At 41.8% G+C, this 288,358-nt stretch overlaps 2 protein-coding genes and 2 pseudogenes across 7 annotated transcripts; 1 reads left to right on the top strand and 3 right to left on the bottom strand.

The window, feature by feature from the left end:
- Positions 1-3,100, bottom strand: part of LOC123816417 — a 4,195-nt pseudogene extending 1,095 nt beyond the window's left edge.
- A 28,816-nt stretch (positions 3,101-31,916) lies between these two features.
- GADD45A (growth arrest and DNA damage inducible alpha) lies at positions 31,917-35,013 on the top strand. Its single transcript, XM_045835442.1, has 4 exons — positions 31,917-32,198; positions 32,716-32,820; positions 33,034-33,271; positions 34,347-35,013. The coding sequence occupies exons 1-4, from the start codon at positions 32,155-32,157 to the stop codon at positions 34,458-34,460; spliced, it is 501 nt and encodes a 166-aa protein (XP_045691398.1). The 5' UTR covers positions 31,917-32,154; the 3' UTR covers positions 34,461-35,013.
- Positions 35,014-42,769: 7,756 nt separating this feature from the next.
- Positions 42,770-47,531, bottom strand: LOC123816416 (annotated as a pseudogene).
- Positions 47,532-55,417: 7,886 nt separating this feature from the next.
- GNG12 (G protein subunit gamma 12) lies at positions 55,418-178,986 on the bottom strand. Of its 6 annotated transcripts, none has more exons than XM_045835359.1 (5): positions 178,820-178,986; positions 131,349-131,407; positions 127,122-127,182; positions 61,187-61,305; positions 55,418-59,413 (listed from the first exon to the last, which is right to left on the bottom strand). In XM_045835359.1, the coding sequence occupies exons 4-5, from the start codon at positions 61,277-61,279 to the stop codon at positions 59,288-59,290; spliced, it is 219 nt and encodes a 72-aa protein (XP_045691315.1). In that variant the 5' UTR covers positions 61,280-61,305; positions 127,122-127,182; positions 131,349-131,407; positions 178,820-178,986; the 3' UTR covers positions 55,418-59,287. The 6 variants fall into 6 exon arrangements, with proteins under 6 accessions (XP_045691315.1, XP_045691314.1, XP_045691317.1 ...); XM_045835358.1 differs by lacking the exon at positions 127,122-127,182 and adding an exon at positions 99,586-99,726; XM_045835361.1 differs by lacking the exon at positions 127,122-127,182 and adding an exon at positions 99,586-99,726 and having other exon boundaries at positions 178,823-178,986.
- Positions 178,987-288,358: the final 109,372 nt, after the last annotated feature.

Genomic DNA, 288,358 nt, shown 5'->3' with positions numbered 1-288,358 from the left:
AAGTTTCTTTTACTTTTTCAAAATTATTTCACTATTTTAGGTCCTTTGTATGCCCATATGAATCTTAGAATCAATTTGTAAATTTCTACAAAAAAAGCCTGTTTGGCCCTGGCCAATGTGGCTCTCATTTTGTTAGAGTGTTCTCCCATAGGCTAAAAGGTCATGGGTTCGATTCCTGGTCAGGGCAAATACCCAGGTTGCAAGTGCAATCCCCAGATGGGGCACGAAGGAGAAGTCAACTAAACAATGTTTCTCTCTCACATCAGTCTCTCTCTCTCTGTCTCTGTCTCTCTCTCTCTTTCCCCCCCACCTTCCCTCTTCTTAAAAAAAAAATATCTGTTTGGAGACTCTACTTTCTATAATGGTGGCATGAAGGAGAGGTAGAGAAATTCCCCTCCACAGCAAACTACTACAGAACTGGACAAAATTATTAACAACTACCATTTCATAGAACTGGAAAGTTACCAAAGTGAGGAGGCAACAATGTAAGAAGTCTTACTCATGAAAACTACCATACCTGAGAGAAGAATAAATTTGTGGCCTTCATGCTGGGCAGGGGGCAGGAGGCATTCCCATGCACCTACACCCATGTAGAGTAGCAAAAATCTACAGCTTTATCGGCTAAATAAAATGGTTGTCTTGGTTTGGGGAGGATGGCAGAACAGCTAGTATGGGGAAATTTGAGAACTGAGAGCCAGAGAGGGGCTGTTGTAACAGACTCTCTGCATAGCTCTAATTAAGTGCTAAATTACCCTGGTGGGTGTAGCTCAGTGGATTGAGTGCCAGCCTGTGAATCAAAAGGTTGCCAGTTTGATTCCCAATCAGGACGCATGCCTGGGCTGTGGGGCAGGCTGGACCCCAGTTGAGGGCGTGGGAGAGACAACTAATTGATGTTTCTCCTCTTTCTCCTTCCCTTCTTCTCTCTCTAAAAATAAATAAATATAATCTTTAAAAATATAAATAAATAAATAAATACTAAAGTCTGTGTATAACCCAAAGAAATGGACAGTCTGGGGAGACTTGTAAAATCGTTGTACTTTTGAATGCCCTCCTCAGCCTACACACAGCTCAGGCAGCAATGGATAAAGAGCTCACAGACTTGCGATGTCTGAGCATGACCTCTGCCCAAACCACTGACTGACCGATAAACCATGTAGGTGTAGGGAAGACCATAGGGAGCCAAGCACTCCTCGTCCAGGAACAAACAAAACAAAACTGAGCAGAGACGTCAATGGCTGCACACTCTGAGACAGATAGATTTTGCAGTTTTGAGTGCAGACAAGGTAGTTACCCGCTGAAACAAAAAACATCATAAGAAGAATAAAAAGAATAAATCACTGAAGAGATTATTTACAACCTTTGCTTTTCAACAAAAAAAATTAGATAAACAAACAGAAAAGTATGATCTGTACCCAAGAAATAATACCAGTCAAAAAACATTGATTTCTAATGGCCCCAGGTGTTGGCTTTAGGAAAAAAAATTCTCAAAGCAGCTTTATAAATATGTCTGAAGAATAAAAAATATATATTCAAATAATTAAGGGAAAATATGCTAATATTGACAGATAGATAAGGAACCTCACCAGAAAACAGTCCCTATAAAAAAATCCAGATGAAAATTCTAGTGCTGAGAAGTACCATGCTGAAATGAAAAGTTTATTAGATAAGCTCAACAGAAGATTTGATGTGAGAAAAAGTAGTCGGAGAACTTAAAGTTAGGTCAATAGAAGTGATAAATCTGCAGAGCTGGGAGGAAAAAAGATTAAAGAAAAATGAACAGAATCTTAGAGACCTGCGTGGGATCACAGGAAACAGTATGTTCCACACACAGTTGAAACCCTAAGAGGGGAGGCAAGAGAAAGGGGCAGAAAATATACTTAAATGAGTAAACAGTGAAAACAGTACAAATAATGGTTGACTTCTTGTAAGAAACAATAGAAGCCAGAAAACATTGCAATGACAATTCAGACGTTAAAAGAAACACTTGTCAGCCAAGGATTATATATATCTAAACTATTCTTTAGAAATGAAGACAAAATAGAGACAATTCTAAATAAACAAACCGAGGGAAGTTGTCATCAGTATATCTGCACTCTAAGAAATGCTAAAGGAAGTCCATCAGGCTAAAGGAAAATGATAAACCAGATGGAAACTCGGAAGCAGAAGAAGGAAGGAAAACACTGGAGCTGGTAAATACGTGCATAAATATGAAAGATTATGCTTATGTACTTTCTCTTTTATTCTCTTAATTTCTTTAAAAGGCACAAGAGTCTTTAAAGCAAATATACACTTTATTGTGGGGTTTACAATATGCGTATGTGGCAACAGTGTCACAACATAGGGGAAAATGCTAGTAGACTGGTGATGAGTTCCTGCACTTTGTCAGAAGTACATTAGCATTTACCTGAGATAGACTGGGATGAGTTAAAGATGCTTACTACATCTTTGGAGGAACTACTAAAAAAATAAGGCAAAGAAATAGAGCTATCAAATTAACAGAGGAATTAAGATGAGATTAAAAATAAAATTTTCTAAGCACAAAAAGTAGTAAAGAAGGAATAGAGAAGAAACAACAGCAAAAAAAGATAAGTTAAAAATATGGCTAAAGAGTCTGCCTCAACCAATTACATTAATAATTATATTTAATGAATGAGCTAAACACTCTAATCAAAAGTCAGAGATTGTTAGACTCGATTTTAAGAAGCAAAACTCAACATGTGGCCCTGGCTGGTGCAGCTCAGTTAGTTGGGTGTCGTCCTGCAGAGTGTCCCGCAGAGCAAAAGTTCACTGGTTTGATTCCCAGTCAGGGCACAAGCCTGGGTTATGGGTCTGGTTCCCAGTCAAGAGCATGTGTGAGAGGCAACCAGTTGATGTTCTCTCTCACATGGATGATTCTCTTCCTCTCTTTTTCCCTCCCTTCCCCTCTCTCTAAAACTAAATAAATAAAATTTTAAAAAGATTTAATATATATTTTCTTTACTTTAGTATATTTTATTGATTATGCTATAAGAGTTGTCCCAATTTTTTCCCCTTTGCCCCCTCTTCCTGGTACCCACCTTCTGTCCAGCAATCTCCCACTTAGTTCATGTCCATGAGTCATGGGTATACGTTCTTCAGCTTCTCCATTTCCTATACTATTCTTGACCTCCCACTGTCTATTTTGTACCTACCATTCGTGCTTCTTAATCCATGTACCTTTTCCCTTATTCTCCCCTTGCCCTGTCCTGCTAACTCTCCATGTGATCTCCATTTCTATGACTCTGTTCCAGTTCTAATTGTTTGCTTAGTTTGTTTTTGTTTTCTAAATTCAGTCATTGATAATGTGAGTTTGTTGTCATTTTACTATTCATAGTTTTGACCTTCATTTTCTTAAGTCCCTTTAACATTTCATATAATAAAGGCTTGGTGATGATGAACTTCAACTTGACCTTGCCTGATAAGCTCTTTATCTGCCCTTCCATTCTAAATGATAGCTTTGCTGGGTAATCTTTGGCTGTAGGGCCTTGCTTTTCATGACTTTGAATACCTCTTGCCAATCCCTTTTGCCTGCAAAGTTTCTTTTGAGAAATCAGCTGACAACCTTATGTGGACTCCTTTGTGGGTAATTCTTTTTTCTCTTGCTACTTTGATTTTGTTTATTTTTTATCTTCATTATATATTTTTTCATTACATTTATTCCCCTTATACCCTCCTCTCCCCAGCAATCACTACCCTGTTGTCCATGAGTTCTTTTCCTTTTTTGCTCAATCCCTTTGCTCCCTAACCTCTCCCTGCCCCACTAGCTGTCATCTGCTCTCCATCTAAGAGTCTGTCTCTGTTTTGTGTGTTAGTCCAGTTTGTTCATTAGATTCCACACATGAGTGAAATCATATGGGATTTGTCTTTCTCTGACAGACTTATTTCAGATAGCATAATGTTCTCCAGGTCCATCCATACTATTGAAAAGGGTAAATCTTCTTTTACAGCTGAGTGGAATTCCATTGTGTAAATGTCCCATAGTTGTTTTATCTACTCATCTACTGATGGACACCTGGCCTGCTTCCATATCACAGTGATTGTAAATAATGCTGCAATGAACACAGGGGTGCTTAATGTTCTTTCAAATCAGTGTTCTGGGTTCCTTCAGATATATTCCCAGAAGTGGGATCTTTGGGTCAAAAGGCAGATCCATTTTTAATTTCTTCAGGTATCTCCATACTGCTTTCCACAGTGGCTGTACCAGTCTGCATTCCCACCAACAGTGCAAAAGTACCGGTATCCCCTTTCTCCACACCCTTGCCAGAACTTGTTGTTTTTTGAGTTATTGATGATAGCCATTCTGACAGATGTGAGATGGTATCTCATTGTGTTTTTTATTTACATTTGTCTGATAACTAGTGACATTGAGCATCATTTCATATATCTATTGGCCAGCTGTATGTCCTTTTTGGAGAACTGTCTATTTGGGTCCTTTGCCCAGTTTTTAACTGTTTTTTTTATTTTGTTTTAGTGTTGAGTTTTGGAAGTACTTTATAAATGGTGGATATTAATCCCTTATCAGATATATTGGCAAATATGTTCTCCCATTCTGTGGATTGTATTTTTACTTTGTTGACGATTTCCTTTGCTGTGCAAAAAGTTTTTAGTTTGATAAACAAATCCCACTTGTTTATTTTTTCTTTTGTTTCCCTTGCCTGCAGAGATATATACAATAAATAATTTCTATGAGCAATGTCCGAGATTTTACTGTCTATGTATTCTTCTAGGATTTTTATGGTTTCAGGGATAACATTAAGTTTTTGATCCATTTTGAATTTATTCTTGTGTGTGCATAAGAAGGTGGTCTACTTCCATTTTTCTGCACCTATCTGTCTAATTTTCCCAACCATTTATTGAATAAACTATCTTTAGCCTATTGCATATGCTTGCTGCCTCTGTCAAATATTAATTGATTATAAAGTTGTGGGTTTATTTCTGGGATTTCTACTCTATTGCATTGACTTATGTGTCTATTTTTATGCCAGTACCAGGCTGTTTTGATTACTATGGCTTTATAGTATAGTTTGATATTAGGTAGCATGATTCCTCAGACTTTGTTCTTCTTTGTCAGAGTCACTGTTGCTATTCAGGGCCTTTTGTTGTTCCATATAGATTTTTGAAATATTTTTGAAATATATGTGAAGTATGTCAGTGGAATCTTGATAGGAATTGCATTGAATCTATAGATTGCTTTGGGTAGTATGGACATTTTACTGATGTTAATTCTTCCTATCCATGAACATGGTATATGCTTCTACTTATTTGTATCTTCTTCAGTTTCTTTCTTCAGTGTCTTATAATTCTCCAAATACAGGTATTTTACATCCTTGGTTAGGTTTATTCCTATGTATTTTATTTATTATTTTTGAAGCAATTGTGAATGGGATTGTTTTCTTAATTTCCTTGTTAGTTCATTACTGGCATATAAAAATGCAACTGATTTCTGAATATTAATTTTTCTCCTGCTACTTTGCTGAATTCATTTATCAGTCCTAGTAGTTTCTTGGTGGAATCTTTGGGGTTCTCTATGTACAGTATCATGTTATCTGCAAATAAAGACAGTTTTACCTCTTCCTTTCCAATTTGGATGCCTTTTATTTCTTCTTCTTATCTGATTGCTATTATAGCTAGGCCTTCCAGTACTAAATTGAATATGAGAGATGAAAGCAGACATTCCTGTTTTGCTTCCAATCTTAAGGGGAATGCTTGTATGATGAGTAGGATGTTGGCAGTGGGTTTGTCATGAATGGCCTTTATTATGTTTAGGTATGTTTCTTCTCCACTTTGCTGAGAGTTTTTATCATAAATCAGTGCTGGATTTTATCAAAAGCTTTTTGTGCATCTATTGATGTAATCACATGGTTTTTATCCTTTATTTTCTTTATGTGGTGAATCACATTTATTGGTTTGCAAATATTGTACCAACCTTGCATTCCTGGAATAAATCCCACTTGATCATGGTGTATGATATTTCTGATGCATTGCTGCATTTGGTTTGCTAATATTTTTTGAGGGTTTTAGCATCTACGTTCATCAGGGATATAACATATATTTTCTATCAGAGATGTACTTTAAATTCAGTGGCACAAATGCTATCCAGTGTATTTTTTACTTTGGATATCATATATTTTTCATCTCTGGAAGTTACACTTGGATATTCTCCACATCTTTAAATTCTCTCTTCATTCTGGTTATATTTTATTCTACTTTTTAAACATATTTGTAATAGCTGTTTTAATGTCCTTTATTATTTCAATCATGAATATTATTTGTGCACCTTTTTCTATTGATTCATTTTTTTTCTAGATTCTGTGTCATTATTTTCCTACTTCTTTGCATGTCTCATAATTACTTCTTTTCACCCAACACCACCAAATAATTTATTTGAAATCAGAATTAAAATAACAACTGACAATTGTGAAATGTATGTTTAGTCTAATACTTCTGATCAGTTGTACCACTTATCTAGGACAAATTACCAGTTAAACTTTACATTACTCCTTCAGAACTGAGGTTTTTCAGTGACTCCAAATTTGGTGTCAGAGAATGCATTCATGTCTGCTTTACCAAATATTTACTCAAGGTTAAAAAGCTCCCTCTCCAACTTTGCTGGTACTCTGGGCCAGTATCAATAGGTCTTCCAGATGACTCTTGCTCAGTCAGCTACACATTCTCCAATCTTGTCCATGAAAAGCTGCTGTACAGGATCAAATTCCTTATTGAGTGCCACTATTGTTTAACACCAGTGTTCGTCCCAGTGTTTTGTGAAGTCCAGGAGTTGCTCTGTATTCCTTTCTTATACGTCTTTCGCTGACTTCAGGTAAACTGGTCTCGTCAAACACAGGTAAGTACTCAGCCAACAACGTTAAGGTGGTCCCTCTGCAGATCTCTGGAGTTCTCATTCTCTACAGCTCCCTCCTCTGTGGTACACTGCCCAGCAACTTGTGGCTGCCTGGCTCTCTCCTAATTCCAATCTCTTTCCTCCACTCAGCAAGACCATTGGACTCTGGGTTTCACCTTTCTGCTCTACCACCTGGAAATTCCTACCAGCAAGGCAAGATGGTGCAATCACAGCTCATCTTGTTTGCTTTTGCTTGTTTCCCTTCATTCAGGCATTACAGTCCTGCTTTCCTGCCATCCAATTCTGAAAGCCATTGTTTCATATAATTTCCTAGTTTCCTCACTGTTAAGGCAGAAGGGTAAATTGATTTGTCAGTTTAACATATTGGCCAGAAACAGAAGTTTAAATTCCCTTGCTTTTAAAAAATGTTTTTACCAAAAATACAAAAAAAAACCCAACCTTTTACTATATTATGTATTCACAAAAATAAAATATTTAAAATTTGGGGGTAGTCTAAGATAATTTTAAATACATAGTAAATATACTGTTAAGTTGTTCATTAATGATTTGTTTTCTCCACCCAAAATAATGTTTATAAGATTCATCTTGCCTTGGCTGGTGTGGCTCAGTGGATTGAGTGTCGACCTGCAAACCGAAAGGTTGCCAGCTCAATTCCTGGTCAGGCCACAGGCCTGGTTGCAGGTTGGATACTGGATGGGGTGCATATGAGAGGCAACGAAATATATACAAGAGGCAACCAAACAATGTTTCTCTCTTATATTCAAGTTTCTTTCCCTCTTTTCCTCTCACCCTTCGCCTCTCTCTAAAAAGTAAGTAAATGAAATCTTTGTAGAAATGTAAACCATATCAATGCCCATTCAAGGGGACAATTATGTGCCTCATGACTGTGGAGTGTAGAGGATCTTGATCAACAATTAAAACAAGAAAGACTCTGAGAAAGTTTTGAGTGGAAGGACCTATCTTGGACACTAAAGTGGAAAGAAGTTGAGTAGACATGTGGTTGAATCCTAGCTCCATCCCATTATTTGTGATTCTTGAAGCTAGATATTTTTTGTGAGTTCTTTCTTCATTTATATAGTGAGAATGTACCTGCCTATCAAAATTTCTATGAAATTTAAATAATATAATATTTGCTAAATTGCCTAGCAAAGCACTTGGCACAAAGTAGATATAATAATAATAATAATAATAATAATAATAATAATAATAATAATAATAAGCAATCTCCTCTTTACTTCCCAAAGCTCTTAATGTTCTAGTCTTGATGGAAGGAAGCTTTACAAAGACAAAAAACAAAAAACCTTTCTGAGAATAAAGGGCAGCTGGGTAGGAGTGTCTTTTCTGAGGCCCTGGAGGTCTTCCTGTTTTCACAAAAGCATGAATTAAGGAAACAGCAAGTAATTGAGCAGCAAAGGAGGAAGAGTCTCTGTGTGCCCTCTCTTTGATTTTTCTTTGGCTTCCTTGCCTTGTCTGTCTAGCATGCCTTCTTTTCTAGAGCTGCATCATAGCCTAGATACTTTTAAAACTCAATGTCCATGTAAGGTGACCATATAACTTAAGAATTAAGTTACAGAAGCTATGACAAAGGTCCAGCAGAAGCATAAATCTCTAGTGGCTACACGTTTTTATAAGGATTAGTAAATTCTGTGAAGCTTTATTTTTTCTTTCAACTCACAATTATCGAGTATCAGTTGTATATTAGGAACTGTGCTGGAAACTAGTTAATACAGACATAACACTCTGTTCAAGTTATTTGCCGTCCAGATCCTTTCCTTGTACTCTCAACCTCGGAAATCTCTGCAAACAAGAATATTTTTACAAAGACAAAACCCTTCCATCCTAATCTGTGACCATTGTCAGCCTCTCTAACTGTAGAAAGTCCAGGGGAGGAAATGCCAGAAAGCAGTGAAGACAAAACAGACATCAGAAAGAGGGAAAAGGCTGGTCAGCATGGTACACATTTTAATTCATCTCAGTATCTTCATTGATTCTTTTAATCCTTTCTAGGCAGCATCTGAAAAATCTGCTTTTAGTCTTTTCACTTATAATAATTAAATCAGAAATGTCATTCACTTCAGTTTTCTTCTTGGCACATGATAAGAACTCCAGTGTTGTTTGGCTGGAGTGTCTTGAGATACATATGCTTTCTCATGTGTTGTGCACGAATCCCACATGTGAACTCCACTGGGTTTCCTTACATTCAACTTCCTTCTGCCACAACGTTTGTAGTTATTTTAAATTAATTTTCCTTGTTATATTGCTTGCATTGTTTTATGCTTTCTCAAATCCCTTTGTAATCAAGGAAAAATCAATAGAAATGTATGCCTCTGGCTATTATACTGAATCTGTAGAAGACAACCTTCCTTTGTGTATTCTTTCAGAAGCATAGCTTCTCACAAGGTTTTTTTAAACCAGTCACAGTTAAAACATGATAACTGCAATAACAAATAACAATTTTACAGGATTTTAATTTATTTTCTTAATAAGAATAGTAAGTCTGGGTATTTTTTTAAAATAACCCAAATCTCAGAGTTGTCTGTACCTAGTTGCAAATGAAATACCTATTAGAAATATTTATAAAAACATATTGATATATTTATATTTTAAAACATTACAATCTATTTTTTTCCAATCAATTTCTTACTGCTTGATTTGTAATCAGCAGGATGGTGAAAGATGCAACAAGCCTCCTGGAAGTCTTTCTTTTGAGATATGTCCAGCTCATAGCATGAAATATTATAGCTGCATAAATTATTAATACCACTTTAATCTTCGGTTTGAAACTGCGGTGCCAATCACACTATTTTACTGTGTAAATGACACCATGGGAGCATGTTAAGCGCCTTTAGATGCTGCTCTAATGCTTTCAGCACTTAGCACAGTGCTCTGAGCATGGTAGGCTCAGCTATGCATGTTTTATTTGCTGGGTACAGATCATTGGGGTCCATTTGACACACTAAATCATTAATAGGTGAAGTGGGGCTCATAGTTAGTTCAATCTAACAAGCATTTATGGGATACCTATTATGTAATCTGATCATGTCACTCCTATACTTAAAAATGTTCAATTATACCCCATGGTTTTCAGGATAAAACCCAACCTCCCAATATAGCATATGAGACCCTACATAATCTATCAATAATGGCAGACACGTGATGTGCAGGCTCCCACTCCCCTCTTTTCATCCCATGATAAATGCAACTAATGTATCCCATCCCTCTTTCCCACTGAGACTGGTCATGGCTGCAGAAACCCTTTCAACACAACTTTCAGGCAGCCACCACCCATAGACCAGAGTTAAAATCTATTTGCTAGTCCTACCAATCTATTTCTCCAAATATCATCAAATACCATCTGCTTTAGTCACATGAAATGTCATACATTTTCACACCTATGTGCTTTTTCCTATGCTGTTCCTTCTCTGTAGAATAACCTTCCTCCTTTTCCATGTGTAGCTAACTCCTGTTAATTCTGCACAATTCAAATTGGGTTTCACCTCCTCAGTCTGTTCCAGACGCCTTTATTCTATGTTCTCAAAATAACTTGCACTTAGTGTTTTATCAACTGTACCATGATTGTTAATTGCTTACCTCTCTTGCTGACTGAAGTTAATCCTTTGAGAGCAGAGGCTGTGTTTTATTTCACTTTGTATCTCAGGCAGCCAGCACAAAGCCTGGTGTGCAGTTGGTATTCAATAAATGTTCAAAAACAAATGTTCTAGCCACTGTATTAGGTTTCAGGAACACAAAAGAGAATAATGTATGAGGACGAGAAATATTTATTGAGCACTTACTGTGTGCTCAATAAATATTGAGACCCTGTTCCAAGCACTTGAAAACAGATTATGTTATTCAGATTCTCACAACAACATTTCAAGGTCAACTCTGTGATTATCTTCCTTTTAATAATGAGGAAACTAAGACACAAAGAAGCCAGGTGACTTCTCTAGGATCACACCCAGCCAGATAGTCCGGTTCCAGAGTTCCTAACCATTATGCTCTACTGCCTGGGCCCTGCATGGACCCTGTCCTCAAGGAGATCAAAGGTTATTAGAGGGAGACAGGCAGGTGAGTAACTAATTAGTATGTATCATGGAAGGACTATAATATACATTTGAGCAATATAAAGGGGTAGCACAGGAGAGGCATGATTAACATAGTTGGGGGTAGATGACAAATGTTCAGGGAAGGTTTCACTAAAGAAATAGTATTCAAATTAGGCTTGAAAGACTAAGAGCACATGAGATAGAGCTGAAGGGAAAAATATGCTAGGCAGAGAGAGAGTACATGCAAGACACAGAGGAAGGAAGCAACATGATGTTTGGGCACCAGGACCAGCTACATAATGTGCAGAGCCCAGAGTAAAATGGAAACACAGGGCCTCTTGTTGATAACTTATTAAGAATCTCAACACAGTTACAGCAGAGCATTAAATCAAATGGCCCTTTTAGGTGCCAAGCCCCGTGCAAAAACACAAGCTGCATGCCCGTAAAGCCAGACCTATTGGGCACCACACATGCTTCATCACTGGTGGAACAAGAAGTACTTGGGGCAAAAGTACTTTATGAGGCAGAAAATGACACTAGTGAGGGCAGCAGAGGTCAGATTATATGCCACGCTCAATAGCCTGGACTTTGCAACCTGGTTGGATCGTTTGCAAAAATATACTTCCGGGACGCCAGGAGCCGATGGAGGTCACAAGAAGAAAGCGCAGCAGCAGTAGCAATTACACTGGCCAGAAAGGCTCAGATCTTGAATCCAGCCTTTGCAGTGGGGATGTCTGAAATGGGTAGATCTGAGAAATGAGCAGGAGGCACAGCTTGCAAGAGTTTACACTCAATGTGCATAAGGAGCCTGTGAGGAAAGAGGAAGGACCAAAATCTCAAACCAGGGGCTGGGGTTCAGGAGAACACATCACCATTTTGTTTAGGCCTGCAGACCAATTTGAAGCAGTGGTATAAAATTAATGTATATAATTATTTAGCATCATTTATGTCAGGGACACCTGCAGTCCTGGAGAAGGTCAATGCATGAGATTGCAAGAAATAAAGTCCTGGTGTAGTTTCCCCTTCTGCAACACCCACAAGCAAAGTGGCACAAGAAGAGTCTATTTTTTCTTGACTTCCTTCCAAACAACCATGGCTTTTTGAGTCACTTGAATTTTCCCATGAAACAGAAAAAAAACCCACTTAAACCCTTCTGATGTGATTTCTCAATGCCAAACTGTTCTTGAGAAGCTTCCTGAGTTGTCTGGTTTTCTGGCACTATTTGAATGTGATCTCCAATATAATAATAATAATAAAATTAAATTAAACATTGTGCCATTGGTGCTTTGGAAGTGGAAGTTCAATGTAAATACAGCATTATCAGTTTCATCCTGGGATTCTGGGAGGCTGACAATGGTTCACACAACTAAATTATTTCTCCTTATCACTCTGATGGTGGATTCTTCCATTCAGTTTTTCAAGGTTCAGCTCATTTGTAGAAATTTTCTTAACCATAATGATTTTCCTTTCACCCCTTTGCCAATAAAGCTTAGGGAACTAGAATATCAAAATACACAAATTTAAATAGTCAAAGCATGAACCCACTCACTAGTCATAGTTATCTTTGTTAAGTAACAATATTTTTATTTTTTATTGACTTTAGGGAGAGAGGAACATTGATTTGTTGTTCCATTTATTTATGCACTCATTGGCTGACTCCTCTATGTGCCCTGACTGGGAATCAAACCCACAACTTTGGCATATCAGGACGTCACTGTAATCAACTGAGCAACCTGGCCAGGGCTTAAATAACAATTTTTTAAAAATAGAAAAATTGCAGATTGTACTTGGATTTACTCTCTGGTTCTGGGGTTCCCTGTCACTTTAGAAAAAGTTGTTTGTTTTTTTTAATTTTCTAAGTGCTCCTAAGGAGGACAGCAATCTTCAAACCATTCACTAACAACTGGGCAGCATGGTGTGGCTGAAAACTCATGGGCTTTCATGGGACAAAGGTTGGTACAGGGCTGATCTTGGGCTATTTATTTAATCTCTCTCACCCTTAGCTACCCAGGGTGTGAGGGTTTATATCTGCCTTGCAAGATTTGTGGAAGATTGAGTGAGTTCACAGATATGTAAAACAGTTGTCCCCAAGCAGACCTTCCATAAAGTGAGTTTCCTGAGTCACCTGTGTATGTCTTTGGTGAGGAAAGTTAAGTGGTATTTCATACCTTTATACTCTCTTCCAACTTTAGTTCGTTGGTTCTGAAGATGCCTAGTGGGTTTCTTCCATTTGGGTGTAACCAGGTGGGAAGATCCTTACAGATTCCAGCTTCAGACCAACAGGTCACCAAAGGTCATGTTCTGAGACAGCGCTGCCAGCACTGGGAAACTCAGAACCTTTCTCTCCCAGCAGCTGGGGAGCTCTTCTCTTTCCTTCCCAGAAACTGTTTTTGCCTCCATATTCAGTGTGTCCTAGTAGTTTCCTCAGAAGTCTCCTCCAACTCCCTGACCTCCCCATTTGATCAGTTCTCCCTCCTATAAATCTTCCTAGTAAACTTGTAGTTGATTCTTTGTAGAACTTACCACAATTATAATTGAGAAATTAATTATGTAATTAGTTGTTTTAGGTGTATTTTCTTCAATAGAATGTGAACTCCACTGAAACTCTGTCATGTCCATCACTGTGGACTGAGTTCCTGGCGCATGCTCTTGCACATAGTAGGTGCCTAACCATGCATGACTAAATAAATGAGCGAGTGCTGGGCCATTATTAACTAATTTGGATAAACACATATATTGTTTTCTTTAATTAAAGTATAGTTGACATAAAGTATTGTATTAGTTTTAGGTGTACAACATAGTGATTTGACATTTATATACCTCACAATGTAATCACCATGATAAATCTAGTAACCATCTGTCACCATGCAAAGTTATTACAATATTATTGAATTCATTCCCTATGGTGTATATTATATTCCCATGACTTACTTATTTTATAACTGAAGTTTGTATCTCTTATTCCCCTTTACAATTTTACCACTTCTCAACCTCCTCCCCTCTGGCAATCATCAGTTTGTTCTCTCTCACCCTAGGAGTCTGTTTCTGTTTTGTTTGCTAGCTTGTTTAGTTTTTTTAGGTTCCACATAAAAGTGAAATCATATGATACTTGTCTTTGTCTGACTTACTTCATTTAACATAATACACTCTAGTTGGATCCATGTTATCACAAATGGCAAGATTTCATTTTCTTATATTGCTGGGTAATATTCAATTGTCTGTGTGTATATGTATACCACATCTTCTTTATCCATTCATCTATTGATGGACACCTAGGGTGTTTCCATATCTTGGCTTTTGTAAATAATGCTGCAATGAACATGAAGGTGCATAAATCTTTTCAAATTAGTGGTTTTGTTTTCCTCGGATAAATACTCAGAAGTGCATTTGCTATGTTGTATGGTTTAATTTTAGAAGAAACTCTATACTAAATTCCATAGTTGCTGTATCAATTTACATTCCCACCAGCAGTGCACAAGGGTTCCCTTTTCTCCACATTCTTGATAACACTTATTTTTTGATGACTTGTTTATAAAGCAATTTTGACAGGCATGAGGTGATATATCAGTGTGGTTTTAATTTGCATAGCCCTGGTAATTAGTGTTGAGCATCTTTTCATATGTCTGTTGGCCATCTGTATGTCTTCTTTAGAGAAGTGTCTATTCAGGTATTCTGCCCATTTTTAATCATTTTTTTTGTTTTTTGATATTGACTTTATGATTTCTTTATATATTTTGGATATTAAACCCTTATAGGATATATGTTTTTATTTTGTTGATGGTTTCCTTTGCTGTGTAAAAGCCTTTTATTTTGATGTAGTCTCATTTATCTATTTTTGCTTTTGTTGCCACTGCCCAGGGAAACATACCCAAAAGAATAACCCTGAGACTGATGTCAAAGATCTTACTGCCTATGTTTTCTTCTGGGAGTTTTATGATTTCAGGTCTTATATTTTAGTCTTTAATTTATTTTGAGTTTATTTTTGTATATAGTGTTAGAGGATGGTCTTCTTTCTTTCTCTTTCTTTCTTTCTTTCTTTCTTCTTTCTTTCTGCATGTATTGTAAAACAAAGAAAGGGAGGAGCATGGGCATCAGCAAGAAAAGGTACCTAACAGAACAGCTTGTAGGCATAAAGAGCCTTCCACCATCACTGTTTTGCCCTATACCAGTCATTCCAAATCACCACCTTTGCACCTTAGGTATGCAATGGACACATTATAGGTCCATGGTTTAAACTCAACCCAACAGTGGTATGACCCTCAAGAGGGTCAATCTATGAGCTTAGCTTCTTTTGCATAATAACATGAGAAAAAAATGAAGTGGTCCCACTCTCATGCCAGGACCTGGAGTCACTCTTGATACCTCTACTCATGTGTTCATCACAGCCAATCATTTGTCAAGGCTCACTTCTACTTCTCAATTTGAATTTTCCTTCTGTGATCCTCTCCAAGGTCCTCAACTCCCCCTTACCATATCAGTCTCTTGACTAGTTTCCTCTGTCTACATTGCCTTTGTCCAAAACCATTTTCTCTCTGTCCATAAGCCAAAAAGTTATTTTAAAAACACAAAATTGATTGTATCCTCTCTCTCTGCTGAACATCCTTCAATGGCTTCTTGTTCTTGGGATAAAGTCCCAAATTCATCTGACAACCAGTAAGGTCTCATCTGCATCATCCGGTCCTTGATTGACTCAGCAGCCCCTTCTCCTGCTTCTGCACCCCGCTCATTGCACTGGCCTTCTCTCCCTTCCTCAGCCTCACTAAGCTCCTTCCTCTTTCATCCCTCACTAATGCCATTCTGCCTGCTACTAAAACACTGAATATCAGTCTTCCTGACAAGACATATTGTAAATTCCATGAGGTTAGGGACTACGTCTACCATTTTTAGAGACCATTGCCTACCATTCTATCTCTAGGATTTAGCATAATCTGAGTCACACAGCAACAGGACAATAAATATTTGTTGAAAGAGTGGATAAATCTTTGTTGACTGAGTAACTGAATAATAGTACCTACTTATTCAGTCCATAAGTATTTCTTGAGTCAGTACTTCTGCCAGGTAATGGGTAAAGCACTGAGATACAGTGAACAAAATAAACACAGTCCCTGACCTCTTAGAACTTATATTCTAGTAGCCTTTCCCCCTTTTTCTTTTGTTTTTTTCCTATTTTCCCCCTTTTTCGTACTTCTCCCCTTTTTCTACTCAAATGAAATAATGGATCTGAGATCTTATAAAACCTATGTGATTATCTTGCTCTTCTCTGAGTTTTCTTGAGCTACATGATTTAGCTCTTAAATACTCTCTCCTAAGCACTATTATTTTTCTCATCTTCTCACTGAGAAGGTAAAATACTTGAATGCAGGGAACTACTTCAACTTGTGTTTTTTTTTTTTCTTTTTTGGTTCCTAGCCCAGTCTACACAGAAATTTCTTAAAAAAACAACAACAAACAGTGCTGTGTGTTTTAGTTAAAAAGTGACTTACTCATTTTTGACGATAGAAATCAGAACAATGGTTGCATATGGGATGGGAGGATTGACTGGAAAGGTGTAAGGGAGCTTCCTAACTGTTACATATCTTGACTGAGATTAGATCATTATTCAGGTTACATCCTTTTCTTTACTTCATAATTTAATTTATTTGTATCTTCTAGAGGCAAGAAAATATCAAACACACTTTGAGAGGTCAAGTTTTTTTTTTAGTTATAGATACACACACTTGCTGAGATCTTGTAGCTTTAGTTCATAACATTTTTTGTATCGTTGTTCAATTACAGTTGTCCCCATTTCCCCCCATTACTCTTCCCTGTCCTACCCCCCCCCACTTTCAATCCTCCCCCCCATTGTCTTTGTCCATGGGTCCTTTACATATGTTCCTTAACTTGACCCTTCCCCTTCTTTCCCTCATTATCCCCCTCCCCCCTCCCCTCTGGTCACTGTCAGCTTGTTCTTTATTTCCATTTCTCTGGTTCTATTTTGCTCACTTGTTTGTTTTGTTGGTTAAGTTCCCTTATAGATGAGATCATATTGAGGTTACATATTGATTGAACTTTATATATTGTTTGGGTTGCCTGAGTGTATACATTTGTCAAAACTGATCACATTGTTCCGTGGCTGGTATGGGTATGGCTCAGTGGATTGAGCACTGGCCTGAGAACTAAAGGGTCACTGATTCAATTCCCAGTCAGTGCACATGCCTGGGTTTCAGGCCAGGTCCCCAGTAGGGGGCACACGAGAGGCAAACACACATTGACGTTTCTCTCCCGCTCTTCCTCGCACCCTTCCCCTCTTTCTAAAAATAAATAAATAAAATCTTTAAAAAGACTCATCAGACTGTACACTTATAATCTGTGTCTCTCACTGAAGGTATATTTTACCTATTAACAATACTACATTAAAAAAAGAATATACACATATTATATGAAAATTTATCAAATAAAAGTAAGCAAAAATAAGAAACCCCAAATGACATGCAATGTCATCACTCAAAGAGAAACATAGTTTACATTGTGAAGTACATTCTTCTAAATTACTTCACTTTTTATACACAAATACACAATATGGATTCATACAGAATGTAGTCCCTCCTAAGTTGCTTTTTTTGATAACCAGTATACTAAGAGAATACATAAAAGGTTCTTTATAATTACTACTTAGATTAATTTACTAAACTAAGTAAAAATCAGGATTCTAAATTTGTTTCAAAATTTTTATAGCCTATGATATTTCATCATCATCAGTATCAACAACACTTATTAAATGTGAAATGCCATCTCTAAAGAGGTTTCTGGACTGAGAATAATCTCTAGGCTGTGGTGCTATGATTGCTAAACTGAATAATCATTAATAGTAAATCTTTAAGCTGACACCAGGTTTATAATCAGCTTTAAAAATATTCTAGTGACTAAGTACATTCAACATTATCTCAGAATTCATTCTTCTGTCCTCCTCAGGTTATTAAGGTGTTATAAAATCCAATTTATGGCATGATACCCTTATATTTATTGTTTAATTTGTATAGAATCTAATTCACACAGGGACTCATATAATTGTATGGCTAGACTCTTGTGATCAATAGCTCCATAAAATTTACCACAGCATGAAATAAGACACTCAAATCTCACATTTTTATCAGAAATTTAAACCACATTAAACTGAAGACATAATACTTGAAGTCAACAAAACCACAGTCCACCTCTAACACTTCCTAAAAATCTATTGCTAAATCTAGTTCACCAAGAAGACATGTGGGTAAATATTCCAGTGGGTCCTTTGTTAACTTTCCCGATGGTAGTACATAGACTCAGACGGAAGGAAAATTATTTGAAACTACCCAGAAAATTAGAAGAGTAAGGACCAGAAGCAAAGATCTGTGAGAAAGAGGAGTGTCTTCAGCTTTACACTTTTGGCAAGTGATAAAAGGCAGCTTTAGTGACAGCAGCCAGACGGAGATCAAATGACAACTGTGAGTTCATAATGGTCTCCAGCATTCTGGCAAGCACAAGGGGCAGTAGGGGAAGTGGGAGGGATCGGCTTTACTGGTACTACAAGCCAATCTGGTGCACATCAGCGTTATCTGACGTCAGCTAAAACCAATTCTGAGGCACTACATCGGGACCAGCTGCTAGATACTGAAAGCACCCTGGCCCGCCTCTGTGTACTCCCAGAGGGCCTGCCCATAACATTTACAGGACGCTACCAGTTAATTTATGTCCCCTACATAGGGAGGTCCAGATGTTGAGGCTGCAGTTGCTGATTTGAAAGGACTTCACAAATACAGGAAGCTCTCAGAGGATAAAAGAAATGTAAGGGCATTCTACAGTTTGAGAAACTCATTGTTTGTATTAAACACACACACACAAGAAGGGTCTGAATAACATCAAGCCCTTCCTTTGCACGCAGGCTATCAAAACAACATAAAGATCTAAAGTGCACAAACAGGGAAGCTTGGTAGTTAGAGAGGAAACACGTAAATTGGCTTCTTCTGTGGCTCTATTAAAGTTCAGTGGAATCTTTTTTTTTACAGCATTGGGTAGGAATAGGGAAGTCTAGTACTTTACCATCAGCAGTGATACCCCAAATTTAGAGACAATGGAAAAACAATATTTGACTTGATGAAGGATTTAAGAACAAAGAAAATTAGAGTGAGAGTTGGAAAGCAGTTGTTATATAATTGACATTTATGATGCTCTATGCACCATGCACTGTAAGTGCTGTATATATATTATCTCATCTAATTGTCATAATAAACTTATGAGATAGGTACTATTACTTCTCAAGAAAGAGACAAAAGAGGTTAGGTGACTTGCCAAGCCTGACTGCAGAGTCTGCCTTCTCAGTACTCTTCTCTGATGCTGGGTGAACGACAGCTGTTCCAGAGGCAACTAAGCCCTGGCTGAGACAATGAGGTCTGGAGTCTCACAGATGTGTGTTTTCACCCTGGCTCTGCCACTGAAATGTGGGTCCTTGGAGCTAGTAACAGCTTAACCTTTCCAGTCGTCACAGCTTCTTCAACAAGAAAATGAAGATAAGAGCATCAACTTCAAAGATGGCTGTGAGTCAAGTGATGTCTTATAAATAAGAATTTATTATAGTGCCAAGTATATGATAAGCATTTAACAAATTAGCTGTTTTCATGAATAAATCACACGTCTAGTTTAAATTTTCCTGAAATGTCCTAAGAAGCCAACTCGCTGTTGTAGAGATTTAAGAAGAAATTCTTCTAAAGGGGTGCACATAGGTGGAAATTTTGGTATCTCAGATCCTGGGAAACCATGCTAATAAGTGTTTTAGATGAAAAGAAAGCTAATTTTATTAATAAAACTAAAAAAAGGGTGAGGGGAATATTCATGTCATGGTTAATAAGAAGTAACCTGAGAAAAAGCAAATTGCAGAGTTCTGCCAAAGCCCCGCATTTAAGGACTTCTCGCAGCTACAACCAAAGCAACTAGGATTTACATTGTGGTTCAGCTGAAGGCGAGAATAGCTTCAGGATCACAGATGGACCTGTTTTGATAGTTCATGTAAAAGACATAAACTCAAACTTTTGAAATAGGATAGAAGGTCCAGTTGCCGGGGATAATGAGAGACACGCCAAATTAACCAAACTTAAGTCAGATGGTCATTAAGCAAAGACTCCACCTGGTTTTCAGTCGTTTTACCATCTGTTGTAGCTGTTTCTTTTCAGAGGGGAGAGTTCCCACTAGCTCCCAGGTGCGACCTGTTTATTAAGACAGTGTCATATCATACTCCGTGGAATTTGGTAGCCAGACAATATATTAAGGTTAATAAGGCAAGCTGTAACATGATCTCGACTAACCTATAAAATGAATTGAAATTTTTGGAAATTGGTGTCATAGCAGGGGAATATAAATGTGCTTTTAATGCTGTAGGCAGATTATCTGGTGAATAAATTGTAAGGCCCAGAAAAATAACTCTTTTGTGATAAAGTAAGATATTAGGAGTGTTTCAGTGGCTGCTGAAAATGATGAAATAATTGGAATAGAATTATTAAGTAAAAAAAATGCTAGAGCTACAAGGGTTTTCAAGAACAAACTCTTCAGTTTCCAGCTGTGATCACTGTATGTCTCAAAGACCAGGGGTTGAGCTGGGAGAGGGGCTGAGAAGAGACCTAACTCTACGGACCTCTGTCCTTCAGCCCCACTCCCATTTGGCTGCTTCAGCCAGAACACTTTTGCTTTTATCTATCTGTATGTGGGGATTGTACCTACTATTTCTTTTGAGGAAATGGAGTGCTTTTCAAAAAAATTCCAAAATATTTGATAAGTGGGGAAACTGAGGTAAGAGGGTATTACTGCCTCAGATTATGCATCAGTCAAGTCGCATTCTTGGAAAGACATCAAATTAGATTTATCATGTTAGCTGTGCATGCAAAGTAGCCACATAGATTTTTATCTTACATCATCATTTCAAAACTTCTTTAAAAGAGAGACATAAAATATAAGCAATCAAATGAATGTATAAACAGGCTTTCTTGTACTTGATGTGATGGTTTCCTAAAATAAGGATGGATGACTTAACAAGAGTGATATTCCAGCTGAAAAAGCAAAATCCCTGACACGTTTCTGCTCAGTAGCCAGTGATGCTAGTGTGCTCTCCCCCTCCTATATCTTAAGAGGATGAGCTAGAACATATGGCAAAAATCCTTATAGGTCAACAACAAAATGTTAAACACAATCCATCACTTTGCCACGTACTGATATGGTCCATGAAGCACAGGAGTAAAGTGTTCATAATGGATAGCCAGATAACAGTCTGCTTGCTGCATTCTTTGGTCACCAAAGATGAGGCTACTTTGGACCTTTCCAACATAAAGTCAAACAGTAGCCAGAGTAGTCAGAAGACCTCCAAGACAAGCCATCCAGAAACGGGGCTTCAAAAGACTATGTCCTAGACCCTCTTCAAAAGATCACAGTCTTATAGGAATTAATCGTAAATTCTTTTGTTTTAATAATTATCTTGCAGACCTTGAGATTGAAATCTCCTGGCCAAAATAAAGGAGGACCAATGAAAAATATAAAACTAAATGCTATTCACAGACAGACCCTATGTGCGATTTCAGAGTATGAGCTCTACTGACAGAAAGTTCCAGTGAATAGAAATTAAATGCTTACAAGCACTAAAGCCAGAGAAAGGTAAAAGTTTAAATATTAGTAAAGAATGCTCTTATTTTCCTTTACCCCTTATTTCTTTTGTTTGCAGTCTTCTAGGTAGTTCTCAATTTCTTTAATTTCATCTCCATTTGTGTTTTGTTGTAATTTTTTTTATAACAAAACACCCCATGTTTGCTGTTTTAAATATCCCACTTCAAAACTCACCTTCATAAAACCTTTCAAGGTTGTTTTCCTCATCGTTATAATCTGTTGTGCTACATTGGAAGAACAAGCCTTGAAGTTTGGCATTAAGTACCTTTTAATCTATTGGCTTTTATATGTGTATACAATACAAACTGGTTGAGATCACAAATCCTTAGTTTTTAAAATGGGCTGCTTTACAGCTCCTGAAAAAAAATTTTTTAAATCGTTGGGAGTAGGGGTAGAAGGAATATGAAGCAGAATTTAAAATGCAGATAAGGGTGCACAAACCTCTGTGATTAAAAAAATACAACCAACAAAAGTAGGATTCATCTTGACTAGTGTGGCTCAGTTGTTTGGGTGCTGTACTGCAAAGCTCGATTCCCAGTCAGGGAACATGCCTGGGTTGTGGGCAGGTTCCCCGGTTGGAGGAGTGCGAAAGGCAAGAGGCTGATGTTTCTCTCCCACACTGATGTTTCTCTCCCTCTCTTTCTCCCTCCCTTTACCTCTCTCTAGAAATAAATAAATAAATAATAAAATAAAATAAAATATAAAATGTAGGATTCAATTAGAACATCTTCCTTTCTAATATGTACAAGACCAGAGATTTATAGCCTTATATTTTAGTTGATTAATTATATCTTGAAATCTATATTATTTATTTTTTCAACAATACCTAGTTTAATAAGTATTCACTGAGGGTCCACTCTGTGCAAGCCACTATTCTAACCATTTGAGGTCAACCAGGGAACAAAACAAATATTATTCCATGAAACTTATACTTGGGGAATAGAATGGGTAGGAGAGGGGAGCCAGGTAATAGATAATATCTAAGTAAGTTATGTTAGAAAGTGATCAGTGATATAATTTTCTTAGAGAGGGAGAACAAGGTTCAGAGGATCTGTAATGCCAGGAGGAGGGCTTATGCAGAGTGTGCAGGGTAGGCCTCACTGAGGAGGAAACTTGAAGGGAGTGAACAATGTGGTTATCAAGAGAAAGAATATTCTGGGCAAACAGTCAGTACAAAGGCCCTGAGATAAAATGAAAGCCAATGTGGCTATCGAGGAATAAGCATGGGCCACAGTAGTAAAAGATGAAATTGCAGTAGGATCCAATATTTTTAAATAACATCTTTATTGAGATATAATTCACATTCCATACAATTCACCCTGCATGTGATGTTCAATAGTTCTTTTTTTTTTTAATTATCACCTGAGGATATGTTTATTGATTTTAGAAAGGGGGGGAAAAGAGGGAGAGAGATATCAACATAAGAGGAAAATCGACTGGTTGCCTCCCATATGTGTCCCTACTGGGGGAATCAAACCCACAACCTAGAGATGTGCCCTGACTGGGAATCAAACCTGCAACCTTTTGGTATAGGACAATGGTCCAACCAGCTGAGCCTCCTGGCCAGGGCTTGTTCAATAGCTCTTAATTTATTAATAGAGTTGTGCAGTTATCACCATCATGAATATTTTCATTGTAGGGAACAGATTTTTGTGGGGGCTTTGAAGCCATAGTAAGGACTTTGGCTTTGCTCTAAGCAAAAAAGATGATCTCTTCTTATATATTAGAAAGGAAAGATAATTTGGTTGAATCCTACTTTTGTTGGTTATATTTGTTGGTAAGTTTGGTAAGTTTGGATCAGAGATTGACTGTAATTTGATTTGCTATTTATAGACTTATTTTGGCTGCTGGAGGTGAGTAGAGGAAGGACAAAAGCAAACAGAGAAAAGCCAGTTGTTGCAGTTATCCATGTGGGAGATGGTGGTGGTGGTGGTGGCAGCCCTGAGAAATGGTTGGATTATTTTACATTTTAAAGTAAACTGATAGGGTGTGCTGATTGACTGGATGTGGGTTGTGAAGGAAAGAAGTCAAGGACGACACCATGGTTTGGGGACTGAGCCATGGGAAGAGTGGAGTTGCCATTGACCTACAGGAGGACAGTAAGGAGGTCAACTTTTGTCATTTTAAGTTTGAGATGTTAATTGTATATTGAGACAGAGATAATGAGTAAGCCTGAGCTTCAGAAGGGATGACTGACCAGATTAGAAATATATTTAGGAGTCATCAGCATGTAAATACTTAACACCATGAGACTGGATGAGGTCACCTAGAGAGTGGGTGCAAATAGAGAAGAAGTCTAAGGACTGAGCTGTTAAAAGTTAGGAAAAAGAAAACTTTATAATACATGGGTAGAAAGAATCATCACTTTTGAAAACTCTATTCAAGGTAGCAAAACAATCCACCAATGACCAATTACCAATCCAGACTACCTACCTCCCTCACCATGATTAGCTCACCAAGTAGAGACATTCACAGAGAGAACATTCCTACTATGAAGAAGTCTTCTGACACACACTTAACTCAAGGGAGAGGAGGAAATGGGATGAGGGGATCCTTGAAAAATGTCCTAGGAAGTCTTTTCATTTGACACCTCCACTGGCAGGCCCCTGCGTGACTGGTGAAATGTGAACAGCTGATGGAAACACAGGTGGTTAGCATAAAGCTCAAAGGAACACCATGATTCCACTGTCATAAATATTAATAACTGAAGAAAAAAAATTTTAAAGATTTTAATTTAATTTTAGAGAGACAGAGAGACAGAAAGGGAGGGAGAGAAACATTGATGTGTGAGAGACACATCCATCTGTTGCTTCACACACGCCCCCAACTGGGGACCTGACCTGCAACCCAGGCATGTGCCCTGACCAGGAACTGAACCGGTGACCTCTTTGGTTGTCAGGCCAGTGCTCAGTCCACTGAGCCACATCAGCCAGGGCAATAGCTGGAGAAAATTTTCATAGAGTAAGGATTTACTAAACATACAACGAAATAACATTAAGGGGACTATATTAGGTGTTTAATGTGCCAAAAAAGTTACCACAAACTTAGTGGTTTAAAACAGTGATAACTTATTGTCCCACAAATTTTTGCAGGGCAGAAGCCCAGGTATGGCTTAGCTGGGTTCTCTTCCCTGGGTTTCACAAGGCTGAAATCAGTGTTGCCCACACTCATCTGAAGGCTTGGTTCAGGAAAGGCCTATTTCTAAGCTCCCTTGTGTTGTTGGCAAAATTCATTTTTTTTGCAGCTGTAGAATTATTAGGACTTTGCTTTTTGAAAGACAGCAATGGAGAAAAAGAGTCTCTGATGCTTCCAGTCTCTCTTCAGAGACCTAGGCTTTTTTTCTGAAGTGCTCAACTGATTAGGTCAGGCCCACCTAGCATAATCTCCTTTTGATTAACTCAACGTCAACTAATTAGGGACCTTACTTACATCTGCATAATACTTTCACTTTTGCTATAGAATGTAATATAACTGTGGGTGTGATAACCCAACATCATTTCATCATTTCTAACTCTTGGTTAGAAGTAGACATGAAGTAAATAAAATCTTTTTTAAAAATGTCAGGGTAATCTTTCCTGGCTGGAGTGCCACAGGGGATTGAGCACTGGCCTACAAACCAAAGGGTCACTGGTTCGATTCACAGTCAGGGCATGTGCCTGGGTTTCAAGCCAGGTCTCCAGTAGGGAGTGCTCAAGAGGCAACCACACATTGATGTTTCTCTCACTCTTTCTTTCTCCCTATCCCTCTCTAAAAATAAATACATAAAATCTTTAAAAAGAAATGTCAGAGAAGTAGGCATGGGTTCTGCCCACACTCAAGCAAAAAGTATTAGAAAGAACTTAATAATAGATGTTACAGATCATTGAGAACATCTTAGAATTTGCCTACCCCACTCATGGTCTAAGAAACTAAACACTTATGTTAAATTCAAATAGAGTATTGATCCCAATAAATTTTTAGGTGACAGTAATCTTGTCTGAATAATATTCTCTGGGGGGAAAAATGAGGAAAATTCAGAACTGCCTTTAGAAACTAACTTCACCAGACTTACACACAAAAAATATATCAGGAACCTTATGATTTGTTTCAATAAAATACAATATAATACAGTTTTAGGTAGGTAATAGATGAATCTGTCATAGCCTAATCTTTAATGTGAACACTTATCCAATACATAATAAGCATCAAATTTCTTTCAGATGTTAAAGGATTGACTAATTTTTGAAAGAGAGAAAAGCTACCATTCAATGCTATAGAGCCAGTAGTATGGGGATATATATATATATATATATATATATATATATTAAAAATGAAGAAAATATACAAAGTAGTTAGTGGTGCTAAAATAATTTAATAAGTTTGAGTAAATATTTCCATTTGATTTTCAAATATAACCATTTGGTATCCTTTGAGTACAAATATCATTACAAGGTCATTTCAGTCCTATGCAGTTGAAGTACTAGGAGCTACCTGAAGTGGTTTTTAAAATGATGTCACATACTGGAGTTATTTTAAATATATGTATATAAATATATATATAAACAATACTGATCTAGGGAAGTTCCTCTGGTTTATCATTGGATACCAACTTCCCCCAGGACTCATAAGCATTTATAAAATATGTCATCTCTGATCATCCTAATGTACAACTACAGTATAACTATAGCAAAAGGAAGTTTCTACTTCTAGCCATGAGGACCAACTTTTCAGATGATCACTGATGAAACATTCTAGGTAGACTCAGCAATGTGACCAAATGATGTAATCTATCTGAGTCAGAAAGTATGACATAAATATTTTTGAACACTGGAAGACTGGCCTTATCTCACAGAAAACAACCCACAACACTTGAACAAATCATTTTCACATGAGACCAAATAGAGCATGCCATATAGTTTCTGAGTGAGGGACTAGATCTATATTAGAAACAACCATTTTTATGTCACATTTTTATAGCAGATTAGTTGGATGAGGCATTTTTAAAACTGTGGTTCATTTGAATTGTCATAAACAATACATGGGGTTCTACTCTCCTCAAGTTCCGGTCAGGTGACTAAAGTCATGGGGCATTCAGCATAGCTAGCTGATGACAGTGCACATTATTTTGTTCCAAAATCCAGTTCAAGCATGGACATATCATTTAGATGGTAAGCTCTTTAAAGGCAAAGGACCCAGAATTCCACAGTTCTTGGTATATAGGAGGACATCAAGTGTTTTTTTGAACTAAAGTTAAATGTGGAATGTATTAGAATTCATGCAATGCATGGGAAGTCAGAATTCTGGGATCTTCTTTAACTCCCAGATTCTGTTCAACTCAATAAATATTGACTGCACTTCTACTAAATGCAAAATTGTGCTAGGTGCTGAGAACACCCAGTTGGTGAAGTCACATCCTTGCGGTCAAGAAACTCACAATTCCCTCACTCTGTCAGCTTGCTGTAATCACACTTTCTCCCAAAGAACCTCTAAGAAATGCTTCATGGATAGTACCTTGGAGTTCCACAGAACACAATTCAACAATCTCCAAATGATGACTCAGGCCAGACTGTGCAATTCAGGTTTTGTTTGCAAAACTAAAAGTGCTTCAACACCTACCTAAATTTCAAGTTTAAGGAATGTTTAAAATAAAGACATTACACGTTAGGACTTAAAGTGTAGGAATAAGATACACAACCACCCTTGGGTAAAATTATGCATTAGCCACCACCATTCCTTTACTCAAACATTGTCTCTTGCTGACAATGCAGTTAGTGGTTAAGTGAAAAATAACAGCTCAAATAAATGAGCTAGAAAAGCAACCTATAGCTTTTCTTTTCCACTAAGTTAAGACAAGAGAGTTGGAGAATATTTTGTCCAGAATGATACAAATATGCGTGCAAAAACTCCCATGTAGCTTTGAAACAAATTACTTCTGTGACCTTTGACTGTACAGTAACCTTAATGCAAGCACTGTTTTGAATGCAAGCACTGTTTTGAATGCAAGCAAAGGAGGGCATTTTTACCACTTCTGTTGTCCTCAGTAGATTTAAGACAAGTTTTTGCCTTCAACACACAAACTTGTAAAACAAAGAACTTATCTAAGAAAAAGAAGATAAAAAACATGTATAGTAAAATGACAGCAAACTCACAATTATTAACAACTGCACCTAAAGCAAAAACAAAAAGAAACTTAACAAACACCTAGAACAGGAACAGAACCACAGAAATGGAGATCACATGGAGGGTTAGCAACAGGGGAGTGGGAGGAGGAGAGAGGGGAAAAAGGTACTGAGAATAAGTAGCATAGATAGTAAGTAGAAAATAAACGGGGGAGGGCAAGAATAGCATGGGAAATGTAGAAGCTAAAGAACTTATGACACATGAACATGAACTAAAGGGGGGGAATGTGGGTGGGAGGGGGTGTGCAAGGTGGAGGGGAATGAAGGAGGGAAATGGTACAACTGTAATAGCATAATCAATAAAATATATATTTTTTCATTTTCTTTTTTTAATTTTATTTTAATCATTGTTCAAGTACAGTTTTCTCCCATTTACTCCCTTTCCAGCCCACCCACCCAGCCCTCCCTACTTCCCTCCCATTCCCCCCCACCCCTAGTTTTTGTCCATGTGTCCTTTAAATTTGCTGCTGTAAACCCTACCCATTCCCTCCTGAAATTCCCTCTTCTCTCCCCTCTGGTCACTGTCAGTCAGTCTGTCCCCTATTTCAGTGTCTTTGGTTATATTTTCTTTGTTTCTTTGTTTTGTTGTTTAGGTTCCTGTTAAAGGTGATCTCATTTGGTATTTGGTGTTCTCAGGTGGTATTTGTCTTTCACTGCCTGGCTTGTTTCGCTTAGCATAATGCTTTCCAGCTCCATCCATGCTGTTGCAAAGGGTAGGAGTTCCTTCTTTCTTTCTGCTGCATAGAATTCCATTGTGTAAATGTACCATAGTTTTTTGATTCATTTATTTACTGATGGGCATCTAGGTTGCTTCCAGCACCTAGCTATTGTAAATTGTGCTGCTATGAACATCGGGGTGCAAAGGTTCTTTTGGATTGGTGTTTCAGTGTTCTTAGGATATAGTCCCAGCAGTGGAATTGCAGGGTCAAAAGGCAGATCCATTTTTAGTTTTCTGAGGAAGTTCCATACTGCTTTCCATAGTGGTTGTACCAGTCTGCAGTCCCACCAGCAGTGCACTAGGGTCCCCTTTTCTCCACAACCTCTCCAACACTTGTTGTTTGTTGCTTTGTTTATGATGGCCATTCTGACTGGTGTGAAGTGGTATCTCATTGTGGTTTTAATCTGCATCTCTCTGATAGCTAGCAATATTGAACATCGTTTCATGTGTCTTTGGATTTTCTGTATGTCCTCCTTGGAGAAGTGTCCGTTCAAGTCCTTTGCTCATTTTTTAATTGGGTTACTTGTCTTCTTAGAGTGGAGTCGTGTAAGTTCTTTATATATTTTGGAGATTAAACCCTTGTCTGAGGTATCATTGGCAAATATGTTTTCCCATACAATTGGTTCTCTTTTTATTTTGATACTGTTTTCTTTAGCTGTGCAAAAGCTTTTTATTTTGATGAGGTCCCATTTGTTTATTCTTTCCTTTATGTCCCTTGCTCTAGGAGACATGTCAGTAAAAAAGTTTCTGCGTGAAATATCTGAGATTTTCCTGCCTACGTTCTCTTCTAGGACTTCAATGGTGTCACAGTTTATAGTTAAGTCTTTTATCCACCTTGAATTTATTTTTGTATAATGTGTAAGTTGGTGCTCGAGTTTCATTTTTTTGCACGTAGCTGACCAGTTCTCCCAACACCATTTGTTGAAGAGGCTATTTTTATTCCATTTTATGTTGCTGCTTCCTTTGTCAAATATTAATTGACCGTAGAGACTTGGGTTTATTTCTGGGCTCTCTGTTCTGTTCCATTGGTCCATGTGCCTGTTTTTTATGCCAGTACCAGGCTGTTTTGATTACAGTGGCCTTGTAGTATAGTTTAGTGTCAGGTATTGTGATCTCTCCTACTTTACTCTTCTTTCTCAAAATTGCAGCAGCTATTCGGGGTCATCTATGGCTCCATATAAAGTTTTGAAGTGTTTGTTCTATGTCTGTGAAATAAGCCACTGGTACTTTAATAGGTATTGCATTGAATGTGTAAATTGCTTTGGGTATTATGGACATTTTGATGATGTTAATTCTTCCAATCCATGAACACGGTATATGTTTCCATTTGTCTTCCTTGATTTCTTTCCTCAGTGTTATGTAGTTTTCTGAATACAGGTCTTTTACCTCTTTGGTTAGGTTTATTCCTAGGTATTTTATTTTTCTTTTTGCTATTTCAAATGGAATTTTTTTCTTGATTTCTGCTTCTGCTGTTTCATTGTTGGTGTACAGAAATGCCTTTGATTTCTGGTTATTGACTTTGTATCCCGCTGTTTTGCCAAATTCATTTATTAGGTCAAGCAGTTTTTTGGTGGAGTCTATAGGATTTTCTATGTACACTATCATGTCATCTGCAAACAGTGACAGTTTTGTTTCCTCCTTTCCAATTTGGATTCCTTTTATTTCTTTTTCTTGTCTGATCACTATGACTAAAACTTCCAGTACTATATTGAATAGAAGTGGTGAAAGTGGACAGCCTTGTCTTGTTCCTGATCTTAGTGGAAAAGATTTTAATTTTTGCCCATTGAGAATGATGTTGGCTGAAGGTCTCTCATATATGGCCTTTATTATGTTGAGGAATGCTCCTTCTATTCCCACTTTGCTGAGTGTTTTTATCATAAATGGGTGCTGTACCTTATCAAATGCTTTTTCTGCATCTATTGATATGATCACGTGGTTTTTGTCTTTGCTTTTGTTTATGTGATGTATTACATTTACTGATTTGCGAACATTGTACCATCCTTGCATCCCTGGAATGAATCCCACTTGGTCATGGTGTATGATCTTCTTAATGTACTGTTGGATGCAGTTTGCCAGTATCTTGTTGAGGATTTTAGTGTCAATGTTCATCAGCGATATTGGCCTGAAGTTTTCTTTCTTTGTTGTGTCTTTATCTGGTTTTGGAATTAGGATGATGTTGGCCTCATAAAAAGAGTTTGGGAGTCTTCCATCTTTTTGGATTTTTTGAAATAGTCTGTGAAGGATAGGGGTTAGCTCTTCCTTAAATGCTTTGTAGAATTCTCCTGTGAAACCATCTAGTCAATAAAATATATTTTAAAAAAATAAAGAACTTTCAACCTATTCAGTGAAAGTCTATACATTAAAGTCGGCTTTTCAAAAGTATGTCACTACTGCTCACTTTCCACCCACAAGTTGCCATTATCTCAAGGGTGAAATTTTAGCATATGACTACAAGGTCTTATAGCAGCAGCTTCATGATTCAGCATCTAACATCAATAATTCATAGTGAGATCATGGGCTTTCTGTGGAAGGTAGTGAGTGACACACTTGTTTTATGAAAGGAAGCTTAGGGCATATTGAAAGCACTTTGAATCTAGACTTGTGGCTTGTGTGGGTGTCAGACATTTGCCTCTTAGCTAGTGGAGGGTGCAGGAGGATCCTACTTTGGGAAAGGCTCTCTGAGAAAGGCAAACTTGGGTTGTAAGGCTAGGATACACACATGTGGTAACCAGCTCCTCCTGAACATAATTTTCCCCAGTTACCCTGGGCAGGTGGGAAGCCTTTCTGCTTTCTGTGGAAAATATTCCAGTTTGGTTCCCTGCCACCACCAAACACAAATCTGTTGATTTTTCTTTTTTGAGCTTCCAACCCTTTCAACTTTCCAAAAATAAATCAAACCAGCCATCAGGGCACCGAAATAATACTACTACCAGTAAGCAGCTTTGCTTAGACTTTCACAAACAACAGTTCTAAGGTAAACTTTGCCCCTGAGGTTTGGACACATTCTTTTTATGTAACCTGCTTACTAATAATTACTAGACTTGGGTGCTTTAACCCTGAAAATAGATTTCTAACAGCAACCCCTAAAAACAAAGGCACTAAGCAATGATCAGAAATTGTGCACTAACTGCGAAAAACACTTGGCAGCCTGCTCCAGCCCAAGATAGGGACAACCCCCGCTTCCCACTCTTCACTGCAAACACCTTCTGCCCAGAGGGCCCAGCCCGCAGGAATAATCAGCGAGCTCCCGCCCCGCCCTCCCCAATCCCGGCCCCGCCCCCGCACCGTAGGCTAGCTTCCGCTCAGCTCCGCCCCCTTCCGCTCCTCAGCCTTGTTCCAGGAGCTGGGGTCAAATTGTCTCCAATGCTGATTTGCATAACCCAATGGCAGCACATATGTAAATTAGGCAGGAGGTGGTTGGCTGGGGTTTGGCAGGATAACTCTAGTAAGCGGGGCCTTTGTCCTTCAGTGGCTATGAGGCAGCCGCGGGTTGGTGACGCGCCTATTGGTCGGGCTAGGCGAAGGGCCTGAGAGGTGACCGGCAAAGGATCTGAGAGGGAGGGGAGGACCGCAGTGGCGGCAGGAACAGCAGGAGCCTGTGAGGGAGTGCAGAGAAGGCGCCCCGGCACCCTCGGGGGCAGGAGCAGCCCCCACGCCGCTCTCTCTCTGTGGGGGACCTGCTGTTGCAATATGACTTTGGAGGAATTCTCGGCTGGCGAGCAAAAGACCGAAAGGTAAGTCAGCTGGAGCCTGTCCCTGAACTCTCGCCTGCTGCGCGCACCCCAGTGCAGCCAGGCAGTGGGGGGTTTGCGGGGGAGTGAACCGGTAAAAGTTTGCAGAGAGCACGTCCCACCTTTCTTCCTCGCGGACCCTCCCAGGCATGACCACTGACCAAAGAGCGTGCCCCCAAACCCTGCCGAGCCCCTCCAAGCCCTTGCTAAGGGTAGAAGTGACCCTCCTCGCCCGTGCGGCTCCGGCAGCTGGCAGCCTGTGGCAGCGCCCAACTCCTGACTTCGGGAGAGGGTGGCGATGGCACTCTCAGGGCTTCTCCCTGGACGCACGGCTTCTGGGCATACAAGGGGTTATGGAGGATGAGGGGATGGGGGTTTGCAGAAAGCTGAGGTGAACGGTGATTCCTGCACTTGGGAGGGAGCGTCAGCGTCGCGGTGAAGCCGGGAGCAGGGGGGGGGCGGGGCGATGGCCCCAAGGGGACTGGGGCTTACTGGACCCCTTGCTCTGGCCCACGTGTAGGATGGATAAGGAGGTGGGGGATGCCCTCGAGGAAGTGCTGAGCAAAGCCCTGAGTCAGCGCACCATCACGGTTGGGGTGTACGAGGCCGCCAAGCTTCTCAACGTGTAAGTGGGGCCCTCATGTGTACCTCGTGGCACCCCCTCCCACTCCAACCCAGGAGGTCGCCCATGTGGGGCGCCCCTCACCCTGCAGCGCCTCTTTCTGCAGCTTTCGGTCTGCCCCAGGGGGAGCGATCCCTGGGACCCGGGAGGGTATTGCGGGTGCCCACGAAGGCTGTTGGTAACTCTGTGCTCACCCACCTCACACACTGCCCACAGTGACCCGGATAATGTGGTGCTGTGCCTGCTGGCCGCGGACGAGGACGACGACAGGGATGTGGCTCTGCAGATCCACTTCACCCTGATCCAGGCATTCTGCTGTGAGAACGACATCAACATCCTGCGTGTCAGCAACCCGGGCCGCTTGGCCAAACTCCTGCTCCTGGAGACGGACACGAGCCCCGGGGCGAGTGAGGGCGCAGAGCAGCCCCCAGACTTGCACTGCGTGCTAGTGACGGTGAGGGAGAAGGAAACTTCGCGAGTGTCGCGGTTAGAGTCCTGGAACGTAGTGAGCGAGGGCTGAGAATCGCCTGATTGCACAGTGGAATGGGTAGGAGTAGAGCGTGGCTGCCTTTGCCCCATTAGAGTGTGGCTGGACTTTCAGCCGAGATGTGCCAGTTTCATCATCAGGATTTTCTCTGGTACAGAACATGTCTAAGCACGTTGAAAGCTGCCAGCAGCGGAAGAGATCCTTGTGAGTCAGCACTGTCAGCCCAGCTACTCCCTACCTACATCTGCACTACCTCCCGTGACTAATTCCTTTAGCAGGGCAGATTAGATAAAGCCAAATAAATTCCTGGCTCACCCTCATTAAGGAGTCAGCTTCATTCTCTGCCAGTCAAAGCTAAAAATAGAAATGGTGTAGGAGACAGACCTCATTAATTCCCTAGAAATACATTAAAAGGATAGAGTGGAAATTTTTTCTTTGCAATCTTGCATTTTTCTTATAAATAGAGATTTTTCCCCCTGATAAAAATCTTTGGTAGCTAGGTAATGTGCAGAGTACATGTGATAGCTTTTTGTCCTTTACACTGTACAACTTTTTGGCTTGTCTAGTTAACTGGCAGCCTAATTTTTCTGCTTTGAAAAATATTATTCTTGTTTTTTGGGAGAATAACAGGTGGCAATTCTAGTGAACTGCTAAGCAGTTCTCATTGCATTGTGAGCACAGCATGGAACTGTTTCTCAGTTGTTCGATTCAGGTCTCTGCCACAGTACAAGTTTGGTAGGACAGCCCTGTGAATATGATCATGCAAAACTGAATAAATATTGTCATGTAGACATGTGTATATGACTCAGTGGGTTGCAATTAGTTCAGACTTTGCAGAGTATAGTTTAGCACAGAATTACCCTTAATGATTTTGTAGGAAACCCAACTACCTGGAAGAAATTTTATTTTTTATGGCTATGACTGGACTCCATGGCATACAGCCAAAGTATAGAATGTTCAAGTGTCTTCTTCTCAGTAGTAATGTAATTAGCAAATACTGATTTTTTAAATACTAAATTTATTTTTCTAAATTTGTTCCTAGAATCCACATTCATCGCAATGGAAGGATCCTGCCTTAAGTCAACTTATTTGTTTTTGCCGGGAAAGTCGCTACATGGATCAGTGGGTTCCAGTGATTAATCTCCCTGAACGGTGATGGCATCTGAATGAAAATAACTGAACCAAATTGCACTGAAGTTTTGAAATACCTTTGTAGTTACTCAAGCAGTTACTCCCTACACTGAGGCAAGGATTACAGAAACTGATGTCAAGGGGCTGAGTTCAACTACATGCTCTGGGAGCCCGGAGTTAGATGACTTTGCAGGTGGAAAGAGGTGAAAATGAAGAAGGAAACTGTGTTGAAACAGAAATACAGTCAAAAGGAACAAAAATTACAAAGAACCACGCAGGAAGGAAAACAAACTATGTATTAATTTAGGATGGCTGAGTTACATTTAATTAAACCAAATACGCTTTGTTAAAGTTTAAATGTACGGCAGTAGCTTTGTTATTTTTGATTTATATGCCCTCAAGTAAAAAAAAAGCAGAAAGGGTTAATCATTTTAAAACCATATTTTATTGTATTTTGATGAGATGTTAAATTCTCAAAGTTTTATTATAAATTGTACTAAGTTATTTTACAACATGAAAGGTTATTTATGCTATAAAATCTTTGAAACAATACAATAAACTCATATGGAATCATTGCATTATTTATGTGTTTTTATTTTTTTAACTTGGACTTTATTTTTTTTAAGTTTTTTTAATAAAAAAGTAAAATTTCTGAAATTGCATATAGTATATATATGTATCTATATATAGATATGTATCTGAGTATATGTATGCATGTATATATTTTTCTACTTTTAAACATTTGGGCTGGACATGGCATAATTTCATTTTTTATTTGTTCTTTTATTTAACACATATTACTGATGCCCTACTCTATACTATGTGCAAAGTTGGAAAACAAAGGTGATTTAAGAGGACCTGGGGTTAAAGTTAGGGAAAAGAAGTATTAGAAAGATTATTTTATATGGGTCTTAAAACAGGAGTTTTATTCCGCCAGCTAGAGAGAGTAAAAGGATATAGCTGGCAATGGCACTAGTTTGTGCAAATGGGTGCAGACCTGAAAGACCAAAACCTGTTCAGGGAACAAAGGGTGATTCTGTGTGTGCCTCTGGTGTAAAAAGATAGGGAGCGATAAGGCTGAAAATGTAGGTGGGGATTAGGCTCAGACTGAAGGGCATTCTGTGTCACTCTTAGGCTTTTGGGCTTCCTTCTACAAACTTCAGGCAGCCAGCAGAGGCCTTCACATAGGGAATGACGCGATCAGTGTTCTAGGAAGATAATACTGGGTATTGGGATCAGAGGCTGTAGGTGAGAAGATGGATCAGGAAGTGACTAACAGTCCACAGCTGTGCATTTTGCAGAACCATACTTAGGGAGCAAACAGGGAAGTGGCCTGGTAAAGAGTTCTGTTGCCCTTATTCTCTCTAAAGAGCTATGTGCCTTCCAGCTGGACATTTCTGCAATGGTTCTGAGGGGTCTGGCTAAATTATGTCAGATGGGAGAGATGGAAGAAAAGAGCAAAAGAAAGAAAAGGCATCAGCAGAACAATCATCTTTTAATTGGAACAATTCCTTGATAATTAACTGCAACAATCTTATATAGATATAGCCAACGAAAGCAAAAATGCTTACTGAGGCAAAACCTAACATACTTTAGTCCACAGGATTTTTGCATACTTCTCAAACCATAACCTCTATGGCTCCCCTGCCATCTGTCTCCCATCCTTGTCATGACTACATGCAATCAGGGAAAATTTGGAAATTGGAGAGAAATAATCCAGCTAGTAATGAAAAGCTACAAGTTTCTGCGTATCTTGTGAGTAACAAGCCCATGAGCCCTTCACCTTGCAATTACGTTTGTTTTTTCACATCTGTGAGAAATGTGGTTTTTTAGGCTTTGTTTAGGCATGTATTTCTTGTAAGCCAGTCCCCAATCCAAAACAACTTGTACATAATATTTGTTTCTTATATTACCAAATGATTGAGGGCAGTTAGTGTTAAACAGTAATTTTTTTTTTACCTTCCCACCAAAGTGAGGATTTTCAATTTTTTACCACAGTTACTGGATTAAAAACCCTCCTGCAAAGGTGAGTGTGTTAAACTACAAAATAAGAGAAAAGCAGAGTGGCTCAGAGGAAAGAGCATGGGGATTAGCCAGTAGTAGTCCCTCCCCATCCCATTTTCCTCATCTGTAAAACTGAGATAAAATTACCCAGCTTGCAGAGTTGTTGCCTCTCCTACAAGATTGCAATGTCCTCAAGGTAAGAACTAATATCTCCTTCATAATTATAGCCCAGTACTTAGCACACTTCTCAGCAAGCAGTATGTGTTGAATTAATATTTGTTGACTAAATGAACAATTTAGCAATGTATATCAATGTAAACTACCTGGTGTACAATAGGTGCTGAGGATAGTGTCTATTACTAAAACCCAGGTGATGGCAACAGGGAAATTTTAGGGCATCAGAGAAACACCTGTTGCTTATACCATGTATTTTAAGAAAGAAGTTTATAATCTCTATTCTGAATCATAGTGCTTAAAGATATGAAGTGATAGCATACTTTCTTTGGGTTATTTTGTTTCAGTAAAATCTCAGCAATTAATGCAAAGCTATTGTTATGTTTTTTTTCAAGTTTTAATTGTTGTTACTCTTTCCTGATTGAACGTGATATAAAATTAACATGGCATTGAAAAATCCAATCATAAAACATGAGCTAATTGCAAACGTGTGCAATTAATTACTTGGACAGCTTCTACTTCAAATTGGTGCTAATGTTCTTCAGTTGTCACTTTAAATGCCATTAAACCTGCTATTGGAAGTTGGTAGAAATGGTACAATGGGAACAAAAGTCCCCTCATCGGTTTTAGGTGTGTTATATGTGGAAAATACCGTTTTTTTTCCCCACCTTACCTCAGTATCATAAACAGCATTGCCTCCTCCTTTTTACAATTAACCAAAGCCCTCAGCAAATTAAACTTCTATAATGAAATTAGCTAATCTATATTACACACATTATTTCCCAACTAAAGAAAGAAACGGTCATTTCTAGGAAAGAGCTGTTTTTTTTATTGTCAATTGGAAGCATTTCTAAATCATGTTTTAAGATACCTTACTGTAAACTTTGTGAAGCCATTGTTTCCTCACTTTTCAACTATCTGGGTTAAATTTTATTTTTTGATACGTGGTAATAAAAGTCTTCAAGCAGTGATGAGTGTTTCCTTCAAATGAACAAACCTCTCAATGATTTAACACCATGCAGTGTCCCTCAGATTGAGTTGAATCTTCTTTTCTTTCAATGGTCCTTAGATAAATATATGAAACTGTGAAAATGTGTATTCATGAAGACCACCAAGAAATACTTAATGAATGCTTACTATGAGCAAGCGACTATGCTGGTGATTTTGCGGTCTACAAAAAGACACATACTCTGGCCTCAAAGAGTTCATAGTCTAGTAAAGCAATGAGACATGCACATCGATATAATCTGAAGCAAAAAAAAGTGCTTAGTAACATAAGAGAGGCCCAGAGAATTGCTATGGGAGTTCAAAGGGTAGAGATCTCTGGATGGCATAAGGGGATGGAATGGAGTAAATGCTGTAAACACTTTGATCAGAAGCTAGCACTATCCTTTGCAAACAGCACAAATTACAAATGCTCCTCAAGTTAGATGGCTTACCCCAGAATAAATCCACAAGGTCAAAAAGGCATACTTAATAGTACAGCGTGGAGTTTCCATTGTTTCCCCTCACAATCCTGCAGCTGATGGGAGCTGCACTGGCCATCACTGCCCAGCATCACAAGAGAGTATTGCACATCGCTAGTGCAGGAAAAGATCAAAATTCAAAATTCAAAGCAAAGTTTGTACTGAATGAGTATTGCTTTCTCATTATCAAGAAGTTGAAAAATTGTAAGTAGCATCATGGTAAGTGGGGGACTATCTGTACCTAATTGATAATTCTGCTAGGTCCTACAGAGTAGACACTGGTGTAGCCTATTGGAGTGCTTATCCTCAAGAAGTTTATAATCAGATAAGAAAATCAAAGTTAGCACATTCATTCCTTTAACACTACTTATTGAAAGCCCATCGTGTACCTGGAACTATGTTAGGTCCCAAGACTACAGAAGTGAAATAGGCCCTGGTTGGTGCAGTTCAATGGATTAAGTGCAGGCCTGCAAACCAAAGGGTAGTCAGTTCGATTCCCTGTGAGGGCACATGGGCACATGCCTGGGTTGCAGGCCAGGTTCCCAGTAGGGGGTGCAGGAAAGGCAACCACACATTGATGTTTCTCTCCCTCTCTCTCTTCTCCCTTTCTCCCCTCTCTAAAATCAAATCGATAAGATATTAAAAAGTGAAATAGCAAGTTCTCTGCCTTCAAGGATGTACACAATGTAGTAGAGATCCCTGATACCTGCAATACTGGGTGGGAAGTGGTGATGGGGTAGATTGAATGCCCAAGTGTTCTAGGGGATAGGGGAACTGTCCAGGTCAGCAAGACCTGAGGGATGAAGACACCTGCCAGGCGACTATGAACAGCTGGTGTTCCAGGAAGGGGAACTGTAGCTCTGGGGGGTATGAATTAGACATGTTTGGGACTAGCTTCTGGGGGCAACCACAACACTTACATAGCGCTACATGCCGAGCACTATTCTAAGCACTTTACTAATAGTAACTTAGCACTCACAACAACCCTATAGAAGTAGGTACTGTTATTATCACCATTTAGAAAGTGAAGAAATTGATATGCGGATGCTAATTTGCCCAGAATCATATTATTAGTAAGTGGCAAATTCATTCAGGATGCAAACCGAGGCAATCTGGCTCTAGAATCCATGTTCTTTAAAGACAGGTGGTGTGGGAAAGGTGGTATGAACCAGACCACCAAGGGCCCTACGAGCCAGACTTTTCTCATTAGGCAATAAAAAAAACATTAAAAAAAAATCTTAAAGCATGAGCGAGGCAAGGAAAAGGTGAAAACATGGTTTACAAAGTCTTAATGAAAGGTTGGACACTGGGAGACGAGAAATTTGGCTTATACAATGTTCAAAAAAACAAACCACTTTTTCTCTGGAATCAGTTGTCAACATTTAAACATGGAGAAATTTCTTAGAACAATCCTGACATTTATTGTCTCTTAAAAATTTGCTAATGTGCAAAAATGGGTCCACATTCTGCTTGGCAGCAATTGGCTAGAGCTGAGAGGAGGTGCCTGCCTTTTTAATAAAAGTCTTTCTAGCTGGCCACAGACCTCACCCCTCCCTATTGTAAATTCAGTCCTATTGGACTGACTCAGGCTTCTCTTGCTAATTCTCGTAAGAATGTGAGGTCCACCCTTCATCCCCAACAACCACTATCTCTCAGTCTGGGGTTCAGAATCTTCCTGTGTAAAATGAAGAGGTGTTTGCACTATCAGAATCTAAAATACTGCTTCAAGACCTCTTCTGAGGAGCTTCAGATTAAGTGGGGGTGGGATAGGCTGGGAATTTGGGTATATGTGGGGTTTTTTTACAAGTACTTCAGGTAATTCTTATTATCAGGGAACTTTGAGGAATGTTACATGCTCTCTTGGAGTTTTCCCAGCTGAAATTCAGTAGCACCACTCTTTACAAATCTCAGGGAAGTAGAATGAGAGGAAGAAGCTTCACTTGGTTAGTTTCCAGTCTCTTTGTTTTCAGTCCACTAGGAGCTAAAGAACACACATTTCTCTGAAGAGATTTCCAGGGAGTTTTAACGAGAACAATTTGCTACCTGGGACAGAGAATTCACTAGTTTGCTAAGGTGATCACTACACAAGAACCACAAAATGTGGGACAGGCCACAAACAGAACAGCTCTCAGCACTGCCTTGAACTGGCTGATAAGCTGAACTGTTCTGTTGTCAGACACAGCGCTGGTACTTGGGACCAGACAAGGAAGAGGCTGATCAGCATGATAAAAACCTGTTTTTGTACAGTTTGCTGCTCAATGTCAGGCACAAGGTAGGAGCTTGGGAAGTGAGAGGCTTTTCCATTTTTCTTATAACCATTAATACTTTCTGGCTGATAACATGTTGTCGCACTGATTAATTCAATTCCTTGCTAAAGCAACTGAGAGGCTCAGCGAGGTCAAGAGATACCTCCAAAGTCACCTGGCAAGGATGGGGGAAAATCAGAATTGTCCTGTGAGCTTAGTCCTCTGTAAACCTAGCTGTCTCTCAAAGAGGCCAACCAGACAGCAGAGGTTAGCCTGGGGGAGGATGAAACTAATTGGATCTAATCTTTTACTTATCCAGTAAGTGGGACACAGCCTCAGGAAAACTAAAGGAGACAAAAAGCAGGAAAAGAGAATTCTAAGAAGTGTTCTCTTTTATCTCAGACACTTCAAGGCAGAAGTGCTCTTTGTGTTTCTGGGTGCTCTAACACAGACATATTTTCTGCAATTAAGTGTGTGAGAAAGAATTTATGCAGCCAAACTTTTGTAATATCCTTACTTAACACCTGATTATATCCCCATATTGTGATCATATTACCATCATAAGAAAAAAAAATGACTTGACAAGAAATGGCTCCCCTGGAGAAGAGCCTTCTGATTTCATTTTGCTTCTTTGTGTAACTATTAAGGAAGAGCTGGCAAAAGAGAGGGTATAGGGGTTATGACAATGGGCTTCTGGAGCTAGAAAAACCCTGGGCTTGGATCTTGGATTCTAGCTACAGCTTGGGAAAGTTAGTGTAACTTCTCTAAGCCTCAGTGATCTCCCCTATAACATGGGACAATAAAGCAGGCTTATATCATAGATATGTTGTGAGAATTAAAGGAAACAATGCATAGAAAGCACTTAGCTCAGTTCCTGGAAGCACTAAATGTATGTAAGCCAATAATAATTACATCTCCCATGAGTGGATAGTTTTCTATGTATGTATATTATGTATTTATTCTACATAATTATACTATGTTATAAATTAGAGGGTGATTTTAGTATAAAAAAGGAAACCCCCAGTAAACTATTCAATACATAGCTCAACAGAACTGAATATGGGAAGATACCATCCAATTAAGTTTTGTTAATTTCAACTAATCTAGTTTCTCCTCTCAGTGTCTATTAACTTAATTTGGTTCTTTATCACTTATTTGGATTATCAGAACAGTTTCTGTTCAAGGCTGAGCATGCACTGTGTGCCAAGGATTGTGCTAGAACTTGCTACATAAAGATGATTATGGTACAGTTCCTACCTGCAGTCTAGAATAGGAAGCTCACAGACATAATATTCAAGTTGGTGTGGTGTCACGGCAGGTTTGGGCAATACTGTTTGTGTATGCATGTGAGGTGGTGGTAGTGAGGAAGCTTTCCAGGAAAGGGAGATGCTTGACATGGGTCTTGAAGCATGGTTAGGAGCTGGTCAGGAGAAAACGGTGAGATAAATGAGGGACTTTTTTAGCCTGTGGTGTTTGCTAGATTAAGTGTTAAGAAAGGAAGTAGAGAGAGGTGGGCTGAAAGGTAGACAGAGAGCAGATAGTAGAGAACCTTATTTGCCCTTCTAAGGAGCATGGGCTTGGTCTGCAAGCAATGTGAGTGCTCTGAGGATTTTATGTAGAAAACTAAAATGGTCAAATTGGAGTGTTCTATGGCTCACTCTTTGCAGATGGATCCAGGTGTCCAGTCGGTGTACTAAATGGGGTTTCAGGGGAGTGTAATTTGTGAAGGGACAGCTGTTCACTGTTCTTGTCTTTCCTGTCCACCTCCTTCCTTCTGCAAACTTTCTTGTTAGCACCCCTCACCCCGCCTCAAGGGTGAAGTTGTAATATAGGTCTGGCCAATCCTACTAGCCATGATGATTTGTTGGGGATCAATCTGTGACTTCAGCTGGGCCAGTCAGATCTTCCTGAGACTCTTCTGCCAGAGTAGAGAATCTCTTTGTGGTGTTGCCAAGCTCATGGATGTCTGTGATTGCTAGCAGCCATCTTACCTGCCATAGAAAATAAGCCTATTCCAGAACAAAGGGCAGAGCTGAAACCTGAAAGTAGAGCTCCTGCATCTAGCTGTACCCGAAGCAAGGCCCATGGATTTTTAGTAATGTACTTAAGCTATGTTTTTTGTTTGTTTCTAGAGCAATTTATTCATTAAAACCTATTCAGTATGCCATCAGCAGTTCTCCAGTGTGTATTGTAGTGCTAAATAGACACTGAGAAGATTAAACAGGTTTATCATTTAATAAGCCTGAATTCACTTTTATTACATGGTATTGTACATGGTCATCTGTTAGAACAGATTTGTTTTTAACATGTTTTAGTTTTAGAAAGTCATAGATAATGTAAGTTTTGTATAAACTGGTGGATAGTAAGTTAGTTCCTTTGTTTTGACTTATAAACCTCAACTTCACCACAGAATAAAGAATGTAGGCCAGAGAAAGCATAATCATTCACTTGTATAGAACAGTGTTGTTTCTATAATTTGGAGCTTTCTGAATAGACGGGTTCAGGCCTGATGCAACTGTAAAAAGATTACTTAATGAATAGACTATATGGAAACTGTACAAAATGTTATTAACTTTAATCATTAATAGCTTAAACTTCACTGTAACTAATTGCTATTCAAACTAAAATACTTGGTTTTGAATTCTCAAGAAGGCAGCATGGGTATACAACCATACAACCTTGTACTTGGGGATGTGTCAATATATATTTCAACAGAAACTTTGGCTTAAGAAGAGAGACAAACATTTAAAATAATGGCTTTAATCATCATTTTAAGTATACAGTAGAGTAAAGTGTGCTTTAATTAAATATACATTATACCAGTGATGCTGGTGAAGTTGGAAGTTACTCCTAATGTTGATAGCTATAAAAATCTGCTTGTACATGACAAGACAATGAGAGAAATAAGCAATCCCTTTGAAACAAATTTTTAAAATAAAAAAATGTTCACAGTGGTCTGTGTCAACACTGCATTTAATGACAATAATACGTACAGATTGTGCACCTTAGGGCTCTCTTTATATCCTAAAGGAAATAAGCATGTGCATTATTCATGGATTGTGATGAGTTTTGTTTTTCTTTTTAAGGTCAATTGTACACTTACCCCTTTGACAGGATAAACTGTCCTGGAGTGTACAGCTTAACACCACCATTAAAGTTGTTTGCAAAAGGAAGAGAGAATTAAAAAACAAAACATTTTTTTCTTGGGAGTGAAGCCTTTCATTTGCTGTTATAACCAGCAAATGCTACTTATTAACTCATAAAATAGAAGGGAGCACCCCACAAACACACTAGTTGAGCAAGCTGACCAATATACATTAGAATTTTAAAACTGAAGGTTATATACTGTATGTTACCAGTCCCAACTAGGCAACGTCAAAATGGTATCCATTTCTTTGCTTGCTTTGTGATCATACCCCTTGGAGGTGTTATGGGTCCTGTGGCATTTGGCTTCTTTTCCTCTGCAAGCTTTAAAATCTAAAAAGGGCACGTTAGTGTTTCATCTGCACTTATTATGGCAGCTGCATTGTGCAATTCTTCACAATAATTGGGTGCAGAAAACAGATTGACCAATGGCCTCTTTGCAAAAAAATCATACCCATCTTTGACCACCTGGTGGGCTTTACATATACCATCTAAATCATGCCTGTGGGGAAACTGTGCCACCACATCTGCACCAAATGTGAAGGACATTCTGTGTCATTTTCACCCCACCCTAAGACATCATTATTGAGGTCAGGCCACAAAAGGTCAAAAGGAAACTTTGATCTGATGTATCATTTGGTCACATAATTCTCTGAATCTGCTCCATAGATCCAAGCCTTCATGAGAGCAAAATATTTTTCTCAGCAACCATGATGGCTGCTATCAGTAAACAGTTAAAGCAGTCTGTTAAAGTTTTCCATGGTTTATAATGAATGTAAAAGAAGATATAACATTACAGTCTGTAAATTCTGTTGATGCTGGTGCATTCATGGTTTTGAGATATTCGATATTATAAGACAGGAAGAGGCAGATAGTCTCCAGTGATTATTTCCCTCATTCATATAGTTCCCAAGAAATAGGTAGCTGCTTTCTGGAGGGAAACCACTCACTGTACCACAAAAGTTGAACCAAATCATAATATTAGCCACACCAATATCAATATCACCACATTATTTTGAGTGGTGCTCCAAGTTGTAGTATGATAGGCTAACTGAGATCTCTCGGGATTTTAAGCACAGTCCTTTGATTTCATTTTCCTGTAGCTGGACATTCTTACCAGGTTTGGACACTTTCACTTCCAGCAGCCATTGGGTGATGCTGTGGATGTTGAGGTTTTCTTATTTTTTCTTTTTTAAATCATATTTTTATTGACTATGCTATTACAGTTGTCCTGATTTTTGCCCCTATGCCCCCCTCCACTCAGACCCCGCCCCTCAGGCAATCCCCACACCGTTGTTCACATCTATGGGTCATGCTTACATGTTTTTTGGCTACTCCATTTCCTATGTGGTAGTTCACATCCCCATGACTATTCTGCAACTACCTAGTTGTATGCTTTAATCCCTTCACCTTTTTTGCCCATTCCCCTGAGCCCCCTTCCATCTGGCAACCATCAAAACATTCTTTGTGTCTATGATTTTGTTTCTGTTATGCTTGTTTACTTATTTTGTATTGTAGATTTCATTGTTAATAGATATATATTCATTGTCATTTTATTGTTCATATTTTTTACCTTCTTTTTCTTAAATAAGTTCCTTTAACCTTTCATATATTAATGGTTTGGTGATGAACTCCTGTAGCTTTTTATTTATTGGGAATCTCTATTTGCCCTTTGATTCTAAGTGATAGTTTTTCTGGGTACAGTAATTTGGTTGTAGATCATTGCTTTTCATTACTTTGAATATTTCTTGCAAATCCCTTCTAGCCTGCAAAGTTCCTTTTGAGAAGTCAGCTGACAGCTTTATGGAAACTTCCTTATACTTAACTGACTTCTTTTCTCTTGCTGCTTTTAAGATTTTCTCTTTGTTTTTAACCTTTGGTAATTTTAATTATGATGTGTCTTGAAGTGGGCTCTTTGCATCCATCTTATTTGGGACTCCTTGTGCTACCTGGACTTGTATGTCTATTTTCTTCACCAAGTTAAGGAAGTTTTCTGTCATTATTTTTTCAAGTAAGTTTTCGATTTCTTTTTCTGTCTCTTCTCCTTGAGCACCCCCATGATGTGAAGGTTGGTACATTCGAAGTTGTCCCAGAGGCTTCTTACGCTATCCTCATTTTTTTGGATTATTTTTTCTTCTTGCTGTTCCGATTGGGTGTTTTTGCTTTCTTATATTCCAAATCACTGACTCGATTCTTGGCTTCATCCCCTCTATTGCTGATTCCCTGTAAATTTTCTTCATTTCAGTTAATGTATCCTTGGTTTCCTGGTTCCTTTTTATGGTTTCATTGTCCTTTTTTGTGCTGTTGAAATTCTGTCTGATTGCATCAGCTGTTCCCCTAAGTTCTTGGAGTATCCTCATAACCAGTGTTTTGAACTCTACATCTAGTAGCTTGCTTTTCTCCATTTTGTTTAGTTCTTTTTCTGGAGTTTTGTTCTGTTATTTCCATTTGGGCCATGTGTCTCTGTCTCCTCATTTTGGCAGCCTCCCTGTGTTTGTTTCTATGTATTAGGAGCTGCTACATATCCCAGGCTTGAGAGAGTGGCCTAATATAGTAGGTGTACTATAGGTTCCAGTGGCACAGCCTCCCCTATCATCCAAACTGAGTACCTCAGGTGCACCCACTGTGTGGTCTATGTACACCTTCATCTTGTAGTTGAGACTTGATTGTTGTTGGCCAATCAATGGGAGGGATATACCCAGGACGATCAATTTCAAGGACTGGCTGTGACCACTACCACCAACCTCCAACCACTGTGGAGGATCAGCTGTGCATGTACCTACTCCACAGAGCAGAACTTACTTCAGCAGGGCTCTGGTGCCCACTGTTTGTCCCTTGAGTGTATTGCCTGTGGAGGTGGTTGAGTGGTGGTGCTCCAACATGGTCTGCAGCTGTCCACTGGGTGCACAGGATCTGGGGCTTCCTGGGAGGTGCAGGCCAAGGCCAGCCATCAACTGTGTTCTGTCCAGGGCCATCTGGCATAAGCTACAAAACTATCTACAGATGGCAGCTACTGGTGCTAGGCTTAGAGGTGCCCAGGCAAGGCCAAGCTGTGATCCAAAGCTGGCTGCTGGTAGCGGCAGGCCTGGGGCTACTTAGCAAGAGGTACAGGGCTTGCTGATGGCAGATGCTACTTGTTTGAGAAGATTTAGGAAAATCTGAAGCAGAAGATAAGACAAGCCATTAGTATGGAGCAACCATTGGAAAGAGCTTGGGTGAGCTTGATAGCTGGGTGGGGAGGGGCCTCAGGGAATCACCAGGGTGGGGCAAACAGTGTGAACCAGATTGATGGAGTCTCAGATATGGTCCCTGCCAGCTCTGTGGGGGGAGGTCTCAGAAAAGGAATAATGGCTTCTGCCAGCAGTCCTATCTAAGAGAAAGCTGCCCCTCCAGATCTCACCCTGATGCTGGACATTTCAGTTCCTCTCCATTTGCCTCTGGTGCCTTTAAATCTGCTACCCCAGTGCTGGAGCTCAGAGGGAGTGAGTCTGAGTAAGTCAATGTGCAGGCTCTTTAAGAGGAATAACCTGGGAATCTAGCAGCTTCTGTCTTCCACAGCCTCAATAGCCATGGGTTTTTACCACTAGAGGTTATGGGGACTTATCTTCCTGGTACTGGAACCCTGGGCTGGGGATCTAGAAGGGCTAGGACTGCTTGCTCCTGAGATATCCCTCCTAATTTTTATCCACTACATGTGGGTGTGGGACCAGCCCATTCTGTGTTTCCACCCTTCCTACCATTCTCAATATTGTTTCTTCTTTAATTCCATAGTTATAGGACTTTCATTCAGCTTGATTTCTGGTGTTTCTGGGTATGGTTGTTCTGTAGTTCAGTTGTAATTTTGACGTGGCTGTGCAAAGAAGCAAGCCGTGTTTACCTAGGCTGCCATCTTAGCTTTCTTCCTGGATGTTGAGTTTTTCTACATCCATAATCACCCTCCCATCACTAACCCTCCTGCAGAGGTGGCAGCACTGGCTTATGCCTCCTTTCCCACACCAGGAGCACAGAAATGGTAGTGGCAGTGGTGGTGGCAGCAGCTGTGGTTGGTCCCCCCACCGTCATCTACCCCAACAGCCCCAGCTCCCTGCTTCCTCCTTCTTCACTGGAACCATGAGAAGAACAAAATGGCCTTAAGCTAGTTTCATTTGCAACTAAAGTAGGGTGAGCAATGGAGTCTGAAGTATTTCTGGGATGCAAGATTATCAGGGCTAAAACCTGGCCAGTCTCAAGAGTCCCAAGTAAACCAAGACTGTTGATCACCCTAATACCAGGGTCAACCACAGAGGCTGGGGTCTAGACAGGAGGCTTTTGCAGCAGTTCAGGCAAGAGATGATAAGGGCCTGAATTTGTAGTTGAGGAAAATCAGGGATGGATTTGAGAAGTATTTGGGGAATAGAATAGGCAAGACTGGGTGATCAGATGTAAGGATTGAGGGAGAATTCCTAAATGCCTCCCAGGTTTCCAGCTAAGGCAATTTAGTGATGATAGTGCTACCAATGAAATTTTAGGGAGAGGAGATGGCTTTAATATTGGACACATTATTTTTCAGGTCCTCAGGCTACCATCTTGTTAAAATGTTCAGTAGGTTATGTAGGTATGATGTTTGTACAAATATAGGCTAGATGTTTCAATTTGATTTTGTTTTGTTCTGAGCATATAACAACTATGGGTGAGATATATAAGAATGGACAAAGTGAAAAGCGCAGCAGTGGTCCAAGGACAGAAACTGGAGATTGAAGGTGGGATTTTTAGGAGGTAGGCATAGGAAGAAGAGACAAAGGAGAAGAAAAATGAGACTGATGCCACAAAAGACAACAGTACAGAATGGTGAGCTTACAGAAGAGAATGATTCACATGTTAGAGGGGACCTGGAAGCAGAGATGGAAAGGTTTCATTAAATTTGGAAATTAGGTGTTCACTGGTCATTTTATTGGGAAAAATCATCTTCAAAATACGGGTGGGAGGAAAAGCAGCCAACTGAGAAGATGGGAGGTGGGGAAGAGGACAGAAAAGGCGGACCACTCTTTGGATGTTTTGATAAAGAAGGTGAGAAGAGGATTAGGGACTTAGGGAATAGCTGGAAGACTTGGCCTTGAACATTAGGTTGCTTCTCAACCTGTGCATCTGATGGAAGATATTTAGAGGAGTATGATAGAGATATTGGGATATGGAAAGGTAGGAAGTTTTAAGAATTCAGGCCAAATGGTCCCAATATTGTTTTGATGGAGAAGGAAGGATTTTTTTCCATGGTGGGAAGGAAATAAATAGTGGTGGTTGAGGAAGGTGATAAAGGTTTGGAATAGAAGAGTTGTACAAGGAGTAATAAAAGAATTGTGAAATACAATTGGGGCTCAACAAAGATTAGAAATATAGCCAGTTTGTCTCCACTAATTTATTCTCCTTGATCAGTGTAATTATTTTTAGGAAAACAAAGGTTACCATGTTTAAAGATTCACTTCCTGATACTTCAGCTACTGACTCATCAGCAGGACTGGAAAGAATTTTTTAGGAAAAGTGAAATGTAGAAAGGTATTTTGTATATAGGCAATTAACAGAATTAAATGAGCAAAGTTCTTCAGCAGAGTATTAACAGTGTCTTATAAGAAGATCTCATAAGACATAACTACCAAAAATAAAAACAGTTCACTCAAACATTAAGTTTGAATAATAGAGCATTTGCTTTTTAGAAGCAGAACAAAGGAATATATTCATTTGTTGAGCTTCTACTAGGAGAGTAGTAGCTCTTGCTAGCACTATGGTAAGTATGACCTAGGATTGTCATGTCAAGACCTTGCTTTAAAATTTCTACCAACTTCCTCCCTTTTTTTTATATAATCAATACAAACTGTTACACTTTGACTGGGCCCAAACTTCCTTTCTAGCCTCATCAGCATTCTCCTTCACATACACCTGCCACAAAGATCTATGATACAGCAGAAATCTTTAAAATTTAGCATTTGGATCCACTATTTTTGCTTCTGAGAATATCCTTTCTCTATTCTCACTAACAAACTCCTACTCACCTTTCAAGACCCAACTGATTTATTACCTCCTCTGTGAAATCTTTTCTGACTCATTAAGGCAGAGCAGCTTCTTGTAATAGCATTTACCACATTGTAAAGTGATTTATCTGTTTACCTCTTACTGCCCATTCCCCCTCCACCCACTCCAACCCCCAATTCTGGGAGATTCTTGTCTTTTCTGGGATTATCCTAGGTCATACTTACCATAGTGCTAGCAAGAGCTACTACTCTCCTAGTAGAAGCTCAACAAATGAATATATTCCTTTGTTCTGCTTCTAAAAAGCAAATGCTCTGTTATTCAAACTTAATGTTTGAGTGAACTGTTTTTATTTTTGGTAGTTATGTCTTATGAGATCTTCTTATAAGACACTGTTAATACTCTGCTGAAGAACTTTGCTCATTTAATTCTGTTAATTGCCTATATACAAAATACCTTTCTACATTTCACTTTTCCTAAAAAATTCTTTCCAGTCCTGCTGATGAGTCAGTAGCTGAAGTATCAGGAAGTGAATCTTTAAATATCTTTTAAATACCTATAATTATACAGAGCAAACCCACATACCCTTCTTTGACCCCATACTCTAGACTTTGGTTCTCCTCCTGATTTTCAATTCAAAAAGGAAAATGTAGAATGACTTTGGGTAGAGATGACAAAAAGCAACTAAAAGTAAATTGCCCTCCTTTCTCAAATTTGTATAAAATTTAAAGTTAGAAGAAATGTTAACAATTACTGTCTAAATCCTTCTTTTAAAAAGTAGATTCTTTTTTTTTCTGGAAACAGGACCAGAAGTCATAGAGGTCCTAAGGCTGCACAGCAAATTAATGGCACTTGGGCCGGGACACACATTTCCTGAGTTCAAGACGTGTGTTCTTTCTCTTACTTCAACTGACAACTCATGAAAATGCAGGGTTTTTTTTTTTTTTGGAAAAGTGTATTAAACACACTTCAGGATCTCTCCAAGCTTCCATTTGCTTATGTGAAAGTAAGGATAATAATGGTATAGCATCCTCATGGATTTGTTGTGAGAATTAAATGAATTAGTAGACACAAAATGCTGAACAACAATACCTGGCCATAGTAAGTGACTGGAATTTATTTATTCTTAGTCAAGATCTAGGTCAGTATACTTTTTTTAAAATCCTTACCCAAGGACAATTTTTCATTGCTTGGGGTCGGGGGGAAGGGAATAGAGAGAGACAGAAACGTTGATGTGAGAGAGAAACATTGATTGGTTGCCTCCTGTATGGACCCTAACTGGGAATCAAACCTATAACCTAGGGATGTGCCCTGACTGGGAAATGAACCCACAACCTCTTGGTGTATAGGATAATACTCTAAACAATTGAGCCACACCAGCCAGGGCTAGGCCATCACACCCTTGATTACTGAAGAACTTATTTGCTCACCTTACTTTGATTAATTTTAAATTTCAAAGTTTTTTTATCCTATTCAAACCATGCTACAAATATGAAGACAGTCCATTTGCTGAAGAGTCCGAGTGACGTAGGTATATGAAATTAGCATCTGTACCTTTTAATTGTAGGATCCTGCATAAACATTCTTAGCTTCTCTGAGCCTTAGTTCCTTATCTGGAAGAGAGAGTAAAATAATACCTACTTGTTGGGAGGTTACAAGTGGGACAACAGATGCAAAGTGCTGGTGTAGTGTACATGTGGGGTCCTTCCGTTCCCCAGTGCCTCACACAAATGCCTGTCATTATCAATAGATGTTACATAGCCCATATGGAAAGTGCCTCACTGCGGTCAGATCTAAAAGGGTCTATTTAGAACCAACCCATCTAATGCTTTGGCCAATGAAAAAACACACTGGCCATTTGAAAGTTAGAAGTAGCAATGACCTGTTGCACGTGGAAGGTGCTTGGAGTGCAGTTCTCCAAAGAGATGTTTGTTTTCTGACACACTCTGAGGTTCCTTTATGATTTTTAATATATCCAAGTACAAGCTGTACTATTATATGTTTATATTTTTGAAAATATAAATTGGCATACTTTTTATTTACATCTATTTTAGATGGAAACTTATATCACAAGTTGGGCTAGTTCTAGTTTTCCTAATACAGTTGACCTTGGACCAACATGGGGACAAGGGGCACTGACACCCCAGCAGTCAAAAATCTGTGTGTAACTTTGGACTCCTCAAACACTTAGTTGTACCTTGGTATATATGTGGGATTAGTTCCAGGACCTCCTGTGGATACCAAAATCTGTGGATGCTCAAGTTCTCTATGTAAAATGGAGGAGATCAGCACGTAAAGTCGGCTCTCTGCATCTGTGAACTCCCACCCACAGAAAAAAGTACAGGTATCAAAAAAAACTCTGTATGTAAGTGGAGCCATGCAGTTCAAACCCATGTTGTTCAGAATCAATGGTACATACAAACATATAAAGTAATAAATTAAAAAATTTGTATACCAACTATAGGGTTGGCCAAAAAGTTTGGTTAGTTTTTTCCATATGATGGCTCTAGCAGAGTTGTCTAGCTGAGTTGTCTTTAACTTCATTTGAAACAGTTTTGTTAGATTGAATTGTGACAGCTGTCATATCAGTGTGTATTTTTTAAAAAAACTTATGCAATATTTTCAGTGTAGTTTACTTTATTATTTCAACAAAGGTAAAAACACAACTGAAATTCAAAAAAAAATTTGTGCAGTGTATGGAGAAGGTGATATGGCTGATTGAATGTGTCAAAAGTGGTTTGTGGTTTCTTGGTGCTACTGACATTTTGGCCAAGTAATTTTTGCAGTGAGACTGCCTTATGCATTGGAAGATGTTTAGCAGCACCCCTGGCCTCTACCCACTAGAAGCCAATAGTGGGAAGTAGCCAACATACTCAAAATATTAAAATCAATAGTTATTGGTGGCAATAAAAACTCTTTTATTTTACAGAAAAGACTAAATGAAACTTTTGGCCAACCCAATACATCCCACATACCAGCTTTTAAGGTTATCTTTACCCTAATCTCAGGTGACATTAATGACCAGGTCTCTCAGTGCCTGTCACAGAGCAGGGACTACTGGGCACATCTATTCAGTGAGTGATTGCCTTAGACTTGTGCTAGCATACAAATTTGTGGAAACAGCATCCTTATGACATCACATGATTAATGTCATATGTCAGGACAGATTTAAGGTCCTTTAGGGAGTTCTCACTTCTGTCGCTAAGCAGTGTGTGTACGTGTGTGTAGGGATGGGGGTGGGGGTTGGATCTAGCAGCCAGAGGTAGCAACTTGCACATATATGTCTCAGCTGAAAATTTCTTAAGACTCCCAAACTCAAGATCTTACCATTATGTAACTCAACCATTTAAGTTACTTGCTTTTGTAATTGAATAGATTATCTAGGACACAGGTGGCAAACATAAGGCCCATGGACAAAATCCAGCCCAGCACCTTGTTTCTACCTGGCAGCAGCGCCGAGATCCTTGTCCCTACTTAAGGAGTAGTTACATTTATAGCCCTAAAATGACATTTGGCCCTTGAAGCCAACCACAAGGCTGATGTGACCCCCAGTGAAAATGAATCTGACACCCCTGATCTAGGAGTATAGCAATGTCCCATATGTAAAATTCTCAGTGATACCTAAAAGTTTAACTTCTACTTCTCTGTGCAAAGCATTGCTCTCTCCATAGTTTTATTTTGTACGACCATGGTTTTCTACAAACTTATGAGGTCTGTCTGGAAAAAGTCCAGCCATTGTTAATATAATGAGAATGGTTTACATGACATTGATTTAACCTGACAGCCAAGGAGACTGGAATGCTCATGCCTGAAAAATGATGACTTCACTGTACTAGTCAGTGGGGGTGGTGGACACTACTGTGTGAGCAAATGTACTGTGTGGCCATTCCATTCAAAATGAGCAAGTAGAGCAAAGAATCTGCATCAAATTTTGCATTAAGCTTGAACATTCCTCTGCAGAAACTATTTGGATGATTCAGAAGCCACAGCTATGGGCAACTGGTGATTGGCAGCTTCATCACAATGCACCCACTCATGTATCATGTCTTGTGCAGAGTTTTTTGGAGAAACGTCAAATCACCCAGTTGACTCAGCCCCCCTACAACCCAGACTTGGCACCCTGTGATTTTTGGCTTTTCCCAGAACTAAAATCACCTTTGAAAGGGAAGAGATTTCACTCAATGAGAGTCAGAAAAATACGATGGGGCAGCTGATGATGCTTGGGAGAACTGTGTGCGATCCCAAGATGTCTACTTTAAAGGGGACTGCAATGTCATTGTCCTATTACAATGTTTCTTGTACCTTCTTCAATAAATGTCTCTGTTTTTCATTGTACATGGCTGGATACCTTCTGGACAGACCTGTATATATTCAGCTATTAGCATTTTAAGATAAACTTATTTGGACTGCATTTTCCTCCAGGGCAGACAAAATGCTGGTTTTTTAAAAAAATTGATAGTTGGAGTGAGGATTCCTGAGACCAGGTATACAGTTAAACAACCTTTAATGAACATGAATGACTCAGGTAAGGAGATAGTAATTGGAGTCACAAAAGGGCTCATCTGAAGACAAAAGTTATTTGCTGCTGACAGTGGTAAAAAGGGTAGAGGAGCCAATAGAACTAAAGGCAATAGTCACACCACGTGTGCAAAGGTAGCTAGAGCTGACAGTGGGACTGGGTTGTGTAGTCAGAGCTGTAAGCCAAAAGTTTGTAAACCTGGGCACAGGAGTAAAAGGTGGGAGAAATGCTCAGGATTATCTGTCTAGCCCCAAATAAGACAGCTTATAATGAGTATCCATATGTATACGTGTAGTTGACCCTCTTGCCAATGAGAAGCTGATCGCTGCTCATTCTCCCACCATAACCTTCAGATTTGAGTTCCACGTTCATAACATTAAGGAAGTGTAACATTTCATTTGCCAGGATTACTTAGTCTACCCTTTTCAGCCTCATCAACCTCCTCCCCTCACTTTGTTTTAAACTCGCTACTACCCAATTCCTCTACCATCTTCAATACAACTGTCTGTCATTGAAAGTCACAAGAACTTCTGGTAGTTTTGTCTGTACCAGAGAAAGTGCTTGCTAGTTGTTGCCTATTTTTCATGACAAAAGTATTGAACTCTTCAGTCCTTTCCTAGAAAGGATCAAGTGCCTATCATTTGTTCCTGCCCTTTGCAGTGTGTGTTACTGGTGATCAGAAGCAGAGGCCACCTCTGTAGTGGACCAGTCTATAACCAGGTGCTCAATGGCTGTTTTTCCATTTTTGAGTGTTGCCTTTCCTTCATCCCCGTGGGAATTGCAGCCCTGGGAAGGGTCCAGGGAGGTGGCAGGTACCTTTGGCAAACACTTGGTGAATATGAGTCACTGCAAGTGTATTTGTTATCAGTTTCCATGGTCACTGCTGAGTCTCAGGACGGGGAAAAAGCCCTTCACAGAGGGAATCCTTATATCACTCCTTAACAACCTCCACTGACTTCCTGTTTCTTATGGGATAAATGTAGTAGTACGGGAGGCACTCTGCACACTAACTTGAGCTCCCTCTTCTCCTCTTCCTGCCATTTCCTCCTGACTTCATTCCAATGCTTAAAGGGTTTCTTCTCTGAAGACCCAGTTCAAACATCACATCACCTCTCTGGGAAGCCTTCTCAGACTTGGCGGAGAAAAAGGGCTCTTTCACCTGGGTTCTCACAGCACTGTGTTTTATGGCAACATAATTATCAGTTTATATATGTTATCTCTACCCTCCTCACTCTAGACTGTAAGCCTCTCATGGGCTGGTGTGTCTTATTCATTTGAGTGTCATCAGAGCCCGAGTTCATAACCGGCTCTCAGCAGGGGCTCAGAAAATGTTGACTGAATGAATGAAGGAAAAGGGGAAGAGAACTGGTCTTCCTTTAATCTGTGGAGCCAAGCATGGGCAGGATGGCACAAGGAGGCACTGACCCAGTAAAGAGAGCAATGGTGCTTTAATGAAACTTCTTCCAAATCTGTGAACATGTTAGCTGTGAAATAAATGCTTTTATTCTTTTCATAGGACAGATTTCCAAACAATGATCACAGTTTTTAGGTTAATAAGAGGCTGGACAGATGAGTAGCCAAAGAGTGTTTTAAAATAACAAAATTACATCAACTATATATCAAATTTACTGAGACATCAAGAAGATATATGTTTTTAGTTACATGGCTAAAAACAAGACATTATTACAATAATCAAGTCCATAAAACTAGAAAAAAAGCTGCATGACAAAAAGGCCTTTCAGAAGCTATTCAACGAGCATACATGATAGACGAACTAATTTGATATCTGAAGCAGCGTATAGCACCAACAGGTTGGCAGATGAGTAGAGGGGTAGCCACTGGACGGACAACTACAAGGGCAGGAGGGGATTGCAGCCACCACCTACTTCGAGCCCCTTGTTTTACAGACGGCAAAATGGAGCCCCAGAGAGAGGAAGTGCCTTGTCCAAAGTTACACGACACAGGGACACAGGGATGCAGGATTGGCTAGAAAACAATCTAGGCCACCCACTTTAGGTAAGCACTCGATTTTAATATACATGTAATTCTATTTGATTCAATGTACTTTTTCCTAGTAACAGATATATCATAAAAGAAATCAATACAATTCATAACATACTCTATTATATTTATGTTATTGAGAAAGAACTGACAATGTGGTATAATTCACTTCTTGGCACTAATTAGATCTTAAATCAAAATTTGTGTAATCATTCAGGTGACACTACTGCATTAGTACCTCAGCTGGGAACAAGACATCTGAAGAGAAAGTTGGACACATCCTCCATTACCTAAACTAAACTATGCCTCAAAATTACTAAATCATTGGTATGATTTTTTTCTGGTGGTTTAAAATGAGTAAAGTACAAAAATACTCCAAACAAAGAGAAAGCAAAGCAGGTCTTTCCTTTAAAAGATGAGTATGGCACTTTTTATTTTAATAAGGTAAGGAAATATAGAAAGATGATTCTTTTTAGAAAAAATGTAGTTACAACCTATAACTTGGGAATCACTTGGTATATAAAGTGTTTTCTCTCTAGGAAAAATAATGTGTTTCTGTGAAATTCTTTGGAGTCATGAAATTTTGTCTAGCATACCTTGCCATGATCCTGAGGGCTCAATGGGACAGATTTATGATGAACTAACAATATAAGAGTAACAATGTAAGAATGAAAAAAATATTGCTGTTAGGAGAAGCAGCATCGAAGACAAGGTATAGTGAATGTATTTAAATGGCTTCATAGACATGAAGACAAGAAGGTACATGTGTAGGTGTGACTAAGTGTGTCACTATCGTGGCAGTCGGGAAAAAATAACACACTCTGGGCATCTGTTCATCATTACCACAAACCAGCTACTGCAGAACAGTTAAACTGTGGCTTCATAAGTAGCAAAAAGCCTGATAAATAAAAGTGACTTCTGCATATTATATGTATACATATATTATATTTTCTCACATAGATGTCTAAGTTATAAGTAAACCAACATTTAGCTACAATTCATCCCTTCCCCATCCCTCCCTGGGGCCAGGATCAAAAGATTTGATTTCACTTTGTCTCAAACAGGCCTTAAACCTGTTCAGGAAGTTACGTGAGTTATCCTCACGGCCTTTGCTCTCTGGCCGGCAAAAATAAAATGAAATCTCTTGGGACCTCAAGTCCATTCCTTATCTCTACAACCATCTTAACAAATTATATAACAAAACAAATTTGTTTTCTATTAGGTAAAAGAACATGTTTTAGTACTGAATAATCTATGCCTGCTACTGAAAATGTGCATGTAACTGTATAATAAACATAATTTCATGAAAATATTTTAATAAGATGTATTATAAATATTTAAGAAACATTAAAAATCAGAGTAAAAGTAAGATTAGTGTTTTGTAACTACCAGAAAAACATACTTATTAAAAACATGAATGTCTCCTTAAGTGAAGCATTAAATGTAAAGTTGTCTTTTTAGTGTACATTTCAAATTTCACCTTTTGAAAGGTAAAACCCTTCTCTCTCCTAAACAGGTGCCTATAATTTGCTTGGGAATCGGGCTTGTTGCAGAACCAAGCACCAGAGGACAAGAGTTTCAGGGCAGTGGCGTGACTCACATGGTCTTGGAAAAGTGAGGGCAGTGCACAATGCTGAACAGATAGGCATCATGGAGAAATGATGACTACATTTGAACAGTTTAAAACAGTCCTAGAGCTGTTCATCCACAACTAATATACTACTCAAAACCCTGACATTGGATTTTAAAAGGGGCTTGCACTGTAGGGCGAGATTGTACAAAACTAGGGAAAAACCCATTGTAAATAATATGTTTTATCCTTCATTTGTAGTTATTTTTAAGGAACTGAAAATGAATGAAAATATCAAAGACTAAGCGTATGATTTGGCCCTCAGTGAGCATTTAAAAAAAAGAGACTCTCTTCTCTTCTGATAAAGCTAACACACTTTCTGGTCATAGGAAGGTCCTCCTCTGGGGTTTCCCCACCAGAAATTCTGAGCATGTGAGGGCTACCCTCGTGCCAAGAGGAAAATCAAGGAACGCAATGCCCGAATGCTGGAACCCTTGGGCTTAAGTCGTGTGCCACTGAGTCCATGCCTCTCTTGGATGGTTCTCGGACAAGGTAGGGATGACACTGCAGATGTTTGAAAAGAACTTGTGTCTTGACACCTTCATGTTTTTTGTGTGTTTCGTTCCCACTATGTTCTACCCACTTGGGTTGGGCAGGTGAACATGATCTCTGCAAATAGATGTTCTAGCAGGTGAGGAAAGGTGAGGAAGGCAGAGAGAAAAGGAGAAGCTAAATCACAAAGTTTGGTCCGGAACAGCAGGTGGTTTTCACACCATCCCGCTCCTCCCTCTGCCAGGCTCCTGTGCACTTGGTTTCATTCCCATCATTACAGTGGAAACTTCAGAAGCATACACCCCTAATCCAGAGAACGTGAGCGCTGGGGGCATGGCGGCCTGGTATTCTCCCCAGGAGCACCTTCCCCTTTTTCTAGACCCATGATTGCTGAAGCCTGAAAGGCCTCTTGTGAATGAATACCTCACATTATAAAAGGACTTTTAGTTCAATTTTAAAATTTTAACTGGTAGTTTATTGTAGCCTAAAAGGGTCAGCAAGAGATGACTTCATTTCTTGATTACAATGAATACAACCTTTAGGATGCTCTTTATTTTCTGTACTATAACTATATGAAAAGAAGTTCTTATTCCATCTATACATAGCTTAAGATAACTCCTGAAGCTGAGGAACTGATGGTATGAAGACAGAGAATTATAATAAGCAAATAAGCTTTGATATGTGTATATACAAAGATATGTATATATATATACACACACGCACAAACACTCCTCACCCGTGTACACTGTACAAGTTGGCACAACCCTATTAAGAACAATTATGACATAAAGGTTTAAAGACTTAAGTTATTCTTGGCATTTTATTCTAAACAGGGGCTCAGGCAATTTAGGCCTTGACATAACTGGATCGTTCATATACCTGAAAGTATGTAATTGTGTTTTATAAAAGGCCCGATGGACTTTCATTAAGCAGTAACCCAACAGTACACCATAGTTACTAAATGGAAAACAAGATTGTTATTTTATGTTAGATCAGTAAAGCATATTTCAGAGAAAGGACAACTTGGAAAATAAAGACTTCAGAGTCTATTATTCCACATTAAGAGCATTTTAGTTATTAGCAGTGGTTACCAAATAAGCTGAAGGTAATTTTCTTCAAGGAGCTGCTCATCATTTGATTTTTTGAGAAGAGGTGTGGGACCGTTTCGCTTTTCTTCTATAAGATGATGCAAGTTTTCTTATCCTTAAAAGGGTTTTCTGAGGTTGGTATCCCTACCAACAAAGGGTCATTCCTGGCGTGCTCCTCACAGTAGGACATGAGGTCTGCAGAGGCCTTTGAAACCTGAAATGTAGACAAACCAAAGCAAACAAATAAGAAAGAAAAATACTTTACTTACAAACTTTATAAAAGTCTGTTTGAATGCTCACCCATTGGATACAAAACTGTCAGAAAACAGAATAACCAGGGTCTCAGGGTACCAGTCCCAGATAACTTGTTAAAAAGGGAAAAGGTACTTTGTATATGGTGAAATCTGGCACATAAAAGCCTTCCTAATAATCACGGGATTAAACTGACATCACACATCTCCTAGTGTGAGCACTGAGGACACACCATGAGCTAACTAGTGTTCTGGCCAAAGCATTTAACTGGAATCTAATCGTCAGCATACGATTTTATCTCAAGTGATGGCCGCTCTGCAAAGAGAGTGGCCTGGATTCCTCATGAATGAACTGTGTGTTAGAGAGTATTCTTAATTGATTCTGAATATTTCGCTTATACTCTGGTTATGCAGGAGGATGTTCTTGTACTTTGGATAGATGGTGAAGTATTTAGGGGTGAAGTCACAATGCTTGCCAATAACTTTTAAGTGGTAAAAGGAAAAAAAATATATGTTTTTGTGAGTATGTGTGTGCAGAGAGAGAGAGCACAAATGTGGCAAAATGCTAATAATTGATGAATCTTGGTAAAGCTTCATATGGGTGAAGCTCTTGCAACTCTTCCATAGGGTGGAAGCTCTTGCAACTCTTATATGGGTGTTTGCTCTTGCAACTCTTCCATAGATTTGAAATTTCTCAAAATAAAAAGTTGGAAGAGGGTAAGGAAAAGTATATGTGAATCAAGGGAAGGTTATACCTTAGTTTCTATTTAAAATATCGACAAGGATGCAGAGCAGAGTTAACAGAATTATGGATGTGGAGCCAAAATTCTGAAGCAACAGTGTTAAATTCTACTCGAGTTTCAAGATTAACTGATTGGGCTTAGGGAAATAAAAAGAGAGACAAAACTGGCTTGCGAAGATGCAGTGCCTTCCTCTGGCATGAGTTAAAAATGGAAAATGCTGTGCCCTGTTCAGAAGGCTGGGTGGGAGACCCCTTGGAATGCTTGGATCGGTGTCCTCAGCCGAACCCTGTCAAGTACAGCAGAGCCTGCCTCCTGTTTGGGAGACAGGTGGCTATCTCCAGGCCGAGGGAAATTTATCAGGTGATTGCTTCAGTTTCTAGGAAACAGCATTACTCACAACATTCCAGGACATTCACTGCCTTGTCCTTTCTCGGGACTTTGAAGGAGAAGGACTCCCAAGTCAGGTGACCTAACAAATACTCTCCAGTTTCTTCCAGATCTTAACTAAGGCTGGCATTACTCACCCTGAGTGCAGAATGTGGTCCCTAAAGTCGACACACAATTAAAAAGCTGTATTCTCCTAAAAAGGAGACCTCAATTGTTGACTTGTTATGCTCTCTGATAAATCCAGAACACTTAATACATTCCAGAGGGGTGATGAAGAATCCCTGTCCCAATGTAAGACACAGCTATTACAGGCCTTGACCGTGTTTGTTCAGGGAAGGCAGGTCCTTAGGAAATCCTGTCACGGGTTTTAGGTTTTCTGTCCAAATAGAGAGGCTACCTTAGACACTTTGGCTCCCCAGTGCTTTTGAAATGAGGCCTGTGCTAGGTAGAAATGAAAGATAAGATTCTAAAACTCTCAGCTTGCTCTATGAAAATCTTGGCAGCAAGCTGCACTAAATAGCACTACCTTCTCTAAAATGTGGCCTAGCCTTCAGAAAGTGAGGGAACTGATCAGAAAACATGCACAGGCCAATCAAACCATCTTACCTTTATTCTTTCAATGGAGGCTTCTAGTCTTAATTGCTGAACAGTCCTCCTCGCCTGGGTGATGTTGTTGGTGCTGGCTGTTTTGCTTGACATCTTCAGTTACTGTTTTTACCTGAAATCTGAAAAGAATTTTTAAAAAGGTGAGTAACAGTCATCTTTAAGTTGTTTAGACATTTATAATGCTTTGCATTGCCTTAGGGGGGAAATGATGCATTTTCCCAGTCAACAACTTCTATGAGGTAGGTAGTTATTAAAATAACCCTCGGCAGTGAGTGCTGGTCTTGGTGTCTACGCCTGTTACCCATTCAAGCACCTTCACACATCTTTGGTCAGCAAAAAGCCGGTACTAGTTAATAGTTTAATCCATGTACCTCACATACAGACAGCACAGAGTAGGCTTTGGGAGGGTTTCCTAAAAAGAAACAAATATACATAAACATTTGCAGTAGTTGGGGGGCCTCCAGCAAACGTGAGCATGTGCAACCAGAGACCATGTTCCACACGCAGTTAACACTACTGCTGTGTATTTAATGGAAAGTTTGGTTTTATTTCCTTTTGGCTCCCTCACCCAACTATTACAAGGATGCAAGTTCTGGCAACAGAAAATGGCAAAAGACGGTGCCTCTGGGGAACTCGGCACAAAGGGTGCATTTTTAGGTCCTATCATGAAAAGTGGGAACTTCTTAGCTGGGAGATTCTCGATGACAGACAGATCTATGAATGTCAAAATCGGATAGCCTCAAAGCCTGACATATGTAATGAAATTTAACCATTTCCTCCTTTGACCTCTCCAGCCTCATCTTGGCAGTCAGGGCACTTGCTAGTCCTGTACCCATCACATGTTCATGGGTTGACCCTCCTCTCGGGCCCGAGAGCCCTTGCATTCTAGGCTCCCCTCTTTCTCTTTTCCCCCCAGCCACCTAGTGAAAATCAAAGGAAACCTCCTGGACCTTGAGCTTCAACCCATCTGGTGGTCCAGTGGCAATGTCTAAGAGGAAGGTAGACTGTGGAAGAGTGCTGTCTGGAGCCCCGGACATACACGACTAAGTTCTCTCTTGGCTTAGTAGCAATTGGAGGAAAATGCAAAGCTGGCAGGCCTAGTAGCATTCTGGCAGTTCTATGACTCATAGGAGCAGGTGGATGGTAGGTGTGCTTTCTTGGCGCGGTGCAATGGCTCAGCAAAGTCTTAGGACACCGTGGCGCCGGTAGCAAACCCAGACTATCTCAACTTTGCGGAGGGGATGAGGCTGCACAAAAGCATATCTGCCATAAAGGCTTACAGCAGACAAGGCTGCACAAATATAGGCAACTCACAGGCTCCACAGTGTCCACCCGAGTTCCATACTTAGAATGCTCCCAGTGACTGAGTTCAAGGACTTGGGCAGAGCTTGTGCCCTCTGAGGTCAGAGGCAGCTTTCGCTCAAATGCATAAATAAAACTATGTGCAGAACTTGGAAAATCCAGCCTAATCAGCAAGCTTCACATTCCTGAGTTTGGACCCTGCCTCTGCCACATACTAGCTGGATGAAACTGGTCACTGAAACAGGTGACTTAACCTCCATGAGCCCAGAGTTTTCTCATTTGTAATATAAGAATACTATTGTGTTTGAGGATTTAATTTGCTGATGCACATGTAGTGTTTAGCGTAGGACCAAGGCACTCACTCAATGAGCAGCAGCTGCTACTATATTTATCCTCACGAGTCTCCCCTCACACAGTAAATTGAAATTCCCCATGTATCAGTCTGCCTCCGCTGGTCAATGAGCCTCAAGGGTTTTGACTAGCTGACTGGCTGGGTCTGGTAGGCTATGGGCAACAGCGCTTTTTTTTTTTTAAAGCAACTCTAGCCATTCTGCCACACTCTAGTGTCAGGACAGAATGAAATGACTCATGACATCTAACAGAAAATTCCCCTAAAATAAAGAAGCTCTAGCAGAGCAGGAAACTGGGAGGAGGAATGCTGGGGCAGGGCAGGGTGGCCTGGGCCTAGGGTGACCTCGTTGCAATACATTCTCTGACCAGCTGCCTCTTCCTCAGATTCTTCAGTCATCCTGCTCCACCCAAAGCAGAGGCCTAGGACCTCCTCCCAGTGATTTTGCTCATACCCAGTGGCTGGGCTTAGCCTGTTTCAGTGCTCCGGGGCCAAGGTTATTAACAGAGCCTTTGAAAGAGAACCCAAGCAGCAGGCAACCTCACTGTGAAAAGTATGAAGTGCCCTGATTCACGTGTGATGGTTCCATATTTTGTTCTCTGTAGCACGTTAAACTGGCCCTGCCAGCTGGCCCCAGTTCTGAGGACTGGCCCCCCCCCCCCCTCCAGCCTCTAGAAGGTGAACATGATACCCTTTCTGAGCAGCCTGTGGTCTCCAGGCTGCACCCTAAGGACTTTCAAAATGTTCTCTTTGCATGAGAATAACGCCAAGCATTCTCCTCTTCTTCTCAACCTCCAGGGCATTAAGTTTCCAAGGCCTGGGCAAGTCTTCCTGTAACTGCAGAACGGTCCACACAGATCTGGACGGGCTCAGTCATTGCTCCCACCCACAGGCCTTAAGCAAATAGTCCACAGTCAGACTCTATTTATACAATGTTCGAGCAGGCCCCTCTAAAATTGGTGAGAAACTTTGCATCTAGGACATGGAGGCCTGTCTTACTTCCTGACTGTATTATAGTCATGCTTAAAAGCAGCTTGCAATTCCCAATGCACAGTCGCCAGTATGGCTCCTTGCAGTTTCCCCCCATTCCCACATCTGTGTTCTGACCGGCCCCTCACAGCCAGCCTGCCTGGTCACTCAGGCAGCTTCTCCTTTGCTTCAGGTAGAGTGCCATCCCCTTCTGGCCTGCCAGCTGCTCTCAGACTCCCAGCTCAAATACAATGCCTCTTTTCAAATAATGTAATCTTATTATAACATTCTTCCTGAGGAGAATCAGATCAAAATTACATTGTTTCAACTTAAGAAGCTGAGTTGCCTCATGTCCATGCAAGGAGGGCCACTGCTGTTTGATTCTTGAGTGGGAGGTGTGTAGAGGGGCTAAAGGTCTAGATGAAGATTTACCTCCGACTTACAGCTGCTGCTTAGCATCTCAACAGCTGGGCTGAGGCAGAATCACAGGGAGAGCTAGGGAAACAAGTATCTTTGAGTATCTGCACCTTCGGAGGGTTTTCTTTGGTCTTCCCTTAATGGCAAGGATGTCTGGCTGTTTGAGCTACTAGCATGCTTTATTCTTACTCCAAAAATAGCTTCCAAGGCAAACAGCAGCTGCTATTTGTATGGATCTTAGACTGCACATGGTCCGTTCTCATGCATTTGTCTCTGAAGCCTTGCTATAATTCCAAAAGGTATATTACTATATCACTCTTGTTTTACGGATGGGGTAACTGAGGTTAGAAAAACTTGCTCCAAGTTAACCTAGCTTGTAAGCTTTTTGATCCCAGAAGCCACACTTCCCACTGTACCAAGGAAAGGATGCAATTCTGAATGATTTGATTCACACACACTCAGATCATCACTGAATAGTCCATGATATGTTCTTAATCTGGGTGACCTTGATGCTCCATGACCTGGAGTTGCAAGCTTGCTGATTGCCTCATGTTGGTGCAATACCTCTTCTGGTGCAAAAGGTATCACCTGTGTGTCTGTCTCATGCCCTGGAGGACAGGCCTCCCCTCTCCTATCCGCAAGCCAAGCAAGAATGTTCTTGCTGCTGTGACTGAGGTCAGCATCTGGAGATCTTGAGCCACCAGAGCTCTGTCCCACCCAGAAGGCCTGTGCATACCTGTGCAGACCCCCAGTTTGATAAAGCTTTGGCTATCACTTCTGTAGCCTTGTTTTCCTTTTTACATGTGGCTGGCTTGAATAAATATACGTAGAATTTAGTTAATGAAATAATTTGCATTGGTTTTAATGCTGTTGTTCATCTGAATTCTCAGGGTCCTAGATATTCCTAGAAACAAGAGTTCTGTTAGGGAAATATGAGCATTGTAGTCCTTGTCTAGAGAGACCTGAAGCAGGGCGAGAAGGGTGGAGGTGGAAAGAGTGGTGCGGAGCACGCTGCTCTGGGAGGCGGGCACGAGGAGCGCCAGGTTCTGCAGCACAAGTCATCATGGCCTGGCCAGTAATTGAACCACTGGAGTGAAGCCAACGTCCATGAGCAAACACACCCCTTGTGGCTGTAATAAAAGGGCAGGACAAAAAAAAAAAAAAAGACAACAGGCTTCCACTTCCTCTCTGATCTTTTTTCAACTATCAGGATATTACTCCAGCTCCTTGTCCGTCCCCTCATTTGTTAAAGGGGAGACAATACCTATCTCAGAGGGTTGTTGGGAGGGCAGACAGGAGTGCCTATCAGTAATGCACCCTGTACATACAAATGCTTAAAATGCTGGGCTTCTAGGTTTGTTAATAAGACAAAAACCACGTTGTTTGGTGAGACACAAGAGAAAAATTCAGGAAGCAAAAGAAGACTGTCAAAGTCATATGACCAGGTGGCAACACCTTTCTAATACGGCAGGACGTGTGGGGAGTGCAGAGTCAAGACCTTTAGAACATTTTTTCATGTTTTCATGAACACTTAGTTTCTGTCACAGCCTGGGGCTCCATGCATCCAGAAGATGTGTTTGGTTGGGCCCCACAAAGGGTTAACTCAATAGTATCTGTGTGTTTTAACTTTAAAGTGGTTGTCAACATTTGAAAAATGGAGCCATTTCACTTTAAAGGGATGAAAGATTTCTGGAAAAATCAGAGAAATCTTATAAACTGGGCAGGATCTGAGCAGTGGCCATCTCTTTAATGTGTGCAGGCACATGTGCTGGCTTTCTATCTGCCCTTGTGACATGGCCTTCCTTTATACTATGCCTTGGATATTTAGTTTCAGACAAACTTCAGGATTAGGCCAGGGGACTTGAGCTCACTCCTGCCCCTGCCACTACCTATCTTTGGGGACCTAGGTAGGAATTGTCACTTCTCTAAGCCTCAATTTTCCCACGGGAAAAATAGGGGATAATAATACTTTTGTATCTCAAAGGACTGTTAAGAACATCAGATAAAATAAGCATGTGAGTGTAATAAATATAAAGAGTACTTGGCTGAGCATTAAGTATGTGCACCCGCTGATCACACTCCAAGAGAAATGCTCCAGCACTCTGCGGTCCCCTAGCACTCTGCAGTTCCTGGTGGTCGGGGCTGGGCAGCTGCCCTACCCCTCCTCCGGGCTGCCTTGCTGACTGCAGGGGTGGAAAGTAACCCACTGTATCTCCTGGTGGTAATGGGACTTGTGCCCTGCCTGACTCCTATAGTGAAGTCCTAACCCCCGGTAACTCAGAATGGACTGTGTCTGGAAAGTTAGAATGAGATCATCAGAGTGGGCCCTAATCTAATAGGACTGGTGCTTCGTAAAAAGAGGGAATGTAGACACAGATAGGCATGGGGGGATGAGCATGTGAAGACACAGGGAGAAGAAAGCCATCTACGAGCCAGAGAGGCCTCAGAAGAAACCAACCCTGCCCTTGTGCATAGGCTTCTACCCTCCAAAACACTGAGAAAATGTTTCTGCTGTTTAAGCCACCCAGTCTAGAGTACGTTGTTATGGCAGCCAGAGCCAACTATGACATCCAGGTTCTCAAGCAGCTGGGGATCTGGATGATGGAAGGGAGAAGGCCAACTTCTTGCTGTTGGCTCATTTTTGCTGGCAAGCAGGGTGGTGGGCAAGTCGCTCTTTGTGGAGGTGGTGGCGTCCAGTGTTCAGTCACTGGAATATGGTGCTAAGAAGCTGTGCGGCTGCTGCTGCCTCCCAACCTTTCCCTTCCTGCCTGGCCCTGGGGCCAGTTCTGCAGTGAAGACTGGAAGTTGGTCCTGAGGGCTCCATCCAGAGCCTGCTCCTCCGGGCCTTCCACTGATTGTGCAAGCACCCATCCCCTGTGTTAAAGCCCATTCTGCTAACGTTGCCAAGAGTGCTTTCTGTTTGCTGTAGCTGAGTCCTGACTGATACACGATTGTTAATGTGCCATTTTGTGATCTGTAAATAACTTACAAAGATCAGCTATGATTTCTATTAATATCATGCCATTATTGCTGAACACACTAAACTCTAAGACTTGCAAAGAGGGAGAGGTAAAACAAAATTGTTTTTCTCCTTCTCCCCAACCAAAGCCATGAGGCCAAGGGTAGCTGAATCTGTGACCAGCTGCCTATCCTACCGCGCCCCCGTCCAGTTCTGACAGCATAGAGCAAAAAGAGCAGAATGCCTGTGGGGGAGGAAAATGAGAGAGAGATGAGGAAAGACTGCATGGAGGGGTGGAAAACGTGGTTAGGGGTGGGAAGGAGAGAGTGCCCAGAGCTCTTCTAAGAGAAGTTAACAGAGGCTCAGAACCAGCAGAATGAAAAAGAACAGAGAACAGCTTTCTCTCTCTGTACCTCAACAGAGCTCACCCTCTGAAAGGAAGGAGTGTTCTTTTATATCTGCAAACCCTTCTGAGGTCCTTATCTGGTATCCTTGATGAGCTGATTTGTCCTGCTATCCAGGGCACATTAATAATGATGATGATAATGATAATGATGATGATGATGATGATAATGTTGCTGTTGTAATGATAAAAGAGGGTAACTACCACCATTTATTGAGTACTTAGTATGTGCCAGGTAAGTAAATTCCATGAATCGCTGCATTTAATACTCTTAGTGATGGGTGCTTTTATCATTTCTATTTTACAGATGAAGCACAGAGTGGTCAAAAAGGTTGCTGAGGATTATACTGATTTAAGTGGCAGAGCTGGGACTCTGTGCCACCAGACTCTCAAGGTCATCCTCTTAATCACCCCTGTGTACTGCTTGCCTCTGAACATCAAGAGTACAAGAAAGAAATTGGGAGGAAGCAGAGGCAAGTGTGAGCCAGGATCCCTGGACAAGAGAAGACCTGGGCTCCTTTAGGGCCCGTTGCTCGTCCCCATACGTGGTCTCCACAGCAATGACAGCACAAAGTGTGCAGTTCAGTGGCCTTGGGAGAAGACCTGAGTGAGAAGAACTGGTTGCTCTCATTTGAAAGGAAAACTGCCCCAGATTCCAGGTAAGACTATTGCTAAAGAACAGGATGATTCCATCCTCCTCCCATGCCTTAGCAAAGCTGGCAGGGGACCACGAGGATGGGCCAATCCCGGGCAATAAATTTGGAGGAGAGAACTGCAGAGCCTGCGCAGCAGGTTCCTGACTTTGCTCTGGTATCTAGAACCCGGGGGCGGGGGGCGGGGGGGGGGGCCTCAGCAGGCCCAGGACTCTGTATTTAAAAGCTTCCTCGGTGATTCTGATATAATAGTGATTTCTCTGCCTTTTAGTTTTCCCCATGTTTATTTCTCCCTGGGTATTAGAACTTATCCATTTAAAAGAACGTCCCTTCCTATCTAAGCTTACTTTTGCAAAGCTCGGAACAAGCGCTCAAAAATTCTAATTTTTTACATAATGACCTTAACCTACAGGATTAAGAACCCTTCAGTTTGAAATGGCTCTTATCATTTAACGTAATTCTTTGCTACAATCGTCTAACTTTGTTTTCCTAACAGCTTCATTTTTCTGGACATTGTCTGCTCCCTGGCTTCAGGGATGCTAGCCTCCCCTTCCCTGCCTGTGCAACGGCACTCCTTACCACAGCTCTTGTTGCTTCTTCGGACTTGGTTTTCTTAGGGGCTCAGTCATTGGGACCTGGTGAGGCCACGTGAATGAGGGCTTTTACAGTCAGACTGTGTTCAAGTCCTGGCTCATCGCTTACTACAATTTGCTTTCATTCTGATTTTCAGTTCCCTCATCTATGAAATAGGAAGGGATAAGAATAGTGCCTACCTCACAGGGTTACTACCAGGAGGAAATGAGAGAACATACGCAAATTACCCAGCACCTGCCTGACCCGCACTGGCCCTCAGTTACGGTAGATGAATTTCTACCCTTATGACTTTAGCTACAACCTACGCATTCTGCATAAAGCACTGGTCCTTTACCTTACTCCAATGTCTACATGAGAGCCTATTTAAATTCACACTCAAGTGGTGCACAGCTGCCTCAACCACAACATGCCTAAACCCCGTGCAACATCGCTGCCTGCCCCAACTTTTCTGATGTCCTTTTCTCAGTCAATGACACCAGCACTGTCCTGATCACTGAGGCAATTTTTTGCCTCAGCCCTCCTTCTAATTCTTAGACCGAGTAAGTGCTGTCCAACGGAAGTGTGGGATTTTAAATTTTGTAGCGGCCACATCAAAAAAGAAAAAAAAAGGAAAATTGACTTGGATTTGGACTAGCCATGCTTCAAGTGCTCTGCAGTCATTTCTAGTGACTCCCTAATTAGACGGGGCAACCTAAGACCCGGGCACTTTGCAAATTCTCTTGGTTCTTGCTTTGACATCCCCCTGTTTCTATTTTCCCCATTCTCCTGGCTGGTATTTTACCTCAGTGTTGGTTCCCAGCACCTCAAGTTACAGCCACTATGTCAGCCTCAGAACAGAACTCACGCCCCTTACTTTCTTCAATCCAGTCTCTCCCGACCACTCTGTTTAGATACAGCACCACTTTCAGCTTACTTTCCTGTCTCAAAAAAAATGGATTCCCAGGACCCCCACAGAAAGTCCAAAGGACTCAGCTTTGCAGTCAAAACCCTCCCCAATATTTCTGCCACCATAATTAAAATCCTACTCTTAAAGATGGCGTGTCACACTACATGGCGTGCACTACATGCTGGCCACCAGACTACGTGCCAATCGCTGTCCAGACGGTATCCTGCTGAACCCTCACACCTCCTCTGTGAGGGAGGTTCTCACCCCCATCACAAATGAACACACTGGGGCACAGAGAAGTTAAGTATGTGCCTAGCGTCAGACAGCAAGCTGCTTGGCTAAGGCGTGAGCTGAGGTGGTTCTGATTCCAGACGCCTGGTCCCAAACCTCTATGCTCTATCTACTGCTGTAGTGTCAGGGGGCTGTCGCCCCATTCCCTGGCTTTGTGGGCTGTGTTTACAAGTCCCACCTACAAGTGTCTGCCCTAGTTCTCTATCTGCTTCTTCTGGCCATTTAAATTCTCTCTTTTAGGCTTTTGTTTACATTTTAACCTCTTCTAGGAAGGTCTCCCCGACTACTTTTGCTTATAGTCATTATTCCCTTTTGAATTCCTGCTGTAGGCTTAACGCTCAGGGTTGAGGACCTCTAAAGGGCTGACCCATGCATGAAAGAAGCAGGGGGATGGTTTGTGCACAAATTCCCTAAAATTGTATACAAAATTTAGTGCGGGTGCCTATTTTTTCTCTCCAAAGTGATGATGATCAAGCTCTCAGGAGGATCCAAAACACCATTTATTTTGGTGCTTAATTGTATGTTATTTAATGCTTATTGTTACATAACTTAATGTGTATGAATACTGTCTTCCCACTAACCTGTGGGAAGTTTAGCTCAATAATAGTGGTATAACAATTGCATTTACTATTACTTGATTGTGTGCCAGCTGCTATGTCAAGTACTCTCTACAGATATTACTTCCTTTAACAGAATCTGCAACCATGGAGGTTGAATTGATCATATCCATTGAAGCTCAGGAAGATTAAATAATTGGCACAAGACAAGACAGCTAGTAAGAGGTAGAAACAGGATTTAAATCCAGATCTTTCCTACTTCAAAGCCATGCCCTTAACCATGCCATCTTCTCTCTCACTTGGACTAATGCAGAGAATGGGGCCTCCATAAATACTTGGGTTAGATTAGGACATGAGATGTGGCAACCAACACATCAGCCAGCCCGAACCTCTCACCCTGGGGTGTTCATGTACACAGTGTTTGTTTTCTTGGAAACAGAAACACCCTGCTCACCTTCCCACAAATACCCTGCAAATGCTGAGTGTTCCAAGCCAAAGGTTACCCACCTGCTTGGTTCCTTACATAGCTCCGGGAAGCCAGGGTGGAGTCCCGTGCACTTGATGAAAGCCAGTTGCTAATGCTGTGAACTTTCACCTCCAGCATAGGCTGGCCACACGTGTGGCACCCAGATTCCAAGGGCAGTGCTGCTTTGCCATACCATTCCCCAAACAGGTTCTCCTCCAGGTGAAGGGGGGTATGGGGCTCTCTGATGGTGACCCGCAGAGGTGCAGGAGCCAGCCCTTTCTATGGTGTGCAGGCCCAGGATCCAGATATGCAGAGAGGCAGGTGTTCACAGTCAGCCCTGAGGCTGACCTTTACAGACGAGCTGGCCTCTCTACTACAGCGGCAAGAGTGACCGAGACGTGATTTGCTTGTCTCTGCGTGGCTGACTTAAGATGAATGGATGTCTGATTTGCTCATTGAAGAATGCATGAATAAATAAGTGAATTGATGTATGCAACAACTGTTTGAAATACTGAAAACAAAAGCTAACATATCCAGGGTGCTTTTTCTGTGTCAGGCAGTATGTTAATAGTTTATATAAAGTTATTTTATTTACTCTTCCTAACACCTCTGAAAAAAACTTATCATTTCATTAACTAGTTTTGAAATTTTAAAAGAATGTATGCATAAGGTAAAAACTATAAACAATCCTAGAGGGTAGAAACAAAAACTAATTGTTCTATTCCAGACTTCCTGACAGGCATCGCTGTTACTGGTTTCTCTCTTTCTGAAGATGTCCCGTGCATATACAAACAAGATTATTCATATATCTGTCCTTAAAAATATAAACAAGAGCATGTTATATGCATTGCTCTGTACTCTGTCTTTTATTTTAATTTACATTACATTCTGGAGATCATAGCGAAGGTATCATTAACCCACTTTCCAAATAAGGAAGCTGAAGCTCTCAGGGATCCCTGGTGAGTCACGCGTCAGTGCTGGGGCTGAAGCCAGCCCGGGTGTGAGGAGAGGAAGTGGGGCTGATCAGAGAAGTGGAAGACTGAAGTCCTGCCCTCAAAGGGCTCATTGTTTTTGGGGGGAAACGATGCTATACAAAGTGAGAGAATGATTTCAGAAGAAGGTAGGAACAAATCCAAGGCAGAGTTCCACGGCACCCCGAGTTTCTAAGCATTTGGGAAGGGACAAAGCGACTGTGTCACAGGAGCTAGGGAAAGACAGGGAGTTTGGGAAGGCAGGGCAAAAGTCAATGCTACATAGATTATGTTCAGTTAAAAATATATTTTACCCCCATAACATACTGGAAGAATGTACTCCAAAATGTAACTATTGCTAGGTGGTAAGAATTCTGGGAGATTTAAAGAGTTTTCATGCATTCCAACAGTTTTTAAATTTTAATTTTTTTTCAGTCTTAAAGCTAATATTTAATAGTACTTATAACTGCTGTGCATTATTCTGAGAGTTTAGAGATATTAAGTTATTTGATCCTCAAAATGACGCTATGAGGTTGTTACTACTGTTTTTCCCAGTTTAGGGCTAAAGGAAAGGAGGGTGGCAGAAGCTTAGAACACAGCAAGGTCAGAGTGAAGGTAAGTGGAGGGGCCAGCACTCTGATCCCTGCAGCTGGGCTCCAGAGCCTGTGTTCTTAACCACGTGATACTTTTATGATTAAAAAGAAAAACCCCGGTGATTGTTATCCACAAGACCAGGAGGAAGAGCAAGTTACTAGTCACTTTATAGGGGGAAAGGAAGCTGAGAGAACAAGCACAGCTCATGGAACTTGCTAATGAGGGCTTCTCAGGGAGTCTGTGCTAGGGGTGAACACAGGATGAAGGACATGGAGGTCAGATGATAAGGGGCTGAGGAGAAGAGAACCATGACGTAAGGAAATTGGGTGGTGAGTGTAGGGGAGTATTAAGAGAAGTGTGGCAGTGTGGTTAAGAAGAGGAGTTGAATGGAAAGTTTTAAGAGGCGGGTTGTTTTAAGAGATAGTTGTCATCTGAGCATTTTCAAAAGCAGAGGAGGAGTTCTGGTGAACGATGGAGAGTGCAGGTGCTAGAGAGGTTCGCTGACAGCCAGGCAGCAGGGCTAGGAACTGAGAGTGGCAATGAGGACAAGCAGGGGCTGAGAAAAGGAGACCCCACAGACATACAGGTGGAAAGGCAGGGGACCAGGGCACCAAGAAGCTCTCCCTGAAAGTCTAAAATGTGCAGAGAAAAGGGAAACCAACTCTCAATGCCTGCAACAGCACTGTGAATCTCTCAGACATCCATCCCACTGAGCAAAGGAAGCATGTCCCCAAAGAGCATATACTGTCTAATCTCATTTACATAAAGTTCAAGACAAAACTAATCTGGGGTGATTGAAACTAGAAGAGTGGAGTGAATGTGTAGGGAGACAGATGAAGCAAGAATGGTCACGAGTTAGTTTTGCTGATTGTTGAAACTGGGTGACAGGTACATGGGATGACTTCTACTTTTGTACGTTTGAAAATTTCAAGAATACAAAGTTAAAAGTAAAATTCTATGTTCCTAAACCCTTCAGTGCCTATAACACAATAATTATTAACACTATAAGATGAACTCTGTCATTAAAGAATGTAAGGTACGTTAATTATTATCTACCATTTCCTCCTCTGGATCTGGCAAGGATGGCCAATGTCCACAGTGCAGAGGAAGTAATTGCCTTTTGAGGAGGCACAGATGGGACTAAAACAGCCAGGACTTGGCGCTTTCCGTACTTTACACAGCGCTCAGGCCCTGGGTTGCTGACGGCAACGTCTCGGGGGCCAGGAAGCATCTCTTCTTGCTCTTGCCCTGAAAAACGGAAGGCCTGATGCTGGCCAGACACCCGTACCTTGGACACGCCTAAGGATTACAAAATTACAAAAGATACTTAATTTTTCTCACCTTCTCCCAAGAAACATGCCCTTACTGCTTTGAAACATGTCTGGACTTGGTAGCTACTTTGAGGAAAAGCAAAGTCTAATGAATTCCTGGGGTGACCAGCAAAAGGAACATAATACGCGGGACCTCATGGTTAAAGTGCTTGTTCTAAGCCTTATAACACCTAAAAATTTATATATTTTCAAAGGAAAAGTACTGAAGATATACAAGGAATCCCCAAGTTAGCTTCTTGTAGTTCTAACTCATTCTCTTTGTAAATTGGTTGGAATTTGCCCTCTAAAAGCAAGCTTGTTGACAGACTCCTCTTTAAAGGAAAAGTAACTTGGGGGAAAAGGAACAGGAAGCCAAGTCATTGCAGGCCCAAACCGCATCAGCAACATCGATGCAGCTTAAGCAGTCTGCATCCAAAAGGCACACTTCCACTTCACGTCCCCTCACTGAGTTCTCTACAATTTCAGAATGTCTCCAGTTCATCTTAAAGAGTAATATAAAATTCCCCAGAAAGATGAATTAATTCAGATTCATTAATAGTTTTCTTTAAATGAGATAGAGAACTTTTGCGAAAGAGGGTTGAGTCAAACACCACAAATTGTAACAGGCATCGTTTAAAATGATGAGAAAGATGACACCAGTTTAAATATACAGCATGTTACAGACTACCAACAGTTTGCTTATTACGCTTTGTTCTCTGAAGCTCATGAGTTTCACTTAACATGATCTTCAGCCAAAATGCAGATGGCTGCCTGTAAGCACTGATAAAGAATTTCTATGGCCACTCTCAGCCCCAGATTTTTTGGGCTAAAACAACCTCAAATATTCTGCTTCTTTTGGTGTACTAGTCACTTACCAGACCAGGAGTTGCAGAAACTGGCTTTAAACTACGGTCATCATACTTCTCTCACAAATGCTGACATCTCCTTTAAATCCACCACAGCCCTTCTCTAAGTCTAATCCTCTACCTGAGGGTGGGTCCCTGGAGGCCAAGCACCCCGTACTACACAGTTCTCTACCTCTTCCATATACATGACACAGAGAACAAAAATATGCTGACTTCATTTGTTATGAGTCACACGAATGACCTTAGCAGGAAGCAACAGCTTTGCAAGTTTTCCTCTTCACACTTCAGGAAAGAGAAGGTGCGATATATTCCTTGTGCTGGACACAGAGCAGGAACTCAATTAACATCCAATGAAATGATGGCACAAGGATCCGAAGTATTTTAGGTGAGTGATAAGGGCCTGAACCAATGTATGAAAATCACAATCTATGACACAAATGGGGGTCAGTCATGTTACATTACAAAAAAATTCCTTCAGATAATACTTTCCTAATGCATTGTTGATTGAGCAAAGAGGTTAAATCAGAGAAACTCACTGTTTAGCTTTGATTCTGATTAAATATCAATTAGGGACCATAATAAAAATCCCTAAATTATAACATACCATTGTGCACAACTCTTTCTTGTGTCTTCAGCATAGCTCTATCGGCATTTCCAAAGTGCAATACTAGTGTGTGTATTCTCCTCACTCCTGTGCTTATGTGGGGGAGGGAAACATAGACTGTGGTTTTAGGCTACCTTCTTCCCTCAGTGTCAAAAGCAGCCTCTTATCTGGCCTCTATCTTTGCTGGCACTTTCCCCCTTGAATTAAGGACGAAGATAGGAAAGTCCAATTCTGACCCTGCAAGCTCTGGAAGGGAAGAAGTACCCCCAGATGTCTTCACTGCTTAAATCTGCCTGGGCAGGCCAGGTACTCAAAACGGCTGCTTCCCAAGGAGAATCATCAAAGGGAAACTTCCCGAGCATAATCACTTTAGGCATGGCACAGGGCACAACATATACTTTCAAGCAAATCCTAATAGCTCACACAATGATATTAGTTACTTTTATTTATTCATATATTTAACTGTAAAGATAATTTATACTTTCTAACACTTAATGAGCCCAGGGATTAAACTCCTGGGAGAGATCACAAGAGATCAGCATTTACTTGTCTGTGACCAGATGTGAGTTTCAGAAGGTTGGAGTCAATCCTACCGAAAGTTTATCCTTGGGATAGTTTCAGAAGTACATGAGATTCTTTGGAACACTTGTATGTACAATATAAGTAAAAATAAATGACACTTGCTTATATTACATGTCAAAGTTACGAGATTGACTTTAGTAGACTGAGTAAATAAATGCATCCAAGTCTTATAAACAGCCAGTATCTGTCAGGTCAACATGTAGAAACAAATAGTCCTGGTGACCATACAGTGTGGGATGCTTGTTCCTTCATTTAGAAATAGAAACAACCCCCAGCTAAATTCTGGGGAAACATACCTCAGTGTCACATGTGGATGCTGCCATATATTTGTGTGTCACTTCTGCCTTTGCCCAATGTAAAAATCTGGCATTCTATATCTCATGTGCTAAGTCTGATATGATAATGCCATCAAAACACTCATTTATAAAGTGTTTTCTCATATACCACCTATATTTGACAGGGTCAACTAATTAATTGCATTTTAATTTCTACTTATGTGTGAACATCTTAAATTTAGCATGCAAATTTATAAAATCAATACATAAGATATTTTTGCAGAGAACTGGAAAAGTATCAGAATCCTCTTATCTCATGAGACTTCTATTTCTCACTAGCCTATGGTGCTTCTCTTCTTAATATTTAGTGTGTTTTTATTTTTAATATTTAGAGTAATTACGCATGCTTCTTAAATGGAGGAAAGTATTGGTTTTCCTCTCTTAAATACAACCCCCCTTAATGACATTTTCTTAGTAAATTATCCCTGTACTTAAGAGGTATATGAAGTGACTAGAAGTTGAATTCTAACAGGGTTGCCTTTCAGAATCCCCTGGGAAGCTCTTGTGATGCATGCAGGTCCAGACCTCACTCCCAGACTTCCAGAATCAGAATACCAGGGGTCTGTCCTGGGAAAAGTACATTCTGGAAAAGCTCCAGATGATATGAACATACACTCTGGGGGAAGAGCCACAGTCTTGAAGACATCAGGACTGTGCAGGCACACTGCCCATGTCTCCCTGATGGCTCTGCCTGCAGTAAGCTGGGGGTCCTAGTCAAGTCACTACTCCCCCTTTTTGAACTCCTCCTTACTCATCCTTAACAAAGGAGAACAATACAGGTGTTCTGTCCCTCTTCTTTGCTTCTTCCTCAGTATGGTCCTCTGTCTCCTGCTCTTCAAAACAATTCAGACCCTTGGTTTAAGCTCTTAATATTTGCATATTGTCATAATGATCAAGGCAGGAATTGTGTCATTAAAGTAAACTTGTAGGTGACACAAACATCTAGTAACCTGAAAGAATTATGAGCTACTTCTGAAGCCCCGGAAGACTTTACAGCCCAAACAGGGGCAGGACAGGGCAGCTCTCCTCACCGAGTGGGTCCTAAAGCAGTCAAGTACACAGGACAGAAAAGAGTGTTCATGGTTGTTAAAAATAAAGCTGGGCCCATAAACACAGTAAGCTCTCTTTCAGCCAGAATGTTCTGGAAAAAGATATCAGAACAAACTGAAATGCCTGGCTGAGCTACCATGTGCAAAGGTGCTTTGCTGCCAGTCTTCAAAGACAACAGCACAATATGCACAGCAACCTGAGCGTAACTGATGGCTGAGAAGGACTTCCGGAAATTTCATAATTCCAGGTGCAGGTGCATTGTTGTCGGGCACAGATACCATTGGGCGGTCCCGTCCTCCTGACTCTGGGCCTGGTCTCTGGGCCCTGCCCTCCCCTGGGCCCGTCCTCCTGTTTCTAACCATCCCACTCCGGCTCCTGGGCTGACATCTGTCTCTCTCCATGCCCTCTGAGCTCAGCTGTCCTTGAAGGTTTTGCCCAAGCACCGGTTTTTCCTCTGTCCCCCCTTTCATGCACCCTCAAGGGCTTGCAGAGGACTCTGACATTTGTATCTGGCCCTGGACCTGTCCGTGGGACCCTCATCCAGAGAGTTTGCCTGCCCCTCCAACCCGGCGACAGTCGGGACCATCTTCCTTGACATGGGAGGCCTTCTCTGGGCTGGCTTCTCAAACTCTGTAGTAGTAAAACAACTTTTATTATAGTTATTGATACTTAAAACTTCTATTTCCAAGACTACCCCCTTCCTTGTTCCCTGACATCCAGAGAGGTCGCGACCCGTCCTACAGGTACTACTGTCCTATCCAAAGCTTTCTCTTTGGTACCTTTGCCATCCACCTGTTGGTCAGGCCCTCCCCTTGATACGTGCTGGGAGATGACAGCAACAGCTTTCATTTTTCTGGTATCCTCATGCTCTTCCCCAATGGCTGTCAACCTGTCACATTGCTGGCTACAGACCAGTAGTCCTAGATAATGACAAAAGCTCATTAAATAGACAGGAACAAGCCTGCTATGTCAGAGGGTGGCTGGGAATGAGGAACCTGGGGCAACTCACCTACACAGCTTTCCCTTCTCTCCCTGGCGGCAGCCCCTAAGAGGATGCTGCAGAGTCCCAGGGCTCCTGGAAACAACCTGAAACCACTGCTCTGAGCCATCACAGAAGCCCCAGCCAGATGCAGCTTCCTAAAATTACTCTCTAATCAAATGCTACTCCTTAAAAATCAACTGGCTGGTGGGAATGTAAATGGTGGTATTCGCTTAGGCCGAACATACTGCTATTCTAGCCCTAGGTGTGTACCTGACAGAAATGTGTGCACGTGTTCACGAAAAGACGTGCATTAGCATGTTCAGAGCAGCCCTGTTCATACCAGCCCCAAACAGAAACTGCCCACATGACCCACACAGGAGAACAACAACTCACTCAATGAAATACTCTACAGCAACGACAATGAATGAGCCTCAAATTCATGCAACAATGTGGATGAATCTCACAAACATAACGTGAGTGAAAGGATGCAGAAAAAAGCTAGAAGAGGAGTAGGTACCATAGGAATCCATTAAGTACAAAAACGGGGGAAACTGATCTGGGCTGTCAGACACCAGGCGAGGGTTACTTTTGAAGGGGAAGGTGCCAGGGGGTACAGGGGGGCTTTTCCTAGTGCTGGCTGCATATGTGCATGTGGGCTTAGCTTGTGAAAAAAAATCATTACACTTCTGATTTGGGTAAGGTGCTACATGATATTATACTTCCAAAAAAAAAAAAGGTACAAAAAGAAAACAAAACCATCAACTGCTCCCAATTAAATCAACTTACTCTGTGGCCCAGAAGCCCTTTGCAATGTGGCTATAACACAGCCTTTCAGCCTTCTCTCAACTGGTTTTTGTTTTGGGGGATTCGTTATTCCTAAAGGATCCAGGCACCCTCTGTGGGATGCAGTGAGATGCTGTGGGTATGCACATTTTCTGGGGAGAGGGTCCACAGCATTAATCTTAGAGACCGCACAACCCAAAAGGAGACAAGAAAAACTGTTCAACTTGTAGTGGCTCACCTGACTGCTGGAACTGAACTCCTGACTTGCTCTATTATTTTCCTTCAGAAAGCCCTGGCCCCGCCCAACTCCCCCAGGTGATATTCTGACCTTGTTTCCAGGTCAAGTCAGATTACCTGTTCCACCAAGTCCCTGCTGATCCTCCAACCAGAAACTAGTCCCTGCCTTCCTACCATAACTCCCAGGGGTTGGCTCTGATCCTCTGGTAGGCACTGAGCATGTACAAATAAACAAATCTTCAAGGGGCTTTAGATACAGTAGAGGGAAAATGGATGCATCCACAAATAACTTTAAGCAAAAAAGAAGCATCAGAAGAGAGAGAGGTCAGTCCAAGTGGAGTTTAGAGAAGAGAGTGATTCTTTCCAGCTTGGGGAGATCTGAGAAAGCTTCATGGAAGAGGTGGCACTGCACCACAGGATTTGTAGCTGGGAGGGTTAGGCATTCTAAGTGGAAGTACAAAGGCTAGTGCTGTGAAAGCCCTGCATAGAACAGCAGGTAGTAAGGTTCACCCAGAGCAGAGACCATGAAGAAGAGCTAGGAGGGGTGGGGTGTGAATTGGCATCACAGTGTTGGCTGGCGGCCTTAGAAGTTTGAATTTTTAGGCTGCAGACAACTAAGGGTCACTGAAAAATTTTAAGCAAGGAATGATATGATCAGAAATGGGCCTTCCTGGAATATCAGATGGATACAGATAACCTGGTTCCTCCTTTACAGGTCTAAAACACACTGTTCTGTCTCTGTGGCACATAACTGCCTCTTGCTTTGTACTGTGGTTATCTGTGTGGTTATCTTTCCACACTCCCCACCGCCACTGGACTGAAGCTGACGAAAGACAAAAACAGCTTTAGTGCTAGCACACTGTCTTACGCATGGTGGGACTCAATAAATATTTACCTCACTGAAGGTGCAATGTCCCCTTAAAATGGGTCCTGAGTAATTAAAGGGGGGAGAGAGTGGGGAGGTAAGAAAGGAAAAACACGGGGCGTAACATAAATGAGCTGGACCAGTTCAGGGGCTCCGCTCAACCTTAAAACTCAGTGTCTCTGCCTAAATGTCCCCTATGCCGAATGACGTCCAGCGGAAAAACTACTCACAAAGGAGAACTGTGTTTAAAGTTACTTAAGGCCCTGTTACAGGAAGCATATGTAAGGAGTGGTGTCCTAGCCTCTGTTCTCGGTGAACCTCTCAGTTCCAGGGATGCTCTCAGGATAATGGGTCTGCTTATCAGAAAAGTCCAGTTAAATGCTTATTAGCACTCAGAACACGAGACCTGGGAGTGCAGCCTCACGTGGGGCTCTGTTCCCTGGCTTCTGGTGGGACCTGGGAAGGTGGAGAAAAGAGACAGATTGTTAACTTCTCAGGCCCTGGGGTTTCTTATCTACAAAAAGGGGATTTCTAGGACAGCAAGTACTTTGCTGCAAAGGAAGGGGCTCTGCCTCCATTTGAAACCGAAAGAGGAAAACACCGCACCTGGAGAGAAATCAGCCCAGGCAATGAGCGGCGGCCCCCCAGCTCAGTACCGCTGATAACAACGTCTACGGGGCTGGTTTTTCTTTGTACATCACCACCTTTTACCTTTTGAAACTCTTCCACTTCTGTTATCACCCCTCAGAATCACCCTGTAATTAAATTACTTTGCATATCTAAGTATGAGAAAACAGAGGCAAACGGAAATTTGGCGACATGTCCCAGGCCCCTCAGCTCTGGGAAAGAACCCCAGTTCCTGATTCAGACAAGCTTTTCCCACTCTGCTGTGCACTCTCTGATCTTGTCCACCCTGGCGGGGCTCCAGGGCTGGGGTGGGGGTAGCTTTCACGGGAGCCAGGACTCCGCAGGGGTGACCCAGTGATAACAATCGTCTTCCCAACAGTTGTTCCCACTTGTATTTGAGCTTAGGGTGGGCCCCTCCACTTGGTCAGAGCCTGGGTGATTAATGTGCTGTATCATGGCCAAGGGCAACACAGGCACAGCTGAACCCCCGAGGATCTGAGCAGCTTGGGTGGCTTCCCTGAGGAAAGTCCTGGGAAAGCAAAAGCAAAACTGCACCATTTGCAGTGAATGGCACAGGCTCCGAAGCCACACACTGCTCGGTGGAGCTGAGCGTGCACTGTGCTGACGGTGACGAGAATTGGCCCATTTTCTGGTCTGAGTTTCCTTCCTTCTCTCTGCAAAGCCTCCAGACCAGTCAGGCAACTTCCAGTACTGGCCACTACTATTTAATTTAGCCCTATTTTTGGAGCTAGTTCAGGGTTGTTGGCCTTTTACTATTTTCTTCTTTTTAAAAATAACAGTAGGAATATGTTGAAAAATTCAAACTATATGCATGTAAATAGAATAAAAACTCTTTCCTTCTGATTTCACTCCAAAGGGATAACTACTGTCCATACTCTTTTTCCTTCCTTCCACACCCTCTTCTGGCCTTCACACATGCACACATCATACATGTATATGTGGCTTTTTAAATAAACAGTATTGTATTTACATACAGTTCTGCAAATTTCATTTTTCACCCAACAATAAACATATCACGAGCAATCAACCTTGCTCATCATAGAGGATGCTGGTGCATTTTTCTAATTTTAATTTTTCATCTTGAGGAATTTCAAATTTATAGAAAAAGCACAAAGGACAATATAAATGTACAGGATTCATGTTAAAAATTAGTAAATTCCCACAACTGCTCTCTTTCCCCCCATCATCCTGGGAGTCATGGCCTGACCAACCTCAGACCATTCGGGGAGGGGAGAAGCAAGACCACACAAGTGCTATCTGCCTGTTGCAGGACTTTCCAAGTGGTGGCTGAGGCTGGCTGGGTGCTGAGACACTAGTAACTAGAAGCTGAGCCTGCAGAATTGCATGGCTCCTCACAGAGGGCCCACTCCGTTTGGGGAGCTGTTCTGGTTATTGGCAGGTGACAAGGTGGAGTGGCAAGTTCGGTGAAAGTGCAATGCTTTGCAATTGTTTCCCCTTCTGGAAATTCAGGGGCCCACGGTTTGCAAGGGCAGTTGCTTTTTTAAACATAGGGAACTTGAGTTCCTTTCTCACCAGCACATTCTCTCTGCAGATTCTGCCTGGGCCACCCACAAGCAATGTGGCTAACCCTGATAGCTATCCTCTGTCCCAAGAGGAGTGCATGCTAATCCTGACTCAAGGGCAGAGACCGGAGCCCAGGTCTGAGCTGCTATCTGGACTAACCAGATGGTGAGAGGCAGAGAGAAACCAGAGTAGCTACAGAGAGCAGCAAGGGCAAGAGCAGGTCTCTGCCCTTGAGTCAGAGGGAAGGCAAGCTTCCTCTGCAATGTTTTCTGAACACCATGAAACAGCATTTTGGTTGCAGTCAGAGCCAAGAGGTAGCCAATGTTTTGATTCTGAGTACTTCTTTATGTGCACAACACTCTTCTACGTCCTTTATATGCACTGACCAATTCAGCCTTCACAATCATCCTCTGAGAAAATGCTAGTATATTTCCCCATTGTACAGATGGGGAAAGTGAAGCAGAGAGAGGATTTAAATCCAGGCACTTTGGCTCCAAAGTGCACACACTGAACCTCCAGGTTACAAGCCTTCATATGCTAGTGTGGTGCTTCTCAAAATGCATTACAACTGAATAGGTACACATGGAAAAAAGTTTCCATGCACATGTGAGTACATTTTGGAAAGCCCTAGTTCAAACAAAGATAAGCAGGCTTCTTTCATGCATGACTTTTCAAGGTCTTTCTACAATAAAATGCATTTATGGTCTGCAAGAAGCATATGGCTTGTAGCATTTCCCCCTATTGTTTGAACACAGATATGTTTTCCCAGGAACAGTTTGTGAGAACAATGTTCTGCTGGCCACATTTTGAGTAAATGTGGGCAAAGGGGAGCTGTTAGGAACAGACCTTTAGCTTTGGCTCTAGTTATTTAACTCACTTTGTGACTTTGGAAATTGCTTAAGTTGAGCCTCAGTCTCCTCATCTGCACAATGGGAATAACAATAGTCCCTACACCTTGTGGAGCTGTAGTGAGGATTAAATGCACATGTACAATTCTTAAAATGGTGCCTGGCTCTAAGCATTCAAGAAATGGGAGATAATATAATGATTATCAAGAATATGGAATAATCTAAGAACAAAGGAATCATGAGAACTCCTTAAAAAAAAGCAGAGAATCCCTGCAAATATTAACACTCTGGTATGATCTTTGCTAATGACAGTTCCTGTCAGAGTAACATGAAAATTGTTTGCAAACAGAAAATTCTAAAACACCACAGAGTACATTATCATTCCAAGGGATGGAGAAACAGGGGGAAACATTTAAAAAAAAATAGCTCAGACAGAAAGTCTCTTTGACAAAGAGGGTTTTCTGATGCCATAATAGAAGCGGACCAAGGCCACCAGAGCCGATTTCCTGAGCACTCAACCAAGCTTAGACTTCCTTCCCAAGGGATGGATGCATGTGCCGGACCCACTGGGCTCAGGGACAGGAGGGAGCTGCAGGCTGACTGTTTCTGGGGATAAATTCTCATAATTGGACTGCAAATGGTTTGGCATTTAACAAGACATCTTCCTGTTCCGATCTAGGGAGTGACTCACGCATCTGCTGCCTCACTTGCAGCCTCTGTGGGAGAACAGTGCAGGAGCTCTGACTCCACGGAAGGCACCCCCCTTCTTGCCAGACATGGCAACCCCCCTCTTCCGGTCATGCAGGCCTAACATGTGACAGTTGACAAAAAAACAACACCCCACCCTCCAAAACCAAACCAAAACATAATATCAAACCCTCCTCCCTGCCCACCCCCCCAAACTGCTGGAGAAGGCGGTTCTCCCTGATGCAAAAGTGGAACAAGGGCACAGCCCAGGGTTCAGGCACCCAGGGCGCCTGAAGCAATCTGCTCTCAGTGGGCCAGAGTGGCTCTTAACACTGGACCAGCTTGCTGTTGCGCAACTATGTAAATAACTTGTGCTGGGCCAGGGCCAGCTGCACTGTGGCAGGGATGTGTGAGTAGTGGAGCCACCGGGGCAGCCTCTCTCTGAAATTTCCTCAAGCAGCCCACAGGCTCAGACTCCTGAGATGCTTGCCCCAGGGACAGGGGTCCCCCTCTCTGCCAGGGAATTAGTCCCTCCATGTGGTAACGGACCACCAAGTTCCTGGCAAGCACAGCCTGGGGAAGACAGCAGCCAGCAACATCAGGAGATGAACAATGAATTCATGGGTAATTAAAACCTAGGGGATTGGACTCCAGGCTAAACTCAGAAAGGTTTCTTTGGGTCATTTTTAATCAGCCTCAGGTTCCTTGTATGTAAAATGACAGGGTCTTATTTCTTTCTCCAAGGCCTTGCCTGTGCAGGCATCAAATGTGTGTGCGCTTCCTAATGTCCACGATAATGCTGGAAAGTAAGCGTCTCCCTCCCCTTTTTGCAGATGCAGAAACTGAGGCCCGGAAGAGTGAGTTTGAATGGCCAAGATCTGTACAGGTACCGGAGTTGTGGAGCCAGGGTTTGAACTGAGAACTGTAGATATTCAAATACATCCACTCTTGATGTTCTACATGGGCTTCTAAGCTTCTTTAGGATGACCTTTGCAACTGAAGTCAAGTCTTAATTTCTGACATGAAAATTACTTGGTAAATTACCAATTGAAAATTAAAAATCTTACTTTCACAGGTCCTTCTTGGACTACTTATTCTTTCATATTGCCAAATGAAATGTGCTTAGGGAATTGTACATGGATTTTGAAATTAGCCAAAGCAAAATCTAATTATAATTCTTATATTAAATCATTAGCAAAATAAATCACTAAAATAATTCCACAGACAAGTATGAATGATTTCTGTTCTAAGGCAATACCTCGTTAATTAGTCTGAGGAAAGTTGGTGCTGAAATACACAACAGGCAGATGGGTGGTAGAAAGAGCTTTGGGCTCAGGTTAAGGAGGCCTAGGGTGTGTCTGGGCCCCGTCATTAATTAGGGACATAATGATGCAGGCCACTTAATCCCACTCCCCTTCTCCTTCTGCATCAGTAAAACAAAGGGCTTGGATTGGATCTATGTTCTCACCCATTTCCTTGAAGACTCCTTCGTACACTCACTAAACTCTTTCCCCTCCAGAGACAGCTGTTCCTTCGGAGCCTATTGTTGCAAGAATGCATCATGACAAAATATTAACAGAAATGTTGTTTTCTTTTATTAATTGCAACATCTTCATATACTTGAACAACAGCATTGATGCTCAAGACTTTATTCAGGTCGCTGTCAACACGTGGCCCCTGTGAACACTTTCTTACCCTTGGCAATAAACTGTCTACTCCCCTTACCATCCTCTGTCCACAAATTTTGAACTTTTGCATTAAATGGCCTCAAGGCTTCCTTCCAGTATCAAGCTCGATTTTATTGTATGCCAATTATTTCTTAAGAAACAACACACCAGGGTTTGTTTTTTTTTTTGGTTTGATATAAAAAGCGTCTTTTCAGTTAGTGAGTTTTGTTTTGCACTTACCCACATTCATCATGCCGCAGGTGAATGGCCGCAGAATAATTAACTCATCAGACAGAGACTGAGCAGCTGTGCTGGGCGCACAGAGGTAAGACAGACGTGGTCCCTGTCCTCACAGAGCTTTGGTCTACGCCAAGTCTTTCCCATGACTCTGAGCCCTCCTTCTGCTTATCTCCAGCTCCAACCTCGCCCTGGAGTTCTGGCTTCTCATACCCACCTGTCTGCTTAACATCTCCACTTGGCTATATCTAAAACACACCTCAAACTTAACATGTGTAAACAATCTCAGAGTCCTTCCCCCCATGCTGGCCCTTGTCATTCCATGTCTCTGAAATGGCAACATCACTCACCAAAATACTCAGGCCCAAAATACTTGGAGTTATTTACCCCTTTCTTCTTCTCACATCTAGCAGTTAATCCCAGAGATAGCTCTGCTGGCATCACCTATAAAAACACACCCTGAACTGAGGCTTCTAGCAACTCCATGCTCCCAGCACGATCCATCCCATCCCCATCTCCTGGACTCCCAAGATGGCCTTTCCCATTTTAGTTGGGTCTTTTCCCATTTCTGTCTTGCTGCCCTATAGTTTATTTCACAATCAGCAGCTGGAAGGAAGCTTTCTAAATTCAATCTGATCACATTGTTCTTTTCTCAGACCCTTCAGTGGCTTCCCATCATTCCCAGAATAATTCCAAGTTCTCTGCATGGTTTACGAGACCCTGGGTCTGGGCCCTGACCATGGCTGCAATCTTGTCTACCACTCTCCTAATTCTTGTGGTCTACTTGCTTTTCCATAAATGAGCAAGGCCTGCTCCCACCACAAGGCCTTAGCATATGTTGTTCCCCTTGCCTGGAATGCTCTTCTGTTAGATATGTGCATGGGTTATACTGTTTGTTTTCTTCAGATTTCTGCTCACATCACCTTCTCCAGAAGGCATTCCTTAATCGCCCTGCCTGAAATAGCCATTAATCTACCTTACCTGTCACTTCCTTTCCTCTTACTTTGCTTCATTTTCTTCTGAACATGGATCACTCCCTGACATATTCTATGCGTTTTTTGTCTGCCTCTGCCCCTTGAATCTGAACTCCACAAGGGCAAGGTCTGGCTTTTTCAGTGCTCTCTGCCCAGCTCCCATACAGGGCCTGGTATATACGTGTTGAATAAATGAGTGATGTATTACCACAAGTACCACTTACTGAATGTGTCTTATGTGCCAGGTTCTATTTTCATATTATCTCTAATCCTTACACCAACCTACAGAGTGAATAATGTTATAACTATTTCACAAATGAGGAAACACAGTGAGACTGCCATCTCACAGCCTGGAAGAAGCAGCGCTGACGCAGGGTTTAAGTTTCATATGTGACCTGGGAAAGCTGAGGACATGGCAGAGTGTCTGTGTAGCTCAGTGACTGCTGGGCGGGTCTTTGGCTAGTGGGATTCCCAACACTTCTGTGAGAATGAGCTCACCGAGAAATTACTCTTATCAGCCACTGAAGATGTAGTAAAAACTGAAAGGGACTTGGTGGTGAGGATGGAGCTGGGAAACTCTGAACCACTCACTGGCTGCTTTGCCTGCCCCATGGGGCAACCAGTCCTAATCATCCTCAGGCTCTCACTCAAGGTCTGTTTTCCCACAAGGTCTTGCTCACACTGGCCTCTTTCCCACCTAGTAAACATAAGAGGCTCTGAGTTTGCTTCACTCCAAAGCCCACACTCTGACCACATGGTCAGCTCTCTTTAGGGCTGACAGATAGTTCTGAGGCAGCTAGAAGGGATTATAAGAAGATGCCCCAAAGGAAGGTGACTCAGCTACGACCTGCTTGGGCCAGGCAGCACCACAGTGAGGACACTACAGTCAGGTCTAGGTCTCAGCTTAGTAGCTTCTGAAACTCCATCAGTTCCCCCAGAGGGGATCCTCTCAGGGAAGGATCCGCGCTAGTCAAGGTCAAAGAGAGAGAAACCAGGCTTACTCCCACTGCACAAGGCAGCACTCCCTAGGATCAGGTGCCCCAGGGAACAAGCCGAATAAGACACCAGGGAGCCGTGACACACAGTATGAGCAGAGGGAAGCAAATAGTGCTGGGAGCCGGCTCAGCTGGGCTGTGGTGAGGCTCTTACTGTCCCTCAAGCAGGCCACCTCTCTGGTAGCCTCAGAACCAGCCAGTCTCTGGACAACGCTCAGTAAATGTCAACCGATTAGTCCATCTTCCAGACTCCAAGCTGACCTGTCTTCTGTTAATACATTCTGTCTTCAGACATGGTAACCCCAAGGACCACAAGGACCACGCTTTCTGTAGCTCCCAGTCAGGGCATGAATAGCTCTTCCTGCTCTGTGCTCTGTCCTCAAGGAGACTTCTACAGATAGTCCACCTCCTCCACTGTGTTCACATTTTTACCAGCTCAAGTGTCAGAAGAACACCTTAATCCCAGGCTCTGCTGGAGAACAGTGAGTTCTTCCAACCTTTCTGTCCACTGACCACCAACTTGCTTGGCAGCTTTTCCAAGGAGGGACCAGTGTGATCTTACTTAATACAACCTAAGTTTGCTGGACACCTACTGTGTGCCAGGCCCCAGGTGAGGCTCTAGGGATGAATTTGTGAGGGAAGGGCGACTTTATACAGGTGAGAAAAAGGGTTATGGGTGTTGCATGGGGACATGTGCCCTATGCTGGGAAATCTCAGAGCAAAGAGGGCTCTAACTGGCCCAGGATATCAGTGCTGGCCTTTTGGAAGTGGTGTTCAAGGCCTAGGACTTCAAAGGAAGAGCCTGCTTCAGAGTGGTCTACTTGGAAGGTTCGAGATTTTATCCTAACGGTCCTCCCATTACTGAGGATGTCTGGTAGATGAGCACCAGTGGTGAGGGAGGCAGTGTGTTTCCACCCCTGTGGGCTACAGCTGACCAGAGCTAGGTATGAAGCAGACATAGGGCGCTCAGATATGCAGGGACCAAGTGACATGTTTCATCTAATGTGGCCGTGCAGACCCCTGTGAAACTGGAACTGCTGTGGGCTATTAAGTAGTTATAATTCTCTTAAAGCTACTTTCAGTCCTTTACAAAAAGCATAAAAATGTTCATATCCTTTGAACCAATAATCCTAACCCAGGTATTTATCCTTAGGAAATAATCCAAAGTAAAAGGCAGGTGCATACAGATATTCACTGTGGTGTTACTGATTAAAATATTAAAAATGAAGGAAATAAAAATTCACAAAATATAGAAATGGATAAACTGTCATGTCAGCTAGATGGAGAATTCTATATGCCATTAAATATTTTTTTAATTTTTAAATTCTTTTAAAATCCTTACCCGAGGATATCTTTATTGATTTTAGAGAGAGGAAAAGGGGGAGAGAAGGAGAGGGAGAGGGAAGGAGAAGAGAAGAGAGAGAGAGAGAGAGAGAGAGAGAGGGAGAGAGTGAGAGTGAGAGAGAGAAAGAAACATCGATTTGCTGCCTCTTATATGTACCCTGACCAGGACTGAACCTGTAACCTAGGTATGTGCCCTGACTGGGGATCAAACCTGCAACCTTTTGGTACACAGGACGATGCTGCAACCAACTGAGTGGCCTGGCCAGAGCAAAATTCCTATACTGTCGAAGGTATACTTCTGGAGATTGTATTGCTATATAAAAAAATTTAAGACATTATATTAAGTAAAAACAGTTTTATGCACACTACTCTAAGCTGTATGAAAATTATGCATGCAAATGGACAGAGTGGTCAGAACACAGAAAGATGAAGTTAATTTGCTAAATAGGACTATAAATCTTTTTTTTTACTATTGTTTGAGTGATAAAAACAAGACCATAACATAAAACAAATACAATGAAGTCTCCCATATTTCTTTCTCACTTACCTAGAATAGGGATGTGCAAATTAGAGCCTATGGGCCAAATCTAATCTAGAACCAGTTTTTGCAAATAAAGTTTAATTGGAACGCAGGAGTGTCTACTTGCTTATGTATTATCCACAGCTGCTTTGGCCCTGTGCTGGCGGAATTGAGTAGCTGTGACTGAGTGTGTATGGTCCAACAAGCCTATAATAGTTACCATCTGACCTGCTATAAAGAGAGTGTGCCAACGTCTGATCTAGAGTAAGAGAGTTCATGGCTTGACACGTCCACCACACATATAACCCACCAGTACTCCATGAATATGGATGGGTAAACAGGACATCACCTGTTTTATGCTTTCATCCACTAGCTCTTAAAAAAAGGAATTAAAACAAACTATTCCCACCAATGCATCTCCACACTGCCTGTTTCCACTTCAACTTGGGTTGTGAAAGTCATGCATTAATCACATAGTTTATCTACTCTGAACCTCAGTTCATTTTTATAAAACACATACTGGAGAAGAGACAAAGAAATGCTTCTGAGTTTAAAGATTAGTTCTCAGAACTAAAAAGTATTTCTTACAATTTATACTTTTTGTCTGCTTCTTAAAGCTTCTCTGGCATTTGGGAAGAGTAAACAAACGAGAGGTCCTGGCTACTCCGACTGACCGCACACCTGGACCTCAAGGTCACCACTTCCTTGTGCAAGGTCACTGACGCTTGCAGCCGACATGGACTTTCTTCCAAGCTGTTCCTTATCGCATACAAAAACACGCTCACCCCGGAAGAACGTTCGCCATATTCTAACCCAAGTCCCTACCGAGTTACCTGTACAGTTAACTGTCTGGAATCTCTTTCCTGTGTTTGCAAAGAGGAGAAAGCCTGGAGTCTGTGCTTCAGGGCCAACAGCTCATTCTCAGATTTTGGAGGAGCTGGCATTGCCCCCAACAGAGAAACTGACCACCCAAGTTACAAATTGCTCTTTGATTCAAGCATTCTTAGAGTTTATAACAATTAGACTAGCTGTTTGACATTAAACTGAATTACTGAAAAAATATATTGTATGTCTAAGGACAAACTCTAAAAACCAATCGAGGAAGCAAAATTTAAGTCAAAAGTTACAACCTGGCAGCTGGGGGGCTGGAGTTGGCCTTGGCCTACAGACCTGTTTTATTTTGCCCACAGAGAATTATTTAAACAACAACAACAACTGCAAAAAATGAAGCCACCATTTAGAAATAGGGAGTTTTCACATAAAAACCCAGATTCCGGGCTTTTTTACAGAGAGCACATTCCCATGGGCTGCAGACCCCAGGTGGGGGCACAGCCCCACTCACTGCTCGGTCGTCCTGGCCTGGGTCCTTCAGCGTCTCAGTCTGTGATCATGGGGTAAATGATCTTTTGGAAAGTTGTTCCAATGTTTCAAGCAGGTGATGGGGCCAACAACAAGTTTAGGAATCAAAAACCTCCAAGTCCCAAGACTGAATTCCAGTTCTTTCTCCTTCTCCACTCAGAGGCAGCATGAATGAAGGGAACCGAGACACAGAAAGGGTCTCCAACAGCCTTTTGGGAACAACCTGAAAAAGGGTCTTCGCTAAAAGGCCTCTCTCAGGAAAGTGGCCTCTCTCAGGAAAGTGGGCGTTAATGCGCTACTCCCAAGAAATGTTTTATCCTCATGACCCCAGCCTCTGTTTATTTTCCCTGCCTTCTACAGCCACCTAATTTTTAATCATTTAAGAGGTATGTGTGGGGCATCTTCTGAAGACAAGCCACTATACTATATATTCACAAAAGACCTCAGGAATTCTCTGATCCCGAGGATTTGACAAGTTCGGCTGCGGAGGAAACGCCCACACAGGTGAAAGAGGAACCGATAGCCCTAACTCTGTGCCAGGCACTGTGCTCAGAGCTTTCATCCTTGTAATTACGAAATAGTATGATTATTATCTCAAAAGAGGAATACATTTTAGAGCCTTAAATGATCAGTAGAGTTCAGGGAAGTTGAAGAAAAATAGTGCAGAACAGTGTGTACAGAGTGACACACATCACATAAAGAAAGAAATGGAGTCGCTGCTCTCTCTCAGTGGAAGACTGCTAGCATGTTACACTGCCTGGTCTGTCCGTCCTTACAGCAGAGTGCCATCTCCCACTCCTGGGAACATGCAGTAATTTTGGGTGGCACCCAGTCCACACAGTCTTTATTTTAACAATAATAGCAAAGATTTATTTTAATGCTTCTTAGAAAAAGATAGATGCATACACACTAGACCAATGGTTTTAAGTATGACATTGTCTGAGAAAGGGTTAAATTAACAAATGAGTTAATTTAAAATACATTTAAAGAAAAACAATAAATATGTAAAAGATGGTATTTTGGAGTAATAAATATTCAGATGGTGGTACACAAAATATTGGTGTTTTACTCATTAGAAGATTAAAGATGCAAGCTGCCTATTAATTAATCAAGGAGAACAAAGGTCTCTGATTGTTCAGTGCAAAATTCTCAGTAACACTGGACTCACTAACAATAATAGCATGTCTGGGTGAAGTATTATTTACCAAGTCACCTTCCCGGAAACTGAAGTAAGGAAGAGTGGGAAGCAGGGTGAAAACAAAATGCTGTGTAGTATTTTCAGAATTTGAATCTTGGATTCTCGGCATCGAGATTTAGTATGTACTGTACCTAGTACCTGAAGCAGAAGCAAGGTTCTTCCTGCCATTGTCAGCCCAGAGTAGGCAAAACAACATGAAAATGCAGTTAAATAAAATAAAATGCAACACATTTTTATTAATAAGTAATAAAGACTTCACCTAAACCCATGGCACAAATGTTTCTTGTATTTGCTGCAGACACAACCTAAAGCAACAGTAAAAGAGTGAAACCTAGCCCCGGCTGGTGTGGCTCAGTGCCAGCCTGTGACCCAAAGGGTCACCAGTTCGATTCCTAGTCAGGGCACAAGCCTGGGTTACAGGCTAGATCCTCAGTAGGGGGTGTGTGAGAGGCAACCATACATTGATGTTTCTTTCCCTCTCTTCATATCTTCCCTCCCCTCTGCCTAAAAATAAATAAAATCTTTAAAAAAGAGAGAGAGAATAGTGTTATTAAAAAAAAGAATGAAAAAGAATGAAATCTAGATACAGATGAATTAGATAAGCAGTGGGGCAGGCCAGGATGCCTTCGGAGATGAGGACCCTTTGCAAGGTGAGGCCCCAGAGAAAGAAGGCAGTTTAGGTTTACTCACCTCGACCTTTGTTTCCAGTTGTGTCTTTATCACACACACATACCCCCCACATACACACCCTATTTAAATTTGACATATATTTTTAAAACTTCAGAAAACTCAAAGAGCAATTAATAAAGGCTGCTGTAATGCTTAGCATATTTCTATATTTTTATTCATCAGCAAATTGAATTCTTTTGTCTTTGGAAACAGGAGCTAAGTTATTAGGTAGGGCACATCTATATAAGAAATGTCCAAACCTGTAAAGATTTTCTATACAAATTTGTTTAAGTCAAACAGAGGAAACACCTGGCCCAGGCCTCAACAGATTGAGGTAAATGTTTCGGGGAATGATAGTTTGCAGTTTCTTTAATGCATTTGAGGTTAAGGAGGGAACTGTCAGTCAGGTTACATGAAGGTGGGCGGAATCAGCTTGCAGGTAGCACTGCAGGTTGTGACGATAATATGTTCTCCCGGGGATGGTGAGGGTTTATTTCAAAGGTGCGTTAACCTAGAGGCACAGGGCCAATGGACAGGGCTTGTTTAAGGCAGAGATACACTTTTTACTAAGAAAGTTACAGGCTGGAGTGTGACTGCCCACCATGACCTGCCCAGTTAGGAATTGATAATCAGATCACCCTGTGAAGTTACTTTCCACAGAACCCTTTTCTTTCCCATTCCATTCAGTGTTTTTCAAAGGGATTGGCCCCTAAGAGACTTGGGAACATTAGTTGATGCTAAATAACTTTCTGGAAATATATCAAGATGCAGAAAATGGTATTTATCTGTAGAGTACTGAAAATGGTCAGTACTATAATGAAAACAATATAAACCAAATAATAATAATAATAATAATAATAATAATAATAAGCCACTTTGGGTATGTGAGAGAGGGAGGGAGAGACAGACAGAGGGAGGAAGGAAGGGAAAGAGGAGGGGAGAGGGAAGGAGAATGAGGGAAGGAGAAAGAATTCTCAAAGGGCATTGCTTGAATGATGTAACATGGATAATAATCTTAACAGAGTTTACTAACTGGGTTCTTACTACATACCAGGCACTGTGCTAAGTGCTGTGCAAGGACCGCCTCATTTAAAAATCCTTATACTAATCCTATCACCCCACTTCAAACTAAGGCATGGAGAAATAAAGTAAACTGGAGCTAGCAAATCAGTGCTGGGATTGGAAGACTGACTCCAAACCTTTGCTTTCAAACGCCAGTCTCTCAGCTGCCTTCTAAGCAAGCCATTTCCAAGCTAAGCAGCTGGGTTTTGGAACTCCCAACTACTTGCTGCAAGTGGGCCCAGAGCCCAAACTGCAATTCTCAGGGTGTCTGAGGAAAGGCAGAGGCTAAAGGTGGTACTTCTTCTTCACTGTGTCCACACCACAGGTACCTCTAAACCACTGATTTTCAGACACATAAAGAATGTTCAGGCCCTGGCTGGCATAGCTCAGTGGATTGAGCATGGGCTGCGAACCAAAGTGTCGCAGGTTCGATTCCCAGTCAGGGTACATGCCTGGGTTGCAGGCCATGGCCTCCAGCAACCGCACATTGATGTTTCTCTCCCTCTCCCTCTCCCTCTCTCTCTCTCTCTCTCTCTCTCCCTCTCTCTCTCTCTCTCTCTCCCCCTTCCCTCTCTAAAAATAAAATCTTTTTTTTTAAAAAAAAAAAAAAAGAATGTTCATGAGAAGAGGTGGCAATGCTCAGTCTCCGGAGGGAGCCATGTATCTTTATGAAAAGAGAAAGAGACAGGAATGGGTGAGGAATCAAGAATGTGTAACCGGGACACATCGCATTGCTGGGGGGACTCAGGTGTTTTGGTGAAGGGCTGTGTAAATGCTATCCATTTCATCCTTACTACAATCCCACAAAGTATGCTGTAGCCTGATGTTACAGAGATGAAGAGTGAGGCCCAGAGAGGTTCACTCGCAACCTAGTAAGGGATAGGCCCAGGATTTGAACCTATGTCTCTCTAGCTTCACACCCTCTCTCCTAGCACATCGCCTAAGGGAGTGTGTCATCCCATTTAAAAGAGCCAGGAGTGGAGCCTAAGCTCAGGGTCCAGCCAGGCTGTCTGGGCTTGACCAGCTCAGCCCCTGACTAGCTGTAGGACTCAGGACAAATTGCTCATTTTCCCTGTGCTGCTTCCCTCATCTGTAAGATGGGAATAACATTGTACCTGTCCTCTCAGGTGGTACTGAGGAATGAATGAGTTAATATTTGCAAAGTGTTTACTTATACAAGTGTTTGTGACAAATGAAAACAGACAAATCTCTGTCTTACACAGGCACCTACACGCAGCTCACAAACTGAGCACTAATGGGTGTGTTATCAATGGAATGTGTATCTAATCAGCTCTCGCAGTGGCCGGCATAGCAAGCCCACCACAAACACTGGCCCTGGGACTCAGTAGGCTTTGATCGGAATTGCTGAACTAAAGAATACATTGGGAAGAGTCCTAGGCTTTTGTCCCAGACCAAATGAATTAGCTGTGTGACTTGGAGAAGGTGTTCCCTTCTTCTGGGCCTTGGCTCCTGCTGCGTTAAAAGCTGCTGGGCCCCAGTGTGAACAGGTGGCATGGCCTGGGGAAGTAAAGAGGACACAGACAGACATGGGGTCCAGTGCCCCGGGCTCCGGTTCCACCCAGAATTTTATAACCTTTGACAAATGGTTTAATTCCTTCGAATTTCAACTTCCTCTCCTCTAAGCTAAAGAAAACGGTACCTGTCCCCCTTAACTCACAGGGTTACGGGCAAATGAGAAAGCAACTTTGAGAGCCCCTCAGCAAAGATGGTTCTATAGCAGCATCTCCTGTTTCTGGGTAGCAGGTGTGCACTTAATAGATATTTGCAGAAATGATTCTACCATTTAGCACAGTCTGGAATAACCCACCTTATTTACTTGTCTCTCTGTCCCCCTAGAATCTAAGTTCTCCAAAAGCAGGACATCTCTGTCTACATCCCTGTACTTGATAAAAATAAGAACTTAAGAAATGTTTACTGATTGAATTTGTGGGAAATCGGAATGAGCGAATCAATGAATAAAGTTGCTTGAGGAGCACACGCACACACAAACTGACCTAAAGATTTTAATGCTGAGAAACAGAAGGGAAGACACCCAGGTATAAAGTTGTTCTGTGCCACCGGACTCCTCTGAATTCTTTTCTCTGGGGAGGTGGTTTGGGTGAGGAATGGCAGAGGGAAGACACTCTAAAGTGGTTAAATTAACATACTCAGCAGGTACACACACTTTCTAGAGCTGAATACCAACCGAGATAATTAAAGGCCAGAGCCTTCTCCTTTTTTAAAATTGACTCCCCTATAAACTACCTGCTGACAAAGGCATAATTAAGTTGACTCCTGTAAGAAACAGAAGGAAACTTTTCTCCTCCATTCTTAATTAAAAATAAGTCTCTAGTTTGGCCCCAAGCTCATGGAGCACTCAAATTCACTAGAACTAAAAGGAACTACACTATATTTTGTTTGTTTTTCTTTCCTTTACTTTAAAAAATTAAGGCCGCAACATCCTTTCTTCCCAATAACCAATTCGTCAGAGGGTGGAAGTGGCCGTGCTGGGCGAAGCATCCGGAGGGAGGCAGCTCCCCAGGCCAGGGGCTGTCCCCCAGCCCTTTGCTGGGGGGTGGAGAGATGCCCAGGAACCTCCCCCATTACTGTCTGTCTGTGGGGCCTAAAAAAAAAATCTGCAATTTTTTATACTGTTCTAAAAATAGAGAGCTTGGCTTACATCCACCCGTTGGCATTTTGATTTTTAAATTATGTAGTGGTAAGTCATTTAGGGAGGCTGCGATTTTATTTTGATTTCAAGGTTCTAAAGCATTTGTTCTCTTAGAATATGGGGGGCAGTGAAGATAAAAGGGAAGGAGACAAAAGGAAGGTGGGTGCTGCAGAGGTGAACTTCCAGTCTGAAAGCAAAAGGCAGCTTAGACTTCACTAAAACGAACAAAGTTTTAAAAGTTTTTTTGGCGGGGGGGCACTTCATTCACTCAAAATGGAAGAAAAACTAGTAAGTTTCAACTTATATCTTTCCCAATGTCATTTCAGGAACCAACCTTCAAGCACACAGAACTGCAAATAATTCCTAAAGGCAGCTTTGAAAGCATAAGGCATCCCCTGAGTGGGTAGTGCAGATTTGATCTCTGGGATAAGAATTTTAAGGTTTCCATTAGGCACCAATCATAATCAGAATGTATTTCAAGAAAGATGTGTTACAATGGCATCTTAATGAATGAAGATTAATTTCACATGAAATGGGGCTATTTTTTTTTAAGTTTTCATATAATGGGAGTGGGGTGAGTGACATGTGTTAGAAGAAGCCATATGCTTCTGGACAAAAATTCACTTTGAACTTTAGCAGCGCAATTGTCAGTTAATCTGTAGAGTATGAAGATTTGGAATTGTGTGTGTGTGTGGGCAGCATCATGTGTGAACCATGAGAGCCACCACCTCTCCCCCTCTCCCCGGAACAGACACCCACAAACCAATTGGGATGCCCTGAAGGTTAAATTGGATGGTTTCGTTGTCCAGGAATGTACGCTATGCAAACAATGTTGGCTCCCAGTGCCAAGGGAGACTGTGGGACTTGAGGCTGCTGGCCAGGAGGAGAATGGTGGAGCATACAGTCCTACACACGGGGACAAAGGGGGAACTCTCAGACAGTGGCTGCAATGTGTCAGTACCCTAATTGCAAAGGACAAATAATCACAGAACTTGCTATATTAAAACCGGAGCTTGTTAGTCTGCAAGGCGGTGGGGAGGTGGTGTGGAGAGAGGGAGAGCAGGAATAAAGAGCCCTCCTTTTACAGAGTAAAAAAAGGAAGAGGACCTGCAAAGTGGACTACAATCCACATTTTAAAGGATTCTTCTGTTTGCAAAATAATTCTTTTGAAGAGGGGAAGCCCTGGGTTTATTTAAGACTTTGGTTAAAGATCAATAAAGAAATCCTGACTTTTCAGATGAGAAACTGAAGTGTTTAGGAGGCAGACTGCCTGCCAATCAAAGATCAATCCCTTAGGAAGGTCAGAGCAGCCCAGGAAGGATACCGTAGGCTCCTAAGAAGATGTAATTTGTTTTACAAAAATCTCCTTTATGCATTTTTTTTCTTCAGGGATTCCACTGGAGATGTGGACTATTCAATCAAGGCAGCAAAAGCGGGCGGGAAACAGAACAGGGGCCGGGGCAGCAAGAAGAGAAAGACTGCAGCATCTCTCCTTGGGAGGGCAGGCCATTTACTCGCATCCTCTACGAGTTCCTGAAATAATTAACATGCACTGCCATTCTTGTTTTTCCGGTTGTGATTTCATCCAGTCCTTGCAGAAACTCAGAATTAAATGTCACGGTTTTGTTTTTTTGGAAAGCAAAACTCCCCCCAAACAAGGGAGCTCTGCATACCCCCGAGAGCTTGTGAGAGCTGAACTGCTTGCAGGGCGCTAATCATTAACACGCCGCTTTTGAAGGTAAGACTGCCCCTTCTCTGCTGGCGATCACATTTCCTGCCACTGGATCCTGCCCTGCCCTGGTTTACTTTCTGTTTCTCCCACTCATTTCCACGCATTCTTCTGAAACACATGCAAGTCCAGAACAGCCTCTCCCTTGCTGCCGACCAACTCAACACTTCCTTCACAAACCCCCGTTTTCCAAAATAAATGGATCTCTGACTTGTTTTTCCAAGACTTCTCCCTCTTACTCTCTGGGGGAAAAAAACAAAGCCCCACAGGAGAACAGAGATGAGATCTGTAAGAAACTGTAAATTAAAAAATAATGTGTCTGAGAGGAAGACTTGTCCTGTAATTAAATGTGGAGGCAGACAGCCCTGGGTTTGCACCCTGGCTTTGCCATTTACTAGCAGTGAGGCTTTTATTGGTTACTTACTCTCTGTAAGCCTCAGTTTTCTAATCTGTAAAATGGAGATAATATTGTAAAAACCCTTCCAGGGCTATAAGGAGAATTAAAAATGACAAAGAATATGAAGTGCTTCTAGTTCCCAAGACACAGTAAACACTAGGCAAATGTTTGCTTTATTATGATTATTACTTTAATGTAAACCTTTTGGACAGGAATGTCACCTTACCTCCCCCAGAGCATAAAGAGTAACAAGAACTGAGTACTTTTAGAAGCTAAAGAACAGCACCATAAGGAATGCTCTGGTGCAGTCAGGGACAGTTAGGTGCAGTTATTTGCTGACTGCAGCCCCTGGGAAGCACTTCTCAGAAGCAATATGCAGAACAGAGAACAGGGGCTAATTTCAGGCATTTCCAATGAGGACAGTGGTTGATCTAGATGCTTCACCTGGCAGTCCAGCCTCAGCCCTGTTCCCCTTTGCACAGGCTGTCGCCTGGCCAGGGAGATGCAACCCAACCCATGACTCCGGAATTTACAGCCAACTTGCCCCCTTCACATCATCCCTTCTCCATTTCAGTGACCCCAAGGCTTGAGAGGAATGAAAAACAACAGCTCCTCCTCCCAGTTAAAGCAAGGACCCTGCCCGCTGGTACCAAGTCACCGGTTAAGGCCTGTCCCGTTTGTAGACAAAACACATAAAGGCAGCCTCCAAATCTCAGAGAGGCTCTGATTCACCAGGGCGTTCTTCAGAGCTGGGACTTTGGGGATGGGAGGTGCACCACTGCCAGCTTGCTGAGAACCAATCTTCCTTTAAAAAAAAAAAAAAGAAAGAAAGAAAAAAGGCGAACCTTTCCTAATAAGGTAATGCCACATGCCATTTGTGGTTTCGAATTGCTCAGCACAGTAGGATCATATGACATTCGCGGCAGCCATCCCTTCACGCTTGTGCAAGGCTCTCCAGGAAGAATGGGAGTGAGTCTTTGGTGTGCCTGTGGAGATTACAAATGCATTTGGAACATGCTTTGCCGGTGGAAACCCACATTTTCCTGATTAACCACACTGGCCTCACATCCCTCCTTCACTCTGCTGTCTGCAGGGTGCCTGCTTTGTAGGCCAGGGTTGCTTTGCATGCCCACTTAGTCTCCAGTCTCTCTCCCACTCAGGACAAGCTTCTTGAGGACAGAAACCTCCTTTATTTCTTCTGTTTCACCCTGCTATGCTTATCACAGCGTAATCTGCCCAGCAGTTAATAAATGCTGGATGACGGTCTAGTGCTGAGAATTTTACAGATCAGTAGGTGATCACTTTATACCACTAACCCCCAACTTATAAATAGGCAGGGTTTCAAAAGTTCGTTTCAAAGAAGGTACTTACAAAGCATATTTTCCCATAGAAACAGTGCTATAACTGCGGGTTAGGTTTCCACGCCTGCTTGTTTCTCAGAATATCCTATTCGCATTTATGTGCCCTCTCTCTGGGCCACACCATTTGTCTGAGCCTCACAATCGCCCTGGCAGCATGTCTGTGGGGTCTGTTCTTCCCGCCCAGTGACTCCGTTCCGTCACCACGCCAGCAGCCTGCACAGGTTCCTCACCCCCTCACTGGGGGTATTTTCGTGTTATCTGATGCTTTACGTAGGTAATGATCAGATACTTCAGAAATAACATTAAGAGAAAATTATTTTTGTTCATTATTAAAAAAGATGCATGTGCTTTTGTTTTCCTTTTGTATTAAAATACAAGAATGGGCAAAAGGAGGTTGACAGTTGTAATGCAAATAAATAATACAACGATTAACAAATAATAATATGATAATAAACACTGTTTGGTGTACTCATAGCTGTAAACCCACTTTTGCCCTCCCCGCCTTTTTTCAACAGTTTACACCTACAATTATTATTTGGGTGACCCTGGACTTTCCCAACCATTCACATACACACATTCTTCAATATACACATATATGATCTACCTATTTCCAAAAAAGAGATGTAGAAAAAATCATGACTGGCCATTTGTATTTTTGTTGAAATATATCATATGTAATAAATATATATTAATAAATTATATGTATTTACTTATTTGGGCCATTAAAATATTTTTTAGGCACTAAATAAGTGAACGACATTAGCTTTTAAAGTAAAAGCTATAGTTCAGACAGACGGAAGAGTCCGTCAGACATGTTTTTGCCGGGGTGCAGAACATTCGACGGCGTGCCTCTGGGAGCAGACCGGTGGTGCAGGGGAAGGTGTCCATGGCTCAGAGAGGACAAACGCATCAGCACCCGGCCCACAGCGAGGAAGGTCTGGGCCTCAGTGCCCAGTTTCCTTTAGGGCCTGCGGGGTGGTGGCTCCATGAGAACACTGTCTGCTGTCCAGGACGGGCCTTCCAGAAGGTCAGGGTTACTGTGTTCGGCACCAGTAGTAGGAAGTACTTGCACCCAAATGTCTGTCTTTGTATGGGTCCCTGCAATTGCTCCCTGAACACTTAGGAAACCCCAAAAGCCATACCTTAGCCCTTGTTCCCATGCAGTAGTATCCTGAAAAGATTACTCTAAATGACCTGGATTCCAACGGGCACCTTTGAAAGTACAACTGCTTACTTTAAAAAATTTTGCACATGAACAGAGCATTGCTATTTGTCTCTGAAATATGCCAAATGTGCAGGGTGGGGACAGCAGGTTTTATGTGGTCGGATCCCAGTTATTTGAACTACTCTAAGGTCAGGATGGCAGATGAGCAGCACGTGTGCTGCCTCTTCCCCCTCCACACCCAAGGCAGACATCACTAATGGATCACAGTGCTCTTTCTTATTGAACCCAGACATGAGTTATTAATACCTCTTTTCAACACCTGGCTGGAGTCCACTGTAGGTGGCTCAAATGTTGAAAACAATGAGCCATATCTGTTCTAATTGACTTTGCACTTTACATTCTTACCTTTATGTAACTGACAGTTGGCTAAGGTATCATTACTTTATTTTAGCAACATTCTGTCTATTCCCAGCTAATCCCCGTTAGTCTGAGCTACAAACAACTTGAGCTAACATTCACTACATGTGCCAGCCACTGCTAGACATTAAATGTCTCTACAACAATCCCAAACAAGGGAAGGGTAGCTCAAGCCTGATCTGCACCACAGCTTCGTCCTTTCCCTGCTGACTCCAGGCTGCATGAGTGGCCTCCCTTTGACCTCCCACAGTGCCACCACTGCACTGACCTCACTGCACCACAATGGTGGGTCCATGCAACGGTCCTCTCTACTCAGCTGCAGTCAGGCAAGACCCATGTCTCACTCCCAGTACCCAGAATGCTGCTGGGTATACAGTGGGTGTTCAGTAAATACACGAAATGCATTTTTTAAAAACTCCTGTTTTTAAATACTCTCAGGGCTTCCACTCATGCTCTATAATGAACAGATGATCCAGAACAACCGCTCCTAAGTGGGGAGGACAGTTGCAGCGTAAAGCACGGTGTGCTGGCTCCACAACTGACGAGTGGAACTGAGGCCTGCAGCCCCGGCAGCCCCAAGGGCTTGCTCTTGGCCCCCACCTTGGCCTCTGAGCCCTGAAAGCACCATGGTCACTCCTGCTCTGTTTCTGCCTTCACATCGCACTGCTATTTTCCTTCCTTTTCTTCTTCTTCGTCTTTTTAGCCCTTCCCTGCCTCCCACACTGCACTGTGGTCAACTTAGTCCCAAATCCTAGCACTTAGTAAAGTGCTTGGGCAGTGGTGAATAAAGATTCTTGGAAAGGCTCGGTAGTGAAAGGAGCACTGGCCTGAGTTGGGAGGGCAGGAACCTGCTTCCAAACTTGTCCCGTACCCCGTGGGTAGTTTCACTCTGGGCGTGTTAGCGGGAGACAGCCCGCCCCGGCGGGCAGGCAGTGCGCACCAAGCGTGACAGTGTGTTGAAGTACTCTGCCAAGTTGAAAGCAGGTTGTCACTTCTCTGTTTTGTGATGCTGCTGTGCAAAGGGGTAGCACTGTCACTCTAGCACATCCCCATCCCTTATGGCCACCTCACACTCTCCTCTATTCCACTTCGTGCAGCCCAGCTGAACGTCACATATGAGGATCCCGCTGTCCCCTGCCTGTGCCCAGGCCTGCAGAGTTGTGACCTTTCTAACATTGCTCGTGGCATTTTCTGCCTGCATTTCTCCTCACCATTGTCTGTGCACAAATTCGTAGGAGGGTCAAGTGTAACTTAACTGCCAGCATGGCCCACAGGGCCCTGCGTGTTCTGGCTCCTGATTACCTCCTCCAGCTAGTTTCTGACCCCACCCGCCTCCTACACACTAAGCTCCAATCATACCTGAACTCATCATTCCCGTCCCCACCGCAAACCTCCGCCCACTGCTTCGGTCTCCGGCTCAGGGAGTGGCACCACCATCTGGGCAGCTGCCCAAGCCAGACACTCTGGAGTCATCCTGGCTCCCCCTCTCCCTCCTTCTACACCTCCTTTTCTAGCTCCTGGTCCTGCTCACTCGACCTCCTCAACGCTTCTCAAAATAGTGTAAATGCTTATCCCTGCAGTACTTACCACCACCCTAGCTGGGACTATGAGTGGCTCCCCAGTGTATTATTACATTAAAACAGCCTTCTGGCTGGTCCACCCTCTGTCAGAATCCCTACTGATCCCTTCTTTGCAGCCAGGGATCTTTCTGAAAGAACAATCTGATTGTGTCCCTTTACGACTTCTACAATTTAGATGTCACTTCCTCCAGGAAGCTGTCGTGATGTGCTCCTGCAGCACCTGTACTTCTTCCATTAGGATAATGAGCATGCATGTGGGTCTTCTCCATTAGAAGGAAACTCTGTGAGGGCGTACCTTGTTGTCTGAACAATGTGAGGTTTTTTTATGATTCCCTCTGTAGCAGGCACTCAGCAGTCACCTCCCCCTTCCCCTCTGCTGGCAGAACAAGTGCACCCATTCCTCACGTGACTGGGTTAAATCCAGACTGATCTGGGCCACATAAGTGACCCTTGTACGTTCCAAAGGCTGAGGAGTTTATCCCACTCCTGTGCTCAAATGAAAAACCCCGTGTCTTCTAGGCCCATATTGTGAGGTCCACTACCCTTAAAAAAGTCTCACCTTCTTTAGGGGCTTTCTGGTTTGTTTGTTCTTGATTTGTGCCTTTTGAATGTTAAACGGGGAGAAACGTCAACAAAACTTTTGCCTGTATGGTCAACTCTGAGAGGCAAAACCTGTCTTATCCATCCTTACATACCTTATAGGACTGACCCCATGCTTTGTGCAAAGTGAATACTCAAAGTGTTTGCTAAGTGAATAATTTAATTTGCTTCTGATGAGTCAAGGGCACTTAAGACTTTTACAGTGTCCTAGGGTCATAACGATGAACATTAATTATCAACAAATTGTGCTAAATATATCCTGGTCCCAGGACCTCACTAGTGGTTAAGTCTTCTTTGTTTACACCAGAGCCGTGATACCGCTGCGACATGAAGGCTTTGAAACAGAACAACAAGCAGAGCCAGGCCTTGTGGGAAGAGGCGAAACCCCAAGTCTGTGCAGCACAGATGCCCGGTGAATACGCACTGAGTGTCCATCGAGTCTGTGTGGGGTCCTGGGCTACTCCCAGGTGAGACAGACCCATTGTCCTCAAGGCGCTTAGCACCCGGGGAGCAGGGGAAGAAGAACAGACAGCTCCTGAACAGTGCGGTCAGTGTTACAAGAGGCGAGGCAGAGAGGGTGACGGGGGTGCCCACACTGCTCCTGGTAAGGTGGGAAGACCTCCCAGAGGAACCTCGACGCTATACCTGAATGAAGTCAGTTAATCGGAGGGGGCAAAGAAAGAAGAGAAAGGAGTGGCGTGATCAAGCTTGTCGTTTATAACAGGCCCATTCTGGCTGCAGTCTGGGTGGCAGAGACCAGGGTGGCGTCAGGGAGACCACTGGGGAGGCGGCTGCAGTCATACTCTACGGAGTTACAGAGACTTCTCAGGACAGAAGCTGGCTGCTGACAAGTGACGTCGAGCTCGGGTCCCGAGAGTTTATAGTGCTGTGGCCGCTGCTCAAAGGATGACAGCTCTGGGCATCAGCCTCCGAGTTTTTCAGTTTCGGACGGGGAGCTGGAGGCAATATGGTACAGTGTAGTGGTTTAAAATTTCTATTTGGTTGCAAAAAACTTTGCTGGGATGAAATATGAATACCTGATATTTTAAAAGAAGTGGAGTAGCTCTGTTCAACCTGGGGGTGTGTTTGCACGAGTGTGTGCCAGTGCACACGTGTTTGTGCAGGACCGGAGTCCGGCCTCCTCACTCACCCCTGCCCCAGAGCGATGTGAGCACAGGGGCGGTGCTGGTCCCGACACTGCCGCTGATTCCCTCGAGACCCAGCGCAAGCCCCTGTGACATCAGTTTTTCACAAGTCTCACGAACAGTCTGTATCTGGAAATCTTTCAAATCAACACCCACTTTCAATTTCCAACTTTGGGCAACTGCAGGGTTTGGTGAAGCAAGGGTCCTTAATCACCGACTGCAGGGGTAACCTGCTCTTTGAGTTTCAAGATTCTTTGAGGTGCAGAGCTTCCCAACCAGCTCTGCTGGCTGAGGTGTAGGCAAGCCTTAGCCCCAGGTGGCCGGGCAGGAACCGGCTGTCTGCAGCCCCGGGGCCACAGGCTCTGCCCCCAACACTGTGGTATGAGTGCTCAAAGTGAGCTGCTGGGAGAAAACAAGCGGGAAGCACTGTTCCCAATGGGAGGAAGACAAGCATGAGCCCAGAATCTCCTCTGGCCCGTCATGTATGCCTCGCCTATGTCTCTCGAGGGTCCACCAGCTGTCTTAATGACAAAGCAAACACCAACCCATTTTCACCTGCATCTGGGAAGGTGAGCACAGGACCGACACGGCCAGAAGGTGATGAGTAGTGGGACTAAAGGCACAATGACAAGTGGGGGACCTTCCCACCTGTGCTGTTAACCTCATGCCTTTATGCCTGCTTGGAGACCTTGTCTTATTGATGATCACCTCCCTTCATCCCCCCCACTCCCCAATAGCTCCAAACTCTCCTGCTATCTGCTTTTCATGAGAAAGCTGAACCCTGGGCCTCCAGTTCACACAGGCCCCCAGAGATGCTGAGAAGTCTGAGGAAGGTCAAGATGGCTCAGTCTACTTGAAGAGAAAAAGCAGCAATGGGCAGAGGGTTACAAAATCAAGTCTCAGTGCTCTGAGTCACAGGGCTGAGGAAAACGTTTTGTCGAATTTTGTTTGGGTTTCCTACTGCAGTGACACATGAAAACACAAGCAACCAAACCTTGGAACTGAATTATTATACCTGAAGAGTGGTTAGCGTGGCCCAGGCCCTTCTTCCCTCCCTTGGACCTCGTCCGCACCATGACAACCAAAAATCATCGTCTGGTAGCAACAGCCAGCTTGCTCACGGGGCGGCAGATGCCCTCCACTCCCCATGTCCCCCGACTCTGGCCTGGTGTCAGGACTGGGGGGCGCACCCACCTGAGGCTCGGTGGGGGCCCTGTGTGTGTCGGAGCGCACACTGATGGTGCGACACAGAGGGCTGGCTCGACACCCTGGCAGTCCTCCAGCCCTGGCTTTTAGAGGCTATGAGACGGGGCCGGACACCACTGTCCCAGAACAATCAAACCCGAGACATGTCTGCCAGAAAAATGTGAAACGAAATTAGCTGAGATGCTCCCCGTGGAAGTGTTTCTGGAAAATATCTGCCACAATGACAGCATTTTTCTGACTGTTCCAATGGAAGAATATGTCATTGCCAACTGAAAGCATGTGGAGCAGCATATATCCCATAATATTAATGAAGGCCAGGGAAAGTGTGGCTTGAGGTAGGAGTTTGAAGGCCTATTTTGTTCTTTCCTAGAGAGTCTTCTCCGTGTTGGCTAACGATAGCCATCTGAGAACTACTCAACTCCATGAACTCTCATCAGGTGCATACCACACACACACAGCATTGTAGGAGGCGGCCCAGTACAGTGGTTAAAGAAGAGCTTTGGAATCAGGTGGGCGAGGGTGTGTGTTCTATTCCACTTACTCCTGTGTGACCTTGACAAAGCTACTGAACCTCTCTGTGCCTCAGTTCCCTCATCTGTAAAAGGTAATACTAGTGTCTGCCTAATAGGGTTATTGTGAGAATAATATTTAAACATCTTAGAATAAATAATGCCTGACTTTTAGTAAGCGTGCTGTACTTGTTGGCTATTATTATTGTAATCTTTCTGCACCTCAATTTCCTCATCTATAAAATGGGCACAATAACCAAACATACCTCATAGGGTTGTTGTGAGGATTAAATAGAATAATGCATCCATGGTGCTTAGTGTAATAAGTCATACATAGTAAGCGTGCAATAAATGTTAATTATTGTTATTCTAGAGTCTCCCCAAATTACTTTAAAAATAAGACTCTCAGATCTGAATGATGGCCCATGCAACAAAGAAATTCTTTCTTGGAACAACTTCAGCAAAGGGCATGTTGTGAGTGTGCCCTCATCACCCCTGCCACCCTGAGTCTCAGTTACGCACAGACACTCTGCTGTGGGCTCGTTCAACTCCACAGTGACTTCCCCAAGAGTCCAATGACCCCCCCCCCACCCAAATAGTCTAGGCTTCCATCTAACCTGATTCTGATATGCCACCCACTCTGCCATGTAAAGGGTTATTTAAAAATTTGGCTTCGCAATGCCCGCTTCAGCCATACTAAAATTCTGGCCTTGTAAACCAGGGAGCCAGGCACAAAGGCTTTTCCTGCAAAGGCTTCTGCAGCAGCCAGTCCACTCAGCTTGGCAGGGAACAAAAACGTGACATTTTATGATATCAAATGCCAGAAGTAGCTCTCATAGCCGTTAACCTGATAGAGCTCTTCTTCCGTGCTGGCCAAGGGCTGGCCAGCACTAAGGCTGACCAGCCTTATGGCTGGCATCACTAAAACAAGGCCCCTGGGAAGTCCTAGTTTTACGTGAGCAGAGCTATGGGCTCTAACCTACACTTCTCTGTGACCAGAGAACGTGCACACAAATCCCGGGACAACTGCCTTCTCCCAAGGGAGCCCCCAGACTCACCGAAGTGCAACTAGTTTCCATTTTTAAGACCACTCTCACTATGTTTCTGTTAGGCGAACAGTTCAATGCTATCCCCACACTCTCTGCCTTTTTTTTTTCTTTTTTGCTTTCTCTCATATTTGGTCAACCATGCCACCTAGTGGCCAAACACACACAAACACACACACACACACACACACACACACACACACACGTGTCTTTTCAAAAGGCTGGTGGGCCTGTGGAACACAGGGAGCTCAGGACAGGACGGCACCTGACTGGCCACCCCAAAGTAAGGAAAGTGCTAAAGCACGTTGTTGCCTGAAGTCAAAGAGAGAAGGCAGCTAATGTGGCGCCGTGTGGAAAACATGGACCTGAGAGTTAGGACGTGGGTTTCAGATTCTGGGTAAATGCTGCTATCTTCAGCAAGATACTTCCTTCAACCACTTAACAAACATTGACTGAGTGCCTACTGTGTGCCACTCACTGTGCCAGGGGGTGGGGACAGAATGACAAGCAAAGAGGGCAGGTCCCTACCTGCACAGTCAAACGGAGACTGGGGTAATGACAGGGAACCGACAGTAACAACACTAGTTCTGCGCTGCGCCAAGAGCCTCCGTGACACTGACCTGTCATCCCTGAAACAATCGTACGATGAGGGTTATGTTATCCTATTATTGCAGTCAGTAAGTATGCATGGAAATAATTTTGGCAAGAACAGAAGATGCACCAAGATGATTATTCCAGCTTGAAAATGTGGGAAAACATTTAAGGTGTAAGTCATAAACATAGGACTCTTCTACCTTTCTAAATTCCTGAAAATGGGGTTGCTGGACTAGATACTAGGAGATTTCTGAGGCCTCTTTCCAGCTCAGGTTCTCTCCGCTCCAAGGACTTTGGAGATACAACTGGAACTAGAAACCAGGTGTCCTGACCCAGAACCTAGTGCTCTCCCCTCACACACGGTGCTAGCCTCCAGTGATATAACTGGGAGTTAGCCAACGCCCGCTGTGTGCTGTGCCCTGCATTTGTATCAGCTCATGCAATCCCCCTAATGCCCTATGACATGTCTTCAAAATGGAAATAATACCCAAGTAAAATGTTATGCTCTAAAATGGTTAAAAAAACAAAAGGTCCCAAGGTAAATGAAGAAGCTTTCAACTCTAACCCAGTTGTAGCATTCTTAATCACCGTTTCAGGTCTGCTTGATTTATGTAGTTATGTGGTGGGTTAAAAACAGTTATATATGCCCTGGCTGGTGTGGCTCAGTGGTTGAGTGCCGGCCTGTGAATCAAAGGGTCACTGGTTTGATTCCCAGTCAGGGCACATGCCTGGGTTGTGGGCCAGGTCCCCGCTGTGCAAGAGGTAATCACACATTGATGTTTCTCTCCCTCTCTTTCTCTCTCCCGTCTGCTCTTTAAAAAATAAAATAAAATCTTTAAAAAAAGTACTTACATACCGGTGTCCTCAGACTCTCCTAACTGGAATGGATAATGGGCCTGGTTCAAAGACAAGTTACTATCCGGGGAAACAGGGACAGAAACCTTCGCACATTTCTCAACAACAACACTGCTTTGGGGTAACTTTGGGACTCCAGACTCAGCTACAGAGCCTGCAAGGTCAAGTGCCAGACCCAACCCCTGGGTTTTGTTTATGATTCCAGCAGTTCCACTGAGCACATCGGAGATCAGCAGTCTTGAACACAGCATTGCATCCCTGGGGATATCCATGCAGCACCCCCTTTCTATGGAGGGAGCCATCAGCCAAACTCCCAAAGTGATTTTGCAAACATAGGCAGTGAGTTTGGGAGGAGGCCTTGCTGAAGAGGCACAGGAAGCACCTCCTGCTGCTTGCTTGCAGCAGCTTCACTTCCTCTTACACCAGCAAAAGCAGACCCTGAAGGACTCATAGCTCCCCAGGTATTGTAAAAACTTTGGCCTCCCAGCCAGGTCTCGAGAATGATACTGCAGTGGGCCATGGTGAGAACACCTGCTGGGTACTTGGACCGTGCAGCCTAGAAGGCTTTGCTATCCTTCTCTCAATGGCAAGACCGCACTTGACTTTCTGGGTCTAGAGATCAGTGCGCACTGGGTCTGACCACTACCCTGGCCGCCAAGCCAAGTCTGTCTCTCATAGCGACGTCTACACTCCCCTAGCACCTAGCACAGGATGGTAATTACGGATTTGTTTGTCTGTGGACAAGGAACATAATTAGAAAATGGAGCAGGTGGCTCATCCATCCTTATGTATTCAGTACCTAGCACCACCACTGCTGGATCGCAAAGGCGGTGACATCCAAAGAGCTGGGAAGAAAAACAAGGAATTTCAAGGTTTTCTCAATTAAACTCCTGCCCAATACAGGATTTCCCTCAAAATATCATTAAAGAAAACAAATGTTTAAAAAAGTGTGTGTATGCACATATATCCTTCTACTAGAATGGGGGACATGGTGGTAAAAACACAAAGAGGAAGATTCATTCTGATCTTCTTTCTTTGACAGAAAGCCGTATCTTCATTTGGATTTTTCCTTCTGATTTTTCAAGAAACACATACTATTTAGAGAAAAATACATTAAATGTATTAACTCAGATAAGAGATAGAAGTTAACATGTTGCTATATTTCCGTCTAATGTTTTCTCCATGAGTTTTTTAAAGTGGCTGAAATCACACTCTACTATACAATTTCATATTCTGCTCCTTTTCAGCAAAGGCATTTCCCTGTGTGATTACAAACTCGTCCTAAGCATCATGCTTTAAAACTCTTATTTTGACATGATTCCAGACTTATATAAAGTTACAGGAATAATACAAAGAATTCTCTGACACCCTTCCCCCAGATTTGGATTCCTCAAGTGGCAACATTTTACATCCCTGTGCCCCTCCCCTGCAGCAGAGAGGGAGGGAGATGGACAGACAGACAGAAAACATGATGTTGCTTTACCCCTAAGTACTTCAGTGCATTTTCTATGAATAATATACTACTACTATTAACTTACTACTATTATCTAATCTACAGCCTTATTCGAATTTCAGCCACTGTCCCAATAACAACTTCTACAGCAAAAGATAACCCAAAATTCTACACTGCATTCAATTAGTATATCTCTTTAGTCCCCTTTAACTGGGGCGGGCACCTGAGTCGGTATTTGTATTTCATTACATTGACTGTTTTAAGAGTAAAGGTGAATTATCTTGTGGACTGCCCTTCAGTTTGGGTTGTCAGCTATTTCTTCCCGATCAGACTAAGGGTATTCATTTTGGGCTCACAGAAGTACACACACATGATTTTAAACAACTGTAGTAATAAAATATTTTACATAAACATTCCCTTAATGTAAAATCTTGGGTTGTCTTATCACTTTGCTATAATTCCAAAATGAAGCTCTTTCTTTCTCTTTCTACCAACTATCTATTGGCTTGTCTTCTTTCATTTCTATATTAATGATTTATTTTGGCATTAAAAGAGCAAATATTTTAAGGCCACTGACAGATTAATGAATTTTTAATTTTTTTACTTATTTTTTAATTGAATTTTTTGGGTGACACTGTTTAACAAAATTACAATACTAAGTTTTTTAACGAGCTCCTGCCCATGGGCACCCCCACGCTGGCTTGTCGGGAGGTGTGTTCTGACCCAGGAAGACAACAAACAACGCTGCATTGCTGTGCGGGTCGACTCCGGGTTAGCGCGTGGTTATGGACCGCACTGCTCCTCTCATGACACGGAACGCATTTGCTCCTTTGCTCGCACCTTCATTCTTTCAGCAAATATTCATGGAGTATCTCCTCTGTGCCAGTATTTTTCTGAGTGCTGACATCAAGCTGTCATGTAAACACAGAATCAGGCTAACAAATAAACAGATGGTCCTAAAGACTATGAAGTACTCCAGTAACAAGTCACTGGCGGGGGTGTTCCCAGTGGGGACACACAAGAACCGGTGTGGCTTCAGTTGGGGAGCGTGGGAGAGAGGAGGTGGCCTCTGGAACCTCTCCAGTTTCAGGTCATAGTGCTTACCACAGAATTCCACCAAAATGTCTATAAAATGTTGCCCTTTCCTGAAAACACATACCCCTGTTCTGCCCTACCTCAAATACCCACTTCTAAAGCCCCGCCCTCCTCCTTCCGCTCCATCCAGTAAGCAGAGTCCGAACTTCAGTGCACTGCAATTTGTGAGTAACAAAGAAAGCTTGAAAATGTCCTGAAATGAGAGGGAACTCACAAACCATTCTCATGTCTCTCAGCCCTGCAATTACCTGAACACCAAGGAATCATTAATGAATCAGGCTGTCTCACATTAGATTAATGGCCACTTTCAACAGGAAAGGGGACAGACACCCAAGAAAAAAAGGTAAGCGTGCGTATTCTCCTCCAAATAACAGAGGCGGCGTCTGCAGCCAGACAGGGAGGGTGGATGTTCCTGCCCTGCAGGCTGAGGCTGGACCCACAGGAGCCCCAGCTCCCCGGCCCATTCCCTCCTCTAGGCTTTGTCGGCCAAGTGGAGTCACGAAACAGGAGGACTCTCCCAGAAACTGATTCTGGGGGAAACATATGCCCCTCCGTCCACGGGAAACAGACAGTCCTGTCAAAAAAAATTTTCTTACCTAAAAATTACATTAAATGAAAAATCAAAGTAGACAAAATACATAAAAATATGACCAATAATTATTAGGAATCTCTGTCAAATACTTTTAAAAATCAGCATAAGTCACATGGTATGTGTACACGCTTTTGTACATCCTTCTTTTGAGGAAAAACAGCTCCAAATAGGCAATTAATCTGATGTATGAGTAATGACCCCTTAACAATGCCATGCCCTCAGTGCAGCTCAGGGTTTCTGAGAATGGAGAAAGAGGGGAAAAAAGCCCAACTATTCTAAGTGTTCTCACAGAAACACAGAAACGCTATGACTGCACCCTCCTCAGGGACTGAGATATGGAACAATGGAGACACAAACACTCATCCAGGGACAGGAGCGATCACTTAGTGAACAAAAGATAGATGAGGTTTTAAATAGGAAAGCTCCTATCATAGAAAACACAATGGGAGCTAAATAATCGGGTCAGATCTGGTAATTAAAAGCAGTTGAGTAATTAACAGAGGATTAACCAAGGTGTCAGGATAGAATCGTATTTTAACAAAAGAGGAAATAAATGGGAAGGTGTTTACACTTCAACCATTATCCTTCTAAGTCTGCTTTGCATTTTGTTTTTGAAAATTTACAAAAAGTGTAAGAAGTAGTCCTAAAACAATTCTACCTTGCTAACCTAACTGTGACTGAAAGCTACTTCTAGCGATTGTTAACAGCAAGTGTGAACAAACTGAGCAAGTAATTTAAATTAGCAGGACTAAATCAGAAGATTTCAATGCAGGCAAGAACTGAGCTTGAGTGTGTAAATTAAGGTCACTAACAGATTATCTGGTGGGCAGTTGAGAATTCCTGCTTTCCGGTTGTTTTTCTGTCTCTGCCACAACCTCAAGGAGTAAAAGGAGCCTCGAGACTGGGAGCATCAGCCACACTAGCCCTGGGGGTAGAGGCTTTGCAAAAAGTCTCCTGCAGCTTAATGGGTGTGAGCTTTAAACCTGGTAGCATTTTAACCATTTTATTGTTTATAGACATTTAAAAAATTAACCCTGAGTTTAGAATAATTGTTTTAAGGCAAAAAAAAATCCGCACCAAAACAAAAACCTTATAAACTGCGCCCCTTTCACTGTCATGACTCATCTCAGGCTGACAATCTCTTTCCAGATATCAGTCAGAGCAGTGAGGATGCCTAAATGGCTCATTTCAAACAATTCCCCATTTTTCCACCAGGGGGCGAAGTTGGCCAGCATTTTGCTGAAAAGAAAAATTTTCAAACCTGGATTTTCACAGTGCTCGAAAGACTTTCACATATAAAAAGTCCTTTCCCTCCTCCAGCTCCTTCTCAATGCATTTAATTCTGGCTGATTAGAAAAGCACTCCAGCCCCATTGTGGAACAAGAGGGAACAGCCATGATTAAGGGCCGAGAGTGAGCTGGACACTTTACCAGCACAGCACTATGGAATGGCTGGCCCATTCTCCTAAAACTTGAGATCAGGGGTATGGTTTTGCCAAATCTGGTATTGTTTCAAGGATATTTCTTTTTTCTTTTCTTTCTATCTTTTTTTTTTTAGGAGAGTTTTCCACCGGGCCTATTGGTCAGCTGACACAACCCTCGCATGGGCACGCTGGCTCCCTCCTAACTGAGCCCTTGCCCCCTCTGTGCAGCCACAAAGCTGAGAGCACCGACCCTGCCCTCCACAGGAGTAGTGAGAACTTTCCACTCTGTGGAGGGTGTCTGGTGTCCAGGAAGGACCTGAGGCAGCAATTCCTCGCTGGGCCTCCCTCCCCCTTCACCTGAAGCTCCCAGCAGGAACTCAGGTTCAGACGCACAAGACGGCCACACAGCCTGCTCCTGAGGGAGAAGCAAACCGGAGTTTCTAGTGTCTTGGTGACAGAAAAACAGGGCAGAGGGGAAGACGCAGAGCTGAGTGACCATTCTCCCTGGCCCAAAGACAGGTTAGTTTTTATGGATTCTGAGCCTTATGCCATTATGTATGGGTGTGGGGGGACTCTTTAGAAAAAGAACACTATACTGGGACTATCACATTAGCTGCAGGCACTGGAAGGGGTCCTGGGTGGTGAAAGACTCTAAAGCTTAAGCGGCATAACCAGCATCATCAGCTCTGCAGTTGGCCCAGCCAGTTGAGGAGCATGTTGGCAAAGGATTCCCATAGCCTTGTCCACATAATGCTGACAGATGGTTTCCCCGAGGTCCTGAGGCTCAGCTTCTGCTTCAGGAAATGGACTAAGGAGCTGAGAAAGAATGCAAGGTGGCCGGTGGCGGAGTCTCCCTTTGGTTCTGCCCGTTCTCATCCTGCCCTGAGCACATAGCAGATGTTCGATAAACAGTTGCTGATCAATCAATAGAAGTTACTGCTTTGCCACTTCCCCATCTTTCCTCTGAAGGCTGCACTGCTGCCCTTTTCGCCGATATACCAGCAACCCTTCAAGCCTCCATGTAAAACACAGATAACGAGGCGAGCAAATCATACCCAGTGTAAGGCCAGTTCCCACGCCCCTGGATAATTCAGTCACCAAAGATGTCCAGGCATGAGTTACATGTACTTCAAAATCAATTCAACAAATAGCGATGTTTTCATCTGTGCAAACCCTGTATTTGGCACAGCAGGGACACCTGGTCCCTGAGACACAAGGGACCAGTGAGCTCTATGGACTCAGGACTGCCCATTGCCCCAGGGTATTCCTAGGACAGAACAGCTCACGGGAATGTGTCTGGTTAAGGGAACAAACGTCCTCAGTCAGGTATTCCAGCTCTGCCCCGGCCAGCTCTCCGCACCTGCCTGGCCAGGCCTTGTCACCATTTTGTGTCACTCGCTTGGTTCAGGCCTTGCCTCCTCCTTCCAAGACTACCCTTGAGCTCCACAAAGTTGCCAACTGTGCCAATCTAATTAAAAAAAGAAAACTAAACTGGTCTGAAGTTTAAGCACCTTCCTAAATACAACTATGTTTGCATATTTTCAGTTCTCGTAAAAATAATGTATACATTTCTCCTCCTAATCTAGTGGAGAAATCACTTAACCAAATCTTAACAATGAGATGAACTGAGGCCTAAAACATGGAGAGTTTTCAGTTCCATTAATGCAGCTTGCGTTTGTAAATGCTGCAGCTGAGTATTTATAAACAAACCAGCTACTAAACATTCCTGTTCTTTCTTGAACAAAACAGCCAGAACTTCTTACATATAAAAGTGTCTTCATGAAGCCATTTATCACAAGAGGGGGAAAGCGTTCTGCAGATTCTCATCTGTCAAGTGGAGATAATACTGGGCAAGTAATGAAGTGAGCAAATAATGGCCACCATTATTTGGGTGCTGTGTGCCAGGCCTATGCTAGCATTGCACATGGATTGTTTTACTTCTCTCAAAAACACTGTGCAGTATTATCCTCATTTTATTGATGCAGAAATGGAGGCCTTAAGAGTAAGTGACTAGCTCAAGGTCGTATAGGTGTTTAGTAATGGAGTTGAAGCTGGGAAGGTTGAGCTTTATTCCTAGCCTCTGGGCCACACTATGCCCGCAACCAAAACCACTTTGCACACTATAAAGAACTAATGAGTTTTGTAAGATAATGATTTTTTTAAAGCAGGTATTTGTACATATTTTGATATTTTCTCAAATTCCTATTTTATTTTAAAACACTTACTGGAGAGTTGTGCTACTGTTTTCAGTTTTTTAAGTTTTTTTTTAAAATTAGAAATCATAAAAATAGTCAAATGCAAATAATGATAATAGCAACCATTTACTGAAAATAAACTGTATGACAGGCCACTGTGATGAACTCATTATATGCAGCTATCTTGTGAGGCAATGGCACTATCCCTGTTTGGCAGACAAGGAAACTGAGGCTTGGAGAAGTTAAACTAATCTACTCAAAGTGTCTCAGGCAAGGAGAGGTCTGAACTCTTACTCTTATCTATGTACAATGCCACCTCCCTACTGCAAGGTGTATACAAATAGAAAGTGTGTTTTGGTTAACCAGCTGTTATCTATTTCACGTATCTAGATCTCCGCTGGCCAAATGGAAACCACTCTGTTCTTTCAGGCCCAGAGAAGAGAGGCGAGCAGGGCCAGGGGAGTTCAGTTCTGCCCTCTCAGCCTTAGTCTCCAACATCATCTGGGGCATGAGGTTCATGCAATGGGTCTGGGGAGGGGAAGGCGGGAGATGTGAGTATATCCTACCGTCTTTGTAGACAACCGGTGAAAATAACACAAGGAAATAAATCGGGTTCACATCTGGATGCATAATGTAGAGTCTTGCTGGGCAAACCTGGATTTGTCTGAAGTGCACTTAATACATCCTTAGGCCGTTGTCCCCAAACCGACTCCAACTTTAGCTGAGATGAGCATCTTGCTAACATGTGTCAGAGCTCATCTGAGAGCCTGCCTCTCGGGGGATGGGGAACCTAAACAGGGTGGCCTGCTTGTTATGGGGTCTTCCATTGCAGGGGCCCAACTCGCATGTGATGAAGGAAGACTCCTTGGCAGAGAGGCCAGGTTCACAACGCTGGGTCTAGAAAGGCAGAAGATCTGCTGACTCCAAATGATGCCTAAGCATAAAAAAAAGACTGCCAAAAAGGTTAGGGAGGTGTGTCTTTGGAGGTCAGCAGGGCACATTCTGCAAGGCTTGATTCTGCAGAGTTCACAAATTCTGGTTGGAGCCCTGATCAAAATGCCCCCATGAGGCAGAGCAAATCAGCTCTCAGAGCAAGAGAAACTATGTCAGGGTCATGGGCATGCAAAATGGTGACTGAGCACAGTGTTCCCAAATACTAGCTTCCTCTCGGGCTTATGTCAAGTACGCTTTGGTGAGACAGAAGAGGAAGCCTACCCAGAGACAAGGTCAAAGGCTTCCCTGTGCTCTTAGAGAGCAGGGTGTCAGTGAGTAGTGCCTGGTCATCCGAGGTTCACCTACACACTCTGACCCCACTGACGGGAACCTTCCCAGGGGCCAGGCCTGGCTCCACAGCGACACTCTTCCAAAAATTCCAAGTCATCTGGGGTGCTTGGAAGGCAGCCCCCTGCACGCCCCTGCCTTGACGGGTTGCGAGTGCAGGATGAAAGACAGCTTTCAAGGGTGCTGATGAGAAGCTGCTTGTACTGGGCTGGGGATGAACAGTTGATAAAGCAAGATCCTCAAGTGGAAGTTTCCACGGTGGCGTCAAGATTCAACAGAAGGGAAATTCCAAAGCAAGGGGCCAGACCATCATGTGTAAATGTCTAAGAAATTGGCCTAGTTGTCTCAAAGATCCATAGGCAGGGTAAAAACAGGTTCAGGGTGGTGGGAAGTGACGGAGGACTTTGTGAGGCAGATTCCTCAGAAATGCTTGATTCCCACCTCCCTATCATGGGTGTGGCGGGGGGGGGGGCGGTGTCAGACTTTCATCTCAAGTCTAGAGAAAGGGTTTCAAAGGTAACACCTAGAGTTTGGGGACTGGTATGTGACACCTGCCTGGGAAAACCAAATGTGACGGGGGGGCCAAAGTGGCCCGAGGTGGCAGAGTAGGCCACACAGGGCAAAGTGACTGCTTGTTCCCCCAACCCCATGGGGATGGTTTGAAGGAATGTGAACTCTGGGCACCAGGAATGCCGGCCTGGGTCTCTTTAAAAAGGTTCAGCCGAAGAGGGCTTCAGCCTGAGGGTGAGAAGACCCCAAAGAGAAAATCTGAACGGGAGCCAGAAGCTGCTGGCAGACGGAAGCAGACAGCAGGAGAGGCACTGCCCAAGTCCTGGGAGATCCCAGATGGAAAGTTCCAGTGGGAGTCCTCGGGAAAAACACAGAAGCAGCCCAAGAGAGGAGAGAGTTCCTTATGTATCAGCCAGGCAAGAACTTCCCTCTCTGGGCCTCACTTGGGGACACCTTAAGCAGTGGGCGGCTCCAGGAGGGGGTGGTCCTCACCAGCCAAGACACAGGAGAATCTTCTTTCGGAAAAAATGCTGACTGCTGTTCATAGACTAGAGCGAGGATTTCCAATTGCCAAAGTGAGTGTGTGTGTGTGTGTGTGTGTGTGAGAGAGAGAGAGAGAGAGAGAGACTTAAAGAGGCCTTAGGACCTTTTATTACCTAGGAGTAACCAGAAAGTCAGAGTGCACCCACCAAACAAATCACTGTTAGTCAACTAAGCAATCACTGAAGCTCCCTCCCCCAGCTTCTCCTTCTTACTGATTAAAACAGCTTGGCCAAGCAAATGGTTAATCCAGGGTGGAGAGGTACTGGGACCCTACCTCTCCCAGTCTGGCCAGACTTTTCTCCCACTACCTGTTGACTACTCCCAGATTTGATGCTATACCATCAATGTCTTTTCACAGCCAGAGAACTGAAGGTGTATGAGGTGTGAGAGAAAGAGACTTGCATTCAGAACACCAACGCTCAAGGCCAGGCTCTGCAACCTTGAGCGTTCTCTGTGGCTTTGAACCTCAGGCCCCTCATCTGTCAAATGGAAATTCAGCATCAGCACACCTAAGCAGCAAAAGGCATCCTATTATTATTTTAGATTATTCTTCACCTACTTTGCCATATTTTATAGGAAGAAAATGAGATAATTTGAAAATACTTTATATATCCCCTATGAAGTAGTATTTTTACAACTTTCAAGTAGTTATTTTTCTGGTGGCATTTAGCTCTATTACTTAAATCAAGGCATTTTCAAGGACAGGGCTCAAACACGAACACGGCAGGGGTTTCTTTAGCACCAAGGAACTTGAGCCGACAAGGCCCACACAGGCTGGATGGGCTGGGACGAACTAGTGCTATGCTTCTTCCTTCTGTTTTCCTCTCACCAAAACAGGAGTGCCCACCTGCAAAAAGGACCCTGGCCCGCAGTCAGTAACTGAAGAACAAAGAGTACAGACCCTTTTCTCTTTACAGATGCTAGAGTCCATAGATTCGCAGAATGCTGTGCCCAGAAGAGACCCTGAAGACCACTGAAGCCTGCACGCACCCGTGCAGCAAGGAACCAGGCCCGGTGGGACACCCCGGGAGGAGCTTGTGCAGGACTGATTGGAAACATGCACCGACTGTTTTTCAGAGAACTACACATTCTATTTCGCAACAGTAAGAGATAATTTGAATAAAAAGTTTTTATCAGGAAATGAGGGAAACATACCCAGTTGCATAAACTTTAAAGGAACAGTGGGAGACAACAATGAAGCTGTGTCTTAGATATGCCCCACTAGTTACGTTGTACAGTGTACTAGTGACAGCTAACCTTTGTGAAGCGTTGACTATGTGCCAGGAGCAAGGCCAAGGGCTTTACAGACATTACCTCATTCAGTCCCCCTAACAACCATGACCAGGTATTACTATCCACTTGGCAAAGAAGGTAACTGTGGCTCAGAGAGGTTAGGCAACTTCCCCAGAGCCACACAGGTAGAAGGTAAAGTAGGAGCCTGGACTCAATCTCATGTCTGACATCTAACCCTGAACTCTGTTATTTTCCCACATGAGTGAATTTCAGCAGACAGTTGTGACTGAAGCAGGACAGGGACTTGGCTCCTGCTCATTCTTTCCTCTCAGGAGTCCTTGAGCTAGAAAACCAAATATCAGAGTTTAAAAATCACTGCGCTGCATGATCTTAGCGGTCATGCCCAACTCTGGGATTCTATGGCTCTAGCATCTGGCGGTGGAAGGGTGAAGAGAGGTGGATCCACAATAACTGACATAAAGAAGAGAAACTTAGAGTTTGTATCCCATGTTTCCAGAGAGATGGCTGGAAGGAGTGGGTTCCAGCAGGTGAAACTATAACAGACCCAAGGTTCACAGAATTATAGTTATGTGTGTAAGTATATAGTTCAAGCATGCACACAGAGCACTTAGCACCAAGTAAGCATTAGGTAAATGGCAACTACAACTGTGAAAAGTTGACACATATGCCTAAAATCCTCAACATGTAATTTAATGCAACATACTCAGCCACTGACATCACTGTCTCTGCTCCATAAGGAGCTAATGTTTATCATGGATGCTAGACTTTAGCGTTGAGCCAAGACAAGAAATGAACACATAAGATTAACCTAGCCAAATCTAAAACAATTCAAGTCTGAAGCAATGGCTCTTAAGCAGTAGGGGACCATGGAATCCTATGAGAAAATGATAGAAACATGAATCCCAGTTAAAAAAAAAGAAGGAAAAAAGAAGAAGGAGAAAGCACACACACAATTTTGGAAATAACTGTAGAGGCCCGTCCTGATAGCTACAGATCCACGGAAGACCATTCGTTGTCTCCAGGTGAATAACCACTCCTGTGGATCCTAAGGATGTCACATGACATCCCCAGGTCAGAAGCTACCTACCCACAGGAGAGTCACCTTTCCTCCTCCTCTCCAAAGGCTCACTGTTGCTAGTCTCAATCAGAATACCAAACCTGGGGTGGATAGTCAGTGTAATTTGATGCTAAATCTAATTTTAAACCTTTCAAGATTAGTGGACCCCAAATTAAGAATTTCTAAGTCAGTGGACTGTGGTACCCAGAAATTTTATCCTTCCTTCTTTCCTTCCTTCTTCTGGTAACAAACTCCTTCTTTTTAAATAGGGGACCGCATCCCACGTGACCTTTGTGGTATTCACCTTCTCTGAGTGGACACACGAACAAGGCACGGCCAAGCAGGTGCTGCTTTCTGTCTCCTACTTACTTCTGCTAGGTTGATTCAGGCAAGAACATCTTCACAGAGCCAATTAAGAATCCTCCTTGGTATTACTGTTAGAAGAAGAGCAGAACAGGCACGCTCTTCTCATTAAGATCCATAGATGTGAGGATGGCAGAAATGCAACGCTGGTGGCTACCTCTGGCACTGTGCTGAGGGAGAATTTGTCCATGAATGAAGCTGACAGGTAGGCAGAGCCGAAAGATGAAATGAGTGGAACATAATGGCCTGACGATATCTTTTGAACCCCTGGACACAGCTATCCCTGCAGGTCGTGCTAGCATGGACACAGTCATGTAAGTCAAGGAAATAGTTTAAGCAGGTTTCTGTGACTTGCAAACAAAACAATTCTAATAAGCTTGATCTAAACAAGAATACAGCTCAAAAGGAAATTTCCATTCATGGATAGTCCTTGGGGAATTCTAGGCTCCTGCCTGACAATGATCTTTACTGAATTAAATTTTTTTCATCCTATGATGTTTTCGTAAAAACTCTAGGCTGAGCATACCACCCTCAGCCCCTGACAGTTCACCATACCAATGCTGCCACCAACCAGGCATGACCTGTTACAACAAACATTAAAGTTACCGACCAGAAGGAGTGTCTCAGATGTGGGCAACAGTAGTCCCGGGTACAGTGTGCTGCCAACAAACAGACACTTGGAGTCCACTACAGTGCCTCGTCCCACAAGCTTCTCATACTGCCTTGGTTCTCCCGAAAGGTACTGAACCCTCTTAGTGTCATCAGTGTCCTAGACCCCTGGGGCTCAGAATGGAAGGAGAGAGACATCTGGAACAAGGAAAAGGGCCTCACAGGTCACAGGGGACAGGGTCAGTGTAAATTCTGTGCCTAAAAAAGCCACACCACAGGCTGAGTCAGGGCATGGAATGATTTGGGAGTGGGGAGAAATAATAGTCACAGAATACTTTCAGGAAGTTGTTTGTTATTCTTTTAGAACAGGGACGGTTAGCAGATTTCAACTCATGTGCCAAACCAAATACCTAGGCTCAGCATCCAGAGCCAGGACGATCTGGGAAGTCCCTTATGGGAGGGGGTGGGGATGAATGTATGTATGTGTTGTCCAGCCGAACCATTGCACTTTATCCTTGGGTTACACGAGGCAGCAGAAAAATGCAAAGCTGGACTAAGGGCTTTTCCAGGACTGCAACTCAGTGTCACATCATTCGCTGAGGGCAGTCCTTGAAAGGATAAAGTCAGCGCCTTTGGCTATCACAGCACCGTTTCCCCAGCAGGCCTGTGACCTTGTTAAACACGACTGTCATTCTACTCTTCTGAGCTTCTGTCCCCAGGACTGGAAATTACTGGAAGCAAGAACAGAACTAACACTCCCTACAGCCACAAGCAGAAGATAACATTGGAACAAACTGCAGCCTCAGGTTAAAACACCCAGGGGCCACACAAGAGCAACCCTCCTCCCCTTTTTAATCCAATTATAACCCAATAAAAGCTCAAAGCCACCATCCCTCAGTGCTAGTATATCTCTCCACACCATGCCCCTCTTTTTTCTTGGAGAGTGGATAAAAACTTTATTCTCTACACTTTCTTCTTTTTGTGAATTCTTTCACAGCTGCATCACCAACCACCCTAACATTACGGTGGCCCGTATGGGGACATTCTTATTTCTCCTCCAGCCTCCTGAGACTTGGAATTAGGGGAGCAGTGGGCAGCAGAGGTTCAGCCTTGGTTAACCCCCGAACCTGTCTCTGTGAGGCTTGGAGGGGCTCTGCAGAAAGCCTCCTCCTCACCCACCTTCATGGCCAGCGATTGTTAACCCCCTGAATCTAGGATGAAAACATCCTATGGAAAGTGATAGCTTATCCCCTTATCTCGTTGTTGTTTTTCTTGTTGATATTTTAAACCCCAAACCATCTCTCTGCTGGTTTGGTGTGCTCTCGGGTCGCCTGGCTCAAGAGAGACCTTTGTGGTTCAGTCTGCTCTTGGGACCCAGGGACACCTGACTGAGGCAGGTCCTCTGTGTTCAGTCTGCGCTCAGGCTCAAGGACACTCAGCTCTGGCCACAAACCTCTAGGTCATTTGAGTTGGGAACACCCTTCTCAAACACTGCCCCCCACCCCCACCCCACCCCCATTTGTTCTCATCCCTGAGATATATCCTTCCCTTTCAAAATGGGCAACAATCAACCCTGCCCAAGGACTCCCCATTGGGATGCACTGGAAGGCTCTGCGACTTAACCAACCTCAAGCCCAAGCCCGTGATTCTCTATTGCAACACGGCCTGGCCCCAACACAAACTGGGTGGCCAGAAGTCTGGCCCATGACAGGCTCTCTTACCTATAACGCTATCCTCCAACTCGACCTTTATTGTGGCCACCTCAGTCCCCTCCTTAGGTTTGGTTCTCAAGAGGAGATGAGATTTTGATCTTCAGTGGGGGATTCGGGCATCTTTCTCCTAACTGTGTCTCTTTGTTCACATTTAACCTCATCATAACATCCCTCCGCTCCTGTACTCGTATCTATATTGCTGCAGAGTAACTGTTTTCCAGCTGAGCAGCACCCTAATCCCTTAAGACCAGGATCTTTTAATCAATATTACCCAGCAGGGGTGACTCCCTTCCTTACCTGCCTAACCCAAGTCCTGCATTCAACTCCCATCTGGAGGTAGGTGTGGCTCCACTGTGCCCACCTTAAGTAAAAACAAGGGTACAAGAGGGAGAAAATCTCACCCCTGCACGCCCCCCCTCCAGACTGTAAAACACTCTATATTCTCCTCCTGGAGACCTGGGGGCTGCTAACATCTGGAAAAATTGGGCCTGGCCGTCAACGCAGAGAAAAAAGTAGCATTTTAAACTCAAGCTGATTTTCTGCCCCTTCACCTGATGAAACCAAAGTCCTTCTAAGAGAAGCTTGCTTTTCTTTCCCTACCTTTTTAAAATGCAAACACCTGGTCTTCTTCAAGAACTCTTGTCTAAGCCATCTTTTAAAATACAAATTTTGGGATAATTCTTATCAAAAGGGGAAAACCTTAACTATATCTCAGCAGCTATTCCTTTCTAAATTAGTAAATTCTGATAAAAGTTATTGACTGTCTAGGTATTCTGAAATAACATGCAATACCTAAACAGACTGCTAGATCTGCTTTCGGCTTTCTATCCCAGAGGGGCTGTGGAGTGGATCTGGAGCCGTGGATGAATGTCTTGTGCTTTACTGGAGGTGTGTTTCTTGGAAATGAGAGCGTGTTTGCCAGTGGAGGAACCTATGCTTCTAACGGCCACCAGATACGTTCCTAAGTCAGTCTAGAGATTGCCGATTATTGCTTACTTTTTGGTCATTATGGGAAATTAAGGTTTCTAAAAGTTAAGTTCAAATTAAGTTGGAAAGAAATTGTTTAGTTTTAATAATAGAAGGCATAGGGCATGGAGATGCAATTTTGAAGGACAGGGATTGAAAATGAGTTATTCTAAAAATGGTTATTTCAAAGGGATAAATAAGAAAGTTTGTGAAAGTTGCAGAAAGGTTTGTGAAGGTTGTGAAAGTTTTAAATTTGTGAAGAAAGAAACCTCAGGCTCCAGAACCGCTGTACCTCCACCTAGTTTCTCCCTGGTGACACTGATGACTCTGGGGGCACTTGGAGTCATTTGCATTACACTTTCTCTTGCCCACGCTGGCATGGGGAAACCCACCTGTCAGCTGCAGAATAAATCCTTCATCCAGATGCATTTTGTCAATGCTGAGATAGAAGGTAAGGCTGCCCTCTGGACATGGAGTCAGCTGGGACATAGGGCCCAGTAAGTCAGGAACTGATCACTCCCTGACGTCTGAAGGGAACCATTCCTTCTCCTTTGTGTGGTGCTCTGGTCATTGGTGAGTTCACCCTCAGGGCATGGGGTAAACACATCCATGGGCAGCCGTGGATTTGAGTCCCCTGTCTGAGTGGGGTAAATCCATTCCCAGGGAATCTGGCTGATACCCTGGTCTTTGGTAAGGCCGCCCTCAGGATACGGGGTAAACACATCCATGGGTTAAACAGGCTTTCTCTCTCAAACATGCTTTCTCTCCCACTGCCCGTATGGCTCTTTCAAATGTGCTTTCTAATGAGTCCCCTGTCTGAGTAGGTTAAGTCCATTCCCAAAGCACCTGGCTGATGCTCCTCTCATTGGTAATGTCACCCTCAGGCACAAGGTAAACATATCTATCTCTTTCTGTTTCTCTACTTGTGTGGAACTCCCAGTCCTCCATCTGGAGCATTTGTCTTCTGCCACCAGGCTTCTGCCCTTTCAGGGGACAAAGCAGTCCCACCCAGGCTCTTCCCTGCTGCTACACACCTTGAAGCCCAGACTATTTCCACCACTCATGGACAGTCTTTAAAGCTTTTACTGAGAGCTTTTACTCTCCACGGGTCTTCTTGCTTGGTATTTAGGACCTTCCATCCCTTTTCCAGTCTTCTTAAAAGTTTTCAAAAGCAAGTAAGAGAAATCTTATACTTCACAAAACTTAGTAATTCAGATTATGTGTATGGTCTTTATGTGGTCAGTCTTCACGTGTATGGCCTTTTACGTGATAAGCGTTTGTCTGTGTGTTACATGTGGTGCATTTTCTGCCTCCAGGTGGTAAAACTAGGGCGCAATATTTTGTTGGCCTACAAATACTAAGTACTTACATAAATTAAGCAGGATCCTATGAACTGGACAAGATATTTGATATTAAAACTGGCTTAAGTTTGATTAATGTCCTTTAGGGTTATTACCAAAAGAAAAGTTTTTTACAAAAAAATTTATGCTATAATCTTTTGGTTAAGAATATTTGACAACTTTTCCAAAGTTTAAATTTTAAAAAGTGAGAAATGACTTTGAGTTATTCCAATGGGCCCCTGGAATACCTCAAGAATGTATTCTCTCTCCTTATAAAAGTTTTTTAATTAGTTAGACCTAATAATATGCTCAAAATCACATGGGAAGCTTTGTCAAACAGAATAATAATAACTATTTTATTTGTATACATATATTTTTATCAAAATAGATTTTCTAGAAATTTCAACCTGCCTCAGGGAGGAACTTGCAAAAATTCAAAACTCAAGTTCAAACAGAAAATTCTCAGGGGTAACTGGTGTCCTGTCAATAACATTGGACAAGTCAAGAGTGATGTTCCCTGTGGGGACATCACGCAGTGGTGCTCTGGGTGTCTGCACCCCACACGCTGGGAATGCATGAATTGTTTCCAAGGCTCAGGGCACACTTCCAGTGAGTCCTGAACAGCATTTTCAAATCTTACATACTGTGAAGTCTTTATATATATATATATATATATATATATATATATATATATATATATATATATGTTAAAATTGTGTGTTAAATCTAAAAATATGGGCTTTATATTGTTCTTTTATGTTACTTCATGGTAATTACTACTTATCAAGAAATTGTTGTCTTGAAATATTATATTTTACAAAGAAGCAAAGTTCTTTATCAGTTGCGTTTTAATAGAATCTACAACCATGTCATTTTAAATTTGGTCATTTATAAACAGTCTACTGTTTTACTCTAATGCATTTGCAAGTGTATCTTAGGATAGGTCCATGAAAAGGACTCTGACTTACTCTAAATTACAGGTCTCTAAGTAGGTCATATCTCTGAAGTAAATAAAGATTTACAGAACCCTCAGAACAACTGAATTCATGGAAATACTGGCAAATAATCAAGACAAACAAATTGGTTACATGGGACTACATGAACTAAAGATTATTGTTCTCCTTATGACTTTGTTCAAAATATTGCTAACTTTAAATCTTTTTGTTTTCTAGATATAAGGAAACTTCTCCCTCCAGAACAATGTGTAAATTATACCCTCATAAGCAATATGGAAACATTTACATTTTCCACCCTACCTGATCCCTCCAGAATTCGGCCACTCTTAACAAGTATTATTTTCATGGCAATATGCTTGTTTGCATAAACCCAATAAGAGCCTGTTCTCTTTAAACAGCACCAGTTTCCAAAAGTGGCTTTATTAACCGAGGCTTTGTCTGGAATGTTGTGATCGAAAGAGCCATGCCTGGACTCTGGATGTCACAAGAAAGCTTTAAGGAATCAAGATGGACTTTCGAAGCCAATAAGAGCCCCTGGGAGAAAGGCCTGGTACCTTGCTTGGTCACGTGCTTCCAGGCAGTCTTCTTTCCAGGTCAGGAACAAAGGTTGCTTTCCTGGAAGATGGCAAGGAAGGAACCTCAAGACATTTTGGGGACCTCAAAAACTTGATGAATCCACTCAAACTAACAGGTATTTTGGGCAAAGCCAAGTAGCAACTGTGTGGCTGGCTTCTTTACCTTGAGAGGCTGACTAAAGCTCAAGCTGAAGGTTCCTTGTAAAATTCCAGCAAAGCACATTTGAAGGAACCTATATGATCAATTACTATTCTTGTTGTCTTCATGCAAATAATCAAGCCAAATCAAAACCGGACTTAATGCAGTCTGTGATAAAATGAGGGTGATTTTAGGGAGAGAAACTGCGTGTCAACGGAAATCACAATGTCCAACTGTAACCCACAAACTGATTGAATCCTAGTTTTTCTAGTTTCCTTCTAAGCTAATGTTTCATTTTTTTCCCCCTTTCATCCCTTACTGGGAATGATTGAAACACACTAATGCAGTGTCACCCACATGGAATTTACCTACTACTTGGCCTTTCCCTTTTTAGGACTTAAAGGCCATATCTGGTCCTGGTTTTCCTGGCTAATTGCCTTCCTAAACCCATAGCAGTTTGTTTTTTTTTTTAATTCTTCTTTTTAGGCCATGTCTCCTCAAATGTCTCATATCCTTCATTCAACAGAGTTTTGAGGCTCTGAAGAGTCCCTCCACAAATGGCTGTCTCACTTTTTGGGCTGTCCAATCCCACCCTCTTCCCCTTGACGACCCACACCTGGACCCACAGGCATGGACTGCTCTACAGCCCCAGCACGAGTGAAGTAGCTACAGAAGAAGAAACCTTCGTCCCTACTCCCCCAAACCAGAAGTGAGTCAGGTCACTAAGGATAAATCCATTGTAAAACCCAAGGGGGAATGAAAGGACCAAGTCCTAGCCATTTGCTATCGTGGCACCATTTGCAGAGCAGGCCGATGACCTTGTTAAATATGACCGCCATTTCACTCTTTTAGGCTTATCCCCAGGACTGGAAATTACTGAAAAACAAGAACAGAACTAACCGAAGCACAATGAACTTTGCTTCTTCTGAGTAACGAGCATGCCTTTGTGTCCTGTCCACTGTGACACTCCCTGCTCAGAAGCTCAGAGACAAGAATGTGGGACCTGCTAGCAAATTTCTCCAGAAATTTCTTTCCTTCCTTACATGTCTGAATCTCTTTATATTATGTGTATTTAAAAGCCACCTCAAAAATCTTTGAAAGGTAGATCAATAGCAATCAAAAAAGTGTAAAAAAACTGGGTGGTGACTGGAGAGAGCTCTCACAAACACTGCGTGCTGTTGTGGGGAAGCTCCAGGCGAGCAGATTAAGGCAGTGGCCTTGGGTGGGAAACGCCCTGGGCCCAACTGGTCAGTCAGCAAGGTCTCAGTCCTCCCCCAAACTCTCCTGCCCTCCTCTAGAGCATCTTCCCCCACTCCACCCTTCCTTGGGCCACTGGGTGTCCTCTGGTCTATTCCTGCGTAGCCGGCTCCTGTTCTCTTTTCAGTACTGTTGATTGCTCTTCTGCCCGCAACTCCTCCCACCAAATCAAAGCAGCTCCCACTTCTATAAGACCTTGTACTTAATATCGATAAGCTGTCAATGGTTCACAGAAGCTTAACCAAGTATTTCCTCTCTCAGGTGTGAGTATATTTTAACCAGGTAATTATCATACAGATGCAACGGAACAGGGGGATCTTCTTGTAATCTCAAATAATTCTATGTAAAGCAGCTAGCACACAGTCAGCAGTCAATAAGACATAAAAACTCTGTATGACTATTGTTGCTGTTATTTATCCTCCATCCCCCATTGTCTATTCCTCTATCGTTACCATGACCACCATTATGGATGTAAATGCTCCTTTCTTAACACTGGTTAGCTGCAGATCTACAATGAATGCATTTTAATTATAGTTTATGGTTTATACGCACTTGCACATCCTTTTTGATCTTCCTGGCAACCCTCAGGTTAAATATTATTGCCATTTCACAGATGAGGAAACTGAAACTCAGGAAGGTTGACTTTATAAGGTTCTAGAGCCAGGAAGTAGCAAAGCCAGGGCTCAAATCCAGGTCTCATATAAATTTCTTGTTCTTGCACCCTGACAAGTGGTTGCTAACTGAACAGCAGTCATATCACAATCATCTGAATGCTCTGAGATTCCTAGGGTCCACCCCAGATCTTATTGAATGTGGATGGCCCAGTGGAAGGGAGTAGGAGCTTATATTTCAATGAGTGCCTCATGTGATCCTGATGAGCTGCCAGTAGGGGACCCAGTGCAGTGTCCTTGCTACTCTCTGGTTGGCTAAGTACTTGCTGTACTCTCAGCCCTATGCTGACTACTGCAAGGAAGGCACTGGTAGCTTTTAGCTCTCAAAGCACCAACAAAGCAACAGAGGAAGTAAGACTAGCCATGGTGAAGAAGCATATACCACCAAAGATAGTGTTTGGCTTTAAAACAGTTTTGAGCAGGGGTGATCATACATGGCAGGAATGGATAGGCAAGGCCACATTATGGGGAAGGGAAGATTCTACTGAGACCTGCACAATGGGAAGGATTTCCAAGTAGAGAAAGGGTGAGTAGCATGAGGTGTCCTCAACAGAAACAGCAAACAGCCTAGTCTTGCTAGAATAAAAGGAATAGTGGGAGGTAAGCAAGAGAGAATGGGGCCAGATGATTAAAATAGAGAAGGTGGAGAGGAGTCTGGGTTGGCATTCTGGGTGACATGGAAGTACTAACAGTTTTTGAGCAAATAAGTAACATCATGAGAGATAATTTTAAGGATACCTAGTGTGGCTATGTTGTGTAGAACAAAGGGAGGGTTGGAGAGTGGTATTGGAAGGACTACTTAGGAACCTACTGAACTGATCTGGATGGTAGAGGTGAAGAGTAAGACCAGGATTCTGGGGCCTGTAAATCAAAATGGGATAAAAGGATGTGCTATGAGACGGGAGCATGATCTGAGTCCTCTCACTCTCCATGCGTTTTCATTCGATCACAGCTGTTTCCATATGTCTCTTAAACAATGCCTGGTAGACTGTAAAAATGGCCACAGCTCTTTCCCTCTCTGTCTCCATGCTCCTTGTAATGTAAATCTGTAGCCCCTCTCACCAAGAGGTGGAATCTGTATCTGTAACCTCTTGAATCTAGGCTAGTCATTATAGCTTGCTTTAGCCAAGAGAATATGATGGAAGCAATGTTGTGACGTGACAGTCCTGAGAATCGACCTCATGACACTTCTGTTCTCTCTCAGTACCCTGCCCAGCCCCCATGTGAATAAGCTCAGAGCAGCCGGCAGGAAGGTGAGACACACGTCTTAGTCATTGTCATCCCTCTGGCCAAGAAGCAGGTGACTTCCCGAAACAAAGCTGACCTGGCCCTGAAGCTGACTGCAGACATGGAAATGGTCCCACCTGATTTAGAATCACAGGGCTGAGCCCAGCCCAAATCAGCAAGCCACAGAATGTGGGATGAAGAAACGACTATTTCTTCTGAGTCAGCAAATTTTAGCTCAAATTTCTGGCTGTAAATTTGGGAATGGTTTGTTATGCAGCAATAGCTATCTGCTACACACTGCAAATACAGTATTACCAGGGTATCAGGGAGTGATGTCACACAAATGCCTCAGAAGCTTTTTCAGTTAAAAAGTATATTACTTTCCTAGCTCTAAAAGCAGTTTTCTACCCCTGCAGAACTATCATTTACAACAATCACATTCAGGTTCAAGGAGGGAAGGAAAAATAGAGCAATAAGAAAGCTAGTATGTCATAGCTGTGAGCCAACTTTCATTACAACACACTGCAGTCTACACACTTGGACAGTCTACACACTGTGGCTGAAGCGGCCCTGCATTGTGGACAGCGCTTGAGACAAGCAGACCATCGACAGGGGCTTGAAAATAGTTTCAGTACAAAAAAAATTCCACTAAACCTTTTTATTTTAATAGTATTTGGCATATGATTATAGATCTGTTTCCTGACCATGTTCTTAGCAAAAGAACATGGATTGATCTTTTATTTTTTATTAAGGCATGGAAACATTTTAAATCATTTCAGAGACGAAAAAAGTGTGAATAAATAGACATCTAATCATAGTACTGGCAGAGATGCATCTAACTTAGAAGTATGAATATCATTTCAAAAATAATGTCAAAGAGTCACTTTGTTTTAAAAATGAAAGAGAACTTACCAGTAAGACTTTTTTTGTGTGGCCGACTGTTTTCAGGTTTCCAGGGGAGGGGAATGAATCTGAAATAGAATTGAACAAAACATTTCATAAGTAAATCACATTTGGAAAGGGTGTGCTTTTGAACCCAAATGACTGACATAATGTTAAGTGTTATTCTTTTAGTTAAAGATTAGCAAAGCTTTTTCTGGCTCCTGATGGAATAGGGAGAGTTTTTCGCCTACATATTTCAACTTCCTGAATAGAGAGCATTCGCTCATCTACTTCAGGGAGTGCTGAAAGGCTGAGCCCAGTATAACTATAAATGGTAGTGTTTTCATCCAAACCCCTCCAAGTCAGCGGAAGCGTCCAGATTCGTTGTTCTGGCCTTGGCCCCTCAACCCCCTTCTGCTAGGACTGTGGCATGGCTCCCTTTGTGGAACCAATGAAAAAATAGCTGGTCCAGGGCCCAGTATAACCTGAATGGCAATCAGAGGTGTGTACAAGCCTCTCCTATAGTGGCCACCTACCACAACCACAAGTTTTTGTTTTATTGATAACGGTGAGCCCAAGGCAGTGCTGTTCAACAGAAATATAACACAAGCCACATATATACCTTTCTGTTTTCTAGTAGCCACATTAACCAAGCAAAAGAAACAGACAAAATTAATTTTAATAATATGTTTAATTTAACCTAATTTATTCTAAATATTACTTCCTCATAACCAATATAAAAATTATTTACGAGATAGTTCGCTTTTTTTTCCATGCTAAATCTTTAAGACCCAGTACATCTCAACTCAGGTTCGTCACATGTCGAACCGTCAGTGGTCTCAGGGGCCAGTGACTACGAGCCACACTGGACTGCACAGGCCCAGAGGATCTATTCTGGGCCTTCACTTTGGCAAGGTTCCAAAGTGAGTCAATTGCATATGGACATTTTATTCACCTACTTTCCTGCTCCTAGTAATCATTACTTCGTTCATGATATCATTTTAGTATAAATAACAATGAAATAACAGCAAATACTTATATAGCACTCAACTGCCTGCCAGGAACTATTCTTGGCATGTTCCTATGTTACCTCAATTAATCCTCACAATAACTTCATGAGGTAAGCATATGATATCATTCCCATTTTGTAATGAGGAAATCGAGGCATAGAGAGGTTAAGTAACTTACTATATATGTCAGACAGTGACAGAGCTGGGATTCTAATCCACATAGTCTGCCCCCCGCCCCAGCCCAAGTCCTTAGCCACTATACTCTCAATTAAATTTGAATGGTGCAAGATAAGATAATTGCTTTCAGTTTTAATTATAACCTCCAAGTGATCCAGGGTTGCTCCTATGCAGATGGAAGAGTGGATGTGCTAGCAAGTTAACTTAAAAAAAATTGGGGGTAAGAACACAAAAACCACAAGCAGGCCTGGGGTCAAAAGATGGCACTGGGTGCCTCTTTGGATGACCAAGTTGGGGGACAGCGGGAGGTAAATGTAGGGTCTCTGGAAAATCTTGAATTCAAGATTTTTCTGAGAGAAGGATTAGTTACTTTCATCTGATTCTCCAAGGGGTCTGCGAGATAGCCACCTCTCTATCTCTCTTAGTGGGGTAAGGAGTAGTAGTACAAGGAAGAACTGGGTGGAGAGGAATCAAGAAAACACACCCTTTCTGCTTTATTAATCTGTGCTCCACAAAGAAATCACATCTAGGGAAAAAAATCAGACCCACACTTGCAAATCCCCCATTCAAATCCCAGGGAAGGAAGCAGGTCAGTGACACTTACAATCCATAGGTCCCAGGCTGAGGCCAGTGAGGGACGCTGCTGCCCAGTCTTGCATGCTGAGCCCTCGAATTTACTGAAGTTCTTCAGTGCTTCCTCTCGGTTTTAGGACCAAGTCCAAGTTCCTTAACCCAGTCCCCAAAGCTCCAGTGATCTCATGCCCGCCTCCCTCCCTGGGCGCGCTCTCCTAGGCATCTCGTGCTCTACCCCCACAGACCTGTTTACAGGCCCTAGCACCCCACGCTGTCTCACTCCACTCCGCCTTTGCAGATTCTGTTCTTTCTATCAAACATGTCCTTCCCTACAATATCAGCCTATCTTCAAATCCCAGGGCAAAAGTCACCTCCTCTGGGAAGCTTTTGTGAACTTCCGTGGCTGGCTTGGGGACAATTTCTCTGCAGTAATAGTAGTATTCATTCAATTCAACCAATAATTATGTACTACAACTACTGGTAATAACAAAGGCTGGTTTTTATGGAGCTATGTGCCAGGCACTGTTCCCAGTGCTTTGTGTTCTCTTTAAATCCTCTCGGTAACCATATGGGGGAGGTTCTTTAATTACCCCACTTAACAGGTGAGCAAACTGAGGCACAGATGTTGTTAGCAGCCTAAGGTCACACAACTTCTAAGTTGCAGAGCCAGACTGTGAGCCCAGACCATCTGGTTCCAGAGCCTGCACTCGTAATGGCCACAGCACACTTGCCTCCCATTGCCTTCTACCCTCACATTCACTGCACTGCCCTGTTACTGCAACTGGCTTCTGCATTTCGGTTTTTTGTTTACTAGTCTTTCTGCCCACTTTTTTGCAGAATCTCTGCAAGTTGAGACTATGTCTAACTCATCTTTGTCTTTCCAGGACCTAGCAAGGTGTTCAGTACAGGCACACACAGGAAAATGCAGGGACGGCACTAGAAGGATGGGGACAGGGCTATAAACTTGTGCCGGGTGAAAACCCACTGGGATAGAGAGTCTCTGAATATGTACTTTAATAAAGCAAGCTTTAACGTCATCTTCTGAACCCAGCCAGTGCCTGTTCGGTACTAGAGGAAGCAAACAGAGCTCAGAGCTTGGCCAACTTGATCGTATCTCTAGCTACTACATCAGCTTCATTTAACTTTGTACATGGACCAATGGATCTAAGTAATAACAGGCCTTCTGAAAGCTTTGTTGGCTATTTCAAAGGAATGCTAGAAAGATACATTCCTTTAAAAAAATGCAAAAGTCAAAAAAAGGACACAAAATCCTGTTCCCTAAAGTTGTCTTGGTTTCAAATAACTCAATATGCGCATATTTCAAATACTTTTTTTTAAACAACAGTCTCATATTGAAAATCTTTTGCTGTCCAGTCATGCCTTTGCCATTCACTCCAATGGAGTTCCACAGTATGTTTCTTTCCATTACTATCAGAACTCCCCTCGGACGAATAGCGAGTAACCTTGTAGGAGGACACACTTTTCTTTCTCTAATAGTGGGAAAGACACACATTTCAAGATCTGGGACAAACACAGAACTCTAGGGAGAAAAAGAGCTCTTTCTAGCTTACATCAGAGATTACATCAGGGCTGTGGACCAGCCTACCCACTCACAGCTAAATGCAATTAGCCAGAATGCCCACCCTTCCTACTGCATCCAGAATGCAATAGAAACCATCAGTTTCCTACATATATGGGTGTCAGCATCATCTCAGCTATTAGCAACTAAGTTATAGATCATATTTTGACTCTTGCCATCTCATCTCCTTTCACACTGAACTTTAATTGTTATTGAGAGATTTCCTGAGTGCACATCTGTGTGCTGGGCAGAGTCATAGGTGCTAGAGAGGCAGGGGTAAAGGAGGTAAACAAGGTTCCTGATGGAGGGGACCTCCTGTTGTAATGGGAGACTGAAAATAATTTCACACAGAAGTAAGAAAGAGAACTCCAAGCAGTGGTATATTCTACAAATGTTTCCATACAAGCAGGGAGTGAGGGATCTGCTTACGTGTTTATAACAAGATTGGGTGCATTCAGGGTGGCATAGCCATAGACATTAAGTGTTTAACAGTGTCTCTTTGGTAGCTGTATGGATGAGTCTGGAAGAGGCAACAGTGGATGAATGAATCAATGGTGACCAATTAGGAGGCCATTCAATTGCTCAGGTGAGATATGATGAGACTTGGGTTCACCAGCAGAGATGGAGAGAAGTAGATGGACTCAGTATAGGTTCTTGAGGTAAAACAACCAGGACCTGCTGCTAAGCAGATGTGGAAGATGAGGGAGAGGAAGGGGTCATGACAACATATAGGTTTTGGCTCAAGTAACTGGGTTAATGATGGCTTTGTTAGGGGAGAAACAGGTGGAGGGAGGAAAGAAAATAAAGAATTCTGATTTGACCTTGTTAACTTTGAGACAGCCAAGTAGGTATGTCAATATTGAAATGTGTTGAACTGTGCTGTCCAGTTCAGTGACCACTAGCACATGAGAATTTTTGGACTATAAGATGCACCCACCACCCCGCTCCTCCCCTGCAATTTGGGAGGAATGATGGTTGTTAATGCTGCTGTTGAGTTCTGTTTACATTTACATTGGTGAAATATTTGTTATGTATGTTATTAAATATTTTACCACATTTTTTGCTCAAAAGGTTTTTTCCTATTTTCCTCCTCTAAAACCTAGGTGCATCTTATGGTCCAAAAAATACGGTGCATTAAATACAATTAAAAACTCATTCCCCCTGTTGCACAAGCCACATTTCAAGAGATCAAGTAGACAGAAAGGGCTACTTTATTGAAAAGCATGGGGATAGAATATAACCATCACTGCAAAAAGTCTATTGGGCAGGACTTGTCTAGAACATAAATAACTTGCTAGACTCCTTTCATTAACTATAAAGTTTATTACAATTATAAAATACAAAACTACAGCAGTCTCCCCTCATTTGCAGGGATACATTCCAAGACTTCCAGTGGATGCTTGAAGTTGTGTATAGTACTGAACCCTATACACACTGTGTTTTTTTCCTATACACAGATATACATATGATAAAGTTTAATTTATCAATTTGGCACAGTAAGAAATTAACAACAACAATAATAGAACAGTTATAATACATTGTGATAAAAGTTATGCACACATGGCCCCTCTCTCTCAAGTTGCTTATTGTGCTGTACACTCAGCCTCCTTCTTCTTGTGATGTGAGATAAAATATCTATGCGATGAGATGAAGTCAGGTGAGGGAGACATTATTAAGTAAAATAAGAGTTACTTGAAGCACCGCAATATAGAGACCGTTGGTCTGGTGATGGAGAGGGCTACCAAGTGACCAGTGGGAGGGGAGTGCACAACACAGACATGCTGGACAAAGGGATGATTCATGACCCAAGTGGGACGGCGCGGGGCAGTGCAAGATTTCACCACTATTCAGAACAGAGTGCAATTTAAAACTTATGAATTGTTTATTTCTGGAATTCTCCATTTTATATCTTCAGATATAGCTTTAATATCTTTAATTTAAAATTAAATTCTCCATTTAATATCTTTAATATATCTATTAAATATATTTAATATCTTTAATATCTTCACTTTGTTACCTGAAGTTGACTGCAGGTAACAAAGTGTAGAGAGTAAAACTGTGGATAAAGGGACTAGGGTGTAGCCCTGGGCAATCTTTAGCTCTGAATGGCAACTGGATTCCAATCTGTCTGAAAGTTCTGGTTTCTAGTCACATTTCAGTCCTCTAGAAAATAACCTAGGCACTGTAGGACAGTGGAGTGATTTATAGGCCTGGCTTCCAGCTGTCTTCATCACCAGTGACTTCCAGTAAATCACTTAAGTAAGATGTGCCTCAATTTCCCCAACTACAAAACAGGAAGGGACCCTGAATGGACTACATTGAGAAGTATGTTGGACATGTTTCCAGCCCTGGAGATATCTCCGCTGTTCTCTGGTCAGGTCTATTATGTTTTCACTTGCAAATTCTGCCATGATGTTATCTCAAATGGCAAACAAGATATAAAAGGGCCTTTGAAACATACAAAAGACCCTATTGTAGGCATAAAGGGTACATGTTCTGTGAACGTAAGGCTAAATTGAAAGAAATATACCCTGTGCCTTGAGTCCTTCACAGAAACTTGCCTGTTTTTAGATGTTAGCAGGGACACTGACTATAAAGTCATGCTACACGTAAATGCTCCAGAATAGCAAGTCAAGTCTCAAGCCCCAAGGGTAAAAGACAGCAGGAACCCAAATGGTGACATTCTCCCCAACAGTGCAAGGGCCTCTGTCCCAGGGAAGGACACACCCTGAGTGGGCGAACTGGCCTACTTCAACCAAACGGTGCCGCCCCCTTATCTCTGCCTTGAGATCGGCTCTTGTCCGGAAGAGCTGGTCTGGGCTGTTTGCAGGGAGAAGCTCTTCCACCCGGTCACTGTCCTCAATTCTCCAAGAGCTTCCAGAGACTTACACTTTTGTTTTTAATTGAGGAGCTGGTGGTATATGCCACCAGCTAATTTGTAGAGAGGTTTGGGGTGGGGGTGGGGATGGGGGTGTTAAACCTGATGATGTTAAAGCCAGTGAGAAATTTTTAAAAAATACACGTATATTTCTATTTTTGCCAACATTTAGGGGAAAACACAAAAAGAGTAAACAATAAATTGAAATATTACATATAACATATTTTTTCCTGTTGAAAGGGCAATGGCAGATTTTTGTTTGTTTTGCAATGATAGCTTTAAATGGAGCTTCTCTAGAACTGATCCGCATTCCCACCACACCCGGGTTACTATCCATTTTTGTCTGTCCCCTCTGTTGACATGTGTTTTTACATGACTGCTGTCATGTTTACACGCTGTCGGGAGTCAACTCAGTGAAGGCTCCGGAGCAGGCAGATCGGGGTTTGAATGCTGGCTCCTCGATTAACCAGCTGCAAGGTTTTGGACAGCTGGCTCTTAAGCCTCGACTTCTGAAGTGTAAAACACCTTTTGCACGAGGGAGAAAATGGGCACAGTGCCACTAGGGAAACCTCCACAGATGATGCCTATTACTTTTTTCTTCCATTTCACTTCACATTTTAAATTTTTGTGTGTCTTTACACATATTCACAATGACTGCCTGAAGGACCTGAAGCTAGTCCTTCACGTTGAACAATCTTAATTCACCAAATGACGACCTTGATGCTGAATATTTAAGTGACAGCCGATTTTTATTATTATAAGATTCTGTATCTTCATGCTTTAGCATTTTTCATTCCTTTAACTTATTTCCCCAGCATCCCTAAATTCCTACAGTAGAATTAGTTGTTTTGCTTTTAAAGGGTCTTTTATTAACAAACAATAATACCATTAAAAATAATGGGGAATTTCTGAAACCTTGACATTTTATCCACAAAATGGTATCCCTAATGCTGTTTTAGTTTGCACTTCTAAGATAATTAGTGAGGAGAGACATTTTTTCCTGCTTATTAATGACTCGCCCCCTTGAAAAATAAGTTTATATTCTTTGCTTATTTATGTAAATATCATTTTTTGAATTTGAATGAGTTCTTCATAGTACATGATAACCAAGAGTTAATATATGTACTTGCTACAAAAAGATTTCAGATTTTTATAATTTAAGAGTCTTTTCATTTACACATTTTAATAAACAATAAGCAACAGCCATATTTCGTGTAAACCTCACCAACAAGGATATTGCTTCTTGGCAAACTTTTGGCTTTTGATGGCTTTTTAATGTCCATTTACTCCCACTTTGACTTTTACAGCGACCTCATGAGTGACCGGGGTGCCCGACACTGCCCACTGCACAGCGCAGCGGCAAAAGCCGAGCCCCCGACAGGCCGGGCGACTCAGGCAGAGCTATTGAATCCTGAAATTGGTGAACTCTGAATTCAGTCTTTTGTCTCTGAACCAAAGGACTCCTTTTGAAAGGAAGCTTGCAAGGTAAAATAAAGAGATTTATTTTGTGCAAAATGCATTATTATCCAGAGCACAATCCCCACATCATTTTTCTATTAAAAAAAAAAACACCTTTTATACAAAGCCTCAGAGAACTGTGCCTGCTGCACTGAAGGTGCTGAAGAAATGTTAGTATTATTTTAGCAAACCCACCAAAACAAGGGCTTACATAATGGACCATCCTTGAGTAGTTTTTATAGAGCAGTTGAGATAATTTAAATAACAGACCAAAATTAAGTGTTGCTTTTTTTTAAAGATTTTATTTATTTATTTTTAGAGAGGGAAGGGGGGGGAGAGAGGGAGAGAGAGGGAGAGAGAGAGAGAGAGAGAGAGAGAGAGAAACATCAATGTGCGGTTGCTGGGGGTCATGGCCTGCAACCCAAGCATGTACCCTGACTGGGAATCAAACCTGCGACACTTTGGTTCACAGCCCATGCTCAATCCACTGAGCTACACCAGCCAGGGCTGCTTTTTTTTTTATTATTTTTTTTTAAAAACCTGGTGCAAATACCTCTTCTTCCTCCATGAGCTCTTTCTCTTTGGCTCAAGGAAACCACTCCCACTCCTTGAATGTCTACAACCTTTGCTACTTTCTACATTTTGTTACAGGTACTTCAGAATATGTTTCACCTGTTCTACTGGTTGATAAGGTACCAAGGGTCCACATCTTCTCTGTGTTTGTCTCTCCCACAGAGCCCAGATCCCTGCTGTGAAGTGGCACTCACTCCATGTTTTATGCACAGAAGGGGGAAGAATTTTATATAGCTAAGGGACAACAGTAAAATAAAAAAAATACACTTTGGTGAAAAATTAGAGCATTAAACATATGTTGCATTAACTGTGTGCTTTTTGTTATACCACACTGTCACTTGGCAAGCATATGACCATGAGACAGTTCTAATACATCCTTAGCCCAGAAGTCTACATTAGTTAAACAATACTAACCTACATTAAACAGAAGGTCCAAAAAGGTTTCCAGCCTTGGACAAATCTGTATAATTCTGTAGATATATCTGTTATGCTTTTCTTTGCAAATTCTCATAGAACTCATTCCTCAAAAATTTACTATGCGCACACATCACTTAAGCTCAAAACTCCTGGTTCAGCATTTGGGAAAAACTCAGTTAAAAATATGGAACATCTGTTTCCTACCATCAAGAAAATTCACAGGAAACAATTAATGCTCACTAAGGAGAAAGAAAAATAATCTGGATCAAATTATGAAACACAGCGTCCAACATTTACAATTCAGTCCTGGACAGCCTATGAGTCGTCAGATCTTTAGGACTGAGGCAAAGATTTCACCTTTTACTGGAACCTGTCAGGGCAGAAATATTTTTATTCCATGTATTTACAAATATGCATAAAATCGTATGTACCCACTCTACATAATATTCTTAGGTCCTACTGCTATTTACATAACCTGTGGCAGTTTGGGTCAGTTACTGTGTGTGCACTCTCCTACACGCTCAGTCAGTGCCTTACAGGGCAAATAAAGACCCAACTAAACGGGAATGTGGTCCCTGGGTGGAGAAGGTGTGGTCCTTTTGAGAAAGTTCCACAGTGGCTTCTGTTTCCCAAGGAGATAGGAAGGACAGGGCCTGCCAGGGCCACAGCAAGGTTAAATAAAGCAAATTGTAGGCAAAGACTGTTTGTTCATTGGAAGCTCTCCTACCATCCTGCTCCTCCTAGGTCTCTCTCTACTTACCATATCCCTAGCAATGTGGAAGGTACTGGGGGTACAACAGAGAGCAGAATACAGACCCTCTCCTCAAGGAACCTACAATAAGTCATACAGACAACTGGTCAGGTGATTATAGCTCCCACGGCACATAATTTAATGACAGTGTGTAAAAAGAGCTCTGAAAACACTCAGGAGAGGAGCCTACACCAGGCTGGGATGATCAGGGGAGGCTTCCAAGGGGAAGTGGTATTGAAACTAACGTGTGAAGAATGACCAGGTTTAGCCAGAATGAGAGGAGGGAGGTGTGAGCAAAGCAGAAAGGACAGCTTGTGCCAATGCTCAAGAGGAAGCATGTACCTGTGCTTGCTGGTGGCTGCAAATAGCTTAGTGCCCTGCAGTAAAGGAGTTCCAGATCAGAGAGAGGCCTCATGGCCTAAGGGGCAAACCCAAAGTGGGTACCTATAGTGAGAACCACAGGGCCAATGGAAACAACCCAGCAGCTCCAGCATCCTCACATCAGAAAGAGCTGGCACTGACGCATCCAGAAAGAACAGCCAAGCCCCTTTTGAGGCGACAGGCCTCTGGAGGGCAAAAGACAGACTGTCCATCAGAGATGGTGCTGGTCCTCCAGTTCCAAACCAGCAGCCCCCCTATCCAACCCCATGGACAGGGATAGTGAGCAGGCCCTATCACAATGCCTAGAGGAAGACAGAATAACCTCCATTTTACAGTTAAGTTGCTAGTTTTAGAAGAAATATTTATTGATATTCCTTTCTGATCACGGACACTACTTCTGACTAGGGAAACCAGCTTGTGTTGGTGTGACTGGGGCATTCCAGTTTTAGTGCCCAAAGTCCCACATCTCAGGGCTCCCCTCAGTGCTATACAGACCAAGATGGTTGGTGAGGTGCATGAAGTGGACAATAGGGTTTATGCCCCAGGTTTTTAAACTGGAACTGGTGCAAAGTTGAATGTGATCTAACCCCTTAGAAGCTAACCTGGACCCTTGAGCTATGGGCCCTCTGGGATATCCTGGGGGCTTTCCTGGGGACCCTATATCATTTGCAATAATTCATAACAAATAATATTTGCAAAGCACAAAGATGAGCTTTGTTAGGGCCTAGTGATCACCAGCTGTCAGGCTGAAGGTAATCGCCTCCTTAGTGCTTACAGAAAACAGTAATTAGCCAAAAGATTGAATTTAATTTTTCTTGTTAACTGAGAATTAACCAGATAATTCTTTTAACTTTTTTTAAAGATTTTATTTATTTATTTTTAGAGAGGGAAGGGAGGGAGAAAGAGAGAGAGAGAGAGAGAAACATCAATGTGTGGTTGCTGAGGGCCGTGGCCTGCAACCCAGGCATGTGCCCTGACTGGGAATCGAACCTGCAATGCTTTGGTTTGCAGCCCGCGCTAATCCACTGAGCTACGCCAGCCAGGGCTCTTTTAACTTTTAATATGGAAAATCTTCCTAAAAACTTAGTCTGCTTACTCACACTGAGTAGTAAACATATTTTCATATACCTTTGTTAACAATGGACCTTCCAGTGCCTTACTCATTGCAATGGCTTATACTCTTACTGTCGAGACAGTTAAGAACATTTAGAAGACAAAGAAAAACAACATAACAGAGTTTCCAATAAAAACAGCCACAGTAAGATATTGCTTTATGGCTATATCTGACAGGCAGAGAGTGGTTGGCAAACCTTTACTGAATGAAAATGAAAAATTGAGCCATGTTAGAACTACAGAAAAAAACTACCAGGGATTGTGGGGGAGAGGATGGCAATAACTGAGCTTTTGCTGCAGTGCTGGTGACGCAGGAGGCTGCTGCACGCATTTCCCCCCTAGAAGGGAGCAATGAGTACAACAGCCTCCCAGGAAGACGCAAAGGGCCTTCAAGGTGGGAAAAGAGCCAGGGGCCCACCAATAAATCCTGCTTCAAAGGCACCCCGGCCCCCTACTCTCCCTCCCTGCCCAGAGGCTCAGCTAACATTGGCCAGGCTCCATACCACTGATTTTTATTAGCCCCACGGAACTTTAAAAAAAACAAAGGCGTAAAATTTAGCAGCATTTATCACTGGTAACGTGTATCAGAACTGGGTGTCCCTCTAAAAACTTCAGTGGGTAACTGAGATTCTGCTGAGTGCTCAGCTCTCTAATTGTGTCACCCCTTTTGATGACACCTTTTCTGCTAGACACTGAGAAGAAGTCATTGCAGAAATGTTATATTATGTTATCAGGTTATGTCCGCTGCACAGTCAGGCAGCACATAAGGGGGGCAGATACCGTAATGGGCCTGGGTCATAAAAACATGACGTGGTCAGTTTTGTTTTGATGTGGTCAGACCCTCAGTGTGGAGGAGCATACTTCTCTGCACCTCGGATTTGGAAGGAGGAGAGGGAAATGAGACATGCTCCTCAGGTGAGTGGCTCCCGCCAGTCCCACACTCCAGACTTGTGGGGCTGGTGTGCCATGAAATCTGCTCCCTGGCGTGAAGCTTTGGCTCCACAGCCTGGTTCAGTCTTAAATTATAGCATCCAAAACATAGCTGGGTCTAATGAATCTTTTTCGTCATTGAAAGCCAATCAAAGGAGTAGACAGGATATAGAGATTCTAAAGACTTGGTCCTCTTCGCCTATATCATCAAGAGATGAACAGCTTGTAAAAACCAACCAACCCACTTTGTTCAGCATAATCCACTCAAAGCCACATAATTCAACAGGAAGAAGGCATCCAGTACAACTGACCTGTTCTTACACCTACTTTCTTCCTGGGCAAAGTCACCTTTGCTGCCTCGATTGTACCATTAGTTTTCTAGACGCTCTCCTGGACTTTCCCGTTTTACATACATTCTGAACAACACAGGCAATCTGCTCGCCACACTGTGCCAAAAAAACCAAAAGCACCATCCAGAGCCAAGAAAAAATGTCTGTTGGTCGCCATATCACAGGGAGGGATCACAGGGAGGGGAATTAAAGGCGGCACAGCACATTTGACAAGGTTCTAACCATGGGGCTAGCCATTTCCACGCTCAACCCCCTTCCTCAGGCCCTCCTGTTTCTCATTTGTTTACATATGTGCAAGGACGACTTGATTATAAGGTCCCTTGACTGCATATACTCTACCTTATACTTCTATGTATGTTTTCTTGCCCACAAGAATGAGCTCTTTAGATAACACACCCTGGGTTTACAATAAATGGGGAAAAAAGAAAAAGCTGTGGATGTACAAGTTTGTACCTAATTATCTATACCTGAAGTGCCCACAGTGGCCTAGTGGAAAAGTAATGGAAAAACTAATTCATACTTTAGGTTCCTGTTTACCTTCTATGGCCAAAGCTAACTTTTGTTCCTATGAACATGTCTGCCTGCATGTGATAAACAACTGTGAGTACTGATGATATAGGACAGTCTGTCTTAACCTTTTAAAACTCACGCTAATCTTTCATAACCGTAAAAACCTTCTCTTCCCCAGCTAGATGTACCCTTCCTTGGCTGTTTTGGGAAACTACCTGAACTTCTCACCGATACCCTAGGCCTACACACTTCGCAACCTCACACCCTGCACGTCTCTGTGACAACAGCCACTTCCTCAGAGAGGCCCTGCTCTCTCTTCCCTTATCCTGTTTTGTTTTCTCCATGGTACTTAATGTTCTATTTTCTATCTCCTCCACTGGAATGTAAACTCCACAAGAAAAGGGGGTAATGTGTTCACTTGTGAACCCCGAGGGCCAGAGGCGCCACCTGACACAGACTACACATTCAATTAAAATTTTTTCCTGTTACTGAATGAATGAGCATTCTCAACCAGCCAGAAATATTTTGGTGAATTTCATTTCTGCATGTTTGTATTATGAAATAAATATTTCCCATCTTCCCAACTGTATTGTAAGATAATATACAATTTTCAGGTGACATGTGCCCCCCTCCCCAGATTCTGATATGTCTGTCCTGTAGGAAACACCCCACTGGAGAGTGAGCTAGGGGGTGCCCCACCCCATGGGCGATGAGTGATGCTGCAGTTAAGTTCAATGTATACAAATTCATGGCTACACCCTCAGTTTTTACTAAGCATCTGACATGTTTTGCAATCTTTTGCCTCCTGCCTTAAAGAAAAAAAGCTTAGAGAATTCAATAAAGAGAATGTCTGCCTTATTTATGGCGGAGTCAGTGTTTCTCTCAATTAATTCTGAGTATGGCTGACTCTGATTTCAATGCCAAGTGGTTTGCTACATGACTTTTGTTGTATGCTTCCAGGCAGCTTGGGCCCAGCGACCATGGAAAATATTGTGAAATATTAAGAAAACCCATTAGGAGAGAAAGAAGGAAGGAGGCGGCACAGGTCCTTCCTGCCAGGCATCTCTAGTGAATTTGGGTTTTCTGGTTGCTTCTTCAATACGGGTGCTTTCAGAAGCATAGTGTTTTCCTTCCTTCATGAACGAGCCCCATTTATCATGACACACCAAGTGGTCAGTGTTAGCTGCATTCTCGCAGTCCTCTGGCCTTCTCCCAGCGTGGCAGGGAATGCCTCCCCACACAGCCCAGTATCTCCTTCTGCGGACTCCACCTTTCTCTCCTTTACTTGGCCTCTTAGCAAACCTCAGCTTCAGACAATTCAGTCAACTGTCATTTTTGTCCATTGTGTCTTTTCTCCTTTTTCTTAAAGCATTACCTTTCTGGAGCTTTTATATGAGAGACTTTGAAGTTCTCATATACAAACTAGGACATGATTAACCTCCAGTCACTTGAGGATATGATCAAATGCTAACATTAAAAATAACATAAATAGAAAACACAGATTAATATCAGCTCTGTTCTTTCACCTTCTCACTAAATAAAGTGTAATAATCATAGGCAAGTCTTGGTGAACTTTTACTAACATATGTAAGTACCTCTTTCAAGCTGAAAAGCCTTGATCTTTATTACATGGAAGTCCACTTATTTAATTGGTTAGGAATGGAGGTTGTTAGGTGGCTTCTCCAAAGGAGGAAAATGGTGGGTATTGATTATTAAGCATTTTGCCATCCAAGTCAAAACCTTCCACAAAACACTTTGATTTTTTTTAAACCACAAACGTGGATTCCTAGAATATGTGTGTTTGCAATTTAACTCTGAACTTCATTCCACTGTAGCCTTTGAATCCTGCTTAGGCTGTGCAAGGGGCTTCCTTTCTCCCTCTGTTCTCTGAACAGCAAACACGGGCAGAGCCAAATAAACCACACACTGGTGACATTCTGACCAATCCTCAAATTCCTACACTCTTCTGTGAAGCTTCACTGCCAACCCTCCTCTCAGCCCCCAACCCCACCCCTCCCCACCGCAGCCTCCTGGAATACTGTGTTTTACATTTCTTCTCTTTACTTAGCTTGGGCAGGGTTGGGGTAGGGGGATGTATTTTGTTAACAGTCATTTGGCCAGTTTCAGCATTGGGCTGTCAGCATTGCAGTATTTCAGAGGCCTAGCACTAATTTCAGGAGAGATGAACTATTTTAACTCTTTACTCCTCTTTTCTTCGGCTACTCAAAAAGGAAGGAAAAAACCCCTTATGCACACAACAAAGAGACATATAGTCACAAAAACATTTCTATCCAGCTTAAAACCAACATGATCTTAACATCCCAACGGGGGCAGGAGGCAGGGGTGGCTCAAATCCTGAATCTCCTAACACAGATAACAGTCTTACAAGCAAACCATATCCACTAGAGCTGCTGTCATTTTCTTTTTTTTTAAGCCAGCTTACTTGGGTGAAAATGTGGCTGACACTTTGAGGCCCATCCCCCCCGACATTTCCCTGCTCACAGAACCTCAGTTTCTTTGGGGAGAGAAGCAGTGAGCTCAGAAAAGGTGGGAGCCCTGCCCCAAGGGGGAAGGGGCACAGGGCCTGTCGACCCAGTGAGACCCGAGGGGAAATTTTGTGAGGATTCTGTCTCCTCAAGAAAGCCAGGCGCTGTGTGATAGATGCCTCCTTAGTTCACAACTTTAAAACTGGTCATGAGACACAAAACTGTGACGGCCATTTGGTGACCATGAGAAAGCAAGTCTAAATCTTAAAAATTCAACACAGCAAAGAGGATGGATCAAAGGAATAAAAGAGCAAAGACCACTGGCAAATGGCAGAAGCATCCACCTCTTTCAGACATTCTGAAGATGTGGAAACTAACCCCGTACTTGTTAGGGCCACAATTAGGCATGTTTTATTTTCTGTTACTTACAGCCTTGATATACATGAAATGACAAAAGAGGTTTATGGATTCTTAATTTGGTCCCTACTAACAGAAGTGAAAGAATTTGCTTAGCAAATCTCAAGTTAATAGGACAAACATAACTTGCATAAATCATTTATATTATGTGTGTATATGTGTGTGTGTATATATATATATATACACACACACACACATATATATAGCCCTATACATGTAATATATTATTTTTATGTATATTATTTAGCACAGAGGCCTTCTGTCTTCTTAATCCAGAGTGGTCTCTCCACCCATTCAGCTATCCATCCATCCATCCATCCATCATCCATCCATCCATGTATCCATGCTTTCTTTTTTTCTGCCAACAACCAATTGCTGAGCCCCTACCTGGTGCTGGGCACTGCACTAGGCACTGATGATGTAAACAACCCAAAGGACAGACAATACTATGCCCCTTTTAGAAATAAGGATACTGAAGTTCAGAAGATTTAAATATTTGTCTCCAAACCCTAAGTCTACAAGTGGCAGAATTAAGAGTCAAATCTAGGACTATCTGAAGTCACAGGCCTTGTGCTTCTCACTGTATGAGCAGCTTCCAACCTAGCCATCACTTTGTTAGCTGAATTTAGAAATACCAAGAACTGTACCGCTCCATAATATTCTACAATTTTCACTGCCCCTACTCCACCATCTGTAGTTAATCTTAAGTGCCATACTTTGCCGTGCATGATACACTCCTGTGTATAATGCACACCCAAATCTTTGTGTGTACTATACGCGGGATTATTATACCCATTATTATACCTATGTTATGTAATCATTATACCCATGTATAATGCACACCCTCATTTTTCCCTCAAATATTTGGGCAAAAAGTGTGCATTATACATGGTAAAATACAGTAGCTCCATTGTATTGTATACAGACATTTGTAGCACTCAGACCGAATGTCCACATCTCAACTGAAGTGTGTGACACTGTGTGTGCAGGGCAGCAGTGTCACCACGATGACCTCTGCTTCTCATCATGCATCTATGGGCCGCTCTCTGCACCGTCAGTCGGGGACCTTTTCTACATTGCTCTCAGTGCCTGCTACTCTCTGGCATATGATAGGTTCTCCCTACATATCTTCTAATTAAATGAAGAGAAATAAGCCAAAGAATTAGATGCTGTCTCAGGAAACTATGAACGCCAGTTCTTAAGACTCTTAGTTTAATGAGTTGATATCACTTCCAAGACTTTGGCAGAGAGTGGCATTCTAGAAGGCGCATAATAAGTTGCTGACTAAGCAATCTGAACACAAATATTTATAGCAAATATGTTCCTCTCTGTGAAACTCTGGAAACTACCCAAATTTCAAGCATTGAATGAAAAGTTAAACCAACAGCTGCTTATCCATGGAGGGGATCATTTTATTGCCATCACAAGGAGAAAGATATGGAATTCGAAGACACAAGGCTACACAAACCAAGATTAGATGCAAAAGTATACCAAGAAAAAGGATGTACACACTGCCCCCAGCTATGCAGAAACATGCATGTGGAAACTGCCTGGCATCAGAATGTGAGTCTGGACTCAGAAGAATAGCTTTTATCTTAAGGGTCCAGTAAAATTCAGAATTTAATAAAATCACCCCCAATCAGTTCTTATTTCTATTCTTTTATCTCCATGGCCCTTCTTATGATTAATATTACAGAATTCTTACAAAATGCAAGTTCACAATTTAACATGTGACCAATTTTGTAAAGCATGCCTTCGAAGTGCCTATGATGGAAATGAATGTCCTAATGACAAAAGGCACCCATTTATACGCCAGGCTAAACATATACATTGTTCTCAGTGCCTGAAGGCCACATGATAATGAATGCGCTGTGCGTGTGCATTTGTATGAAAAGCACAATACATGATTCTTTCCAAACTGTAAATTCAGATAACCAGCTCTGTGCTTTGCAAAGACAACCATTCCTTGCTGAGACTGGCATAGTCAGGATGCTTTACTGCTTGAGACTTGCATTCCTATATCCTTCCTTTGGCTAACTCTGGCTTGTTCGAGAATCCCTGAACTTTGGTACACCTCCCTCAAATGAAAGTAACAACAATGGTACCATTTACTGAATATCTTAATACATACTAAATACAGTTGTGAGCACTTTCTTGTGAGCCCCATTTCAATCTCATTCTCTGCACCTCCAGACACAGAATACATGACACAGAACAGACGCTCAATGATACATGTTTATCAGTCGAGTTAGACTTCAGTCCATTTAACTCTTATGTCCACGCTAAGAAACAGTATTACAATTATTAACATTTTCTAAATGGGGTGTAGAGAATAAAGTCAATTGCTTAATCGCAAACTTTGCTAAGGTCAACAGAAAGGGATTAGTTAGCTTCCCACCTCAGCTCACCCCAAATGCCTGACTCATTCTAACTTGCAATATCTTTACTTTTATGAGTTAAAAAGTAACAAAAAAATACATACTCACCAGAATAATATTTAAAATTATTTCTCTATGCATACCTAATTTATCCTGCCATTAACATGAAGGCCCTGAAAAGCAGGGACCCCCTACCCTTTCCACTTCATTGAAATTCCACTCCTAAAATGTGTCACCGAGTGTAAGAAAAGAACCTGTAGAGAAAGGCAGTCCTGTGCCTGCTGAGCACTTAGACCCAGATCCACAAGCACAGCTGAGTCAGGCAGCACAAAATCATAAATCAACTATGAGAAAAAAAAAAAACCCTCAAGCATGGACAACACAGAAATAAAACACTCCATCCCTGAAATCTCAAGAAGACCAACTAAGGTTATGTGGCTTAGGGAAAAGGGCCCTTGCTGTGTTATTTTTGACTTTTAAAAAGTCTCTAGTTGATTTTATTCAAATAATTCTCAGTTAAACTTTTCAGATCTGACCTAGAAAATGGGGTCTGGGATGGAAAAAAAATCAGTCCAGTTTGGGTCAACCATGGGTGCTACCTCAGAGACTTCCCTAACATGGGCGCAGGCAGGGCATCTGGTAAGAAAACCACTGCCTCAGGGTCAAGACTTTTCTCAGGAGACCAGGGAAGCCAGGCTCTTCCAGTTCAATTGTAAGCGGCCTCAGGCAATCAGCGCCTCCACTGATACTATGGATTAGTGACACAGGGTTAGGACAATGGCCTCAAAACCAGCTTCTCTGACTCAAATGCTCTCTCCTCCAGATCCTTCCTATTCACCAAGCCAGTCTATTCTTCTCCAAGTCTATTTCTAGGCTTCTATTAAAAAACCTATGTAAAAAATAACAACAACCTACAGGAGGTTCCTTTTACCTCTGCTTCAGTTTGCTCTCCACAATGAAAGCTCTCTGCTTTCAATGCCCTGTACAACATGAAGCCACTTGAGCTAACCAATCTCTTCCTCACTGTACTTTGGTGACCTCCCCTCTCATCCCTTCCCTCACACATGCCTCTCAGCCAAGTTGTAGTCACAGACTGGAATGACCTCTGTCCGCTCAAGTCCTGTCAGGTCCTGCCAACACCATCTCCTCCACCCCCACCTCCCCAACTGACTTTCAATTACCTTCCTCTACGTTGAGCTCTTCTGTAGAAAAGAGGACTCCCTCAGGCGACCTCAAATATTAGAGGCTTATTGTAACGATACACAAGACAATAAGGGCCATAGGAACAGGCCTCACTGAGATCATAAAAAGTAGTTCAAGAACTGAGAGGAGCCAAGGCAGCTTTAGGGACTGGATTCTCCGGTCTCCTGGAGAATCCAGCAGTGAGAGCGTGGGATCCTCCACACTGACGATGACTCAGTTTTCTTCTCTGCTTCTATTCCTCCTGCTTTATGCCTTGGGTCTTCCCCTCTGTGTCTGCTTCCTCATAGTTTCTGCTGACTCAGGGCTTCACGGGCTCTTTGTCATTGTTTTCCCAGCCACAGAGTAGAAAGTCACTTGCCAACTTTCCCAGTCCTAGGTATCTTTCATTCACAAATTCTCATAAAGAATCCAATCTGGGCACACGATGTCTTTACACTGGGCTGAGGCTCTCACAGCAGAGCAGGTTGCTTGTCAGACTATGGCTTCATTAGGGTCAGGGGCTCTACATGACCCGATCAACTGAGGCTATGGGAGAGAGTAGGGGGAGAAGAAGTCACACTTAGGAATATGGCCGCCCATTCAGGTTGCTTCCCTCAGCAGGAACTGCACCTTTTAGAAGGGATTTAGGCATAGCAGACACATGTATTAGTCTCTCCGGTGAACTGTTCTTCTTCCCAGCTCTAACAGACTTACAGTAAAGTGCATCCCCAGGCTTGGCCATGGATGACAGAGCACTCTAAACTATTCTATAATCGGTTCATGCCTATTTGTCCTAACTTTGCACCTAACTAGGTCATACCAGAGAACCCAGGGCCACCCTGATATTCACAGATAAATTTCATTAGAGGAGGAATTTAAGATTTCACTAATGTACATCAGTGACTAGAACTTTTTACACATTGTTCTAATGTAGTGGTTCTCAAACTTTTTGGTTTGGGGGCCCCATTACAGTCTTCGAAATTGAGGCTCACAAAGGGCTTTTATTTGGCTTAATTTATTGATATATATACACTGTTAGAAATTAAAACAGAAATTTAAAAAATAGTTATACTCTGTCCAGGTGGCTCACTTGGTTGGAGCATCATCCTGTCCACCACAAGGTTATGGGTTCTGGTCTCAGTCGCAGTATGTACTTGAGTTGTGGGTTCGATTCCCTGTTCAGGTGTATACATTGATATATCTCTCTCCCTCTTCCCCACTTCCTCTCTCTAAAAAGCAATTTAAAAAATCTGCTAATGCATTAAAAAAATATAACAATGATAACGCCATTAGATCATAGCAAAAACATTTTATGAAAAACTATGTTTTCCAAAACAAAACTTAGTGAGAACTGTTTTACATTTTTGTAAATCTATTTAATGTCAAGTCTCCACAAATCTCTTTAATAGAAGACAGCTGGATTCTCGTTCTACTTCTAAGTTCTATCTGTTGTGATAGGTTGTTTTGGTTATAGTATATGAAGAAAGTCTGGCCTCACATGGATATAGATGGAAAAGCTTTCCAGATAACGATGAACATTCTTCTATGATAATTCACCAGAACTTAAGGGATAGTTTTTTAAAGGTTAGCTGAAACTCTTCCAATGGATTTTTCAAGACTCTGCTCTGGCATTAAAACGGATTACTCTATCTTGCATTTGAATAGACCTTTTAACCAGGCAGGTTTGTAACATCGCACATTGGCTGTTGAGAAACACTAGTTCGCTGAATTATGCAGGTTTCCCAAATGCTGATACAGTTCATCACACAATACCAAAAAAAAAGCACACTCAGTCACCACTGATCTCATCAGAAAGCCTTTAAATATTAGAACTTCCTCAAGGTTATGATGGCAGACACATATTTTTCAAAATTTTAATTTTTGCTTGAAATCTAGAATTTTACCGTTGGCAACACATATTAACAGGTATTGTTTTTCAAGTGATAGCCTGGCTTTGTTCTTTCTTTGAGTAAACATCCACCAAATATCCAAGTCTGAATAGTCATAATTTATCTGTGAGATATTCTTTCAAGGAAAAATGGTGTAGGTGAAGAAGTGGCTAGTTTAGCTTGCAACTCAAATAAATTGCACAAGTAAGTGTCTTTCCTTGAGACAATTATCATGCTAAATTATTAGCAGTGAAGCTTAATACTCCCTCTTCTTTTTAATACAGAATATTAAAAAGGTGTGTGTTCAAGGGTTGATACTTAACAAAATTGATCATTTTTATTGCTTCAAGGACAATCTTAAGTAAAAATGGTACTTCATTTGGTTTTTCTATTGTGTGTGTTGGTAAGGAGTGTGGACACGGTGCAGCAGCCTTGATTAATAATTAGGAACCAGGAATAGTCAAACAGTACCTTAATATTATAGAAATAAATTTGACCTTGTGGATTCTCTGAAATGATTTGAGACCCTCAGGATTTATGGACCATACAAAAAAACCCCACTGTTCTAAAAAGTGTTTAATAAAATATTCTTGAATCCTTCAGTGAACAAATAAAACTTCATAGTAAGCAGGGAGGTGCTGGATAAGATACATTTTCAGTTGGGTCATCAGGAGCACATAGGATGTTTAAGGTACAGAAGGCTGGGAGGAGCACAAGCAAAAGGAAAGAGGTAGAAATGCAGTGGGAACTTGCCTGGAGCAGAAGTGTAAGGAAATACAACTTCAGGTAACCAGCCCCTAAGACACAGCAAAGCACAACCCTGTCACCATCTCTGTCAGTTCCCTACAACAGCCCAATGATATGGGGATTATCATCATCCCTCTTGTACAGAGAAGGAACTGGGGTCAGTCTGGAAGCTCTTTGAATCAGAAACCCCATCTGTTTTCTTTACTAATATATGTTTGAAGCCCTCGAACATTGTGTCCAGCACATTAAAGGCACACAAATATTCACTGAATAAACAAACAAATAAGGTTCAGAGAAATTAATCATCTGTTTGAGGTTGCACAGCTAGGAAGTGGTAGCCCCAGGGCTGAACCCAGGTCTCTTGGCACCAAATCCCATGTTGCTCCCCCTATACCCTGATGTTTTCAAAGTTACAGAAACCAAGGACCCACTGTTCTTGGATATCAGTGTGAGTGGTTTTACAAACTGGGGAGTTTGTAGTAAGGGAGTTAAATGATCACATTTGTGCTGCAGAGATCAAACCCAGAAGGATCTGGAAAGGCTTGGGGTGGACAGGAATGAGAAGAGGAGACCAATCTGGATTCTTTCAGAGGTCCAGGTGAAAAGCATGACTTGGGTGGTGGGTGGGGTGTCAGCCATGCCCTACAGATTTCCCCCATTCTGACATTTAACTATGTGAATTCAGCCAGGTTACTCTTCCTCTTTGATCCTTAATTTCCTCATCTGCAGGATGTTTAAATGAAAAAAAATGCACACAAAGCAACAGCACAGTTCTTGGCTCAATAAATATTAGCTACAAAAAAAGGAAGTAAAAGTGAGAGGTAGGGAGGAGAGGGAGAAGGAAAAGAAGTGAGAGAGAAGGAGAAGGGGGAGAAAAAAATGGAAAGAGAGGGAAAAAATTGTTGAATGCCTGAATGAACCTGGGCAGTGCCAGAGAGTTAATCTACAAGCTGTTCTCATAGTTTCTTAACTAGAAAATAAGAAGAAAAAGAAAAAAACCATCAGATCATTCTAAATTTTCAAGCCTGGGTGACCAGAAGAATGAGCTAACATACAGGTGCCCAGAAGGCTAGTGGTGGATGCCAAAGAGTCAGACTTCCAACAAAGATCTGGAGGTCCTTTGCAGAGAGGGAATGGACAGTCAGGGAGGGGTACAAAGTTAAGGGTCAATTAATGTCGATGGGACATGTGGCATTGTAAGGAGAGCAAATGGAAAAAAAGAGGAAAATGGGATCAGAGACACTAAAAGAAGCACCTGTTTCAAAGCATTTACGGGTTCCAGCACCTTGTCTGCAGGCACATTTAGGCTGTCTGTTCAGTCTCCAGCCAGCCACTCCTGCTGCTCTGCCAAACCTGACATTTGATGCTTTCGTGGCACCAGACTTCTACATCCCCTGCAAGGCACTCACTACTGCCCAGTAGCAGGGTTTCTCGAAAAGAGGCACTTGGGGCACTTATTATTTTTAAGGTCATATATTAAGATTATGGCGAAATAAAACCAAACAATCATTAGGGAGAGCAGTGTTCAAAATGGGACACTTGAAGCTCTGGTTCCCTCATTGCCCCCAAGTCATCCTGTCTGCTACCTCCCCCTGCCCTGCCTGCTGTGCCCTCCTCGCCCCACCACACTCGCCTCTCCCTGGCTCATCTCCCAAGCTCCCACTGGCTTCCTTCTGTCCACCACTCACTGGTCTGCGTCCTGAGATTAGACAGCAAGGTGTGTCTCTCTCCTGAGATCTGACCTTGTCCTGGACATCTCAGATGCTCAGTCCCAGGGTGGCTGAGTGGACCAGGAAAGCTGACAAGAGAAAGAGCCATAAGAGGAGCAGGAGGCAGAGGACAGGACACCACTGGCCAGCGGTGTGAGGAGAGACCAAGGATGCCAGGTAGAGAAGCAGCTAGTGGGTTTCACAAAGAGAAGACTGCTAGAGATCTAATGCATGCATTCTCATTGGAAGGGGCATTGCCCGCTCCAGTGGGTGAAAATTGGTTTTAGAGGGAGGGGAGTAAAAAATTCTTAGATATTACAATAGTTTATGGCTCTATAATGTTCAAACTTACCCAATAAAATCATATTCCTTAATATTTAATTTATCTCATTAGGGAGAAATTTAAGTTGATTGAAATTCACACTAATAAATTAACTTAAACTTATTTTATCTTTTCTTCTTATGGGGTGATAATGAAAAAAACATGTTGAGAAGCCCTGATCTAGATTCTGCAAAAGGGTGAGTCCCTTGTAGGGACTGAATGCAGAAAGAGACAGTGGAGCAAATAGACATAAAAATGACATTTTCTCCTTCCCTTCCTGGGTAAGCTTCCTGAGCCATAACTACATTGAACACTTACTATATGTCAGGCCCTGCATTCAGTGCTTTTCATGTATTATTTTACTGTTATCTTCACAACAACCTCATGAAGTCATGCTCCCTTTTACAGATGCTTAGAGAATATAGGAATTCAAGAACCCACCAGTGGTCAGTGGTCAATGATGCAAGTTCAGTACTTAGCCCGAGTCAGACACACATTGTAGGAATGTAATTATCACAACCATGAGGAGAGCTGGCAGGCCTGAGCACAATCGTAGGAAGACGGGAAGAAGTTTCTGCCATAGGGTGAGTGTACCAAAAATACATATATATTATTTGAATGAGACAGTAGAAAAGTGAAAATGCAACTGGGAGAGGAGACAACCGATGGAGAAGGAATCCAGGCAACAGGACATGACAGATTCCAGGAGGAAAGGCTGGCCTTGGCAAGCAGCAGGGCAGGGGAGAGGCAGGAAGGAAGCCGAGAAAGCAGTTCGGGGCTGTGGGCAGGTGACTGGGCAGGGCGGCAGCTGAAGGCTGATTGCATGCATTGCTGATGGACTCGCCCAACAGGATGGCGTTATTTTCTCCAGCGACCTTCCTGAATGAGAATCAGTTAATGAATATGATGTCTCCCTCCTTCCCTAAAGCCCAGACCTAGAGAAGGCAACCAGACACCATGCCTTAGTGAAGTAACTCCCAACCTTCCCTAGTATGAAGACAAGTTCTTGCCATCAAAAACAAAAGCCTTTCCAGGCACTCAGTAATTGTGGCTGTCATTTTAGTGTCTGTTGTATGAGAAGGTGCTTCATGCACATTAACTTTGTCCAGCCGAGACATTTAACATGACTTCATAGTGTCTTTATCACAAAATTACATCTGAACAGCAGACAGCCAGCAGGTGAGACATTCAGTCTGAGTCCATGCTTGCTTTACATCTGGATTTGTAAACCCCTTGCAATAAATCCATCCCCATCCCCATCTTGGACCATGGGTTGGGGACAAATGGTGTATAAAAAGGCAGGTGGCATCCTAGATTAAGGGGGTCTGGCATCATTACCCAGATCTCAGTTCAAATTCCAGTTCTCTGATGACCAGCAATTTAATGATAAGTGAGTTACTGAAATTCAGCACACCTAAGTTTTCTCCTTGCTGAGATGTAAATAGTAATACAAGGTTTTTAGCTTTAACTGAGACTGAGTTTATCACATCTAACACCATATCCAGCACAGAATAGGTCATTAATAATATTGGGAACTGTCCAGAAATACGAGTTTGTCTCCACTCAGACACACCGACTCCCCTGGGGGTGGGCTCAGCAGTCTTGGTTCTTACCAGCTTTCTAAGGGATCCTGGTGCTCACTAAAATTTGAGAAGCGCTGCTCTAGAGGAGTGGTTTTCAACGTTTTTATATTGTAGGCAGAGGAATCCTTTCTTCAAAAGGGATCTTATTCAGACGGCTGATTTGTGAAGCAAGTGAATTTGAAACAGCTCTGATGGTACTGGGTAGGGAGAGCTCCAACATGTCCACCCTGGGTCCTGCCTCGTTCCCTGAAGCCATCCCAAGGGACCTAGAGGGCAGGAAACAGTGGTCTTTGGCATCGTTACAGATGCTACAATTTTTGGTGGCACCACGCAAAGAATTAAAAGACTCAACACAACATTAAACCATGCAATCCTAATCACAGGGCAAACCCTTCTATAGTAAAATAATGCTTCCCTGAGTCCTAAAGGGCATCTACAACTGAGCCAGTTTGCACTGCATGACTGACTCCACTATCGTATATGCTTGGGGGCAAACTTCTGACAACCTAGCTATCTTCTTTGGCAGCCACCTGATGTTACACTGCCTACAGCCCAGAGAAAGCTGTAAGCTGTAACCCACTCACACGAGGTCAGAAGATCCAGTTAATCTGTGGGAGCAAAAATACATTTTATGCCTTGATCAAAACTTGGTGGCATACTTCTGAAGAAACCACCAGCCAGTGAGCTGTGGGTGTACCAGTGGAGAACTGCTACCTGGAAATAAGTTTGAGAACCACAAAGGCAGAGGCTATAACCAAAGAGACTGCCCTGAGGGGCTTTTATTTGTTTGCTGAAGAACACATGGTACCACATGTTCCACATGGGACTTTCACAGGCTGATGTGAGGAAAAAAAGCAAAAGACAAGCCAGTAGGAGAGCCACAGTTCTTGGGGGAGGGGAAGAAATCTGTTTGGTTTCTCAGGTGAAACAGCAGAGTGTGAGTGATAGGTAAGGAATGCTTAGTTAAGCAAGATTATTATGAAAAACTAGCTTCCACTGATCAAATCAGTTATCTGCCATCAGTACCATGACTTCCAGCTCATGTTTCACATAGGCTGTGTTATGATCGTCTTTGCTCGGACAGTGTGGATAACCTTGATGCAGTCAGTTTGCCAACTGCTGCATCTAAGAGAAAAGAAAACCCACTCATGACTTATATCAAAACCAAAAACATTTTGAGATGCCAAAGACAATTTTTTTTAATTACCACAAGGATTTCTTCTCGCTGATTTTCTAGTTTGAGCCTCTCTGAATATCACTGGGGCAGAGGGGGTGTGGGGCATGCAGGAAGGGGAGTTAGAACAGGGGGAAAGAAGGTGGGATAGAACAGATGTTAATGTCAGGTGACAGATGAGGAAACTGAGGCACAGGCAGACTAAGTGCCCTGCTAAAGATCACACTGCTGATCAGTGGATAGTCAGGTCCATTGTCATAACAAGGTCTTGGGGAAAGATCTGGTCCGACACCCTCATTTTATAGAGGAGCCACCTTTCATCCAGAAAATGGGGGTGATTGGCCCAGGGTGATTCCCCAGTTTGGCACAGGCCAGCTGTACCTGAGCAACTGGAAAAGAGAGCCTCTCACCTGGTGAGAATGAGGTAGGAGGTAAGGACAGGCCTTTTTGCCTTCTTAATGTCTCTAAAGCTGGGCTGTCTAAAATGATAACCACTAGCCACATGTGCCTATATAAATTTCATTTTAATTCAAATTAAAGAAAGCAAAAAATACTTCTCAGTTAATTAGTCACATTTCAAGTGCTCAAGAACCGCATGTGGCTGGCGGCTGCTGTACAGACCAGTTTGAACACTTCCATCACTACAGAGAGTTTGTTTCATGGTGCAGAGGTGCATGATGGCAGACTTCACAACAAGGATGTAGTCAGGTGGGACAGGCACCTGGACCTGGAACCAGGAGTCTCAGGGATGCCAGCAATTAGTTTTGTGAACTCAGGCAAATCTCTGAAACCTCATTCCCTCACCTGCAAAAAGCAGAAGGTGGGCTCCGTGTTCACAACAGCCTCTCTCATCTGTAACATTCCATAGTTCTGGACCTGAAGCTCCAGATGGCAGATTCCTGACTGCACCTATGTTTCTTCCCTAAGGTTCCCATGCTGGCCGCTTAACAAATCAGATCTCTAGTGTTTCCTGGAGAAATGCAGTCACTGAATAAGAACTGAGCAGTATCTTTCTAATTACTTCAAGGGTTGACACAAAAAATAGCCAAAAGAACAACCTGTCCAAATACTCCCCAGGAACAACTTCTGAAGATACTAAGGAACCTATCCCCAATGTCCTTCACGTAGGACCTACACGATCAGTTTGTTGGCATTTAGGGCCAGAAAAATAGTGTATTTCTTCAGAAAGCTGGTATGTTTCCTTTCAGCACTGAATGAACCTCCATTGTTCACTCGGATTTGAGAGAGGAGGGGGAGGGGTATTGGACACACAGAGGATCAGATGGGGAAGCATCAGTCAATGCCAAGCACAAGGCCCCATCTCTGCAGCACCTGGAACACTGACGTACCCTGTACAGAGCTCCCGATGGCTTCCACGGCCATAGCTCTGCCCCACTGGAAACATATTTTCAGCAGAGGCCACATCTCACACTTAGTACAGCCAGAATGATAATATGTTTAAAATTAAATAGTTCAATGACCTTCCCACTACACCACATTGTAGAATGATAAAACTTGGAGCACGGTGAGAATAAAACACATGAACCTCAAATCAATGAGCTAAACAGAATTACTTCTGGCAGAATTCGAAAAAGGCTGGCTAAGAGGGACAATGGCATGCTCCTCCCCACCATTTCCCCTGTCAGCCTCTCTAATTAATTAAATTCCCAGTGAGCGTCTTAGTTTACTCAGTGCCAGGCACAGTTCTATGTATATTAACTTATGCCTCACAGTAACTCCAGAAAAAAGGTACATGATCATCTCCATTTTCCAGGAGACGAAACTGAGGCATCGAAAGGTTAAGTCACTTGCTCAAGGTCACAGAGTAGCAAGTGGCAGAGCTGGGACTGGTCTCCCTCAGTCAGGATCCTGTTCTCTGCCATTACAGAGCATTGTCTCACCTTGTAAACTATACATTTTAAAACCTCTTTAGAAAACATTACAAAACATGCAAGCAAAATTTTTTAAAAAATTGTATTTGCTAAGCAAACACCCCTTCCCACTGCCAGCCCTAAGCCGTTCCTATTTAGAAATTCTGGAGAATGCCAGCCCTTCAATTCTGTCACTTTTCCAACATTTACTCTAAACTTCCTCAACACTGTTTTCTGATGAAATAAACAAAGTGCCTGCATTTGGAGCAACAACCAACTAAAGGCATAAAAACTTGAGCAAAACTATTCCTACCTGTGACAACTCCATACCTAACAGGGGCAAGTCACAGATAATGAAAAGGAGCTGGGAACTGATCATTGCAGTGTTTGCGGCTGTTATGAGTCAGTTGAACAACAAATTTGCATGAGTGATTGCGGGGGCTCTTTAACACGGTACCTGCCAGGAAGCAGTTCCACCTTCGCTACTCACATAGCTGCTGACTCTGTAAAGCCTCAGGTTTTACTGTGCTTTTTATGTTTTATGTGCTTCTGAGGACAATAAAAAAAAGTCTCTTAAAGGGACTAGAACATTAAATTAACAGTTACTGAGTTTAAGTGTGTGTGTGCTCTCTTTTTTAGAACTAGAAGGCTGTGTTGTCTAGTCAAGAGGGCACAGGTTTGCACTCTGACTCCTGGGCTGTGCAGCCTTGGGCAAGTTACTGAACCTCTCTGAGATGTAGTCTCTTCTTCAGTAAAATGAACTAATTATAATTTATGGGGTTGTAGTACCTGGTCAAGAGCAGGCACACAGAAAAATTACTTCCCTCTCGCCCTCATCATCAAAGTTGTAAAAAGTGAAGTTAGTATGGAAAAACAAGCTGCACTTCTGAGATTTCATTTTTCATTTTTATTCAGTTATGACCATAAGAGTTCCCAAGGGACTCTCACTTTCTGATGCTTCTGGAAAGTGTTACCATACAGAAAGCTTGTAGCTCTCAAGAGAAAATTTGTGTGAAGTAGACATTCAATCCAAACACAACCTTGAAAAAAAACAAAGTATTTGTATCCAGCAAAACAAATCCACAAATCATTTCCATGAATGTGAATTTCACAGGTCACCTTCCCTCATAATTTTTCCTTTACTAAATGTCTGATAAAAATAAAATATGCTATTGGACATAAAACAAAATGAACACTGACCCTTAAAGCCATTTCTAGTCAAACTTCAAGAGCCTACACACAGCCTTCAAAAACAATAACTTGCTCTTAGGCTCCACAGGATGCACCTGTGACACGTTTGCCACAGAATCCCAAGATTCCATTTTCTCAAGAAAACTGTGTAGAAGATGGTATGACTTGCCTCGGAGAAAGAGTTCTTGGCCAAGGCTCCTTGTGCAGACACACAGTGTGTCCCCAGAGTTGTGCTGTTACGGTATGAGCGACTGTCAAAATGGGCACAAACGGTGACAGTTCCCTCAAGGACACTCCTCTTGTTTCCACCTCACCGGATTTGCCATACAAGTACATCTTACTAAGTAGATACGCTAGTATGTAGAAGAGCTGGGTTAGACAGCTTAAAGGTAGAGCTCAGCGTGTTTTGAGGAAGGGGCTCTGTGGGCTGACACTGACAGGATCTGTGCTGAAAGGCGGTTCCCTGACCCCATAATTACAGCCAGTACCCCTAAAACTCATCTGTGGCCAAATCACAACATCCCCTCAAGTCAAAGATTTATTTCCACTGCAGAAACTCAGAATTAACTCAAACACCAAGAAGGCCACCCTCCTGGCACTCCCCACCCTTGACTGGGAGCATGATGCGCCTGGGAGCTTTCTGAGAGATACTGCCCTCCGGGCGCCACGCCAGAGGGACTGACTTCACAGGTCTGGGGTGCAGCCAAGGCTTCGTGGTTTTCAAAGTTAGTCCCTGGCTGATTCTAATGTGCAGATGAGTTTCCAAACTACTATCTTGGTCCCTTCTGTTATCAAGGCTGCCTGAGCTGCTAAAATTGCCCTTAAGAGTTATTTTTCTTTCTTTTTAATAAAAGATTTTTAAAAAGTTAACTAATGTACAAAGTCCTAAATTTTGAACTTTTCTCAGTTGGAAAGGTTGAGGTCAAAGTCGTTGGTGTGAATTCACCCCTTTGTCCTGCCTCCCTAATAAGTGATTAGAACACAAACTCTATTTCCTGGGTGTAAAGAGTACCTACACCTTTCAAAGAGGGTGGGGAGGGAAATGCATCAAGACATTTATGGAGGGGGAAAGAAGTATAAGAAGCAGCTTTACTGCCCTTTGGATATCTTTATAAGAGCTTTCCCAAGTCTCCAACCTTTACTCGCCGTTGCCTCCTCGACTCACTGAGCCCTACAGTCTTCATTACAAATTATTCACTCTTAGACAAGGTCCTCCCTCCCCGCTCCATTCTCATGAAGCCTCCTGTTCCAGCTCAAGCCACCACTGACCCCCACCTCCACCCCAGGTTTCCAGGTGGGCCCTCACGACTGAGGGTGTGAACTATAAATACCAGTGAGGCAGCAGAGAGTGAGCTGGGTGGGGAGAGGGTGTGCCACAGGGTTCCTCCAGGCCTGCTTCCTGCCCACTCAGCCATTCTGGTATAGGCAGGGACTGGGTGATGAGAGGTTCTGAGCCTGGCCAGTACCCAGATAGAACCCGTGCTTGCAGGGTAGATTGGACAAGGTTGCACCAAACAGGAAAACAAGAGGCGTGCAGTTCCAATTTCACCTCTGCCGTTTGCTAGCTCCATGCCCTTGGATAAGTAACAGAAACTGTGCAGAAAGAGCCTCAGTTTCTCCATCTGTAAAATGGAAATTAATGTTTGATCAGAGTTTTAGTCCACTGAGCTGCTATTACAAAAATACCAATGACTAGGTGACTCAAACAAAAATATTTATTTCTCACAGTCATAGAGGCTGAAAGTCTAAGATCAAGGTACCAGCAGATTCAGTGAGAGCCTGCTTCTGGGTTTGTTGATGGCCGTCTTCTCACTATGTCCTCACATGGTGAGAGGAGCAAGACCACTCTCTGGGGTCTCTTTTATAAGGATCCTAACCCTACTCATGAAAGCTCCACTCTCATGACCTAATCCCTCCCCAAATTCTTCCCCTCCTGGTACCCTTGTACTGGAGGTTAGGATTCCAACACATAAATCTGGGGGGACATAAACATTCAGTCCATAACATCGAGACTCCTCACAACCCTTGCTGAAAAGAAGCACTCAGAGTTGGATTATTTTAATACAATATAAATTCTCTAAACATTTATTGAGTCTTCTCTACACTGGACGCTGCCTGTCACTGGCAACATAATGATGAAAGAATGTCACTGACATTCAAGGGGCACAATCCATTCAAATGGGGAGACAGAAATATGGCAGGCAAAATGATACAATTCAGCATGATGATTGGTTAAATAGCATACCACTGGAAATCCAGACCAGGGAAATTTTAAATATGCCCAGAAATGAGGGTAAAAAAGAGATCAAAAAGGTGCCAGCAATTGTAGTATCACCTAACATTTATGCAGCTGCAGGAGTCAGGCACCGTTCTACACCCACTGTGTGTGCAATGATTTCAGGTGAGCCTCAAAACAGCCCTGTGAAGTAGATAGGCACCGTCATCCCCATTTTACAGATGAGGGTTCTAAAATTTAGAGTACTATGGTTTGAATATGGTTTGAAAATTCACGTTGACATCCCAAACCCAAACATGATGGTATTAGGAGGTGGGGCCTTTGGTAGGTGATTGGGTCTTAAGAGTGGATGAATGGGATTAGTGCCCTTATATAAGAGACCCCACAGAGCTCACCACTCCCCCCGACATAAGAACTCAGTGAAAAGACAGTTGTTTATGAACCAGAAAGTGGGCTCTTACCAGATGCTGGACCTGAAGTGTCATGATCTTGGACTTCCCAGCCAAGAAGAGAAATAGAAATAATTATTTCTCTAGAACTGTGAGAAATAAATTTGTTATTTATAACCCACTTTGTCTATGGTATTGTTATAGGAACCTGAACAGAATTAAGACAGAGAAGTAGTCACTCACTCCAAGTCACATGGCTAGTGAGTGGCAGCGCTGGGCCTTGGCATTGGGCCAGATCTCAACATCAGGATTTTCATATTTTGATGACACTGCATCTGCTTTACCTATGAAACCATTCTGACCTCCCCACACCTTTGCCCCAGCCAAGGAAAAGCCAGGCACACCCTCCTTTGTACTTCCACACTTTGCTACTCACATTGCTGTTTAACACTTCTATCCTAGTGTCATTATGTGTCTGTGTGTCCATCACCCCCATTAGTGTGGTGGCGCTTAAGAGTAGGAACGGAATGCAGCCAGTGCCTAGGACACAGCTGATATTTAATACATGTTTTCTTAATAATGAAAGAAAGAATAAAATTATGCCAGGTTTCAAAAGACAGGTAGGAATTCACTGGGTAGTTTGAGTGAGACTTTCCCAAAAGTAGAGGAAGTACCTTAGTTGGCCTATGTCCCCAGGCTCTGGCATTTATTAATAAATGAGTAATGAACTCTAGGCAGAGGAAACAGTGAGACAAAATCCCGAGAGATTCAAGGGTCCGCAGTGAGCATGGGTAACTCAGCCAGTGGGAATCAACAGAAAGGTTGTGTGGGAACACGGAAGTGCTTCTCAAACTATCCTCGGTAAAAAATTAATTTTTTGGTTTTATTTCCAATTCATCATGGACCAATACTTTTATAAAATGCAGTAAGAGCAAAATGCTAGAAAAATATGCAAGTCCAGTTTTTTATTAGCTTCAAGATATGTAAAATGACTTAAATTGCCATGAAAATCTCTAAATATGTACTCTGCATGTGGGCACACTCACCTAGCTGCAGATCATTAACAGTTCTGTCTGCAGACCACACACATTTTGAGTGGCCACAGGAGCAAGCAGGGATGATGTGGAGAGTAGTAAGAAAGAGGATCTCCCACTGTGCTGTCAAGGATAATGTTCACTGAGGGCTTTCTATGTGCCAGGCACTGTCCAAAGAGCTCCACACACATTAACTCACTCCAATTCCATGACCTATCTGTGAGTTAGGTGTTATCATCACTTCCATTTTACAGATGGGGAAACTGAGGCACAGCAACTAAATAATTCTTCCAAGATTCCAGAGTTTATAAGAAGCATAGGGAGGCCTTAGGCCTGATCAGTGTGAAACCCATTAGTGAGATGCCTTTGGGGAGCTATGAGACAGGAAGTGACACATTCAGGTCTGTGTTTTAGAAAAATCACCCTGGCAGTAGTGTGAAGGGCAGAGGTTAGCTAGGAAGCCATGGCCACAATCCAAGTGAGAGGCAGTGAGGGGTGAAGAGCAGGCATGGGGGCTAGTTAGCAAGCAGAGTGCAGGCACCGGTAGGGAGTGAGAGGTGTCTGAGCTGAAGGGAGGTGAAGAGCAGGGAGGGGTTCCAGGTGCTCAGGGGTTCAGAGCCTGGCTTCCTGGGTGGATGGAGATGCTTTGCAATGACTTTTTCAGAGAAGGGAAGAAGAAAAGCACATTTTGATGAGAAGATAATGAGACGGTTTCCAACAATTCTACCTGAACTTGAAGAGCCTAAGATAGACAATCTGTAGTTGTGTCTTGAGAAAACTCTAGAAACTGATCCTACAGTAGTTTATCAAATTCTGGTAATTACTATTTTTATCCAGTTCTGCTAAACCACTCTTCTCCTTTTTTCCTTTCCCCTTTGTGCAGGTAATACTTAAAATGGTTTAAAAAGACATTCCCTGCTTTCTTCCCTTTGAAAATCACACGCAATGTACGAAAGGGTTCTGGTCGCCCATCCAAACTCTCCTTGAGGAGGGCAAAGAGGAGTGTTTCCGCACCACCAAGCAATTCTTCACACCAGCCAGGTGTCCTAAAATTGAACTCAATTCTGACATCACCTACTTGAAGAGATCACCAGATTCCACAGGTTAAGGGCCCATTCCTAAGAGGCTGCCCCCTCAGCAAGTGCAGACGCCATCACAAACCCAGGTCATCACCTGTGCTTCTCACACACCAGCTACACTTCGGAGGTTTGCATGAACCCCCTCCTTGTATTTGATTAATTTGCTAGAGTGGCTCACAGAACTCAGAAAACCCATTTACTCACTAGATTACTGATTTATTACAAAAGATATTAAAGGATACAGATGAACATCTAGATGGAAAGATGCACAGGGTGAGGTATGGGGAAAGGGCACTGAGCTTCCGGGCCTTCTCCAGGCCACCTCACTCCCTTCATCTCCACCTGTTCACCAACCCAGAAGCTTTCTGGACCTTGTCCTTTTGGGTTTTTATGGAGGTTTTATTACATCGGCCTGATGAATTAAATCATTAGCCATCAGGGACTGCTTCAAAAAACTCCAGCCCCTCTTCCCTTCCAGGAAGTCAGAGGAGTGGTACTGAAAGTTCCAATCTTCCAATCACACGGCTGCTTTTCCTGGCAAACAGCTCCTATCCTTCAGTGTGATCCAAAAGTCACCCCACTAACAGAAAAAAATATACCTTTATCTTCTCACTTAAGAAATCCCAAGGTTTTTAGGAGCTCTGTGCCAGGAAAGGGAGGAAGATCATGTGTGTGCATGTGTGTGTGTGTGTGTGTGTGTCTGTGTGTGTGTGTGTGTGTGTAGATCTTATTAAAAATCAAAATACCACAATATTGTTCATATCTATATCCCCACAAAGTGGATAACTGATAAGTACTTTTTGGGGAAAAAAAGATCATTTTGTGCTTATTAGAAAATTAAAAAAAGATGATGAGACAGGTCCTTAGTATTCAATGAGCTAAACAGTTACTAGCAAAGAGCTATCTGTCTACAAGAGAGACACCTCACAGGGCAACGTCTCTTCCCTGTGTTTCTTCTCCTTCCGGGAGGCCACCCCTCCAGGCTGCATACCTGGTGGACACCTGTTCCTCATGTACTTTTCACATGGTATCACCAGGGACGGAGGGACAGGTCACATGGCACCATGAAGACCACTCACTAAAGAATCAGATAAGACCGGGATTGAAAGCAAGATGCCACCACTACTTACTACTGTGCTGTGAAACAGTACGCAGCCTCTCTGAACCTGCTGCCTCACCTGTAAATGCAGCCAGTATGACCGACCACAGAGGGCTGCTGCAAGGTAAGAGAAAGAATCCATAAAGCTCCTAGTGCATGATGTGTAGTTGTCGCTCAAGGGGTTGCTATTATCATCACTGTTATCAAATCAACTGTTGGTACGCTATTTTCTCTCAGTGTTTGCCAAATGCATTTAACTGTGAGAATAACTTCAACTTAAATTTAAAATGATGGGCATTCTGTGACTACTATGATAAATATTAATTATATTAATAGTTTACACCTGACCACTTACTATTAACATGCTAGATGCTTTATATACATTAGTAGCTCCTTTATTCCTAAGCCAAAGATAAAGGTAGTATTTTGTCAATTCTAAGAAGTATATTCTGTTCACATTTTAATATTCCTGATATTGGATAATTCTTTGTGATAGGCAGAATGGTTCTCCCAAAGATGTTTATGTTCTAATCCCTGGAACCTGTGAATATGTTGTTTCATGGCAAAGGGACTTTACAGGTATAATTAAGGTTACAGATCCTAATATAGGGGGAGTAGCCTGGATTATCCAGGTGGGCCCAGTTGAATCAAATGAGCCTTTTACAACAGAGAATTTTCTCTGGCTAGAGGCAGAGAAATGGAGCAGAAGGGGCCCTCAAAGAGATTCCAGGCATGAGAAGGACTTGCTGTGCTATTGCTGGCTCTGAGATGTAGAGTCCAAGTGCAAGGACTGGAGAGAGGTTTCTCAGAGCTGAGGGTGGCCTCCAGCTGACTGCCAGCAAGTAGGCAGATTTCAGCCCCACAATGCAAGGAACTGGATTCTACCAACAACCTACATGACCCTGCAAAAGAATTCTTGCCAAAGTTCCCTGATGAGATTTCAGATGTGTGAAACCCAGAGCAGAGAAACCAGCCAAGCCCATGCCAACTTTTGACCTAGAGAACTGTGAGATAATACATGTGTGTTGTTTTAAGCTGCTAAATTTGTGGTAATCCATTACGGCAGTCATGGAAAACTAATGCACTCTTAGGGTTGATGTGGGTTATAGCTGAATGGGTAATTTTTTTTTCTTTGCAGCACACAGGATAATGGTAGGTCTCATAATTGATGACATCTTAGATTTGTAGAAATATGGTGTTATTATCTCTATTTTGAAAATGGGAGAGTCATCTGAGAGGTCAGATGACTTGTCTAGGTGATTCAGGCTGCAAGCCTGAGCTCTAAACCACTATGCACACTGTCAGAGAGCATGTAAGAGCTGGAAAATCCTGCTAAGAAGCCAAAGAATGGCTGACGTGACTGCCCCCTACCAACTCCACCCAGGCATGGGATCCCTAACATGTTCACTACAAAGACCTAACCAGGAGCCCAATTCAGCACTTAAACAAAATGCCATGGAAGGTACCTGCAGTAGCATTCAATGATCCACCATCAACAGAGCACCTCAAGGTGCTAGGCAATGTCCTAGAATAATAGGGACAGGACAGGCCATGAGCCTGTCCTTACAGAACCAATACTATAGTGGGGGAGATCAACATTACAGTAACAGAGAAAGAGAAGCACTGGAAGGGGAAAAAAAAGCATTTAGAGAGCTGAAAAGCAATCTTCACAAAAATAATAATCCACATTTTTAGGAGCTGACAAGAGAGCAGGGCCTGGAAGATCAGATCCTCCTTTCTGGAGCTTCCGTGAGCTGCTGATAAATGTAGAAACTCTGAGGAGAGTTTTTGTTATCTTTGTTCTGAGGTTTTCTTCGGGTTTTTTGTTTGTTTGTTTTTGATGGAGTTGTAGGCTAACTTTATATAGCACTGCCTCGTATGAATTTCTAAATGCAAACCAAAGAAACCAGAGTCTATGTCCTAGCCCATAATCTCTCTCTCCATGGATTTCATTTTTAAAAAGAGGAAAATTATATTATACTAGCATCCCAAGTGCTAACTGAAAGAGCACCTCAAAAAGAAAGATGACTCTGTGCAACTCCAACCCCACACCCATTGTCAGATCCGGAACTCTGGCCGGTCTCCTTACATTGTGCTTTTGCTTTCTCTTCTCTTTCACCTTGGAAATAGAGTAAATGGCTGATAGTGAGATCAAATGGAGAACAGGAGCCCAATTCAGAAGATTAAAAAAATGCGGCATGTATAATCTTTCAAAAGATGCATGTAAATAGAAAACTCTAGATTTCTTAAAAGATTTTTCAGAAAATGCCATTGGAATTTATATATTCTCAACTTCTCTCTCTTGTTTTTGTCTGAGAGGGAGAAATTCTAGACTAGAGGATCATCCTCATACTGGTTTTGGAGAAGCCCCAGTTTAATAATGCCATTAGCAGAAAACTATTTATAAATCAGACATTAGCATTTGGCATAAACCCCTACTTTCCACTTCTCTCGATTTTGCACTGACAATCTGGCAGCCAACTTTACCCTTAGGCCCAAAAGAGCCATCACATTCTTAAGTCTGTATTTAAGAGATTTTGACAACAGTGCAGGCAGGAAGCTTGCTTCAGGAGGAAAGGTCAGCAAATGCCCATAGGAGGATCAATAGGCGTGCATAGCGCATAGGAAAAGATATCCTGGGTTGGCCAAAAAGTCCGCATGGTTGTTTCTGTAAAATAAAAGACACATTTTTCATTTTCACCAATAACTGTATTGATTTGGATAGTCTGAGTATGTCAGCTACCTCCTGCTATTGGTTTCTAATGGGTTGAGGCCAGGGGTACTGCTAAAGATCTTCCAATGAATAAGACAGCCCCACAGCAAAGAATTATTTGGCCAAAATGTCAATACTACCAAGAAACTTAGCAAACCACTTTTGACACATTCCATCAGTCACAGAACCTTCTCCATACACTGCACGCATTTTTTTGTATTTCAGTTGTGTTTTTACCTTTCTTGAAATAATAAAGCATAATATGCCAAAAATGTTGCGTACCTTCTCCCATCTTCAATATTAAAATGGCTGCACAAAAATTCACCAATTTTGGTAAGTTTTTTTTAAGTGCACGCTGATATAACAGCTGTCACAGTACAATCTAATAAAATTGTTTCCAATGAAGTTAAAGACAACTAAGCACTACTAGAGCCATCATACGGAAAAAACTAAACCAACTTTTTGGCCAACCCAATATAAATGGTACCCAACCTCTACTTCATTCATCATTTGAAAAATTTAAATGACTTGAAGTTTCCAGTTCTTCCTAACCAGATTAGGAAAAATGAAATGAGATGACACACTTCTTGCTGGTGATGCTGGTGGTTCTACGAGGAAACAGGCTGTCCAGTACATTGCTTGTAAGAGGGCAAAATGAGTCAACCCATCCAGAGGGGGATTAGTGGGCTCTGTGATTCAGCAGCCCCACTTCTGGGAATCCACCCTTTAGGTACACCTCCACAAAAGCAAAATGACTTACTACATCTTTAGTTAATGCAACACAGTTTATAATAGCACAAGACTGGAAATACTCCAAAGGTCCAGTAATAGGAGTTGGCCAAAAAAACTATGATATGTCCACACAATGGAAAACTATTAAGACTGAAAGAGAGACACAGAGAAACAGAGAGACAGAGAGAGAGTTCTCTATGTGCTGAGATCTCCAGCACATATTCCTAATTTTAAAAAGCAAGGCATACAAGAGTATATGTAACATGTTACCTTTTGTGAAAGAACAAAGAATAAAAATATATATTCTTATTTGATAGTATTTACAAGTTGCTACCTGTAGGGAGTGTGGGAAAGGCTTGGATGGGATGGGAGCAAGATTTCTCAGTGTGTACCTTTTACTAGGGTTGTAAGGTTTGTTAGTACCATATACATATGTTGCCTATTTTAAAAAATGAAGAGGTTGTATAAGTCATTTTTCACAGGAGTGTGAAGGACAAGACACTCTTAAAAGACACAAGGCTAAGTTTAGCTCAGGGGTCTAGGAAACTAGGTTGATGCAGGTTAGTTCTCAAATCGACATCAATAAATCAGAGAAACCTCAGTGCAGAGTTCAGGAGGTGAGCAGAGTGAACGTGAAAAGTTGAACTCTGCCCTGTTTTATGTTACCTGCTGGGTACGGGTGTCCCTTAGCCCCCTGATATTTATCACGGCCAGAAGGAAGTCAAGAGAACTGTAAGTGAACGGGAGGCACTAGGGTTACCTCCCAGGCTACACACCAGGAATATTTATTTACTTTCTGGCTTTGGACAGTAATGGCTGAAGCATGCTGCTCATCATATATTTATGTTAAGAAAAGAAGGCAAAGCATATCCCTGGCTGGTGGATTGAGTGTGGGCTGCGAAACAAAGCATCGCAGGTTCGATTCCCAGTCAGGGCACATGCCTGGGTTGCAGGCCCCGGCTCCCAGCAACTGCACATGGATGTTTCTCTCTCTCTCTCTCTTTCTCCCTCCCTTTCCTCTCTAAAAAATAAATAAATAAAATCTTAAAAAAAAAAAAAAAGAAAAGAAGGCAAAGCATGTGCCGGAATATTCTGCTTAATTCAGCAGAGAAATATTCCCAGAAAGTGGAGACTTCTGGAATTTTGTAAAATTAAATCATGTTATAAATGCAACAGGTAAGTTTGCTATCTAAAAAATTCTGTAGTGAATCCTTGTTAGGAATTTTTATCTGCTGTTATTTCTGTTTTGGGAATCTGAGTTTGCCTGAAGAACACTGCATTTAACCAGATTAAATGTGAAAGACATTCACCTTTCTGTGCTTGTGGGCATTTCCCATAAGGTGCAGCCTCCCCACAAGACAGCAGAAGACCAAGGTCCTAAGTACAAACCCAGGCCTTTATCCTCAGAACCACCGCCTTAGCAGTTTGATCCACTAAGCATGGCTGATCCTACCTGCTGTACAGATTGCCTCCCAGGAGAGGAGCCAGGAAAGGGAAGTTAATTCTGGGAGTAGGCTTTCTAAAGGATCAACTTAAAAGAGAAAGTGTGCAAGAAGCGTACCAGCTGGCAGTAGGAGAGTGGTGGGGGGTGGCATGGGGCGGGATGGGACACACACAAATTCCCCTTCTTCATTTTTGGTAGCTTTAGTAATAAGGCTCCCCACTTCTTACCCACTAAACTAGAAAAATCTTTTTACACAAGAAGCAGTGCTCATAGGTAAGTTCCAAAGGCTTCTGAGGCCATTGTCCTTTGCATTCTGTCCCCAGAGGAGGGCCCACAGTTGGTCAATAAATAACAAGAAGCCATGTGCACCTTCCCAGGAGTCAGCACTGCAGTCCCTTCATCAGGGGGACTACAAAAGGGGTTCAAGACCCCGGTATGTACATATCAGGCAATGCCAAGCATGTTGTTGGTAGTCAACTAACAGTAGGCAATGTCAACAACACCCCAGGTGTTGGTCTTTACCTGCCCCTTAGGAAATGATGAACTGAAGAGGAAGAAGCCTGTCACAGGAAACACACACTAGTGAATGTGCATTTCCCATCCAATATAATCAATTTTATATTTCTGATTAGAAAAGAACAGTGGCTGATGTACTTGGCTGGCACACACTGCAGAGAACGTGGCTTTACTCCTTGATTCCGCTGGCATTTATTAAGCACCCACAATGTGCCATGCGCTGCTGGCCGACAGCATTTAGAGGGTGACTGTAGCTAGAGAGGCAGTGAGAGGCAGAGCTACTGCTGGCCACATCCAGCCTTTGTGTAAGTGAGAAAGAGGCAACCCCTCCTAGTAGACGCCGCCTCGCAGGCTTAATGGCATCAGAAAGAACTGCCCCTTCCTTCAGGCAGAGATAGTTTGAGCCCAGGACATGTGGTTTTTTGAGCAGATCTGAGCTCGCACTTATCTCCTTGGCCAGCACTCTTGTGCAGTGAATAACCTGTACAAGAGTTCAACGCAGCCCTGTCAAGAAGTCATAATCCAAACCTTCTGCTTCTTGGCTGGACATCCAGCCCTTCCCTGACAACCAGTCCAAGCAGCCAGTCATGGCCATATTCACCCATGTGAAGCCCCACGGTCTCCTGTGCCAGCCACGGTCTAATAATGCAAAAGGTTTTGTCAGTCTAGGTACACGACAGACACCAAGTCTGCTGGTTTCAACACTTTTCCAATTTGCCCAAGATTTTGATTCCTCACTCCATCTTTAGGTTTATTTAGCTCATGTTGAGAGCTATACCATGTTGTTCCTCTGTAATAATTTCTCCCTGAAAAAGAGACACAATGTGAGGTTACTACAAGCTTGAGGTCTGAATCAAAGGGTCCCAGTGGGGGCTGAGACTTTAATGTCCAGTGCCCAGGGACATCTTGGCTGGTAATCTGCAGCTAAATAAAAGCCTATTATTCTATATCAGTAAAGTTAAGATTCTACCCTCAAAGGGTTCACGCTGGTTTGCACTACGCCATCTGTATTAAAGGCAACTCTCTACACACAGAATGCAAGAGCAGAGAGGACAACTGATCCAGAACCTGCTCAGTGAGCATTCCTGATCATCCAGCCCAAGTTAAACTGAAAGTTACACTTCTCTCCCAAATCAACAAAGGGGATTCCATGTCAGTTACGAGACATTGACTACAAAGGGAATGGTAGTTTATTCTGCAAGAAAGCACATGGGATGTAAGGGCTTCTGTCCCTCTGGTTCCAAAATCACCCGCTTATAATCAATGAATGTGAAAAACTGCAAAAGATTCTTAGCAATTGATTCACTAAGGCAGACTTAAAAGAGATTCTTCTTTTAGCTATTAATTCAATTCTCCAGCAGAGTTGAAAGTATCAAAAGTCTGAAATATCCTGGTTTTTATTATACAGTAATCCTCTGAAATGCAGATCCATTAAAAGAAGACAAAAACCCTCCTTGTCAGAGAATGGCAACCAGACACTCACAGCTAAACACTTTTACAATACCCAGTAAAGCCTGACATGATAAACCAAACATTTAAGTGACACTAGAAATGATTTTCAAGAGACTTGGCAATAAGTGAATAATTCAGCTAGAGGTAACCTTTAGTCAATCGCCTCCACTCTCTGCCCTGGATCCAAGCCGCCTGCTTGCTATTCTCCTTTCATTCCCAAGAAAGGAAAAGTGTGGAGGACAGGACCTGTTGGTATGAGCTTGTTCTAGGACTACTTAGTAGGCCAGTTTCTTCACCTGTACTCTCAAGCCCACTTTGGGAATCCAGGGATTCGAGAGGCTGACTTGGCAGACCACTTCAGGCCAGCTGGGTCTCTGAGGCAATTTTAGAAGTTTCAACTTTTACAGCTGAAGAAGGATGAGACCAATGAAAGGCAACAATAATTCTCAGTGGGTCATCTTGTCCCTAAAAAGGGCTGAACACACCTCCACTTCAGCTCTTAGCAGAGTGCTTAGTGAATGGGACCTGCAATCAGAACAACTCTGGGTGGACCCCTGCTCTGGCCACCAACGGAACCTCAGCTTCCTCATCGGGCCTGCTGAGAAGACTGAGCAAGACCACGTACGCGAAAGGCTTAGACCTGGGCCCAGGATGTAGAACAGATCAATAAAGGGAGTCATACAATTCTGCTGAAAGTATTTTTTATCTATTGAACTTTCCTGTTAAATTAAAAAGTGCACTTATGTCTTCCTCATGACTGTCTTCATGGGCATTTGACACGCTGAAGGTGCTGTGGGCATGCAGCTCATCAATGCAAGGCCTGGATCCGGGAAGTGACAATTTCCATAAGTCCAGGTTGGTAGACTTGGTCTGTATGCAGATGCTAATTACAAACATACAGAGATAAACCTGCAAACTTCTAAACGAGCCTCTCTTTTACTGCTAAACAATTCTCACTACCAAGGTTTTGACATTTAATTGCTATGTGAGCTGGTATTTTTTCTAAAACAACAATAAAATTCTGGTATTTGTAACTAATAAACCAGAATTGTTACTGAGTAACTTTTACACAAATGGGTTATATTTTATTATATATACATGCTCATTGGGGGAAAATTAGGCAGGGGGAGCACCATGGTCCCACCTTCCATTTGTCTGTATTTTCTTCTAGACTTTCTTTTTTACACATACACTTTTTTTAACCTGGCTGTAATTATAAAAATGCGCTATAACTGTGCACACTGCCCTTCCCCTACTTAATCTAGCATGACATGGATTTCATGGATTACTGATTTTTTAAAAAGTTTCTAATAAGAAAGGAAAATAAGAGAGAGATCTAGGAGAATTAACTTGTTGAAAAAACTAATATTGCAATCCATTTCACATTTAAAAGATGCAATGACAATTGCCTAATTATATTCTCTTACTTCATAAGCACTGCTTGGCAAGATTTTTTAAATTACTAAGCTTTTTTAGATTTTTGGGAAACATTGAAATTTCATATAGTTTTCTTGTTACAAAAATAATACATGCAATTATATAATATTTAGAAGGAAAATTTCAGTAAGTAATAATTTTACATTAATGTTTATTGAACATAAACTATGTGTCAGGCACTGATCTAAATGCTTTAGAGTAACTCGTATTCCTCCCAACACCTCATTGAACTTCAGAGATATTATGTTAACTTGCCCACACTGTACACACCTAGAAGAGTAAGCCAGGAATATGTCACTGTGCCATGATGTTGTAGGAGTCAAAAAAATCAATACTTTATTCAATCAAGTCCTCCACTGCTTCAGAGTATAACGTGATAGGCAAGAAATGATTCATAATAACACTACACCCTTTACAGTTATTTTAAAATATTACAGAGCACCATCTCTGTGTCCCCGTGGAATGATTAGTAAAATGAGAAGTGATGTGTGGCATGAGCTGATTCCCATCAGCCCGATCCTATGCACCCGATGTGCATTAAGAATAAAAAAATGGACACTTAAAAAGGATTTGTTTTTAAAGATGGAAACATTTTTAAAATTTTGCAAATGATCCAATGATATGATGAACAGATTTCCTGAATTAACTGAACATGCATTCCTACAAAAGTTTATGTAATCAGTTATAATGCTTTTACAAAACATTTATGAAACACCCCCAATCAGCCCTAAACACTACTTATGGCTTATCTGTTGGCACTGGACATCGGTACATGAAAAAGTAAATAACTGGACACCCTTAGGTCACATTTCTTCATACTTTAATTAAAAGTCATACTTGGTTAAAGACAAATACTTCCGTTCCTTGTTTAATTTCCTACCCAGGACTAATAAACTGGACTATTTAAAATATAAATTCTCTTTAAATTTAAATATGATTAATGAATGTTTCTGAATGCTTAGTTCTAAAAACATTATACATCTATAACCTGAACACTAAAAGCATGTTAAAACTGCTAATACATTAATCATAATTATTCATATCACTGTGGTAGAAACATGACACACATACGTACACAAATATTTTACATCTATCTTTCTATAAAATCAGGCACCTTCTTTGGAATTTAAAATTGCAATATCTAGTGCTTCCCGAACATTCAAGCTGCCATCTTGTAATTTACCCAATAGCCTGCTGCCGGAGTCAGCTAGATAAGTAAAATATCTAACAATTTTAAACATTAACTGTGTGTTAGCTACAAAGTGTTTTCCAAAGATTGTTTCATATACTTTCATAAAAAACCCAGAAATAGAGGCTGCTATCATTCTCATTTTACCAATCAGACTAAAAAAGGTTAAATAACTAATATTCCCATCCAGGTCTGTCTCTGACACCAAAACCCATGCCACAAACCACTGTTAAACTACTTCTCTTCCAAATCAGGCCTTGGAAAAATTGTATTTAACTTCCACAATTTTCCTCCCTAGAGTAAGCTTAAGCTGACATGTAAAATTAAAAAAATAAAAATAAAAACCCAACACACCCAATTACAAATCCACACAATGAATGACATAATTCTACATGTGAATTTTCTTTTTCTCCCAGAGAGAGGTTTTCAAAAACAACAACAAAAACCTAATCTTGTATTAGCTAACAATTTCCTCAAACGTGTTCACTGGGAAGCTCTTAGCTGTTACAACTTGACAAACCACCCATGTCCTTCAACAAGTGACAACACCAGCCCGTAAACCTCATTGTTAGAGAGCTAGTCTTTCAAATGTGCCTGGAGCTCCCTGCATAAAAAATTTTATATTAACCTTTTCAGTCTCTTGTGAAACACAGACTCACATATTTATGTCTTTCTACACAAATCTAAATGCTCTTGGGGTTCAATACTGAGGGAATTACTCGGATTAAACACAGTAAGAATATGACTGCATTTTTTATAAAGTGTAAAGTCGCAGTTCTTACACTGTTCAGCATTTCTGGACCTGCACCAAGGTTTTATGGGGCTAGTTAACTGTTAGGGAACTCAAAGGGACTGAACATTCGATTAGAAAGTCCTTTTATCACTGAAGTCTCTATAAAACGTTTGATTACTTTGAAAAATTGTGGTGTGTGAATCATGTTTGTTTATTGGAAAGGGGACTCGCTAATACAATACATACAATTTGCCTTGAAAATAAAAAACAGCTCCTTATTTGGATGTGATTGTTTTGGCAATACTAAAACCCAACCCGTCAGTCTAGCGCTGCCTGCCTTCCTGGTTCTCCTAGGTGAGGGCCGCCATCCTGCGATCATTTACACGGAGAGCTGAGAGGCACCAGCAATGGTGCACTACAGTGACTAGCACTTTAAAAACCAAGGCAAACTCCCCTTTTAAGTAGAGAACTCGCAGAGGCAGACCCTGCCTCTGACAAGATCCAAAAGATTCATTATAGACAATCTATTCAAACGAAGCTACAACAGCCCCAGGAAATATAAACAGTGTCCGCAAAGCCGGGGGTGGGGGATAACTGATGGGAAGGAAGCTGATCCTGTGAAGTTTCTCCAACTCCACAAGGACTAATAAATTCCCAGCTTGTTTCCATTTGGAGCAGCCATTAAACGTGCCCTGACGCGCGGGCACAAGGGACCTTCCTTCTCTCCGGTTTTTGTCCATTTCCTTCTCTATGCACTTGTTTGTATACATACAACCTCACCCGGACAGGGGTGACCACAAGATGACAGGCTTGTCAATTCCTTCTCTTAGATTTCCTGTTGTCCAAAGTTTTACTCCACGGCGGTGATTTAACGAGAATCACGAGTTCCTTTTAGAAAGTTATGAATGGTTTAAGTCACGTTTACAAGATACAAACGTAAGGCGAGGGACAAGTGAGTGTCGGGAGACTAGCTACAGCGTTTGAAAATTAGCTTTAGTTGATATGCCCTAGTTTAAAAAATCTTTTTAAATTAAATTAAAAAGAAAGTCACTCTGATCCATGAAATAAGTGCCTGGACAGTACTTTTTTAAAAATCACGCAAGATTCATGCCTGAGTCTTGACTTCCCCATACACCTATCACCCCCTTCTCGGTGGTGCCTCGCGGGGTGTGAGCTCTGGGTCCTCTTCTCTGTGACCCGCTACCTCCCCGCCTGACCCTCAGCGCCGAGCGGGTTCCAGGGCTGCGCACCCGCGGGCTAGTCCCGAGAAGGAGCGGAAGAAAGTAGGGAAGAGGGGCGTGGCGCTGGGTCGCCCCCAGAGGCCCGCTCTCCTCCAGAACCTGGCACCGCCACAAAGCCAGGGCAGGGAACACCGGAGCCTCCCAGCCCCAAACCGCGCGCGGGGCGCGTGGCCCCGGGAGGGCGAGGAAGCGAGCGAGCAGGGAGACCTTTACCCCGGCTCCCGCCCCCATCCCAGGGGCGGTTTCCCCGGCCGTAGCCCTGAAGGGCCCCGGGCTCCCCGTACCCTACGGCTGCCGCCCGTCGAAGCAGGCGCGCCGTCGGTGCCGGGTCTCGGCGTCCCTTGCCCCCACCCCCCACCATCCCCTTCTCCGGCGCCCAGTGCCCCGGCCAGTCCCCGCCCTCCGGGACACTCTTCTCCCCTTCCTTCCTTTCTCCGTTCCCTCCCTCCATCTCGCTTCCCAGCACCGGGAACTCGGAAGCGGGCCCCCAAACTGGCCGGCCGACGCCCAGCGCTGCGTCCCGCGCGGCGCCCGTGTCCCCGCGGGCAGCCGACTCACCACCTGAGTCCGCCGCCGGGGGCTCACTCGTCTGCCGATGCGCTGCCCCGCCGCTGCCGCCGGGCACTCTGTCTCTAAGGGCTCCAGGAGACGGCTCCGACCTCTCCTCCTCCACCACCTCCTCCTCCAGCTGCTCCCGCGTCGGCTCCGCCTCACTCGAGGTAGGCGGGGCGGACAGCCCGACGGGCGGGGCAGCGGCGGCCCCGGCTCTTTCCTGCGGCCCTGGCCCTCCCTCCGCCCCGGACGCCCCGGCTGTTCCCGGTTCGGCCGCCGGTCGCACGTAGAGTCCGGGCAAGTGGAGTAGGGAAGTCCGGAGCGGTGAAGCTCCGCAAACGTCTGTTCGTCTTGGCCATTCCTATTTTTCCTTCTCCGAATTCGCTGAGGCCCTGGAGTTCAAGTATTCTCGGGGACCCCCACTTCAGGATGTTCCAAGGGGCTGCTCTGACTCCTCGGAAGGTTCCTTCGCGTGCGAACGCCTGGTCAACCCTGATGCCAACAGTCCCTTGAGCCGAGAATATTCGCGCTGCCAACCCCCTACACCAAAGTTAGGCTCCGCTCCAGGAATTTCTTAAGAAAACAGTCGCAGTAAAATTTAAAGGGCCCTGGGGCCACAGAGTGATTTTGTTTCCCAGAAAGTGGAGATATAACTAGGGATTGTTGTATTTGAAGTACATCTACCCCTTATGAACTTTGCCTCCATCTTTCCCCCATGAAATTTTTTCCCCGAATGCCCAATACCTGACAGAGTTCTGCGAAATGAATCAATGGTTTTTGTTTTTTTTTTCTCCCCCTGAGTGGATTCAGGATGCGATAGTGTGAAGAGCCACTTCTGTTTCCAAGACTTCAAACTCTTCGTACATAAATCTATTCAATGAACATTCATTGAGCACCTGCTATATGCCACACACATTGCATTAAAGGTGAAGGAGGAGAAACCAAGATGAATCAGACAGGGGGCTCAACCTTAAAAAGTCCAGAAAGCAAAAAAGATGGATGTCCAGAAATCTTACCACTTCTCTGACTTCCCACATATCCCTAAACATTTGCTTTCTTGTTTGACAGGGTGGAGATAAAAGAGGTGAGGCCAAAGTAGGTCACTTAGAACCAGTGTGGGAAGAGTCCATACTTGAAATGGAGTCTAAGAGCAGTGGGGAGGGATGTCTGTGAGTTGAGTTTCACCAACTGAAGGGAAGTGAGGCCCAGGGAACCTAGGAGCCAAGTAACACAGTAAGAACATTATCTTCACTCTTACTTTCTTCTTGACAGCTACTCAAATATCATTCTGGGTAAAATCATTTGACCAGGCTGCAGAAGGGATGCTGCAGGTAAGGGAAGTTTGTGCTTGGATGCTTGGAGTGTGGTTATAGCAACCTGTGGATGGCAGTAGTTGTTGGGGTGCAAGCCACAGCCTGCCAAGGGAGCCCTTTATTTCCTGCGTTGTACAGTGAGAGAAAATGCTTGACTGGTTTGCAGATACTGACAGTTCCAAGGATACACCCTATATAGAACAGCATGATGCCAACAGGGCCTGAGACTGCCATACACTGGAGTTTCTATCTTTTGGCCACAGACTATAGATTCAACTCCTACAGTCCTACCAGTAGCTTCCATTTCTGAGGCACTTTATAGCTCAGTAAATGCTTTCATGTACATAATCTCATTCATCTCTGGCAAAGACCTAAAAACGGAGGCATCAAAAACTTAAGTGGCTTATTGAAGGTTTACTCTAATTTAGTGCTATTCAAAGTGTGGCCCATAGAACAGTGATGGTCTGGGATCTGTCATCTGTCTGTAATAGATTAAGCATAGAAGTTGAAGATGAGTGTGTAGAAACTTTTATAGCCATTTGAGTATTTTTCTGCCTGTTGAATTTAATAACTAAAAATATGGCCTTGTGTTTTGTGTGTTTTTTATTTCAATTTCTTTTTATCCATTTTATATCTATCATGTTGTATAATAACATCAGTATGCAACAGATGAAAATGAAATACCACAGATAGTTTGAGAAGTACAGATCTAGTTAGTAGCTAGGCAGGAATAATGAAAGCTAACATTTACAAGGCAGATGTTGCTTTAAATACATATGTTAACTGTTCATCCTCCTAACAACCCTAACAGGTAGACATAGGGAAATAAGCCGTGCAGTCCAGAAGTGGCAGAGCCAGAATTCAAACCCACGGAACTTTGTGCTTTTACCCACAACCCTGGGTCCAGTGTGCTTTCTACTCTGCTGATGTGTCCAAACTTCAGTTGTTCATATTTCACCTTCATATCATATGATTTTTAATTTATATTTTTGATTGACTTACTTTTGTTATTTCTTACATTTATTACCCTTGCTGGTAATAATTTCACTCATAAAATCTTGGGTTTGATAGGCAAACATCTGTCTCTTGCCCTCGATCACTTTGAAGTACATGTTTTGACTCCAGCAATTACTGTCAGTGCCCCGCCACATCCTTTCTGATCCTTTTTGAATTTTGTACACCCTGGTTTCAGGTGTGTTTTCATTCTCATCACTGGAGCTGAATGTCCTTGTCAGAGCACCACCCTCTGCTTGCAGGATTTGCTTTACCGGCACAGGGTACAACTGAAAGTGCCTAGGAAGTAATGTGACCCTGCCACTGGCCCAGTCTTCTTCTAATGACTAAGGAGTATGGAAGTATAAATACTCCAGTTCCTTTGCCCCAAGCTGGGACAACTCTAGGTTGGATCTCCACTGTCTACAGAGCTCCCTACGAGACTGGGCCAAATTATCTCCCGGTTCCCTATGGAACCTTGCTTGACATCACATTCTTTTATTATTATTATTATTATATATCGAGGTAACATTGGTTAACAACATCTAAGTTTCATGGAAAACAAATTATAATTAAATAATTTTATGCACTATAGCATACTCACCACCAAATGTCCATCGGTCAGCATATGTTTCATCCCCTTTACCCATTCTTTCTGGACTTTCTTATCTTTCCAGGTCCCAATCCCCACTCCCCTATCAGTGCTTCCCAGGAACACATCCTAATCAGGATCAATTATGTGGTTTGCAAGGTCCAATGAAAGATTTTTAAAAGTTCATAAATTACTAAGAATTTCAAGGGTATTAAACCAAATACTGAGCCATGTGACCACACAGGTATGTGTGTGTGACTCTATAGATTGTACATCAGTGAAGCTGGCCTGGATGCTAATAAATTGTTTTCCCTTGAGTCCTCATCTCAGGGTCTGATTCTAGGTAGTCCCAAGCTGAGACAACAACTGTTAAAGTAAAAATCAGCCCATCCAAGTACTATCAAAATCATCTGTGTAACGCACTGATGGTCAGTGTCCCACATCTTGGAAGGCCACCTCTGGTAGGGGGCTGGGTTATGTCAAGTTGTGTGTAAAAAGAGCTTTAGCCAAAAAAAAGAGGAACAGCAGTTGAGAATGGTTTGGGTTAACATGATGATGGTGTAGGAAACCTGGGCTTTAGTCCCAGTTTTGAGTGATACACACAAAGCGTGAATTGGGTATCTTAGAATAGATTGAGTTACTTGGAAACATACCTTGCATGAAGACAGTTTATTGGTGAATGGTTAAAAAGATACACCTGTAAGGAGGTAAGACTGGCAGGATTGGGCAGAGGGAGAAGCGGCCCCTCAATACAGTTACAGCTGGACCAGTGGTCTAGGGAGACTGGGCCTGTGTATCTCCATATCTTGCATTCCTGGGAAGGGGTATAGTCATGGGCAAAGCAGCTCATTGAACACCATGCCCACTGATTGACACAGTTGTGAGTGGTCAGGAACCAATATTGCCAGCAGCCCAGGAATAAGTGTGTTAGCCTTGAACAAGGGTCGGGGATTAGCTCCACAACAAGCACTCAGGATTGCTTATCTCTGAGATCTCCCCTGGGGTTACAGTCAGAGCTAACAGAACCCCTCGGCTCAGTGCAGGGCCTGACCCCTTGGTTTCCATGTGGCACCTAGGCAATTCTTGGCTGTACTTTACCTTTCTCATACTAAGCCTATTTCATTTCCTAGTTTTTTCTTTCTCCAGACTTCTTTTCAATTTTTTTTCTCTTTCCCTTTTTATGTCTGGTCCAACTATTTTCCACTCCTCCAATGGCACCTCAAAACAAACAAACAAACAAACAAACAAACAAACAAAGCAGTTGCCTATGAAAGAGTGGCAGTGTAGTAAATAAAGTAAAATATTATGTATTATGAGGTGAAGCCTTTGCAATACGTTCTCACTTTGCCACTAACAAACTCAGTGAATTTGGGGCAATCACTTAACCCAGTTAATCACTTAACCGGGCCTTTTCTTGTCTTTAAAATAAAGAGATTGTAAGAGAATGGTCTCTAAAGTCCAAATTCTATGAAAATTGCACTTTTAAAAGAGATGACTTTCTTTGCTGCATAATCCCTCATGACACAAGGAAGAAAAATGGTTTTATGACTCAGGACAACTGATTTTTAAAATTAGCTTCAATTCACAGGTGAAGCTCTACTTCTGTGAACTTCTATTCAATATTCAATAACAATACCCTAACTAAAGCATCAGTCAGAAAGGAATATGTGAAAATAGATGAAAAATGAGGCAAATCAGTCAGTCTGTGGGTGACCAGGTTTTCACAGGCTTCAGAGCAATATTCTGGGATATTAGCTTTGCATCTTAAGAATTTTATTCATCCTATTGCACGTGGCCACACTCTTTGTCTGGACCTGCCCTAGAAGTTCTGGCGAGCTACCTCCTTTTGAATAGATTACCTGGGTAAATGTTTCACAAACTGGTTTTTCTGCTCAGTCAGAGGCTGCCATATTCCCATGTAGAAGTTAAGTCAGGGAGAAGTACCCATATCCCGGAAATTCCCAAGTAACTTGTTGAAACATGTATCCCCACAGGCAGGAGTTTGGCCAGAACTGTGGCTAAAGATCAGTAGGTGATTTAACACAGTTCCATCCTCACAGGGGTAGTAGCCTTCAGAGGCCTGGAGAGGAGTGGCTCAAAATTGAGGTATAACTCAATTTAGTTGATTACTAACTCGATATGAGCTTTCTGGCTCACGACCAGGCCCTCTAGTTGTAGAGAGTGGATGTGTCTGAACACTGCTGTCTAGAAGTCACATAGATGGGTTGCTGGGTTGGCGAGTTTCCCATTATTGGAGGGGTTCAACTGGTGGTCATCTAGGAAGTGGAGATGTAGAGGGTTTTGGGGGACGGAAACCAAAGTCCACCAGAGGAGACACGGTACCTCCATCTAAAGAAGACTGTGAAAGATGTCGATATGGATATATTCATGTGGAAGGAGGCCCTGAATATATTTTTGAGCATTGCAGGTTATGAAAGAGCGTATATAGAGTTTCCTACTCATGTACTTTTTAAAAAGCACACACACACACAAATGTCTACATATCTGCAATTCTTTTGGCAAATGTTAACAGCATTTTCTTAGGACAGTGGGATTTTGGATAACCTATACTTTTTTATATTGCATGACTTTTTTTTACAATGAATGTATAGTTTTACTGTGGATATTTTTTTTTCACATTATACATGTTTCTTTTTAAAAATATTTTATATAAAGAAGGAAAAAGGCGTTGTGCAGACAAGGGATTGGCATCCCTGGCCATCTGTTTTTGTAAGTAAAGTTTTATTGGAACACAACTACAACTATTCCTTTTTCTAGTGTGTTTGGCAGTTTTTGCTTTGCAGTGGTAGAGTGGAATAGTTGTGACAGATCTTATGGCCTAAAACGCCTAAAATATGCATCTACCTCTTTAGAGAAAAAGTGTGGCAACCTCTGGTATAGACAATTAGACCAGAAAACTTTCTTGGTATGGCAAATTGCAACCAAAACATTACTAATTCTTCAGATTTCAATGTTAATTTTCTATTAAAAAATATAGTCTGTCTATTTGAAAGAACCTCCCAGTTCTGAGTAGTGATTACAATGAAAGAGCAAAGTGATAATATCGGTATTTGAGTAGTTAATGTAGTCTCCTTCTCCCTCCCCCTCTTCCCCATCCTTATTCTACTCCCCCTCTTCCCTCTTTTCTCTGCCAGGTCTTCCTTCTCTTTCTCTTCCTCCTCCTGCTTGACCTCTTTCTTCTCCTTTTTCCAAGGAGACAAAGTCAGCAGTATGTTCTCCACTCTGCCCTCACATGATGTTCCACTTAAGAGCAGGCCAGGTTGAAGACTGAAGTTTTTCTCTCCTTCCGGCTTATGTCTCTCCAAGAAAGAGTGATTGAGGAAGTCCTGAACAAAATAAATCATCCTGGAGCAGGAGGGACGAGGTCCCAAGTCCAGGGGAGCTGTGGAGGAAAGGAAGGTGTCAGGCTGTAGGGAAAAAGGCGGGGAACTGGATGGGACAAATCCGTCTCTCCTCCCTCATTCCTCCACCACACTCTCCTCCAGTTTTCCTTAAAGCTTCCCTTCCCGCATTATCCATCTGGCCTCCAGATACACACAAGAGATTTTTCTCCTTCACTGTCAGTGGTACCAGGCATCAATGCTCTCACTTACAGAAACCACTCAGGCCAGGGTAACTAATGCCAGTCTGAGTGATGCCAGGCCCTCACTCATTTCCAGAACTTGGCCAGGAGAGCTGGATGTTCGCCCTGATGTGGAATGCACTCAAATGCTAAGTAATTAAATGGTTCAACAGAAACATTCTTTTTGTCAACCACCTACTCAAGATCCTCCCTGATGAAAGTATAAGGCCTCTGCAGTGTCAGAAAGGGACGCAAAGCAGCCTGGCAGATGATGATTAGATTATTGGTCCACCTATAGTCTGTGCCACTGGGCATTGACTCAGACATAGTCCGATCTGTGGACCTGTAAGCTTAGTTGGGAATTGAAAGTATTTTGTCTGGCGCTCTGATAACAGACCTATTAATTTCATTTAGCTCTATGTTCTGGTGAGAATGGAAAATACCAAGCCTGCAACCTCTGTGACTCCAATTTTCACTGCATGGTTCTCAAAATATCTAAAATGTTTTTCCAGAGTGCAAGAGAATCTCAGAAAATGTGATTAAAATGCGTTTTGTTTTGTTTTGTTTTAGTATTCCAGCATTGCCCTAGGAATACTGTGATAATAGAGTAATAACAACAACCATGTGAGATAATATTACTCTATTATCTTAGTAGTTTTAAAAATAAAAACATAAACTATTTTGGTCTTGAAACTATCATGAGAATTACATAACCACACTAAAATTTTAGATGTAAAATAGGTTCCTTATTTTAAAGAGTATTATGACCATATTCCTCTCCTGTTTAAACACTTCCCAGGTGTCTTCTTTCCTATTTCTAGGGTTACTAGGAAGGTTGAGCACCTTTTCGTATATTTATTAGCCACGTGTAGTCTCAGTACCAAATTGGGCAAGGATCTACTTCCAGCGGTCTCTAATGGATTTTGTGTTCCTATAAATAGCCTTGAGCTTTGTTAAGTTACTTGGAAACAGGTTTATTCTTTTAGATCTTGATTTTAAGATTGATTCGGCAGAATTGGAGCACTTATCTCTCTAGGGCTAATTTTTCCCCTTATTGGAGCAAGACCTGTGTATCTGCTCAATGCTCTATAAATCTTGAGGTTTTCCAGTCTGGTGGAAAGAGGCATCATTCTGGACCCTGTGCATCAGGCACTGTGACCTCTAATTATGACAGACGCTTCTTTCCCTGGCCTTGAGTAGCTGCTTCACCTGCATGAGCTCATCATCCCTCCTCACACTCATCACAGGCATCATCGTGCTCAGAGGGGACCTTCTGCTATGCTCTGGTTTCTCTTTCTGTTCAGCACTCTCCTCTCTGGTTCTCTGTCCTGGGACTCCTAGTTGCCTTGGTCTCTCCCAGCTCTCATCCCCACTCCCTCAACCCAAGGAATCCACCAGGCTTTTGTAAATTTCCCTTACCTCTGCTAAGACCTGGAAACTCCCTCAGGGCAGTAAACAGGGAAACTTGTAGGACTCGCCTTATTTATCAGGGATGCTGCCCTTCTGTCACCTGATATATTGTATTTTATTGTTGTTTTATATATTTTGTCTTTTTTAGGTTGTAGATAGGAGGATAGGAGGAGGATAGGAGGTAGGTAGGATGGATAGGAGGATAAAGCCAGTTTCTCTTCCCCATCTTGACTGCCAGCCGCAGTCTCCCCTGCCACTCTTAACCATTTATTATCTTTCTTTTCCACTTATTATTGTTAATATTATTTTGTACATTTAAAAAAATTGTCTGTCACAGCCTTCACAGGCTGTGAGCTCCACAAGGGAATTTGCTCTGTCTGTTTGGTTTACTGTTATATCCTTAGTTCTTATAACATTGCCTGACACATAGTAGTCCTCATTAAATATTGGATGAATGGATGAATGAATGAATGAATGAATGAAAGCTAGACCAGGGCCAGGTCATGGGAGGCTTTGAATGCCAAGCAAGAAAATAGGACAAGTTTTGCTGCGAGCAGAGGATCCTATTCTGAAACTAAAATGTTGAATTGTATTCATTTGCAGTTTGAGGACATTGTGGGGTGCAATGCTAGAAACTTCACTCAAGCTACTCTGTAAATCTGCCAAAACTTTTGATGGATTAAATCACATTTTTGGAATTCTGCTTGGAATTCAGAAACCTGGCAGTGATTATGAATCTTGCCTTTGACCCTGCCCCTTAATCTGATTGGCTCTAAGCCCTTTACAAATATTAATTATGTCTCCCAATGGGGTGGCCACCCTGACCTCTTTTCCTAGCCTGGCCACCTCGGGACCAGTCCGTGTTCAGCACCCCTGCCCCAGAACAGAGAGCACAGTCCCACTTCCTAAAAGAGAAAGGCTGGTGTACTATCTTTACCAACATCCTTAAATTAATTAGTGTTTATTGGTAAGCTTCACAATTGAGTAATTTCCTGAAAAAACGTCATTTGATAATTGCAATAGCCTTTCCACTGGTCTGACCCCAGTCTTCAAGACAGTCCTCTGGGACACAATATTAGATTATACTAGGAAATAAATATTGGAAACCATATCTTCAGTTATTTCGTGTCCTTTCCTTTTGTTACTACAGTAGTTCAGGTATACAATACATAAGTAAAAACACATATTGGGACTGCCTGCTCCAAGTCTTTCCTGATAAAATGCACCATGAAAAATATTTAGAGATTGCAGGTCTAGTCTCTATGCCAATCCCCCCTCATGAAGCCAGATTGCTCTTTCTAGAATGCACCTTTACTTGTGCCCCTTTCCTTTACTAAAACCAACAAAAACCAAACCCCAAATCTCCTAAAGTTTCAGTATAAAACACTTTTTGCAGTAAGCAAAATTGAAGGGAGTTTTTCTAAGCAGACACAGTACTCCATCCACAGCAGGTAAGAAGCCCCACATTTCTGTGGAGTGTTATACTGCACAGTGCACCGAACTCTCCCTATAGGGCTTCTGATTTCAGGAGAAACTGGGTCTGCTCTCACCCAAGCTTAGCATGTATTTAGTTCTACTCTATGTAGCCTGTCAGCCCCACCACTTAGAGACTAAACTATGAACCTAGAACAATAACTGCAAGGCCATGAATATATGCCTAGACTCCATTAGTATATATGTTAAACAGACTGAATTCCTGAAAAGATGATGGAAATAAAGAACTTTACACGTGCTAAGTTATTTACTATTAGTGTTGTTTATAAAAATAGCAGTTCAGAAAACACTAAGCTACAACACACTGTGTGTGTGTGTGTGTGTGTGTGTGTGTGTGTGTAAAAGTGAGGACAGAGGGCACCCAAAGTAACAGACATGTGAATGAAGAAGCTGTTGAAGAAGAATCTCTGGCCCTGGCCAGAAACCCCATGCGCTAAGTGAACTGGCAATGAATGGCCTAGTTGAGCCTTTCCTGAATTCCTAATACACAGGTTCACGAACAAAGTGAACTGGTTATTTTATACCCTGGAGTTTGGGGATAGCAGAGCTGAGAGTTGTAGATATCACCTGAGTACCTGGGTCCCACTCCGTCTGAAGCAGTACTAACCCTGTAGCTTTCAATGAGCCAGTTCGTAGCTTTTAGTTTATTGGTTCACGCTGGTGTTGTACAAGTTGGGTTTCTGCCATTTCCAAACGAAAGAATTGTGAATAACACAGCGATGCTGTTTCAGCTTCTGTGCAGAAGCTTCAGCTAGTCATTTCTCAGTTCTTAATTCACCTTCATTGTTCATCTGTTTAAAGAACTTCTCTTGCCTGATTGACTAGATTTTCATTCACACTTTTATCCTATTCCTACTCCCATTCCCTTCCTATCCATAGACAAATATCATTCTGATGTGTATCTTTTTACTTGTTTGTGTCCTTATGAAATATATATTGTTATTTTGTGTACATGTATTTTAGTCTTATATTAATGGCATTGTATACTCTTTTTATATGTGAATAATACTTAAGCATTTTTCAAATTAATATTTTGAGGTCCATATTTTCCTCCAAAACAACATCACCTGCTATAAACTTTGCCTCTAAGACATAAACATTGTAACAATATCTATTGTTACTGACAATTATTTTGATCTTCTTGGCACTAAAAAAAAATCAAGCTTCTTTTATTTGCTGAATGCTTCCTTTTTTACCTCTCTCCCCTACATAAACACTTTATGTTTTAATAAGAAATGTTTTGGTTACACTCATGTGTTATCTTCTTATCTCTGAGAGTATTATATATTTTTTGGAGATATTTTTCTTTTTTTTAAAAATTTTCCCAGTTGTTTCCTTTGAGTTTCTTTTCTTTCTACTTTACAAAAATTCTGTTTTCTTGTTTTTGATCTGTGTTTTTCATGTTATCAGCTCTTCTCAAATGTCTACTGATCCTTGGCTGATCTGTTGGGAGCCCCTCCCTGTGCCAGGTTTACCGAGTGGTGGGAGTGGGCAGTATGGCAGCGATTTGGCTCTACTGTCTTCAGACCTCAAGGGTCTGTAGGCCCCTCCCTCCTCTTGGGCTAATCAGATACACCAGAAAGGGGGCAGATACTCCACTTGGGAGGAGGGAAGGTTTCAGTCTGGCTGCCTGCATTCTAGCAGCCTGGCAGTCTCATCATGGTTTTTTGTTTTCTTTTTTAAATCTAAATTCTCACTTAATCTTGTTTTTCTAGTACCCTACACTCAGACTGTGGCTCGGGGCCATACAGTCTGAATCATCTATTCATTCAAATATTTATAAAACAGATATTTATCCAGGCTGAATCCTAGGTGCTTGGGGATCCTCCGGCAATTAAAAGAGATGAAAATCCGGCCCACATAGAGCTTACATTCTAAGAGGAATACATCTCCAGTCCTCCACTGAGGTATGCGTGTATGGGGGCGCGGGGATGGTTTTAGGTGGCTGACTACAAAAGAAAGTAAAGTGGCAGGGGTTTGGAGGTCTAAGTGTCCCCTAATGAAGACTTTCAACTAATCCTCCTATTTCAGCCTCACCTCACATCCTGTCTTTAGAAGTGCTCAGTGCCTCCAGTCCCAGAGCTTTTCTGGTTTAGGGTGGAAGGAAGCAGCTTGATGATGTTAGCATCTCCTCTCCCCTTCATATTTGAATTTCAGCTTCCTTTGTTCTGCTAAGTCGTTGACTTGCTACTTGTTCATCTGCTTCCTGCTCCTGATCTGTTTTGGTTTTCTTTCCCGTTTTCCTTTTTCTTGTGGCTTATACCTCTTTGTTTTCATTTAATATTATTTTCGTGGGATTTCAGGGAGATGAATAGAGATAATTTTGTATTCAATCAACTATGTTTAATCATGTGCCAGGTACAAAGTTGATTGCTTTCCAGGTAAAAATGGTGCCAGCCTGGTTGGTGGTGGCATCAGGCTCTGGTTTTCTGACAGTCACATCTCTGGGAAGCTGTATTGCTCGAATTGAACTGTGATTACATAAAAGATACATAAGCTTAACATTTCTAGGCCTCTACTATTGTGGCCCATTTTCTTTCTTTTTCATTCATTCTCTCAGAACTTAGAACATATTTTACTTAACTTTCTCCTCCTTTGAATCATATTTTCCTTTTTTAAAATTTCTATTAAAAATTTACCTTCATATTTTTATTTGTTTTGATGTCCACAATAAGAGAGTATTTTGTAGTAAATTCCTAGTCATTGTATACATGTATTGAGATACAGTAAAACAATTTTTTTAAGTTGGAAAGAAATAATAGGATGACTATTAGCTAATATTCTAATATTTATTAACCTCTTACTGTGTGCAAAACACTCTCCTAAGAGCTTTACAGTCACTGTCTTATGAAATTCTTCCTATGGGGTAGGTATTACTATCAGTCTACTTTATGGATGTGCTATCAGGTCCTATCACCTTATTTTGTAAATGCAAGACTAAGAGAGATTAAAAACTTGCCTAAAGTCTTACAACAAATGAGTGAAGGTTTAAAATATTCATGAAATGAATCCAAGTCACCCATATTCCTTTTCAGACATTTGAAGCAGGTTTCAGTGCCCCAAACCACAGAGGCTCCCTGCTGATGGAGCTATATATCTAAAGATCAATAGCCAATTAGAAAACAAGGAACCAGATTTATCTGATGCAATGGCAGGGAGGTCTGGTTAGCTGTGCTGCAGGCTTGGGTCTGGAAGACAACGTGAGGTGTCCTGCTCCCTTCTGTGTAGAGACTGGCTGAGCCCAGAAAGGCAAGGCCTGTGCAGCAGGTTCTACTCCAGCCACCTAACCTGCTGTGCAGGAGAGAAAGATTGACTGCCTCGCCCTCACCTTGCAGACTGAAAAGCTGGACAGAGAGCACAAGTGTTGCTAAGCCTACCTCCAAGTGACAGCAGTGCCCAAGGAGGGATTTCCATAAAGGGACAGGAAGGGCAGACAGGACCATGAAGTAGAAGAGGAAGCTAATAACAGATCCAGCAGGCATTAAGAAGTGGCCTGATTTGAATTAGGCTCCCACCTCTTGGATGAGCGCCTGCTGGCCCCCTCCTTGGGGCGACTGTGAAGGGGCCTAGAAAAGGGTTTAAGTGTGAGTAGGAATATTCTGGAAGCTGGGATGGGTTGAGGTGGAAATGAGGGGAGAAGAAAACAACAGGTTTCCTTCTTAACATTACTGCTTGGTGGAGATAAAAATGCCAATTATTATAAACATTGCTTGTAAATAGTGTCTTTTTTTAATCATTTAAATCAATGCTGGTTGCAACTCACTCCATGGGTTTCCTGACCCACTAACGGGTCTGGACCCTCAACTTGAAAACATTGTTCTAGGAAGTTTGGTGACACAGTTTTGGAGGAAAGAACTGCGCTTGTTTATAAAACACGTCAGTGGACTGTTTGGTTGTACGTGAAGCAAGAATTAGGGGATAGATTGGACAGGAGGGGCTGACAAAGAGAAGCAATTTGGTATAACTGCAAAGAATAATACAAGTAAAATAACATTAGAGGTATCGGTAGAGAGATTACTAATACCTGATAATGTTGAACATCTTTTCATGTGTTTATTTGCCATTTGTCTTGGTCAGTGTGGACTGCTATGCTAGAATAACATGGACTGGGTGGCTTAAACAATAAACATTTATTACTTACAGTTCTGGAGGCTGGAAGTCTGAGATCAAGGTGCCCACCTGACTGGGTTCTTGGTGAAGGCTCACTTCCTGGAGTACAGGTAACTGTCTTCTCAAATCCTTTTATGAGGACACTAATCTTATCATTGGGGTTCCACCTTTATGAACTAATTTACCCCCTAAAGGGCCAGCCTCTAATACCATCACATTGGGCCTTAGGATGGAACATATGAATTTGGGGGTGGGGTGGGAGATGGGTACAAACATAGGGTCCATAGGACCATCTTTGGCATATCCTCTTTGGCGAAATGATAGCAGCGTTTTCACTAAGCCAATGTGTTGAAAGAAAATACAGTATTATCATCAACAAAAGCAGTAATATGTGTCATAATGGTAAGCTTTCAATCTTTCTGTCTGTTTTTTAATCTCCTATGCATAAAACCCTGTGCTAGGAACCAGGGGTACAAAGTTTAAGTCACCAGATATGGCTCTTCCCCCGATGGAACTTACAATCTTAAGGTAGGTGAGGATGTGGGAAACTTTTTAGAACGAATACACATATGTATAATGATAAAAAGTGATGTCTTAAAAGAAAAAAATCATGAAAAGGAATACTGGAGACTTAATGTACATTGAGAGTCAAGTATTTTCAATTCATATCTGAAAAATGAATAGGTGTTGTGCAAGTTCTGTGGGGCCAGGAGCCACTCAGCCTATAACAGCATGCGTTGAGGGTCCTGAGGCAAGAAAGGGCTTGAAATGTATAAATGCAACAGCAGGCTAGTGCAGCAGGAATGCAGAGCCTTGTGGCAGAGGGATAGGAGGTGAGTTTAGCAATGCAGGCAGGACCCAGATAAGAAACAAGGAAATCACCCAGGAGGCTACTGTAGAAGTCCAACTTGTTTGAACCAGCATTGTAACCAAGGGAATAGAGAGAGAAGTGGATAGTTTTGAAGTATGTTTTGGAGTAGGAATTGACAAGACATGGTAAGGGATTGTATGTTGGAGACAGGGAGGGCAGGTGAAGAGGAAGGAGGTGGTAAAAAGAGCTCCCAATTTGCTTGGTTGAACAAGGGGTCAATGGAGGTGACTTTACTAAGATGGTGAAAAAAAGAGGAGGACTTGATTTGTATGGGGGGTTGTAGGCAGCAGTCATGTTATTTTTAGATGTATGTAAATTCTGAAGACAGATGTATGTCTACAAAACAGTAAGTTTATTTAATGGTATAATAAATACCAGGGACTGCCAACTGAGGCTGAACGAGTTGAGGCTAAAAGAAAACAACTCAAGTCCAAAGTACATCTTCCTTCCCCTTGTTTTTAGGATTTTTCACAGAAATTTTAGATAGTGTGGGCAGGTGTCCACCAGATGGCAATATTTCTTTATAAAAGCCCAGATTTATTGTAGAAGCCGTAAGTTCTTATCTACATCAAGGTGGACCCGCCAGAGTCTAGTCAAAATCACTGCAAGTAGAGCCCAGCCTGCTGACTTCTAGTAATGTGCACAGGGGGCAGCAGCTTTATGAGCAAGATCCTTATGCGGCTCTTACAAGGAGAGAAAGGTGTGTGTGTGTGTTGGATCTGAGTGCTTCATTTCGAGAAAAGTCCCTTAATCCCAAGTGTTGTTCGTGTGAGCACATGGGCAATATTGGAAATCTCATATAACCTCTCTGAGCCTCTTTGTTCACCTGCAGAATGTTGAGCATATTATCCCAACCTCATGGGGCTAGTGTGAGTATAAAATTGGATAGCACATGCCTATAATGTGGCTAGCACAGTCCTGGTACAAACCAAGCACCTAATACGTTATTATTATGCCCACAATGACCCTTATCTGCAGCCTCTCTCCCTCAAAGCTTAACCCTGTGGCAGCCTTGGCTGGGGCAGCCTTCCCGGCATGATCTCACCGCTGAAGCACACGAGTCACTACAAGATGGCGGACTGCCTTCCAGGTCCTCTCAGCCTTGGTTCACGGCAGGTGCTCCTCCTTGATACTGCTTCCCACCAACTTCATTTTCAGAAATATGGAACCCTTCTGCCATGGATTTGTCTAATTGGACAGGCAAGCCGTCAAGGGGGAGAGAGAGGAAGCTCCTAGATGAAACACAAATGCTAGAAAATCAGCCCCTGACTAACAGACAGCATTGAATTCAGTCACTTTCTGTTTGGGTGCCTTTCCTAAGCTGCTGAAAGATGTACAATTGTTATCTGCAGGCTTGTAATTACATATTCCCAACCTGCCAGGTGGGATAGGTCCAAGCTCATCTTGTTTGGAGGCTGACGCAATGTGAATGCAGCTTGGAGTTGTCTTGGGAAGAAATTGGCTTTTTACTAGTACCTGTGGTTCAGCCACAGGGCATATTTCTACAGCAGGGGCTGGCCAGCTCCCCTCACTGGATTTATCTTCCTCCTTTCCTATTCCATCACCCCACCAGATGCTTCATTTTCCCAAAAATATTTGGGTGTTTCAAAAACATGTGTTCAGAAATGTGACTAATTATCACTCTAGTATTCAGTAACATTGATTTATAGGTGTTTTTAGCTTTTTATTTCATGTGGGATTATTGGGGGTGGGGTGGGTTAATGAGCTGAGCAAGAAGAGGATAGGAAATGTACCTTTGATACAGAGGGAAGGAGAGAATTTTTTGGTCTTCAACCTGTACTGCAGGTGGCGAAACAAAGTTTCATGTGTTCAGTCTATACATATGATTGCTAAGTGGGCAGAGTGTCAAAATACTGCCACGTGGAGCACAGGTTCTCATACTTCCTCACATGTAAACAGTGCAGCTTGGACTGTTAGTCACAGTCCTTCACTGACTTCTTAAGTGAATTTTATATTCACTGAAGCATGGGTTATTTCTCACATTTTCCTTACTGATATTCAGAAAGATTAGACAACCTGTTCATTCAAAAATATTTATTGAGAGTATTCTGTGTGCCAGGCACTGTTGTAACCAGTGAACGAAAGCCCTGCCCTCGTGTAATTTACATTCTAGTGGAGAAATACACAACAGGTAAAATACATAATATGCCCCATTGGGGTGAGTGACATGGAAAAGATAACATGGGGAATTGGGAAGAAGACTGGGTGCTTTTCAGGTGGTGAAAGTACAATTTTAAATACGGTAGTGAGAGAGTGCCTAATTGAGAAGGTGACATTTCCATTAAGACATGAAACCTGGACAAAAGAACATTCTGGGAGGAGTCAAGAGAAACTGCAAAAACTTGGAAGCAGAAACTATGCCAGAGCAGAGTGAAAGAACAAGAGAAAGCCAGGAAATAAAGTTTGGAGAGGTTAGAAGGAAGACTGTGAGGACTTGTGGGCCATCACAAGGCTTTGAGGAGGGTTGCATAATTTGATTTAGATTTTTAAAGGATGACTTAAGGCACTGTGCAAAGGCAGAGATAGATGGAACAATCTGGGGACTGTTACAACAGCCTGGGTTAGATGAGCTTGGTTTGGATGAAGGTGGTGGTGGTGGTGGTAGAGGTGTGAGAAGTGGTCAGATCTGCAGCCACCAGAACTTGCCAATGGATTATTAGCTGTGGGGTGTGAGAAAAAGACAGGAGTCCAAGGGCGATGGAAGGATGGAATTGCCATTGCCTGAAAAGAAGACTATGGGGCAAGCTTGGCAGAGGCAAGATGAGGAATCATATTTAGATATGATAAGTTTGCACCTCTGATTAGACATCTCAATAGAGATGCTGAGGCATCAGTTGGATATATGAGTTCAGTGTAGAGGCTCTGGCTGGAGAAATAAATTTGTCAGTCTTCAGTGCATAGATGTTATTTAAAACCTGGAAATTGGATGGATTCACCAAGGGAGTATGTGTAGATTGAGTAGGAGTCTGAGGGCTGACCTCTGAGGTCTGCCAGCATTTAAGGGTTGGGATGATGAAGGATCCAGCAAAGGAGAAAGCACATCCAGTGAAGGAGGAGGAAAACCAGAGGACGTGGTCTCCTCGGAGCCAAGTGAAGAAACTGTTTCTCAGGGAGGGAGTGATCAACTGTGTCAAAAGCTGTTGCCAGTTAATGTAAAGTGAGACTGGAAATGGGTCATTGGGTTTGGCCAAGCAGTAAGTCTCCCCAGTTATTTTCTCCCATGGCAGTTTGTTTTCCTCACTGAAACTATCCCATTTTTATTATTAATCATTATTATTTTGTGATGTCTGACTCTTCCACTGGATAGTAACCCCTAAGAAAGCAGGGACTGTGATCGTTTGGGGTCATTGCCTGAACCCTATTAGGAACTGTGAAATTTATCTTTCTTTGGGTTTTCGTTTTGCCATATAGTGGTCAATATCCCTTCCTTGTCTTATTAACAGTGTCTTGAATCACGTTGCAGAATTATCTCTCTCCTTTTATGTATAGATGGAAAATTCATGTGCTTACCTCCTAATTTGGAATCCAAAGGGGGCAGATGCTGACCCAGACCCCTACACCAGGGGGCAGACTCCATCCATCAGAGGATTCTGAATTTGCCCAAGAACAAGAAGTGTTGAGTACACTAGCATCTCTGTCCTGACCCGCATCCCTCCTGGTGGGATACTGTTGCCATGGTTCCTGTTTTCTCTGGAGCCTTTTTCTCCAGCCTCTTTAGTTCTCTGAGCTCCCAATATCCTTCAGGTAAATATCCTGCTTAAGTCCACCAAAGCCAGTTCCTATTCCCTTCAATGAAAAAAGTCCAACACTTTATCACTCGATAAATATTTGTTCAATGAATTAAAAAAGTATGATTTTCATTTCACAAATGGAAAGTCTGAAGTTCAAAGAGCTTTAGCCATTTGTCTAAGTCCACACACCTTCCATATTTCACCAGTTCTCTGTTGCATCCTTTTCCCATTCTCAGATCTCTGCAGTGAGGATGCATTATACAACTGGTGGTGTCTTACAGTTAATTTGCAGTATTTTTCTGGTTTAAATGCTGTGCAGCATTAAATAGCATTTATATAGCATTATATAAAATACTGCTATGCCTTCTATCAGCTTATATTCAATGAAATATAATACTAAATATTAGGATGAGGATTCAAATATATCTCAAAAGCCTGTACACTTTTTTAAAAAAAATCTTCACAAGAGGATGTTTTTTGATTTTAGAGAGAGAGGAAGGGAGAGAAACAGTGATGTGAGAGAGAAACATCAATTGGTTGCCTCCTGTACATGCACCAACTGGGGACTGACCTGCAACCTAGACCAGCAATCGAACCTACAACCTTTTGGTCTACAGGATGGTGCTCCAACCAACCGAGCCACCGAGCCAGGGCAAAAGTCTATACACTTTTGTTTCCCAAGGAGTTTGTTTCTAGGGAGCTTCTCCCTAGGTGGAGGAAAAAAAGTGGAAAAAAAGAAAAACAGTACCTCTCTTGAATGCTAGATAGAGGACCTAGCTAACCAAGGTTTTACGGTGCACAAACTCAGAAGGTTTAGATGGGGGTGCCTCTGTGTAGGCATCTAATCAATCCTGCAGGGATAAGATTTTGACAGATGGAAAGGTGGGAAGAGAGAAGTAAGGACTGCATCCTAGATGCTGGCAGCAAAGCAGACACTTAAATGCAGGTCTGAGCACAAGGCTGAGGCTAGTGAGAATGGTCACTCAGGGTCTCCCCTCCCAGTTTCCCTTTTCCTTCCCTCAAGTAACTTATTCCTCCAATTCTCCCTGTGCTCCTCTCACAATTCTTTTCTGCTGTAAACTCTTTTCTGGCAGCTTCCCCCTTTCCACCTCCTATCCTTTCCTTCCAGTTGATTCTACTCTTGCCTGTGGTAGACAGACTGACTCCCTTTGGGACTTGTGAACAAAGGAAAAATTGTTCTAGGTGAAGGGACAATAATGTGCCAAGGTTTGCAGATGTGATGTGTAATGAGTGTGGGGAAGGAAAGTGGATGAACATGACGGGAGAGTCAGATGGGTGGGGTGGTTTATTCATTTATTCAATACATTCTTATTGAATGCACACCAGGCATTGCTCTAGGCATTGGGATATAGCAATGAAATGAAAGCAAAGTGCTTGCCTTTAGAGGCTTACATTCTGACAAAGGAAGATAAAACAAAAGTAAATAAACAAATATAAAAATATATATGTAGGTACACATATAAAATGTCTGATGGTAAAAGAGCAATGAAGAAAAATGTTAAAAGGGTTAGAAAATTGAGAATGATGAGTTTGGGGTGCCAATTCAAATACAGTGGCTAAGGCAGTCCTCTCTGATAAGGTAACATGTCAACAGAGACCTGAAAGAAGGGAAAGAGTCTTGTGCATGTCTAGGGGAAAAGTGTTTTGGGATGAGGACACAGCACCCGAAAAGGTCGGGTCGGGGAATCACTGTAAGGAATAACACGCCTACAGGAGAGGGGGCGAGGGACAAGATGGTAGCAGATGCATGTGGGGAGCTAATGTTGGACCAGATCATGCAGACCTTGTTATAAGCGTGTGGGGTTTTATTTCAAGTAAATGGAAAGCCTGTGGGGAGATCTGAGCCGAGGAGAGAGAGGGAAGAGATGAATGGGCCCTGATCATTAAGGAGCTGGAATGCTGTTCTAAAATTCTGAATGTGATTCTCCATTGTCCCTGGAACTTTTCATTTTTGAATTTATTTAAAACAAGTAGGAAATCTACTCTAATAAGTAAATATGATTTTTTTTGTGGAACCCATCTAGAACAGATGTTACGGAGTGATAGCTTGTTTTGACAGAAACAGGCTGCAGAAGGTTACGCTCCCTCTACTCTGCCTTTGGTTGTCAAGGAGATACCTCTGAAAACCTCTTCTCTTGTATCTAAATGTCACTGTGTAGCACTTAGATTATTCATGCTCTCCTTTTATTACGTTATTGTAAAGTTCACTCAGGAGTTAACAATTTCACTACCAGTAAGTCTGTTCATTGCGCACTCCCTTTTCTGCTATTCTGATTGTTGCTCTTTCTCAGTCTTTCTGAGGCTGCTTTCCAGGAGGAGGCTGCACCTGAAAAAGAGCTGTGTATGTCTCTAGGAAGTCCTGAGAGTGAGACAGGCTGCAAAAGGCAAGCTTATTCTGAAAGACTGATGGGAAAGTAGAGAATTGATGGACTCAGTACAGAAAAATATATGAAACTGGGTTGTTTTCAGTGTAATGCATTATTTCAATTGCTGATCAATCAGAGTGAATATTGTTGCATTCATTTTAAAGAGTGGAAAATTGAGACTCAGTAGTAAAGACACTTAACGAGGTAGTTGGTAGCCTTGGGACTAACAGCTCCTAGTTCAATGTGATTTCTACAACCCTGCACTTTTTCAAAGACATAAGTCAGAGGTAATAGATTGATTTGCTCATTCACTCATTCATCTGGCACACTTTGATTGAGTGCCTTCTTTGAGCTGAGCACTGTTCAAGGCCCTGAGAACACGGAGGTGAATGAGACAAGCTCCTCACCCTCCTTTCATGCCTAAACAGACATTGCTCTTGGCTGTCAGCTGCACGTAGCTACAGAATTCATTATTGATCAGAGTTGGCCCTTTAGATGAAGATCTGTTTGTTATATCCCTGGCTTAGGGGTACATGATTCAGAGTCTGAGCAAGCTGACTCCTAATCAGTTTTCCCTTTGAGAGGAAATTGAGGTTTTCTAATAAGCCCCAGACAAAAAGACGTGTGGAGACAGATCTGGAGATTAAGACGGCCACGGATATTGTTGGCTCGGGATCAGCTTCTCCCAAAGTGTTGTTTCATAAACTGTTTAACAATTCTGGTGAGCGGAATGTGTTTCTCCCAGCTTATTCAAATCACGCTTCTTAAAGCATTATGTCTCTAGGCTATAATGCACTATTCAGAGTAAATGATGCATGCAGCTATCACTTCCTTTCAGCACAAGATAGGAAACAGGTTAATGTCTGTGGACCTTGTGCCTCGCTTACCCGCAGCAGCAACACTTTCCTCGTGCTGTGAGGGGGCTTGAGGGCTTCCATCTGGTGGCAATTTGCTTTTAACAAACATTTTTAACCAAGGAGAGAAGGGAGTTTCTATATCAAAATATCTTCCTGAAAGCTCTGTCAGTAACTAGCATGTTTAAAGAAGAGTTACACTATCATGCATTACTGTCTGCCCTTCTTAATTCTTCAAGCCTTCACGGGCTCACCCAAATCAGACAAAAGAAGAAATTAATGAAATGTATTGTGATGTTCAGACAGATCAAATAAAAAACGTGTCAGATACAAATAGCTCACACAACATTATCTGATTTTGGTCATCAGCCTTTGCTTTTCATCAGAAATGTCTGGGTATCTGTAACATCAAGACAGGCTCATCTCTCTGCTGTTGTTTCTTTAGCGGTCCCTTTAGTGGTTTAATGTAGGGTTTATAGCACCCGTTGTTCTGAGTTTGGGCGTATCTGAGTTTTGTCATCCAGCAAGGCTGCTACTTGGGGAAACTGCTTTGAGGGGAAGATAACAAATGATTTGACTAAGAGCCCAAGGCGTTTTGGAAGACCAGAGGCCAAAGTTCCAAACTCTGCTCCCTGAGGTCTGGTTAGGTCCAGCAGCTGAGGAAAGGGGAAGGGCTCCCATTAGACCCAAAACAAGGAGGAAGGGGCTATAAGACTCCTAACATAAAATCAACTTATAGATGGGGGATGTCTAGGCTGATGACACGGATCAAGACCTTAAAGTTTGTGTTATTGGTTTGGTTCCTACACGATGCATCATTCATGCTAGTTGCTTTCTGGACCAGCTATCCTGGCACAGGAAAAAGAATGCAGGGAAGAATTCCTGAGAATGAGGGTGTCGTCTGAAATACTGGGCAGAGCCAGCCCCCACAGTGACACCAGGTAGAAGACATGGCAGCCCTGGGCTCAGCCTTCTACTTCTCTTTCAGTTTGGTGTGGAGAAGCCGGTCTGAATATTGTCGCATTGTATAAAGTCTTGGGAGATTGCTGGACTGCTTAAAGTTGAAAACAACCCAAGATACCACATTTTGCTAATAGGGCATGAGGGTGTTTGAGTACTCAAATGAAAAAGAAAGGTGGTGTGGCCACATTTGTACTGTGAATCTGTGGGACAGGATGTATTGGCTACAGTGTGTGTGTGTGTGTGTGTGTGTGTGTGTGTGTGTGTGCGCGCGCGCATGTGTGCAACCAGGATTTTACAACTCCTTGGACACCCAGATCCACATCATAGACTGAGTATATGTCCCTAAAATTGGAGCCCCTCTGTGACTGAGATAAGGGCCACCATCCTTATCATGGGAAAGTCACTGCCAATTGGGAGGACGCCAGGGGGCTGGGCTGAGCACAGGCTAGAAAAAGCACGAGGGGAGGCGTAAACCCCCTGGGCAAATACAGAGTAGGGAGCAAGATATTTAGAGAAGAAGAAAAGATGAGGGCAACAATATAAGAATGGTGGGAGATATTACTTTATCTTGAACCTCTAGGACAATATGTGGAGAGTGATTGTGAAGGATTCCAACTCGAAGTCTGAACTTCTAAACGTTATGGAATCTTTCCTTGGAGGAGAAGCACACAGGGCGTGATGTGGCAGGGGGTCCTGGAGTGTGAAAGGAACCCTGCTACCCCAAGGGCTGGATCTGGCAGGTCCTGACGAAACTCATGAGGTATGAAAGCATCCTGAGAGTATGTTTTGAGGAATAAAATTATAGCCATAGGGGAAAATGCTTGAATTTTGTTCAAGGGGGCATACTTTGATATAATGCTTAAAATACTAGTTGTTTTCTTAAACATTATTCTTAAGAAATATGAGCAATAAAATGGCAAAAAATGTATGTCTATCAACAATTGAATCTAAAATATCAAAACAACAAGCAGAATGGGAACAGACTCATACAGAGAACATTTTGATGATTGCCAGATGGGAGGGGAGTTGGGGGACTCAGTGAATAAGGTGACCTGAGTAAGAAGTATGAATTGGCAGTAACAGAACAGTCACGGGAATGTAAAGTACAGCATAAGGAATATAGTCAATAATATTCTAATAACTATGTATGGTGTCAGGTGGGTATGAAATTTAACAGGATGATCACTTAGTAAGGTATGAAATATGCACCTAAAACTAATATAATAATATATGTCAACTGCAATTAAAAAATAAAAGTTAAAAAAATTAAGAGTAAAGGAATGCATGATTTTCACGATTATCTGGAAAGAAAATCAAATTAAAAAGTAACTTTCTGCTATATCAATTTATAAATTCATATTTTTTATTAAATCAAAATTTGTTGTATACATAGAGCAGATTTGATATAAACAGGAGAAAATCATGGCCAGGAGTTTGAATTCCACCCTTGTGGAAGAGGTCCACCCTTGTGACTCCCTCCACACGTCTAATCAGCCTCCAGCCTTATCCTTTCTTTGCCACTATGATCCTTGCATCTGTTCCTTTTGCTGCTGCTACTTCAGGCTCCATCACTCATGCCTGGACGGGTAAATTAGACATTTCACTGGTCACTTTGGCTCTTGCCTTTTTCCCTCTTATTTATCCTGCACATGCTCCTCAGGTTCACCTTTCTAAAAGGCCTTCTCTGTCATGCTGCCCCCCTATGGGATCATACTCATAACTCTTGTCATCAGACATGGTAGAGGTTCCCAGTCATTGGCAGGACTTGATTAGGGGTAGTGGTGGTGGAGCGGGTGTTTAGTGCAAGTGACTTGTATGTATGTATCCAGTAATGATGTTCTAAGATTTGTAGATGATTTCCTTTTTACATTTTTTTGGAGGGAAAGACTTGTTTATTTATAGTCATTTCACAAATATTTATGATGCATTTATTAGGGCACAAGAGTGAATGTGAGAGCCAAAGCCACCTGCCACAGGCAGACAGATTGTACTTTAGGAAACAAATAGAAATATCTGGCAATGTTAAATGTTATGCAAAATATTGAGACAGGGTAAAGCAACAGGATGACTAGGCAGCTACTTTGGGCTGTGTGATCAGAGAAGACTCGTGGGAGGAGGTGGCACTGGGGCTGGTGGCTGTGAAGATCTGAGGGAAGAGCGTTCCAGGAAGAGAGGAGGGTCTTATGGAGTGTGATTTCGGACTATTCAAGGAACAGAGAGGAGTGTGGATGGAGGGTGGTAAATGGGTGAGGAAAACAGTAGTCAGACCTTATGTCTCAGGAACAGAATAATGACTTGATTTTTCCTCTTAGGCAATAGAACTCCTAGAGGTTTAAATCAGGGAACTGACATAGACTGACATTTGTTTTTGAAGGCTCACTTAGGTATTGTGGAGGCCAGTTAGGAATATTGCTGTGATGCAGGCAAGAGACTGTAGTGGTTTGGACTAGGATGTTGACCATGGAGGTGCAAAGATGTGTGTGAGCAAATCCAGAACATATTTTAAAACCAACAAAACCTGCTGACAGGTTGGCTGTGTGGGATGAGGCATGACAGTGACTTCTGTTTTTCTTTTTTTTGGAGTTGATCCACTGGGTGGCTGGCGGTACTATTTGTTGTGATGGAAGGACTCAGTATTATCGTTGTGCCCATCGAGTACCAACTATATCCTGTGCTGTCTTGGTTTAGGAGTCACCCAGGGAAATTTACCCTCACATGACGGGGCATGAGACCGCTGTGCTATGTAAGACTTGTTAGGTTGTACAATTTTATAGTGCCTCTGTTATGAAGGATTCCCACCACTGGAAGTTTACCCTTCTTCCCCATATCTGGGCTGGGAAACCACTTACAGATGCCCATTAAAACTGAATGTACAGTAAGAGAAATAAAAAGTTTTCTATGAGTGAAAATTTTTGTTTCAGGGGCTTTAGGACAATGGTTTAGATTGCTCAAATATCCTTTTTTGTTTACTTTCCAAATGAATGATTTCTAGCTAGATAAGGAGTTAACTGTGCTTCAGTTTTTATATTTTATGAGTTTCCTATTTGCCTTCCCAGAATTCTTCTTTACCAACAGCAGAGCCAGCTTGATCTGTCAGTAGGTTTGACCCAACCCCATAGGGTCATCCTTGCTTCTAGTTAAAATTGGATGACTGGTCCCTGTTTTAGTTACTGCATTTGTATCCCACTATTTTATTCCTGAACCAGAGCATGGAAACAAAGACTCCAGTAGTGTTGTGCACTAGCTAGCATTTTCTGAGCATTTATTATGTACCAAGCATTGTGATAAACACCCTGCACACATGGTCACCTTTAATTTTGACATCCTTCCCATAAATTAGGCACTATCATGCTATTTTTTAAATGATGAAACTAAAACACAGAGAGACTAAGTAACTTTTCCTAGGTCACACAGCTAGTCAGTGTGTGGTGAAGTGAGGATTAGGACCCAAGGTAACTGAAAAGTCCCTGCTCTTCATCACCTTCCCATAACTGCCTGTTCCAGACATACACAAACTCGAGGCCCCTGGTTTGTTTGACCTGGGAATATTTTCCTTTCTACCTCCTAGTGGATGTCCTCCCATGGCGGACCCCTCCCTGATCCATGCCCTTCGCTGCCAGGTGTCCCCACAGTTGTGACTTTCCGTGCTGGCTCGTTTCATTAGGCACACTTGATAGCCAGAAGATGATTCTAGGGTAACGGTTGGTATTTTTACTTAGCTCCAAACTTTATAAAAGTGAGACAGTAGTTAATAACTGACGTGCACTGATTAACCAGCCCTATCAAGTAGGTATCATTTTTTTTTCTATTTTTGACATAAAATAAAGGCACAGAGTTTATAATTTGCTCAAGATCATGTGTTGCCACATGATCTGGATTTCAATCCATGTCGGGCTGATTTTGGTGTATCCCCTCAGTTAATTTGTGGGAACTATCTCCTCAATGGCTCTAGCTTTGGGACTAACACGCTTCCTACTTTACATGCAGTGTTATGTTTCTATTTTATTTCCCTGTAAATAAATGTCCCTATTTGAGTTTTTATGGTAATGGAAAATTTTTATACATTTTTCATCCTCTTGTCCATTCCCTTGAAACAGTAAAATTGATAAATTGGTTTTGTTCATCTCATTTTAGAACACAGTTAATCTTTTTCTTATTTTGGATTTGCGCTTTTGAATGCTTGTTTTGTCTGATTCTTGCCTTGGAATATTTTTTAATTTGAATACATTACTGTCTTAGGAAAAGGGGCTTTTTCTTAATAAAATTGAGCAATGCAATTTCTACAATAACAATTGCTTAATTATTCTGAAATAAACACAATATATCATGTATAATGCATCATTGAACAGCTTTACCACATGAATGCTTAAAACCAAGAGAAAACATTGTGAAGACTGGTTTAGTGGAAAACATTGGAAATTACAAAAAGAAAATTCTTTGGCCACATTCTGAGTTGGCCTGTGCAGGAAAGAGTCACCCCAGAGGCGTGACTGGCTAAGGGCAGCTTTAGATTTTGAATTTAATTGCACAAACTTTTATCAGTCTCCTGCTGTGTAATGAGCCATGTTTTGTGGTAGGCGCACAGAATGTAAGAAGCAACAATCCTTGTCCTCAAGGAACTGAGTCCATTAAAGGAGACAACCATGATCCATAATGAATAAGCAAACATAAAAACAAAAATAAAATAACTGTAGCTATATAGTATCACAAAAGCTTCTATAATTAGAACTCTGCTCTCTTGTCCTACCTCAGGCATGTATGAATATATTTTCCAATATCCTCTGCTTTTTATTACTTTTTCTGGAAAATGAATATCAAGGACTTATTGTTATGCAGTTAAATTCAGATGAACTGAAAAGGACCATTTTTGCTAATTGAGTTCTTGGACTGGCATGAAATAGAATTTTCATCTTGTTACATATTCCATTCGATTTAATTTTTTTTACCTCCAAAACGAGAAGTGTTAAGTCACTTCTATAGTGGTTCCCAAATTTTATTATATATAAGACTCTCCTTGGAAATTTGTTAAAAATGCCAAGTCCTGGGATCCCATCCTTATTGGTAAGGTTCAGAATCATTAGGCCAAGAATTCACTAGGGCTCAGGAATCTACATTTTAGACAAACTGCCCAGGTAGTTCTGATGCTGCTGGTTTTGGGGAGAGCATGGCCCCTCCATGTCATGGCAGTATTCCGGTCCTGGGCCAGTTTGCTGTTCCTCTGATCTCCTCTACTGTATGCTCCTCTACATCACTGAAGGGCAGGCTGGTTTCTCAGACTGTTATCAAGTGTCTTCTAGCTGGTTTTGGACAATGGAGGCGCTGGTGGGAGACTGGAGGGCAGGAGGAAGGAATAATCTCAGCTCCTGTGGAGTCTCTGGGAGTGACTAAATGCCCTTTATGGCTCTAGCTCTACTGAACAAGCCCAATTGACCCCTTATGTCAAGCCTAGGGGAAGAGCAATTAATGTTTTTTGTTAACTTCATGTAGCCCATATTATCAGTACCCTGGCCATATCTTTGAGAATCCGCATACCATTTCTTTTCAAGCTAGCCTGACTTCCAAACGTCAGCTCCTGCCTGGGTCTTTGTTGGTGGGCTACCCATTCCCAGCAACCCAGTTTCTGGAGCCCACTTTGTTTGTATATGCAGCAGGCTGAGAGTATCTAAGAATTAACATTTTTTAGGGGGAAGACCTTAACCAGTGACTGACTGGCATAAATACCTAGCTCTCTGTCAGCATTGTTGGGATGATTCTGAGCTGTGTATTTGCACTATTTTCCAGAGAGTCCATGTGGGATTATAACAGGGTGAAATGCTGCATCTCTCTGAGTCCGTCTTGTTCAAGCCTGCCTTGTTTCCATGGCCTTCAGGCTAACAATTTCTGCTTAGTCTTGTATATAGACATGCTAATCATTAGAGAAATTCGGCTTGCTACTTGAGTTGTACAAAAACAGCTCCTCGCATTTTCTCGTTCCTTGACATAAAAGAAGCCTAAACTTGGTACTTCCTTAAGAAGGATTTAAGGATTAGGTCTCTTGTCTTCTCAGTTAGTGCTTTCTCAATCAATAAATCTTTCTATATGCTCATTCAAGATGTCAGGCACATGAACTTTGGACTGCTAACAGGGTTAAGATCCTGTTGCCCACTTGGGTATTAAGCTTAATGAGATGCTCTGTAATGGCTGCCTTGCCTTCCCTTTTTACAGCAGTTCCCCTCATCGACCCATATTCCTTGTGTTTCCCAATAAATTTCTTGCATTTGAACTTGGTTCTACCTTCTTAGTAACTCGAACCAAGACACTCATTGTCCCTGATTGGCTTCTCAGCCTCTTCTATCATCCATGAATTCAGTTTCCGACATCACATTCCCTTTGTTTTAAATTCGGAGGATTTTCTCATCCTGGTTAGATGTAGCTAGGTACTAGGTACAGTAACTACCCATGTGAACAAGCACGTTCTTTATCCCCAAGGGGCTCTCTGGCTAAAAGGGAAGATAAACAAGCATAGAAAGCAGTGGCATGTGATGAATGCAGCAATTCACAAATATGCACAGTTCAGAGGAGAGAGAAATTACTTGGAGGTCTGGACTGGCAGCTGGGTGAGATCAGGAAAAACTTCACAGTGGAGTTAACAGTTAAGCGAGATTTTGAAAGATGAGTTTTCTAAGTGGTTAAAGGGAGGGGCAAATGGCATTCCAGACAGAGGAACGGTGTTTGCAGAGTTACAGAGGAGTAAAACAACCTTCCAAATTTAGACACACATATTTGTTTTTCTGGAGAATAAAATGGGATTCAGAGAGGTAGGATATATGGTTAGGAAAAGCACAGAGGCCAGAACTGGAAAGCTGTTGTATACCCTGCTTTGGAGTATACGCTCTTTTGGCCTGAAATGGGCCTTAAAGAGTTTTAGGCATGGGGATCATGTGATTAGATTTTCCCTTTAGTGGTACAACTCTAGGGCTCCGTTAGGGTGGACAGTTTGCTTGGATCTTAGTGAGCATAATATAATTAACCTGAGTTCCTCTTTCATGAACATGGCTCTTGCAATGCCTCATGCAATTCCGACATTCAGGGCTGAAATACACAGAAAATCTGAACAGATCCATTTAGTGCCCCCATTTATTGGGTGCCTTCTCTGTGCCAGGCCTGTTCTCAGCATTGGAGATTCAATGGTGAATGAGACTGACAATTCCCTGCCCTCACAGGCTGTAATACAAGCAGGTCTACAGGCAACATGATCTGATAACCCTAAAGGTGTTTCGGGGACACTTATTAGTATCTTGAATAAATGAGGAATGCTGCATATTTTATCTCCTATTAAAGATTCACAAAAACAAAATTTGCTAATTACAGTCTCTGAGATGTTCTATAGTAAAGCAATCTAATCCCAGATTAATTTTTCTGTGTTAGCCACCTGTTGTTTTTACCTGTTTAGTGTAGGTTCTCCTTTTGGGGAACAGCACCCTAATGTTGCTCCAGAGAACTATTGCCCTTGATGAGACACAGTGCTAGAGGGCTGTTAATCAAGGTGCCGTGCCCTGATCTAGGTTTGGACACACAGCCCAAGAAAGGCCAATCAGAGGCTTTCTTTCTGGAATTTGCATCTTGAGTAGAGAAATACAGTGATTAAATATAGTTTAAGTTCATTTATTCCAGTGGTGGTACCCTTCTTCTTGGATCTTTCAAACTGTTCTTTTTCCCATGCTTTAAAGGTTTTGATTATCCAGTTTGTAATAGAATAAAATAATCAGTCTTTCTGACTCCTTCTTGCTTGAGCCTGCCTGGTTCCCATAACCCGTTTGTTAGTGAATTTTGCTTAATCCTGCACAAAAATGCTAATTATTAAAGGAATCTAACTTATAGCCTAGGGATTACTCAAATAGCCACCCTGCTTAAAACTACTTTCCCGAGGAGATAAGGAAGGTATGTACAAAAATAATGATTGTTTATCAGAAAGATTTATGGAAACCTTGTGACTGAGACCACAGTAACCATAGTTTATTGACTAAAAAAAGTTTCCCCAACACTCTTGGACCCTTGCTGACGTCCAGATTTCTGCAGTCATCAATCACCTCCTCACCTCAAACCCCTCCCGCCCCCCATTTCCTCTGATGTTAAAGAAGCCTGATGTCTGTATGTTCTCAAGATTGTTCTTTAGGAAGCTAGTCTGCCATCTTCTCAGCTTGCTGGCTTTCCGAAGAAAGTTTTTGCCCCAAGTCCTTGTCACTTGACTGGTGGCTGTCGTGCAGGGAGCAGTTTGAGCTTTCACTTGATCACGAGCTTCCCCTTATATGAGTGTTCAGGTTGTGAATCATATTGCAGACCTATATCACTCCTGTGAGAATGGGGGTGGATCATGGGGAGGCTGTGGCTTCTGGCTGTGTCTTGAAGAGACAGAGAGCTCCTGATGAAGCAGAATTGTATCAGCAACCAGAAATAGACATTTTTTTGGAGATCTGCACACACGTCCACACCGTCTCATTGATGCCTGCACATGCACAACTTGGTCCTGTCTCTGTGTAACCCCAGGTATTTGCTGAGGTTGTTTCCTTCATTCCCTTCATTCTTCCACTTCTCTCAGGTGCTTTCACAGCACCTGAGAGATAAACCATCTGGGCACAGTTGCCTTGGCTGGAGACTAGGATTGGGGGTATAGAGTGTGCCTATTGCGAAAGGTGTGTGTATGTTCCAGTATCGGGATGTGGCCGAGCAGCCAGCAACATGGGCACCTGTGAGCATGTAACCACAGCTTCTGCTTGCCAAGGACTTGCAAACTTCCTTTAGAAGGGCTGAAAGATCGAGGTGTGTTTCTGTGTTATTTCATGCTAGCTGCTGTAACAAAACACTATAGTCTGGTGTTGGAAAAGAAAATTCATCCAAGTAATTTGAAGATCTAATTGGCTTTATTAAATGATTCATGAATTGAGCAGCAGCTCATCTAGCAAGCAGAGAGATATACTGAGGGACTGTACAAAATGGAAAGTTTTTGTAGGAAGGAGGGTATGGCAGAGGAGTTATTAGGGAAAAAAAAAAAGGATTGGTTTAAACCTGGAAGTCTTTGAAGGGATGAGCATCAGTTTTATCATACAGAGGACCTGTTCTTCCTGTGGGGTGGGAGGAATGGAAAAGGCCCGTATTACAGATCACTTCCTTGGGTACTGACCAGGAAATTCCAGACTGGTTGATTAAGATTACGTTCCTGGTGAAACTACAGTTAGAGCAGGTATTGTCTCTACGTTTGGTATCATGGGCTTTAGCACAAGGGACGCCATGTTGGGCCTGCTATTTTCTCTTTAATACTGGGTAACTTACAAACAACACAAGTTTGTTTCTCACACTTCAAGATCAGGGTGTCAGCAGAGTCGGGTCAGAGAAGGCCCTCCTCCAGACTGCAAGGTCTCTTTTAAAAGAACAGTCCCCTCCCTTCATGGGGGCTTCTCGCTTGTGGCCTCACCACCCACCCCAAACTGTCTTCTTCCTAGTACCATCATACAGTGCATTAGGATTTCAACATACACATTTTCAGGGAGGTAGAAACATTCTGACTACAGCAGTGTTGGAGCAAGAAGATCTAGTTTTACTTTATTCTGAGTGGGACACATATACTCAGGCCACCAATTTTTAATACGTTAGATTTATGGAATCAAAGCCATCCCTCTGTGAGGGAAAAAGAGGCCACACACTGAACCCGACAAACTCAGGGGAGGCCTGTGTGGTGGGCCTTACAAACTCCTGGCAGGTAGTCACATCCTTGCCCTGTAGTTTTCTTGACAAAGGTCAACCTTTATCTTAAGTAAACTTGTCTATTGTCTCTTTTGCATCTAAGATAACATACCTATGAAAGGTCAGAGTAATCTTTTTATTTCCAGACCCCTCAGGGCACAACTGGGCACAATTTCTGCACCAGAGCACAAGACCTTGAACCCCTCATGGTTACTTTGATTCATGAATGCTATCCCTAGGTGCTGTAAGTGTTAATTATTACAAGTATGAGTCTCTCTGTTGTACTTTTTATCCAACTCCAGAGATTTCCCACTCCCTTAATCTACCACGAGTGGATTTCATGTAACTCTCTTTATGTATATCTCCTCCTTTTGTTCTGATAGGTAAGATAAGGTGCAAAACTTCCATTCCCCAGAGCATCTTCTCCACCCATTGAGAGTTTGCTTCCTAACAACTGTCATCAGTTTGGCTCAAATAAACTTATAGAAACTCTCTGCAGGTTTGACTATTTCTGATGCCAGCACCTCTCCTGCCCTTCATTGTATTCCTTCACTCCTTTTTCTCTCCCTTCTCTACTCCTTCCTTTACAGGTGAGGTAGTTACCTATCTGATTTCTACTTTCCCTGGGTGGCCTGAGTATGGTGTTTAGTTGAGCAATAATAAACTAACTTAATAATTTTCTACTTGGGGAAGGAGCATCCTTTCATATTTGTGCTAGGGGCAGTCTGGTCTCTGAGCTGCCCCATATCCTTCTAAAATACTTTAGCCAGTCAGAGCCGGGTGAGGATTCTCATTACCTGAACCTCAGGTGATACGTCCTGTGTCATTTTCTTATACTTCTCTACTTCCTCCAAACCACTGGGAATCCTGGTCCAGTGGAAGTGGCACAGGACTAGGGAGGAAGAGACCAAATTTTACTGATGAGAAACTCAAAACCCATTAAAGTGAATGGGAGGCAGGACTTCTGGCAATTCAGAGTGGAGATGACAAATCCTCTCCCTCAAAAACAACTACAAAAATGATCCAAAACCCCATTTCAGCCCTTTGGGGACTGACAGTGGCAAACAACAAATTGAGAAACATTTGTTCATGAAAGGCTGTTGAACTTTGGGTAAGAACAATGGCAATCTGCGGCTTTCTCGCCTGGGGAAACTGAGTGTCCCTATCCCAGGTCTGTTAGCACAGCACTGCTACCAGGGTGGGGCTGCCTGTGAAAACTTGCGGGGACAGACACAATTTATACTAGAGGGCAGTGTCAGTGATATTAGAGAACTCATTAGAAAGCAAACAGGGAGAGCCTGTAGCCTTGCCAGCTGGAGGTTATGGCCAGAAATTTAACAGGGAGACTTTGGAAATTAGATGAACTCTCTACACTTCACTGGCTGACTGAGAGGATGTGCATGCGCAAAGAGTCCTGGTGGGGCCCAGCGGGAAGTGAAAGCTGGAGCACACTTGAAACCTGCCTGTGTGTGAGTATTGTTATATTTATACACATATTCTTATATTTACCATTTCCAGTGTTCTTAATTTCTTCCTACGGATTCAAGGTACTGTCTGTATAAATATATATTTCTTAATTTGTTTAAAAGATACAAGATTTTACAAAGCAATGATTATGATATTGTACTACTGTACTGCTGGATTTTATTTATACCCCAGACCCAAATTTATTTATAAAAAGTGGTGTATTTATTCTTACATGTTTAAACTTCAATCACTTTCCAATTACCCTCCATTTGATGTAATACACCTATCAAGATGTTTTTTCTGCCCTGGCTGGTGTAGCTCAGTGGATTGAGCGTGGGCTGCGAACCAGAGCATCGCAGGTTCGATACCCAGTCAGGGCACATGCCTGGGTTGCAGGCCATGGCCCCCAGCAACCACACATTGATGTTTCTCTCTCTCTCTTTCTCCCTCCCTCCCCTCTCTAAAAATAAATAAATAAAATCTTTTTTAAAAAAGACGTTTTTTCCACAGCTCAAAACATTGAGCTTTTTTTTTTTTGAACTTGTTGCTTTTCATGCTTTTTAGTGCTTCTGCCATTTTTGTTTCATCTCTTCCACATTGGCAAAAATTTTTCCCTTTGAGGACTTTTTTCATCTGGGGAAACAAAAAAAAAAGGCATTTAGGGGGAGAATGGGTGAATAGGGAGAGTGGGCCACAGAGGTCATTCCGTTTTTGATCAAAAACTGCTGAACACTCAGTGGGATGTGGGTAGGTGTGCTTGTAAATCACCCATCATGAAATAGACAACTGTGTTGAAAGAGTCTTCAAAAAAATTTCACTGGAGCCAAATGCAGCCTCTCACAACACCACCAGTTGGTATACTGGTACAGATGGCTTCCTAGAACACTCACCTAGCAGGGCAAGCCTGTACTACAAGGTAATTGTAGATAATTCTGTGTTTTTGGGGTCCCCCCTTGTATATATAGACAATAATAGCACGAACAAGGAGGAAGGAAATAGAGTTATATTGGAGCAAACTTGCTGTATTTTATCAGAATTGAGTCAGTATTAACCTGAAATAAATTATAGTAAGATATATATTATAATTTCAAGAGCAACCATGAAGAAGATAACTAAAAAAATATAAAGAGTGAATTGGTTTACACAGAGTCACCTAGCCGGCTAGTGGGAGTGAGGCAACACTTCACCTAATCTGCCGCAGTTTTCCATATGTCAACTCAAGACAGTAACACCAGCCATATCGCCCCACTGTTAGGCTCTGACCTCCCACCCTAGATCTGACTTGGCTCTTTGCAGAAAGCACCCAGCACACTGCAGGCTGCCTGGCCTTGGGCCAAAGTTAGAAAGTCTGATGTGGCCAGCACTCATAGTTGTTCTCCTCCCTGGACACATGGACTTTGCTACCCTGCCTTGAGGCTAAAGCCCTCAGCAGTGATGTCAGGGAACTCAGGTTGCTTTGGAGGTGGCTTAATACCCCCCAATATTTTTATCCTCTTTCAGTGTAATGGAATCTAAGGGAGGCCTTGTGTTGTATTTCAACCAGCTGACTGCAGCCTCCCGCATTTCCTGAGGTTCCTGTTCCTCAGAAGATGAATTTTACAACTGTCCTCTTCATCCCCCACACACCACACACACACTGTCCCATCTCCCCACAGCCTCCATCTTCTACCTCCAAAGCTCACTTTTTATGTTGCCACATATCAAACTCTACCCCTTAGCCCCTTAGACTGTTCCACCAGCAGGACAGTATGTGGGATTTCCTACATGTTGCTTGGACTGAGTCTATGATGCCAGAGCCATGGCTTCTAGGCCAGTCTCACTTCCTATTCTTTATCTCCAATCTTGACCAGTATTCTAAGACTTTGATATGTATAGCAGTGATCGTCAACCCTTTTCACCTCATGGCACTCATAAACTAATTCCTAAATTCTGTGGCACACCCCAAAAAACTATTACATTTTTTGCCGATCCGACAAAAAAATAGGTAAAATTTGATTAATTTACACAGGAGAGCTATTGTTGTGTTGGTTGTTGTCATTTTTTTGTTTTGATCTTCTTTAATTGGACATCTCTGCCAACAAATATATCTTTGTAAAGACACAGTCTTAAAATTTTTCTTCATAATATAAGACTATGAATATTATTTGTGTTCAATATAAGACATGTATTTATAACCAAAATAATAACAACAACAACAACAACAATATAATAACATCAATAATTGTAGGTTGTCATTTTTTAATTTGACAATCTAAGGGAAAAGAGGTCAGTGCCCCTGGCTAAATAGTCAGGTACTGTGTGTTTTGAAAATTCTTGCAGCACACCAGTTGAAAATTACTGGTGTATAGGAATCACCTGGGGTACTTGTTACACTGCAGATGCTGGTTTAATAGGTCTAGGGAGGAACCTAAGGTTCTGCATTTCTAACACCATCCCAGGAGATGGGGGTGCTGGTGTTCAGTGGACCAAGGTACTTAAGAGTAGTCAGGCTCTAGTTTAGAGCATAGCAGTGCTCTAACACCCTCCTTGGAGCTAATATTGACACAGCATTATTTTGAGTGTACTGAAAGATCAGAAATGAAATGTAGGGTTTTAAAATATAAAAAGAAAAATATTTAATCAGGGTTACTGACTTTAGAATGTAACATTTTTAAAAACCTTTAATACTAACGAGTTTTGTTGTGTTTTGTCTGGGTTTTACTCTAATCCCTGGCTCCTCTTGACTCTCTCTCAACAGAATTCAACATTATACAGAGTCATCTTGAAGCCTTTCCAAAGGAGTACATTGATTGAGATAACAAAGATAACTCCTCATATTTATCCATCCAGCTGTCCAGGCAACCATCTGTTTAACTGTCCATCCCACCATCTCTCCATTCATCCAAAATTTCCTAGAGTCCTCTATGTAGCACCTATGCTGTGAAGGATGCAGGTGTTAATGAGACAGATTTTGCCCCTTAGAAATTTTATGTCTGGTGGACATGACATAATTCTTGGGATATACTCTCAAGGACAATATTAATATAAAGCTCTGAAATATTGTGAGAGTGATAGTAAAGGATGTGGCTATAAATATGAATCATCCACAATCAGATTATTCAACAATACGAGCAATACTTTCAACAGTACAAACAAAATAAGATTTTATTTTCTTTATATTTTAACTCCTCTGACTTTCTCTGGCCTATTTTCACAAAAGATCAATTTTAATTTAAAAAAAATCAAAGTCTCCCTTTTTTATCTTTTGCTTTCAGAAAGGTGTATTTCTGTTCGTTAGCACGGGAAAAATTAAAGGGGATGAGCAAGGTGTCTTTAAGAAGGTAGTTATTACCAGCATAGAGGGGAGTGTTTGTTCATATATTTGAGTTACAAGCTATTTAGAGTGTGCAAAAACTCTGAGGTACTTCCAGTTTGAAGTACAGAGTGGTCAGAAGGAACTGTAAAGTTCAGATCACCTGTTCTCTCCCATTTGGTTAAGTCCAACAGCTTGTCAGAGGTACATCCAGGATTTCTGATTTCAGTCTCTCCCACCCAGAAAATCAGTGTATTTCAACAGTGTCTGCTAGTGTTTCTATTAGGGCCAATTAACCTTAAAAATTTACTCAGATTTCATGATGATAATCAACACCTCCTCCCTTATTCACCCACTACCCATGGGCCAGCTTCCCCATCTCTCTTATCCTCTTTTCCTTCACACACGTTCACATCTGTTACAAGTTCATGAACATTGGAAGGTTTAGTTCTGAAAGTGACTTCAGAGGAACAGACAAGATGTAGACACACTGGAGCATTCACATGGAGCAGATGAGGAGACCCAAGGGATATTTACTGATGCTTGCTCCCCTGCTCTGCCTGCCGGTCTCTTCTTGTGCACCCACCCCTCTTTTCAAGGGTTGGCCATTTCTCTCCGCTCCTTTCCTAATTCCCTCCATGGGGAGAAGAGCTAGTTTGAGTAGTTAGAATTTAGGACAATTGAATAGGCCGTGGTGATTAGTGGGCAAGGTTACTATATCTTAAAATATAATAGGAACCTTCTCTTTCTCTCCTACTTCTCATAGCCGAATGAATAAGTGGATTCAAGATGAATCTGTTGGCTCACTGTTCAACTTTCTGCCTAAGAAATAAGATGTCAAGATGGAAACTTGGGCCAGGATTCCCCAGACCCCTCGTTGTAACCTTTATCAAGGCATTGTATTTGCACTTTAAGATTGTGCACAACTTGTAATAAAGTGGTACTTTGATTGTATTTATTAGTCCCTTTTTAGATGGCTCCTTCAGAAATTCCAATGGAAGGGGTGATATGCAGAGAAGGATTTGGGCATTCCTGGGTCATAAAATCATTGATATCTCACTTTAATTCCTGAAGATAGAAAGGATAGTGTATTTGTTAGGGTTCAGTACAGGAAAGAGAAGCCACTTTAGCTATTTTATAGAAGAAGGGATTTAATAAAGGAAATTAGGTACTAGTAAAAATCAGTAGAAGTATGGGAGGGGCAAAGGAGTAACAGTAGAATCCACCTCTGGGAATTACCACCTCTGAGGCTGCCCCTGGAAATTTTAAGTAGAAGAATCCACCTCTCTGTAGCCAGGGACCCTGCATTGCATGATCTGCATGGTACTTTCCAAGGATCAGGAAGCCAGAGCAAGGAGGCTACTTCCCCCTGCTGCCTCTGTCACAATATTGGAACCTTGCCACAGCAAAATCTCCCATACCCAAGATAATCTTTTCCAGATGGGAAAAAAACCCAAAAAACAAAAACCAAAACAACAGTCCAAAGTATGTAAGGAGAAGTCCTCTGCCCCATTTCTGCCTTGTACAAGTGCATCTAATTAGTAGGACACCATTTATTCTTCATCCTAGCTGCAAAGGAGTCTGAGAATGAAGCTTTTAAGCCTCCCAGCTTCTGCAGTATAGACAGGCATGAGGGAGGAGGGGCAAAGAGAGGCTGAGCAGGCAGTCAGTCCAGCGGTCCCCCACAGGGAGCAAATGAAGGGTAGTTTAGTATTATGAACACAGTGCTTGTATCCCCTCATCATATGTTAAAATCTTAACCCCAATGTGCTTATATTAGGAGGTGGGGTCTCTGGGAGATAATTAGGTCATGCAGGTAGACCCCTGCTGAATGGGATCAGTGCCCTTGAAGAAGAGCAATGAGAGAGCATCCTTCCTCTTTCTGCTTTCCACTATGTGAAGAAACAGTAAGACAAGAGTTGGCGGTTGAGAAGAGGGCCCTCACCAGAACCCAACCATGCTGGCATTCTGATCTCGAACATCCAGCTTCAAGAACGTGAGCAATATTGTAAGGGATGTAAATGTGTAATCACTATGTTGTACACCTGAAAACAATGATTATATTATGGTCAAATGTAATTGAAAAACATATTTTTTAAAATAAATACTTAAAAAGAAAAAAATCATCCCTGCTGGTGGAAAAAAAGAACTGTAAGAAATAAATTTCCACTATTTGTAAGTCACCCAGATTACGATACTTGGTTATTGCAGCCCAGATAGACTAAGATATGTGGGCATGCTACTTTATACTTAAAAAAAACTTTAGTTTTGATTGTTACATGCTTGAGGAAAACATAGAAAATATGGAAAGTACAAAGAATGTAATAAACATCAGATATTGGTTGCAAGTAAGAGAAACTATAAAGCCATCTGAAGTAACAAAGGGGCACTTGTGAGAGGTCACTGGCATAGCTCCTAAAACAAGGAGATGATTTAAAAAGGGACAAGGTCAGCTGCCTTGGTTCTTGGTGGTTTCAAAGGTTGAGGAACCTGTTGAGAATTAGGGGGCCAGTAGGCCATATCCTTCTCCCTCTGAATTAAGAACAGAGATATAAATAAAGATGTCAGTAGATGGAGATCAACATTTTGCTTCATCATTAACGAGACTGGCCGAGTGAATTGCCAGCATGGGGTTTCCTCAAACTATCCCTTCTGATTGGAAACGACTAATTTCCTTTGAAAGGTCCACAGTTAAGTTTCATTAGCATATGGACAAGAGCATAATTTGTGCTTTCCACAGGGTAACACAAACAGAGAGAGGACAGGCCACATGGCAACCACCGGCTTCAACACCTTAATTCTCCCACTGAAGGACTGTGTAAAACTAGGTGTTGGATTTTTGTCATTCTTCAATTAGATCAGTGATTTTCAACTGGTATGCCACAGCACACTGGTGTGTGCTGCAAGAATTTTAAAAATATGCAGTCCCTGATTATTTAGTGAGGAGCATTGACCTCTTTCTTTTCCCTTAAGTTGTCAACTTAAAGAAGGACAGCAGCCAACACAACAGCTGTCTGGTGAGAATGAATGAAAATTATACCTTATTTTTCAGTCTGATCAGCAAAAACATAATAGATTTTTTCATGTGTAGCAGAATTTTAGTAATTAGTTTAAACGTGTCATGAGATGAAAAGGTTGAAAATTACTGAATTAGATAAACCACTCCTTCTATGGAAGAAAAAAGGATCCATTTAGGTGGGTTTTTCCAATATTGTTTCTTCTTGGAAATGAAAATTCTTTATCCAGAGACATGAGGACAGGAGCATAAAGTTTTATCTAGTAGAAAGGAGGTAATGGATGTGAGAATCCTAGGAGAACAAGAGTAGAAGAGAACCAAAATAAAGAGTCTGGAGAGTTCTCCAAAATCACATGATTAGAAAAAATTTGAATCAGCTCACGAGACAGAATAAGAATGGTCAGAAAAGTAGGTGGAACACCAGAAAAAAATAATGGTCAAGAAAACAAGCCCTGGCCAAGTGGCTCAGTTAGTTGGAGCAGCGTTCCAGACACCAAAAGGTTGGATATATTAGATTTCCAGTCAGGGTACGTACCTAAGTTGTGGGTTCAATCCCTGGTTTGGCGAGCCAGCCAACTGTTTTTTGAAAACTTACTTTTGATTTGGCAATTTGATATATTAATTTTTGTGCCTAGCTAGAAGAGTTTCAGGAGAATAATGACTGTGGCAAACTTTAGAAAGTGAGAGTTTAAAATTTTTAAGTTTTGAACAGCTTTATTGATGTGTATTTGACATATGACAAACTGCACATATTAAAAGCACAGTTGATAGCCTTGGGGAGAAGCAGGGGCCTTTCTTCCTCTGAGATAGGAATAAAAATAAGTAAAAGCTAGTTTTATAAACTGATAAGTTAAAAATAGATGAGGAGAGATATTAAGGTATTTGATATCTGAAAGTCTTTTTTCCAGGTAAGAGCTGAGTTACCAGACTGAAGCTGGAAAGATAAATGTGGGAGTAGAGGGTTAAGTGGATATGGTAGAGGCAGTAAAATGCTTACCTCAAATCCATTCTCCCCTCTTGCTTAGTCTTGATTTTCTTTAGCTTGGTGATGTACATAGCTAAAAGTTTGCTCTTCTCTACAGATTGAAACCACAATGAAATATCACCTCACACCTATCAGAATGGCTACCATCAATAAGTCAATAAACAACAAGTGTTGGCGAGGATGAAGAGAAAAGGGGACCCTAGTGTACTGCTGATGGGAATGCAAATTGCTGCAGCCACTATGGAAAACACTGTGGAGGTTCCTCAAAAAATTAAAAATAGAACTACTTTATGATCCAGCAATTCCACTTTTGGGTATTTGTCCAAAGAAATCCAAAACACTAATTTGAAAAGATATATGCATCCCTATGTTTATTGCAGAATTATTTATAATAGCCAAGATATGGAAAAAATTTAAATGCCCATTAATAGATGACTAAATAAAGAAAACATGATACATGTAAACAATGGAATATTACTTGACCATAAAGAAATAAAATCTTACCATTTGCAACAACATGGTTGGACATAGAGGGTATTATGCTAAGTGAAGTAAGACAGAGAAAGGCAAATACCATATCATTTCCTCTATATTTGGAATCTAAAGAACAATATAAATTAACAAACAAAACAGAAACAGACTCATAGATACAGAGAACAAACTGAGGGTTGCCAGATGGAAGGTGGGGTTGCCAATGCCTGATTTTCTTTTACCTAGTTGAGAAATAAATTTTTATCAAGTTTAGGCCATTGTTATTTTGTGTTTTAGTTATACACACCCAAATACAATTCCAACTGAAACAGGAGAGTATTAAAGCCTTAGTATGGTTTCCATGGTGAGTGGGAAAGGGGACTTACTAGTAAAGGGATCCATGAGCTGAGGCCTCAGTGGAGGGAGTCATCATTCTGCAAGGTTATGTGCTTTTCTTGATTCCCAGAAGCCTGAGAGCAGAAGCAGAGGTACAGACTTGATAAATTTGTCTAGTTGAGAGCCATTCTAGTAGATATAGCAAAATGATTGTCAAGTGAGGAAATAAGGGTATTGTTGTTACTGGGTTTAAAGCATTGACCTTGGGATCCAGGTTGAAACAAGAAACTGAAGCCAGGTAAAAACTGATGATGAGGGTATTGGATTCTTGAAGAGAATTTTGGAGTGGTTTTAAGGGTAGCAGCTCAGAAAGTTGTGATCAGGCAGTGGGATTTCCAAGTCTGGTATTTCTGTGGTGTACATCAAGGGAACGATAATTCTAAAGCCTGGGTGTGGCCCTGGAATTGAGGACCTTGCTGCCGTAGAAAGGAAATGAAGTTACTGGTATGAAGGAGGGCTGGAAATTGTGAGCCTTTTTTGAATGGGAGATGACTTTGTTCGTTGAAGTGAGCCCCTAAGGTATCAATGGAAGTCTGCTCACGTAACTGAAACCAAGAGGAACAATAGCTTCAGTGTCCATCTTAAAACAGGCAGGTCACACTGAAAGTTTCTGGAAAGAAGTCCACGAAGGGCCAACGACGAGTGATTAAAACAGGGCAGCCAGAGAGGCACTGTGAGGTGAATGCATAAACCACCACCACAGCCAAAATGCAGGGCAAACGTCTCCAATTCAGTGAAAAGAGCCAGGGGATGTCTGGCCCAAGATCCCCGAGGTGGACAGTGACTTTTGGAAAGGCACCAATAAATTAAATTAGACATTTTCTGTTAAGACATCTTCAGAACACAAACAACATTTCAATTAGTGTCCTACAGGGAGGATCATTCCTGTTAAAATAAATGATTTTTCTCCAGCTCTCAGGGATATGATATTGAAGAACAGAACAGGGAAAGGAAATCTGTGTATGTTTTTAGAGAAATCATTGTGGTTTGTATTGATTTGTACCAGAGAAAGTAAGTAATTTAATGAAATACATAATGTTCTCAGCCGGGGTAGCACATCAGCCTGGAAATGAGGAGAAAATGGTCAATAGACTAAACTAAATTCTCCAGATGATGGCTAAATATGTGAGATGTGCTTTTAGAGCAGAGGTTATTCAACCCCAGCGTGGACACCCTCTCTTCAGAACAGCAGGAGGCGGTGGGACCTGCAGGAGGCCTGGCGGTCACAGACTGGGTTCTATGATTAGACTATCTAAGTTTGCATCCCTGCTTTTTTTTTTTAAGATATCAACCAGGTGTCCTTGAGCAAGTTATTTAACCTCCATATGTTCTGATTTTCTTACCTTAAGAATTCTCTTTCTTGTCATTTTAACATTCCTCACTGCAACCCTCCCTAGAGGTTGGCAATCTTACTAGTCTCTGTGCACACCTCCAAAGATAGTCTATGCATTTAACAGTGTGTTTATGGGTGTGTTCTTTTTCTGTTTTTACAAAAATGGAAGCACTTCTCTGTACCACTTACACAAAGAGCCTCTTCAACTATTAAAACAGCTTTCACATTTATTACCTTATTTGTGACTGATTAACTCTTTGTGTTGTGTGACAGCAGGCACGGTTAGTAAACCTGCTTGCTGGCCCAGAGCAAAAAAGTGTCAGAGCTTGGACTAGGACACAAAACTTCCAACTTCACCATTTATCGTTCATCATTCATTTCTTAGAGCAGCCTGTCTGAAATTGACCGGAGAGTCAAGTTTTTTCTCTAGCCAGTCCATCTGGAAGTTTGCATTGAGTGCCACCGTTGCCCTAGCCAGTGTCAAACTAAATGTAGCTGCTTCTCAAATGTTGGTTGAGTAGTCTAGAACTGGTTAATTCATAGCCCTGGATGCTGAGTCACATTTTGGTCATTAATCCCTCTCATATCCTAAGTGATGTAACCATAGCATACGTGCTAATGGAAACGCCGGGCGGGGGTGCAAATATAAAGTGTCCTGGTCCCAGCTAAGTACAAGTCGTTTAGCAAGCTGGAAAATTGATGCAGACCTCTTCCTATCACACGAGTGAGTAGCTGGCATGCTCCTGGCCCCACAGACCTCCAGTCTGTGAGTTCTACTTTTCAGAAATAGTGTCTGAGCAGGTAGGGGTGACTGCTGGAGTCTCCGTGACTCAGAAAGCACAGATGCAGCTTGTCATTGGTTATAGGCCCATACCTTCCTTCTTGGCAGCCAGGGCCTGGGAAATGCAGTGCACAACTATCCAAGGTGGAAAGATTAGAACAATATAGTGTTTATAAAACACACAGGAGACATTTATGCTTTCAACAGACATTTGTAATGTAAGATATTGTAATTAATTTGTAATATAACAGTGCTATAAACTCATCTAATTACCAAAATTCCTTTCTACTTATTACTGAGAGAACAATTTAAAAGGGTGGCTGATGCTAATGTACTTAATATCCTTGTATTTTGGATTTTTGCCCTATCTTGCCATATTTATACAATGCTAGTACTCTTGTGATGGTACCAGAGGAAGAAATTATTTGGATGCTTTAAATACAATAAAGTTTATATGGAAAGCCTTCAAATTGCCATTTGATTCCTTCTATTTTGTAGGTTCTTATAGTTCAGAAAACACTTTCACATAGAACATCTCATTTGATCTTCAGAGCAACCTTAGGTAAGGTAGCTCATTTTTCTTTTGGAGAATTTGAGACCCACAGAGGTGTGATGGTGTGGCCAGGGACACAAGAGGAGAAGCACTGGATCTGAACTCCATTCTTCTGAATTTAAGCCCAAAGTTTTTCCACTGCAAGTCATATTTCCTAACTGTCCATCAAACCATTCATCATTAATGCATTCAACAAAAACTTTGAGTGCCTGTAATGAACCAGACACTAGACTGGGTGCTATGGCAAGTAGAAATATGGGTAAGCCATAGCTCCTCTTCTCAAGGAATTTATGAGCCACTAGGTATGTCAGCTGCAGAGTCGAGTAATCTCAACTGAGAAAGTGAATGCATGGGAGAGTCAGAATGTCCTACGGGGTTCTGATGCAGGAGGGCTAGCAGAACTGGGAGAAAGAGTAATAAAAGATGTTAATAAAAAGCGATTGACCTGGAAAGAGCCCCCAGTATAGGAATGCTGTGTGTACAGAGAACTTTGACATTGATCAGCTGGGGGAGTGGTCCAAGGGGACCCTGAAATGACTTAGGGAAGCAAGTACAGCAAAAAAAGAGAGAGAAAATGTGAACATACTTGCAAGGGAACAGAAATAGAAGAATTCCCACCAGTGAAACGACCATTATGAGAGAAGGTACATGGCTTTGAAAGTTCCGAGCCAAAGTGAAAGAGCCTGAAAAGCGGCCAGTAACGTCGGGGTGGTGCAGAGAAATGGCGCTGTTAAATTCAGGGAGCATCTTCTTCTGCTCAGTCTGAATATTTGGAGCATCCTGTGGGCAAGGGAAGCATAAAATTAGATGTAGCTCCTTCTAAGAGTAGGTTTGGATGGAATTTAAATCACCAATTATAGTAGAGTTAGGACAGCTATGAACGTTGGAAATCCGAGGTTTTGGAAATGAGTCTGTTAGGAGAGTTAGGGAAGCAGATGTGGAGGCAAAGTGAGTGAGTATTAGAGACTGGGTTCACTGGGGTTCTCAGAGTTTAGGCACAGTCTGCATATTGAATGTAAAGTATGTATTTTGTATAGCGTTTTCTCTTAAAATGGTGTGATCTTTGTTATAATTTTATGATGGCTGCATGCCCTATATACCTGCTATTTCCTAGAGGTGAAAGAAAAGAAAGTAGGAAAATGTACTAACAAGAAATTACACCATGAAACTGTCTCAAGGAATTAATCCAAAAATTGTCCTTATCAAGGTATTACGTACATATTGTCCTATCAAAGGTCCTGAGTCATACTGAAGAGTTCAGGAATTAGGTGCAAAGGACCCCAGGGGACCAGATGATAATACTTTCAACCAGGGGGTTTGTATACAGGGACAATATATTCTTCTTCCTAGACTAAAGAGCTGTAAAGGGAGAAATGCTTTTTCAATCATCTCTGCTTTCCCTATGCCCAGTGCTACACCTAGAAGGTAGAGACGTTTCTTTGAATATGTGCATAGAGCTTTACCTGTTGGAATCTCATGTATTCCTCATAGCCCTTCACACACTACATAGATGGTGGGGTGTTTTAGCGATTTAGACGTTGTGTTACAGGAGTTCAGTCTAGGGGAAATCACTTCTGGTTGGGGAGGTCTTGAAAGGCTGCTTACAAGAGGTGGAACTTGCATTAGACTTGGTGAAATTTACACGGGCAAAGAGTAACAAGAAGGATATTCCCTAACACTTTAGGGTCCAGAGGCAGCTGGGACTTCAGTGGGAGCTCAGGCAGATGGAGCAGAATGAAAGCTTTGGAAGTAATAGCCTTGTGTCAGAATTGTAGGCCCTGCAAGGAATCTGTTTCTAAGACCATGCCTCTGAATAGAAATGAAAATTTGATCATGGAGACATACCCTAATGGAGAGGAAGAGAAGAAAGGCAGGGAATAGGAACCAAATCTCTGGATCAAGTCCCCTTAAGGAGGAGAGAAGTCAACCAAATCAATTTCAAAAAGAGGTGAATGGGGTAAAGGCCTCCAGCAGGCCAGAGCTCTACCCTAGTTAAGGAGGGTCAAAAGGAATCAGGTTTTCAAGTGAGCAAGGAGGAAAAACTGATAGGGTTGGTTTGGATTATACGGTCTTCTTACTTACAAAGCTGAAGTTAAAAGAAAAAAAAGTATGTTCGTGGAAGCAACTGGCGAGAAAAAGAGAGAAATAAACAGATCTGCTGTGAGGCACTGCTCATTTTCTAGTCTGTGCCTCTCGGCTTCCCCGCACAGCGACGTGCCACTGGAGGCCTCGCTTCCTTCCTTCTGGGGCACTGCCAAGCTAACACGCTCTGAAACGAGCCCTTCTCTCGTCCTCTGCTGTTGCTTCATCAGTGCCGGGAGAAAAATCAATTTATTGAAATGCATTTTCTCTGTGGTTACTGGTTAATTTCTTCCAGGGCTAGCTGTCCATGTGTTTTAGAGAAGCTGAGAAATTTGTTTCCAAAATCTGACTAAAGATTTGTGATGACCCTTTGCTGTTTCCTCTCCCTTCCACACTCTCCGGAAGAGGTGGGGGTCTTTCCTGATATAAGGAAAAATGGGTTTTCTAGGAGAAGTGACTGGATAGTCAGCAAGCAAAATTACTAAGTACATTGTGGGCATATTTCCCATGATGCCTGTGGCAAGCTGCACCTCTGAGGCTTGAGAAAACACATGCATTCTGTCATATTGAGGCAGGAACACTAAATCCAGTGGTCACTGAATGTATCACTGCATGAAGAGAGGAGGAAGGGACTTGTAAAGATACAACTCCCCCGAAGCCAGAGTAAGTGAGGTAAGACCTTCCACAGCAATGGCAGAGCAGAGGTAAGAAAACATTTCTGAAAAATAGGTAGTTACTAAATATCACTCTGTTGCAGAAGATGATGAAAATACTAACAACAACATGTGTTTGAATACTTACTCTGGGACAGACATTGAATGCTTTATATGTGTTCACTCATCTAATACTCACAACCTTACGAGTTTGACGCTGTCACTGAGACAGTTTTATATAAAGAAAGAACGAATGAATAAGTGAGCAGCACACTTTAACCAAGGTTCCAGATGTTTCTCTTTGCATTTATATATAGGCATTTGCTGGCTATTTAGACTTTGCCCATTTGTTGGTACCATTATAGACAGCATGGCACTGACCATAGCTGTATGTGCCATGCTTTCTGTGAACTTGCAAGTCATTCTTCAGGAATGGGATCAAGAAGTAGAATTGCTGGGGGGGAGGGAATGAGAATTTTAAAAAATTGTTAGCCACTCCAAAATGTTCTCCAAAAGGCCTTTGTGATTGATTTAATCACCAACAGTGTGTAAAACTACACCTTCAGCTATTCTTCAGGAAAACCTGCTGTTACCAATCTTCTTAAATTTCGTGCCAATCTCATGTGCAAAAAATGAGGTCTGGTGCTATTTTCATTTGTTTTCCCTTGATTATGGGCCAGGCTGTGCACCTTTTCACTTTGGCTCTTTGTCTTTCTTCTGCAGATTACCCCCTCAGATCTTCATTTATTTTTATTTTGGATTATTTATCTTTGTTTGGTTGATTAATAAGATTTCTTTACATATTCCACATACCTGTGATCCATTATGTATGTGGCAAATATCTCCTCCCAGTCTAAACTTTCTTTCAATTTTAGTCTGTGAGGTCTTCTATCACTTAAAATTTAAGGTGCCCAAATTTATTTATCTTTCTTTTTAATTTTGTTCTTTGTGTATTCTAATGTATTTTATTTTATTTTTTATGATTTTGCTTTTATATTTGGCTCTTTAAAACATATGAAACATGCTAAATATATAAAATGTTCTATCTTATTACTGTAGACACAGAACATGCTGAAGAGAATGCTAATTATAGAGCCAAACCCAAACCCAAGAGAGGTAAGAAGTGGCCATCACCCCACCTGGGGATGTGCTGGGACGTGTTGCCAGTGTGCAAAAGAGTGGTTGCTGAGGCAGGTATCTACAGCCCCAAACAACTCCGAGAATGAAGCTCTTCAAAATCGCTTTTTTTCAAGATGGACCCTGAATAGAGTGTTTTCCAGAATACCTGTCTCTGGGACAGCAATAAGGTAATAATCATCACATGAAGAAAGCATTTTGTGGTTGTGTATGATTGGGAGAGGCCTGGCAAAACAATTTAAATGGGTTTCTCTGGGGACAGCTCAATTAGTGAACAGTTACATGGACAGAGGACGCAAGTTGTCTTTAGATAGAAGTTTGCAATGTGTTGTAAAATCAAGGGATCATTTAGTTCAAAGCGAACATTCTCAAACTTGGTTGTGTTTTGGAATAGCCAGGAGAGTACTAGACAAACATGGGAGAATCCGAGTCCCTGAGCCCCAGAGATTGAATTTAATTTGTCCGGATGGGATTTGGGCCCAGGGATTTTTAAAAGCTCCCCTGGTGATGCTAATATGCAGTCCAGGTGGAGAAGCACTGATTAGTCCAATGACTTCATGTAGTGATCAGAGAAACAAACATCTAGCACAGGTGCCAACCTTTTGGCATCTCTGGGCCACACTGGAAGAAGAAGAGTTGTCTTGGGACACACATTAAATACACTGTGATGTGTAATCACACACACAAAAATGTCACAATGTTTTAAGTAAATTTATGATTTTGTGTTGAGCCGCATTCACAGCCATCCTGGGCTGCATGCCGCCTGAGGGCCAGGGGTTGGACACCCCTGAAATGTTTGTAAAGCATCACAAGCTAGTTTGGGGAACAGATGGGGCCAGACACAGATGTTTGGAAGCCTAGGCCTGGCTTTTCTTCTACACTGTGCTGCCAATACATCATTAGGCATCTAGGTATTGTAGGCATAGGCATTGGTGCATATCATATGCTTTCTTGTAGTGCTTGTTGCTTCTGAATGCCCTCAGTTTCCTTGTCTATAAAAGGGGCATATTAATACCTCTTTTCTCTTAGTTCAGAGTTAGTTTGAGAATTGCATGGGTTAATGCATATTATCTCATTTTGAAATGTTTTGAAAACATGCATTGTACAACTGGGAATGATGAGAGTAGGCAGGAAAGGCAGGTAATAGTGACTAATACAGTGTCCTCTTCATGAAAGGGTTCAGGAGATGTTTGTTAATAGTAATTGATGGTGGGAGTAAAAAACAGCTGTTCTTACAGATCAGTTTCTTCACAAACACACCTGGAATCCCTCACATCCCAGGCAAGTTGTCAACATTACCTCCCTCAGGAAATCATTGATTAAAGTCACCATGTTTCCAGTCCCAGGCAGTCAGAACATAAATTTGATATAATTACCATTTACATGAATATGCATGAACATTTGTATAATTTTGTTTGCTATGTTCAATAGTCTCCAACTTATAACTCACGGTGGCCATGCTGGGGATATCCTTTTCCTTGAGGCATCTCCTAACATAGAGGACAGTTGTCAGAGCCCAGAGATCCTGGCCAAATGGAGAGAGCTATGAGAAGTTGCAGGCAAAGGAGAAGGCAACCAGGTGCCCAAAAGGGAGGTCTTATTCTTGCTACAGCAAATGACAGTGGGCACTGTGGCTTGTCTAGAGCATCATGAAACTGTTGTGCTTTCCTGCAGAGGCTTCGGAAACATTCAGGGTTCTGCAGGAATCTGGAAAGTCAGCCAGCAAGAGGCCATGTGACTGGGAAAACAGCTCAATTCTTAGCCACAGAAGGAGCTTAGAGTAGCCCGATGGTGACTTCTCACAGAAAGGACATTCTGTCACCTTTACTGGTCATGACAGGCTGTTCCTTCAGCTGTAGACACTCACTAACAACCCCAGATAGTCCATGTTGTTCATAATTAGTTCAAATTATTTATGTGGCAGGTGCTGGGGAAACAGCAGTGAACAAACAGATCCCATCCTTGTACTTGTGGAGAATATAGTTGAATGAAGGATATGGACAAAAAGCCAATTAACAAAAAATAAAATCAAATCTAATCTTGCAGTGTTTTGAAGGAAGGGCTGAGAAAAGAGTGATTCACAGGGGCACCTGCTTTGGTAAGGATGGTCAGGAGTGGAGAATTGGTGGGTAAGTGAGAGAGGAGCATTTCAAGCAGAGAGAATGAATGTGTGAAGGATGTAGAGGGGACAAACTTGGCATGATCAGAGAAGTAGAGGAGGACCACTGTGGCTGAGGGTAGAGTGAAGCAGACCATGGTAGACGAGCAGACACAGATGGGGACATGGGCAGGGACCAGTTCATACTAGCCAGCCATGGGTAGATGTGATGGGTATATTATACAGCAATGTCCAGCTGCTTGGATGACAGCCAGAGGTAATATTCAAAATACTCAACAACTGGCAGAAATACCAGCAGGTGCTGGTTTTGTGGGACCTGCAGCTTATACAATTTGGGGGTCCTTTAAGAAAAGAAACTCAGGCCTGACTGGTGTGGCTCAGTTGGTTGGGCATTGTCCTGCAAAGCTGAAGGTTGCCAGTTTGATTCCCAGTCAGGGCACATGCCTGGGTTGCAGGTTCAGTCACTGGTCAGGGAGCATATGAGAGGCAACTGCTCAATGTTTCTCACATCAATCTTTTTCTCCCTCCCTCCACCCCCTCTAAAAATAAATAAATGATATCTTTAAAAAAGAAATAAATTTAAAAATGCATTTTATTTTCTAGTAAATGTAACCATTTTTTTTGATGATGACAAGGAGCACGAAATATGGAGTACATGCCTGAAGTGGTGTGAAAAAAATGTTATTGGAATTGAAAATCCAGAGTGTGGGATAGCTCATCCAAGTGAATGCTTTAGCTACAAATATTGATGCCACTAGTTGGGTGGAAAGGATGAAAGTGATGATTTTATTTGTTTTTAAAATTAAAGCACAGACCTCCCCAGTGTGTGTGTGTGTGTGTGTGTGTGTGTGTGTGTGTGTGTGTGTGAGCTGTAGTTCTCATTTTCTTAGTTGTCAGGTGTCCTGTACAGGGTGTAGAAAGGGAAGTATACATAGCTTCTGCACACCCAGTCTTGATTTGAGCATCCAGAGAGTTAACTGCAGGGGTTTGGGACTCATGAGAGGTTCTAAGATAAAGGTGGGTGAATTGCAGTCATGGAGAGGGGAAGTAAAGTCAGAGGGTGAATGAGATTGCCTTGGGAGCCTGTGAGAATTAATCAAAAATAAAGCAGACTGTGGACCCAAACTTAGGGAAGCTACGTTTAAGAGAGAAAAGGAAAAGAGGAGCCTCTGAAAAGGAGTAATAACCAGGCTTCAGAAGGAGAATCATAGTAGAGTTGAGTCATAGTGTTAATGGAGGTAGCTAGTTAGTTAAGAGAGCAAAAAGAATCAGACATTCATTAAGCCTAACAAACTAGATAGCTGAATCAGACATTAAGCCTGAGTTACTAGGAGGCCATAACATTCACAGCCTCCCCAGGGGTCCACCACATCCTCTGCCAAAGGGACTTAATCCCTGAGCAATCCCAAAACAGCAGGAAGAAGTCACTCCCTAGCCTCCTTGGGGAACAGCTGCCTGGTAGCTGGGATCACTGACTGAGAGGCATAAAACAGGAGGGGAAAATCCTTTTCTAGGCAAATGCCCAGTAGAAACCAAGATGATGCAGGGGAAGGTAAGCACATGTGCAGTAGAAACCAAATGGTGACATAAAGAGGCAGAGTGTAGCTAAAAAAATTGTGGGAAAAGGATAGGTTTGACTAAGATCATGAACACTGGAAGGTGCAGGAAAGGGATTGGTTAGGAAGAGGGCCTAGAATAAGCCCAGGAAAAACAGAAAGTAGGTTGGACAGTTTGAAAAAAAGACCACTCATTTCCCCAAACCAGGAAAATATGTGGAGGGTTATAAGGATCTCAAAGCAGTTGCTGCTATAGCCTGTTTGCCCTCTACATCCCCAAGGGTGTATTATTTCCCTTCACCCCAATAAATCTTGCCACTATGCTTAAACTTCTCCTATACATGTGCCTGTTGAGTTAGGAGGGAGTGGCAGACAGTGCCAAAATTCAGAAACCTCAAATAAGACAATGTTTTAAAAATGTCCACTGGATTTAATAACAGAGAAGACATGAAGACTTTTGTCAATAAAGTCTATGAAGTTCTCAGTAGGTGATTAACTGTTCCCCAGTGCCTGGGACTCAGAGGTTTCCCAGGATGTGGCATCTGCAGTGCTAAACCCAGGACAGTTCTGGGAAAACCAGGAGGAATCGATCACCCTAGATAATGTTGTATTAACCAGAATGCTTTTGGTTGCAAGTTATAGAAAATCCCAAGTCCACAGGCTTAAACTATAGATATATTTAGGGCAGTACTGGAGTTGGTTAATTCAGAAATTAATCAACCTCAAGTTCTTTCTAGCTTCTTATTCATTTATCCTCATGTGGCTTCCCTTGTGTTTCATAAGAATGGTTGTTACCCTGACAAGGCTTAATGAAGAAAGAGGGATGGTTTCCTCTCTCCCTCTCTCTCTCTCTCTCTCTCTCTCTCTCTCTCTCTCTCCACTTCATTTTTTTAGAGTAGTTTTAGGTTCACAGCAAAACTGAGCAGAAAGTACAGAGTTCCCAAATACCTCCTTCCCCCACACATACCCCTCCCCAACTGTTAACATCCCTACCAAAGGGGTATATATGTTACAATTGATAAATCGACATTGTCACACTGTTATCACCCACAGTCCACAGTTTACATTAAGATTCCCTCTTGGTAGTGTACACTCTATGGGTTTTGACAAATGTACAATATAATGACATGTATCTGTCATACATGCAAAATACAGAATATTTTCCCTGCCCTAAAAATCCTGTATGCCCCACCTATTCATTACTTCCTCCCCTCTAACTCCTGGCAACTACTGATCTTTTTACTGTCCCCATAGTTCTGCTTTTTCCAGAATGTGATGATAGGTATCACACAGTATGTGGCCTTTTCAGATAGGTGTCTCTTTAAGACCAAGAAGAGCTTGACTGCATACCTCCAGGAGATCTCTGTTCACATCTCACTGAGCAGAGCCAAGTCACACGGCTGCTCCTAACCAAACCCATCAGGGCTTGTCACACAAATTATAGAAACACAGTTTTGGTGATGATGGGATTGTGAACAGGTCTCCCCCATGCCTCTAGAAGTAATGTCTGTGAAGACTGCCCTTAGGATGTTTTTATTTTAAGAGCACTTGAAATTATAAACTCATCATCCATCTTATGTTGTCATTTCTCCAAAGTATGTAATGCTGCACAACTGGTTTTGTCATAGTCATTGAGCAGATGAACATAAACACAGTGCCCAAGTGACTCGTGAAGCTACGGGAGGCCAGCCATCGGCTGGTATCTGGCTATGGTTCTACATGCTGGTCTTGTGCTCTGTAATGGTAGCCTAGGGTGCTTGTCTGCTCCTGGACCACACCATTCTGAATACTGAAAGACAAGTATTACTAAAAAGCTTAAATAGAAGGTGTACCTATTTAAAGGTGCTTTAGATACTGGTATACCAAGGTGTGCTTATAATTATTTTTTTACCTGCTTGTATTTAAGTTTCTGCTAAAATGTAACTTAGAGAGTCCTTTCCCAACCATGCTATCTAAAAGAGCACCCTCTGTGACTCTTCTTGAAACTTTATTCTGCTTTTTTATTGTTAAAGTGTTTCTTTCCATATGACATAACATTATATTGTTTTGTTTGTTATCTATCTACCGTCTAGACTGAGGGAAAGGACTGTGTTTTGTTTACTGCTGATTTTGCAGAACCTAGTAGGTATTCAATAAATATATGTTGAGAAGGAAATGGGGCCACCAAGGCTGACTTAAACTAATCAGGACTTTCCTTCCAGCTCATTCAAGGAAAAGATTAAACACCAAAATAAAATGCAAACCCTGTTTGCCAGGAAGGTGGGAGAAGACTGTTGAGGGGAAAATCAATATCTTTGTGAGTCAGAATGAGGTGGTTGCCTTTGGAGCTGCCTGGCTCTAAATAGTCTGTGGCCCTTCACCTTAATTGGGTTTAAAATAACTCTTGGCATTGAGGGAACCACATCCCCCATGGTCCAACTCATGCAAACTCTCCTTCTAAGTACCTGGCCCACATGGTTGCCATTTAATATTTTTTTTCTCATTTAATTTGAGGTATTTTCCAGTCTGTCATGAGGTTTGTGAGAAGGAAATAAGACCATGACTCAGACAAACATCATAAATGTGCCTTGTAGTTGTTTTAAAAAGCAATAAATAGATTTTCCTGCCTGGGTTTCCTATGCGAAGGCACCCACTCAAATGGAAGAGTAGGTTGAGACATTGGTATCATTACCAACAAAAAATGATAATAATTATTCCTTACACTGATTTACCACCACACATTTTTCAAAGACAGACCATCTCTATTCTCTCATTTCTGGGTTGTAACAATTGGTAATGTGACAAGGAAATCAGGGCAGGATGTTTTTGTTCCATTTAAAGATGAAGAGACTGAGATGCATCTCCCTTCCCTCCAAAGTGACGCATCTACACAGTGAATAAGTGACAGAGCTTGGATTTGAACCCAGGTTTTTCTGCCACCATGTCCATTCTCTCCACAGTACCTGTATTGATAGTCTCTCCTTGTTTGCCCCTGCTGAACAATGAAATTATTTATTTTGAGTTTGGATTGAATGTGGCAAATATTTACCAAGCATTTGCCAAATCTACAACTTCAACTTTAAAGAAGGAAAGTCTCATCAGTACTTGAAGTGTTTATCCTTAAATAGGTCACCCAAATTAGTAAGTTTTTGGTAAGCATTTACTGTATGCTAAGACTTGGGCTGAATAACATGAATAGTGGAAGACAGTTTGACATAGGATGCCTTTGACTTTCTTTCCCACCTTTGAGTTGCCATAGGTTTCATTTTAACCTGGTTTTATCTACTTAAACATGTTGGAAGGTGGTGAAGGTATAATGCATGGGATAAATTTTAGGACTGCTATTCCATAGGCATTGCCCTGTTTATAGCCATCCTACTGCCTTGGAGGTAGCCACTGCCTTCTGGGATTTCTGAGTCCCCCTCTAATGTCCTTAGCTTGTTCAGTGTCCTGGATCCTGTGTGCTGACCCAATGCACAATGATTCTTTGTTAAATGGCCTCATAACTTTCTCCTACATAGAAATGCAATTTAGAATGTCAAGGTGGGAGGAAAATATGAGGTGTAATCAAATTGGAAGGGAAAGGATACATGGCAAACTGCATCTGCCTGGCACTACATAAAATTGAAAAAAAAATACCAGCTGTTCACATCCAAGTGTAAAGGGGAGATAGAGATCTTGGAGAAAGCTAAAACCTGCCTCACACTACCCTGAAGCTCCCTAAATAAAGTCCTTTAGGGAGCCTTCTGCTACCTAAATGAAGCTGAGATGTCAGGCATACATTGGTACGATGTAGCAAAAGAAATGAAATTCTTAGGAAGATAGGGATCCTGGAGTGGATTTGTTAGGCATGATCCATTCACTCCCAACAATGGCTATTGAGAGGTCTCAGAACACGTGATTTAGTGGGACATTAAAATGAAATATTTGTTAAAAAAAGAAATATTTGTTTCTGGAAGTATGACAAACTAGATATCTGACTAAGCTTCCCACAAAAAAAACAAGTGAAAAGTCTGGATAAAATACTTTTTAAAATTAAGTGCAAGCATGAGTTGGAAACGAAGTAGGGGATACTTACAGAAGGAAACCCAAAGTGGAAAAAAAGTGAAAATGGGTTAATTCCAAGACTTTTACATTGAGTGAAAGAAGCCAGGCAAAAGAGAGTACATACTGCATAATTTAACTTCTATAAAATTCTAGACAATGCAAGTGAGTCTTTGGTAACAGAAAGTAGGTCTTCAGTGATAGTGACATAGAGTGATTGAAAGTGGTATCCTGGAGAGTAAGTGGAGGGATGTGTTACAAAGAGGCAGGAGAAAGTTCGGGCCTGATGAAAATGTTCATTATCTTGATTATAGTGATGGTTTCACTAGCATATACTGTTAAAATTGGTCAAATATGTGCAGTTTATGGCACTTTGATTAAAATGGATGGGCAAAAGTAGGTTTACAGTTGTTCCTATGGACATATGCAATATGCAATGTGTCCATAATGCAATAATTAAGAAATAATAATACAAGAATAAACTGTGTTTCATGTAGTCACAACTGTAAATCCACTTTTGCCCACCTCTGTATAGCAATAACATTTGTAAAAAAAACAAAACAAAACCTGACTAAATAACAAAAAACAAAGTGTTATCAGGAACTCAGACTCAAACTTTGGGTATGAAATAGTTTTACCCTGAGGGGATGCATCACACATGGTGATCCTGAGCTTCACTTTCAGAACCTCTGAGGGCCAAGGGGGAAAAGAGAAAAAGTCCACATGGGTAAGTACAATAGCAGAGCCCGTGGTGGAAGCTGGGACTTTGATGTTCTACAGCACTAATGTAAGTGTGACCATAAAGTAAATCAGCCTCTCACCCCTGCACACTTAGAGGGTGATGAGTTTTTTGTATCTATCTGTAGTTATTTTATCTTGATAGCAAACCCCAGGTTTCTGGATCAAAGATCAAAGCACTAACAGTGCTGGTTCCCTAGGCTGTATTCACCCTGCATATATAGATAGAGCCTGTCTTACAGGAGGGGAACTCTGAAGTTATGAGTCTCAGAGTTTATGTAGGAACTGCTGCACAGAGACCACCCCCTTCCCCTCTCTGCAGAGGGAGAAAGATTTGCTGTCTGATGTAAACACATCCCTTCTGGAAAGAGAAGGAGAAGGTCCCCAGGTATTTACAACACTTTGAAATGTAGAGAAGTAATTCAAGGGAGATAAACTTGCAAATCTCTCTAAAGTTGTAAACTATCTTTAATTAGTGTTTGCCATTCATTTATACTTTGCCAGGAATTTTTGCTCATGTACAAACATGAAAATATTTACCTGTTTCCCGTCAGGGGACAGATGGGAAAACTGCCTACTTTTGTTTTTTTTCTTTTAGCTTAGATGCGTATTAGTGGGGGAAATACCCACATGGACATTCATAAGCACACTATGGCCTCGTTTACACTGAGTTCCCATTACCTGGATGGTAACAATGAACTAAATCAAACATTTAATTGATGACACTTATCAGCTGATTAGGTATTGATCAAGACAGAACTGGAAAAGAAATCTTATAAAATCAGCCAGTATGCAGCAAATAGAGACAAAGAAATTAAAAAATATGAAAAATAAGATAAAAGATATGGAAAAGAGAGTGAAAAGATCTGTCATGAGTCTAACTGGAGCCCCAAAATAGAAAACAGAGATAACAGAAGAGGGGAAATGTTTTGAAGACTCCAGAATTTATGAAAGACTAATTCTCAAATTTCAAAGACCAGTGAATTCAGAATAGGTTAAGTTAAAAGACACGCACTACTAGGAATATCTGTATTAAAAGCAGCAAGTGAGAAAGACACATTACCCTCAGAAGAACATCTTGACTACTAGACCAAGAAGTCAACTGATTTTTCAAAAATGAAATATAATTCACATACTCTAAAATCACTCCTTTAAAGTGTACAATTTAGTAATTTTAAGTATCTTCATAAGTTTATGCAGCTGTCACCACCACTACCCACCTAGTTTCAGAATATTTTCATCACCCTGATCAGAACTCACGTACCCATCAGCAGTCACTCTCCATTCCACTCCCTTCCTGCAGCCCCTGGCAGCCAACCCCTTAATTTGTCTCTATGCATTTACTCATTTTTGACATTTTATATAAACAGAGAATCATGCCATATGTGGCTTTTTGTGTTTGGCTTCTTTTACTTAGCATAATGTTTTCAAGGCCCATCCATGTTGCAGCATGTATCAGTACTGCATTCCTTTTTGTGTCTGAGTAATATTCCATTGAACGGATACACTGCATTTTTAATTCATTCATCAGCTGATGGACATTTGTATTGTTTCTACTTCTTGGACATCATGAATAATACTGCTATGAACACTCATGCACAAATTTTTGTGTTCATATATGTTTTTAATTCTCTTGGTATATTCCTAGGGGTAGAAATGCTGGGCCATATGGTAACTCTATGCTTAACTTTTTAATGCACTGCCAAACTGCTTCCCAAAAGTGGCTGCACCATTTTACATTCCCATCAGCAATGTATGAAGCCTCCAGTTTTTCCACATCCTCACCAGCATTTGTTATTGTCCATGTTTTTTAGTATAGCCATTACAGTGAGTGTGACATGGCATTTCACTGTGATTTGGATTTGTATCTCCCTAATCATTAGTGACATTATATATGTTTTCATGTTTATTGATTACTTATAATCAAATATCTTCTTTGAAGAAATGTCTATTGAATCCTTTACTCATATTAAAATCAGATTATTGTTTTTATGTTGTTGAGTTATAAGAATTCTTTATATATTCTCAATACTAGATCTTTACTAGATACATATTTTATAAATATTTTCTCCCATTTTGTGGGTCATCTTTTCACTTTCTTGGTAGTGCCAGACATTTTTTTATTGAACCATAAAATACCAAGTTCAAAACATTTTTAAACCATTTTAGTGTTCTGATTTGCTGGTGCTCTTTTTTCTTCAGCCTTCACTGGGTAAGTTTGGCAAACCCCAACCAAAGCTTACCTTGAATTTACAGTGATATACTACGGTATTGGTTATCCTGAGCTGGTAATTTCTTCCTCAACACATTGCCTTGGAGAATATAGAATGACTTCCCCTAGATGACAGCAATTTAAGAGTGGATAGCAAGAGAAATCAAGTAAGAGTTTAGGTATATTTCTGTCACACATGTGCATGTTGCACACATGCACACATGCACTTAGACCCAGAGCTATTGGGACAGGTGGGTAAGATAACAGATGGTCTTCTCTGGGATGGTAATTAATATTGACTGTCTGTAGATGGCTTCCCTGGGGTTCAATTTACTATTTTTTTTTAATTCACTGTACTCGGTGCACAGGCAAGAGAATAGTTGCTCCTTTCATTTCCCTCAAACAGACTGAGAAATTCCCTTTGTGCACCTCCTATCTCCTCACACAGCCTCTCCTTTCAGTTCCTCCTCCCAGTGACCATCCTGAGCCTCAGTGGTTTGGCCAGCTGAGTATCTCCCACTTAACCCTGTCTTCGTTCTGCTGCCCTCATGGCTCCCAAGGTTAGGCCCTCACCGTCAGCTCCTCCTAACTCGTCTCCTTGCTGAAGGCATCCTTTAGTGTTCCACACTGACCTCTGCATCCATTGCTGCCCTAGAGTTCTTTCAAAAGCCTGAATTTTGTCATTTACACCCTGAAAACTGGACAAAAGTTTCTAGGTCTTTTCACCTTTATGAATATTTGTCCTCAGTAAAGTTTGTTGAAAGAAAATGTGAATGAATGTTACCCCTTTGCACAGAGCACTTCACTGGATCCCCATTCCCTTTCGTTTGCTGTCTGAGGGACTTGGCATTGCATCTAAAATGCCTCCAAAGTCTTTCCATATTCAGTGTTTCCTGGTCCATTCCCCACTATTCCCTTTTCCTCTCATATACTGTCCTTGCCTATAACACAGCCACCAGCATTATTCTGTCCCTGGTCACCAGCTACACCTCCATGTCCCTGGGCCTTTATTCACTTAATCTCTCTTCCAAGAGTGTTCTTGATTGACTTATTTTTTTAAAGCTAATAGAGATTTGTCTTATCTTCAAGGCACAGCTGCAGACTCTGTCTTCTCTGCAGACTCTGCCTTTTCTGCAGACTTCCCTGAATACCTGTTGGGATCCCTCCCTCTTTGCTCCTGCTGCATTTTGTCTACTCCTTTCTGACAATGGTTACACTCTTCCTGGCTCCTTCCCAGAAGGCTGGGATTTTGCCTATTTTGAACCTATCCTCTCGGGGCCTAGCTAATAACTGATACTCAATGCACATTAGTTGAACTGAGCTAAACTTTTACATGCAAGTTTAATTTGCTGGTTATATCACTCAGGAAGAAAAATGAGGACAGAAGGTAGGTATAGGTTCCATAGAGTTATGTTCTATTGATTCTTCTGAATTTTTAGATATTTCAGATGCCACCAAGCTGAAACTGCTGCCTCTCGGGGTCCTTGTTCTGTCCTACTCTTTCTCCTCTCTTCCCTCTCAGTCTCTGGCCTGCCTTCCCCTCCTCTATATGGCCAGTAGCGGGGGATCAGCTTAATTCTTCCTCTGGCTTATTTGATGGTCCTATAAAGAAAGAGGAAGGTAACCCTCTGTAGGAGTAGGACTGTCTCCATGGTGGCCTGGAATTTACTAGAAAGTTGTCCAGCCGCCGGCAGGAGAACAAGGCAGGTATTCAGGGCCCCTTTCCTCTCTCGTTCTGTCATGAAATTCACTTACAAAGTTGGGAGTAGAGATAACTCAGAGTAGGAGTTCCTTCTCTGGAGTTCAGAATGCTACTCCAGCATTTAATCTCTCCCCTGTAGTCTCTCTGATAGTTGATCATCACTTCCCAGAACTGTATTCTCTTTGGAGTAAAACCTAGGTTTCAGCCAAAGGTCATGAAGCAAGATCATAAGACCCTGACACATCAAACTATCCAACCTGTTGATACAATTCATTTGCAAGGACACCATAGATGGGGCCTAGATGGGGCCTACACTTAGCACAGAACTCTGGGGCTGGCTTTTCCTTCCTCGCACATAGTGATGCTCATGTCTGTCCATATGCTAGGGTTGGCATTGGCCCTCCTTAACCTCTATTACCTTGTTGCCTGAGCACTTAGCCCCTCCTTTTTATAACTTCTTATAACTATTGTATGCTGACTAAATCCTTCTGGACAGCTTTGGAAACAGATCTCCCTGCCTACCCTTCCTGACCTGGCACATCCTTCCTAAGCTCCTCCCTCCCCTTACATAAACTTGAAGGGCTAGCTCAGCACAGCACACCTGTCTACACTGTCCAATTTGGTATCCTGAAGCTATAGGTCATTATTTAAATTGAAATCAATTAAAATTAAATAAAGTTAAAAGTTCATACTAGGCATATCCCAAGTGCTCAGGAGCCACATGTGGCTAATGGTCACACATTGGTCAGTGTAGATTCAAAATGTTTCCATCATCCCAGAAGCTGTATGTGAACATACTGTCACCATGAGGAGCTTGTTCGACTTTCTGGGACCTGTTCATTGAACGTTATCTGAGCAAAATGATTTTTCACCACAGCTTTTCCTGTTTATCATTAGTTTCTTCAGAGTATCTTTTTCTAAATTGGGACTTGGTTTTGCCAGGATGGGTACACTATACAGGCCCTATTTGGTACCAGGTACCATGCCAGGCACTTTCTGTGTGTTACTTCTGATTCTCAACAACCTTTTGGGGTAAGTTATTTTTATTTCTGCTTAAATATACAGGAACTAAAGCTCAGAGAGGTAAAATGAGCTCAAGATGAAAACTTGGGGCTGTCTAGACCCAGAGTCCTCTTTAGTGGAGTATATCCCAGTTCCTCTGCAGCACAAAAGGTCATTTGAAATAAGACTTGCACAAACTGAGGTGTGGGCCTTGGGGGAGTTAGTACACAATTACTGTTCTCAGAGGTCTTTCAGTCTAGCTGGGAAGATAAATAACTTCAGTGCTACTGTCATCACATCGCAAATATTTGTACAACACTACAGTTTACAAAGGTCATTCTCACAATTTCAGTTTCCCAGAAAGTGTTATAGAACTGGGCTTATTAAGGGAAACAGAGGTACATGCAACCGGATGGTGGAAATGCTGAAGAAGGAGCAATTAACTGTAAGTGGCTGGCAGGCACAGAGAAGGTGTCTCAGGAGCTGAATTTTGATGGATGAGGTGGATTTCTGCAGGCAGAAGGGTGCACTGGACAGGAACAGCCCCATGATGAATGGTAGATACTCATGCTGTAGCCTCATCCCCCTCTGATCCATCCTCCACCCTGCAGCCAGTGTTGAGCTCTCTAAAACACATCACTGTCACTTCCTGGTTTAAAGGGTTTTGGTCGCTCCCATTGCCCTAGTCCCAAGTCCCCGGGATGGTTTGGGAGGCTGCACAGTCTGGACACAGCATTGTGCCCACCGTCCTTGCTTCTTTCTCATCCTGCACTGTACAGGTGACTTGTTTCCTTTAAATACACTGATCCCACTCTCACCTTAAGGCTTCTGTTCAGATTGCTCTTGACTTGAGTGTCATTCCTTTCACTGCCCTCCTGCTTTTCTGGCCAATGCTTCCTAATTCTTTCAGGATTTACTTAGCTGCCCCTCAGGGCTCTACTGGCACCCTGTTTGCCTGTGTCATAACTGTCACCCCCTCCTTTGGAACTGGCTCATTTGTGTCACCCCCTCCATCACCCAGATTATAAACAACTTGAGGCCAAGGACTGTGTTGTATTCATTACGTACAGAGCACTTGGTGTGTAGTAAGCAATCAATAAATATTTGAAGAATAAATCAATGAAACTCTTCCTATTGATTAAGGATACTCCACTGCTCTTAGACATAACACTATGTTTCCTGATGAATATATAAGAAAAACCCTAAGGTAATCAGTATGTTCAAAATGCATGATTCATGGAGTTTAACTATAAGTCAATTTTATTTGTGTTTCCTGTGTTTTTATACTTTTATCCATCAGGACTAGTTCTTTTTCTGTCCCTGGATAAAAACATTGGCAGACCCATAACTTTCCTAGTTATCCTTAGGTTATACAAACTATCTCAATTTAGAATTACAAAATCAGCAGCCAAGTCCTAGCTTCCTCAGTGACTTTCTTACTCTGGTTCCTTCCATTTTGTCCTATTACTCTCTCTTACCTGAAGTGCTCCAGGAGCCTTACCTGGTTTCCAAGTTTGTCTCTCTGCCTTGCTAAAGGATAGGTAAAGTAGTTCCCACAACAGTTTTTAGTGGCTTCCAGTTGTCCACTGAGTAAAGCCAAATTTTTAACCTGGTTTTGATAAGATTCTCCATGGTTTAACTCTGGCTCACTCTTCAGTCTTGTCTTCCATCAGCTTCATACTATCTGTGCTGCCACCAAATGTCTATGTTGCCTGAATATGACTTTACTCATGCTGTTCCATCAGCCTGGATACCTTGACCCTCTTTTTTTGCCTATGAGGACCAACTCCATACTCTATGGTGTATGGCTCAGATGACACCTTCTCTTGGAGGCTTTCTCCCCCTACCCACCCCACCTTAAATGGAATTACTAAGTTATTTCTCAGTAGCCCTATAACGCCAGTAGGACTTCCAATAGGCCTAGGGCAAGTTACCTCATTTTAACACAGAATTGTTAAATGCCCAATTCTATCAGATGCACCAACTGTTGGTTACTGCAGTGCAGGGATTCTGTGCAGGTGAGTTGGGCAGGAAATGAAGATCTGTGGATTGGTGAAGTGTGAAGGCTTCCAGAAGACATAGGAAGTGATCCTCACCTTTTGTGGGATGGTAATGGATATTCTGGATATAGATAAGTGCGGGACAAACACAGGACATGGACAATGATAACTGGCCAAGAAAATCTCCACTTCCTCTAATTGAAGTCCACGGAGAGCCTGCATGCTTAGGTTCTAACAATGGCACTTGGATGAGGATGTGTCCCTGACAATGTGATAGTCTGCTGGACCCAGAAAAGCTAAAAACTGGGAATTTGACCTTAGACCTGTATCTCATATGTGAAGTGAAGGGCACTCTGGACATCAGAAATTTGGCAGTCTGGGGAAGGGGTTTGCCAAATATCTTACTCTGTCTCCTGACTTAATGTCTTTAGATTATTTTAGGGTGATGAAATTATGTAATATAACCAAGATTGCTTTGTGCCAAGATTACTTCTAAGATGGTGTGTGTGTGGTGGTGGTGGGGGTTGCAATGTAATGTAGGGAAATAGTGAGTTTAATAGGTGGTCCAAGCTGTGGAGCTCATATAAGCATCTTTATAGGGCTCCAAAAGCAGCAACTGCCATTCATCACCAGGTTGCATAGCACCTACTTCATTTTATGTTTTGCTTTACAATGTTAGTTCTGTACAGATTTGATACCCCACCTGACCTTTTTTGCTCCTCAAGGATAGGCACCTTAGAGGGTCCACCTTGGTGTTCAAGCAGAGAATCCTTTTTACACTTACTTTGATGTTCATTTATTGAATGGTAGCTGCTTGCTTTGTTTTGGCTTCCCTGCTGTTGGTGGTTGGTTCACTCAGTGGCCTGAAGATGATGCCTAATTAGGACAAGGCTCCAAGTTGAAGCCAGGTACGAGTAGATTGGCATCATGCTGTTACTTGACCATTGGGGCAAATGTGTAGTTGGTAATAAGTGATCAAATAAAGTGATAGGTTCAGAGTTATGGGGATGTTGAACTATATTAAGTAAGGTTTTGCATTCATGGATTGAAGAGTCAGATATGAGAAGTGTAGGTCTATAAATAGAATTTTCTATACAACATGTGTTTTTATAATACCATTGAGCTCATACACTATTGAGAGAGAAAGAGGGAGAGACAGAGAGAGAGAGAATCTATATAATGTTTAAGTTGTGTTGGTTAATATATAATTTTCCTAGGCAAGGAGAGCTGTATTCATTAAGGCAGAATTATAACTACAGTAGCAAAGACAAAGTCATCAGCTTGGCTGCTCTATCACAGGAAGTCTTCTCAACATATTTCAAGGCTTGTTTCCTAGAGTGCACACCCCAGCCTTGCACGTGTCAGGGCAGGTTACATGGACATTAAAATGGCAACAACATTAACATTTGCCATACCTCCTATACCCACCTTAATGGCAGTGAAACTGCATTGTCTTTGTGCCTGTTAGGTTAGCCTTTACACTCTTGTTCTATGCATTTTAAAATATATATATATTTTATTAATTATGCTATTAGAGTTGCCCCAATTTTCCCCCTTTGTTCCCCTCCATCTGGTACCCCCATTCCCTCCAGGAATCCACCCTCCTTAGTTCATGTCCATGGGGTGTGCATGTAAGTTCTTTGGCTTCCCCATTTCCTATACTTTTCTTAACATGTCCTTGTCTATTTTGTACCTACCACTGATGCTTCTTAATCTCTGCACCTTTCCCCTACTCTCCCTCTTCCCTCTTCCAACTGATAATCCTCCAAATGACATCCATATCTATGATTCTGTTTCCATTATTGTTGTTTGCTTATTTGTTTTTCAGATGCAGTTGTTGATAATCATGAATTTGTTGCCATTTTAATGTTCATAATTTTGATCTTCTTCTTTTTTTTAAATAAGTCCCTCTAACATTTCATGTAATAATGACTTGGTGATGATGAACTCCTTTAGCTTTACCTTGTCTGGAAAGCACTTTATCTGCCCTTCCATTCTAATTGATAGCTCTGCTGGTGAGAGTAATCTAGGCTGTAGGTCTTTGCTTTTCATCACTTTGAATACTTCTTGCCAGTCCCTTCTAGCCTACAAAGCTTATTTTGAGAAATCAGCTGAGAGTTTCATGGGAACTCCTTTGTAGGTGACCCTCTTCTTTTCTCTTGCTGCTTTTAAGATTCTTTATCTTTAACCTCTGGAATTTTAATTATTATGTGTCTTGGTGTGGTCCTTTTTGGGTCCAACTTGTTTGGGACTCTCTGTGCTTCCTAGGCTTAGATGTCTATTTCCTTCACTAAATTAGGGAAGTTTTCTTTCATTACTTTTTCAAATAAGTTTTCAATTTCTTGCTCTTCCTCTTTTCCTTCTGGCATCATTATGATTCAGATGTTGGTATGTTTGGAGATGTCCCAGAGGCTCCTTATACTATCTTCTTTTTTAAAAAATTTTTTTCTTCTTGCACTTCTGGTTGAATGTGTATTTCTTCCTTATGTTTCCAAATCAATGATTTGATTCTAGGCTTTATCCCCTCCACTGTTTCCCTGTAGATTTTTATTTTGTTGCTGTACTCAATGAGTTCTTTGAGCAAGCTCTTTGAGATAATGAGTGTTTTGAACTCTACATCTGATAGTTTGGTTATCTCCATCTCATTTCATTCTTTTTCTGGGGTTTTGTTCTCTTCTTTCATTTGGGCCACATTTCTTTGTCTTGTCAATTTGGCGTTCCCCCTGTTTTTGTTTCTGTGTATTAGGTAGAGTTGCTTTGACTCCTTGTCTTAGTACTGTGGCCTATTATACAAAAGGCACCTGTAAATTGTGTGGAGCAGAGCCTTAGGTAATCACCAGGGAGAGGCAACCTGCTTCACTGCTTTGTGGCTCTCTGTTGGGGGAGGGCTCAGAGAGGGATATTGCTGCTCTCTGACTTCTGGAGGTTTGCCCAGCACTCACCCTGTTTCCAACCTATTCACTTACTTCCCATATGCAGCTGGTGCCCTGTCAGCTGTTGCCCTAGTGCTGAATCCCAGACGGGGTGGGTCTGTGTAATTTCTAAGTCAGTAAAGGCCCTTTAAGAAGGGTATCCTGAAAATCTGGCAGTTTCTTCTGTTGCCCCAACCCCCACTGGATTTTGTAACCAGAAGCTATGGGGATTTATCTTCCTGGCACTGGAACCCTGGGCTGTGTGGTCTGGCCTGGGGCTGGGATCCCTCTGTCCCAAGGTATCCTTCCAGATTTTTATCCACCACACGTGAATGTGGGACCACCTGATCCACTGCCTCTTCATGCCACACTGCATCTCCGTGCCTCTCTGTCCTGTCTCTGTGTCTCCGCCCCTCCTACCCATCTGGATGAATGTGGCTTCTTTTAATCCTTGGTTTTGGACTTCTATACAGCTCAGTTTTCTGATGGTTCTGGGTGTTATTGTTTCGAGGTCAAGTTGTAATTTTTTGTGTAGTTGAGCAAGGAGGTAAAGCATATTTACTATACCTCCATCTTCACCAGAATTCACTGTTCTGTGCACTTTAATACCCCTTTAGTCAATACAATGCTTTGCATATGTGATATTCTTTTTTAATTTTAAAGATTTTATTTATTTTTTTAGTGCGAGGGGAAGGGAGGGAGGGAGAGAGGGAGAAAAACATCAATGTGCAACAGAAACATTGATCAGTTGCCACTCACATGCCCCCAACCAGGGACCTGGCCTGCAACCCAGGCATTTGCCATGACCAGGAATCAAACAGGCAAACTTTCAGTTTATGGGGTGATACCCAAACCACTGAGCTATAACAGTCAGGGCCAAATGTGATGTTCTTGATGAATAGATGGTAAATAAAGGCCTTGGCCTCTGAACTTCTAATTCTGTTGCATTGAGGTAAGAGGTCCTCACTAGAATAATCATTATTTGAATAATCAGTCCCATCTTGTTCGGCTCTTTGATGGGCTAACAAGAAGGCCACTTCTTAGAAAAGACAAGTTTCTTATGTGCCAAGGGAAGACACAAAAGGACCTGAAGTTAGTTCTCTCTTGCCCTTTCAACTTTATTCTTTCAGGGCTCTGGAGAGTGATCTTCCTTGACCATTAAGACCTAGTACCACCTCCCCATCTCTATCTGCTACTCTAGCTCACTGCTACTCACATTACTCCCCAAATTGTAACATGTCTTTATTTACCTGTTTATTTGTTGTCTCCACTAGAATGTGAGCTCACTGTGATAGCCCAACTCTTACAACAATGCTTGTGCATAGTATGTGTTCCATAAACACTTGTTTAATGAATAAATATATTCAAATTCTACCCTGTGGTATAAACAATTTTGAGAATAATTTTGCATTGCCTTGCACAAATAAATACATGCATACCCTGTCACCTACAATTTTACTGCTAAGTGTGTAGCTGTGGTGGAGCCTTCTAGTTCTTTCCCAATATCAATCCTTTCCTTGCTTCATGGAAATAGAATTTCTAGCTGGTCATATGACTTCCAAGAATATAGACTTTGTTTCTCACCCTCTGTTGTGGCCACATAATTTGTGACCAATGGGATATAAGTAGAAATATTGTGTGGCATTTCCTAAGGAACTTAGACAGGGAATGTATGTGCTTTGAACCTAATTTTTTACACTTCCTTTATTTCGCTGACCAAAATACAGAATGCCATTATCTTGGACTGGGAGGATGGGAGCCACCCCCTAGCAACAATGGTATCACTGTGAGCTGGAAGGACTCTGAGTCTCCAAGGACCTGGAAGCACAGGGCTGCTTTACTAGCTGTGAACCACATCCATCCAGACTTCACTTAGGTAAAAATACATTTTTATCTGTTTTAACACATTGTTATTTTTTGAGTCTATCACTCAGGGCTGAAACAAATCCTAACTGAAACAATACCTAGAGAAAATCTTGCACAGGTACAAGAATATCCATAGAACAATTGTTTATTACCAATATAAACAAGGAAATGCCCAAATCCATTAAAATCTGAGTGGCTCAAATTTTTCCTGTAAAGTAATAAAATATATTTCACAATCACGAAAGTGACTGAATGACAGCTATACACATAAATATGGATGACTCTCCAAAACATATTTTTAAGCATAATAAAATTACTCAGAAAAAGACATTCAGTATGGTATGACATATAATATAAAGTTCAAAAATATGCAAAAATATATATTCTTTAGGGACATTGTATACACACAGGAAGTACAAATTTAAGAAAAAAAGGGGATGATTTCCACAATGTCAGAAGAAGGGGAAGTCTGTCAGGATGGGGCACGTGGAAGACGTCAGAGGTACCAGAATTTCTGTGAAACTCTAAGTTTACCTGGCATGTAACCTCTTTAAACTAGACAAATAATCATACATGCCCTTTTGAAATTAGGGTACGTTTCTTAATTTAAAAAACAAAAGATTATACTCTGTTCTCTCATGAGCAGAGCTTGTTGTCTTCTGCTTGAACTGCCCTCTGTTATAAAGTCTTAAAACACCTAGGAAAACCATTAAAGATGGAAGGAAATGTAGTTACAGCAAACATTTGATACATTGGTTGATTATGACAATTAATATGAAAGAGCGAGTTTGAAAAGCAAATGAATGCCTACATAAAGCGAGTTATTTTATTCATTTAACATTAACTTCTACCAATTACTACTTAATCAAACTTGTTTGTTTTTTAAAATTTAATGCTAAAATCTCTTCTTAATAGAAAACAGAAATTTACTAATTCAGCAAATATTTATTAAGTGCCTTCTGTGTGTTTTTACACTGTTCTTGGCACTGCAGATACCAGTGTAAACTATACAGGTGCGTGCAAATAATGTAAAGTGCTTGATATGGTGCTTTGAGTGTAATAAGCACCAATAGCAGTTCTATTATTATTAATATTGCTACAGTATACATTTAATGTGAACGTTTTAAAGCTCTGAAGCAGTTTATCATCAAAATTTGTTTAAGGCAGCCTCGCCTACCTTTACTCCTATCTTTATCTCTGTATTAGTTTGTTAGATTAAACTTGTTTAATTCTGCAAAAGCAAACCCCCCAGGGTTCTAGTGGTTCTAAATGAGAGTCTATTTTTGGCTCATATCCATTTTGCTTCAGGACTGGGCTGCTTTTCAGTGCAATTGGCCTCCATGTGCAGGTTCAGAATTTCAGGCATTTCATGTTTGTGACACTTGATGCCAAGACTTGCTCTCACAACGACCACTGCGGGGGGAACCGGTGCTTGAGAGTCATATTTGGTTGGCTAGTGCAGGTTATGTGGCTCCTTCTGACTTCAAGGGCGTGGAAGAAGGGGAATTCTCCTGTACGTCTGGAGGAAGTGGGTGCCAAATATTTGTAAATAGTGGCACAGCCATAGGTAGCCTAATTAAAGTAATATTACAGTGTGTTCTCATGCACCATCCCTCACCTCTGTTTAAGTTCCAAGCAACCCTACAAGGAAGTTATTATTATTTTCTTTCTCCAGATGAGAAAGTATTCCATGCTTGCCTAAGATGCCTTTTGCTATAAGGGATAGAGAAACAATTCAAGTCCCATGCTTGACAATAGTAATATCTTATTGCTTCTTTCACATCTCACATAGGAAAGTGAATCATGACCAAAATCTGTGCTCAGCTTTTAAGCTCCCAAACATTAACATAATAACAGGTATACATCTTATGCCTGGAAACATTCATTATTCAGAGCAATCACCATCAGTTCCCATTGACTACTCCATATATATCGCATACTTTACCATATAAAGAAACATTATTCAGCTGGTTTATCAGTGCTACACTCCCAATTTCTTCTTGTAAAAGTATTTAAATGCTGGGAATGGCAACCTTTTTTAATAATCCATGGTACTATCCCTCCTAGTTTAACTATTCACTAGTGGACAACAATTAGTAGGTGTAGTAGGCTGAACAATGCTTTCTCCCACCCCTAGATGACCATAGGAACCTATGAATATGTTGCTTAAATGGAAAAAGGGGACTTTGCAGATATAATTAAGTGTCTTGACTTGGGAAGAGTATCCTGGATTATCTGGGTAGGTCCAATATAATCACAAAGGTCTTTATAAGAAAGGACACAGGAGGGTCACAGTGAGAAAAGGAAGATGTAATGATATAAACAGCTTGGAGTGCTGCATTTTGGAGATGGAAGGAAGGGGCCTTTTTTCCAAGCAGTGCATACAGCCTCTTGAAGATGGAAGATTCAAGGAAATGAATTCTCTGGCAGGGCCTCCAGAAGGAACACAGCCCTGCCAGCACCTTTATATTAGACCCGTAAGACTCACTTCAGACTTTAAATCTCCAAAACTGTCAGATATTTGTGGCATTTTAGCCAGTAAATTTGCAGTCATTTGATATAACAGCAATAGGAAACTGACACTGCAGGCAAACAGGAATGCAGCATCCTGGAGTTGCGCATCACTCATAGCCCTCCTTAGGGTCACTTAGTTCTTCTCCTGTGCTGGTCTCCTTCAAAACTTTCTTATTATTTTTCTTTGATGACTGATGGTCCCTACTTCCTATTTTTTATTACCTATCCAAGCACAGAACTTGGGAATAAAAATATTTTGACCCATGTCAGATGTAAGATGCCTCCTCTAATACATTTTGGAAGAAGATAGTATGTAACTTTAGAGAAAGAAGCAAAATAGAAAGAAATTGTGTGGGCTTGGGAATCAGATAGATTTGAGCTCCAATACAAGCACAACCAGATAACAGTAGTGTGTACTTGCGTGCTATAATCTGTAAATTTGTGAACCCGCCCTCAATTCATATGTTGAAGCTCTAATCTCCAGTGTGATGGCATTGGGGATGGGACCTTTGGGAAGTAATTAAGGTTAGAGTAGGTCATGAGGGTGGGGCTCTCAAATGAGATAAATAGAGGAAGAGGAAAAGCCTGTATAAAAAGAGGAAGAGCCCTGGCTGGTGTGGCTCTTTAATGTGTAAAATTGAAAATAGTACCTTTGTTCTCAAAAGGCTTGTTTGAGGATTAAATGGTATGAGGGGGGGCCCCCAAAACTGGAATTATCTTCTTGATAGTGAGCCCTTTGTAATATAGGCTTCCCCTGTTAGGTGAGCGTTCTAGGAACCCATCTGTATCAGTGTAATAGCTGGTGTTGTTGTGAGAGGCTGTGTTCGGCTTCAGTGAGTTTTTTTTGAAGACTCTTTCAACACATTTGCCTACTTCATAATGGATGATTTATGAGTGTACCTGCCCATACCACTCTGAGTATTCAGCAGTTTTTGACCAAAAAATTGGCATGACCCCAATGCCCTCCTCTCCCTATTCACCTGATCTTACCCAGAGTGACTTTTTTTTTGTTTCCCCAGATGAAAAAGTCCTCAAAGAGAAATGTTTTGCCGGTGTGGAAGAGGTAAAACAAACAAAAAATGGCAGAAGCACTAAAAGGCATTAAAATCAATGAGTTCAAAAACTGTTTTAAGCAGTAGAAAAAATGCTTTGCTAGGTGCATTGCATCAATTGGAGAGTAGTTTGAAGGTGACTGAAACTTAAACATGTAAGAATAAATACACAATTTTCTACAAATATATTCTGGGTGTTTTGGATCCCTCCTAGTATATAGAGAAACCTAGCACTCAAGTATAGCAGAAACAGCACATTGCTTGTGTTCTGGTCTAAATTGTGTCTTTCCCTCTACCACACTGATATGTTAAAGTTCTAAACCGTACTACCTCAGAATGTCACTGTGTTTGAAGATAGGGTCTTAATTCAGTAAAATGAAATAATTAGGGTGGGACCTAATTCAGCATGACTGTTTTCCTTATTAAAAGAAGGCATTAGGACACAGAGGTATAGAAGGGAGACCATGTAAAGACACAGCAAGAGAACAGCTATCTATAAGAGGCCTTAGAAGCAGTTGAACCTGCCAACACCTGGATCTTGAAGACCCAGCCTCCAGAATTATGAAAAAGTAAATTTCTGTTGTTTAAGCCACCCAGTCTGTGGTGTTTGGTTATGGCAGCCTGAACAAATCAATACCTGGAAAGTGGTAGACAAGGTCTAAAATAAAATTTTGGCTATCAATATGGATTATTTTGACAACGGACTTCATTTCCATTGCATTACAACCTTTCATTTTTGTACTTGTCACTATTTGAAACCACTTTACCTCTGAAATCTTAAATTATGGGAATCCCTTTATCTGATCACCATATCTATTCCTCTAACCCTGTTCACCTACTCATCTTATAGTTTGTCCTCATTGAGGACTCAACCTCTCCACAAGATGGGAAGATCCAAGATGTCAACACCCAGCTGCATTTTTGTTCTTTCTTCCCTACCCAACTTGAGCACAATGATCACAGAAACATATTGTTACCTTATACTCTGTCTAACCTGTTTCCTTTACTTTATCCCTTGCAGTTCGTCCCCAACTCTAGAGATATTCAACCATTTGTTTTCTTTGATTTTCCTCCCAGACCATCAGATGAATACTTAAGAATATTTTACCATGTGTCTTTGTGCCATATCTGCTTAAGAAGAGTAGAATATGCAACAAACACTGTTCTAGGCTTAGCTTTCACAACTGCATTTTGTGACAGCTATTCTCACTTTATAGCTAAGAATAATTTCTACTGTTTAATGAGTACTTAGTAAGAAGCCTGCAAAAAGCCAAATGCTAATGTGATTTGGTGCCCTAATTATGTCAGGATCAATATATATGTGATTCTCTTGATTTTTCCTCCTCTTGTAGCCTCATGTTTATAATGTGGCTGCTAAAGTTCCAGAATTTATTTCTATGTTTATGGTGATAAGAAGAGGAAAACTTTCTGACACCATCTCTATTATTGTCTCAACAACTCAGTCTACCCTTAAACATTAGGGTTTCTCATGGGTCTGTTCTTGGTTCTCTTGTATTCTTGTCATACACATACACTCTGTGTATGATCTCATCTCATGGCTTCCATGACCAGCCACAACATGCTGATGACTGACCAATCTATTTCTGGTCTTATCCCCTTCCTTGAGCTCCAGCTCCTAATCTGCACTTGGATATCCATCAGGCCTTTCAAAGGGAACATGATCAAAACAGTGTTCTTCATCTTTCGTTTTCTACATCTGTTCTCTTCTCATATTCTTGATTAATGCCATTAACATTTTCCCATTCTTTTATGCTAGTGCCTCCCAAGGTCTCTCATCAGCTTCCTAATTCTCTCTGCCTCTTCTCTACCCCTCACCAATGTTTAATAAACCAAATCCTGTCATGCCTCCCTCAGAGAGCTGCAGTCTCCTCTCAATAATCATTGATCTACTTGAGCTCAGGGTTGTATTGGCTTTCAACTCCCCCAAATCCTTTCCTTGTTTCCACACATGGTTAGGTGCTCTGTGAGGGCAGCCCCAGCAGAGTGGCTGAGAATGTAGAGTGGAAGCCCAAGTCCATGTCCTGGTTTTACCACTTATCAGCCACACAACCTTGAGCAATTATTTAAGCTCTCTGTACTTGATGTTCTCATCTGAGAATGAAGATAATATTATTTACCTCTTAGGGCTATTATTATGAAGAATAATTACATTAATGTATGCAAAGCATTTTGAAGAGTGTCTGGCTCAAACTCTGTGTTATTGTTATCATCATTAAAAATCACATATGTGTATAAAGTGTTTAGCATAGTGCTAAGCTCATGGGGAGAGCTCAGTAAGAGCTAATTACTATTATTTTTATCTGTGCTCCGTTTTTATACTGATGCATCCCAGGTCCCATTGAAGTACTCCCTACTGCATTTTATAATTTCTCTCTTAATGTCTGTCTTCCCCCACTTGACTGTGAACATCCCCCAAGCAGAACATAGGTCATATTTTAGTCTTTGCTGTATGTGTAGCATTTAGCATGGTGCCTGTGCAAAACAGGACACCAACATATGTTATCAAGTAAATAAGTAGGAGAGACAACAGTTTGTGTAGCTTCCCAATGGTGTACAAGCTCCTGACAGTATGAGTTCCTGATTGAACATCAGCTTCTTTGATCTAATCCTGCCTCAGATACTCCCCACCTGGAACTCCTTCATGATGCCCCACCATGGCAGAGCTGGATGCTCCTTACATGTGTTTTCATAGCACAATGTGCCTAATTTCTTTTTGTAAAAATTATTGCACTATAAGGTGATTATCTCTTTTTGTTGCCTCCCTTGAGAGAGTGTTAGGAAGAGTGTCTTATTTCAATGCTATAGATCCTAAGTCAGTGCACTGTATATTAACTGACACATGGTACTCATTATGTATCTGTTGAGTGAATGCATGCATGAATTAATTCTTACATTCTTACAATGATGCTATGAGATAGATATTGATATCATTCCTTTTAATAATTGAAGAAACCCAGGATTACTAAAATAAAATACCTTCCTACAGGCACAGGAACTGAAAACTGTGTTGAAGAAATATGAAATATAGATATTAAATTTTTAAGCATAAATATGAGGCTGCATGTGACAAAAGCCCAAGGTAACAGTGGCTTGTAGGAGGTAGCCGAGTGAGCTGGAAGAGCAGCTCTGCTCCACAAAATCAGCAGGGGCGCTGATACCTCCTGTGCAGTGGCTCTGCCATTTCCAGGGTGCTGTCCTTTTTGCATGGTCCAGGGTGGGGCGTACCATGCCTGCAGTTCAGGCAGTGGGGGAAAAGGATGGGTAAAGGGAGAGCATGCCTCTATCCTTAAAGGATACTACCTGGAACTTGCAAAGTTCACTGTCACTTTTGCACACATGGTCACGTCTCACTTTGAGGGTTACTGGGATATGTGGTCTTTATATTGGGCAGTGATGGACCCAACTTAAAACTCCATTCCTTTGGAGAAGGAGAGAAATAATATTGGTAATTAGTAGTCTCTTTCATGGATATTAAAGCTCCCCTTTTCCTGGTATGAAAAAGTAGGGGAGAAGGTACTGATCTAGATGAAAAAAAACTTAAGACACATACACTATATGAAATATGCAACCTTTTTTTAGGTCCTTAGTTGAATAAACAATAAGAAAGGCAATTGGGTAATTGAAAACATCCTGATATTGCAAATGTGATAACCCACTGTGAGTTATGATGTCATACTTGGGTAAGATAATAATATTTTGGCTATTATTTTTTTTAATTTTTACTTTTAAATCCTCAACCAACAACAATGGTCACTAATTTTAGAGAAAGAGGAAGGGAGAATGAGAGAGAGAAACATCGATGCGAGAGAGAAACATTGATTGGCTGCCTCCCTTTTGCTCCCCAACTGGGGATCAAACCCACAATCTGGGTGTATGCCCTGATCAGGGATGAGACCCACACACAGCCTTTTGGTGTATGGAGCGACACTCCAACCAAGTCATCTGACCAGGGCATTATTATTACTTTTTAGAGATGTAAATTCAAGTATGTAAGCATGAAATGACATAATGTTTGGGATTTGCTTTAAACTGTTTCAGCAAAAGAAGAGAGTCAGGAAAGAAGAAACAATTAGACAAAACCTTGATAATTATTGATTTATCTCACTTTGGGGTCTATTAAATTTTTTTACAGTAAGAAAATTCTAACAAAACAAAAAACACCCCTCCTGCATACACACAACTAGCTCAACCCTGACAATGGAGAGATTTCAGTCTAGAGATAGAGGTAATGAATAAAGGCCCTGTTTCTTTGAAAGTTCCAGGTCCTTGCAGGGGATGGCAGGTAAAATCAATACAATCAATACCTGTGTCCTTATACTAAGCCTCTCTCCAAATGCTCACCGGGGGCATGATTCTTCTTTTAGATCACAACAGCACTGACATTTTAGAAAAGAAAAATAGCCCTGAAAAATACTTATCATGCTGGCCATGTTGTTGGCACACACTGAGAGAATCAGGCAGCCCCTGGCACAGCACTCTCTGGGAGGTGCTTCCTCCTTTCTCCTAAGAATATAGGGATTATCTAAACTCCAGAAGGGAAATAATATCATCTGGGGGAAAATCTGGCCCACAGCAAGTCATGGCTGCTGAGTTCTTCTTCCAAAAGGGATAGGTAAAAGTAATATTTACTTGCTTCTGAGGCTGCTCTGTGCCACACTACAATCAGCCGGGGTGCACGAATAACATTTGTTGCCTCTGTGTTTTGTGATGCTGGGCAGTGTCTGGGCAGGCACAGCTAAGAGGGTAACGATTTCCATGCTGAAAAGGTCACCTGTAAGTGGCTCTCAGCCTCAGCAGCAGGGCTGATTTTTTCCTGATTACAGTGTTATTGACTTTCAGAGGAAATTAGAACCAAAAAGTACTATGTCCTCTGTGTTGTTGATAAACAGTTTTTAATACATACAGTGGTAGAAATACGAGTTGGAAGCAAAATGTTTATGATGAATTAAGTGAATGCAGTTGCTTATGCATATAAACCCATATATACCCATGTGAAGCCAGAAATGTGTATGAAAACCTGCACATCAAATTTATTTCAACAAGCATGTCTTGAATACCAGGTTGTGCTGGATATCTCCCCAAATACTGGGGAGGCAGACTTGATCCTTGCCCTCTGTGAGCTCAATGTCTGGTATTCTTTGAAAGTCATTGCCACAAAGTATTATAAAATTCAAGTTTAATTTTTCCCTGAGGGACCAGCTTTCCTTATTGTCACATATTATATCCCCCATCAATATGTGTATTGACAATTGACCCTGGCCAAAGTAAAACAATCATATGGAAGATTTCCCAAAGTGTTTTTAACAGAAGACCAGGCCCAATCTATTCCATACACTATTCCTTCTCTTAGAGATGCCTGTTCCTCATTAGCACATTCATGTCTCTAGACTTTGCAATGAAGAAACCTATGTTTCCTCGATTTCTCTAACCTCAGAATCCTTTCATTAAAAACTCCTTTATTTGTGTTTCATGGAACATTCTTTGGGAAATGTCAATCCATGTGGCATCTGAAACCATTAGAACTGTTGATGCAGGTCAAAATTAAACAGAAGAGGAACGTGTCCATGTAGGAACTACTTTTGCAGCCTTTTTTGACTTTTGACTTATTTGCAGCTAAAATCAAAGAGACTGGGAAATGTATAAGACCCTTTTAATGGGTTTCTAGCTATTTAGCTTTTTCCAAATTAAAGATAATCTCATGCTTGGCTTACCTGAAGGTCTCTTTCAAAGTGAATGAAATGTTAGTGAGAGCAGAGGAATGGGTCAAGCAGGAACACTGTGCCACACCAGTTTTGGGTTGGGAGAAGGTGCAGTGGTGGGGGTGATTAGTCACATGTTCACAATGTGATGTGTTTCCTGGATTTGTGGACATGGACAAACTGAAGATTTCCCGCACTTCGGAAGACTGTGACAGTGAGTGCAGGAACCTGATTTATTCACCTTTGCATCCCTAGTGTGTGAAATGATGTCTGGTATACAGTAGGTACTTGGTGGGTGGATGACTAGTCTAGTTTAAGGTACCATGTTCTTTCAACATTTGTAATTCAGGGAAACCAAGGGGCCAAACCTTGTAAAGGCAGTCTATGTTGAAAACTGGCAATCACAAGATTTATCACACCGTTGCCATCACTTGTGATGTAGGACTGAGGCAGGAGTCAGGCTCACTGCAGAAACATACCAGCCAAATGCACTTCTCTAGGCCAGTCCTAATGTTAACCTTATATTTTCGGATGAAGGGGTTTCAGTCAAGAAAGATACTCAGAGTTGGTTCCATGAAGCAGAGTTCATGGCCAGTGCAGAGATGACATTCTAGCTAGCTCAGGCTAATAAATAAAGGAATGGGGAGGGAGTGGAGAAAGCGGGGAAGATCCAAGATTAGAGAGACCTTGAGAGGCACCAGCTGACCACGGTATCTTTTCAGAGTAATAAGTTCCAGTGAGTTTCAGAGGGGTAGAAAGAGAAACACAATTTCTTTTCTCTTTTCTTTTTTGTCTTTGAACATCGAACCAAGGTACCAGGACATCATGTTGGTGAGTGACTTTAAAAACTATAACTTGATTCTGCTAGAATCAGAAAATATCACATTTGATGTATACCAGATGTATACATTGCAGACCATTTGTTACAACCTTCTCTTTATGCTGAAGAAGTTGAGACCAAAGAAATGAAGTGGGTTCTTTAACCTAAGTCTAATAATAGTTCCTGGCCTCACTAGGACTAGAAAACTTTTCCTAGGTCACCTTTTTCCTTAGTTTTTCATTCAGTATGACATCACTTCATCACATAAGGATGTCAAAAATTCCTGCTACAAAACACTGACAGTAGATGATGCTAGGAAGATTGCAGTTGGATGATAAAGTCTTCCATACAATGCCGAGGGTTTAGACAGTGTGTTGACAGTGGGAGGCCACTGAAATTTCTAAGCATGAAAATAATAAAGTTAGTTTATCTAAAAATTATAAGTGGAAAAAGGCATATAATGCAAATACTAAGCACAAGAAAGCTGAGTCGCTGCAGTAATATAAGGCAGTCAGTAAGTAGAGGAGATGAAATTCAAATCCAGAGTACTTGGCACAACACTCCAGCATTTCTCCCGAATGTAGCAAGAACAAAACTCAGTTTATAACCTTGAATGTGTAAGAAATACCATCTTTCATAGGCTCCAGTGACACGCAATCGTATATATCAGTAAAAAGAAGTATTGTCAATTAAACTCTGATATACCATCAAAATAATGTGCACCCCAATTTCAGAGGTGTTAAACTGTATTAAAATGTGAAAAATTATGCCTGTTAGAATTGATGACGTATGGAATAACTTCTCTTCTTTCTAATAACTCAACTTAATTTCTGCCGACATGACACAATTCAACTCGGCTGCTTCAAAACTTAACTTCAGTCTTTCTTGGAGTTGTTAAGGAAAATAATTAAATGTAAAATCTCCTGCCAACCCAGTATTCAACCACACCATGATGAACATCATAGGCAGTCTGCCTAAAGAGAAAGAACTCTCACATATTGATATAGTCAGGCAGACACAATCTATTGTGTACCTGTTGTCTCTATCAAAAGAGAAATAAAAACCTCTGTTATTATGAGAAGAAGAAGTTACACCAAGGAGCCAGTGTTAGGCTTACACTCCCACAGAGACAGGCACCACCTCCCTGATGCTCACATTGGTACGCAATGGCCCTGAGGACTCTGAGGAAGGTGTTTTCGGGATACAGAACTGGCAAGTGGCTTACTTAGCTTTTAAAAGGATTTATGTAGATATCAAAAAGACAGGGGAAGCATTTATAATATCAAGGTGTCTAGAGAAAATGTTAAATTGAGAGGCAGGGGGAAAGCTTTTTTTTCCTGTTGGCTAGAGGAAGAATTTTAAATTTAATTTAACAAAATTTTATTTACCCTTACAGGGTTTCTCCTCATGGATTGTATCACAATTCCAAGCTCTTTCAGGGTGCTATATTAGTTTTTGAGGGATGCCTTAACAAAGTAGCACAAACTGGGTAGCTTACAACAATAGAGATTTATTCACTCACAGCTCTGGAGACCAGAAATCCAAAGTCAAGGTCTTGGCAGGGCCACACTCCTTTGAAGTTCCTGGAGGAGGCTCCTTCCTGGTCGCTTCCAGCTGTGGGTAGCCCCAGTCATTCTTTAGCTTGTGGCAACGTGACCCAATTTCCACCTCTATCTTCACAAGGTCATCTTTCCTCCGTGTCTCTTTTCCTCTTATAAAGACACAAGCCATATTGGATTAGGGCCTACCATTCCCAATATGACCTTATTTGAACTTGATTGGATCTGTAAAGACCCTATTTCCAGATAAGGTCAAATTCCTAGGTACTGAGAACTGGAACTTCAATGTGTCTTTTCAGGGGCCACAATTCAACCATAACAGACACCAAGATATGAATGTTTAATGAGGGTTGAGGAGTGTGGAATGCCTTTTTGTCCTCCCAAAAAGCCACTGGAACTTATTATCCCTTTCAGATTTGGTGACATTCTTCAATGCCATGCTTGGGACACAGGGATTTTGCTGGGACTGTGTAGGGTCCAGAAGGCACTTATCATTTTGCAGGTCCTCACCTTGGTAGCGATCCAGGAAGCAGAGGCAGGTGCCCTCACCTCTGTGACTCTGACACATCGTCTGTGGTTTCATCCATTCTAGGATGCACAGACTTCTCTGCCCTCATCTCCTCCTCCATTCAGGCTGGTCTCTATCTGGTTTATAGAATAACCTTCTCTCTTCCTGATCCTCCCTGACAAACCGACTACCTAGGGAGAGATTTTTAGGGTGGTATTGCCTTTAGTCTTGCCAAATTCCACCCCAGAGGCAACTAGCACAGAGCTGACTACCTGCTTCATTGTCAGTATATATAGAAACTTATGTAGGATTGCTTAAAACATCAGAAAAACCTAAACAAAACAACAGCACAAGAATTGAGGTGTTGAGTAAAAAGAGAAGGTCTTCTGTTAACAAAAAGCTAAAAAAAATTACCAACAGCAAAAGAATCACTGATCTCTCCTCTCTCACAGAGGTAAATTCTTCTCTTTTGCCCCAGATCACTCTGGGTTGATATTGCCTTTGGATGCACAGCATGAAGTGCTGGTTTATCCAGCACTTCTTCCCCAGCACTTCCTTTCATCCTGCTCACAAGGAACATCGTTTCTGTGCTTTTCTGCCAGCCACTGCTTACAGACCAGTTAGCGTCATCACCAGCCATCTCCTCACTCAAACACATACCTCTCCTTTACCCAGATCCTTCTCTGTCTCTTACCTAATTATATCATGAAATTCCCTCTCTCCAGACTTGTCATGAGTGCGAAAATGACCCTAATTACAAATGATGGGCATAATGATACTCTACTGACACGCTTACAGCTAGGAAGAAGAGAGCTGTAAGTGTTCGGGGAAAATGAAGACAGGATAATAGCGGTGCCATCACTTGCGAAGTCCTTCAAAGTCCTCGGAAGTCTCCTTCAGACTCTCCTGGAAAGTTTCTGTCTACCTCTCTGTCTTTCTCTAATCATGCCTGTCCTACTTCAAGTAGCATTGTACAGGAAAAGTAAATTCAAGTATTTCCCCATACCATTTGCTCCCTGGGAAGAACTTTGGAGATATTTTAAACTGAGGAAATTGAGCCCCGGAGAGGAAAGAAATTCATATTGCTTACAGGCAAGATTGAGACCAATGGTTGAAACCTACTCAGAGGCAGATTTCAGCAAAATACAAGAAGTATTTTCAACAATTACAGAGTCTTACCCACAAGATGTGTATCATTACAATAATAACAGCATTACCTCTGCCTTAGTTTAAAATTCCCCAGAAGCCAACTCTGAGACAAGAATTTGGGTGCCAGCAGTTTATCTGGGAAGTAAAGAGGGATCACAGGGAGAGGAGTAGGGGAGTGTGAGAGAGGTTACATGGCCAAGAAAGGGTGTTTCATCAAGCCATCCACCCCTGTGGACAACCGGAGCTTAACCAGGCTGGGGAACTTCTGAGAGCAATGTAAAACATGCAGCTCAAAGCCATTCCATTCATGGGACAAGAGAGGAGGGATATTTAATCACTGACCCCTGACAACTACCCCCAGGAAGTGTTCATTCCCTGGCATGACAGGCCTGCATCCTGGGTAGCAGTGAAGGCTACAGCAGCAGGACAAAGCCAGGTGCTGGTGGTAGGAAGTCAGGTTGAAGTGCACTGAAGTGGCGGGGACACACGTATCTGGATGGGGCACTAACAACATCTGCTACACATCTACTGATTTTGCCCCACACCCTTTATGGAGAACATGGCCGGGCTGATACCATGGTTTTGGACTTCTGGCTTCCAAAACCCTGAGAGAATAATTCCAGTTGTTTTCAGCCATGCAGTTTTTGTACTGAAGTGAATACAAGCGATGTGATTAAAACTTTGCTGAGTCTTAGTTCCTTCCTCTAGGAAATGGGGATAAGAACATATACATATAGAAGGGTTTTCTAAAACCTCTGGTTCAGTAAATTTGAGTTCTTGTCCAGGAGAAACAGAGGGAAGAGGTGCCTGCAGCAACCCTATGTGTGGATCTGTCGGCTGCTGTCAGGACTATGTGAATAGTCAGCAGCTTCTGAGAAAGTTAGCGCTGATCTGTTGGTGTGAGTTCTTTCCTCTCTTCACTGCCGGGACTCCCTTCTGGCTCTTTCTTTCCAGATGGAGAAAACTGTCTGGGGGCAGCAATTAATTGCTCCTGGAGGCCAGACTGGTTTTAGCTGGTGATAAGTGGGCTGCTGCCCATAGGAGGCCTGCTGTCTGACGTCAGAGACGGCTGGGCACTAATTAAGGGGTTACTGTGTTTACAGGAAGATGGGAAAATAAATGTCAAGACTGTGGTGTTCTGGTTGCTGTTTCACAGGATAGAGGCCAACGACGACACATTTTATGTGACAAGGTGTCTGGTCCAACTGCTCAAGGCCATCCAGGTTCCTCACACGGTGATAGCACACAGGGCCTGGTGCCCAAGGGGGTGGTCTCTCTTACTTTTTCTATTCTCTTAGCACCTCTTCTTTTCCCCGTGTGTACTCGGTTATGGGAAGGAGAAAACGGAAGCAAGGAAAATTGTCTAGTTAATTGAAACATTTATAAAGAGGCCATGTTTCCAATTTCTAGCCCGGCTGCTCATGATCCCCTGCAATCCTGCTGTTGGTGTTTGCAGCTGATAAATCAGTCTTTCTAAACAGGTCCTAAGAGAGGCTGCTTTCATTTGGAGGGACAGGAAATTAAATAGCCTTGGAAGGGGGGCTGTCAGCCCACACTCACTCTCTGCACCCCTGCTTGACAGTATCTACAGGTAGGAGAAAGCAAATGAAAAAGAAGAACCAGGAGAGTGAGGGGGATACTTGGGATTCACATCACCACCAAAGATCCAGGTAGACCACAGCCAGGACTGATAGGGCAGTGCAGAAATTAATGGCCCAGAGTGCCTAGTCTAAAGCTGGCTGCAAATCATACACTCGTGCCTTCTGCCAGACTCTCAGCCAGGAGTTTAATTAGCTAGAAATGTTGAAAGGACTGAACCTCCACACTGTGATCCTGACCTGGAAGCCTTTTGTGGCACCGGACCCCTGGATGTCCAACACAGAGCCCAGGTTTAAAAGGAAATGAAATGTGACAATTGGAAAGGGTGCTGGCAGTATGGCAGGTGGCCCCCCTAAGGAAAAGCAGCTCCCAGCTGGGTCCAGTCCTAGGAAAGGGCCTCTGATTAGCAAAGGGACTCTGATAAGAAAAACAATGTTGTTACCTATTTGGATTCAGTTGAATTAAACTAAAAATTAATCACAGAAATGTTTCTCAAAATGTTTCCACTTTTCTTAGGTATGAAGACCGAAGTTCAACAAGAATGAAAATAACTACTATATGCACCATTTATGAAGTGCCAATCTATGCCTACAAGTTCACATACAATTTGTATATTCCTTACAATAATCCTGCAATATAGATTGATTGTTTCCTCTGGATAGATGAGGAAACTGAGGCTCAGAGATGCTAATTAAGGTGTCCAAGATCACACAATGTATAAGTAAGTAAGTAAGTAAGCCTGGAATCAACTCAGCCTGATTCCCTGGCCTGTGATCTTCCCCTTCCCTTGGTGTTCCTGTTAGCTGTTGCCACATAACAAGCCACCCCCAAAAGGCAGTGGGGTAAAAACGACAAACGTTTCATCACATTTATGATTCTGTGGGTGAGGATTTAGGCAGGGAACAGTAGGAATGGCTTGCCTCTGCTCCTCAGTGACTGGGGTCTCAGCTGGGGTGAGTCCGACAGCTGGAGATTGCTCAGACAGCTCTACTGGAGCCATATTTCTGGGGTCTTCACACTGGGTTCCTTGGATATTCTCCACATTGCATGTACTGATGTCCAGAATAGTGTCTTCACTCACTCATTCGATGTTTGGGTTTGAAGGGCTAGAGCAGGACCCCTTTCCGTGTGGTTAGCTCAGGCTTCCACACAGCACAGCAGTGTCGGGATAGTCAGACTTTTTATATAGTGGCTGGCTTCTCCAAGAACAACAGGAAGAGACAGGAATTAGGAGCTGCTGGGGTTTTAAATGTTAAGCCCAGAAACTGGCCCCATCTGACTTTTGTCATAATATAATGGCCACATGAGTCACAGAGCCTGTCCAGATTCACTGCCACCTCATTAGAGGCTTTGTGAAAAGCATCTCCGCTCCTTACCAGCGGCCATACAACAGAGGAGCTCTCTCCCTTCAATTACACTGTTTTGAACGATAATAATCATGTCTCAATTTTGATTAGCTTTTTAGATTTATAAAAGGCTTCTGGCTGAATCTCTCATTTCAGCCTCACAATAAGACTTTGAAGTAAGCAGAGCAGGTTGTACCATCCTCATTTTTTAAAAAACTAAGCTTTTGAGAAGCAAAGAGGCTCACCCAAGATATATGGTGGGTAAACTTCCAGCCCACCCAACTCCACACAGACCCCTGATTACATCTAGACTTTTTTCTGCTATGCCCTCTGCACTGTTAATGTGTTCTCATTTGTCATATAGTATTATTCTGCAGCTTAAAACATTTTTTTTCCAGAGGACTTTCAAACTGATAGCTCCATTAAAATATTGGGCTGGACATAACTCCATTTTTATTAAACTTAATAATAAAGAAAGTTCTGTTTTACCTTAACTAAAATTAAATATTTATCTCTTGTTTTTTTTCTATTTTGTTTTTCTTGAGGTGAAATTCACATTACATAAAAGCAACCATTTCAAAGTGTACAATTCAGTGGCATTTAGTACATTTACAATGTTGTATGACCATCATCACCTCTATCTAGTTCCAAAACATTTTCAAGACCCTGTGTTTTATAAAACAGAATTTATATGATAATTCTGCCTTATACTTGAAATCGAAATGCTTTGTAGGTAATTATTAATGCTACATTTTATCAAAATGAAAAATGCTCTGTCTTTGGACTCAGAATGACCTGGATTGAAATCACAGCCCTTTAATTTCCTAGCTGTGTGGGTTTCAGAAAGTTATTTAACTGAGCCAGTTTCCTCATTGCTCATAAAAGGGAATAATGATGTCTACTTAGAAGGGAAATTATGAAGACGGGTGAGATAATGGACTTCAAGCACCTCTCACAGGGCATGGTTCTCAGTGGTTGCCTAAATGATGGTAGTTGTTATTCACAGTATTAGAGACCAAAAGAGAGCTATAGGACTGTAGGAAAACCATCATAACCCTCTGAGCCTCAGCCTCCCAGATGGAAACTAAAAGTGTGAGTCTGAAAGTTGCTAAGTTCTGATATGAAAATGTTTAATGTTTAGAGACATATAACACAATTCTTAATTTTGAGCAATTTCAAATTTTAAGTATGCTTTTTTATACATGTCCTCTTACTCTCTCTTTAAAAAGCCTCCTCCTACTACTTCCCTTCTCCTCACCCTGACACACACACACACACACACACACACACACACACACACACACACGATTTCTCATCTTGATCAGAAAAACTTAAATTTTAAGCAGCTTTATTGAGGTGTGCTTGATATGCAATAAACCATGTATTTTAAGTGTTCAGTTTGATAAATTTGGACACATATACACACACTAATGAAATCTTCACCACGATCAGAATGCTGTTGTATCACTACCCCCAAATGTTTCCTGTTGATTCTTTATAATCTTCTCTCCTATCCTCCCCACCCTCTAACGTGTGATGTTTGACATGTCCCCAGAGTTGGCATTTTTGTTATCCAGAATATGCAGACCCACGGGTTCCCTTGGGGCAGGGACTATGTGTGTTTTGCTCATTACTGTACCCCAGCAACTAGTGGAATTCAGGAAAACAGGAGGTGCTCAACCGATATGTGTTAAATGAATGAATAACCCTTTTGTCCCTTTACTCCTGAAGCAGTGATACTAAAGCTTTTTCTTCTGAGCCCTATAGTGTCTGGTGAGCCATGCCAAGGCAGGAGAGAGCTCTGGGGGCTGGAGTGTCTGGGAGCATTTCACAAAGGAAGAAAATTGCTTTGAGGCTCTGATGATGAAAAGGGCTTGTTGAAGGAGGCAGAGCTAATGGCTTGAGTAGAGGCCAGGAAACAATCTGGGAAAGATGAGAAAGTATGGATTGGCGGCAACGTGGTGACTGACAGGACTGACAAGTGATAAGGATTAGGCTCGCTGGAGCTGCGGGAAACCGGAGCCTTTGTGAAACAGGAAAACAAAAATAAAAGCAAAGCAGGAGCTGCTGGTACCTTGGCTGAGAATCATAAAATGTTAGAATTGACATAGATAGTCAAGTTAGACAAATACCTTCACAATGCAGACAAAAAAGATACTGCATAGAAGTGAGATAAATTTCTTCAGCTCCCACAGTAGCATGGTGGTAGAACCAGGAAGAATCCAAGTTTTTTACTCTCTGCCTGCTTTATTCGTTCATCTTTTAATATTTATTTACTTACTTAATTCATTGAGCTTCTACAATAGACAAACACTACGCTACACACTGAGACTGCAGGGATAAAAACATGCAGTCCCTGGCAACATTCTCTTCTAGAGCCTCCAAGAAAGGAATGCAACCTGTTGACACTTGGACTTGAAACCAGTGAGACCCATTTTGAACTTCTGAACTACACAACGGTAAGATAATACAACTGTGTAGTTTTAAGCCACCAGGTTTGTAGAAATTTGTCATAGCAGTGATAGGAATCTAACACAACCCCTTTCTAGCTATAGAGTCTTAGTTACTTTAACTGTCTGAACAACAGTTTCTGCAATACATAGTAATAATAATGGTACTTCACCCTTGGCTCATTGTAAGGAATAACTGAAGGAATAGAAATTAGGTGATTAGAGAAATGTCTTGTGTTATGACTGAATTGTGTCCTATCTCCCCAAATTTATATGAGGGAGCCCTAACCACATGTACTTCGGAAAGTGACTATATTTGGAGATAGGGCCTTTAAAAAGGTGACTGAGTTAAAATGAGGCCAATGGGGTGAGCGCTTATCCAATCTGACAGGTGTCCTTATAAGAAGAGGAGATTCGGACAGATGGAGAAACACCAGGAACGCACAACAGAGGGAGGGCCTTGTGAGGACAGAACAAGTAGGCAGACAACTGGAAGCCAAAGACAGAGGTCAGGAGAATTTAAGCTGGATGAATCCTTTGATCTTAGACTTCCAGCCTCCAGAACTGTGATAAAATGAATAGTTGTTTAAGTCACCGATTGTCAGGTCTCTGACCTCGGAACCCTCTCCAGATTCAGCCTTTTGCTCTTCCTAGGTGTCCCTACCTCTAGAAGCCTCAGACACCTGCAATTATTGAAAGAAACCCACAGATGGCCTGGGTACTTTTTCATGGCAGCCCAAGCAAGGAGGCACACCATCCCAGGTCCGCCGCACAGGCTGGAATACTTGGGATGCAGTTTGCACCTCTTTCAGACACATCTTCTCATATACAGTGGGGTTTCTCAAGATGTGCAGCTTATAAGGGGACTCTTTTTAAAAACACATATTGAGGGTCTCAGGGATGCTGAGAGCATGAGGTACTTCAGCCATCCATCCATGCTTATTCTCCTTTCTGGCTACACATGGAAGATATAAAAAACTGTCTGGCAGATGAGGGCCCTGGCGGTTACCATGGTGAGGTGGAGCAGAGCCAGACACTGGGGTGTGTGTGTCGCTGTCTGATACTTGAGCCCAGTGGAACATCAGCCTGGCTTGCATTCACGCTGGACAATATTTTTATCCACCTGTTTTTTAAATTCTCCCAGTTATTTAAAAAAACAAAAGCCAAACAAATAAAAAAAACTTGTTTGGGTCCAATTATGATTGCTGGGTGTTTTCACCTTTAGATAAAAAGCTCTTTAAGAACAAGGACTGAGCATTTCCCTATTTTATTTTCTCCCACTCCCCATAGCATTTAAACCTTTGCCTGTCACTAAGTTGATACTCTAAAAGTATTTGTCAGGTGGAGTTGAATTCATTAACCTTTGCAAATATTCTGTTTTTGTATTTGCTTCTGATTTTAAAAAGCACTGACAATTAATCTCACTGGGAGTGTATAGCTGATTCGAGTGGCAAGCTCTGATATTTGGTTAATAGCCACAGCAGGACTGAGACATGTGAGCAGAGCACAGAGGCCGCTGTCAGGAACTCAGTGCACAGGCGGGGTTTGAGAGCAAGGGTTCAGGACTTGCTTGGACCTGTGTTTACATCCAGTTCCCACACCCAATTCCTAGTGTGACTTGGGAGTCAGACTTCACTTCCCCGGCCTCTTTCATTGTCCTCAAAATGGGGGTCCTATTCAAACCTTCTTCATGGGTTCTTATGAGGCTTAACAGGGATGGTGCAGGTAAAGCCTGGCATCTGGTGCTCAGCTAACTGCTAACACTCTAGCTGTTATTATAACATGATCACAGGTGTTCACTGGGCTCGGTCCCCAAGTCTGTGAGTTTGGGCACCTGTTTCCTAATCTCTAACATTCCAGAAATGTTCTCTCTCACTAAGGTCATGTCTGGGAGTAGGTGTGGACAGACCAGAGACCTGTACATCCTCCCAGGCCATCTGTGGGTTTCTTTCAATAATTGCAGGTGTCTGAGGCTTCTAGAGGTAGGGACACCTAGGAAGAGCAAAAGGCTGAATCTGGAGAGGTTTCCGAGGTCAGGGACCTGACAATCGGGGGAACTGGGATAGACCAGCCTGGTCCAGACTGAGGAGGTTACAGCCGCCAGCCGGGGGTGGGTGTAGGAAATGGCCTCATTGATATGCAGTGCCAGGCTCTGGAAGGAATCAGCCATGGAACGGAAAGTCCAGGATTACCCGGAGAGTGAACAGCAATGGGTGTTGTGAGATCAGCCAGCTTTGCCCTATGCAAACTCAATCCAGTTTCTCTCTCCTTCCCTCCCTTGCAAATCAAGCACCCCCCTTCCTGGTGTATGAAGAAGCTGAGGGGTCTGCTGGCTTCTTTCATCCTCTGGAGGCTCTCCAGCTTCAAGCTTCACAGCACCTTCGTCTTCACAGACAAAGCTTTCCTCTGCCTCTTATCCCTAAAGCCCTCCCAATCCTGGAACCCCCTCCTCTTACCTCACCCAGTCACTCTCCAGGTCACAGATAGGCAGCTGGGTTGGATCTACATACAGTGGAAGAAGACATCAGGTAAGGGGTTTCCTGGGTGCTTAAATCCATCCTATAGCAAAATCCACCCTCATTTATTGAGTATTTACTATATGCAATATAGTAAGTATTGTATATAGTATATACAAGTATCGTAAGTATTGCAATATAGTATAGTAAGTGTCAGGCATCTTGCCAAGTGTTTCATACATTTTATGTCATTATAGCCCCAACATCCCTAGGAAGTACTTCTTTGTTGTGATTGAGAAAACAAGTCCAGAGAACTTAAGTAACATGCTTGAAGCTTCACAGCAAAGCCAGGATCTGAACCTATCAGTGTAATTTCAGAGGGTATAGTCCTCAGTGTGGAGAGGCCGAATGAGGAGAGTGGGGGTTTGGAGATTGATTATCTCAGTTTGAAACCTGGGTCTACCACTTACTGCCTGAGCAGTCAGTGGGCATGCCCACCTGTAATCATGGGGATAATGATAGCACTACTTCCCTCACAGAATGGTAAAAGGGATATACAGGTGGGTTAACACCTGTAAAACACTAGTCAGTGCCCAGCACATAGTAAGTACTCTGTGCATGTTTGCTGTTAAAATTAAGCATGACATCAGGTTGGCCTCTGTGTCTTGGTGACTCTTCCCTGGAAAGATGCCTGAAATCTTTGTATCAGAGAGATACTGGGCCTTCTTGAGATCGCAGTGCACTCGCTGGGATGCCAGATGCACCTTTTCCCACAGTCCTGGCCAGGACCCAACAGAACCTTCACAGAGGTGAGAGTGAGGGGGTAGAGGGAGACCTCACACTTTCTCTGTTCCTGTGGCTGGCCTTTCCCCTCATATGCACTTAACCTTGGCAAAATGAACAATGAGAAGGAGCTGAAGTCTACAGGCCTGGATTTATATCCTGGCTCCACTTTTTACTAGTTGCGTGGCTTTAGACAAATTTAAAAAACCCACCAGGCCTCCATTTATTCATCTGTGAACTAAAAGAGGACAGAGTAGAGGACAACCAGAGGGATAAGGGGCTGGTGGGGGGAAGCCATGGTCCCAGTGTCACTGCCTTCCTGACAGATTTGCCTGAGGTTCCACGAGAGAACAGCTCCTTAGGACCTGCAAGGGGTGAACTTTGAGCGACTCCTCACCTGTGGTCTCTTTATGTCCTCAGGCTCCACACACTCTGGTCAAATCAAGGGTCAGTGCCTCACATCACTAATCATCAGGGAAATGTAAGTCAAACACACAATGAAGTATCACCTCGCACCTGCTAGAACAGCTGTTATCAAAATGTCAAGAAGTAAGTGGTGGTGAGGATGTGGAGAAAGGGAGCACTTATGCTGGCGGGGTTGTGAATTGGTTCAGCCACTGTGGAAACCAGTATGGAGGTTCCTCAAAAAATTAAAGGTAAAACTACCATATCATTCAGCAATTCCACTTCTGGGTACTTATTCAATTAAAAAAACATGAAAACACTAACTGGGAAAGATATTTGCACCCCCATGTTAATTGCAGCATTGTTTACTATACATGGAAACAACCTAAATGTCCAACAGTAGATGAATGGGTAAAGAAAATGTGGTATATTCCCAACTAGATAATGTTTTCTCAAATTGGGTTTTATGAAACACAGGCATGCTATAATGTTATAAGACAAAGACATTCCAAATAAAGATTATTTAGTCAAATATGCTTAGAAAGTTTATAAGCCATATTTCTCCTCTCAGTTCTCACAAAGTATGTGCATTGACTAAAGTCTCCGAGGAGCCCTATAATATAGCAATCTTCCCATCTCAGTTTAACTGATTGCTCGTGGAACTATTTTCTTACAAAACACTCACGGATATCTTTGATACACACTTATTTGGAAACTGCTAAATTACAGTATGAGCTTTTTGAAGGCAGGAGCCATGTCTTGTAAATATTGGCATCTCCTGAGTGCCTAGCAATGTTGTACACAAAGCATTTGTCCCTAAGTGCACATTTAGTGACTGTTCTGGCATTCTTCTCCTTAACATATTTTTATTTTTCTTAGGTTTAGTTCCAAAAGTACAAAGGGTTGATTGCAACTTAATGTAATTGCCTGTAGATCATAATGAATTTATTTCCCTCTTAGCCAAGATTAAACCATGGAAATTGGTAATAATTTATTCTCAGATATGATGGAAACGCAGGATCAATTGTAATTCAAACTCTGTCCATCTCTAGCTCTTTGACTTGTAGCAAGTTACTAACTTTTGGATGGCCTAAGACCCCTTGATTCCTACCTGCCAGATGTCATTCTTCCACAGTTTTCTAAATCTCCAGAGACTGGCACTATCATCAACTTATTTGCACAAACCAGAAACCTAGGTACCAGTTTTGATTCCTTACTCCCATTCTCATCCAACTCACTAGCAATTCCTATTGATTCTACTACCCAAAATACCTAACATCTTAAGACTATCCAGTTCTCTGCCCTGCACTGTCAACTGGATGGGGCCACCGACTATTATTTCTTGCCATAACTAATAAGCACCTCAATGGCTGTTTGCTACTTTTTTGTCCCTCTCCCTATAATCTGTCTAATTACAATCTCAGCCAGAGAGATCTCAGAATCTAGATTCTTAGATTATGGCACTTTCTGCTTAAAAATCATCAAACCTTCCTGTTGCATTCAGGAAACAATCCAAACTCCTTATCATAATATGCATATTTTTACCACCTTTACTGCTGCCTTTTGTCTGTTCTCCCTTTGCTCTCTGCACCCCTGATATATGAATTGTCTTTCATCTTCCCAGAAAATCAAAGTTTCTCTCAGTTCAGAATCCTAACATAAACTAGTTATGCTACTTACAATAGTAGCCCATCCACTTTTAACATGAAGGGCTTTCTTATACTTTCAGTTTCAGTTAAAATGGTACCTTCCAGAGAGATCCAGCCAGCTCTCACCATGCTATCCAAAGCAGGTGCTCTCCCTCCTCCCCTAGTTTTGTCTTTCTCTGTGCCGTGTTCATTTCCTTTAGATAAGCACTTGTCACCATTGACATTGTTTTCTGTGTTGTTTTTTGTTTGTGTCCCCAGTGGAATATAAGCTCAATGAGCCAGAGACCATATCTGCTTCTTGTATCCACAGTGCTTGGCAGAATGACTGCAAATACACAGGAGGGACCTATTTTTTTTAAGCCTTCATTTTCTCAATTTGACAAACATGAATATCAGTTGTCTTATCTTTGGTTAAGCCTTACCTCTAAACTTTCTCTAAGGAATAAATTCTTGACATATATATGTATATATGTGTAGCAGAGACTATGATTCTGTGTATATATACATAGTCTCTGCCGCGTGTGAGCATTGTGCTAATGAATGTGACACATCTTGAAGGAGAAGGCATTGTGGTGCAGTGGAGAGAAACGAAGCCTGGGCTTTGTAGTCAGAAAGCCCTGCATTTTACCAGCTCCTCTTAACCCTCACATTTCTGATTAAATGTTACTTCCATGGCTTCCTTCCCTCAAAAACCAAAACCAAATCATTATCATATCTGCCCAACTTATGTGCACCCACTGAAGCTGAGTCCCACGTTCTAGCATTTATCACTGGTCTGCTTAGCCTTCTTTATTTTCCAGTAGACTCCTGGGGACTACTTCTGTCATGCTCACTTTTATTACCTCCTCCCACCCTCTGAGCCCCCATCCCAGCCGGTATTACAAAGCCAGAAATGTTATGTGATGCCTTGAAATCTGTGAGCCTATTAGGGCCCCAGAGTTTGACTGCTCTTGGCAGGTGTGCCTCCCCTCCAGCAGGAAAGCTTCTTATCAGCAGAATCAGCCATCCCCTATTCAGTCCTCAGCCTAATGGGTTTCAGTTTCCGGACAGCCCACAGAATTATTTAAATAGTCCAATCACATCTTCCCACAGGAAACAGGGTAATTCACCCTCTTGCTACAACAAAACCTGCCTCCCACAAACTCCGCTGACACACTCTGCTCCCCTGAGTGCAACTTCCATGCAATCCTGCCTGGCGTGTGGTGTCCTGCTTCCTGGGCTGTGAGTTTACGTCTAACACAGTAGTTCCCCTCATCCACGGGGTTGTTCCAGGGAATACCTGAAACTAAGCATAGTACCAAACCCTACCTACACTAGGATTTTCCCACACACATGCACACCTATGATAAAGTTTAATTTATAAATTAGGCACAGTAAGAGATTAACAACAATAACTAATAAAATAGAAAAATTACAACTATATACTATAATAAAAGTTATGTGAATGTGATCTCTTTCTCTCCAAATACCTTACTGTACTGTACTCACCCTTCTTTTTGTGATAATGTGAGATGGTAAAATGCCCACGATGAGATGAAGTGAGGTGAATGACGCACGCATGGTGACATAGTGATAGGCTGCTATTGACCTGTTGATACTTCAGACGGAGGATCCCGGAGCTGTGACAATATTGTGTCTTTCACCCACACATTGAATGCCTTTTCCTACTTAACTAAGTACTTTTCACACACTGTGGCCATAACTTTAGCAGTGTGAACTGAATACTAAATACACATTTCTTTTCCTTCTTTACAATTACATGAAGATTCATTCTTACCTTAGATCCTAGCAACCTCAGCATACAATTTTTTTCCTTTCCATATGATGTCTAGAATTTTTATCTTCTCACTTAAAGGAAGCACTTTATGGCTTCTCTTTGGCATATCCAAGTTGCCAGCATCACTACTCCTGAATTTTGGGGCCATTATTAATTAAAACAAGGGTTTCTTGAACACAGGCATTAAGATACCATGACAGTGGACCTGATAAGCAAGATGACTACTAACTAACAGGCTGGAGTGGTACTCGGTGTGGAAACGCTGTACAAAGAAAGGGGTGACTTATGTCCAGGGTGGGAGGGAGCAGGACCACATGAAATTTCACCATGCCACTCAGAAAAGGGCACAATTTAAAACTTATGAATTGTTTAACTTTGGAATTTTCTATCTAATAGTTTAGGACCATGGTTGGTCAGAGGAACTAAAATGACTAAAAGCAAAAGTGAGGATAAGGGGGAACTACAGCCAACTGCTATAGATCCCACCCCTCCAGTGCCAGGTTGGTGTGTTTGTGTACCCTCAGAACCCTAGGCAAGATTTCCTCCCTTACTAGTGGGGTGAGGAAGAGGTAAAAATACATCTGCACACACACACACACACACACACACACACACACAACAAGCAGGTATGGTCATGTCCTATACAAAACAGGCCATACATTTTTCTCAATCTTGAATGTACATGAAAATATACTTTGGAGTTTTAAATAATATTGACTCTGGGCCCTACTCCAGGTCCACAGAATAAGAATAATAGGGGTGAGACCCAAACGTGTATATTTTTATAAAGTGTCATCACTGATTCATGTGGATATCCAAAACAGAGTGCCCCAGCGTCGTTGGTAGACACCTCTTGACTGTCTGACTGATGGGACCTCCGTGCCCTTCCTGGCAACATGGCTCAAAGGACAGCCCTGTCATACTGGAGGGAATATCTGACAGAGACTCTTGTCCAGGATAACAAATACTTAGCCACAGCTTTCAAAACCCTCTGGAGCCCTGGGCAGACACTGCAAATTGATCACAGCACTCTTTCTTGCTAGGCCTGGCCTCTGCCTCAGAATCCTTATCAGCTACTACCATCTAATGAATGCTGTTGTGAGAGGTGAAGCCTGTTTCTTTCCTCTGCCCAGCTGACCCTTATTTGTGCCCTGTGACTGCTCTTGCAACTCTCATCTCTGCATTTCAACTCCCAGAACCATGGCATGTCACTGGAGAGGAATCCCTTCTCTTGGTTTTTATGATTAGCCTGCCCAGGAGTCAGTTCTCCAAAATATTTTTAAATCATTTAAGGCTATTGGCCATACCTTTTCCCTACATTTAATGTTCTCTTTTATGGGGTCTTAGTATTTTTCATACTATCTTTATATTCCTCCATGCTGGTTTAAACTTCTGGGTCAGATCCATGTGGAAATAAGTGTATGTAATCTGATACAGTGGAGAGAACAGCTCAAGATTTGGAATCAACTTTCAAGATAGCTGTGGAGTAGGTGGAAGATACACTCACTTTCTTTCAGAACCAAACTGGATTACAATTAAAATATAGAACAATGAACCTGAATAACCAACTAAAGACTAGCTGAATGAAGTCTTATAACCACAGATTTGCAGAAGAAGCCACATCAAGACTGGTAGGAAGGGCTGGCCCTGCTCCCATGGGCAGCAGCCTAGATTCCAAGGGGATATTTCATCTGCAAAGATTCCCCCCGAGGAGTGTGGGGTCTGAACCCCACATTGAACTCCCAAGCCCAGAGCACCAGAGCCAGGAAGGAGCATCTATGTAATTTCTGTCTATGAATATCAGAGGGGATTCTGTTCACCAGGGAGAGACAAGAGTCTGCTAGAGACACAGGCACCCTATTAAAAGGCCAGCACACAAAATCTCATTCACAGCCATTCACCATGTGTTCCAGGGAGGGAGGGCAGAGTGGACTAGAATCATGTGAGGAGAAACGGGTTTGTGGCTCTGCCGTTATTTGCAGATGATATGATACTGTATATAGAGAGCCCCAAAGATTCCACCAAAAACTAGTAGATCTGATAAATGAATTCAGTAAAGTAGCAGTATACAAAATAAATATCCAGAAATCAGCTGCATTTTTATACACCAATATTGAACTACCAGAAATAAAATTAAGAAAACAATCCCACTTGCAACTACATAAAAAATACCTAGAAATAAATTTAACTAAGAATGTAAAATACCTGTACTTCAAAAATTCTAAGACACTGAAGAAAGAAATACAAATAAGTGGAAGCATATACTGTGCTCATGGGTAGAGAGACTTAACATCATCAAAATGTTCATACTACCCAAAGCAATCTACAGATTCAATGCCATTCCTATCAAAATAACAATGGACCATTTCACAGAACTAGAACAAATATTCCAAAAATTTCTATGGAACTACAAAAGACCCTGAAAAGCCTCAGCAACCTTGAAAAAGAAGAATAAAGTTGGAGAAATCATGCTACCTGATATCAGACTATACTCCAAGGCCATAGTAATTAAAAACAGCATGGTATTGGCATTACAAACAGACATAAATCAATAGAACAGAATAGAGAGCCCAGATATAAATCCACAACTTTATGGTCAATTAATATTTGACAAAAGAGGCAAGAGCATATAATGGGGTAAAGACAATCTATTCAATAAATGATATTGGAAAAATTTAACAGGTAAAAAGTAGACCACTTTCTCACATCACACATAAAAGTAAACTCAAAATGGATTAAAGACTTAAATGTAAGGCTCCAAACAATAAAATGCTAGAAAAAAATCATAAATAGTAAAATCTTGGACATTTCTCTTAGCAATATTTTTTGATATATTTTCTTAGACAATGGAAACAAAAGAAAAATTAAACAAAAGAGACTACAGCAAACTGCAATGTTTTTGCACAGCAAATGAAACCATAAACAAAACAAAAAGACCTTCCACTGAATGAGAGAACATATTCACTAATGACACATCTGATAAGGGGTTAATAACTAAAATTTATGAAAAAATTTATGCTACTTAACACTTCCCCCCAAAAAAACACACCCCTGAACAACCCAATTAAAAAATGGGCAAAGAAAAAAGGACCTCAATAGACACTTCTCAAAGAGGATATACAGATGGCCAATAGAAACATAAATAGATACTCAATGTCACTGATCATCAGAAAAATGCAAATTAAAATCATAATGAGATATCACCACACACCTGTCAGAATGGCTATCATCAATAAATCAACAAACAAGTATTGGCAAGGATGAAAATGAACTCTGGTGAATGGTGGGTAGGGATGCAGACTGGTGCAGCCACTGTGAAAACCAGTATAGAGTTTCCTCAAAAAATTAAAAATGGAACCGCCTTATGACCTAGTGATTCCACTTCTGAGAATATATCCAAAGAAACTCAAAACACTAATTCAAGAAAATATATGCTCCCTTTGTTTATTGCCGCATTATTTACAATAACCAAGATTTAGAAGCAGCCCAAGTGTCCATGAGTAGATGAGTGGGTAAAACAGCTATGGCATATTTACATGATGGAATACTACTTGGCTATAAAAAACAAAGAAATTTTACCTTTTGTGACAGCATGGATGGACCTGGAGAACATTATGCTAAGTGAAATAAGCCAGTCAGAGAAAGACAAATACCGTATGATTTCACTTATATGTGGAATCTAATGAACAAAATAAACTAACAAACAAAATAGAAACAGACTCATAGATACAGAAAACAGACTGACAGCTGTCAGATGGGAGGGGTCTAGGGGCTGAGTAAATAAGGTGAAGGGATTAGCAACAACAGCAACAACAATAAAAAACAACTCATAGACTCAACAGTATGGTGATTATCAGAGGGAAAGAAGGGTAGGGGGCATGTAGAAAAGAGTAAATGGGGGATAAATGGTGATGGAAGGAGACTTGACTTTGGGTGGTGAACATACAATACAATATACAGATGATGTATTATAGAATTATACACCTGAAATCTATATAATTTTAATAACCAATGTCATCCCAATAAATTCACTAAAAATAAAAATTAAAAAATTATTTGGAATCAAAGTGGATTCCCTGACTCATCCTTGTTGAGCTATGGGACTATATGGACAAATCATATCTGTACTTCAGTTTTCTCATTTACCAAATGACAACAAATAATATATTTCCCAACATTATATGATGTTGCAAGGTAATATAAATGAACAACACTTGGAAAATTGAAAACTCTAAGGTGTTTAATGCAGTGTGTGGCTGTTTCTTGCTTCTGACAGAAAAACCTTCTTTTTTCCAGGGTGCCTGACTAAATAGGGCAGCTTTTCTAGAGAAGCAGCCATAGCACACATTTCCTTATGCTAATGTACATTCAATTAGAATGTAAAATGCCAGCCATCAGCCTTGAGGTGTTAATGAGTTGCCACTTAGAAGGACCAGAGAAGTAATTTAAGTGTATGTGCAAAAAGCATCAGAACTGCTGTCTACCTGACTGGAAACTGAGCTGCTCGGGTCCTCTCCTGTTTCTTGTCCATCAGTTTGGAGGTCCCTGCTGGTGCATTCAGTCCATATGAGCAAGACCAGTGGCCTGCCATCCCTGACCAGATCGGCTCCCTCCAGACCCTGGCTAAGTAAATGGAGTTGAACACGTCCTGTACTTGGTTTCATCAGCAGTGGGATGCAGGTGGGTTGGTTGCAAAGCAGGCGGGATGCCTCATTCATTCTCATTACAAAATATACCTCAAAAACTTCCTGGTAAGTTTCTTTGCTGGTATACAGAAAAGAGTTTTGTTTTTTTAAAAAGAATGCACTCTGGAATATTATAAACAACATTCAAAGAGTCAAAATAATAAGAATGAACTGCAAAGTAAGAATAATAAAAAACTAATGATAATGTTGTAAAAGTAATCTGTTATGTGCCAGACCCTGTACATCTATTTGGTCTTTTAAAAAAATAGTTGCAATTAAAACAAATGTATATGTACATGGTTTAAAAAATTTTTTCTAAGAGTTAATTAAAGGTAAACAAGTTGGCCTGCTGAACTCATCCCACTCCCTCATGTCATTTCTGCGACCCAGAGACAACCGCTTTGAACCCTGACAGCAATGTATTTGGTTATCTAAAAACAGCTCAATAACATTCTTACATTACTACTTCTCTATTTTAGGGATTACACCTTGACTTTCTGCTTTGGAAGATGAGAACTCGGTTCTTTTATCATACTCCTAGAAAACACAAACTTTGCTTCCCCCATCTTCTTAAAATATTTATATCATAATATCTGATGACATCAAAATGATCAGGTACATCTTATTCATAGTCCAGCCATAAGGTTTTCACTCTTCTTGTGCACAATTTTTTGTTTGATATTTGCCAACTCCTCTTTTCATCTTTGGTATCTTATTTTTAGATTTACAAATGCTTTTTTGTTTTATAAATACTCCCTATAAAAAATCAAAACTTGATCTTATTTTGTGGATGCAACAGAATCTCTTTTCTCTACAAAGATATGAATGTTAGTTGTTTTTCTCACTCAAACACTTCTTTTTACATTGTCTCTTTTCTGTAAGTTCCCACTCCCTCTTATTTCTGGTATTTGCTTTGGCCCTTGTTGAACATTCAGGTTACAGATTTTCTTCAAGTGTCTTCAAGCCAACCCTGGGCTGTCAGCACATATTTAAGTATAGGATACTAAAAAAGCCACAGGGAGACTTGGAGGGGTATGGGCAGGGCTGGTGGATGGGTGGGCTTTGTGGTAGGCAGGTCAGAATCAGCAATGTCATTATCTATGTGTCTTTTCTCTTGGGGTGGGCAGTTCACTCAATGAAGGCTTTTCTGGTGTCCAGCCTAGAGACTCTAAGCTCAGCTGTTAGCCCATGGGGAAGGGACGAGGGGGCCTGAGAATTCAATATGTGGATTTTCATTAAATTCCCTGTTTTTCAGTTCATTATCCCTGCCCTACTTCCAGATGGCCTCTAATCTAGAGTCCCTTTGGTTCTCTGTCTCCAGAGTCAATGCCTGTCTTCTACTTCGATGGAAAGGACAGATGTGAGAGAGGGGTAAAAGAATATAACTGTATTGTAAATAGATTTTCAGTCTTCACATACACACATGCGCGTGCACACACACACTTGCATAGATGCCTCGTGTTGCCAATTCTTGAGTCGTTCTGCAGTTCTGTCTTCTGTATCACCTTGCTTCTGGACTCTCCTGTGGCCAGATTAGAGTTCAATGTTTTGAAATCCGATGAGTCAGTTGCCCTTTATCCTTTGCTTTCCAGCTTTCAATTCTTTGTAGTTTTCTTTTCCTTTCCTGTTCCCTTTGCTCTCGTGGCTTTCTACCTTTAGAAGATAAACCCTTTATCATCTTTTTAGATCTACTCTGATGTTGTACCTCCACCTCCACTCCTCAGTGTCTAATCAAATGTCTGTGTGCTGGAGGTGAAATGTCGAGGAAGAACAGAGAGTAATTCCTTCTGTGAGTGATAAAGAAAAGGGCCACTCTTATGTTTCTTAAGCAGTAACATCCTTTCTTTCATTCAGTCATTCAAAATGCATTATTGAGTTTCTGCTTTGAGGCAGGCACTAAGGAAAACAAAGGCTAAACCTACCTTAATATCTAGTGGAGATTCAATATCTTTAAAAATAATCATAACGCAGGTCCACAATCCCTTACCCATAGTTCCAAAGTCCAAAGGATTCTGAAACAGAAAGCTTTTTCAGAAGTTTACAACACTTGTTTGACAGCAAACCTGACCCAACTAATTTGAAGCCGTTTATAGACTTTGTACCGATTATTTACACATATGCCATGTATTCAGACAGCTCTCCGAAGAATATTAATATATTAATTTATGGCACACTGTCTTAGACTCAATGCAGGTATTATGAAAATTCTGACTACTGAATGCTTCTGGCTGTAAGAGTTTCTATGTATGAATAACATGCCTTTATAAGGAGAGAGACTGGTATGGTGAGCAAAACATTTACTGAGTACCTCACTGAGTATCAAGTACCATGTAAATCACTTCATAGGCATTATCGTACTTAAACCTCAGGACAACTCAGAGAGGTAGGCATTGCAATCTTCATTTACTGGGCCTCCACTAGGCTACAAAACCTGCATAAAGAAGGGGCTTAGCTGGGATTCAAACTCATATTTGTTGATATATGCATGCATATATATGTACCAAACCTTTCAGGAGTGACTGAGAGTGAAAATTTGTGTCTGACTGTGGTTGGTAATTAACTTACATTGTGTCATAAAAGATGTAGAAAGAAAGAGCCATAAAGCCATGTAAGCTCATTTGTTTAAAAAGAGTCCTAGAGGGGCAAGCAGAAGAGACAGAGATGCATATTGCTTCTGGGGTTTAGGGAACAAATCATAGAGGAGGTGGAATTTGAGCTGATTCCAAAGGAGTCGGCAATCATTTTGCTTGTAAGCTGGTAAACATGTTCAATCTTCTCTGCTTGATGGAAAACAGGCTCCTGGAATGGGTTCTGGCATCTGTTCTTATGTGAGCTTTCCCCCAGGATTCCTCCTTTTTGTGCTTTGGGAGAGGAAGCTGAGCTGGGCTCATGGTTATGCATAGGCCTACTCCCTTTGCAGTTAGGAGTACCTCTGAGCTCAAGGCCTGTGTATTGGAACCAGCTGCGCAGATTTTGAAGCTCAGCTTCCAGGCCACCAGCCAAAGAGGTGACCCTGGGGATCTCATAAAATATATTTTATTTGAGCAAGAAGCTTATGCTTGCCTTGAGTGGTTGTACATCAAAGTCCTTTGATATGTCTTAAAACAATAGTAAGGATTTGACTTGGCTTTTCGGGGCCTGCAAGGCCCTAGTTTCTTATGGAACTTCTAGAACATGAGCCTTTGCCCACCTGGGGCATGAAACATGTTTCCATCACAAGTTCTGGTAGTGCATCAGTTTTCCACCTGGAAGAAGTCTGCAAATTTGAAGGCCTGGCTAATAATCTGTTATGGCAGAATGTTCACACATCTATGTTGGGGTGGGGGTGTTGGGTCTTTATGCTAGGTGCTGAGGTGTTAAATGAGAAAAGGGAACAAACAGGAAAACCATGACTGGGTCAGACTCAGGCTATAATCACTGCTGAAAACTGGAAAAAAGGGGTTTCCAAATAGGACAGTCCTATTCGAGGGGCATTCCCATCCAGGGCTTAACAAACTGGAAGTTAGGAATTCTGGGTTAGATGTTCCATAGTGGGTCTGTGACCATCTTACTCTCTTCTGTCCTATGAGAGTGATGATTTAGATAATCTTTAAGGTCCCTCTATATGCATGTTTTTATGTTTATGATTCTAAGTTTTTAATTTTGCACTTAAAATGTTTAAGTTACAAAGTCAAGGCAGATTTTTTTAGATATATATGCTCGTACACAAATGTCTACGTTCAGGCACAAATTTTTGGTCTCAGTCACTACTGAACGATTTTGTACATTTCTCAGCATGCATAAATAAGAGCTTGAATCCTGGCTAAGCCAAGGATTCTTTATGCAAGTTATTTAACCTAGTGGAGGCCCAATGTTCTGCTCTATAAAATGGATATTGCAATGCTTACCTCTCTGAGCTGCCCTGAGGTTTAAGTAAGATAATGCACATAAAGTGACTTACATGCTATGTGTATTTATTTTTTTTTTTTGGGTGGGAGGCCCAGGGAGGCAACTGGGAAGAGGGTTTTTTTCAGAAGATTACCAAGTCTTGTGCTGGTGACAGGAGAATCAGAGTGCAAAGGGTTAAATAGAGCTTCAAATCCCTTTCTGCACTGACCACTGTCGGAGCAGCAGCCCGTAATCTCTAATAAATTTAATAAGCCCACCTTGTGATGCGCTGGCTCCATCTGCCAGGCTGGGGCAAAGTCAGAATTAGGTTTTGGCTGTCAGCCGAAGGGTAATTATTGCCTGGCCAATTAGAGATTGGCCTCACTATGTGTACCTGTAATGGAAAAAACTACTAGGCTGTTTAGTTTCAGAGCTGACACCAAGTGGGGCCTCTTCCATTCCTGGTTTCTCCCATTCCCACTCCAGATCTGTCCAGCAATAAATTCTGGTTAATAATGAGATCTTAAAGCCAATATGATGTCTTTGTGAATCAGCACTTCCTCTCGTTGAGCCTGAGGCATTGCAGATATACACCATGCTCTTTCACAGCTAGCGGGAAGGGAGAGTTATGATGGAATATGAAATTGAAGAGTGACTCTAAAAGCACAACTGTGTATTATTGCATTTATATTTTCATTAAAAAATCATAAAATGATGTAAATAACACCATGCTAATATAACTGCAGGGTGTAAGTAATGTTTGATCTGATCACTAAAGCAGCTCACACACAAAGAAGGACTTAAAACGCATCTATATATTTATTTCCCAAACATATGTGAGTCACTTCCATGTGCTAGGGCAGTGCTAGAGCAGGGATTGCCAAAGCAAGCTGGGTTTGCTCTTGCTCATCAGGGGGCTTACAGCATTAAGGTGAGACAAAAATATAACAGAATAATTATAACACAATGTGATACAATGAGATGGGTCCTTTGACAGGTAGGGACAAAGTGTGTTGGAAACACAAGGAAGAAACAATAGATGGATTGGTGACGTGTGTAGGTGTATGTGTGGCTGTGTGTAACATACAAGCCTTTGCTCAGTGAAGATAAGGATACAGCTAAAACTTGAAAGCTGAATACACACTTATTGGATGACAATTTAAGAATGAAATTTTATAATTTCAGGCAATGGAGCAGAATTGCCAAGCTGAAGAATAAATATTGTGGTGGTAAGTACAGAGGAGAGGTTCATTCATTCAGCAAATGGTTATTTATCATTAGCATTTAGCAGGCACCATGAGAGAACTGTTTCCTAAAAGTGGGGGACAGGAAGACATAGTCTCTGCCCATCTAGATCTCACCTTTTCATTGGAGATAGAGACCAAAAGTAAGCAAACAAATAAATGAACAAAAAGTGCACATTGTAGTCAAATAAATAAATAGATAATACAGATATAAGTCATGGTCATGAAGGAAACTTGAAAAGAGATGAGACAGAATTTGGGGGATATACAAGGAATAGGGTGTCAGCTAGTAGAGGAGGTGAAGATTTAAGCTGAGACCAGAAGGGTAAAAAGGAGTCCAACATGAGAGAAGTGGTCAGAGAGCATCCAGGCAAAGAAGAACAGCCAGAATGAGGACCCATGGGAGGGAAGAAGTCTTTGAAGACCTGGGATAAGACTGTTACAGAAGAGGCAATGAGAGAGGTAATGAGGGAGGAGGAGAAGAGTGGCATCAGTGAGGTTGCAGGAAAGAATTTTGTGCATTCCTACCTTCCACCCATCTCCAGATCTTGTCTGGTCCCAGCTCTCTGCTTTCCAGTGGCTTCCCACACACTTATTGTACTACAAAAGCCAAAGTTCAATCAGGCCCCATTGACCTCTCTGGAACTCACTCCCTACTGCTGTCCTCCTTGCTTGCCATCCTCCTGGTACACCCCTTCTCTTGCTTTTGCCTGAACTGTCCAAGCATGTTCCCATCTCAGGAACTGGGCACCTGCTCTGCCCTCTGCAGGGAATACATTGTCCCCAGTCATTACCAGGGTCCACTCTCTCAATTCTTTCCAGTCTTTCTTCAATTGTCATCCTATAGAGTGGCCTTACTGGAACACCCTGTCTGGTAGATGCATGTCATCCCTGACACTGTCTCCTTTCCCTGCTTTATTTTCTATAATATTTCTTTATCACTACCAGGTATTTGAATACACATTTCCTTGTTTATCTGTTCACCTTTGGTGTCTTCCCCTAGACTATAAATTTCATGAACCGTACATGTTAGACCAGGGCTGTCTTCACAAAAATGTGACTTGTGCTATAGAACAGGGCCCCATACTCAAAAGGTCTCTGTGTTTAATTTAATCCTCTGCTGTTTCTGTCTTGAAGTTCCTAATACTTTTATCTTTGAACTTGTGTAGTGTTCAGGACAGCAATTTCTGGACAGAAATTGCTGATGCTCAGACAGTAAGCTTTGTCAGCAAATAATTACAAAATAAACACATATATTAAAATTGTAATAAAGCATATCAGGAATTTATTGTAATTCTTCAGAGTTTGGAATCCCTAGTTTTGAAAACTGCTGCAATATTACAAAGTAAATATTTACAAGCTTAGAAATAGACATTAAATATAAAAATTGTCACATCCAAATATCATTTTCAAATAAAGTTTCAGATGAACCAATTATTAACAAGAAAGATGACTTTAAAATTAATTTTTTTTTAAATTTAAGATACAATGATAGAATGCATAAATATGAATTTTGAATTATATGTAAATCATGAAATTACTTTCAGTTTTTTATACAATCTCCATAAGTTGAAGAAAGTCAAGAGAAACAAAATAACATTGGACAAATTTACATTTAAAGTTAAGCCTAGAGTTACACAGAACTCCCTTATAAAAAGGGTTAAATCATTTTAGAAAAATTGTTTCATGAGCATCATCAAGTCTAAATGTAATAAAATTTATATTTCAATACATTTTTCCTGAAATTTATCCCAGTGTTGTCACAGCCTATAAAACACATTCAACAACTCAGTCATAGCTGCATCAGCAGAAAGATCCTTCTCAAAATTAAAAATTGTCAAACATTACTTTCAGTCTTGCATTTGCCAAGAGTGATCAATGTTTTTTCAATTTTATTTATTGAAATGAAATTGTTAAAAATATATATTTTGATGACATAATAGATTAATTTGCAGAAAAGTAACCCAGAAAAAATCTTATGATAAATGAAAATATAACATTAATATGTTATTTATAATATTATATAATATTTTGATGCCAGAATATATTGTTTTTCAATATAAGTTTATGTTATTACTTATGGATCACCATTACTCCCATTATATTTTATAAGCAATAAAAATTTTTAAAGGAAAAGATTTTATACTTTAGTACATTTAGCAACACTTTTTTCCTGCTTTCTGAATGGGGGGGGGGGTCCCTCATTTTCCCTTCATACTGGACTTCACAAATTATGTAGCTAGCCTTGAGTCAGGATCCTAGCAGAAACAGAATGCAATTCTGATGGTTCAAGAGACTTGAATTAAGGGAATACTCACAGAATGAGAAGAGTTAAGCAACAAGGATTGTTGAAGGACCCATAGACTACCAGTGGTAGGACAATGTTACCACACCTAGTACTGTAGGAACAAGCAGAGAGAAGTGTTCAGGTCCCAAATGAAGCTGAGGTCATGAAGTAGGGTTTGCCTAGTAGGAGCTTGGTGTCAGAGGATTGCAGCCATGACTAGAACCCATTGGCTAAAGCCCTGGGAATGAAGGGAAGAAATACCTCAATTTCTTTCACCTCTCAACTTCTGATCTTCTACTATGCTTTCCATTGGCCAAACTCTGCCAGAAGCTAGAAGGCAAGGAATTCCTAGAAGTCTACAGGGGGCAGTCTCTTGGAAAGCAGAACAGGCAGAAGATGGTGGAGAAGGGATTGCTGTATGTGTGTATCTGTGTTTATGTATTACATACAGAGGATGAGGGTTTTCTCTGTTAAATCCATTGCTATATCCCAAGCACCTAGAACAGTGCCTGATACATGATGAGTGTTCAAAAAATATCTGTTGAATGAATGGAAGAACAGACAATTTCACATCTGATGTAGTGATGCTAGTAGCTTTCCATAGATCATTGTTTCTGTCTTTTTTGTGAATGGTCTTCCCACTAATGAATCTCACTGTACTGGACACAAGTTTCAGGAGGAACCTCTGAAGACTCAACTCTCAGGGGACCATGTACATAGCTACCTCCTAAGCAAGAAGCCCAGAGGGCTCAGCTATCCTCTGCATGAACTCCTGTGGCCCAGGTGGAGGCCCTGCAGTGTGCCCAGGCCTGATATCTCAGCCATGACTGATTGGACCATGTAGTAAGAAGTCCTCTGCCTCTGAGGGGGCCTGGTAAGACATCTGCAGAACAGGTCCACCCTGGACTGAGTGGTAAATCAGTCAAATTTTCCCTTTGGAGTGAGCAAAGAGGAAGCGGATATTTTTTTACTCTTTCATGCCCTATGCTAAGGACTAAAAATTTGGGCAGAGAAAGGTATTAACTAACATTTGTGAGGACCTACTATGTGCCAGATATTTTGTAGCCACAAAAAACTACATGGCTCTGCTGTACCCACGACATGACAAGTATAAGGGCCAAAAGCCAACAAGCTAAACATGGCAGAGTGAAAGGGTAAGAAGGAATTCAATGATGCTGGACCAATACCAACAATGGCCTGTATCAAATTAATTGTTATATGAAAAAAGTAAATACCTATATTTGTTTCAGCTTACATTAGTTGGGTATTCTAGTACTAATAGCATTCCTAATAGATATGCTAGTCATTGTCCTAATATATAATCCTATTCTTTCCTCTTCTTTCTCTCTGCTTTGATCTGCCATTGGCACTCCCGGTCACTGGCTCATTTCACTGGGAGCTCTCTCAACGGATGAATTTGTAGGACTCTCATATGGAATTCTATCTTTTCCACTAGAATCATGGGGTTGGAAGACACACCCATTAAATGTTTAAAGCTAAATTAAGATGTTATTACTCTACTTGCCGCATTAAAGTCCTTTGTGTCATAATTCTTGGAATGGTAACTTAGTTTTAGCTGTGTGTGTGTGTGAATTCCTAGAACAGTAGCATTTAGCCTCCTGTTTTACCTCTAGATTTATGAGGCATAAGCAGCCTAAATCTTAACAGCAGGGCTATTGAGATAGGAGCATAAAGCACACAAGCAATCAATATGACACTTTTAAGCAGGAGTTTTGTGAATGTGAGGTTGTTTTAAATTATCCTTGGAAGCAGCAGATAAAGTGAGAGTGTAGAAAGGCAATGAAGGCTGTGGAATGAGGACGCTGTCTACTTAGGAAATAAGCTGAATGTCCATGCTTTGCTTCAAGGGCCAAAGAAGGTTGCCTATTACATTGAACTGTATGAAATTCTTAATGTTCCACTAACCTACTTTATCTAAGATCACTGTAGTCTCAATAAGCAACATCCTAATTTTTAAGTAAAAAATAATGATTTCCTACTATTATTTACTTACTATTATGTATTTATTACATAAACACATTTTCTGAAGAAAAAAGAAAAATGAAGATAAGTGAAAAGAAAAAGGGGTCACATATGCATGTGATATTATATCTGTACATGCTCTTTTTGATTCTTAGAATTTCCATCTCCTTGCTTACATTTTGCATCTGTTCTTGCATACTGTCTACTTTATCCATTAGAGCCATTACTATGTAAATCATAAGCATTTTAAATTCCCAGGCTTACAATTCCAACATCCCTGTCATATCTGAGTCTGATTCTGAAGCTTGCATGCTCTGTCTTGTCAAACTGTATTTTTTTACTCTGAGTATGCCTTTTAAGGTACCTTTTTTTGCTTTTTGTGACAAGATGGGATGTACCAGGTAAAAGGAACTACTGTAAATAGGCCTTGAGTAATGTGATTATATAGTATGGGGGAAGGGAAGCATTCTATAGTCCTATGACTAGGTTTCAATCTTTCAGTGAGCCTGTACTTCTAGACAATATGCCTTTTAAGGTGCTTTTTTGCTTTTTGTGATAAGACATGATGTACTGGGTAAAAGAAACTACTGTAAATAGGCCTCGAGTAATGTGACGATGCAGTGTCACGGGGAGAAGCATTCTATAGTCCTATGACTGGGTTTCAATTTTTTAGTGAGCCTGTACATGTAGACTGTGAATCTCACATGTGCTGCTCAGTGCCCGCCCCCCAACCCCACCTTAGGTGGGATAGGATGGCTAGTGCAGGCTGGAGTTGGGTATTTTCCTTCCCTCTGTCTGGTTTGACTCTGAAAAACCCAATATTGAGAAGAATAGAAAGCTCTGGTGTATTTCAAAATGGTTCCATTTTCCCTTCCTCTACTGGAAATACAGAGGGATTTTTTTCTGAATACTCATTGCGAGAACTTAGTTGAGCTCCTGGAAGAAATATTCAAAAAAGTGTGTGAGCCTTTCTATGACTGGGTCCCCCTTAGACGTTTTATCTCTCAGACTTGTCCACACTGAGCCTCCAGCAATTCATCAATTACAATTTAGGTTTTCTTACTCTGATGCTGGTTCCCAGCAACGGTGTCCACCCCACAGCCCAGGATGGCTGTAAATGCAGCCCAACACAAAATCATAAATTTACTTAAAGCCTCTTTTTTGGCTAATTGTTTTTATTAGCACTTGTGTATTTAATGTGTGGCCCAAGACAACTCTTCTTCCAGTGTGGCCCTGAGACGCCAAAAGGTTGGACACCCCTGCAGAGGCTTCTACTCTAGCAAGTTGTGATTCTCTGTATCCACCCATCTGTTTCTCTGATTTGGGGGGCAGGAAAACAGTAAGTGATTTGTAG

Source organism: Phyllostomus hastatus, unplaced genomic scaffold, assembly GCF_019186645.2.
Source record: "Phyllostomus hastatus isolate PE091 unplaced genomic scaffold, TTU_PhHast_1.1 phas_contig_209, whole genome shotgun sequence".
NCBI classification, from domain to species: domain Eukaryota; kingdom Metazoa; phylum Chordata; class Mammalia; order Chiroptera; family Phyllostomidae; genus Phyllostomus; species Phyllostomus hastatus.
The sequence above is the reverse complement of the archived record's forward strand: the minus strand, read 5'-3'. Positions and strand labels throughout refer to the sequence as shown.

Excerpts from the sequence above, each read along its gene's own strand:
- GADD45A (XM_045835442.1), top strand. The coding sequence starts at position 32,155 with ATGACTTTGGAGGAATTCTCGGCTGGCGAGCAAAAGACCGAAAG. Across the intron at positions 32,199-32,715 it reads GGCGAGCAAAAGACCGAAAG|GATGGATAAGGAGGTGGGGG; the intron begins GTAAGTCAGCTG and ends GCCCACGTGTAG. Across the intron at positions 32,821-33,033 it reads GCCGCCAAGCTTCTCAACGT|TGACCCGGATAATGTGGTGC; the intron begins GTAAGTGGGGCC and ends CACTGCCCACAG.
- GNG12 (XM_045835359.1), bottom strand. The coding sequence starts at position 61,279 with ATGTCAAGCAAAACAGCCAGCACCAACAACATCACCCAGGCGAGGAGG. Across the intron at positions 59,414-61,186 it reads CCTCCATTGAAAGAATAAAG|GTTTCAAAGGCCTCTGCAGA; the intron begins GTAAGATGGTTT and ends TCTACATTTCAG.